Source organism: Pipra filicauda, unplaced genomic scaffold, assembly GCF_003945595.2.
Source record: "Pipra filicauda isolate LSUMZ 115617 unplaced genomic scaffold, ASM394559v2 scaffold486_size446389_pilon, whole genome shotgun sequence".
In the NCBI taxonomy this organism is placed as follows: domain Eukaryota; kingdom Metazoa; phylum Chordata; class Aves; order Passeriformes; family Pipridae; genus Pipra; species Pipra filicauda.
In genome coordinates this window covers 236,578-446,358 of record NW_024104627.1, presented here as the reverse complement: position 1 = coordinate 446,358, position 209,781 = coordinate 236,578, and the positions used below count along the sequence as shown (strand labels likewise).

At 46.7% G+C, this 209,781-nt stretch overlaps 4 protein-coding genes and 1 long non-coding RNA gene across 10 annotated transcripts; 2 read left to right on the top strand and 3 right to left on the bottom strand.

The window, feature by feature from the left end:
- Positions 1-37,874: 37,874 nt before the first annotated feature.
- Positions 37,875-39,095, bottom strand: LOC120324299. The gene is made up of 2 exons (XR_005565491.1): positions 38,609-39,095; positions 37,875-38,158 (listed from the first exon to the last, which is right to left on the bottom strand). It is a non-coding gene; the product is annotated as an uncharacterized LOC120324299 (long non-coding RNA).
- A 3,524-nt stretch (positions 39,096-42,619) lies between these two features.
- IQGAP1 (IQ motif containing GTPase activating protein 1) lies at positions 42,620-97,616 on the bottom strand. Of its 2 annotated transcripts, XM_039386454.1 has the most exons (39): positions 97,383-97,616; positions 96,715-96,916; positions 94,474-94,573; positions 81,009-81,165; positions 80,563-80,640; positions 78,860-78,936; positions 77,429-77,496; positions 76,352-76,465; positions 75,787-75,965; positions 75,021-75,111; positions 74,360-74,523; positions 73,193-73,277; positions 71,975-72,138; positions 71,444-71,604; positions 70,779-70,903; positions 66,761-66,924; positions 63,973-64,063; positions 63,469-63,636; positions 62,959-63,101; positions 62,448-62,618; positions 61,319-61,402; positions 61,153-61,224; positions 60,990-61,059; positions 60,029-60,237; positions 59,009-59,164; positions 58,627-58,790; positions 57,628-57,852; positions 56,233-56,373; positions 56,058-56,142; positions 53,621-53,853; positions 52,735-52,867; positions 52,278-52,380; positions 51,174-51,309; positions 49,791-49,878; positions 49,149-49,361; positions 47,938-48,104; positions 46,198-46,320; positions 45,259-45,367; positions 42,620-43,704 (listed from the first exon to the last, which is right to left on the bottom strand). In XM_039386454.1, exons 1-39 carry the CDS (start codon positions 97,461-97,463, stop codon positions 43,591-43,593), a joined length of 5,208 nt encoding a protein of 1,735 aa, XP_039242388.1. In that variant the 5' UTR covers positions 97,464-97,616; the 3' UTR covers positions 42,620-43,590. The 2 variants fall into 2 exon arrangements, with proteins under 2 accessions (XP_039242388.1, XP_027601177.1); XM_027745376.2 differs by lacking the exon at positions 97,383-97,616 and having other exon boundaries at positions 96,715-96,943.
- A 5,110-nt stretch (positions 97,617-102,726) lies between these two features.
- Positions 102,727-116,361, top strand: TUBGCP4 (tubulin gamma complex associated protein 4). The gene is made up of 18 exons (XM_027745378.2): positions 102,727-102,853; positions 102,935-103,063; positions 103,657-103,779; positions 104,169-104,222; positions 104,675-104,731; positions 105,255-105,334; positions 106,021-106,222; positions 108,202-108,367; positions 109,503-109,627; positions 110,314-110,364; positions 110,745-110,850; positions 111,193-111,300; positions 111,536-111,674; positions 112,149-112,326; positions 113,258-113,392; positions 114,512-114,628; positions 115,052-115,191; positions 115,485-116,361. Exons 1-18 carry the CDS (start codon positions 102,776-102,778, stop codon positions 115,495-115,497), a joined length of 2,001 nt encoding a protein of 666 aa, XP_027601179.1. The 5' UTR covers positions 102,727-102,775; the 3' UTR covers positions 115,498-116,361.
- Positions 116,362-117,594: 1,233 nt separating this feature from the next.
- Positions 117,595-145,339, bottom strand: TP53BP1 (tumor protein p53 binding protein 1). 3 transcript variants are annotated; one of them, XM_027745380.2, is made up of 27 exons: positions 145,056-145,338; positions 144,899-144,968; positions 144,742-144,829; positions 144,436-144,506; positions 143,654-143,812; positions 143,097-143,178; positions 142,071-142,216; positions 141,113-141,233; positions 140,695-140,786; positions 139,453-139,661; positions 137,147-138,401; positions 133,547-133,666; positions 132,680-132,916; positions 131,608-131,665; positions 130,301-130,393; positions 128,662-129,163; positions 127,530-127,682; positions 124,374-124,666; positions 123,874-124,050; positions 123,262-123,683; positions 122,940-123,131; positions 122,252-122,455; positions 121,487-121,699; positions 120,786-120,880; positions 119,605-119,804; positions 118,671-118,816; positions 117,595-117,935 (listed from the first exon to the last, which is right to left on the bottom strand). In XM_027745380.2, the coding sequence occupies exons 1-27, from the start codon at positions 145,269-145,271 to the stop codon at positions 117,748-117,750; spliced, it is 5,802 nt and encodes a 1,933-aa protein (XP_027601181.1). In that variant the 5' UTR covers positions 145,272-145,338; the 3' UTR covers positions 117,595-117,747. The 3 variants fall into 3 exon arrangements, with proteins under 3 accessions (XP_027601181.1, XP_039242399.1, XP_039242398.1); XM_039386465.1 differs by having other exon boundaries at positions 139,453-139,631; positions 144,742-144,968; positions 145,056-145,339; XM_039386464.1 differs by having other exon boundaries at positions 144,742-144,968.
- Positions 145,340-149,885: 4,546 nt separating this feature from the next.
- On the top strand, positions 149,886-209,395 carry MAP1A (microtubule associated protein 1A). Of its 3 annotated transcripts, XM_027745396.2 has the most exons (7): positions 149,886-149,991; positions 154,519-154,620; positions 193,088-193,170; positions 193,557-193,697; positions 195,385-204,175; positions 204,813-205,045; positions 205,954-209,395. In XM_027745396.2, the coding sequence occupies exons 5-7, from the start codon at positions 195,535-195,537 to the stop codon at positions 206,107-206,109; spliced, it is 9,030 nt and encodes a 3,009-aa protein (XP_027601197.2). In that variant the 5' UTR covers positions 149,886-149,991; positions 154,519-154,620; positions 193,088-193,170; positions 193,557-193,697; positions 195,385-195,534; the 3' UTR covers positions 206,110-209,395. The 3 variants fall into 3 exon arrangements, with proteins under 3 accessions (XP_027601197.2, XP_027601198.2, XP_027601200.2); XM_027745397.2 differs by lacking the exons at positions 149,886-149,991; positions 154,519-154,620 and adding an exon at positions 154,747-154,783; XM_027745399.2 differs by lacking the exons at positions 149,886-149,991; positions 154,519-154,620 and adding an exon at positions 172,498-172,575.
- The last annotated feature ends 386 nt before the right edge of the window (positions 209,396-209,781 follow it).

Here is a 209,781-nt window from a genome sequence, read left to right as displayed (position 1 = left end):
ACTGAGGTCGCGGGAGGGCTGGAGATGGGTCAGGGGCACTGGGGAGGGAACTGGGATGGGACTTGGATGTTCTAGGGAGGGAGTGGGATGCATCAGGGAAAAGGACTGGCATGCACTGGGAGGGACTGGGGGCAGTGGGGAGGGACTGGGAGATGGACTGGGGACAACGGAGAGGGACTGGGGCACTGGGGGAGTGGGGCTGGGAGTGGGGCCTGGGGTGGGACTGGGAGCACTGGGTGGCAACGGGGCTAGGACTGGGGGAACTGGGGAGGGAGCAGGGAGGGACTGCGAAGTGACTGGGATGGGAATGGGATGCAGAGGGAAAAGGAGCACAACGCACTGGGGAGGGACTGGGGGCAGTGGGGAGGGACTGGGATGGGACTGGGGACACTTCACGGGGGTTGGATGCACTGGGTGCGACTAGAGGCACTGGGCTGAGACTAGGGGCACTGGAGAGGGACTGGGGGCAGTGGGGAGGGACTGGGATGGGACGGAGGGCACTGGAGATGCACTGGGGAGAACTGGGCTGGCACTGGGGGCACTGGACTGCAACTGGGATTCTCAGGGGAGGGAGTGGGGAAAGTGGGATGGGACAGGGGTCATTGGGGAGGGATTGGGGACAGTGGGACTACAGGCACTGGGATGGGACTGAGGTCACTGGGGAGGGAACTGGGATGGGACTGGGAGCACTGGGAAAGGGACTGCAGGGACTGGGATAGGACTGGGAAGGGACTGCAAGGGGACTGTGAGAGGACTGGGGAGGGGACTGGAGAGCGTGCCTGGGATGGGCCTGAGAATGTCTGGGGAGAGACTGGGACCACTGGGATGGGACTGCTGTCACTGGGATGGGATGCAGTTGTCCTGGGAAGGGACTGGGGAGGGACTGGGAATGACTTAGGAGGGAGTGGGCTGGGACTGGGCAAACTGGGGAAGGACTGGGTTGCACTGCAGGAGGACACTTGGGAGGGAAAGGAGGTGGTGGGTTGCAGTGGGGGAAGTGGGGAGGGACTGGGATGAGAGTGGGGGCACAGGGGTGGGACTGGGAGCACTGGTGGCACTGGGCTAGGACTGGGGGAAGTGGGGAGGGAGCAGGGAGGGACGGTGAGGGGGCTGGGAAGGGATCTGGGATGGTACTGGGATGGGAATGGGATGCATGGGAGAAAGGAGCGGAATGCAGTGGGGAGGGACTGGGAGCAACGGGAAAGCCACTGCAGGGACTGGCATTGGACTGGGGAGGGACTGCAAGAGGACTGTGGGAGGACTGGGGAGTGGGCCTGGCATGGGACTGGGATGCCCAGGGGGAAAGAACCGGGATGCCCTGGGGAGGGACTGAGGTCACGGGAGGGCTGGGGATGGGTCAGGGGCACTGGGGAGGGAGCAGGGATGGGACTTGGATGTTCTAGGGAGGGAGGGGGATGCATCGGGGAAAAGGACTGGCATGCACTGGGAGGGACTGGGGGCAGTGGGGAGGGATGGGGATGGGACTGGGGACACTGGAGAGGGACTGGGGGCACTGGGGGGATTTGGGCTGGGAGTGGGGGCACTGGGGTGGGACTGGGAGCACTGGTGGCACTGGGCTAGGACTGGGGGAACTGGGGAGGGAGCAGGGATGGGACTTGGATGTTCTAGGGAGGGAGTGGGATGCATCGGGGAAAAGGACTGGCATGCACTGGGAGGGACTGGGGGCAGTGGGGAGGGATGGGGATGGGACTGGGGACACTGGAGAGGGACTGGGGGCACTGGGGGGATGTGGGCTGGGAGTGGGGGCACTGGGGTGGGACTGGGAGCACTGGTGGCACTGGGCTAGGACTGGGGGAACTGGGGAGGGAGCAGGGAGGGACTGCGAAGTGACTGGGATGGGAATGGGATGCAGAGGGAAAAGGAGCACAACGCACTGGGGAGGGACTGGGGGCAGTGCGGAGGGACTGGGATGGGACTGGGGACACTTCACGGGGGTTGGATGCACTGGGTGCGACTAGGGGCACTGGGCTGAGACTAGGGGCACTGGAGAGGGACTGGGGGTAGTAGGGAGGGACTGGGATGGGACGGAGGGCACTGGAGATGGACTGGGGAGAACTGGGCTGGCACTGGGGGCACTGGACTGCAACTGGGATTCTCAGGGGAGGGAGTGGGGAAAGTGAGATGGGACAGGGGTCATTGGGGAGGGATTGGGGACAGTGGGACTACAGGCACTGGGATGGGACTGAGGTCAGTGGGGAGGGAACTGGGATGGGACTGGGAGCACTGGGAAAGGGACTGCAGGGACTGGGATAGGACTGGGAAGGGACTGCAAGGGGACTGTGAGAGGACTGGGGAGGGGACTGGAGAGCGTGCCTGGGATGGGCCTGAGAATCTCTGGGGAGAGACTGGGACCACTGGGATGGGACTGCTGTCACTGGGATGGGATGCAGTTGTACTGGGAAGGGACTGGGGAGGGACTGGGAATCACTTAGGAGGGAGTGGGCTGGGACTGGGCAAACTGGGGAAGGACTGGGTTGCAGTGCAGGAGGACACTTGGGAGGGAAAGGAGGTGGTGGGTTGCAGTGGGGGAAGTGGGGAGGGACTGGGATGAGAGTGGGGGCACAGGGGTGGGACTGGGAGCACTGGTGGCACTGGGCTAGGACTGGGGGAAGTGGGGAGGGAGCAGGGAGGGACGGCGAGGGGGCTGGGAAGGGATCTGGGATGGTACTGGGATGGGAATGGGATGCATGGGAGAAAGGAGCGGAATGCAGTGGGGAGGGACTGGGAGCAACGGGAAAGCCACTGCAGGGACTGGCATTGGACTGGGGAGGGACTGCAAGAGGACTGTGGCAGGACTGGGGAGTGGGCCTGGCATGGGACTGGGATGCCCAGGGGGAAAGAACCGGGATGCCCTGGGGAGGGACTGAGGTCACGGGAGGGCTGGGGATGGGGTCAGGAGCACTGGGGAGGGAACTGGGATGGGACTTGGATGTTCTAGGGAGGGAGTGGGCTGCATCGGGGAAAAGGACTGGCATGCACTGGGAGGGACTGGGGGCAGTGGGGAGGGACTGGGGGCCCTGGGAGGATTTGGGCTGGGAGTAAGGACACTGGGGTGGGACTGAGAATTTCGGGGGGCGGGGGGGGACGACTGGGAGCACTGGGATGGGAGTGGGGGTCATTGGGGAGGGACTGGGGAACCGTGGGACTGGGGGCACTGGGATAGGAGTGAGATGCACTGGGGAGGGACTGGGCCGGGACTGAGGGCACTGGAGAGGCCCTGGGGGCACCTGGGGGAACTGGGCTGGGACTGGGATTCTCTAGGGAGGGACTGGAGGCACTGGGATAGGACTGAGAGGCACTGGGGAGGCACTAGGACACCCTGGGGCACCACTGGGAGGGGACTGGGATCACTGGGGAGGGAATTGGGATGGGACTGGGGGCAGTGGGAAAGGCCTGGGCTGGGACTGGGCAAACTGGGGAAGGACTGAGTTGCACTGCAGGAGGACACTTGGGAAGGAATGGGTGCGCTGGCTTGCAGTGAGAGAAGTGGGAAGGGACTGGGATGAGAGTGGGGGCACAGGGGTGGGACTGGGAGCACTGGTGGCACTGGGCTAAGACTGGGGGAACTGGGGAGGGAGCAGGGAGGGACCGCGAGGGGGCTGGGAAGGGATCTGGGATGGTACTGGGATGGGAATGGGATGCATGGGAGAAAGGAGCGGAATGCAGTGGGGAGGGACTGGGAGCAACGGGAAAGCCACTGCAGGGACTGGCATTGGACTGGGGAGGGACTGCAAGAGGACTGTGACAGGACTGGGGAGTGGGCCTGGCATGGGACTGGGATGCACAGGGGGAAAGAACCGGGATGCCCTGGGGAGGGACTGAGGTCACGGGAGGGCTGGGGATGGGTCAGGGGCACTGGGGAGGGAACTGGGATGGGACTTGGATGTTCTAGGGAGGGAGTGGGATGCATCGGGGAAAAGGACTGGCATGCACTGGGAGGGACTGGGGGCAGGGGGGAGGGATGGGGATGGGACTGGGGACACTGGAGAGGGACTGGGGGCACTGGGGGGATTTGGGCTGGGAGTGGGGGCACTGGGGTGGGACTGGGAGCACTGGTGGCACTGGTCTAGGACTGGGGGAACTGGGGAGGGAGCAGGGAGGGACTGCGAAGTGACTGGGATGGGAATGGGATGCACAGGGGAAAGGAGCACAACGCACTGGGGAGGGACTGGGGGCAGTGGGGAGGGACTGGGATGGGACTGGGGACACTTCACGGGGGTTGGATGCACTGGGTGCGACTAGGGGCACTGGGCTGAGACTAGGGGCACTGGAGAGGGACTGGGGGTAGTAGGGAGGGACTGGGATGGGACAGAGGGCACTGGAGATGGACTGGGGAGAACTGGGCTGGCACTGGGGGCACTGGAGTGCAACTGGGATTCTCAGGGGAGGGACTGGGGAAAGTGGGATGGGACAGGGGTCATTGGGGAGGGATTGGGGACAGTGGGACTACAGGCACTGGGATGGGACTGAGGTCAGTGGGGAGGGAACTGGGATGGGACTGGGAGCACTGGGAAAGGGAGTGCAGGGACTGGGATGGACTGGGAAGGGACTTGCAATGGACTGTGAGAGGACTGGGGAGGTGACGTGGAGAGCCGTGCCTGGGATGGGCCCGGAGAATACTCTGGGGAGACTGGGACCGACTTGAGGGGAACTGCTGTCACTGGGATGGGATGCAGGGTACTGGGAAGGGACGGGGAGGACGGGGGAGGACTGGGAAGGGACGGGGGAGGGACTGGGAATGACTTAGGAGGGAGTGGGCTGGGACTGGGCAAACTGGGGAAGGACTGGGTTGCACTGCAGGAGGACACTTGGGAGGGAAAGGAGGTGGTGGGTTGCAGTGGGGGAAGTGGGGAGGGACTGGGATGAGAGTGGGGGCACAGGGGTGGGACTGGGAGCACTGGTGGCACGGGGCTAGGACTGGGGGAAGTGGGGAGGGAGCAGGGAGGGACGGCGAGGGGGCTGGGAAGGGAACTGGGATGGTACTGGGATGGGAATGGGATGCATGGGAGAAAGGAATGGAATGCAGTGGGGAGGGACTGGGAGCAACGGGAAAGCCACTGCAGGGACTGGGATTGGACTGGGGAGGGACGGCAAGAGGACTGTGACAGGACTGGGGAGTGGGCCTGGGATGGGACTGGGATGCACAGGGGTGGGACTGGGATGCCCTGGGGAGGGACTGAGGTCACGGGAAGGGCTGGGATGGGGTCATGAGGCACTGGGGAGGGAACTGGGATGGACTTTGGATGTTCGAGGAGGGAGTGTGCTGCATCGGGGAAAAGGAATGGAATGCAGCTGGGGAGGTACTAGGGGGCAGGGGGGGAGGGATGGTGATGGACTGGGACACTAGGAGAGGACCTGGGGGGCAATGGGGGGGATTTTTCGCTGGGAGTGGGGGCACTGGGGGGGACGGGACACTGGTGGCACTGGGCTAGGGGGGACTGGGGGAACTGGGGAGGGACAGGATGGACTTGGAGGTTCTAGTTAGGGATTGGGATGCTCGGGGAAAGAGGAATGGCAATGCACTGGGAGGGACTGGGGGCAGTGGGGATGGATGGGGAGGGACTGGGGACACTGGAGAGGACTGGGGCATGGGGGGATTTGGCTGGGAGTGGGGGCACAGGGGTGGGACTGGGAGCACTGGTGGCACTGGGCTAGGACTGGGGGAACTGGGGAGGGAGCAGGGAGGGACTGCAAAGTGACTGGGATGGGAATGGGATGCAGAGGGAAAAGGAGCACAACGCACTGGGGAGGGACTGGGGGCAGTGGGGAGGGACTGGGATGGGACTGGGGACACTTCACGGGGGTTGGATGCACTGGGTGCGACTAGGGGCACTGGGCTGAGACTAGGGGCACTGGAGAGGGACTGGGGGTAGTAGGGAGGGACTGGGATGGGACGGAGGGCACTGGAGATGGACTGGGGAGAACTGGGCTGGCACTGGGGGCACTGGAGTGCAACTGGGATTCTCAGGGGAGGGACTGGGGAAAGTGGGATGGGACAGGGGTCATTGGGGAGGGATTGGGGACAGCGGGACTACAGGCACTGGGATGGGACTGAGGTCACTGGGGAGGGAACTGGGATGGGACTGGGAGCACTGGGAAAGGGACTGCAGGGACTGGGATAGGACTGGGAAGGGACTGCAAGGGGACTGTGAGAGGACTGGGGAGGGCACTGGAGAGCGTGCCTGGGATGGGCCTGAGAATCTCTGGGGAGAGACTGGGACCACTGGGATGGGACTGCTGTCACTGGGATGGGATGCAGTTGTACTGGGAAGGGACCGGGGAGGGACTGGGAATCACTTAGGAGGGACTGGGATGGGACTGGGCAAACTGGGGAAGGACTGGTTTGCAGTGCAGGAGGACACTTGGGAGGGAAAGGAGGTGGTGGGTTGCAGTGGGGGAAGTGGGGAGGGACTGGGATGAGAGTGGGGGCACAGGGGTGGGACTGGGAGCACTGGTGGCACTGGGCTAGGACTGGGGGAACTGGGGAGGGAGCAGGAAGAGACGGCGTGGGGGCTGGGAAGGGATCTGGGATGGTACTGGGATGGGAATGGGATGCATGGGAGAAAGGAGCGGAATGCAGTGGGGAGGGACTGGGAGCAACGGGAAAGCCACTGCAGGGACTGGCATTGGACTGGGGAGGGACTGCAAGAGGACTGTGGCAGGACTGGGGAGTGGGCCTGGCATGGGACTGGGATGCCCAGGGGAAAAGAACTGGGATGCCCTGGGGAGGGACTGAGGTTACGGGAGGGCTGGGGATGGGGTCAGGAGCACTGGGGAGGGAACTGGGATGGGACTTGGATGTTCTAGGGAGGGAGTGGGCTGCATCGGGGAAAAGGACTGGCATGCACTGGGAGGGACTGGGGGCAGTGGGGAGGGACTGGGGGCCCTGGGAGGATTTGGGCTGGGAGTAAGGACACTGGGGTGGGACTGAGAATTTCGGGGGGCGGGGGGGGACGACTGGGAGCACTGGGATGGGAGTGGGGGTCATTGGGGAGGGACTGGGGAACCGTGGGACTGGGGGCACTGGGATAGGAGTGAGATGCACTGGGGAGGGACTGGGCCGGGACTGAGGGCACTGGAGAGGCCCTGGGGGCACTTGGGGGAACTGGGCTGGGCCTGGGATTCTCTAGGGAGGGACTGGAGGCACTGGGATAGGACTGAGAGGCACTGGGGAGGCACTAGGACACCCTGGGGCACCACTGGGAGGGGACTGGGATCACTGGGGAGGGAATTGGGATGGGACTGGGGGCAGCGGGAAAGGCCTGGGCTGGGACTGGGCAAACTGGGGAAGGACTGAGTTGCACTGCAGGAGGACACTTGGGAAGGAATGGGTGCGCTGGCTTGCACTGAGAGAAGTGGGAAGGGACTGGGATGAGAGTGGGGGCACAGGGGTGGGACTGGGAGCACTGGTGTCACTGGGCTAGGACTGGGGGAACTGGGGAGGGAGCAGGGAGGGACGGCGAGGGGGCTGGGAAGGGAACTGGGATGGTACTGGGATGGGAATGGGATGCATGGGAGAAAGGAGCGGAATGCAGTGGGGAGGGACTGGGAGCAACGGGAAAGCCACTGCAGGGACTGGGATTGGACTGGGGAGGGACTGCAAGAGGACTGTGACAGGACTGGGGAGTGGGCCTGGCATGGGACTGGGATGCAGAGGGGGAAAGAACCGGGATGCCCTGGGGAGGGACTGAGGTCACGGGAGGGCTGGGGATGGGTCAGGGGCACTGGGGAGGGAACTGGGATGGGACTTGGATGTTCTAGGGAGGGAATGGGATGCATCGGGGAAAAGGACTGACATGTACTGGGAGGGACTGGGGGTAGTGGGGAAGGATGGGGATGGGACTGGGGACACTGGAGAGGGACTGGGGGCACTGGGGGGATTTGGGCTGGGAGTGGGGACACTGGGGTGGGACTGTGATTTTCGGGGGCGGGGGGGGGACTGGGAGCACTGGGATGGGACTGGGAGTCATTGGGGAGGGACTGGGGATCCGTGGGACTGGGGGCACTGGGATAGGAGTGAGATGCACTGGGGAGGGACTGGGCCGGGAATGAGGGCACTGGAGAGGCCCTGGGGGCACTTGGGGGAACTGGGCTGGGACTGGGATTCTCTAGGGAGGGACTGGAGGCACTGGGATAGGACTGAGAGGCACTGGGAAGGCACTAGGACACCCTGGGGCACCACTGGGAGGGGACTGGGATCACTGGGGAGGGAATTGGGATGGGACTGGGGGCAGTGGGAAAGGCCTGGGCTGGGACTGGGCAAACTGGGGAAGGACTGATTTGCACTGCAGGAGGACACTTGGGAAGGAATGGGTGCGCTGGCTTGCACTGAGAGAAGTGGGAAGGGACTGGGATGAGAGTGGGGGCACTGGGGTGGGACCGGGAGCACTGGTGGCACTGGGCTAGGACTGGGGGAACTGGGGAGGGAGCAGGGAGGGACTGCGAAGTGACTGGGATGGGAATGGGATGCAGAGGGAAAAGGAGCACAACGCACTGGGGAGGGACTGGGGGCAGTGCGGAGGGACTGGGATGGGACTGGGGACACTTCACGGGGGTTGGATGCACTGGGTGCGACTAGGGGCACTGGGCTGAGACTAGGGGCACTGGAGAGGGACTGGGGGTAGTAGGGAGGGACTGGGATGAGACGGAGGGCACTGGAGATGGACTGGGGAGAACTGGGCTGGCACTGGGGGCACTGGACTGCAACTGGGATTCTCAGCGGAGGGACTGGGGAAAGTGGGATGGGACAGGGGTCATTGGGGAGGGATTGGGGACAGTGGGACTACAGGCACTGGGATGGGACTGAGGTCAGTGGGGAGGGAACTGGGATGGGACTGGGAGCACTGGGAAAGGGACTGCAGGGACTGGGATAGGACTGCAAGGGGACTGTGAGAGGACTGGGGAGGGGACTGGAGAGCGTGCCTGGGATGGGCCTGAGAATCTCTGGGGAGAGACTGGGACCACTGGGATGGGACTGCTGTCACTGGGATGGGATGCAGTTGTACTGGGAAGGGACTGGGGAGGGACTGGGAATCACATAGGAGGGATTGGGATGGGAGTGGGCAAACTGGGGAAGGACTGGGTTGCACTGCAGGAGGACACTTGGGAGGGAAAGGAGGTGGTGGGTTGCAGTGGGGGAAGTGGGGAGGGACTGGGATGAGAGTGGGGGCACAGGGGTGGGACTGGGAGCACTGGTGGCACTGGGCTAGGACTGGGGGAACTGGGGAGGGAGCAGGGAGGGACGGCGAGGGGCTGGGAAGGGAACTGGGATGGTACTGGGATGGGAATGGGATGCATGGGAGAAAGGAGCGGAATGCAGTGGGGAGGGACTGGGAGCAACGGGAAAGCCACTGCAGGGACTGGCATTGGACTGGGAAGGGACTGCAAGAGGACTGTGGCAGGACTGGGGAGTGGGCCTGGCATGGGACTGGGATGCCCAGGGGGAAAGAACCGGGATGCCCTGGGGAGGGACTGAGGTCACGGGAGGGCTGGGGATGGGTCAGGGGCACTGGGGAGGGAACTGGGATGGGACTTGGATGTTCTAGGGAGGGAGTGGGATGCATCGGGGAAAAGGATTGACATGTACTGGGAGGGACTGGGGGTAGTGGGGAAGGATGGGGATGGGACTGGGGACACTGGAGAGGGACTGGGGGCACTGGGGGGATTTGGGCTGGGAGTGGGGACACTGGGGTGGGACTGAGATTTTCGGGGGCGGGGGGGGGACTGGGAGCACTGGGATGGGACTGGGGGTCATGGGGGAGGGACTGGGGATCCGTGGGACTGGGGGCACTGGGATAGGAGTGAGATGCACTGGGGAGGAACTGGGCCGGGACTGAGGGCACTGGAGAGGCCCTGGGGGCACTTGGGGGAACTGGGCTGGAACGGGGATTCTCTGGGGAGGGACTGGAGGCACTGGGATAGGACTGAGAGGCACTGGGGAGGCACTAAGACACACTGGGGCACCACTGGGATGGGACTGGGATCACTGGGAATTGGGATGGGACTGGGGGCAGTGGGAAGGGACTGGGCTGGGACTGGGCAAACTGGGGAAGGATTGAGTTGCACTGCAGGAGGACACTTGGGAAGGAATGGTTGCGCTGGCTTGCACTGAGAGAAGTGGGAAGGGACTGGGATGAGAGTGGGGGCACTGGGGGGGGACTGGGAGCACTGGTGGCACGGGGCTAGGACTGGGGGAACTGGGGAGGGAGCAGGGAGGGACTGCAAAGTGACTGGGATGGGAATGGGATGCAGAGGGAAAAGGAGCACAACGCACTGGGGAGGGACTGGGGGCAGTGGGGAGGGACTGGGATGGGACTGGGGACACTTCACGGGGGGTGGATGCACTGGGTGCGACTAGGGGCACTGGGCTGAGACTAGGGGCACTGGAGAGGGACTGGGGGTAGTAGGGAGGGACTGGGATGGGACGGAGGGCACTGGAGATGGACTGGGGAGAACTGGGCTGGCACTGGGGGCACTGGAGTGCAACTGGGATTCTCAAGGGAGGGACTGGGGAAAGTGGGATGGGACAGGGGTCATTGGGGAGGGATTGGGGACAGTGGGACTACAGGCACTGGGATGGGACTGAGGTCAGTGGGGAGGGAACTGGGATGGGACTGGAGCACTGGGAAAGGGAGTGCAGGGACTGGGATAGGACTGGGAAGGGACTGCAAGGGGACTGTGAGAGGACTGGGGAGGGGACTGGAGAGCGTGCCTGGGATGGGCCTGAGAATGTCTGGGGAGAGACTGGGACCACTGGGATGGGACTGCTGTCACTGGGATGGGATGCAGTTGTACTGGGAAGGGACTGGGGAGGGACTGGGGAGGGACTGGGAATGACTTAGGAGGGACTGGGCTGGGACTGGGCAAACTGGGGAAGGACTGGGTTGCACTGCAGGAGGACACTAGGGAAGGAATGGGTGCACTGGCTTGCACTGAGAGAAGTGGGAAGGGACTGGGATGAGAATGGGGGCACAGGGGTGGGACTGGGAGCACTGGTGGCACTGGGCTAGGACTGGGGGAACTGGGGAGGGAGCAGGGAGGGACGGCGAGGGGGCTGGGAAGGGATCTGGGATGGTACTGGGATGGTACTGGGATGCATGGGAGAAAGGAGCGGAATGCAGTGGGGAGGGACTGGGAACAACAGGAAAGCCACTGCAGGGACTGGGATTGGACTGGGGAGGGACTGCAAGAGGACTGTGACAGGACTGGGGAGTGGGCCTGGCATGGGACTGGGATGCCCAGGGGGAAAGAACCGGGATGCCCTGGGGAGGGACTGAGGTCACGGGAGGGCTGGGGATGGGGTCAGGAGCACTGGGGAGGGAACTGGGATGGGATTGGATGTTCTAGGGAGGGAGTGGGCTGCATCGGGGAAAAGGACTGGCATGCACTGGGAGGGACTGGGGGCAGTGGGGAGGGACTGGGGGCCCTGGGAGGATTTGGGCTGGGAGTAAGGACACTGGGGTGGGACTGAGAATTTCGAGGGGCGGGGGGGGACGACTGGGAGCACTGGGATGGGAGTGGGGGTCATTGGGGAGGGACTGGGGAACCGTGGGACTGGGGGCACTGGGATAGGAGTGAGATGCACTGGGGAGGGACTGGGCCGGGACTGAGGGCACTGGAGAGGCCCTGGGGGCACTTGGGGGAACTGGGCTGGGACTGGGATTCTCTAGGGAGGGACTGGAGGCACTGGGATAGGACTGAGAGGCACTGGGGAGGCACTAAGACACACTGGGCACCACTGGGATGGGACTGGGATCACTGGGAATTGGGATGGGACTGGGGGCAGTGGGAAAGGACTGGGCTGGGACTGGGCAAACTGGGGAAGGACTGAGTTGCACTGCAGGAGGACACTTGGGAAGGAATGGGTGCGCTGGCTTGCACTGAGAGAAGTGGGAAGGGACTGGGATGAGAGTGGGGGCACAGGGGTGGGACTGGGAGCACTGGTGGCACTGGGCTAGGACTGGGGGAACTGGGGAGGGAGCAGGGAGGGACGGCGAGGGGGCTGGGAAGGGATCTGGGATGGTACTGGGATGGGAATGGGATGCATGGGAGAAAGGAGCGGAATGCAGTGGGGAGGGACTGGGAGCAACGGGAAAGCCACTGCAGGGACTGGGATTGGGCTGGGGAGGGACTGCAAGAGGACTGTGACAGGACTGGGGAGTGGGCCTGGCATGGGACTGGGATGCACAGGGGGAAAGAACCGGGATGCCCTGGGGAGGGACTGAGGTCACGGGAGGGCTGGGGATGGGTCAGGGGCACTGGGGAGGGAACTGGGATGGGACTTGGATGTTCTAGGGAGGGAGTGGGATGCATCGGGGAAAAGGACTGGCATGCACTGGGAGGCACTGGGGGCAGTGGGGAGGGATGGGGATGGGACTGGGGACACTGGGAGGGAGGGACTGGGGGGATTTGGGCTGGGAGTGGGGACACTGGGGTGGGACTGAGATTTTCGGGGGCGGGGGGGGGACTGGGAGCACTGGGATGGGACTGGGGGTCATTGGGGAGGGACTGGGGAACCGTGGGACTGGGGGCACTGGGATAGGAGTGAGATGCACTGGGGAGGGACTGGGCCGGGACTGAGGGCACTGGAGAGGCCCTGGGGGCACTTGGGGGAACTGGGCTGGGACTGGGATTCTCTGGGGAGGGACTGGAGGCACTGGGATAGGACTGAGAGGCACTGGGGAGGCACTAGGACACACTGGGGCACCACTGGGAGGGGACTGGGATCACTGGGGAGGGAATTGGGATGGGACTGGGGGCAGTGGGAAAGGACTGGGCTGGGACTGGGCAAACTGGGGAAGGACTGAGTTGCACTGCAGGAGGACACTTGGGAAGGAATGGGTGCGCTGGCTTGCACTGAGAGAAGTGGGAAGGGACTGGGATGAGAGTGGGGGCACAGGGGTGGGACTGGGAGCACTGGTGGCACTGGGCTAGGACTAGGGGAACTGGGGAGGGAGCAGGGAGGGACTGCGAAGTGACTGGGATGGGAATGGGATGCACAGGGAAAAGGAGCACAACGCACTGGGGAAGGACTGGGGGCAGTGGGGAGGGACTGGGATGGGACTGGGGACACTTCACGGGGGTTGGATGCACTGGGTGCGACTAGGGGCACTGGGCTGAGACTAGGGGCACTGGAGAGGGACTGGGGGTAGTAGGGAGGGACTGGGATGGGACGGAGGGCACTGGAGATGGATTGGGGAGAACTGGGCTGGCACTGGGGGCACTGGACTGCAACTGGGATTCTCAGCGGAGGGACTGGGGAAAGTGGGATGGGACAGGGGTCATTGGGGAGGGATTGGGGACAGTGGGACTACAGGCACTGGGATGGGACTGAGGTCAGTGGGGAGGGAACTGGGATGGGACTGGGAGCACTGGGAAAGGGACTGCAGGGACTGGGATAGGACTGGGAAGGGACTGCAAGGGGACTGTGAGAGGACTGGGGAGGGGACTGGAGAGCGTGCCTGGGATGGGCCTGAGAATCTCTGGGGAGAGACTGGGACCACTGGGATGGGACTGCTGTCACTGGGATGGGATGCAGTTGTACTGGGAAGGGACTGGGGAGGGACTGGGAATCACTTAGGAGGGAGTGGGCTGGGACTGGGCAAACTGGGGAAGGACTGGGTTGCACTGCAGGAGGACACTTGGGAGGGAAAGGAGGTGGTGGGTTGCAGTGGGGGAAGTGGGGAGGGACTGGGATGAGAGTGGGGGCACAGGGGTGGGACTGGGAGCACTGGTGGCACTGGGCTAGGACTGGGGGAACTGGGGAGGGAGCAGGGAGGGACGGCGAGGGGGCTGGGAAGGGATCTGGGATGGTACTGGGATGGGAATGGGATGCATGGGAGAAAGGAGCGGAATGCAGTGGGGAGGGACTGGGAGCAACGGGAAAGCCACTGCAGGGACTGGCATTGGACTGGGGAGGGACTGCAAGAGGACTGTGAGAGGACTGGGGAGTGGGCCTGGCATGGGACTGGGATGCACAGGGGGAAAGAACCGGGATGCCCTGGGGAGGGACTGAGGTCACGGGAGGGCTGGGGATGGGGTCAGGGGCACTGGGGAGGGAACTGGGATGGGACTTGGATGTTCTAGGGAGGGAGTGGGATGCATCGGGGAAAAGGACTGGCATGCACTGGGAGGCACTGGGGGCAGTGGGGAGGGACTGGGGGCCCTGGGAGGATTTGGGCTGGGAGTAAGGACACTGGGGTGGGACTGAGAATTTCGGGGGCGGGGGGGGACGACTGGGAGCACTGGGATGGGAGTGGGGGTCATTGGGGAGGGACTGGGGAACCGTGGGACTGGGGGCACTGGGATAGGAGTGAGATGCACTGGGGAGGGACTGGGCCGGGACTGAGGGCACTGGAGAGGCCCTGGGGGCACTTGGGGGAACTGGGCTGGGACTGGGATTCTCTGGGGAGGGACTGGAGGCACTGGGATAGGACTGAGAGGCACTGGGAAGGCACTAGGACACCCTGGGGCACCACTGGGAGGGGACTGGGATCACTGGAGAGGAAATTGGGATGGGACTGGGGGCAGTGGGAAAGGCCTGGGCTGGGACTGGGCAAACTGGGGAAGGACTGAGTTGCACTGCAGGAGGACACTTGGGAAGGAATGGGTGCGCTGGCTTGCACTGAGAGAAGTGGGAAGGGACTGGGATGAGAGTGGGGGCACTGGGGTGGGACCGGGAGCACTGGTGGCACTGGGCTAGGACTGGGGGAAGTGGGGAGGGAGCAGGGAGGGACGGCGAGGGGGCTGGGAAGGGATCTGGGATGGTACTGGGATGGGAATGGGATGCATGGGAGAAAGGAGCGGAATGCAGTGGGGAGGGACTGGGAGCAACGGGAAAGCCACTGCAGGGACTGGCATTGGACTAGGGAGGGACTGCAAGAGGACTGTGGCAGGACTGGGGAGTGGGCCTGGCATGGGACTGGGATGCCCAGGGGGAAAGAACCGGGATGCCCTGCGGAGGGACTGAGGTCACGGGAGGGCTGGGGATGGGGTCAGGAGCACTGGGGAGGGAACTGGGATGGGACTTGGATGTTCTAGGGAGGGAGTGGGCTGCATCGGGGAAAAGGACTGGCATGCACTGGGAGGGACTGGGGGCAGTGGGGAGGGACTGGGGGCCCTGGGAGGATTTGGGCTGGGAGTACGGACACTGGGGTGGGACTGAGAATTTCGGGGGGCGGGGGGGGATGACTGGGAGCACTGGGATGGGAGTGGGGGTCATTGGGGAGGGACTGGGGAACCGTGGGACTGGGGGCACTGGGATAGGAGTGAGATGCACTGGGGAGGGACTGGGCCGGGACTGAGGGCACTGGAGAGGCCCTGGGGGCACCTGGGGGAACTGGGCTGGGACTGGGATTCTCTAGGGAGGGACTGGAGGCACTGGGATAGGACTGAGAGGCACTGGGGAGGCACTAAGACACACTGGGGCACCACTGGGATGGGACTGGGATCACTGGGAATTGGGATGGGACTGGGGGGAGTGGGAAAGGACTGGGCTGGGACTGGGCAAACTGGGGAAGGATTGAGTTGCACTGCAGGAGGACACTTGGGAAGGAATGGTTGCGCTGGCTTGCACTGAGAGAAGTGGGAAGGGGCTGGGATGAGAGTGGGGGCACTGGGGTGGGACTGGGAGCACTGGTGGCACTGGGCTAGGACTGGGGGAACGGGGGAGGGAGCAGGGAGGGACGGCGAGGGGGCTGGGAAGGGAACTGGGATGGTACTGGGATGGGAATGGGATGCATGGGAGAAAGGAGCGGAATGCAGTGGGGAGGGACTGGGAGCAACGGGAAAGCCACTGCAGGGACTGGGATTGGATTGGGGAGGGACTGCAAGAGGACTGTGACAGGGATGGTGAGTGGGCCTGGCATGGGACTGGGATGCACAGGGGAAAAGAACTGGGATGCCCTGGGGAGGGACTGGGAGCAACGGGAAAGCCACTGTAGGGACTGGGATTGGACTGGGGAGGGACTGCAAGAGGACTGTGACAGGACTGGGGAGTGGGCCTGGTATGGGACTGGGATGCACAGGGGGAATGAACTGGGATGCCCTGGGGAGGGACTGAGGTCACAGGAGGGTTGGGGATGGGTCAGGGGCACTGGGGAGGGAACTGGGATGGGACTTGGATGTTCTAGGGAGGGAGTGGGATGCATCGGGGAAAAGGACTGGCATGCACTGGGAGGGACTGGGAGCAGTGGGGAGGGACTGGGGATGGGACTGGGGACACTGGAGAGGGACTGGTGGCCCTGGGAGGATTTGGGCTGGGAGTAAGGACACTGGGGTGGGACTGAGATTTTCGGGGGGCGGGGGGGGACGACTGGGAGCACTGGGATGGGAGTGGGGGTCATTGGGGAGGGACTGGGGAACCGTGGGACTGGGGGCACTGGGATAGGAGTGAGATGCACTGGGGAGGGACTGGGCCGGGACTGAGGGCACTGGAGAGGCCCTGGGGGCACTTGGGGGCACTGGGCTGGAACGGGGATTCTCTGGGGAGGGACTGGAAGCACTGGGATAGGACTGAGAGGCACTGGGGAGGCACTAGGACACACTGGGGCACCACTGGGATGGGACTGGGATCACTGGGAATTGGGATGGGACTGGGGGGAGTGGGAAAGGACTGGGCTGGGACTGGGCAAACTGGGGAAGGATTGAGTTGCACTGCAGGAGGACACTTGGGCAGGAATGGTTGCGCTGGCTTGCACTGAGAGAAGTGGGAAGGGACTGGGATGAGAGTGGGGGCACTGGGGTGGGACTGGGAGCACTGGTGGCACTGGGCTAGGACTGGGGGAACTGGGGAGGGAGCAGGGAGGGACGGCGAGGGGGCTTGGAAGGGAACTGGGATGGTACTGGGATGGGAATGGGATGCATGGGAGAAAGGAATGGAATGCAGTGGGGAGGGACTGGGAGCAATGGGAAAGCCACTGCAGGGACGGGGACTGGACTGGGGAGGGACTGCAAGAGGACTGTGACAGGACTGGGGAGTGGGCCTGGCATGGGACTGGGATGCACAGGGGAAAAGAACCGGGATGCCCTGGGGAGGGACTGAGGTCACGGGAGGGCTGGGGATGGGTCAGGGGCACTGGGGAGGGAACTGGGATGGGACTTGGATGTTCTAGGGAGGGAGTGGGATGCATTGGGGAAAAGGACTGACATGTACTGGGAGGGACTGGGGGTAGTGGGGAAGGATGGGGATGGGACTGGGGACACTGGAGAGGGACTGGGGGCACTGGGGGGATTTGGGCTGGGAGTGGGGGCGCTGGGGTGGGACTGGGAGCACTGGTGGCACTGGGCTAGGACTGGGGGAACTGGGGAGGGAGCAGGGAGGGACTGCGAAGTGACTGGGATGGGAATGGGATGCACAGGGGAAAGGAGCACAATGCACTGGGGAGGGACTGGGGGCAGTGGGGAGGGACTGGGATGGGACTGGGGACACTTCACGGGGGTTGGATGCACTGGGTGCGACTAGGGGCACTGGGCTGAGACTAGGGGCACTGGAGAGGGACTGGGGGTAGTAGGGAGGGACTGGGATGGGACAGAGGGCACTGGAGATGGACTGGGGAGAACTGGGCTGGCACTGGGGGCACTGGACTGCAACTGGGATTCTCAGGGGAGGGACTGGGGAAAGTGGGATGGAACAGGGGTCATTGGGGAGGGATTGGGGACAGTGGGACTACAGGCACTGGGATGGGACTGAGGTCAGTGGGGAGGGAACTGGGATGGGACTGGGAGCACTGGGAAAGGGACTGCAGGGACTGGGATAGGACTGGGAAGGGACTGCAAGGGGACTGTGAGAGGACTGGGGAGGGGACTGGAGAGCGTGCCTGGGATGGGCCTGAGAATCTCTGGGGAGAGACTGGGACCACTGGGATGGGACTGCTGTCACTGGGATGGGATGCAGTTGTACTGGGAAGGGACTGGGGAGGGACTGGGGAGGGACTTAGGAGGGAGTGGGCTGGGACTGGGCAAACTGGGGAAGGACTGGGTTGCACTGCAGGAGGACACTTGGGAGGGAAAGGAGGTGGTGGGTTGCAGTGGGGGAAGTGGGGAGGGACTGGGATGAGAGTGGGGGCACAGGGGTGGGACTGGGAGCACTGGTGGCACTGGGCTAGGACTGGGGGAAGTGGGGAGGGAGCAGGGAGGGACGGCGAGGGGGCTGGGAAGGGATCTGGGATGGTACTGGGATGGGAATGGGATGCATGGGAGAAAGGAGCGGAATGCAGTGGGGAGGGACTGGGAGCAACGGGAAAGCCACTGCAGGGACTGGCATTGGACTGGGGAGGGACTGCAAGAGGACTGTGAGAGGACTGGGGAGTGGGCCTGGCATGGGCCTGGGATGCAGAGGGGGAAAGAACCGGGATGCCCTGGGGAGGGACTGAGGTCACGGGAGGGCTGGGGATGGGTCAGGGGCACTGGGGAGGGAACTGGGATGGGACTTGGATGTTCTAGGGAGGGAGTGGGATGCATCAGGGAAAAGGACTGGCATGCACTGGGAGGGACTGGGGGTAGTGGGGAGGGACTGGGGGCCCTGGGAGGATTTGGGCTGGGAGTGGGGACACTGGGGTGGGACTGAGATTTTCGGGGGGCGGGGGGGGGACTGGGAGCACTGGGATGGGACTGGGGGTCCTTGGGGAGGGTCTGGGGAACCGTGGCACTGGGGCACTGGGATAGGACTGAGAGGCACTGGGGAGGCACTAGGACACACTGGGGCACCACTGGGATGGGACTGGGATCACTGGGGAGAGAATTGGGATGGGACTGGGGGCAGTGGGAAAGGACTGGCCTGGGACTGGGCGAACTGGGGAAGGACTGAGTTGCACTGCAGGAGGACACTTGGGAAGGAATGGTTGCGCTGGCTTGCACTGAGAGAAGTGGGAAGGGACTGGGATGAGAGTGGGGGCACTGGGGTGGGACTGGGAGCACTGGTGGCACTGGGCTAGGACTGGGGGAACTGGGGAGGGAGCAGGGAGGGACGGTGAGGGGGCTGGGAAGGGAACTGGGATGGTACTGGGATGGGAATGGGATGCATGGGAGAAAGGAGCGGAATGCAGTGGGGAGGGACTGGGAGCAATGGGAAAGCCACTGCAGGGACTGGGAGTGGACTGGGGAGGGACTGCAAGAGGACTGTGACAGGACTGGGGAGTGGGCCTGGCATGGGACTGGGATGCACAGGGGTGGGACTGGGATGCCCGGGGGAGGGACTGGGAGCAATGGGAAAGCCACTGCAGGGACTGGGATTGGACTGGGGAGGGACTGCAAGAGGACTGTGACAGGACTGGGGAGTGGGCCTGGGATGGGACTGGGATGCACAGGAGAAAAGAACCGGGATGCCCTGGGGAGGGACTGAGGTCACGGGAGGGCTGGGGATGGGTCAGGGGCACTGGGGAGGGAACTGGGATGGGACTTGGATGTTCTAGGGAGGGAGTGGGATGCATCGGGGAAAAGGACTGGCATGCACTGGGAGGGACTGGGGGCAGTGGGGAGGGATGGGGATGGGACTGGGGACACTGGAGAGGGACTGGGGGCACTGGGGGGAATTGGGCTGGGAGTGGGGGCACTGGGGTGGGACTGGGAGCACTGGTGGCACTGGGCTAGGACTGGGGGAACTGGGGAGGGAGCAGGGAGGGACTGCGAAGTGACTGGGATGGGAATGGGATGCAGAGGGGAAAGGAGCACAACGCACTGGGGAGGGACTGGGGGCAGTGGGGAGGGACTGGGATGGGACTGGAGACACTTCACGGGGGTTGGATGCACTGGGTGCGACTAGGGGCACTGGGCTGAGACTAGGGGCACTGGAGAGGGACTGGGGGTAGTAGGGAGGGACTGGGATGGGACGGAGGGCACTGGAGATGGACTGGGGAGAACTGGGCTGGCACTGGGGGCACTGGACTGCAACTGGGATTCTCAGGGGAGGGACTGGGGAAAGTGGGATGGGACAGGGGTCATTGGGGAGGGATTGGGGACAGTGGGACTAGAGGCACTGGGATGGGACTGGGAGCACTGGGAAAGGGACTGCAGGGACTGGGATAGGACTGGGAAGGGACTGCAAGGGGACTGTGAGAGGACTGGGGAGGGGACTGGAGAGCGTGCCTGGGATGGGCCTGAGAATCTCTGGGGAGAGACTGGGACCACTGGGATGGGACTGCTGTCACTGGGATGGGATGCAGTTGTCCTGGGAAGGGACTGGGGAGGGACTGGGAATGACTTAGGAGGGAGTGGGCTGGGACTGGGCAAACTGGGGAAGGACTGGGTTGCACTGCAGGAGGACACTTGGGAGGGAAAGGAGGTGGTGGGTTGCAGTGGGGGAAGTGGGGAGGGACTGGGATGAGAGTGGGGGCACTGGGGTGGGACCGGAAGCACTGGTGGCACTGGGCTAGGACTGGGGGAAGTGGGGAGGGAGCAGGGAGGGACGGCGAGGGGGCTGGGAAGGGATCTGGGATGGTACTGGGAGGGGAATGGGATGCATGGGAGAAAGGAGCGGAATGCAGTGGGGAGGGACTGGGAGCAACGGGAAAGCCACTGCAGGGACTGGCATTGGACTGGGGAGGGACTGCAAGAGGACTGTGACAGGACTGGGGAGTGGGCCTGGAGAGGGACTGGGATGCCCAGGGGGAAAGAACCGGGATGCCCTGGGGAGGGACTGAGGTCACGGGAGGGCTGGGGATGGGGTCAGGAGCACTGGGGAGGGAACTGGGATGGGACTTGGATGTTCTAGGGAGGGAGTGGGCTGCATCGGGGAAAAGGACTGGCATGCACTGGGAGGGACTGGGGGCAGTGGGGAGGGACTGGGGGCCCTGGGAGGATTTGGGCTGGGAGTAAGGACACTGGGGTGGGACTGAGAATTTCGAGGGGCGGGGGGGGACGACTGGGAGCACTGGGATGGGAGTGGGGGTCATTGGGGAGGGACTGGGGAACCGTGGGACTGGGGGCACTGGGATAGGAGTGAGATGCACTGGGGAGGGACTGGGCCGGGACTGAGGGCACTGGAGAGGCCCTGGGGGCACCTGGGGGAACTGGGCTGGGACTGGGATTCTCTAGGGGGGGACTGGAGGCACTGGGATAGGACTGAGAGGCACTGGGGAGGCACTAGGACACCCTGGGGCACCACTGGGAGGGGACTGGGATCACTGGGGGGGGAATTGGGATGGGACTGGGGGCAGTGGGAAAGGCCTGGGCTGGGACTGGGCAAACTGGGGAAGGACTGAGTTGCACTGCAGGAGGACACTTGGGAAGGAATGGGTGCGCTGGCTTGCACTGAGAGAAGTGGGGAGGGACTGGGATGAGAGTGGGGGCACAGGGGTGGGACTGGGAGCACTGGTGGCACTGGGCTAGGACTGGGGGAAGTGGGGAGGGAGCAGGGAGGGCCGGCGAGGGGGCTGGGAAGGGATCTGGGATGGTACTGGGATGGGAATGGGATGCATGGGAGAAAGGAGCGGAATGCAGTGGGGAGGGACTGGGAGCAACGGGAAAGCCACTGCAGGGACTGGCATGGGACTGGGGAGGGACTGCAAGAGGACTGTGGCAGGACTGGGGAGTGGGCCTGGCATGGGACTGGGATGCCCAGGGGGAAAGAACCGGGATGCCCTGGGGAGGGACTGAGGTCACGGGAGGGCTGGGGATGGGTCAGGGGCACTGGGGAGGGAGCAGGGATGGGACTTGGATGTTCTAGGGAGGGAGTGGGATGCATCCGGGAAAAAGACTGGCATGCACTGGGAGGGACTGGGGGCAGTGGGGAGGGATGGGGATGGGACTGGGGACACTGGAGAGGGACTGGGGGCACTGGGGGGATTTGGGCTGGGAGTGGGGGCACTGGGGTGGGACTGGAAGCACTGGTGGCACTGGGCTAGGACTGGGGGAAGTGGGGAGGGAGCAGGGAGGGACTGCGAAGTGACTGGGATGGGAATGGGATGCACAGGGGAAAGGAGCACAACGCACTGGGGAGGGACTGGGGGCAGTGGGGAGGGACTGGGATGGGACTGGGGACACTTCACGGGGGTTGGATGCACTGGGTGCGACTAGGGGCACTGGGCTGAGACTAGGGGCACTGGAGAGGGACTGGGGGTAGTAGGGAGGGACTGGGATGGGACGGAGGGCACTGGAGATGGATTGGGGAGAACTGGGCTGGCACTGGGGGCACTGGACTGCAACTGGGATTCTCAGCGGAGGGACTGGGGAAAGTGGGATGGGACAGGGGTCATTGGGGAGGGATTGGGGACAGTGGGACTACAGGCACTGGGATGGGACTGAGGTCAGTGGGGAGGGAACTGGGATGGGACTGGGAGCACTGGGAAAGGGACTGCAGGGACTGGGATAGGACTGGGAAGGGACTGCAAGGGGACTGTGAGAGGACTGGGGAGGGGACTGGGATGGGCCTGAGAATGTCTGGGGAGAGACTGGGACCACTGGGATGGGACTGCTGTCACTGGGATGGGATGCAGTTGTCCTGGGAAGGGACTGGGGAGGGACTGGGAATGACTTAGGAGGGAGTGGGCTGGGACTGGGCAAACTGGGGAAGGACTGGGTTGCACTGCAGGAGGACACTTGGGAGGGAAAGGAGGTGGTGGGTTGCAGTGGGGGAAGTGGGGAGGGAATGGGATGAGAGTGGGGGCACAGGGGTGGGACTGGGAGCACTGGTGTCACTGGGCTAGGACTGGGGGAACTGGGGAGGGAGCAGGGAGTGACGGCGAGGGGGCTGGGAAGGGAACTGGGATGGGAATGGGATGGGAATGGGATGCATGGGAGAAAGGAGCGGAATGCAGTGGGGAGGGACTGGGAGCAACGGGAAAGCCACTGCAGGGACTGGCATTGGACTGGGGAGGGACTGCAAGAGGACTGTGGCAGGACTGGGGAGTGGGCCTGGTATGGGACTGGGATGCCCAGGGGGAAAGAACCGGGATGCCCTGGGGAGGGACTGAGATCATGGGAGGGCTGGGGATGGGTCAGGGGCACTGGGGAGGGAACTGGGATGGGACTTGGATGTTCTAGGGAGGGAGTGGGCTGCATCGGGGAAAAGGACTGGCATGCACTGGGAGGCACTGGGGGCAGTGGGGAGGGATGGGGATGGGACTGGGGACACTGGAGAGGGACTGGGGGCACTGGAGGGATTTGGGCTGGGAGTGGGGGCACTGGGGTGGGACTGGGAGCACTGGTGGCACTGGGCTAGGACTGGGGGAACTGGGGAGGGAGCAGGGATGGGACTTGGATGTTCTAGGGAGGGAGTGGGATGCATCGGGGAAAAGGACTGGCTTGCACTGGGAGGGACTGGGGGCAGTGGGGAGGGATGGGGATGGGACTGGGGACACTGGGGGGATTTGGGCTGGGAGTGGGGGCACTGGGGTGGGACTGGGAGCACTGGTGGCACTGGGCTAGGACTGGGGGAAGTGGGGAGGGAGCAGGGAGGGACTGCGAAGTGACTGGGATGGGAATGGGATGCACAGGGGAAAGGAGCACTGGGGAGGGACTGGGGGCAGTGGGGAGGGACTGGGATGGGACTGGGGACACTTCACAGGGGTTGGATGCACTGGGTGCGACTAGGGGCACTGGGCTGAGACTAGGGGCACTGGAGAGGGACTGGGGGTAGTAGGGAGGGACTGGGATGGGACGGAGGGCACTGGAGATGGACTGGGGAGAACTGGGCTGGCACTGGGGGCACTGGACTGCAACTGGGATTCTCAGGGGAGGGACTGGGGAAAGTGGGATGGGACAGGGGTCATTGGGGAGGGATTGGGGACAGTGGGACTACAGGCACTGGGATGGGACTGAGGTCAGTGGGGAGGGAACTGGGATGGGACTGGGAGCACTGGGAAAGGGAGTGCAGGGACTGGGATAGGACTGGGAAGGGACTGCAAGGGGACTGTGAGAGGACTGGGGAGGGGACTGGAGAGCGTGCCTGGGATGGGCCTGAGAATGTCTGGGGAGAGACTGGGACCACTGGGATGGGACTGCTGTCACTGGGATGGGATGCAGTTGTCCTGGGAAGGGACTGGGGAGGGACTGGGAATGACTTAGGAGGGAGTGGGCTGGGACTGGGCAAACTGGGGAAGGACTGGGTTGCACTGCAGGAGGACACTTGGGAGGGAAAGGAGGTGGTGGGTTGCAGTGGGGGAAGTGGGGAGGGACTGGGATGAGAGCGGGGGCACAGGGGTGGGACTGGGAGCACTGGTGGCACTGGGCTAGGACTGGGGGAAGTGGGGAGGGAGCAGGGAGGGACGGCGAGGGGGCTGGGAAGGGATCTGGGATGGTACTGGGATGGGAATGGGATGCATGGGAGAAAGGAGCGGAATGCAGTGGGGAGGGACTGGGAGCAATGGGAAAGCCACTGCAGGGACTGGGACTGGACTGGGGAGGGACTGCAAGAGGACTGTGACAGGACTGGGGAGTGGGCCTGGCATGGGACTGGGATGCCCAGGGGGAAAGAACCGGGATGCCCTGGGGAGGGACTGAGGTCACGGGAGGGCTGGGGATGGGGTCAGGAGCACTGGGGAGGGAACTGGGATGGGACGTGGATGTTCTAGGGAGGGAGTGGGCTGCATCGGGGAAAAGGACTGGCATGCACTGGGAGGCACTGGGGGCAGTGGGGAGGGACTGGGGGCCCTGGGAGGATTTGGGCTGGGAGTAAGGACACTGGGGTGGGACTGAGAATTTCGGGGGGTGGGGGGGGACGACTGGGAGCACTGGGATGGGAGTGGGGGTCATTGGGGAGGGACTGGGGAACCGTGGGACTGGGGGCACTGGGATAGGAGTGAGATGCACTGGGGAGGGACTGGGCCGGGACTGAGGGCACTGGAGAGGCCCTGGGGGCACTTGGGGAAAGTGGGCTGGGACTGGGATTCTCTAGGGAGGGACTGGAGGCACTGGGGTAGGATTGAGAGGCACTGGGGAGGCAGCCTATGCAACCCTGGTCAACCACGTGGGTAGTGACTGGTGATCACGTTTTAGTTAGAGTTGGGATGGGACTGGGGGCAGTGGGAAAGGCCTGGGCTGGGACTGGGCAAACTGGGGAAGGACTGGGTTGCACTGCAGGAGGACACCTGGGAAGGAATGGGTGCGCTGGCTTGCACTGAGAGAAGGGGGAGGGACTGGGATGAGAGTGGGGGCACAGGGGTGGGACTGGGAGCACTGGTGGCACTGGGCTAGGACTGGGGGAAGTGGGGAGGGAGCAGGGAGGGACGGCGAGGGGGCTGGGAAGGGAACTGGGATGGTACTGGGATGGGAATGGGATGCATGGGAGAAAGGAGCGGAATGCAGTGGGGAGGGACTGGGAGCAACGGGAAAGCCACTGCAGGGACTGGGATTGGACTGGGGAGGGACTGCAAGAGGACTGTGACAGGACTGGGGAGTGGGCCTGGCATGGGACTGGGATGCACAGGGGGAAAGAACCGGGATGCCCTGGGGAGGGACTGAGGTCACGGGAGGGCTGGGGATGGGTCAGGGGCACTGGGGAGGGAACTGGGATGGGACTTGGATGTTCTAGGGAGGGAGTGGGATGCATCGGGGAAAAGGACTGGCATGCACTGGGAGGGACTGGGGGCAGTGGGGAGGGATGGGGATGGGACTGGGGACACTGGAGAGGGACTGGGGGCACTGGGGGGATTTGGGCTGGGAGTGGGGGCACTGGGGTGGGACTGGGAGCACTGGTGGCACTGGGCTAGGACTGGGGGAACTGGGGAGGGAGCAGGGAGGGACTGCGAAGTGACTGGGATGGGAATGGGATGCACAGGGGAAAGGAGCACAACGCACTGGGGAGGGACTGGGGGCAGTGGGGAGGGACTGGGATGGGACTGGGGACACTTCACGGGGGGTGGATGCACTGGGTGCGACTAGGGGCACTGGGCTGAGACTAGGGGCACTGGAGAGGGACTGGGGGTAGTAGGGAGGGACTGGGATGGGACGGAGGGCACTGGAGATGGACTGGGGAGAACTGGGCTGGCACTGGGGGCACTGGACTGCAACTGGGATTCTCAGGGGAGGGACTGGGGAAAGTGGGATGGGACAGGGGTCATTGGGGAGGGATTGGGGACAGTGGGACTAGAGGCACTGGGATGGGACTGAGGTCAGTGGGGAGGGAACTGGGATGGGACTGGGAGCACTGGGAAAGGGACTGCAGGGACTGGGATAGGACTGGGAAGGGACTGCAAGGGGACTGTGAGAGGACTGTGAGAGGACTGGGGAGGGGACTGGAGAGCGTGCCTGGGATGGGCCTGAGAATGTCTGGGGAGAGACTGGGACCACTGGGATGGGACTGCTGTCACTGGGATGGGATGCAGTTGTACTGGGAAGGGACTGGGGAGGGACTGGGAATGACTTAGGAGGGACTGGGCTGGGACTGGGCAAACTGGGGAAGGACTGGGTTGCACTGCAGGAGGACACTTGGGAGGGAAAGGAGGTGGTGGGTTGCAGTGGGGGAAGTGGGGAGGGACTGGGATGAGAGTGGGGGCACAGGGGTGGGACTGGGAGCACTGGTGGCACTGGGCTAGGACTGGGGGAACTGGGGAGGGAGCAGGGAGGGACTGCGAGGGGGCTGGGAAGGGAACTGGGATGGTACTGGGATGGGAATGGGATGCATGGGAGAAAGGAGCGGAATGCAGTGGGGAGGGACTGGGAGCAACGGGAAAGCCACTGCAGGGACTGGGATTGGACTGGGGAGGGACTGCAAGAGGACGTGCAGGAACTGGGGAGTGGGCCTGGCATGGGATTTGGGATCCCAGTGGGAAAGAACCGGATGCCCTGGGAGGGACTGAGGTTCACGGGAGGGCTTGGGGAGGGGTCAGGTTAACTGGGGAAGGGAACGGATGGGACTTGGAATGTTCTAGGAGGGTGGGATGAAAGCGGGAAAAGGACTGCATGCACTGGTAGCACTGTGGGCACTGGGGAGGATGGTAGGGACTGGGACACTGGGAGGTGACTGGGGCACGGGGGGGATTTGGCTGGGATTGGGGGCACTGGGGTGACTGGGAGCACGGTGCAACTGTCTAGGACTGGGGGGAACTGGGGAGTGAGCCGGGATGGGACTTGGAGGTGCTAGGGAGGGAGTGGGATGCATCAGGGAAAAGGACTGGCATGCACTGGGAGGGACTGGGGGCAGTGGGGAGGGATGGGGATGGGACTGGGGACACTGGAGAGGGACTGGGGGCACTGGGGGGATTTGGGCTGGGAGTGGGGGCACTGGGGTGGGACTGGGAGCACTGGTGGCACTGGGCTAGGACTGGGAGAACTGGGGAGGGAGCAGGGAGGGACTGCGAAGTGACTGGGATGGGAATGGGATGCACAGGGGAAAGGAGCACAACGCACTGGGGAGGGACTGGGGGCAGTGGGGAGGGACTGGGATGGGACTGGGGACACTTCACGGGGGGTGGATGCACTGGGTGCGACTAGGGGCACTGGGCTGAGACTAGGGGCACTGGAGAGGGACTGGGGGTAGTAGGGAGGGACTGGGATGGGACGGAGGGCACTGGAGATGGACTGGGGAGAACTGGGCTGGCACTGGGGGCACTGGAGTGCAACTGGGATTCTCAGGGGAGGGACTGGGGAAAGTGGGATGGGACAGGGGTCATTGGGGAGGGATTGGGGACAGTGGGACTACAGGCACTGGGATGGGACTGAGGTCAGTGGGGAGGGAACTGGGATGGGACTGGGAGCACTGGGAAAGGGACTGCAGGGACTGGGATAGGATTGGGAAGGGACTGCAAGGGGACTGTGAGAGGACTGGGGAGGGGACTGGAGAGCGTGCCTGGGATGGGCCTGAGAATCTCTGGGGAGAGACTGGGACCACTGGGATGGGACTGCTGTCACTGGGATGGGATGCAGTTGTACTGGGAAGGGACTGGGGAGGGACTGGGAATCACTTAGGAGGGACTGGGCTGGGACTGGGCAAACTGGGGAAGGACTGGGTTGCACTGCAGGAGGACACTTGGGAGGGAAAGGAGGTGGTGGGTTGCAGTGGGGGAAGTGGGGAGGGACTGGGATGAGAGTGGGGGCACTGGGGTGGGACCGGGAGCACTGGTGGCACTGGGCTAGGACTGGGGGAAGTGGGGAGGGAGCAGGGAGGGACGGCGAGGGGGCTGGGAAGGGAGCTGGGATGGTACTGGGATGGGAATGGGATGCATGGGAGAAAGGAGCGGAATGCAGTGGGGAGGGACTGGGAGCAACGGGAAAGCCACCGCAGGGACTGGCATTGGACTGGGGAGGGACTGCAAGAGGACTGTGGCAGGACTGGGGAGTGGGCCTGGCATGGGACTGGGATGCCCAGGGGGAAAGAACCGGGATGCCCTGGGGAGGGACTGAGGTCACGGGAGGGCTGGGGATGGGTCAGGGGCACTGGGGAGGGAACTGGGATGGGACTTGGATGTTCTAGGGAGGGAGTGGGATGCATCAGGGAAAAGGACTGGCATGCACTTGGAGGCACTGGGGGCAGTGGGGAGGGACTGTGGGCCCTGGGAGGATTTGGGCTGGGAGTAAGGACACTGGGGTGGGACTGAGAATTTCGGGGGGCGGGGGGGGGACGACTGGGAGCACTGGGATTGGAGTGGGGGTCATTGGGGAGGGACTGGGGAACCGTGGGACTGGGGGCACTGGGATAGGAGTGAGATGCACTGGGGAGGGACTGGGCCGGGACTGAGGGCACTGGAGAGGCCCTGGGGGCACCTGGGGGAACTGGGCTGGGACTGGGATTCTCTAGGGAGGGACTGGAGGCACTGGGATAGGACTGAGAGGCACTGGGAAGGCACTAGGACACCCTGGGGCACCACTGGGAGGGGACTGGGATCACTGGGGAGGGAATTGGGATGGGACTGGGGGCAGTGGGAAAGGCCTGGGCTGGGACTGGGCAAGCTGGGGAAGGACTGAGTTGCACTGCAGGAGGACACTTGGGAAGGAATGGGTGCGCTGGCTTGCACTGAGAGAAGTGGGAAGGGACTGGGATGAGAGTGGGGGCACTGGGGTGGGACTGGGAGCACTGGTGGCACTGGGCTAGGACTGGGGGAACTGGGGAGGGAGCAGGGAGGGACGGCGAGGGGGCTGGGTAGGGAACTGGGATGGTACTGGGATGGGAATGGGATGCATGGGAGAAAGGAGCGGAATGCAGTGGGGAGGGACTGGGAACAACGGGAAAGCCACTGCAGGGACTGGGATTGGACTGGGGAGGGACTGCAAGAGGACTGTGACAGGACTGGGGAGTGGGCCTGGCGTGGGACTGGGATGCAGAGGGGAAAAGAACCGGGATGCCCTGGGGAGGGACTGAGGTCACGGGAGGGCTGGGGATGGGTCAGGGGCACTGGGGAGGGAACTGGGATGGGACTTGGATGTTCTAGGGAGGGAGTGGGCTGCATCGGGGAAAAGGACTGGCATGCACTGGGAGGCACTGGGGGCAGTGGGGAGGGATGGGGATGGGACTGGGGACACTGGAGAGGGACTGGGGGCACTGGGGGGATTTGGGCTGGGAGTGGGGGCACTGGGGTGGGACTGGGAGCACTGGTGGCACTGGGCTAGGACTGGGGGAACTGGGGAGGGAGCAGGGAGGGACTGCAAAGTGACTGGGATGGGAATGGGATGCATAGGGAAAAGGAGCACAACACACTGGGGAGGGACTGGGATGGGATTGAGATGCGCTGGGTGGGCACAGGGATGGTACTGAGGTCACCTGGGAGGGAACTGGGATGGGACTGGGAGCACTGGGAAAGGGACTGCAGGGACTGGGATAGGACTGGGAAGGGACTGCAAGGGGACTGTGAGAGGACTGGGGAGGGGACTGGAGAGCGTGCCTGGGATGGGCCTGAGAATCTCTGGGGAGGGACTTGGATCACTGGGATGGGACTGCTGTCACTGGGATGGGATGCAGTTGTACTGGGAAGGGACTGGGGAGGGACTGGGATTTGATTGGAAGCACTGGGGAGGGACTAGGAATCATTTAGGAGGGACTTGGATGGGACTGGGGCCACTGATGATGGCTGTTTAATGCACTTGGGAGGGACCGGGAGCAGTGCGATGCAGTGGGGAAGGACTGGAGGTACTTGGATGGGACTGAGAGAACTAGGATGCTTCTGAGGGCACTGGGGTGGTACCAGGGGCACTGGGTTGGCACTGGGCTGCACTGAGGGCACTTGGGAGCAAGTGGGATCATTGGGGGGGGAACTGGGGTGGGACTGCAATGGGTTTGAAACAACTTGGGAAGGACTGGGAGCTCTGGGGAGGTTCTGGAGGGAACTGTGCATGGAGCTTGGTTGGACTGAGGTTACAAGGGATGGACTGGGATGGGACTGGGCTGCAGTGGGAGCAATTGGGAAGGAGTGGAGGCACTGGGGAAGGAACAGGGAGGGGACTGACTGCACTGGGATGGGGTTTGGGGTACTTGGGAGAAACTGGGAAGGACTCAGGAGGGACTGGGGACAGTGGGGAGGGACTGGGGACAGTAGGAAGGGACTGTAAAGGTGAAATTGAAACAGACTCACCTGAGTCACGGTCTAAGAAGTCCTGGTACAGCTCCTGACTCCGAACAACAGCCAAGGGGCCTCAGCCCAATCCCTGGCCCCTCCTCCCCCTCATTGTTAACACCTGGGCCTTCCCCATAGAACACCTGACTCTACCCAGTACTCCCAGTTCCCTCCAATGGCTTGCAATAGAATTACTAGACTCCCCAGAGTGCACAAAAATACAATCCCAATCCCACAGTAATTTCTACTCAAAACCAACAGTCCCTGACCAAAGTATCCAGTCCATATTCTAGCCCCCAGCTCTATCCCAGCCCCTTAGTGATTTTAGCTTGAGACCCACAAGCTTTATTGCACTGCCAGCTCTGCTCTCTCAGTAGCAGCTCCAAATCTTGCAGGATCTTCATCTTGGCTCCATCTCTGTGACTTTCCAGCTCCAACCTCACACTCCCATTCCCAGTCGCCCAATTACTCCTCCAGCCCCACAAACCCTAGCCCAATTCAAAACTCACAAACCCAGCACTAGACTAATTTAACCTCTCCTCGCCCAGTCCACATTCCTGCCCATCAGTCACTAGTCCACAGCTGCACAGGTTTTAAAGCAACGGTGCCAGTCCCTATCCGAGCTCCAGACACTCTCCCAGCTCCAGAAATGCAAACCTAGCACTATACTGACTTCAGGCCCAGCCTCCCAGTCTGCATTCCCAATTTACAAGCCCAATTCCAACCACACAGGGATTTTAGCGACGGTGCCACAGGCCCTATCTCCTCCCCACACGGATTCCTGCCCAAGTGTTACAGTCCCAAGCCCAAACCCTGTCCCTACCCCAGCCCCTCAGTGATTTCAGCTCGAGACCCACAAACTTTATTGCACTGCCAGCTCTGCTCTCTCAGCAGTAGCTCTGCATCTTGCCAGCACCACCACGGGAAGCTGCTCCAGGTTCTCACTGCAGGATCTTCAGCTTGGCTCCAGCTCTGCGACTTTCCAGCTCCACCCTCACACTCCCAATCCCAGTCCCACAGGTGCTCCTCCAGCCCCAAAATTCCTATCCCAATTCCAAAATCACAAGCCCAGCCCTATACCGATTTCAGCTCTCCCGCCCAGTCCACATTCCCAATATACAATCCCATTTCCAGCTGCATAGAGATTTCAGCGACGGTGCCACAGGACCTATCTCCTCCCCACACGGATTCCTGCCCAAGTGTTACAGTCCCAAGCCCAAACCCTGTCCCTACCCCAGCCCCTCAGTGATTTCAGCTCCAGACCCACAAGCTTTATTGCACGGCTAGCTCTGCTCTCTCAGCAGTAGCTCTGCATCTTGCCAGCGCCGCCACAGGAAGCTGCTCCAGGTTCTCACTGCAGGATCTTCAGCTTGGCTCCAGCTCTGCGACTTTCCAGCTCCACCCTCACACTCCCAGTCCCAGTCCCCCAGGTGCTCCTCCAGCCCCACAAACCCGATCCCAATTCCAAAATCACAAGCCCAGCCCTAGACTGACTTCAGCTCTACCCACCCAATCCACATTCCCGCCCATTAATCCCTATGCCACAGCCACTCGGGGATTTCAGCGACGGTGCCACAGGCCCTATCTGAGCTCCAGACACTCTCCCAGCTCCACAGATGCAATCCTAGCATTATGCTGATGTCAGCCCCAGCCTCTCAGTCCACATTCCCAATTTACAATCCCATTTCCAGCTGCATAGAGATTTCAGCAACGGTGCCACAGGACCTATCTCCTCCCCACACGGATTCCTGCCCAAGTGTTACAGTCCCAAGCCCAAACCCTGTCCCTACCCCAGCCCCTCAGTGATTTCAGCTCCAGACCCACAAGCTTTATTGCACTGCCAGCTCTGCTCTCTCAGCAGTAGCTCTGCATCTTGCCAGCGCCGCCACGGGAAGCTGCTCCACGTTCTCACTGCAGGATCTTCAGCTTGGCTCCAGCTCTGCGACTTTCCAGCTCCACCCTCACACTCCCAATCCCAGTCCCCCAGGTGCTCCTCCAGCCCCAAAATTCCTATCCCAATTCCAAAATCACAAGCCCAGCCCTAGACTGATTTCAGCTCTCCCGCCCAGTCCACATTCCCAATATACAATCCCATTTCCAGCTGCATAGAGATTTCAGCGACGGTGCCACAGGACCTATTTCCTCCCCACACGGATTCCTGCCCAAGTGTTACAGTCCCAAGCCCAAACCCTGTCCCTATCCCAGCCCCTCAGTGATTTCAGCTCCAGACCCACAAGCTTTATTGCACGGCCAGCTCTGCTCTCTCAGCAGTAGCTCTGCATCTTGCCAGTGCCGCCACGGGAAGCTGCTCCAGGTTCTCACTGCAGGATCTTCAGCTTGGCTCCAGCTCTGCGACTTTCCAGCTCCACCCTCACACTCCCAATCCCAGTCCCCCAGGTGCTCCTCCAGCCCCAAAATTCCTATCCCAATTCCAAAATCACAAGCCCAGCCCTAGACTGATTTCAGCTCTACCCGCCCAGTCCACATTCCCAATTTACAATCCCATTTCCAGCTGCATAGAGATTTCAGCAACGGTGCCACAGGACCTATCTCCTCCCCACACAGATTCCTGCCCAAGTGTTACAGTCCCAAGCCCAGAACCCATCCCTATCCCAGCCCCTCAGTGATTTCAGCTCCAGACCCACAAGCTTTATTGCACTGCCAGCTCTGCTCTCTCAGCAGTAGCTCTGCATCTTGCCAGCGCCGCCACGGGAAGCTGCTCCAGGTTCTCACTGTAGGATCTTCAGCTTGACTTTCCAGCTCCAACTTCACATTCCCATTCCCAGTCCCCCAGGTGCTCCTCCAGCCCCACAAACCCGATCCCAACTCCAAAGTCCAGATCCCTGCCCTAGACTGATTTCAGCTCTTCCCCCCCAGTCCATGTTCCTGCCCATCAATCCCTATTCCACAGACACACAGATGTTTCAGCGACGGTGCCAGTCCCTGTCTCAATCCTACAGTGATTTCTGCTGCAGTGCCACAGTCCCTATCCCTCCTCCACAGTCCCTTTCCGAGCACCACTCTCCCCATCCCATACCCAGACCCACAACCTTTATTTCTCTGCCAGCTCTGCTGTCAGCTCCTGGTAAAGCTGCTGCATGTTCCAATCCTAGCATCTTCCTTTTGTTAAAGGTCTGAGTTTTCCACCCCAGCTCTCAAGCCCACATTCCAGGCCAGGCCCGACTATTTTTATCCCAGCTCCATCCCTGCAGTACTTATGCCAGGTCCATGCTCCCTAATCCAGCCCCACTCTTGTTCTGCCCACAGTCCTACCGTCTTTATGTCTCCATCAGCTCTGCTGCCTGAGCTCCAGGTTCTCAGCTTTCTGCTGCCTCTGCCTCAGCTTTCTGCTGCCTCTGCCTAAATCTGCTCCTGGGTATCTCTGCAGCCCGGGGCTGTTGACAAGGTCACAAATCAGTCTTTGTCATTCACTTAAATATCTCTAAGAGCTGTCCCACCCATCCCAACGGGAACAGCAACAAAACAATAGAATAAACAATCAAGTAGTCAAAGATGAAAATAAAAGTAAAATAAAATTATAATAGAATGAAACATCTTTTTTTACTTTTCTTTGTAACAATACTTTCAATACCAGCCCCACTGAGAGGTTGCATCCTCATCCTTCTGGTTCGGGGCAGCACCCCTGAGCATGGGCTGCTCCCCCACTGAGCACTGACCAAAGCTGGCCGGCACAGCTGCCCGGGACACCGCCTGCCCAACGCCCTGCCTCGGCAGCTGTGGGGGACCGACCCCGGCCCCCCCTGGATCGGCAGCCGAGGGGGTGCTGCCCCATGGCTCCCCACCACTCCCTGGAGCGGCAGCCGCGAGGGTCCCACCCTGGCTCAGCGGCCGCGCCGATCCCGGACCGGCTCCCGCAGCTCCAGCGCCGCCCCCAGCCCCGCCGCCGAACTGCCCCCAGGGCCCCCCGCCCACGCCGTTTATAGCCCGCGGCCCGCACAGCCCCGCCCCCCTCGTGCCAGCCCAGCCAATCCCAGCGTCCGGCAGCGTCCGGCCCCGCCAATCCCCGCCTGCCCGTTCCCGCCCTGCCCGTCCCCAAGAACCCCGCTGTCCCCTCACGCCCCGCTCCCAGGGGCTGCTCCGCTTCCGCCCGCTCCCCGCCTCCCTCCCCTTCTCCCGGGAGAACTCCGGGACGGGACGGGACCGCGGACCTCCCACCCGCCCTCTCAACAGCGCCTGCGGGCACCGCGGCAGCGCAGGCGCGGCTCCGCCGGATCCCGAAGCAAAGGCGCCGAGACCGGCGCCTGAGGGGAACGCGGGGGACGAGGTGGAGAGGGGGGCGGCTCCGCGCCGCGGCTGAGCGGGCAGAGCTTGCTCGACCGCGGCCCCGTTGAAAGGGCCGCCGCCGCTCCCGCCCCCTCCCCGCCTCCCGGAAGAACTCCCAGACGGGACGTGAGCGCGGAGCTGTGCCACCCGCCCTCCCTGGTCCCAACAGGGCCTGTCGGGGGCTGCGGCAGCGCAGGCGCGGCTCCGGAAGCAAAGGCGCCGGCACCTACAGCGCCTGAGGGGAACGTGGGGAAGGGGGGCGGCGCCGCGCCGCGGCTGAGCGGGCACAGCTTACGGGACCGCGGCCCCATTGAAAGGGCGGGCTACGATTGGACGGAGCGGAGAAAAGCGGGCTGGGAGTGGCGGGCCGGGATCGGACCTGCACGTCGGGAGCGGCAGCCGCGGGAGTCCCGCCCCAGCTCACCGCCGATCTCGCCCCGGCTCCCGCAGCTCCAGCGCCGCTTCCACCTCCGCCGCCGAACTGCCCCCCCCCGCTCCCCCGCCCGCTATTTATAGCCCGCGGCCCGCACAGCCCCGCCCCCCCGTGCCAGCCCAGCCAATCCCCGCCCGCCCGTTCCCGAGAACCCCGCTGGCCCCGCAGGCCCCGCTCCCGGAGCCCCTCCCGCCCGCTCCCCGCCTCCCTCTCCTTCTCCTGGGAGAGCTCCCGGACGGGACGTGACCGCGGAGCTCCCACCGCTCTTCCGTGGTCCCAGCAGCGCCTGAGGGGAACGGGGGGACGGTGCCGCGCGGAGGGGCCGCGCCGCGGCTGAGCGGGCAGAGCTTGCGGGACCGCTGCCGGATTGAAAAGGCGGGCTGTGATTGGACGGCGCCGAGAAAGGCGGGCCGGGATTGGCGGGCCAGACGCTGCCTCGGGCCCGGATTGGCGGGGCTTGGAGCCCGCGGGGTGGCGGGAGGTGCTCGGGTGGCCAGGAGGAGGGACGAGGGCCGTGTCGGAGGGGCCCTTCCCGCGGGTCCGTGGCCGTCCCGGGTCCCGCTCCCGGGACCCCGTCCCCTGCCCCGCCCCTTGGTCGGGCTGCACCCCCGGGGTCCCGGCCCCAAGGCCCCTGCAGAGCCCCTCGGGGAGCCCCCCACCGGCACACGGGGCGGTTCCGGATCGCGAAGGCGGACTGTGCGGCACGGGGGACCGGGGAGCAGCGGCGACGTGGTGGGCCGGGAGTCGGCGGCGGGGAGCGGGGAGGACGCAGAGCGGCAGTGCGCCTCTGACCGCCTCTCCCCACGCAGCAGTTCTGCTTCTACGGGGACTCAGACTGCCCCGACTGGGTGCTGGCTGAGATCAGCTCCCTGGCCGAAATCTTTTAAGTGCCCGCCCCCACCCCCATCCCCCTGCCTGCCCCAGGCCCGCTGCCCACCCTCCTTCTCCTGCGCAGTCCCCGCTGCTGCTGAAGTTCAGCGCTATTTCAGTACTTGTTCTTCTTGTGTTTCTGAAAAAAAGCTAGAATGAGGATAGCCAAAGCAACATAGAAAGTCTATTCCATCTTCAGCTACATTACAGGGCAAAGGAAATAAGTGATCCTACCCATCAGTGGAACAGGGAAAGAATGAAGATTAAGTCTGTGAGCTATAGAAGAGAAAAATCACACTGTAACAACTTAGAAGATTGCTCCAAGACCACAGTCACAGGAAAAGGGAAGAGAGCCAGGGGCAGAAACTGTAAGGCCAAAAAGATGATGGACACATCTGTGCATCAATCAGGTTCAGAGGTCACTGCATGCCCCAAGCCTAACGAGTTCTCTGGTCTATGTGTATTATACACCTATTAATTACTTGAATAGAAAATTTACAATTGAACTTTCACAAAGGTTACAGAGTGATATCCCTGCACTGACCATTGCAGCTGAGCTTCTGCTACAGATTCTGACACGTCAGGTGACTGAATGTTTGCTTGTTTTCTAGGCTCTCCTTACAGTCCATCCAGGACATGAAATATAGAGGGGATTTCTTGAGAGGCAGCTTTTAGACCTCATTCCCTTACCTTCATGGTCAATGCCATCAGCGTCACTCTCCCTCTCTTCTTGCTCTTCATCGAGAGTTCCTCGTGTTAGTATTAGCTCAGAGGGACCCATTGCAGAAGCATCAGGTCCTTGAAGGGAACAGAAACAGCTGTACACCAACCAGCTTGCTAAAGGTAAGGTTTCTATCTGCACAGAAACCCAGCAATGAACACCTGCTCTAAGGGGACAGAAAGCTGCTTGTGGATCCCAGACACAGGACAGACTCCATCAGCACCTACTCGCCTCATCTAAGGAACAGTGCAGCCAACAGCAGAGCTTTCTCATATTCTGATCTGACTGTTTCACCTTTTCTAAAGTATTTCATTATTTCTAGTAGGTCCACTGCTTTAGCTACACAGCAGGGTTTCTTCCAAACCTGTGACTGACACAGGAAGAGCTGAGTGTGACCAACCCCACAGGAACTAAAGCCCCGCTCCTCTAACATGGAGCTGCTTTCACACTTCTGCTGTGAGGACAAAGAAGCACTGTACTACTTCACAAGGCAAACTCTTCAGAAAACTTCTGCAGTAAACTTTATCTTCCTGGGGAGGTACCTGCCACTGTGCTGCCCTGCACACACACGCTGCCCATGTCCTTCCACAAGTGTTCCAGCTGCTCTCTCTTTTGTTTATTTTGAGCTTTCTCCCGTAGACAAAGATTTACCTGTGGATTCTGAGAACATTTAAAACACCAGAAGAGAAACCTCACCCAAACCCAGCAGCCTGTCCCCCAGTCAGAGAGCAGAAGTCACTATGCAGGTCTTACATTTCAACTAAGGTTACACAGAACTTCTGACTAAGCGTGGAAAGCAACCTCCAGTCAGGTGGGATTCTAGGACGTTTTCAGCAGCGCCAGGAAGCCAAACTCTGTGTAGCTGTGCCTGCAGAGAACTGTCCTTTGGACAGCCACAACTCAAGGTGAGCAGAGCTACTGATTTTGGCACTGCAATTCAGTCTTTCTTACTAAGTCAAACTAGTACTCTTCACTGGTGCAGGAAGATACAGGGATAGTCTCAACAAATCCCTTTGGAAATTTATTTTTAAGAACTCTCTATCCATCTGAATGGAAGACACAATCTTATTTCCCAATCATTTTCACACAATTAGCTCAAATATTAGCACTAAACCAGTGAGCAACATCTGTTTTACAAAATCTTTATTTTTGTAAAGATATGCTCCACCACATCTAGGAAAAAAAAGGCAAATGGTGGACTCCTTCAGGACAGGAGTTTTCCCACAGTGAGTACGACTAGTAAATGAAATGTTAGACCCTCTCAACATAAAGGCAATTGTGTGCCTAAAAGTGACCCAAGATACACTGTTCAGGTGTAAAACAGCTAAAAACACTTACCAGTGTTTTTCTCAGGCGCTCGTATTCTGGACGATACTCTCTGAAAAGGTGAATAAAGGGAGTGCATTCAGTCTGAAAAACACATGATTTGTATTGCATAAGGATCATCCTGGAGGCTCCTTTTTACTCAAAAAAAAAGTTTTCTCTAGGCTTTCATGTTTGAGAGACATTTCAGAAAGACAGTCCTTTTTTCCCCAGATTTGGATTCTGAAACCAATGGATGCAAAATCAATGAACATACTTCATTAAAACAGCAACAATTCAAAACTTGGTATGGAATTACAAGAAAAAAATTACTTCACAGACTTGCTGGCACAGATAGCTTTTACTTTTTCACGGAACAGCACAAAAATTCATCTCTGAATAGTTCCTTTTTACTGCTGCTTTTTATGCTGATACTGGACACCCTAAGCTACCTTGGCTATGGCAACTGTACACTCCTTCAAATCAAAGGAGCAGACTCATGAATCAGGACCTTCAGGAAGTGGTCACTGAGTCACGGACCAAAAGTTATCCCCTTACCTCTCCTATTCATCTACAGCTTTAGAAAGCTGGGTAAAAATCTCCCCCAGTCCTGTGCCAAACACTGCAGAAACACCAACCACCTGGAAAAGAAAACACACCAGAACTAGAGAGTAACTGAGCCAGATTTTTAATACAGAAAAAAAACAAAATAAAACAAACAAACAAACAATCCCCCACAACGACAACAAAAAAATCAACACCACCGAAAAACCCAACAACAACGAACTACTGATCTAAACCTAACAACACCCATTTAATCAGCACAGTGGCCTAAGAGTGGGCAGTAACACTTCTGCTTCTGTCCAGCCCGCTTTCAAACTCTTCCTCCACTTGCTGTTCATGTTTGTTACTTCTGCTTTTTGGTTGTCGGTGATTTTCTGTTTGGTGAGTTGTTGGGGTATTTTGGGGGGTGTTTCTTTGGGGAAGGAGGTTTGTTTGGTATTTTTTAACACCACAGGGCAATTCAAAAGAAAGGTCAAGTCTTTCTGCTGTTTTACTTGTTTTTACTTTCTGCTGTTTATTGTTAATAACCCAAGTTCTCATTCTGCATCTAGGGTTATAAGTGGTTAGCAAGTATCAGTGTACTAGAATTAAAGTGCAAAAGAGACAACAAGAACTGACCTTTTGGCTCTGAAATAGTCTAATACTTTTTATTTAGCCAAAGCACATTTAAAAGGTCCCCAGAACAGCAAGAGAGGGAGAATTGAATCAGTTGCTATGACAATACATTCAAAATGCACATCTACTTTCTAATTTCAACTTGTCTCTCATTACACTTCTGGCCATTTGTTCTGCTTGTATTAAATCAATTCTCTAAAAATACCTTGAATTAAGACTATTACCAGCCAGAATCCTACATCCTCTAACGAAAATTCTCCCTCTTTTTCATAGGCAAGACAGTCTCAACTACTGACTTCCAAATGGAAGACCTTTCCCAACACAGCCTTGCATTTGATCATTAATACAGTAAATATGCAGACAGCTCTCCAAAGGATTTTAAGCATTAAGGCTAGGCACTGTGCCAATATATATAAATATTTATACTTTCCCTGCACTTCAGTACAAGCTGCCTTTTACTCCCTAATCCTCTTCATATGACCTGCTCTCCATCCAGTGCTCCGACAGTCCTGACAGGCAGGTAAATATGACCTGATCAGCAAATAAGGAACAGGAAGTATGTTAGTTCTGTATATCGGACCACTACAATCCCTTTTGAAATTCTGTATATTGGTCCACATAGGACACTTGCAATATTTTTGTTTTGGCTCTGTTATCATTATCTACATGAATGGAATCAGTTTGTTCCTGTGATATCCACACAGCCAAGAAGGCTTGCTTTTTCTTTAGTAAAAGCTGATGACAAACACAATCAGCTAAAACCTTTAGCACAGACTATGGGATCATTAACAGCCTCCAATGTATAGTTTTGTCAGAGAAACAATTAATTTGTCCTCTCAAAACCTGGCTGAGTGGAAGAACAATCTTCTTCTTGCACAAGCAAATCTAAAGGGGTTTTTTTGTTCATTTATTTGTTTTTGAGATTCTTTCCCTTCTTCCTATGTAGTACATTGCCCAACTGTACTTGACACTTTCAGAACAAGGAAAATTACCTCAGGTGGGAAATGCTGCAGCAAAGAACACTGCCTCTTACCAGCCTATCTTAGCTTTCATCTTGTGATTAATCACAGTTCAATATTAAATTATTCAGGCTGCCATTCAGTGTGACAAGCTGCAGTGTAACAAGCTACAGTGTGACCTCAACACAAGTCATCAACAGATTACAGTTCCAAAGGGCAGTGCAAAGCCCCTTTACAGAAGGACAGAATGGTGGGGGTTGGACAATACCTCTGGAGATCATCTAGTCCAATCTCTGCTGCTCAAAAAGCGGGATTAGGTAGAATAGGTTGCTCCCGACTTTGCCTGAGCAAAAGTGTTTTAAGCATCTCCAGGGATGGAGACTCCACAATTTCTCTGGACCAGTCCAGAGGAGGACTTCTTAAGTTATTGTTTTCAGTGGGAAGGTAGGGACAGAAACAAGTGATCCCAAAACTTCAAACCCATCCCCACAGCGGTCCAGAGCAGCTTGAGCCCAGGCCCCTGCCTTCCCAGGGCCGGGCTCTTCTCTCTGCGAGGCACCCACCAGCCGGGCACTGCCCTGCCCGGCGGCCCCGAGCGCTTCAGGCGCCGGCCCAGCCAACGCCTCGCTCTGCGCAGGCGCCGCTTCCCAGCCCGCCCCGACCGCCGGGCGCTGCCTCGCAGTCGCCGCCTGGCGGACACGGCCGGGAGCGGCACTGCAGCCTCGCGCCCCCCCCCCCTTGCAAGACCCGCGGCGCCTTTCGCGAGTACGGGCCTTTCTTCCCTAAAACCTGGCCTTACCTAGGAAAAGCTGAGCAATTCACGCAGTTGCTGTTTCTATCCCAGCTTCCCAAAGGATTTCTCTCTCCCGGCAGCAGCAGCAGCAGCAGCAGCAGCAGCGCTCCCCGGGAAGCCCTGACCATGGCGGGGAATTGACACACAACAAGCCAAGAGCATTAACTCGGCCCCAAAACACTCCACAAGAAACCAATTTAGAGTCACCCTTGCCTCATCCCCCCCGCGCAGGCCCAGGCTTTGGGATTCCAAGGCAAACCCCGAGAGGCCCAGAGAGCAGCAGCCCCTCAGCCCCAGCACGGCCTCCCCCGGGCTCCCCCGGCCGGGAACCGGCCCAGCCAGCCCCTGCTGTGCAGCACAGCAGGCGGGGGGATGACTTTTGGGACCCCTCCCTGGCCGCTGCAGAGCCATGCAGGCATCGGGGCCAAGTCCTGCCCGGCCCCCGGGCACTGCAGACAGTTCAGCCCCAGCAGCAGCAGCGGGCTGTTCTGCCTCTTGCTCCCCTCTCATTTGGAACCGAACGGTGAGGAACAAGCCCCGGGCACAATCGGCACCGAGCAGCAAGGCCTGGGCTCGCCAGAGGCCCGGGCCTGCCTAGTCCTGGCTCTGGGCTTCCTTTGCTTTCTTCTGCTGCAATTCTCCTGCCCCGGCAAGTGTTAAAAGTCAGACTGCCCGGTGAGCCATGCCCTGAAACAGCAATCAGTTCCAAGGCCAGAAAATCTCAGGGCCGCACTTAGAAACCCTTCTGAGAAGCCAAGGGGAGCTGGGATTCCCTGGAGTCCCAGGGAATTGACCCACTGACCCTGGGCTCTCCCCTCAGCCAGCCCTCACTGCTGCACCCACGGGACACCCACTTGGAGAAAGAGCCATAAGCCCTCAGACACAGGGGCTGCCTCTCATCCCTGCATGCTGAACGCCTCCAGGAATTGCCCTCCAGCTGCTCCTGCCCAGGAAAGGGCAGCAAGGAGAGCTCGGCCAGCAGGAAAACACGGAGGAAAGAGGCAACCAAAACCAAACAAAAGCAAACAAACAAACAAAAAAACCCTTCCCCCCCCAAAACAAAGCAAGAACTTTATCCCATTTCAAACCTCTTTGTCAGATTTCAGTGGAAATACACTTCTGACCTATCTCTGTTTCAGATGATCTGGACCATAAAGATCTTTCTCGGGTATGGCAAGTAATTTTTGTTACAGGGTTGGACCACACATGCACCAACACTAGAATATGTTTAAATACAGTCTAAACACCATCAAATTGAAATAAATATTTCTTTCCCAGAGGACTGCAGAAGAGTTATACTCAGTGATACAGCCATTCCAAACACTAGGAGTGTCTTTCATGAGAAAAAAAAGATCTAGGCTGAAACAACTGGTTCAGTGTTACTAATCTGAACAAGTAACGTAAGTGACCTATGAATAACTTTAAATTTGCAATTGAGAAATATGTCCCTTAAAAACAAAAGTTGAGAAATTGGGGGAAGAGCTGAAGCAAATGATGAATTTAAAGATCAGATTTTTTTTTTTTAAGAGTCTCTGCATTTTTATTGAATATAGCAGAACAGCCAGCACCACCACCATGGTAAAAAAAACCAAACAAAACCCCCGCAAAGTAATAAAAGAAACAGGAACTTCAGTACAGTTGGAAAAAATTAACTTTTTTAAAGGCTAAACTATTTGAGATAGTCTTCCTTTGACAAGTCTGCAGGTAGAGCCTAATGTTTATTGCATCAGACACAGATATATAGAATATTGCTCTAAACTGGAAAACAAAAGTTATTTTTACATTTCAAATGCTTTACAAGCAACATTAAAAGTTAACATGTCTCAAGAAATTTTTTAAGCTTCCTTCCCTTCCCCAAGAAGCTTCTTTTTATCTGTAAGCACTAGTAAATACATTCCACAATACCTCCACTTAAGCGGCCACTTGTAAATTATTACAGTGTGATAAACAGAAGCAAATGAAGAAAAATGAGACACTGAAGCTGTTCTATGTGGCTGTAGTACATAATCAGGACTAGTTCAGTAACTATTTTTGACACCTACTGATTCCCCCAGTCACAGTAGTTCTATCTTGGCAAGTGGCCGCTGCCATCTCTACCAATGCCAGCTCACAAACAAGTGAGTAACCTGAACCTCAAGCATGTTTTATTTTGGTCATTGCTGCTTGAGAATAATTGGAGCCCAAATACAACCTGCAACCCTTTTTTTGCTTTCAGGAAGAGGCAAACAGACCACTTTTGGTCTTAGTGCCAAAATGGCACTAAGAATTTATTTGACACAATTAGTCAAATAAAGCATACAAATGCCCTAAGTATATTCTAGTATTAGTTTAATCCCTAACCCCATGTAAAAATACATTCTAGAACAACCTCTTTAAAGGGGATCTTCGAAGTTGAAGATAAAGATTATAAATAAAAAGGAAATCAACTCCCTGCAGACTCAATCAGGGCTGTCAATTCACAAGAGGTTCTTAGTCCTCCTTCATGATACATTTGATATATTTATAGCACAGCGTGGGCATATACTGATACATAGCTACATCATTAAAAGTTGTACGTGCAGGTTTCTATTTGTTTCCCCTTTCGCGGAGGAGTTGCCAGCAGAAGTCGGTTACTTCCCATAAAATTTCTTATTCAGAAGAAAGATCAGAAGATTGACATTCACTTTTGCTCTGTCGAACAACTTCATGACAGCAACACCTTCATACTGCAGCTGCAAAAGATCCTGCCAAAGGGAATATCTTAATGAGTGAGGAATCCTCAAGAGCTTGTAGAGAATACAAAAGACCCTGTAGTACTGTAGGATCTTGAGGAGGATCTATCAAAAAGTACATGGCATAAGACAGAAAAACAAGAGATTCATTAAAGATCCACTCTTAGTGGGTGAAAAATAAAGTCATTCTAAGGCATTTAAGATCTTCATTTTTTTAAGCTGTGTTTGCTAAAAAAAAAAAATTATGAAAGACAGCAGAAACAGAAGACCATTCTAAGAAAGCCAAACTTCACATATAGCCATCTCCAGCCTTTTCATTTGCACAGTAGCCATAAAGTTGTTGTAATATCTGGAAAGGGTTTTCCATGTGCCTAGTTGTATCATATACCCATGAAACATTACGACATTCCACAGCATCACTTTCTAAAAGTTTTAGTCGTCAGACATCTCAGGGAGGTGGCTTAGAGCACTTCAGTCTAGGGCAGCAAAAGAAATGGCATCTCTGTCACTATGTATACGATGCCGATTCAATCTCTCGGGTGTTTATGTAGGCAGTATTTCCAGTTATACTTTGCTTTGTCAGCAATGCACCTGCACTGATTTATCTCAGCAATTAATTTCTTTCAGCAATCCCAATCTTGCAGGGAAACATGGTGGGTAGGATGCGGATATGTGTGTGATGTCAAATCTCTCATTGCTGTCCTCTCGGAACATCTAATTTATCTGCAAAGCAGTGCTACAAAGGCATAGTGGTATAGTAAACCATGTGCCCCAAAGGCGAGTGACCTTAGGTAGGCAGCCCCATGAACCAAGAAGTTCACGACCAGCTCTGACAAATTAGGAACCGGAATGAACCAGGGGAATCCTCAAAGCACACAACAGGTGAGAGGCAGCTCTCTGTCCCAGCAGCCAGTTAGGTGACACGAACTAACTGCAATGCAAGGTGTTTCTGCACACAATCTGTTTCGAAACACCTGAGACATCCACAATTAATAAACCTAATGACAACCCAGATGGGTAGGGGATGGGTGAAGATAGAAATGCAAGAAGGGGACAAAGACACCAGGCATAACATACTGGCATGAGAGAAAGAATGAGGAACCATTTGGGAAAAGGTCAGTTGGCGTACCTGTTCTAGTAGCCTGGCCTAAGTAACGGTTGAGGACACCTAAGAACTGTAAAGTATCTGATATGTGTAGGGTAGCCAGAAAGAATACCAATACGTGATGACTGGCTGAAGCCATCACACCCAAGCCCAGCTGACCACTGCCACAGACTCCCAATCTTTCTGCTGTAGCAGGAAAAAGTTGAAAATGAAAGTGTTTGTTTTGTGTGTGTACGTGTAAATGTAACTAAGAATACAGTCTGACATCAGGCTTTCATTAGTGAAAGAAACAAAAAACAGCTTGAGTCCCCCATATGTGCTGCATCTGTTTCGCCTGCAACAAATGGGTTATTCTTGGAAGCATCTTTCAGACTGTTCAGGTAGAAACATGTCATTGCTATTTTCATGAAGAGTCTGGCAAGGGGAACTTACATGCTAGTATTAAATAGGACAGTTCTTACCTGATAATGTAACATAAAGGTTTCCATTTGTACCCCCATGAATTTTGCTTTTACCTCAAAATCTCCTACTTCTTCTGTCGGGCTTATTTCAAAGATCACATTTTTAAACCTATAAAATTTGAGAAATGAAAAATCACAGGGGGAGACTATATGAGATGAAATCTGAAGATAAATTTCTAACAATTCTACTCTTAACTCTTTATTCTATATTCCCATTTGGAATGAGACTGTAAAAGCCAACCAGACTCAATACAACAATGAATGGAAGCCTAACAGATTCTATGTCTGCTAGATCACAACTTCAGACAAGCGTAGCAGGATTTAGTATTTAGCTTGTGTAGTCTAAACAGTCTACTTTAGTGCTGCATATATCCATGCCTCATTTAGTACACAGAGTACATTATAAAAAAATTGAAAAATTTTTCAATTTGGGTAGAAAAAATTCTAGTAACAGGCAGCTTCTCTATTTTCCATAGAAGATATACCAACTTCCAAAGGCTAGCAAAACACAGCTGGAGAAACTCAAGCTCGCATTTAAGCTGATTTTTGAACAGTGAAAGCTAGTAGCGATAGTAGCAATTCCCCTAAGAAGGTAACCTTCCATGACCGTGGGGGTGACTGAGAAGGGGTGGGTGGGAAGAGGATGTCATGTTTAAATCCCATTATATAAAACTGAAAAGTGATCATTATGCAAGGTTTCTTGGCCCTAGGGATGCCAGCCTAGATCATCAGAACAATTTCTTCAGCAACAATGCTAAAATTCCAACAACAAAACTGCAAGACAATCTGACACAATCTCAAACAGATCCCCGAATTTCTGTTTCTCAGCTATCGGCACCTAGACTAGTTCTAAGAAATAGATAAGAATTCAACATACCTATTTTCCTCTTCCTCCAAGAAAGGTTATTTAGCTCTAAAGAGTCTTAAAAAGATACTCACTGGTTACCTTGCAGGTCCTCAATCTCTAAAAGCACTCCCTTCTCATGAAGTCTAGCTGCTGTATATTTTAGAGAAATCTTTTTACTGTTTTTGCCTTTCATCTCACGAGGTTTCTTGGAGACTCTGGGGGAAAAAGAAAAAAATAAAACAACCAAATAAGAAGGTCAAACAAATAAAGAGATTTTGAACAACAAACACTTAATCCTATTTGAAGGAGGGGATAGAATCAGTATAGCTAATGAACTGTGACTAACGCAGACGATAGATGATTATGTATTTATACTAGTGACTTTATTTACAAAGCACTTGTAGCACAGATCAGACCTTTGATTTTCCACTATTAACCAATAATATGCTACAGGAGATGAAAAATAATATTAAAAAAACCAAAATCCTTCAAAAACATAACCACATGGTAATTCATAAAAAGCAGTACCATCTATCATTAGGTAAAAGGGGATCTAGTGACAACTGACATGGAGAAAGCTGAGATTACTCAACAACTATCTTGCCTCAGTTGTCACTGCCAATTACTCTTTTCACATTCCCGCATTTCACAGCACTTTCCTTTTTTTCCCCCCAGAAAATCTGAATTGTCTAGCACTATAACAACTGATTGCATTTGGCATAAAAGAGAGGACAATCTGTAATCAATGGTTTATTTGTATGTAACTACATTATTTTCATTCCCTGTTCCTAAAAAGGACAGGCTGGCTGAGCAGCATGTGCATTATCTGGGCAACCTGCTTCATAGCCACTGGACTCTCTACACTCTCTTCTCCCTGACGGACCAAAAAGTCTTTCAAGTTTGTCTTTTTGATGCCATTCATGGCACTGACCTCTCCCTGTATTTTCCTACTGCTGCTGAGACCCTTTCCCTAAAACTATCACTGTGGCAAAAGAGCTTGGCTGACGACCTTTGAGCAGATGGCATTACGATTCTTCTTAGCAACACGTGCTTTCTGAAAGAAGCACTTCTAGGGCCATGGAACCACCCACTGTAAATCATCAGGTTTGAGACCACCTAAGGAACCTGAAGGCGCACAAGTCCATGGGCCCTGATGAGATGTACCCTTGAGTCCTGAGGGAACTGGTAGAGGAAGTGGATAAGCCACTGTGCATCATATTTGAGAAAACGTGGCAGTCCAGTGAAGTTCCCACTGACTGGAAAAGGCAAATAAGGAACACCTAGTGCACTACAGGCCAGTCTGCCTCACCTCTGTGACTGGTAGATTCTCCTGGAAACTATGCTAAGACACATGGAAAACAAGGAGGTGACTGATGACAGCCACTATGCCTTCACTCAGGTGCTTGGCAAATTTGGTGGCCTTCTATGACAGGTTACAGCATTTGTGGATGAGGGAAGAGTGACTGACACCATCTGTCTGGATTTGTGAAAAGCATTTGACACTGCTGCACGACATCCTTGTCTCTAGATTGGAGAGACGCGGATCTGATGGATGGACCGCTTGATGGATAAGGACTCGACTGGATAGTTGCACTCAAGAATTGCAGTCAACAACTTCCCTGTGAGGGTGGCGAGGCCTTGGCACAGGCTGCCCAGAGAAGCTGTGGCTGCCCCATCCTTGGAAGTGTTCAAGACCAGGTTGGACAGGGCTTGGGGCAACCTGGGCTAGTGGAAGTTGTCCTTGCCCATGGCAGGGGGGTTAGAATGAGGTGGTCTTTAAGATCCCTTCCAACCCAAACCATCCTGTGATTATATGGTTCCCAGATACTTACTTGCCCTTGCTGGCCAGGTTATCCAAGCAGGTTTTTATGTAACTTTTGTAATAATCTACTTGTTCCCCATAAAATGTAGCTTTGGAGTTCAAGGCACTGTATGTCTGCTGCAGCTTCACCAGCTCCGCCTTTCTTCTCTGACGGTATCTACGCTGATTTCTGATATCCTACACCACAGAGGAAGACAGGCAGAGACTTTAACAGTCATTTGAGCTCTCCAGTTGCTCAGGCCCAGAGCACAGAGTATTTGAAACACACCGTTTGATTTTGCTTAGTCTTGCTTCATGCTACAAGCCTCATTTTAGGAGTCACAGTTGCTTCTCTGTGATGACTATTTGTGGAACTAACCAACTAGTACAACACAGCAGTACATTAGAACCTTTTGTTGCTTTCTCAAACTTCAATGCTGTCCTAGTTGCAATGACTAGAGTGGGCACCGACAGCACATGATATAAAGGAAAGCAGCATTTTTGTCACCACTGGGTAGGGAAACTATCTTACAAATCATGACTATAACCATAGCAGCACACAGACTTGGTTATTTTCTTTTGTTAGTCAGCCACTAAGCATCAGTTGCCTTAATACCTGAACAAAAAATACCATGTATTTGTCGACTCCTGTTTTAATTTTTGATATATATTATCCATAGTATGATTAATTCTAATCAGATCCCGCAAGGCAATTATTTAGTTGGTTTACTTACATAACATTTCCCAAATAGTTTTCCAGTAAACATGTGATATAAAATACATTGTCACTGTAGCAATGTACAACAGTATTGGATTCTTCCTTAGCTCCCCCCTACTTAGCATTCAGGTATTCTTGAATGGGTACATTTAAACAAAAATAACAGATAGGATGTCTTAAAGTTATGGGCAAAACTCCCTTAGGTGAACAAGTTTGTAAAGGTACTACTTCAAATAGCGAAAAGGAGCAGAGAAAAAGACCATCCATCAGGACTTCCCCTCCAGGCTATTAAGCTTTTCCTTAAAGTACCCAAGAACCTGGCAAGACAGTCATTTGAGAGAACAGAAACGTCCTATAAAGGACTTCCCAGATGCCAAAGAGGCGGAAATGCTGTAACAAAAGGTAGGTTTGAACTAGCTACTACAAACTTTACTCCTCCTGAAAACTCAGGCCAGTTTCACAACACTGCAAACTGTGGGGAAATTCCATTATGATTACTAGGAAACCATCAAATGGTATACTACCTTTGCAATGTCATTGATTAGTTCCTGGTATTTATTTTTGGCATTCACTGTCCCCAGTTCTGTCAACTTCTTCAGGCCTGCCTTGATTTTATCTTTTTTTTCTTGAAGATTCAAGTTGCCATCTTCCTTTACAGAGACAGATTTTTTCATCTTATCAGGAGTCTTAGCATCACGAATGGCCCGTTTCTGCATAGCTCTATGATGGTCCGCTTCCTAGAAGAAAAACCCAGAAAATTACAAAGTTCATAAGCAGATCGGCTTTAAGGTAACAAAGAAGCAGAAACAGATTGTCTGACCTCAAGCATAACACAGGACAAAGAGTTTTGCTCTGTGACTCCTGTACTGACTCCAGTGAATGCATTTTGATGAACATATTCCACACATGGGAACCAGCAGAAGCCTACCTGCCTTCTAAAACGGTCTTCTAGATAAACACATTCTAGTCACTATCGGAGGAGTAAGATTCACACATACAGTTTACTTCCATTATATACCCTCCTTATTGTTATTACACCCTGCTCCACCATCAGTGGAGACAGCTTCACTGCAACACATAAATGGAGATTCCTATGTATACCCACATATATCTAGACAGATGGCAATTTTCTAGTCTAAAACTAATGCAGATAAACAACTTCATACTTGCTCTGAGGTAGCTGAAGTTTCCAAGATTTCGGTCAGCGTCTCCCCTGGTTGGAAGCGGATTACATCAACAATTAAACGTTTTGTGCTGCAAAGAAATCAAGAATAGGAGAAAAAACTTTAAATGGAAAGACAGTCAATACCGTTCTATTCTACAACAATACCAATGTTATTGATTTACCTAAAGTCAGATTAACACTGGATGAGCACTCAGGTAGTCTTAGGCTAGATCAGACTTTTTTGACTTCACTTTTTTGACAGTGAATCACTGGAAACCGGTTCCCTGAAAGGTTCCTCTATGTAATACATAAAGTTTGCTCTTAGGTACTCCCTTGAACAGAAAGGACGTTACCCCACATATTCCAAGGTAACCCCAGTACTGCCATGTGGACTGCAGAAGCTGCCTCAAGGTGAAAGATAAAGGAGGTAGCAGCCACGGCGAATTTGTGCAACCAGAAAAGGTCTATACTATTATCCAGGCAGAAGTGCACTTCAGTGCTTTATAACAGGTGTCAAAAAACACAAAAGGGTTATTTTCTTATATGCATGGTAACAGAGACAAAGCAGATCCCCGACTCCAATGGCGACAGACAGGGTCATTCCTTGATCTCAGCTGGTATATAATCACAGTCAGTGGATACTCTGAGGCACTTCTGTCCTTGAGCCACACAATGAAATCAAACAGCTTCTTCAGTACTTTGCCATCAGGCTGGAATTATTTCTGACATCACACAAAGTGCATCACACACACACCTTTCTCATCATCCACAACTTAGATGACTACTAGTGCATCTGGTAAATCTTCACTTTTGAAATCAATGTCACCTTCTTCCAGTGGGTAGGAAAATACTGATGTATCTTTTAAGAAGCCCAGTTAAAGTTATTTTTGGAGACAAAATTTTCTTCTGGGAGATCATTATTCTGTCTAAGTCAAGGGCAAGCTGACCTGAAGAATTTTCAATTAAACTATCTAGCATCTGAGCAGGAATGCATCAGAGTGGGTAAATATGCATCTGAATGTCAGGTCACTGCTCTATACATCTCAGCAATAGGGATTTGTTTAAAATTTGCCAAGGGTCAATATTAGTACAAAGTTCTCCAGAATAAAGAGTCTGGCAATTATTAAATCCCTGACAGTCCATTGCTCTCTTTCCATTAGACTAATAACATCTATATTTCTCAAAAAGGCCATTAGTCTTCATCTATTAAGTGGTGCCACAGCATTGAAAAGGATATGGCTACAAGCTCGGTGTATTTGGAGTAACAGTCCCACTTTTGTTTAAATTATGCCTCATTTATCTTCTTTTCACCTGCAGATTAACTGTGAAAGTTCTGGTTCCTCCTTCCTTTGAGAAACATACCAGATAGTTAACCCTTACTTACTTCAACAGAATTGTTCTTGCATCCACCTCTGCATTCTCATCACCAGGAACATCAAATTTGTTAGTGAGTGTGAGAGAAACCTCAGTCTTTGCTAGCATTTCCCTGCTGGGGTCATTAACATTGCCAGACCCTTCCCCTGTCAAGCAGAAAGAGTTTATAGATTAAATCACATTCTTTACGTTCTTGACTGCTAGGGCTTTGTAATTTTTCCCTATATTACAGATTAGAGAAAAACTAGACTGCTTCCTGTACTATCAAAAGGACACTATAAAAGCCAAAACTAACTTTTTAAGACATCATCTTGAACACGTTACAGACCTTTTCTTAACAAATCTGAAAGAACGTTACTGAGAAGAGTAGCTGAACTGCCAAGAATCCTTTCGAAATAAAAATATGGTGACACGCCTATGTCCATGTCCTCATTAGAATGAATCTTCCAAGCTAAGAGCAAAGCTGTTGTTGGTAACTAAGCTTGTAATCTTCTACTAAACAAAGTAAGCTATCCTGTCAAAAAGAAATTTTCCTGCTCTAACTTGCACCAGAAGAGTTATTAGGAAGTTTCCCCCTGTTTCTTAAAAGGCTGCAGAAAGATTAAACTCTGACATATTAACCACAGCGATAGAATGCACACAGGAGAAATTAAATGGGGAAGGAGGGCAAGCTCTAGCTAAACCCAAGGTCTAGGTTTGCTCAGATAACACTTGTTATGTTCTGTTCTTTGCCAGTGCCTGGAAGAAAATTTGCTAGCAATCACTCCTTTAAAAGGTTCCAACCTTATTCATCAAGCGACTTCAAGGTAAGTGTTTGCTGTCAAAGCATCCTCTCCAAAAACTATGCCTGTTTGCCTCCCTCCTCCCTACTAGACTTCAAACTTCAAATAGCTGCAACGTAGTAATCAAGGTGAGGTGGGGAGAAGAGAAAGAACCCCTGTTTTTTTCAGGGCAAAAATTCTGCCGAGAGAATATGCTGCAACAAATCTGCTGCTGATTTTTAGAGCGCGTCCTCCCAAACAACCTGTGACGATTGCTTATACAGTTTCTTTACTGCGCTTTAAGTCATTTAAGGTAATAACATGTATTTCTTAAGCAAAATAAACTAGACCACCTATTAAGGACTCAATTGTAGGAACCTCTCCGAGATCGTCCAGAAGCTCGTGAATCGGATCATTGTGCTCAGGAGCAATTGCATCTTGATGGTCTAAGAGCAACTAGATGAACAGGAAAAACAATTATGTTGTTAACAGTACATCCTTTTCTAGACAGTAAAATTTCATTACTCTAGGCTAATATCTTTTAGAAAAAAAATCTTATTTCACTAAACTCCAAAGCATCAACATTAACATTCAAAGCTGTGCCAATATCACACACTTAAATGATTTCAAAAGAAACGTAGTGAAGCCATAATAAATTATTTGATTGATAAATCAACAAGCTCTCACCACTACAATCAAATCAAGACAACTTTCAGCCTTGTATTCAGTAACCTTGTGCTTCAGCCAGAAGTAGTATTTTCTTTGTAAGCACTGCTTATAAAGAGCAACTTGTGACTAATGTATACTTACAGTGTGTGTATTGATGATTTCACCAATAGAAATATAAATAACCGGTTTAGTGAGAGTCACCAGGTCAGAATATTCATCAATATTAAACTTATCCTGCAATTCAGGAACCTCACAGGCAGCCTGAAAAAGACGTCTTCAAAACAAAGGAGAGAAGAACAGCATGACACTAAGCGTGACGTGATGTATCAAGAGCATTAACTCCCCATGACCACCTCAAGTATAGTCTCTCCTCTTTAAACTATGGCACATTAGGACCCACTACAGTTGGTCACCTTTAGTTTAACACATTAGAACCAACCTAGCAAACTTAATTATTGACATTGGCCATGTTGACATTTGGGCATTTTCCGTATTGACAGGGCTGGTCTATAGCTTCAGTCACCTTGTTCACACATCCTCGTGCTCCCGCCGCATTATCACCCCTTGCCCCTAGCAACCTCTGGCTACTTTTCTTCCAAAACATGAGAGGTATAAGATGACAACTCTTGAACAAAAGATCACTTCAACTACATGAACAGATAAGTGCACCACTAGATTTTAATGTGGAACCAGGGTTCGCATGGGACATAAGAATGTATGTCCATGCTGGTTGCCCATGTCCAAAGTACCACAATAAGTAAGTGCAAAAGCAACCTTTATTCTGGAAGCTCTTAAATCGAAACACTGGACTTTGCAATCCCATTAACATACAATGTATTGCTCATAAATTCCAGGTACATGTTTTATCTGCCATTGTCAATGATGCTTATGGCAGTGAAATCTCTTATTTTCAACAGACATTTGACAGAGATAGAATCTATTATATTCAAAATTTATAATTTTCCCTTAATACTTCCAATGTTACCCTCTGCCAAACTTCCCAACTTAATTAGCTAAGGTCTAATACCTGAATTTCTGGTATGACTGCAACAGGTATTCATTAATGATGCTTAGATGAGCATTGTCTCCCATGAACATCTTATTGGATGCAGCATGCTGCAACATCTTTGCAATGGAACCAAGGTTTCTACGTTGATCTGTGGTCAGCTGACCTCCAGCTGAAAGGTCAATGATGTCAAATGCATCTGGTGCGACAATGGCTGGATTCATGTAGCGATAATAGAGTAAGTTGCCAACAATCTGGGAAAAGTTGAGTAGAGAAGAAACGCATCAATAAACAATAGTACAGGACGCAACTGGATTTTAGTGAAACTAATCTGTGCTTTGATAAAATTATTTTCTCATAAGCCAGAAGACCCTTCCCATACAAAGGTTCTGCTGTGCTGCTGTATAGAAACACATACCATCCCAAAGAATCTACAGTGTAAAAAAAAAATATCATTAAGATGCAATAGGACGGTCAACACAAAAAGGAAAGACTGAGCACTGCTAGTCACAGGACAATACAGCAGCAGATATTCCTACGCGTAAAGGTTTAGAACTTAAACTTATAAAAATGTATGGATAGGAGATATTAAAAGTTACCAATGGACTACTGATAAGAGCATGAGACAGTCTGTCAGGAGAATTAAATGTAATTGAGTTAGTCAAACAGAGGGCAGAACGATCACAGTATAGAGGAATCTGATAATGCAGTTTCAATATGGAGCAAGAGCTAATACTTAGAGGAGCGTGCAGCATTGGCTGCCATCTCTGACAAAGAAAAAAGGCTGAGGAAGAATGGCAGACCAAGAAGTTAAACTGAGGAAATTACTTTCCATTTATTCTCCAAAGCCCTTTTCTCTTTCAGAATAATTCTTCTATAAGCCGCAACATATTCAGGGACAGACCCCCAGTTAGTGAGTAACCGAGAAAACATTTTATCCAGAGATAAGGAACTCAGAAGTACAGAAGATGAATGGCATTTGACACTTCAAAAATCCAATTTACCTAGTCAAATGTGAGCAGCAATAAATTTCAAGGATCTGCAGATAAAGATTATCACATTATCCATATGCTCACAAAGGTAATTCTAACCTGTATTTGATATTTAGCCAAAAGTAATTCCAGCAATGAAACAGGAATTAACTCAACATGCTGATTTACAGCGATAGTTCTCTCATCACATGCTCATTTGCAGAAGAAGGTCACTGAATCTTGGCTTCACCTGCTTGCCATGTGACTTAAATGCACAGAAGAGACTGGGGTCTGAACAAACAGCTGAAAACACAGAGAAAAAAAATCCAGCTGTTGCTAAGCAGTCCCAGAAATTAACAACTGCTTTCAGTGAGGTCATGTTTTTCACAACTGTTTCATGCAAGCCTCCGCTGTACTCTCACAGATTATGCCATGGGATGGTAACAGTCAAAGCTGTTTACTACTAGTAATAACAAAATACATCTGTGAAAGAAACTGAATTAATAACTTTCAACTTGCAGGGCAAAAAGAACAATATATCACATGGGTATCTTCGGTTGCCAAAAAAAATCCAGAAGTAGTTATTGCACAAAACTGCAGTTTTGACTTTCATATGGACAGTTACATTGTTTCCACGAGGATTAACAAAAACCGCAGTTTTCCACCTAAATTTACAGATGGAAGAAATTAATTCACCTGCATAGAAAGAACCGATGTCTCAAAATGGGAAAGCACAGAACTAGAAGAGAGAAGAAAACAGCATTCAGATTGGTAATTATTTTGTAATGAAGTAGAGGCAGAGAAGTTTAAAGAGACGTTTCAAGTATTCTAAGAACCAAACTTTGTTTTATTAAAAAGTAAAGCATTCATGGGCACAAAGGCCTTCACAACTACTAAAAGTCATAAAACCAAAGAAATTTCAATGAAAATCCCAAAGCTATACTCATCTGAGAGCACCTTCTATTAGGATCCTTTTAGTTCTCAAAATTAACTGAAATGCAAAATACAAAACTGACTAGATATCACGGGAAGTGACTCTCTACATATTGCTGTCAAACTATCGTGGAGCGTTACAGAGAGGGGAATTAGGAATATCAGAATTTTGCATATAGACTTTTTGACTTGTCTCATTAAGGAAGGAGCAGCTGGCTGTGATCATACTAGTAAAGCCAAGGTTTACTTTCTAGGAGCAACAGTAACCCAAGTCAAGAAACCAAAAGGATCAAATGCCCAAGATGTTTAAAGCAAAGCAAAAGCAACAGGATACCGCCTTCTAAACAATGTACTATATCTCGAGTGATGTATATGAAGCTAACATCAATATCCTGATGTGAAATATTTTCTATCTGTAGAAGTAAACAAAGGAGCTTTATACAGGTTTACATGCACTCCTCTCCACACATATAGCCAAGAAGAGAAAAGAATGGCATGCGCTTGCCACAGCCAATTTGGATGACAATTATTCACAAGGGTGTTCAGATCCTCACCTTCAGAAGCTCATCCTCGCCAGCATCAGGAAACTTCTCGTGCAGGGAGTCTTTCAGGACCTTAGCAATGAAACGCATTCCATAACTTTGAGAGAAAGAACAGGTCAAGTCAGACTGCTGCAAGCAGGAACCCGCCAACAACTCAAGGATAATACTGTGGGTACATCAGACTCACGGGATTTTGTCCACTGAACTAACTATGGCAGACAGGAACTTGTCTGTCACTGTCCTCATATTTCTGATTGAGGCATCCAGGCGCATCCTCACCTCTTCGTGACTTAGTGCTTGTTCAGACGTAACATCGTAGGGCAGTTTGCTATTTGAAAAAGTCAAACATATAAAGGTGACTATTACTCAGGCTAGCATGTTTCAAGAATTTATAGCTTGACACAGAAACAAGTTTATATTCACTGACAAGAGCTGTGCATTGCCTTTAATTAACCTTTTAGGCACTGTGAGAAACGAAATTTTTTCCTTTTACTTCCTTTACTTTCCCTTGCAATGGTCACTGCGACAAAAGGCCCAGCTAACTCAAAAGCGAATCTTTCTTACAGCACGCACACTAGGCAAAAAAAGCACCAACCGTAACACACAGTGGTACTTCAGACTGCTGAAACAGGTGAAAAAGAAAGCTACACATTTGAGTACTAAGATGATAAAAACTTGGACACAAGCAGAAACTAGAACAGCATCCATAAAATCAATATAACATGCGATTGGTGGGAAACTGTACCAAATTAATCGTTACATTTTTTTCAATCAGTTGAAACTACTGCATAGAATTCCAGTGAACACAGATGGACAAAGCTGATAATTCATAAAAGCATATCCTAAATCTCATGTACAGAGAAGAATCTGAACACACACCTTCGCCTACATTTTTAACATGTCCAGAATTTTGCACAAAGAGTACGAAGATATATGACTGCAGATATGCTTCAAGTGGAGAAACTCACTCATCTGTATGGCTTTTTTTTTTTTAAGTATGTTAAAAAAACCCCAATAACACAATAGAAACCTCCAGTTCTAGCAAATCACAAGCATTGGAAGAAAAAGAAACCAAAATGACACAAAATCATGTAGCACAATGCAATTGTCATCAATGGCCAATATTAACTAGAAAGATTTCAGGACTAAGAGAATTGCAATGTCATGCTTTTTACCAGCAAAAGAGGTTTTGTTGGCTTGAAAATAGTACCTGTTTGCAAAGGCTATATATACGACATGAACACAGACTGACGTGAAGAGATTCTCAAATACCTTTTCTTACCATGAATTCTTTTAGGTTAGAGGGCATCTCATAGCTAACTATCAAGTCAACTTAGGAGAACAACAAAGAGCATTTCTTCTTCCATCTCCTAATGACATTCCCTTTCAATACCGTCACAGCACCATCACCGCAGTATGATCTTTAGAATCCTTGGATGAAAGCCGTCTTGAGGAGACCAAAAGTCAGTATCGGTTGGATAGATGGATGAAACGGAGCGAAGGATGGTTTTGAATGATTAACCAAGCAATGCAAAGCAGCTAAGCAATGTTTAGAAAAATACAGTATTAGCAGGTCCCATACCTGGCCTCTCCAGTTTGAGACTCCATCTGGTTAACCCACGACTTGTAAATATCCACCGGATCAGTTTTGATATTAAGTGATTTGTCATCAATTATTTCCTTCACAACCGGTCCCAGGATCTGCCTCAAGGCATTCTGACCGCGAGCACCACGGTTGAAACTTACCACCATCTTAATAACAGTAGGATTCCCAGTCACAATTTCATGTATCTGGTCTACTTTTGATCTGAAGAAGAAAGAATCTACGTGAAATATGAGGTATGCATAACTCTGTCAGTGCCTACATCTCCCTGGACTACTATTCCAAGCATGAATTTAAGGGCAAAAAAAAAATCTTCTTTAGAAGTTGTTATTTGTTTCAGGGTATATACCATCTTCATGCTTTAAAAGCATTCCCAAAAATACTTAAAGAGTAGTTCCTCAAAAATTTCATTGAGCATTCTTCCTCACAGCAAGTTATGCTGCTCTGCATTGTAAAGAACTGAAGTCATATAACACCGAGCTCCTAAGGCCTAACCAATCTAACAAAACATGTCTGAAGAGAGCCTGAGTTTCTAACAGTGACAGGAAATAGAAATGCCAAATAATAAAGCGTTTTGTTTTCAGACTCCTCATCAGCTTTTGGGAACCCAAAAAGCTTGGATTTAGCTCTCTCCCTAGCTTGTAAAGCCTGGGTTTGCAGTTTGTTGGAGGTGTTTATAATCAGACACCGGAGAATTGAGATTAGACTGAATTTTAGCATGACTGCATCAGATCAAAAGTAGCTGCCATGTTGAGCAGTGAAGTCTTGACTGAAGTAAAAAGCCCTCATCCTCAATGGACATACTCGATTCTTCTGATATAGACTACACTAAGAGATATGAAATGGGGAGAGGACAGTGAAGGGACAGATTAGCATTATCTGCATATTAGCACAAGACTTAACATGAAAATTGCCTCAATTTGAGAAATTGCCAAAACTGATTCAACAGCAAGAATGCGCTATATTGCTACCACATACTTGATCTCTTCCTGCAGTGCTGTTTGGAAAAGTCGCAACAACAGGTATTCCTCTCTTTGATTGGATGCATAGTTATACAGCGTGAAGATGACAGAATCCATGAACTTTGTGGATTTGTTTTGAGGCATCTGAAAAATCAGCTTGGCCAAGTAGGTTGGATTAGTCTACAACAACAAGAAAAATTACTTAGTGTGCATGTCCCCATCAGTGTTGCCGAAAACTAAGGTAGTTCAAAACAGTTGCCAGTTGGACTTCATGACCTTAAAGGTTATTTTCCAACCTTAACGGTTCTATGAAAACTACAGTGCATAAGCAAAGACTGTGCTAAGACACATAAGCCTCTATGACAAGAGGTTACTGAGCGGCGTACAAAGTTTCTTACCTGAAGTAGGTAGAACAGATGCTGATAGGCTTCCAGCTTTTCTCTCTTCTCTTTGCTCAATGCTTTCAAACCTCCTCTTTGTTTGTTCAGCATCATCATGTCAGAGAGCTGTTCCTTGTTCTTCTTGGTAAGTTTTTTGCTGTGAGAAACAACATCCTGGAAAGAAAGAACAGGTATAGATTCCACTCTAAGAAGTTTCTAACAGGCAATATTGGAAAACAGTTGCATCTGAGAGTCCACTTCTCTTGGATGTAGAAAGGCAGGGTCAAGGTATGCCTGGGGCTATTAAAGTGAAGCATTATTTGCTAAGGCAGCAGTTTCTCTGGGCTTACAACTTAAACCCCCTGTTCCATACTTAGTTGGTTCACTGCCTCTACATACTCAGACAGCAATGGCATTTTTCACTGCAAGCATCAGTCAAGCGCTGCAGCTTCCTTCCAAGATAAATTTTGGTACACCAATGGAGATTTTGCATAGGGAGAAGCCTACAGTAACGAAACCCAGGACCACACAAAAAGCTGACCAGAACTTCAGCTTGAAGAAGAGGCAATGTTGTATCAACAAGAGTCTTTTTTGGTTTTTTGGTGCCAAGTGATAGAGGGGGGGTTTCTTTGACCAACAATCAACCAAGTGGCACAAGCATGTCTCCTGCCTCCAAAGTCACCCCCCCTTGCTGCAAGCTTGTGGCATGTGACTTGTTTAACCACAAAGGAGCAACAAAAAAGAGTTATCAAAGTGTTCAAACACAAAATCTGTTGCATTTATTAGATCAAGAAAGTCTGGTGTTTGCCTTTTTTAGCTTCAGGTCTTGTTTCTTCTCCTCCTACAGTTTTTTTTCTAGGGATGCATACTAAATTAGTGGAATGGACTAAGAATGTATTGGGAGTAAAAACCGCAAGTCTGGGGCAATGTTTTCTACTGGGTTTGAGCAACTGACATCTGCAGCCAGAAGCTCTCCATGCTAACTACCACTGGGCTCAATTCAATCTGTAGCTGGTCTCCCATAAGCACATTTCTCACCTGCAATGTAATTTTGTTTTTCACTAGCAGCCCAATTTTGATGTCCATGAGATTGAGGTCATTTTCCAATTGCTGATTGGATCGGATCAAGGTTACAACTTCCTCACGCAGTTTCATTAGCTCAAGCTCCTCCTGAAAATCTTGGTCACTCTGATCGAGCAAATGGACAAATTTCCGAACAACAGTCATAGGTGGGTTTTCAGCATTAACTAAAACCAGGCAAGAAAAAAGAAACATCAAGGGATGGCAAACAGAAGTAAATATATGCCTTATCTATGTTTTAACAGCACATCAAGGAGCATCCAGAACTAAATTAGTACCAGTAAGTCTAAACAGCTTCTGACATTTCTTCATTTCTTGTTTAAGAAAATCATAAGAGAAGCAAAGAACAAAGTCAGTATCAGCACAGGCTAAGTCCACACTGTCAAAGCTAACTGCAAACCTATACTTCTAGATAACAGCAGAAAAAGCAACAGCTAGAATCAAGTTTTCCTTCAGCCTCAAGAACTACCTACTTTCTGCACTGCCCTACCAAAGGTTCATCCCAATCACTCCTCAAAACTGTCTTGATGTTATAGATCACACAACCAACATCATGTTAGTTGACGAGAAGTTTGACGTGACCCAGCAATGTGCACTTGCAGCCTAGAAAGCCAACTGCATCCTGGGCTGCATCAAAAGCAGCACGGCCAACAAGTCAAGGCAGGTGATTCTCTCCCTCTACTCCGCCCTCGCGAGACCCCACCTGGAACACTGTGTTCAGCTCTGAGGCCCTCAACGTAAGAAGGATGTGGAGCTGCTGGAGCGAGTCCGGAGGAGGGCTACAAAGATGATCAGAGAGCTAGAGCATCTCTCCTATGGAGACAGGCTGAGAAAGCTGAGGAACATCTTTTATGATTCTATGATCCTTCGCAAACAGAGATTCGAGGCACATCAGTTTTATCCTCTTGGCAATACTTACTGAGGGTTTTGTAGTCTTCTCGTGCTTTGTTCGCTCGGATGAAGGCCTGGATTTTTACAACATCATTTATCTAGGATTTAAAAAACAAAAAAAGCACTTGACATCATTCTGGAAAGAGTACAAAAGTCAGGTGCAGAATACATTTAACAAGATAGCCTCTTACATGGTTTCTGAAATACTGCAGACGATCTCTGTAACGTCTTCTGGCTTGATACATCCTGGTCATTGATTGAATCTATTCAAGGGTAACCAAAACATTCAGAAACTTTTCTTACTAAGTTCACTACCCAAAAGGTTTACCAAAAAAGTCAGCAGGGTCCCCGCACTACCTTTACTACTTGGTCCTTTTGTGCTCGCAGGTAATCCAAACGGCTTTGATATGCCTTCCTTTGCTTGTAGCCGCGCCACTGAGACTGAAAACAAAACAGGCATGCTCACTTTACTTTTCTAATTAAGAAGAAGTAGTTACAAATCTGAGTTTCTTTCTGTTCCTCAGCTTCTGACTTCCCTTTTGGTTAAATAAAACATGAGGGAGACATGCTTGTCTTATCAAGACATACATTCTGTGAGGCATTTAACTATTTTCCCAACTGCAATCATGAGAGACTTGAAATTACCCCATGAAGATTCTGGGCCTTCTGAAACACAGTTAGGGGATCAAGGATATAACAAAACAGTCAATTTGACAGAAACTGTTCTACAAGAGGATCACGTGTTACATGCTGCTGCCTGTGAGGACAGGGATGTAACATTTTAAGCCTTCAGAGCAGATCCCTGCTATCCACACTTGGAAGAGAAGTTAGGCAAAGGGTTGGACTACACTTAAAGGGACAGTGTTATTTTAATGAGCTAGGAGTGGGTTTGGAGGTTTTGTTAAACATACAGGCAGAGGATGTGTTACTTAGGCAGAAACAAACATACACTGCTCAAATAATAAAATGGTAATAGGGTGCAAAGCAACTATTTCATCTGCATGCGTTTCAGTTACAACAGCACAGAAAGGGTGTTTTTGTTGCTGTCCTGTAAATGAGCCCAATCTCATATGGAATTATCCCATTACATCTTTCAGGTCCTCAGTCCTCCAAATCCCTGGACAAATTTGAAGAGAACAATCTTACTGAATACTGAAAACCACTGTTTCTCTTGAATTCATGACGAATCACAACAGCAATGCATCTCATAGTATTATCACTATCAAGACATGCAATACACTTCATATTGCCCTATTTCAAAAACACTGAAACTTGTTAAAAAAATAATAGGTAAAGCTTCCTCAAATAAGTTTTTCTCTCTCTAATCCTGTGTGAGAAGATTTTACTGACTATACATGACACGTAAAAGCAAATAATATACCAAAGCTCACTGGCAAAGGAAATGTCTTTAGATAATTTACAAAATGAGGCAAAGACAATTGTGTGCAGAGAACAAGTTTCAAACATAATTAAAGGATATCATTACCTGAATGCAAGTGATTGCTGGGACTTGTTTCTTCAAAAAATTCATTCTTGAGTTGAATTCCTGGCGAACAAGATACCCTCGACAGCAAGCCTGAAGTTTCATAATCAGGTTCTCATTGGCCAGCCACAACTGCTCTCGGTTGTATGCTGCAGTGACTCCAGATATAGTGCTCTGAATTCATGTTATGATAGGAAGAAGAGTTAGAAAAAGAAAACGGAGATACAAAAAGAAAGATGTTACATGAGCTTTCCACTTTGTGCTTACAAGAAACTTCAAAGCTGTCTTTCAAAAAAACAGTGACACTGTACTCTTTTAGTGACAGGATAAATTTTTCTGAAATGGGACAAGAAGTTCTGAACGCACAATCTGACGATGCCTAGCAAATCAAATGAGTTACTAAGCCTGTTAACGTGACTATGGCATTGAAACACTCTATCTCAGAGCTGTATTAAGGGTGGGAATGATAAGAATGTCAACTTTTCAGAGAAAGGGCATTTGTTATCTACCCTACCTGTATTTCCTCCCGTGACAGCTGTGTGTCATTTTGCACAAATTCTGCTGGTTCATCCCATCCTCCCTCTTTGGTCCGCAGGTTATGATAATAATGATAGCCTCCTCTCACCCAGTGTTTCACCCATTCACTGCCATTGCCTCCTAAGAGCAGAAACTGCAGTGTCAGTCTCAAAACTAGACAAGTGTCTTACCTCTCATGCATATAAACGTTACAACTAGGAAATCCACATTACAGATGCTTCTTTCTCCAAGCAAAAGAAGTGATGTTTCCAAGTCCCTAATGACCTCATATGAGAACTACCTAAACACAACACATTCTACAAGTGGAGAACATTATACTGTCTATTCACACACTTTTTTGGAAAAAAAAAAATTTAGTTCACAAAGCATCCACAATTGCCACCTATAACACAAGACTTCTTCCCAGGGGCTTTTTTACCTCCAGTTCCAATTCTGCATACAATAATCTTGAATTTATTTCACTAACAGTAGGCTACTGAAGGTGTACCTGCTGCCATTTTTCTTCTCTTGACTTCTGACAGCTCTCGCTGGTACGTCTGAGCACATTCTGGAGTGACTCCATATAGTCCCACATCAGGTGAACGCAAGGTACTCAGGGTCTGGCTAACATCACCATGATCTACTGCTTCATTAATGGCCAGAATTCCTAAGGAGACTTGGATAACACCAGGAAGCAGGTTAGCTTGGCATTCACGGGCTCAGTGACTCACAGCAAACACACACTGGCAGAACAGAGTAAGGCAATGTGAACACACTCTTATAGTTGGGGTGTTTGTGTGCTACACCAATAAGTCTATATAAATACAAAATATAAATAAAAAGCAATCAGACAACTTGCAGTATAGAGGCCTCTTCAGTACAGAGTGTCCAACCATATGTGGTACTGCACTTGAAAGCATGTAATTTGTGTGCCCCAAATCCCAGTATGGTGCTGATTTACCATCAGAATTTCTCAATACACAAAGTAACAATAGTGTGTGATAATACTTACATCTCTCGGACTCCTCTGTGTCCTTGTTAGCCTTATGAATCCCATCCTGAATTTCATCTAGCCAAAGTACAGCTGTTTCATCCTGTGTGTCCTGAAGAGAATAGAACAAGAAAAATATACACAGTGTGGGGAGAGAAGTATCACTATTTTTGCAAAGTAAAATACTCCATGCTCAACAATAGCCAATAGAGTAGTTACCCATATCAGAGGGAATAAGAAGTATTTCAGTCTTCCAATACAAGGATATCATGCACATTTCGTATCACAGGATATCTCTGTGACTAGCAGACTACTATGGCATTACCAAACTCAATACTTGCTCCCAGTCAAAAACTCTTTTCAGGAAATAGAACGAAGAAGAAATTCTATCAATGGAATCACTCTGATAAGCAGAGAGAACACAAGGCCAGGGACTCGGTACTGGTCAGTCCTAAAGCCATACCTAGCTAGGAGGACATGACTTCCCAAGAAGTTCGTCCTTCAACAGAACACGACTACACAGAGCTGCCAACGCGCATCTGTGTGCAGAAACTAAAAACTTTTTGGGTAAGTAATGTCATATCAGGCTGCTCTTGCCCCTGCCCACAAAAGTTCACAAGATTGTACAAACTAGCAGAGCAAAAAAGCATTGCATGTGTCGTAAGGTGGGTGGACACACACAGCAGTCAAAGCCATGTTTTAAGTCTTTATTTTAACAGATTGCTTGTCAAGGAGCAGTGATCACACAGTATCCTGTATTTTGGCTGGGAAATCCAATGAGCTCATGTTACATGAAGAAATTTGAGAAGAGGAAAGAGACAAGTGTTTAGCAAGTCTCAAAATATATATAAAGAACAATGACCTAGCAGTTGCCAAGCATAAGCTTTTCTCCACCCACTGGTGTTTCCTGTAGGTAACTACTGAAAGAAATGTAAGATGCAACTGCCACCCCTCTGATAGCTCTCCTCGTACAAACAGAACACAGGAAACATTTAGTTCTGGTGCGGAATAATAATCACTCTGCACAAAAGAACCACTACTTACAATGTTCAAGAGCTTTAAGGTCGGACTGAAAATGAACATTCCCTTACATGCCCTCCATATTTTTCCCACTGTTCTGGCAAGTTTGAAACTAACTTGTTTAAATGATACTTCATTCAAGAGCTTAACATGACTTTCACAGGCAGATTTCATCTGAAAGCCAGATATTCCCACAAGAGTATCAGCAATAGCAAAAGTCCTGTCCAGGGAGTGGGGGAGAATAATCACTGCAACTGTACTGTACTGTGTACCAGCAGAAGTCAACCCAAACACTACCAAAACCATCCGGTGCTTGTCTACAGTTTTACTCTTGCAAGGCTTTCTGCAAGGTACACAGAGTGTAACATACTACAAGGTCTACTGCTTTTTTTCTCTCTCTCCTCATCACAAAAGAAACATGTATCATACAGCACTCCCCATTCATGTAAACAACTGAACAATGTCTTGAGGTAAAGTACAATCCCTCTCAGCCCCAAGGTATAGGAATCACTAGTTCATAACAGTTGACTTCAGATGATAATTATTTTCCCCACATTGTTACTTTATAATATGATCTTTCTATTTCGGAAATTTCTGCCATGCTGCTGGGACAAGCTCTTTACTCGTTTTATGTCTAAATAAGGTAATTTCAGGCCAACTGAGAAGTTACCAGCACACCCTGGCACAAGTTTAAGCACACACTAAAAAGAGTTCATTATTTTATTCTGACTCAGCGGGAGGAAATGCTTCAGCACAAAATGGGTTCCTGAGAAACATTAACCCTGTCAGGGTCCTTGGGAAAGCTGCTTAATGATTTTCATTAGAAATGCATACAGTTTTCAGCTATTGCCATCACGTGGGTTTACCTGTAGTCAAAAACAAACAAACAAAAAGTGTTCAGGACAATCCAGATCTTAGTCTCTATACAAAAGCGTGCATTGCTACTAGAGCAAAGAGGTCCACAGCAGAAAAAAGAAAACTAAACACTCTCAAGCCACTGAAACCACAGACGTCTGCTACTTCTTTGTAAATAGAGGAGAAAAAAAACTCAGTGTCCTATCCCTACTACTCAAAAATTAGTTGAGTACACACAGGCACACTCCTCATCACCTTTCTTAAACCTGTAAGATGAAACTTGCTCTTCCTCTCTCCATCTTCACCTTTCATTTAGTAAAAGCTGCAACTATGTACAAGCAGGTAGAAGTCCTTGGTTAATGACAACTACTGCTCAAAAAAGTCATAAGCTATTAAAGTGTCACAGGCATCAGCATACATTTTGCTAGTAGCATGTATGTTGCTTCACGTGTTTTTTCTAATTTATCACTTAACAGATTTTTCCACTTTCAGAAACTTTCTTTTTGCCATATATAACTATGCCTATGACATTTAATAAAGAACATTAGAAAAAAATACTTCAGCTTGCAGGAAACTTGCATTCAGAAGTTCAGTACTCCTGGAATGAACATGGTCTCCTTTCAGAAACAGATGATACTATTTTTCCGCAAACAAAACACATATCTCGCTGAGGACCCAGGATTAGCTGTAATAAGCCACCACATGCACTTAATATCCTTACACCTATCTCCAGAGTTCATGAAGATTCATACTGTTAGCTGCAAATCTCTTTCTCTAATACAGAAAGATCCAAACTGACCAGGTAAGATCAGCTGAAGGTATGCAGAATGCCCATCTCTCCACTGCCAGTTTTGATTCCTGATTTTCAAGACCAGTAAGAATTTCATTACACATATGTAAAGGTCTTTCAAGAGGTCCATTTAACTACACTCACCTGTGCTTTCTCTCGCTTGGCTCGAAGTAGCGTATCCTGATAATGCTGTGCTACCTTTGGGGCTACACCCTCCAATTTTGCTGCAGGAATCTGTAAGGCTCGAATAGTCTTCTTGCTGTCCCCTTCATCCAGAGCTTCATTGATAAGACCAATTGCCAAAATCCCTAGGGAGGAAGGCATAGGGAGAGAAAGACAAAGTTCCATTTTCGGTCAACAACAATTGCTTCAGAAGAAAAGTGCAGTTAGTCCTTCCTAAACCAAGTATCAGCCAAGAACCGCAATATTTTTAACAGAAAACATTATTTACTAGTAAAGAAAGCAAGACTATTTCTCCACCTTAAATTAGTCATAATTCCTGGGCATGGTAATTAAAAAAATAAAGTTAAAAAGAAAAAAATCACTCAGGGAGACCACAGGCAGGGACAAAATTGAGTCCTCAGACACACAGTTCCGAGCCACTGAAGAGAATTATCAAAGCCCAAATGGCCAGAGTTTACAATATTCCAAGGTTCTGGCTTATCCAGAAAGAAATTTTCACAGGAAGTTAAAGATTTGCATGGAATATAATTTAAAAATACGATAACTTCATATTTTAGAAAACTCTTTTATTAAGGATGTATGTAGTATTAGCTGTATCATCAGAGATGTAGATGCATCTTACAGTTAGCTAAATGCAAACAGTACATCATACATGTCCTATCTACAGCAACAATCTCCTGCAAACCACAAAATAACTCAGGTTGAGATGGATCCTAGATTTATCTAGTTCAATTCCCTGCTTAAAGAAGGATCCAATCATGGTTTGATCTCAGAACAGAGAGATCTTTTAGAAAAAAGAAAGGACTCAGTGTGAGGATTTCCAGCTTCGGTTATTGTATTCAAAGATTTGTGATTCTTCTGCGAAAGAAAGACTCACAAAACAGAAGATTATGCAAAAACTAGAACATCTTAGGAAAATGATTACATCTGGACGGAGTAGAGATCAGAGAAAAATACATGTTGAGGACATCGCAAGAACCGTATCGCTAAAATGATAGCATGGTTCCTACCAAAAAACAGATATGATAACTTAGGAAAGGGCACAGAACCTCAGTAGTAAATCTCTTTGATTAGTTTGCTAATGTGGACATGGCATATTCCATGGAAGAGCAATATGTTACAGCTCTTCACTGGAAAGCATTTTTTAATTTGACACTATTTACAAGCATAGTGGAAATGAAAAATATATATGGTCATATATCTTAAGGACCTTCTCAGACTAATTTAACTTATTCATAGAGAGGGGATAAAAAGTATCTTTGCATAAGGGCATATATGAAACAGGCCAAGGAATTAAGAAATTGCCCAGAAGAAAAATTTATCTCATTACAGGATTTTCTGCACTTTCTTTACAGCATAAGGAGTGTTAAAAGGAACAGGATGTTGGGACTGCATAAACTATTAGAACTGCACCGTGATCTCTTACATACTATGAACACAGCACCGGTGTGTGCATTCACAGTGTGGGTCCCTGTTTGTGTGGTTTTAACAAATCTGCTCATGTGACCGAAACAGGAAACCTAGTGTCTATTTGGAGAAGCAGGAAACAAGTTAACCAAGACAGGAGGCTTTTAATTTAAAATTTAACCCTCTCTAGAGTATAAGCTTTCCAAGGTGAAACACAAGTCACCAAGCATACAACAAGGAGTGGCAGAAGACACCTGCTTGTCTCAGTGCAAAACATAAACTTTAGCATCACCTCCACACTTGTGACAAATCTCTCCTGCCTTACGATGCAAGGCTTTGAGCTAAATATTACACAGATGGCTTGAAAACAAGTGATACCCAAGAGGTTTTCAGTACTGGTCATCAACAAAAGTTAAGATCCCTCAATGAAACTGAGAAAAAAAAAATAGAAAATTAAAACCATCTGAAACAGAACCTCAGAAGAATCTACCTAAGAATTGTTTAAGTCTGCTATTTTCAAGGACTCCTTTATCTCTGCTCTGGATTTTAAATCAACTAATACTGCATTAGAAAAAAAAGAATTACTCATATTTTCTGTTTTGCTGAAATGTTCATAATTACGCTAAGTTCCAGTCTTTTATCACTGCTAAAAGACATTTATTAACATAAATACTACTGAAAAATAGAAATTTAAAAAATGTAGGGCTAGAGGCATAGAAGTTAGGTTAACATTCACAATTTTCAGCTTGCATCAGTAATTTCTTTCCTTCATGAGTACTTAAGTTTTGCTACTCGGACTTGCTGCATAGAACAGACATTAGAGATTATCTAGTTCCAAGCTCTTCTGCCATGGGCAGGGACACGTTCTGCTAGACTAGGTTGCTCCAAGCCCCATCCAGCCTGGCACTGTACATGTATGTATACACTACACCTCTTCCTGTTCTCTTCAATATAGGGCGACTGACCAAATGCCTGTGAGCGCAATGCATTAGTGGTGATTCCTGGATCACACCTTTTACATAAATACAAAGAAACAGGTGTCCATGCTCTGGTCAATAAGCCCTGCAATGGAGTACTGGGCAGTGCGAATTGCAGTGCACGACACACACGGTACGTCTGAAAGATTAACTCTGGCAGCATGCTCCTGGTGAGAGCTCAAATGCTCCCCACACCCAGAGAGCTAGAGTCTCACCAGTGAGCTGTGTTGGACGCTTGTAACTTCTGAGGGATTTTGCACATCTTCCAGTAGGGGATTTTCTTTTGCACTTTACCAATATTTCATATCAAAAGGCAACAACTGTGCAAGCATACTCTTCTCTTACCAGTCAGAATGTCAGCTAGCAGTCATTTCAGCTTTTATAATACTGGTTTTAACAGCAAGAAGGCATACATAGTGTTAAAACCAGTATTATAACAGCTTCTGATGGAAAACCAGTATTATAACAGTTCTGATGGAACTAACAGTAAACAAAGTAACGAACCTATTAAAAGATCAGTATTTCCCATTACAACCCTAACTTGAGATTTAGGTCCCAGTATCTGGAACTTAGAATTTGAATGGCACCAAACTGATAATATGTTCTTTGAAAAAGTTGTATCAAATGTTTTAAGCAAAAACAATAAGTAGTTGTGGAACAGAAAGCATTTCAGAATAAACTTTCTTGGGTATCTGTTGATTTATCACTGAATATAAGTAACTGAAAAAACTTGTTTATTTGGTGCAGTATTTGTAATACTGATGTTCAAAGAAGCTGTAATTTGGAAGTAGTGTTAATACAGCCAGGAGTTAAAGGACTGAGAATAAGACCTGGAAATAAACTCATCTTTCTGTTGTTCACTCAAGCTCCTCGTCCACTATAGAAATGCATCTAGTATCATTACAGACCTGAAAGTCATCGACAATCGACAAAAGGTGAATAGCTTATCTTGCATATGCAGGTCAAATTAGCCACAGATAAAGAGTAGAGGATCTTGGACTGAGGCTGTGGAACTTCCACTAAATACTGCGAAGGTAAAAAGGCCAAAGCACATTCAAAAGAAGGAATAAAAGGAAGAAGAGGAAAATCTGAACAGGGCAAAGTTGCAGTCAAAGAGAGAATAAGACTTCAAGAAAAATATCTTCTACTGAACGCAGCAAATTAGGAAGGAGGATTGAGCACTCCGAGTTGTAGCATGGGCTACAACTAACTGAGAGATTTTGGTAACACTAGCTTTCACTAAATTTGGGGGACTGAAACAAAATTAGAAGATTCTAGACAAATCCTAGACACTGACATCAGAAAACGCATTTTCAATCCAAAAAAGGGTTGAAATTTACACTGGAAGGACTAATAAACAGTTTTGAGATATTGACTTCAATACCACAAACATTCCTGATTGCCTGCAGTCCTGCAATCAAGACTTTTGTATTACAGACCACCAAGTCTTGTTCGGAAATAAGAGACCTTTCTAGACATCTAACATATGACATAACTGTAAGTCAATCAATAACTTTTTGTATTGAGATGCACCTAATTTTAGCACTCCTTATAAGCTAGGATCAGTCTAGCATGAATTGAGCAGAAAAACTTACTTTCGTGTTCTTCATGCACAACTTTGTTCACATGATCAACACATGACTGGATATCATTCCACGTGATAAATTCATTTCCTTTTGCATTTGTTTGAGCCTTCAGCTTCATCAAATCATCGATGTATCTGTCAAAAAACAAAACCCAAACCCAATAAACATCACATCACAACAAGCTGGCCAGGGAACACACGACACAGCATGAGAATTGGTACACAAAGTGGGAGAGGTAACATGAGGGTTGAAACTAGAACAAATATGAAAAGGGGGAGAAAGAGGAAAGGCTGTGTGCAGGATGCTCAGCCCAAATGTGAAGTAGGTTCAAACAAACAAAATTGCCAAACAGAGAAAAGCACTAAAACACTGAATAACAGTCCAGGGCAAAGAAAATAGTGAGTGGGCTGGCGTAAGAATTAGTGACAACCTAATGGTATCACAATGGGGCTTTCATGTGAAATCCATGAGAAAGCATTGAGTGACAGCACAGAACTCAGACCAGTAAGAAACAGTAACTGCAAAAACAAGATGCAGGAGACAAGAGATTAAATCAATACTGTAATAAATAATGTAGAAACAACGTAAAATGTTAAGAGAAGAGAAAAAAAAATTCATGAAGTCACAGAATATAAGCAACATCAAGAACAGATATGATTCCTTGAAATATCCACCTCTGTGAGTTCTCATCCTCAATGTTTGTAAGCCCTGTGACAGGACTGCTCAGTTGTTTCCACACTGTATTCACATCCCTTGAATCCAAAGCTCTATTAATCAGGGCCACAGAAGACAGCATCTCAACAGCAACAGACAGTTCTGGATGGGTGAGGTTACCCTGCATACAAAGAGGACAGCAAATTAATTCTCTGTGCCCTATACAAACTATTGCCGCAAATAGAAAACAACAGAGTAGCTGTCAAAACAGACATGTTACAAAGCAAAGGGACAACCTTTTATGACAATGAAGCAGAAAGGTGAGTATCGTAAACAAAGCTAGAACACCAAGTAAGAGATTAAAGCAGAACCTTACAGGGCCAAGTAACTCAAGATTTAGGGATTAAGCCACATCAGAACAGACTGAACACCAAAGCAGTTCCATGAAGACTCAAGACAAGTTTGTTCCAGAGAATGCATTTAACAGAACAGACAAGGTACACCCGGTGACCCATGCCAACTTCCAGAAATAAAGAGAAGGTGATACTTACTTCAGGGCTCTGTTGCTGTAAGGTAGCCAGCTCCCTTTGGTAAAGATCTGCAGCAAATGCATAGACCTCTGGTAACTGGGCCTCTGGATTCATCATTTCTGCCACAGTCTTCTCAGCATCACCCATTCGAATTGCTGAATTAATTCTGGCTACTGCTGCCAGTTCTAGAAGTTCAAAGAGCATACAGAATAAGGCAGGGAGACAGTTCAGACCCCCACAGTAACAGCATTTTCATCCTACTAAGATACTTAACTAGAAAAAGAATAATACCCCTAACTGTGGAGAAAGAGTCAAGCTTTCTGATCCATTAATCCCCGGTTAGTCTTCTGTTACTGAAGACAATTAAATACACAACGCTCACGTTTAACACTTGTTCACCTTTTTGTCTGGTTATCAAAGGACTGTTTTACCATTTCAGTACTGCGATAGTAAGAAGCCCCATTGCAGATTTTTGGATGGGTGAATAGTACCAACTTTCTCTTCCTGTTCACATCTACCCTGATCAAGGCAGTAAGAGGCACTCCATAGTGGGTACACCCTGTCTAACTTCAAATGGCACAGTAGGTAAACAAACACAGACCTCCATGCTGAACAAGTAAGGTACTTCAAAGGCAGCCAGCTACTTAATTCAGCATTCACTATTTTCCCCTTGTATTCTAAACCCTCTCTCCTCAAATCTCTAGTAGAGTCCTTTCTACCTATCACACATTGAATTGCTCCTGCACAGCCAGAGTGCTGCATGGTCCCAGAAGCATCAATCAAAAATAAGTCAGCCATCACGATCTGCATTTTCTTTGCATCCTGATATTCAGAAACAAGTTGAAGGTTCTGCAGCTCAAATCAAGGAAGATTTATGTGAATGGTCAGCACATAATCTAGCTTTCACACCTCTTGGAGCAATCCAGATTTTCTTCACTGATCCGCAGCACAAAAATTCATGCAAGCATTCTCTAAAAAGTGGTTATTTAAGGTGGAAGCAAAAATTCCATGTTTCCTATATTTCAAATTATATGCTGTTATCTCCAGCCACATTGTAACAGCTGGATAAAAGATACTACAAATCATTAGGGCAGCCATCTCTCTAATGTTCTTAGCAGCTGTAAAGTACTTAAAGAACATTTGTATTGACCACTCATAATAGACCCAAATACTGTGCTGTCTCATTCTTTTGATCACACCCATGGTCACTTTGCTGCTATAATTCCTGCTGATCCTCACTTTGCTGGTACTGTTGTGCTGCCCTGTTAGCAGCATCCACTCCCAACTGCAACTCTTCCTTCTGCAGAGGACCTGTAAGGCCAGCCTAAAGAAAAAAGAAATATAAACCATGAGGTTGAAATGATGTCACCTTATTCACTTCAAATACCTCAATAAAAATACTCTGCTTTAACTTAAAATATTCTAATGCAATATAGCTTCTGCAAACAAAGAATGCCACATATGTTAGGAAGCCAGAAATTACTCTCCAGATTCTCAATTAAGATGCTGAAAGATCATATGTGTACACCCTGACCCCTCTTATATTAGAAGTGCAGTCTCATGAACATAACAATTAAAAGCAAGACCCGGCTTCCAAAATTATAAAATATTTAAAACAAAGGTCATAATTTTGTGGGAAAAGACTCCCCATACATGAGCTGCATGCTGATGTGAAATTTGTGTAGTTTGCCATGAAGAGACCTGTTAACTAATGTTGTGTTTTACCTCTGAGCAACTAAAGAGTTAGCAAGACATCAAAATGGACAACACGCAGCTTTGGCTTATACATACATGCTTCTTGGATTATATGGTACCACACAAGTACAAAAAGAACGTGAGACGGAGTCACCAGGGAGCAAGAGGGCTTGAATAACTTGGGCAGAATCATAAAATCATTTAGGTTGGAAAAGACCCCTAAAATCATTGAGTCCAACTGTACACCTAACACTGCCAAGTCCACCACTAAGTCATGTCCCTAAGCGCCACGCCTACAAGTGGTGTATGGTCATATTCTCCACAGTGAAAGTAGCTTATGCTTATCTGATAGGTGTTTACAAAACACAAATATCCACATTATTTGGACACTGACAATAGTAAAATGAGGGAGGACACACCTTAATTATAACAGTTTTATACACACACAAGTTAGTATTTTAAGGTTTGGTCAAAGTATTTTAGTTATATATACACACACATACAAACATTATATTGGCCTTTCACATGCAGACATAAAACCTAAATGGCAGATATGCTTACTGAATGCTTCCATCTCTCAGCACTAATTTTTTCTAACCAACACTAAACTGCAATGCAGGTATATAGCAAGCGATTAGTACACAGTGGTACAGTGAAAGGCAGAGGCAGGCAAAAACTTAACGAATCAGGGTAATCTACACTTTTCCATACCTCCTGTTTCTGTTGCCTATCACTCAAAAACTGCTTGAAATACCAGTCACAATTTTCTCGTAGCAATCCTCGGAGTGCCAGGGCTGGTGTTGCCAAAGCTTCATACAGTGCTAATGCATCTCCTCGTTCCAAAGCTAGGTCAATCTTTGATAAGGCTGCATGTGCTAGCAACAGTAAAAGAGTTTTGAGAGAAACGTGAAATGAGGAAGTCCCGTGGTTTATGTAACCTACTGCTCAGAAAGAAATACCCTTAGACCTGATAAGATAGCAAGCTAGGTATCAAATGGAAGACTTCTAGAGTCAATTACGAAGCAGTACTTGAAAAACGGTCTGATGGTTGGAAATAGTGTGCATTATTCAAGATGAAGAACTGGAGGGGCCAGCAACATGGATAATCCATTTCCAAAAGGAAGGGTAACAGAAATCAGAGTAAATTAAGCTTACAACTATGTACTAATAATGAGTAAAAACAAACCCTCTCCCTCCCAAAAAAAACCAAAACCAAAACCAACCACACAACCAAACAAAAAAAAAAACAAAGTATCCCACAAAACCAGGGGAGCTGCCTTTAAATTTGGTCAGCATTACAGAAAAAGAGGAGCACAGATATCGTTTTGAAGTACTATTTTAATTAAGACTATTACTTTAACGTGATACCTACTGTTCACTTTATTGATGTTTCCCTGAATCTCAGCTTGAGTCAGAAGTTCTTCATACACATCTCTCTCTCTATCTGAACTTTCTGAGGCAATCTGAAGATGAAATAAAAACTAATCAGTGCTTCTACAGCTCCCGTTGCCCTCACAGATCTTCTAATTGAAAAAGTCAGGGAGGAAAACAATTTACCTATATAGAGCTTGTGATAGGTCACAGACAGGCTACCTCTACGCTTCCAAAAAAAAGCCCTATATGTAAACACATCTAAAGTAACTACAGTCAAACTCCGATACAAACAGGCCAGAAACACCTTATTTCAATGTTATGCCTCTATATGAACACACAGTAGAGCTCCAGAACATGGAAAGCAGTATACAGAGCTAGGCTTGCATTATACAGTGTTCTAAAACAACACGGTTCACTTCCAAGAGCATCAGTCAATTTTGCTCATTTCTTTGTCAGGAAAACACATCTATACTGTGTGAAAACAGAGGGATGCATCCCCAGCATAAAAAGGATTAAATGAAATCTGTATCTATGCGGCCCATATTTCAGACAGCTAAACAAACTAACACAGCCAACTGTTGCCTGTCTCCTATAATAAGAAGACAGGTTACTGGGGAACATACTAGAATACCACCAGGAGTAAGTCCACCTAACACTATACATACAGGACCGTAACACACATTCTGTGAATTCCCCCCATTTTACACTGCAATACAAAATAGCAATGCATGCAAATAGACGGCTTGAAAGAAGAACTGAGCTACCCTATTTTTAGCATTCTCCATCTTGTCTTGCTTTGCTCTGTAGAGTGTGTCTTGGTAAGTGGATTCCAGTTGATCATCGAGATTTATTAGCATGGCATTAGGGTTCTTCATTGCCATAAGAGTGTCAGCTGGAACCTGACGGTCAATTGCTTCATTAATGGCAATGACAGCAGCATGTACTGAAAAACAAGGCACAGTCTGCCAGTTAGTACCAAACAAATCAGCTTTGTTAAAAATCGAGAACTTATTTGAAAAGAGCAGAAGAATTATCTGGAAACTAACTGGAAAGCAAAAGAATTAACAAAGTACCTCTCATTTCATCATGGCTTTGTGTTCCGGAAAAAAACCAGAAAGCAGCCTGCTTTCTAGTTATGATACTTTAAGTAGTTGAATCATGTTCCAGAAAGAAGAAAAAAAAATACAGAAGAGAAAGAACAAAAACATCTTCCCAGTCTTCCAAAAGGCCTATCAAAAGGACTGTACAAGACTTAAAACAGGGGGCATTAAAACCAACACTTAATTGATCTGCTGATTTGAATAATCAAAGAAAACACTCTTTCCTTACATGCTGCTTCATCCACAGAAAGCTCATTTGCTAGAATTCCTCCAATCTTGCTGAAGGCAGGCATCTGAATACCATACTTCTCCAGTTCAAGTCTCATATTACTGATTTCCTCCTCTGAAATATACATTAAAACAGTGTTACACAGGCTTAAATACATTAGCACTGCTATACTATTTGCTGCTAAAAAAAAATTAAGATAACTACAATAGACTGCAATTACCATTTAAATAATACTCTGAATATCATTCAGTAAGTGAAACAAATAAATGAAAACTAGTAAGACACTTTGCACACTTTCCTAAAATCTACATTTTTTCCCAGAGACTCATATGGGAATATTCTGTAGTCTTTCTCACTAGAAAACAGCACAAGACTCTCATGAGGAGCTGGAAACAGACTCCATTCTGAGGTATCTCAACTGTGGTTGCCAGCAGGAAAACGCACAGGCAGTAGTTTAGGATTTTCTTTTTCCCCACAGAGAGACTACACTGAGAAAAGTGAACGGAGGGTACCAAGATACGCTAGGAAATAAAGTTTATATACCTTTTAAATCTGATGCATGCCCTCAGGCAAGAACATCACTAATGCAAGACACAGAATTTGGCACTTTTGCAAAAATTAAGGAAGTGAAACCTTGAAGAGGCATGTGAACATGAGACTTTGTGCTGGCATCTCCTGCAGCCGATCAGCTGGCAAATGCTTCTTCAGCTGATGGCACCTCTAGTTTAAACTGTCACAGGAGGTCAGAACTGTTTACCCAAGTTCAAAACTGAAAACTCCCAAGAGGATGGATGCAAGGCTTAAGCATCTTACAACAGTGACATTGTTACAACAAAAAAAGTTATGACGTTATTTGCAAAAGTAGTGATTAGTGAACTGATGGCTATAGTTGCCTGGCTCAGAAGCATCCAAATCAAACCTTCTTCCTAAATTACAAGAAGTCCTCATAGCCATTAATGTTTAATTTAATTTGCATTTAGGGTATCAACAGTAGCAATCAGTTCAACAACTGATCTAGTAGGGTATGAGATAAAGGCAGCACAGGAGTGTTGGGGGCTTTTTGTTTGTTTTTTTTACCTGTGAAGTCTACCTTGCCATATAAATCCTGAATCTGGGGGGCAAGACCCAGTTTGAAAAGGTACAGGCTAGAAAAGAAAATAAGCAAATAATTAGAACTAGTAATTTTTCTGTGTGGTTCTGACAATGATACAATTTTAGAACAGATTCAAGGACAAGTAAGCCAATGTAACAGCTGATAATCATCAAGTGGGTGAGTTGACTCCCCTCTTCCCCCCTCAGCTGAACATAACTGGCCCACCGCTCTGAAGTCTTCAGGGAATTACAGAATGATTGAGGCCAGAAAGGCACTCTCAAGTTTGTCTTGTTTGAGCTCCCTTTTCAAACCAGGTCACGTTGGATCAAGTTCCCCGGGATCATGTCCAGATGGCTTTTGAGTATTGCCAGCGGTGGAGACCCCCAAACATTCCAGGGCAATTTGTGCCCCTCCTTGGTCACCCTCATAGTAAACAAAGTGTTTCCTGATGTTGAGAGGAACTCCTCTGTGGTTCAGATTGTACCAGCTGCCTCTTGTCATGTCATGGGACATCATCGAGAAGAGCCTGGCTTCACATTTTTGCATCCTCCCTTCAGATAGCTGCACACATTACTGAGATTGCCACAGCCCCATCTGTTATCTACACTGAATAGCCCCAACTCTCCCAGCCTTTCCTGAAAGCGATCCTTCTTTCAACTCTCTCCAGCATGCTCCTGTCCCTCTTATGCTGGGGAGCCCAGAACTGGACACAGGATTGCAGGTGTGGTCTCATCAATAGCGAGTAGGGGGGAAGTATTCACTAAACTGATTTGGCTTATTAAAATGGGGTTAATGTATTCACCTAGGCCTCACAAGAAACGTAACTGTTACAAAGAAGGGATGAATCCATACAGCTAAGTACAGATGGGATTGAGAAAAGTGAAGCAACTCCTCTACTTTTGCCTGTCACGCCAACTCAGCATGATCACAGAATCATATAAAGGCTTGGGTTGCAAGGGACCTTAGAGATCATCCAATTCCAACCCAGCCCCCTGCCATGGGCAGGGACACCTTCCACTATCCCAGGTTGCTCCAAACTCCATCCAACCTGGCCTTGAACACTTTCAGGGACAAGGCAGCCACAGCTCCTCTGGTAACCTGCGCCAGTGCCTCACTGTCTTCTTGGTTAAAGAATGTCTAGCTCTAACTGAGAGGGGTGAGAGGGTGAGAACTGGAATGGAAAGGTAGAAGTCACAACATACTTGACTGATTCTTTTTCCTTCGGCATCTCATTTAGCCACTGCCCAAGACAAAATACTGGCTTCATGGATCTTTGCTCTCACCTGGCAACATTGTTCTGTTAGAAAATTTGCCCTCATCTAGCCTTCAGTTCAGCTCTCTCTCCTCTCACCTTTCAGCTTTGCAGAAAGATTTCAGAAGCAATCAGATTTTCTGTCTGGTAAGGTATGCCTTACCTGAGTGCATGAATACAATAGATACAGCGTGGCATGTTCTTGCGATCATAGATATCTGTAGTTTCTGGGTAGAATATCTAAAGACAAAACAAGGTTAGCAGCCTGAATGATATTCACTCTATATAGCCAAATCATATCAGTCCAATTCTTCTGCACTACAGTAATGAAACAGCCCACAAAACAAAACTCTTCAAGCTTTTCTGCCCTGGACCAATGTTTCTCCTACCTGAAGTGCCAATCCTGCCTTTTGTTTCTAACACCCACACCCAAAACAGAGCTCCCCTTTTCCTGCCAAGTTCTACACATGTGAATAGGTAGACCCTTTCTTCTGTGTGTGCACCAAGATACTGGGTCGTGACTTTGGTGAAAGCCAAGAGATGAAAAAAATAATTACAGCAGAAAAGAGAAAAGAGGATTTTGTTTGGATTAAACGGGACTGAAAAGCAAGAGAAGAGATAGTTTCAAAAGGAAACGTAGACCAGCACTGAGGTGCTCTGCATACTACATTTTCAGTTACCTGGACCCAAAAGCTTTCAGACGGTCTCAAACACAAATGTCTTCAAAGTTTAACAAAAGGGGTTAATACTGGAAGTCACAATTAATTCAGAAGTACTGAAAAGATACATTATTTTCTAGCTATTGGAAGGTTCCTTGCTGTTGCCTATGAGCACAAAATAGCATTGCTCTTTCTGTAAAGACAAGAGCAACTGGAGGACCCTCAATTCCACAGCATCAGTTCCCTGGCTCTTCTGCATGGGAAAATACTTAAAGCAACGGTAATTTTTGTAAATGTACTGGACCCCAGCACAGTTTCTTTAACATCTTCTCACACATTTATTTCGACCCAAAATCCACTTACATCTGATACTCTTACCTCATACCTGGCACTTAACATCTCTCTAACTCCTCCTCGTTTATTTTCACCTAACCACCCTAACAGCATATTTCAGTATTTCCTAATCCCAAATGCGTTTCTGTAAGATCATCATAAATCCCATGAAGGCTCAACCAGTTAATCACAAGTTATTTAAGAAACTTTGCCAAAAATGAAGTGTTTAATTTTCAAGCACATATGCAAAGAAAACATACACCAGATTAAACTGCGCAATGCTGGTTTTGGTGAGACTAAGCATAACATGGCTTACAAAAAACCTTGGCTATAAGCCCAACACTACCACAGTTCCATATATATTTTCAGGCAACTGTGTTTATTAGCTCAGGGAAGTTTATCTAGCCATTTCTCTAGTCAAGCCAACAATTCATATTTGATCAAGCTACACCAGGAACATTTCAACTTGATATGAAAATTTCACAGGGAAATCTGAAAAAATGAAGAATATAGTATTTTCTGTTGTGCTCCTATTTTTAGCATAGATTTCAAAAAAAAACTTCCACAATCAAACTGTAGCTCAGATACTGTTCAAAAGAATGCAAGGCAAGAACAATGTAATGCAGATGTCATGCAAGATTAGTAATAATAAGGATACAGTACAGAAGGATTAATTATTTTACTCCTAATTGTTCTCACACACATAGCAGAATGAAATCTTCCAGCAAGTTTTAGGAGAGAGTTTCTACAGGGACATAAATCTAGAATTAACTAGATTGAGTGTGCTGATTTTTGTACAACAGCAAATGCTTCCACAGAACACAAAGCTTTTCTGAGATTATTTATTTATTTGCATGTACAACATAGAAGTTACCTTGGGGAGACCAATCTCAGACATGGCATTCAGCCACTGGATTACATTGTCTGTGTGTCGGAAGTGGAGACCAGTTGCCTGAAATAAAAACAGGCAGAAACAAGAGGGAGAGCAGTAAGAAACAAAATATCACAGCTGCCAAGAACAGCAGGGAGGCTCATTAAGACTGATGGTGAAAACAGCACTTTTACAGAAGTCAGAAGTTTTCTATACACACTTATATTGACTGGTTACGACAAATTATTTCACCTAAGTGCAAGCTTAGATACAAAGCTAAGAGTCCGCCTAGTCCCTCACTTAATCATTATTCTAGAGTGAAAGCAGAGTTTTTAAGGTAAGACTAATATAAACTAACTTTCTGCTTATTTTTTCATACTACCTCCATGTGTACATATTCCTGTTTTAGATGTCTGTCTAAAGAAGTATCCACGGTCAACAGCACTCACCTTATATCTAGTCTGTTCCCTATCATAGATTTTTTTCACAGAAACCACCTTAGGGGAGAAAAAGTTTCCAAGTTTGGCCAGGTAGACTCCATTTCTCAATCCTTCTTCCAGCTCTGTTGTGGCAGGCAGCTCCTCATTCAAACAGGCCTCCATCCATCTGGAAGTGCAACAACAACAAAGCTGGTCACACGAGTGTATTTCCAATTTGTGAACACAACCCCATGCTAAACAAGCTTCATGCTGCTACTGCTGTCATACTCAAGCATACTATTCATTTAACAATAAGGGTTGAAAATGGATATAACACTACCACAGAATCTGTGTCATTAAAATGCTAGTCAGTAACACTTCAAACAAAATATTAATGAGAAGTACGGAGTCCATCAGCCAGAGTTTCAAAAGTAATTAAGACACAATCTCATCTTCATGTTTCTCCTCCAGCCCATGATTTAGTTGGTACTGGTCTAGACATAGCAGCCATCCTGTCCTTTTAACTACCTTAAACCTTCCTCATGAGTACAGGTTTATCTCACAAGCATTTCTTTACTCTCATTAAGTATTTCCTAGTTATTTCATGACTTTGTGCCACTTACTCAAGCTCTTTTACCTGATGTCACAGAGAAGCCCTACAGATTCTGTTCACAGAATCAAAGAACGGTTTGGATGGGACAGGACCTTAAAGCTCATCTCATTCCACCCCCTACCACAGGCAGGGACACCTTCCCTTAGACTAGATTACTCAGAGCTCCACCCAGCCTCGCCTTGACCACTTCCAGGGATGGGGCTTCTCTAGGCAACCTGTTCCAGTGCCTAACCCCCCTCACAGTAAAGAATTTTTTTCCTAATATCTAATCTAAACCTACACTCTTTCAGTTTGCTGATGTTGTCATCAAGTGTATCTTTCTATGTATTTTCTCCCACTCTATTATACATTTCAAAAACAGGGAAAAAAATGGAACAGGCATTCCTCTCCTCATAACAACTCATTTTCCTTTATCTTCTTGACTTCCATCTCATTTATGGTGTCACGGATCCTCATGAAAAAAATGAAGAATACAGCAAATAATTTGAAAAATCACTGTCCTCAAAACAGAGGCGCACATTGATATTTCTTCTGTACAAGCTATTGGAGGCTGTATACTGCAAGCTCAGCTACAGTTTCTTCTAAAGATGACCTGCTCCCTGGCTGCTGTGTTCTGTAAAAAAGGGAGCTGCACAACCATAGGCCACTTTCTAAAGCTTTTTACTTAGATGATGCCTCACTTGCAGCTGAACTCTAAAGCTCTTACAGGGCAGATGAGCCTTGGATCAATTAAGATCACAGAAAAGCGGCTTTCAAGACAATAGTGGCCCAGAACAGCAACAGTCCGTACTATAAAACAGAGCTGACAGTGTAACATAAATGAAGTTAATAATTTGGCTCATGGGGATGATAAGTCCACATCACTGGGACTGATCTGAAACACAGGCAAGTAAACAATCCTGCTTGAAAACAAAGCACTTTAAATCCCAAAGGAGACATGATTACATTACGGACTGCAGTGTGAGCCCAAGAAAAGCAGCTTGCAACCCAAAACAGGACCCAAAAAAGCAAGAAGGAGTAGCGTTTATCAGGAAGAAAAAGGTTCTGGGAACACCTGGCCAACTTCTCCATATAAGCTACAAAAACCCCTCATTCTTCTGAAAACTACTATTTTCCCAGTAGTTTTCCTCTGCTGCTTTCCTCTCAAAAAACTTAGTTGCTTTTGAACATGAAGTGCTAGAAAAATGCAGATAAGCAACTGAATACGTGACAGAGAGAAAGTATAACATAAGTTTAAAAATTCCGCACCATTACCCAAAAGACACTGTCACTGGTATATCACAGACCATTATAACCAAAGACTCCTAAGAGAACACAGAGCTACTCAAACCCTGGAAGAGTCTTAATCATATTAACAGCTTTCATAGTACCTTCCCAACCACCTTACTGGGAAAACAAACAAAAAAAAAAAAACCCACCACCCACTTTGTTCAGACTAGAAGACCTCAAATGGAAGTAGGAGTGACATGTGACCAAACCATTAAATTAATGCCTTACAGAAGGACACAGAGACAGTGAGTTCTGTTTAAGCATTTTGATAAGATAAATAGCCCATAATTAGAACATAAGCTGTCTCAATGTACTCATATCTGTTTCAACAGGTTCCTAAATGGGTGTTAATATAAGTATAAAACTAGAGCAATTTACATACAATAACGCTCCCCCTTGGTGTAGCACTGCTTAACCATTTGCCAGGCCAGAGGACAAAGCTATGTTTGCAGAAAACATTATTCAGTACCTTTCATATTTAAAAGCCCACATACTTGTATTAAAATTAACACCTGTCATTGTTAAAAGGCAGAAATAAATGTGGAATTTCCAGGTGAGCAAGAGGAATGCATTTCTCAATGAGGGGGGAACCTGGTTGAGGGCAACAACCTCTACTCCCTTTAGACATTAGGCATTAGAACACTATGCCACCGATAAGCTTTTCAGAGAAACCTGGAATTCTTTCTGCTACTTCAGCAGTTTCCACTACACTCCCTCCCTCTCACTAGCACAGAAAAGGTAGTGTTTAACCCAGAATGAATTCCTCAATCAAGTTTCATCACATGACTGCATAGGTAACACTGGATTCTACAATTTTACTGAAGCTAGCTCAAATAAAGTATTAATTGCACCTTTCCAATCTGTTAGTCCTACTGCTACAAAATGCCTCTCCTAAAAAAAGATTCTTGAATACCTACATGAAGCTACTACCATCATTATCAATTTAAAGCTAGGCCTTCCTTTAGAAGAGATGACAATAAAACTGTAACATCACGTACTGTCAGGCAGCTAGTCTCTCAATTCATGCTATCTTCAAACTTTTAAAGGAAACTTGCTCCATTACCAAGGACTGGAAAAAAGTAACATCAGTCATCTCAGCTACCAACGTTTTTATTCTCCCCCAATACAGCATTATTGAGTGTTGTGACAAGTTACATAAACGTGTTCTATGTTTCAACAGTATTACAGGCAAATTTCAACCAGAACTGAAGTTTAGACACAGCAAAAACTTAACATTTGATCACAGGGCACACATTTTGCTCTTACACTTGTGAAACTGTCAACTGTGGCAAACCCTAAGACAATGGAAACGATGTGGAAAAGAAAGAAAACGTCATTCTTTTCCTCTCATACTGATTACAGATAAGCTTGAGGAGGCAGAACTAGCAATCCGTTTCTCTGGAATTTGTTGCAAGAATATCCAATATAATAAACAAAAATAGTAGAGCAGACAAAAAAAATGGACAAAACCTCTAAGGAACAGTGCTCATAACATGACAGGACTGCCACGCAGTATGTCCCAGCACAAAAAGAAAACAGCACAGCATAGAAAACACAGAAGGCTTTAACGGTTGGAAAAAAGTGATCTTTACCAACCAACAAAGAAAGCTCACTTCTTGGTCATTACTAAGTAGCAGTAATTTCCAGGAAAAACTAATTATCTGCAGGGCCAGAAATAAAATTTTTAACCTTCCATTATACTAGAATGGCTTTTCCTTTTTCACACAGACCTACCCAGTGACATTTTTCAACTCTAAGATGACACTGCAGCCCAACCATCTGCATCTGCACCCTGTGGTCACTTTCACGGTGCTGGCCTCAAAGACACGTCCTTTCCGTACTTCTAGCAATTAAGAACTCTAAGAAGATAAAGTATGTAACCCCGACACATCATGCTGAAGGATAGCCAGTACCACTAGTATCAGGGTCTGGTACCAATGCTGTTAGCTGAAGATCAGTTGTCCACATCACATTCTGCTTACTGCACACCTCATCGATTTCATTAGCAGGAAAGCTGCAAACAGAACCTTCGCATAAACTTCTGAGCCCCTAGTTTGAGAGCACTGGCCACAAAGTTCTTGATCATCACACAGGATCGTTTGTCTTCTCTTTGTAAGCACATCAGTGCCACAACACTTCTTGGTTGCTTCTAGTGTCGCCCTATCAACTACATTTCAGAAGGTGGTGGTTATTGTCTGCTTCTTCAAGAAGGGTGAATACGCTGTTTCCTTCTGATTGAGGTCTAGAAGTGGGCAGGAGGAGCATAAAGCTTGATTCTCTTTCCAGGTTCATATGACTTGTTAGCCTCCAGTCTCTGTAACACTGTCTGTATACTGCACCAGTGTATTTTAATTAGAAAAACAAGCCTGCCTAAACCTGTGCTCTACTTACACAGTCAGACTGCGTTACATATTTTCTTCTCATAAGCATGAAAGAGGCAGGCTATTTGCCAAAAATCACATTCTTCCAACAAATCTTCAAGATGTGACTTCCATGTACATACTCACACTGTGGGTACAATTTGAAACACAGTAATCTTTTTGCACTTCCAAAATGCCTGGAGCATCAAGAAAATCAACACTGGATACCTTTATGGTCTAACTCTGTCAAATATCATAATGCTGATGCAAAAGTTTTGTCCATAAGAAAATAAATGGAAAATTTACTCTTCATCTGCCAAAGTCGACACATAAAAAACTGCAGCAGTAAAGACCCAAAAATATTTACATGCTTTGGGTTTTGGCAGTTAATTAGCTAGTTTCACAATTCCAGGACAACTTCATTTTGAAAAACAAGGACCTATAACATAATGAACCTAAATAAAAAAGGACTTTTATTTAGGTGGAAAGTAACTGTTTCACAGGATTTCTGACATACAGTAAATGATATAATCTTTCTCAAGTAATAAGTTGTGATAACATCTTCTTCATGTGGCTGCTGCAACTGGAAAATTTGTCAAGAATCTGGCCGATGGCAGAAAACAGGCAAGAAGAGGTCAGAACTCTCCGTCAAATGGAGTTTCAGCAATCACAGAATAACCACCAGTCAGAAGTTGGAAACCAGCCAGTGAGCAATGCTAACCTGCCATTCAATTCATATTACAAAAATGACAAATTATGTCACGCGAAGACTTTCAGAATACCTAGCATTCCACTCAGAACAACAATACGTCCAGAAAGAAAACTGTGTCCCTTTCCCTAACTCCCCACCAGGTTTGTTCACCCTCAGGGTCAGTATTTGCATAACACATCAATGTCTTTACTGCATCTTGCTAGTACCCTGCACTGACACACAGCATTTCAAATATTATCTTTTGCCTGAGAACTCATCCTACAGAAACAAAGCTCACAAAAGGAGACTAAGGGACACCAGCACATTCCAGACAGCAGGTGTCCAACCTAAAGGAAGGTAGCAACAATACTTATTTAGAATTCCACTCTTCCAAGATCATATTCAAATCCTGGGGAGGGCCGGGGGGGGGGGGGGGGGGGGGGAGAGAGGAGCACAGGAAGGCTTTCACAGGGGTGTAACAATCAACATCCTGGGAAATATGATCACCACCAAGGGATATCGTGTTCAAGATCAGTCACTTACAGTCTTCCAAAGCAGATAAACCTGAAATCACACCTGTAAACGCACAGGGCTTTGCTGATATCAGTATAACATATTAAGTGAGGTACCTCCTAAACTATTAAAATTACACCAGTAATTACCATAAAACTATCAGATGGTAATTTGAAATATTCTATTGAGCAAGATCTGTTTCCTAAAACACATTCTGACTGTTCACTGGTTTATAATTCTCTAGTTCTCTATGAAAAGCGGCATTCTTAGTTTCAATATCAACTCAAAATTTAAATCTTTGTCACCTTCCCCAGAATAGAAATGCTCTTGCCTTCAACTAGGTCTAAAGCCAGTATCTATTGAACCTGTAATGTGGCAGATAAGCACGAAATGCAGTTACACCCTTGTATCAACAGCATAGCAAAATATGACAGACCATGCAGAAGGGGGAAGCTGATTGTATTTGACATAAAAACTGGAAAAAAAAACCCAGGTTTCACTCAATCTTATACTCAAAAGCACCAGAAAGCATTTGGTGCCCAAGAGTCTGTCCTGCAATCAGTCAAGCAGGAAAAAGATGTTCATGCTGTCCATCTAGCAGTGGGCCATTACACCTGGCCCAACAACAAGCATCAGGAGGTCCAGGACCTGTTGCCCTGACATGGAAGGCGAGAGATACCAGTCAGCAAGTGCTCCTCACATCTCCTGGGCACTTCCTCAGTCAGAAACCACATGCAGAACTTACAGGTTACAGATAGGCCTTTTCATACCCCTTGGTAGCAAACAGTGATGATTATCTCTGCCTCGTACCACGTCCATGACTTACCAGTATTTGTTCACTGTGCTGAACACAAACAAGTTGGGGTCTGGATGACCAGCTGCTAATCTGGGCATTTTTTAAAGACAGGTCATTCCACCTGTTGCCTGTGGTGCCTTCACATCCAGACGCTTCTGTTCCCATTCATTTAGCCCTTCTACTGCAATTCCCCACACATTTGCCAAGGAAAAGATGCATGGCCATTGCAGCATCACAGCAGAGGGAAAAGTGGCCAAAAGGGCAGCACCTTCTTTCCCCCCCTCCACCAGGGTCTGCATAAGCCATCAGAAAGAATGTACAAAGCTATGGCTTAAAGGTTTTTTCACCGCTCAGTATTGACAACATCACAGGTATTTTTTAGACAAATCATAGTACTCATTTTATTGAAAGAAGAGGAATCTCATGATCCAGCAGATCGTTCATATGTAGACGCTATCTCAAACCTCTTTAGTTCAGTTACAATTGCAGACTTAGCAGACATTCTCATAGAGCATGAAAAGAGAAAACTTGGGAGACAGCCTCAGCTCTTCATCCGGTTCACCTGAGCAAGGACGTTAGACACATGCGGAGAATCCCCAACAAAAACTTCTCTTTAGAATAACTTATTCTATCAACTCTGAACAAATCAAGGAATCACCTCAGAAGATTAAAGATCTCTCAGAGAGGTAATAACAACCAAGTAAAATAAATTTATCATATCAGGAGTGTTCTCTTCTAGAAAAGTAGGTGGCTATTTAAATGTCTTTCAGTAAGGTTTGTACAGGAAGAGTCACAATCTCTCAAATGGAGAGCTAAGAAAACAAGCACTGCCCACAGCTAAAAGGTCCCAGAACATTCTCATTATGCACACAGTTCAAAGATACTAAAAAGCAAAGAATTAATGAGTAACACAGGCCAGATTTTTTCCAGTGATTGACGTACTCTCCCTGGCAACAATCAGCTGAACCAAAGACCGTATTAATACTCTAGCATTTAAATCTTTACCCTCAGCCCCCCTTCTTAAAAGTAAGTATGAGGTTCCTCTTTCCTCCCTTGCAAACACTGCCAACAACCTGTAAAAACTGCCTTAGCTGCTCTTGCTGATGAGGATACTACTGCATTTGCCATGTTTGCCAAAAAGATTTGTCATTTGTCCTAGAGAGCTTTCAGATGAGTACTAAGCCAACAGTCATGAGGACCTTAATTATCATATACTCAAAACCATCTTTCAAGCTAATTGCCATCATCACTTTCCATTAGAAACTAAATAGGCCTAAATGCTTGGAAGTTACAGCATCGATTAAGTTACCACACCTTAAGACTAACTTAATTTCTTGTAAATAAGGGTTATTAAGGAGCACTCCATAGTACCAATACTCAAGAACTGTTAATGACAACTATTTGCTTTGGTTATTTGGGGCTGCTCTCTTCTTACATTACATACAATATTCCTTCAGAAACCATCCTCCAAACAGAAAATCCCTGGTCTCCAAACTGAATTCCGTACAGTTGTTTCTTTCCTCCTCGCCTGCCTTTCATTACTATTTCCAGTGAGTCATTAAAAAAGTATCTAAAGTAAAGCAAAGTGAAGCAAAGATCGTGGTATTCCACCACTGCCCTCTCCCTACCTCTCTCCACCCACTTCTCAGAAAAATACAGTTCTGAATGTGCATTCCAAGACACTTCCAGTCCAGACAGCCACTCCCTGCCAACTGCATGAGGTCATCAATGAAACAGTACAAGATCTGTAGAGAAATATCTCCTCAAGTGCAAACAGGAGCCGATAAAAGCACCAGATAAAGTGGTGAGAGTTAAACAGAAGGTACTTCAACTTATAACTACTGATAGTAAAATATTATCTATGAATATTCATGGCTATTCAATCCAATAGGGGACTTGCATTGTATCTGACAAAAGCAGAAAACAAACAAAAAGAAATCCACCACAAAACCACACACATGCAAAAAACCCAATAACCAACCCAAAAACCATTACTTGACCGGACTTACAAGTGGAAACACGAAGAAATAAAGAAAAAAGTCTTGATTAATCTGGAATAAAAAGAAGAACTCTGTTATGTCAAACAAGAATAAGTTCTGCTATGTCAATTAGTGACCTTCTGACCCACTCACCTGATCTAGAGGGGTAACTTTTGGTGGGAATTATATAAGTCATATTCAGTCAAATGCCAGTTTCTGGAATTCTGTGACTTGGATTATACGTGAAGATATCAGGACTTCTCAAGCACAAATACATTTACAAATACAAACATTTATGAAGGAGCTCATTTGCCTCTTGACTCTGCAACCACAGAAATCCAGTCGTACTTCAATACTATAAATGGTTCAAAAATTTTAAAAAAAGTCCTCATTCTAAAGTTAGAAAATAAAAAAAAATATTTCTGAAAGGAGTCATAAGTTTAAATTAAATATCAGGAAACGAAACAGATATAATTCAGAATACTCAGACTGTCTCCCTTCTAAATGTGAAGACCTCATCAACAAGAGGAACACCTTCTTTGGCTTTACATTACAGGCTACTGACAAAATTACTGCAGATGTTTTCTAAACATAACTAATTCCATCTTTAGATCTTTTTCAGCATGCAATGCTAACCAGCAAATATTAAAGAGAGGATCATTGTGATCTGATAGATTAAATACAGACACAGGCCGTCCTGTAAAAAGCAAAATAGCTTTCACATATCACAACTACAGAATGTCTCATATCTAGTCTGTGAACAGTTCAAGATCCACCACATTATCTTTTTCTGTTATTTACAAAATTCTAGTAATTTCCTATGCTTCTGAGGTAATACAATTAATTGCTAATAAAATCGCTGAAAGACACAAAACTGCAGCTGGACTGAACACACTCTGGACATTCAAATATGAATGCAAATGGAAATACCTTTAAAAGCTAAAAGAAATCCCATCCCAACGAGTCAGGTTTTCCTAAATTGGGGGCGGCGGGGAAGGAATGGGAAAAAAGAATGAGCTCAGAAATATCCAAAACAATCCCCACCTTTCTTTTTCTTTGAGGGACTCCTGAGTTACAACTCTTGCTACCTTGAGATTTACAATAAAACAAAGCAGCAATAAAACCAGAGCAGTGGTTCACACCACCAGGACGGACTGTGGCACTCTGGGCTATGTGCCACAGATTGTTCTACCACCTCATCCTCAGAATCCTCTGAGAGGTAGTGCCCTACAGCTTCAAAACCCATAGGAAACCTGTCTGTGTTTAATTTGCACAATAATTTAAGCAGGATTTAAATAAGATATTTTGCACATGATATACTTACCTGACGTACACTGAGAACCATACAAAAGTAAGTGAGAAAGCCTAATCCTGCTTTTCTCAAACTACCTTTCTAATACCTAGCGCTCTATCACAGCCCTGTTCTTAACCAAGGTTCATAAGACACATATTTTAACTGAACTACTTCAGTTTTTCCAAGTTCAGGTTAGTAAGACAAAAGAATCAGTGTAATTTATCCCCCTTTTTGAAAAATCTGATTTGTAATGAAGAAGCCTCTTGAGACTAATCCTGTGTAAAAGAGCAACTATCACATTTCCTTCACAGAAAGATTTAAGCTGCACTATTTTAAGCATCTTCAAACAAGAGCTCCTACAGCAACTGATATCTACACCTTTACAGACCCTGATGAACCAGCTTTACAAGATTACTCACAGAATAAGCTTTGCAGAGCACTAACTCTAGATGTGTTTAATCTGTCTAGAAAGAGGTGTCCTCTGTAATTCTTCCTTATCATTCTTCTGGGCACCCTACACCTCTGAAAATAAGAAACCTCTTGAAGCAAATATCAGATGACTATGCCAAATTCTGAGAGACAATGATATCCAGTCAAACACTTTCAAACTAAATGTGGGAAACCTAAAAAGATGAAGACCAGATTTTTTTTCTTTAAACATTAGTTTTCTTGTAGGAAATCTAGCTCCCCGGTAAACAATTTAGGTTTACTTTTTGCTTCAAGACGGACAAGTCATCCCAGTCAAAAAAAAAAAAAGTGTTCCCTACCTTAAGAGAAAGCATGGATGAAGGTGAAGGGAAAGTAATTTACAGAAAAGCATCAATAGGAAAGGTCCTTCAGACTCTGCTACACAAGCACAAAGTATTAATTTCTTTCCATGATTTCATCAGTTTACACTAAGCCATCTTCCAATCTGTCAGAAAAAAGGGGATTACCACAAGAACATAGACAGTACACTTCAATCCTGAACTGATTAGATCCACAATATAGAACAATCATCATCCTTTCCTTACTAAATAGGGAATATTTTCTACAAGAAAACCCCAAAATGAGAAAAAACCCCATAGGGACAGATTCCATCCTGACGCATTCTAGAAGAAACACACTGCTCAGGCAAGTTAAACAGTTACTGGAAGCAGCATAATCTGGGCACTAAAATGTTTACGCTATACTAGGACATAATCCAGAATGAAAATATTTCCTACTATCACAGTGGAAACACATGGTACCATCACCCACAAAGTCAGATGAGGAAACAAGAGAGCCAACAATACTCTCGTTGCACTTGGAGAACTAAAATATTCCACTGTGAAAGACAAAGCTTGAAAAAGCCTTTGCCAGATTGCTAAGCGCTAATTTCATGAAAATGCCACAATACCCCAACAAGTACCCCACATAGGAAAAGAGGCTATCACACAACACTGATGAAGAATATTATAGTGCACCACCCTGACTTCTTGATAAGAACTACAAAAGAAGGTCTCTCGAGTTGCTTCTATTCCAGATAAATACACCCTTACCCTTCTGCGAGCATGAGCTGCCATGTCACAACAGAACAGAGTATACTCTTATAGTTTTATCTTCACTGCCACAGCTTTTCTATTGGACTACTGTGATTTGGAGACAAAAAAAAAAAAGCAAACCAATCCAAACATAAACAAAAATAGAACACAAACCATAAAACCCGAAGTATTAAACAACACTTATTAATAAACCATTTTATTCAAGAATGAGGCATCTAGTTGACACACAGTACAGGAATCCCTCTACTCACAATCTTCATTTTAGCTCCAAATTTCATTTCAATGTCTTTCACAATCTTGAGCAACTTAATTGCACTCTGCCTCCCTTTCTCCAACTAGCAAGAATAATTCCTGTTTCGCAAGACTGTTGCACATTAACTGAAGTCAAAAACTGCTAAATAACAAGAGAACAACAGTGACAGTGGAAAAAAAACCCAAGACAGCAGGGTGGAATACCACTAAATAAGAACAAGTTATTCCTCTGCTAATGCTTCTGATGTATGCTCCCTAGCAGACAGGTACTCCAAACAACTTCAAGAAATACTCGAAGTTACTGCACATTTGTTGTTACATCAGACAGTTCAGAAATCCAAACTTTTCTAAATTTTTCATTTCAGTATGAAATTAGGTGCTGTTGCTGTGTTAGGTATTTTTGCCTGAATTTTTTTGCAAATCTGGGCAAGGAATTGAACAGAGAATCAGCACCTCCTCGAGCATTTACTCTGAGGCCAATGACAGGAAGAGTCCACAAGTGAGGGATCTCCTCCTTGAAGAGGCTCCTTCAAGCTTGTACAGTGACCACAGTGCAACTCCTCTCTCCCGGTTTGCCCAGGACTTGCTCCTAATGATTTTGGATTCAAAGGGAAGAAGTTATTTTGAAATATAGTCAGATCTTTCTCACTACTTCAAACTTCATCCAAGTCCATACAGATGGAAAACTATTATCTGCTAGTAACTAAGCAGTCTCTCTGAATTTGTACTAGTGACAATTGTTACAAAGCACTTAAAAGACTACAGCATACACTGAGTGTTCCCTGCCCTTTCAAAAATATACTATACATTCTTGGCAAGGCAACATAAACTATTAAAATCTTGGAATGAGATCCTTCTTTATACTCTGTTAGAAGTGAGCTAGTAAAAACTCAGCACTTCCTCCTCATTAAAATCGCTACAGCTGAACACGTCTGTCTTGCTGAGGAAGAACTACACAGATTTATATGAAATTCACCACCCAGCCAGTCAAAGTTTTCTAGCTCTTAATCCATATCATCTTTTGAAGGACAAAGGCAGACTGAAGTGTTTAGCGAGCCATAACAAAACATACTGTTGGCTATTTCAAACATGCGTTTATGTATGTCTCATTCTATCTCCATGTACAGCATATATGATTTAATGTTAGCAGAAGATTTTTAAAAATACCAGCAGTAAGACTTCAAGTACTCATTTTTAATACCAGTTCTTTCTCCTTTAACAGCAGATATACAGCATCTACTGTGTTCTGATCATACTTTCCATTAAGTCTCTGAATAAAGATACACAGCATGCTTACATGCTTATTAAACATGGAGATGACACGAAAGCTACACACATGCTGGAAGACAGGAATAAGATCGAAGTTCTTTCAATATTTTAAACAAAGATCAGGAAAGATCCAACTCAGCAGGATCAAGTGAAGGGTAACACACTCAGGAAAACATGATAGACCATATAAACACAAGATGAGGAACAAATTTCACCAGCACGACTACAACAAAAAGGTGGCAACTCAGCAAAACTGTATTACATCTTAATATCATGAAAACACAAATGCCATGCAACAGTGTACAATACTAGCAAATCTACTGGGGTACACAAAATAATCCCTGCACTCTTTAAAAGTATGCATGCTAAGACCCTGTAGGAAAAGTTTTCTGTTTTGGAAGTGCACTTCCAGAAAGACACAGAGTGCATGGAGAGAAGTCAGAGCAATCCAGGGAAAAGTACTACAGACTTATTAAAAAAGACACAGAGAAATACACAAGAATTGTGTTGTCAGTCTAAGAGAAGATAAGTGCAAGGGAAATACACTGTTACAATTTAGTTTTAAAGAGGTTGCAGTTAAGAGGAAGGGAATAAGTGTTTTTGATGTCCAGTGCTAAGCAAGGAGATGATACTGCACTAAGATACAAGTTAGACAACAGGGAGAACCCATCCAGTGCTAGGAAAACTGGAGCAATAGAGCAACAGAGTTCTTGTCACAAAGTCTTCAGGAACATGTTAAATAAACGCATTAGGGGTTAGGGGTTTTTTGGGGGGGTAGGAGGGGTTCTCTGGTTTTGGTCGGTTGGTTTTTTTTAGTGAAACTATATAACCACTAAGAAACAGAGACAAGAGGTAAGATGCATCCAAATTATTCCCTTTACCAAATGTCACAACTTCTTTTAAAGCACCAGCAGTTTCAAAACCACTTATTCTTACCTCTTTGCTTCCTCCAGATGACAGAGGTATTCATAGGCTACATTCTGGCGTCGTCTTTCATCCATTTCCTCTGCTGTTAATCTCTCATTATCCAAGACAGCTGCAAATAGATAAAACATATTTCTCAGGGGGTTGAAGATTGAATATAATTGAACGGGCATATAAAAAAATCAGATCCAACCTCTCCCACAGAAACTCATCCATTTTTTTCCCTAATTCAGAAGAATTAAGAATCTGATGATCTGTTCTTTACTAGTATCAGAAGAAACCCTGTTTCCTTATCCTCCTCACATAAATTTGTCATCTTCCTTCTTTCTGATTTCACAATCTGACTGCTTCCATCTTCCAATTTCTTAGAAACGATCCTTCATTCTCTTATTTTCTTCTAGTTTTGCCTTTGTCTTCCTCAAAGGCACATCAGTGACCACATGTCCCATCTGTCCTCTGATTTTGACAGCAAAAGACTAAGGAAGGACAAAAATATATATTCACATTATATAATCCCTTCTGTATCTTCATAGTCCCCCTCTAAAAGAAGACGGAAATGCTACTCATAGTCCTCATCTGGAAGGGAATCCTTCAGATCCACAACCTGCATGTCATCTTTGATCAAGCTGAGGACCTACATAGGGGTATACGCCTAAATCTTTCAGATTCTGTGTGTTTAAAGCCTCGGTGAAAAAGTGTACTCTTCCCATACTTACAGCTAAATATGTCTCATGTTAAAAAAAAACCCAAGCACACAACTTCTTAGGTTCTATGGGCCACTGGACAAATAGGAAATGTCTCATACTGTCATTAATTAAAGGTTAGCTTATACCTAAAATGCTTTCAACAACTATCTACTGTGCACTTATTGAGACCCCACCAGGAGAACTGTGTCCAGCTCCAGGGTCCTCAGCACAACACCTGTTACACCAGGTCAAGAGCAGGGCAATGAAGATGCTCAGGGGGCTGGAGCACCTCTCCCACAAAGACAGGTTGAGAGAGCTGGAGTTGTTCAGCCTGGAGAAGAGAAGGCTCCGTGGATAACTCATTGCAGCCTTTCGCTACTTAAAAGAGGGCTTATAAAAAAGGAGGGAGAAAGGCTTTTTACACAGGCAGATAGTGGTAGACAAAGGGGAACAGTTTTAAACTAAAAGTGGAGAGATTCAGATTACATGTTAGGAAGGAATTCTTTAACCAAGAAGATGGTGAGGCCCTGGCACAGGTTGCCCAGAGAAGCTGCGGCTGCCTCACCCCTGGAAGTGTCCAAAGCCAGGTCAGACGGGGCTTGGAGCAACCTGGTCTAGCGGAAGGTGCCCCTGCCCATGGCAGGGGGTGGAACAAGATGATCTTTAAGGTCCCTTCCAATCCAAATCATCCTGTGATTCTGTGAACTACATCAAGTGATGAGGTATCAACTACAGCACTTGGGATCAAACAAGATCGTGGTTCAAACTGCAAAGGAGCTTTGGAAACCAGTATGGAGTACCGCAAAAGCACCATTCTGATTACTCCAACCTACCCCAAGTCACGTGAGCTGAAAAGTGTCACAATGCACAGGGCAATGCCTGACAGTAGGGAAAAGTTCCCTCCTCTCCCAAACCCTCAGACTCCATCCTGCCTTCTTTAAACCGGCCCTCCCTGCCCGCCCCGGCTTCGGGCGGCACCGCACGGTCGGATCGACTGCCGCTTTGACGCGGTATCGTAGCACCGGTGAGCCCTCGTCTCGGACGGCAAGAGCCAAAGCCTCCCTCTCCACCGCAAGCCTATGACAAGGTGGTGGAGGTGTCGGATAGCAGCGGTGTTTCGCCCGGCAACTCGGGTGTGGTCGCCGAAATCGGCGGGAAGGCAGAAGGCAGGGCCGCCCCCTCCCCGCCCGCGGCGGACATCTTGGGCGAGGCTCGGGGCCCGCCCGCGGCAGACGACGGCGGGACAGCCGTAGGACGCCCCTGCGCTGTCCACCCACCGCCTTCTCCCAGAGCTCATCTCTAGCATCCGGGAGGGCCGTCGAACTTGGACGGGCTCCCGCGCCACAAGGCGCCCACCCCCGGGGCCCGCGAGGAGAGCCGGTGGGGCGCATCGCGCCCGCGGGACAGCCCCGGAGCCCGGGCCCCGCGGCTCCCCCCGTGCCTGCGGCGTCCCAGCCTCCCCTCCCAGCGTGAGACCCTGGAAGGTGCGGGCAACGTGGGCTGGGCCGGGCTGGGCGTCGCTTGGCGGCCACGCGGATTCCCGGACTCCGGGCGCCCCGGTACTCACAGCCATAGTGGGGCCGGGACACGGCCAGCCCGTCCACCTCCTCCGCCGCCATGGTGCTGCGCTGGGCCGAGGCTGGCGCGAGCTGGGCGCGGCTGTTCCTCTTCCTGCCGCACCGGGTGTGGCGGGGGAGGAGCTGCCGCTCCGCGCTCTCTCCGTCTTCCCGACCCGGTCGCGCCCTGGCCGCCTCCGCCACCTTCGTCCGCTGCTGGAGCAAAGCGACGATTTGTCTTGCCCTGCCGGTCGGCCCCGACGGACCCCGGCCTGGCCACCCTGTCTCTCCCCGGAGTCTCTCTCACAGGGCCACCGCCCTGGCCCTGAGCCTTCCCGTCAGCCCCATTCGTAACACCCAGCTAAACTCTGACCTAAACTCTGCGGAACACAGCCCGTGTCAACCTAGCCACGACTCACATCTTACCCTGTCAGCCTTTCCAACCTCCTTACACACAGCTCGGCCGTGCCAGCCCCACTGCGTGCAGTGCAGCCAGATCAGCTCAGCGTCGACAGTCTGTCTGCCTTCCACACGCTGCTGATACAGGCTTTTCTAGGAGCTCTGCTCCTGCCAGGCTCCCCACCTGCATCACCCTTCTCGGCAGTAAAATCTGACCTTGCTGGATGCAGCTCGGCTCTTTCATCTAAACAGCTTTGCTGACCAAACCATGGTAACTCACCTGAAATGTCAGCCACAAGTTTAAGCAGGGTGCCCCAAAACAACAGCAACGTTCAGCAGCACTGCCACGGGAGAGAATCATGCCCTGAAAGTTTCCTTCCCTTCAACATGTATTACTGTTGCTTTGCCTGGTTCTTGTTCAAGAGTCAGAGCACTGAAGATGCCAGCCACCATGTGTCTGTTTTAATTAGCCCCATGAATTTCACTGCCAGGGCATAAGTTTACTACTTAGGCACAACTTAAATAATGTGGTAGACAAATAGCCTCTATTAGGAAAAGCATCACCAACAGGTAAGGGAGTTGATCATTCCCTTCTTCCCAGTACTGGATTCAGTTCCAGCCTCCCCAGTACAAGGAAGACATGGAGAAAATAGAACAGTGAAACACAGAGCAACTGATGACGAGCTTGGAGCATCTGACATATGAGGAGAGCCTGAGAGATGACATGACAAGAAGCAATGGGCAATGGACTGAAAAATATGAAAGTCCCAAATAAACATAAGAAGAAATACTTGTATCCTGAAGGTGATCAAACACTGGAACAAGTTGCCCAGAGAAGTTGTGGAGTCTCTGCCCTTGGACATACTTCAAACCTAACTAGGCATGGTCCTGGACAACCCGCTCAAGTTTACCCTGAGCTGAGGAAGAAAGGTTGGACTAGAGACTTCCAGAGGTCACTTCCAACCTCAATGATTCTGTGAGCCCATCAAAAAGTATATTTACTCTATATACATAGGCAACTAGCAATAGGACAGGAGGACATAGTCTTAAGCTGTGCCAGGGGAGGTTTAGATTGGGCATTAGAAGGAATTTCTTCACAGAAAAGTGATTAGATATTTAAATAGGCTGCCCAGGGAGGTGGTGAAGTCACCGTTCCTGGAAGTATTTAAGGAAAGACTGGACATGGCACTTAGTACCACGGTCTAATTGACAAGGTGGTGTTGAGTCATATTGGACTCAATGATTAGGTCTTTTCCAATCTAGCTGATTCTGTGATATTTAAAGAGTCTGTATGAAAGGAAGACACACTTCAATAGTTACAGAAATAACTAAATCAGTGAATGCCAGACATAAATTACAAAACAAAAGGGTTTATAGTGAAACAATAGGTCTAATTATTAACATTTGCATTACTTCACATGTGGCTACTTCGCAGTTATGCAATGAGAAGACATTTAAAATAATGTTTATATGTAGACTATGGAGTGCAGGACTGGTTTTGTTCCCCCTAAAAATGTTGTAACATTTTTGTGCAGTCCCACAATCTTCCCTCGAAAAAATCTCATAAATTTACTCTTTCCTGTAAGACTCATTCTGATAACAAAAATAAAACGCGATTATTGCACATCATCAAAGAATCTGGCTGAACCTCTTCAAGATTATATTTAATGGTTCCTATAATAGCTCCCCTGACTTAAGATTACTGGTCTTTTGTTATTGCCTCTAACTGGTTTCTGTTAGGATTTGTGTTTCTATGTCTTTAATTTATCTCCTCTCCTGTTTCTTTTTTTTTCTTAATGTTGAATAAGCACTAGCCAGATGGCCTTACAAATAATATTACAGAGGTACCTATTTTTATCTAGTTTTGTGAATGGTGCTGAAAAAAAGTGTGTTTACAACATCTGAAGACTCTGAATCTGATTCTATAGTCACTTAAAGATACCCTACCTGCAGGCTTCCACTGAAACATAAGGAATCTCTTAACCTCTTCAAATCTTCCTTGAAACAGGATTGTATATACAGTTATCATACCTACCTTTCCAAAGTTCTAGAGTCTTGTAGTCCAAAAAAAGATTGTGAAATAATAGCATATTCATACAAATGTCCACTGAATAATTGTTCACATGTATCCTCATTTCTGGCAAAGCAAAGTCTGAAGATTGAGTGGGATCTGCCCTAGGTCCCATTTAGCATTAAGAATTTCAAGCTATTTCTTACTCTTTCTTCAGCGCACATGAAGCTGACAGCTGGAATAACATAGGTCTAATGCCACTCCGCATCTTAGCATCCATCATTCTCATGATCCAGCTCATCATTATTAATAATTTTTTTATTATTTTTTGTGCTTCTATCATGTACAGCCAATCATGACCTTTCCCTTTAGGGCCCATTAATTCTGAATAAGTTTAGCTCTTACCTTCTATGTCTGGAATAACATTTAGATACCTGTAATTTTCTCTGTCTTCTCTAACGACCCAGTTCTGTTTCCACAGGGTCAGAATGCCCAGAACCCAGAAGGAGCTATCTTAAGTGAGTAGGTGTATACATTTAACATATATATTGGGGGAAAAAAACGTGTGTGTGTATGTGCATATATGTATACATGTATATACATGTTAACAGACACATACACATATGACTCCTATTTCTCATTTACTTCGTGAGACTTTTTTGTATGTGGTTGCATGTTAGGCTATGGATTGCCAAGAGGAAAAGTTGCCTTTTGGCTCCCAGCATCAGATCAGAATTATGGTGGTCAAATGAGACAAGTTACTGACCTGATCTTAAAAGAAAGAAACAGCAGGGATAAATACATACAAATATCCCAACACACAATCCCCCAGTGCTAGTTCACAACTGTGCTCAGTGCTAGCCCAGATCACTCCCACAGCCCTGACCCACCCATATATGCAGCAGAGAACTTGGCATGAAGCTCTGGAGAAAATGCAAGGGACCAGCTGCACAGTTGGGGCAAGAGAATGCAGAGTGAACCCATCCCACATTTCCAGTGCACCAGACAAGCCAGGCAGGAAAAAAAGGAAGTCTGGCTTTCAAAATGGGTATTGCTTCCAGACTCTGCTTTTGCATCCTGACCTCACTTCAAATGGCCCACAGCTTGCCTGGGATGCACACTATCTGCAGGATTCCCCAGGGAAGACTGAGAGCAAGTGACTCTAACCCAAATCCTGCCCAGTTCTGCTGATACTCACAATGCAATGCTAGGACACACCAACAGGCTGCTGGAATAGCAGAGGAGTCCTTACTCCTTAGAGGCAAGTTAGGAAGCTCCCCACCCTGCATGCTAATGATAAAATCCTCTCCTTCCCTCGTCATGATAGTGGAATATGGGCAAGCTCTGTAGTGGTAAAAAGGCTTCTTGAACTGGAAAACAGTGCACTTGTCCCCATGCACCAGGTACAGTTTCTCTTGAAGGACCTGTAGAGTCCAAGGAAGCTCCACAGCTACCTGAAAAAACAGAAGAAATATGGGTAATTCAATATTCATTTTGTCTGTGATACACACTCCCTGTCTTTTCATCTGCTTTGTAATGCTGACTTGTTGCCCCTGTATTTGTTCTCATGCAGGCTACCTAAAAAGACACTTGGGGAACCAATAAAGTAATTTAAGTCCTGAGCAGTCCACAACACTTAGCTGGAAGCAAGTGGGGATGAGCCAGATTTACAGATTGTAAAGCAAAGATGCAATAAGACATCTATGACCAATTCTGCAATACTGGCCACATACCAAACACCCTGCACCAAATCCCTGATTTTCACCTCAAAGGACTCCTCCAATTATGAAAAAGCAGATTTCTATTTAAATTGTTTTCATGTCAATTGTAATTTTATCCCTAGAATGATTCACTTCCAACAATTCACTGCCTCCCACAAAAAATAGCTCCCCCCACATTTGATAAAGGGAAGTTCCTTCTACTCAAATAAATTTTAAACTGTTTATACTCCTGCTGTGTTCTCAAGGAAGACTCTTCAGATTTTCTACTTTTTGTGAACAAATGCTGCTGTAAGCTTAGTTTCTGGCTGCAGAAGATGACTGTATTTACATGCAAGATTTCTTGGATTAAATATGTAGTATGTCAATCTATTTATGCTAATAAAAGCATTACATTAATAGTACCGTACAAAGATACCACTAAATTACGTATTTAGTCTTTACAGACTAAACATTTTTGTCAGTTACTGAGCCATCACCACATATATAATTACCTATAAGATATCAACAGCCTGCTTAGCTTTATAATCTGCTGAAGATAGTATTTAAATTCAGCAATAATCAAAACCCACCTGTTAGCACAGAAATCTTGGTAAACAGCATGGGATTGAACCAAGTCTTTTACCGATAAGGGAAGAACTGGCACTAACTCCAGCACTGCAGGATTGAAGCCAACAGTGCTCAGTCTCACATAGTGCATCCTAAAAGCAGGAATGGCACGTAGCTTTTGTAACCCAATTGTATACTGTGATATTTATGTCAATGATGCACAACCAACTGCCTAGCCAAACTCCTCAGTCTTTATTATGATGATAGAAGTTTTGTTAATAGAAAGAGGGTAGTTTTATTATACTTATACATGATAAACAATACTGTTGCGGCTCCCATGTTACACAAAAAGTTGTATAGCTGTAGAAAGCACGTGCCCATGTATCAGAGACACTGCACAAAAAAAATTCTTTGACAAGGAAGCAACGTACTAGGACCTCGTTCATCTCTGTAAAAATGTAACAGAAGTTCTTACTGCATTTCAGACCTTATTTTGGCAAGCTGATCATGAACCAAATACAGATTAAATGGTATTTAACACTAAACACTAATTTCTTCTAAATGAACAAGAGTAAACACGCACATGAAGAAAAACAGTACCAAAAAATAGGAGGGGAGGGGGAATGAAAAACAGGTTGCTAAAGACCAATTTATTAGATAACTCCACAACTTTGAAAATGGACAGTTTTGATTAAAAGACTACCCGGGATAAGACAGAAACTAAAGAAAGCAATACATAATAAATGGAGAAAGGTAAAACTGGCACGCACTCCTCTCGGCTCCGCTCAGCCGCTGCCGGTGCCTCTTTCGGCAACGCGGCGAGAGCGGCTCCCGATCCGATCCGATCCGATCCGATCCGATCCGATCCGATCCGATCCCATCCGATCCGATCCGATCCGATCCCATCCGATCCCATCCGATCCGATCCCATCCCATCCGATCCCATCCCATCCGATCCCATCCCATCCCATCCGATCCGATCCCATCCCATCCCATCCGATCCGATCCGATCCGATCCGATCCCATCCGATCCCATCCCATCCCATCCCATCCGATCCGATCCCATCCGATCCCATCCCATCCCATCCCATCCCATCCGATCCGATCCCATCCGATCCGATCCCATCCCATCCGATCCGATCCCATCCGATCCCATCCCATCCCATCCGATCCCATCCGATCCGATCCCATCCCATCCGATCCCATCCCATCCCATCCCATCCGATCCCATCCGATCCCATCCGATCCCATCCCATCCGATCCGATCCGATCCGATCCGATCCCATCCCATCCCATCCCATCCCATCCGGCCCCGCCGCCACCGCCCCTCGCCCCCCGCGCCCTTCCCGGCGGCCCCCGCGCGCCTCCCGGCAGCCCGCGCGGCGCCGGCCGAGGATGATCCACGAGCTGCTGCTGGCGCTGAGCGGGTACCCCGGGGCGGCCTTCACCTGGAGCAAGCGCGGCGGCCTCCAGGCACGGCACGGCCCCTGCCCCCGACCCCGCCCCGGCCAAAGCTCGCCCTCGCCCGCCCCTCACCGCTGTTGTCCCCCCCAGGTGTCTCAGGAGCTGCCGTTCCTCCACCCCAGCGAGACCAGCGTCCTGAACCGGCTCTGCCGCCTCGGCACCGACTACATCCGCTTCGCCGAATTCGTGGAGCAGTACACGGGACACGTACAGCAGCAGGTGGGGCCGTCTGGCCGCGGTATTTCCCGGGAAGAGCACAGCAGGTGTCAGTAAGGCCAAGCTGCCCCGGACACGTGAGTGTCCCGCGGCCCGTGGCCCATACCCGCGCCAGCACTAAACAACTGTGCTTTCCCGAGCGGCGCTCCAGAAAGCTCAGGGCGGTGCACTTATGGGAGGGTACAGAGCAGTGAAAGATGGACAAAATGTAAAATCTCGTTCTTGAGGAAGTCTTGTAATAATTTCTGGCCACAGCAGACTGGCCAGGGTTTGTGAACTGAATAGGATGCTCATGTCTACCTTGTAGTGACTCCTCGTCATGGTTTGTGAAGAGCCTTGAGAGCCAAGAGGCATGCTTAAGTGAAAAGAAGCACTGGTACCAGTGGTTCCCAGCACTTGCATAGGTCCACAAAACTTTGCTCAAGTAACTTTCCTTGTGACAAGGTTGTATTTGTGGTTTTGATCACTTTATGGTGGGATAAGGTGCGTTTCAACACCTTTGGAGCCCTGACTGCTGCTGTGACACTGCACAGATACTCTGTTACTCTTCAGACCTACACTAGGGTGCTGATGCAGTTTTTACTGTTTGGTTTCAGGACCATCATCCATCTCAGCAAAACCAGAGCGGATTACATGGCATTTATTTGCGAGCCTTCTGCACAGGTCTTGATTCAGTGCTGCAGCCATATCGACAGGCACTACTTGACCTAGAACAAGAGGTAAAGGGGAGAGATGTGGAACAAGAGGCGGTCATGCTGCTGACAGATGGTGGAAAGCTGTCATTTCTGCAATGCGTATGCTAAGTAGTAGTACCTAAAATGAGACAAGGTATTTTCCTTTCCACATGAGGGTTGCCTTCCAAATTATTCCTGTGAGGTGCCATTGTAAATTAGTCTTCGTCCTAATAAGTATTAAGTCCCCTCTTCCTTCGGTTCAGTAGGTGCTCCATCTGTGTCAGAGCCCAGTGCCGTCTCAGACTACTGTCTCCTGTTTTCAATTTTAAAGGTTTTGCTTAATCTCCTCTAGATTAATAGCTGTCATATCTTGGGTACTGTGACCATCCAGTGGTTGTCGTAATTACTTTTCATTAATTGCTTTATCCTTACAGTTTCTGACTGACCCGCATCTCTCCATCTCACATGTTAATTATTCCTTGGACCAGGTACGTCATGTTAATAAACAGGTAGTGGTTTTTGGTTACTCTTATCACTCATTGAGTCTAATAAGAAAGCATATGGGATAAAGAAGGGTTAGTTTGTCATGTCATGCCATTTCTGTCTAACACCTCTACATTTGTAGTCCCTTAATCATGCTCAGAGGAACACCTGCACTTCAACACAAAGCTTAGGACCTCCACCTTGACTCTCACACATTCCTCACTGCCTGTGTTTAGCCTGAACTACTTCTGGAATATAACTTCGTGCATCTTGCTCCAGTGGAGGGAGGACATGCTTCCGAGAGATTTTCATGTCATGTTTCTCATTTGTGGGGAAAGCCATATAACAGTTTCATTAAATTGCTGTGTTTAGCTGCTGTCCAGACTTACTCAACTATAGTGTTTTCTCTCTGTCTTGCGTAACAACCTAATTCAATATTTTGCTCCTTGTTCTGCAGTTTCAGTTACTCTTCCCCTCTGTAATGGTCATGGTGGAACAGATCAAAACTCAGAAGGTACAGTAGAATTGCAGCTAGTTTCTCTTAACAAGTTTCCTCTTTAACTGATAAAGTTATTGCTGCCCCCATCCCAGACTTTTAATACTAGCAAAGAATGTGGTTTGAGTAATGGATGCCCTATTACTAGTACTACTGTAAGTATTGAATAACTGTTTTGCAAATCTCTTTACACTGGATTTGACTTTTTTCCATTATCAGTATGATCTTTGATGACTTGCATTTTATAGTCACAGTGCATTTTATAGGACAAGATGCTGTTGGTTGGAATTTCTTCTTTTCTGAATCGGTTTTCTCTGACTGTCACCGGAAAAAAAAAAGATGCTTACATTTTGTTAAGCAAAAGTTTTGACAGAAGCTTGGGTGTAGAGCACACGTGGAGTATGTTACATCTTTTTTTTCTGTAAGGCTTGTTCAGTTTGCTAAGGGATTTTCTTGTGAGCAGAAAGCATAGAGTCTAAATGTATGAAAAGGTCAGTACAGATCCAAATAACAGACATAATGTAACCTTTTCTTTCTGCAGATTCATGGATGTCAGATATTGGAGACAGTCCACAAACATAGCTGTGGGGGGTTGCCTCCTGTTCGCAGTGCTCTTGAAAAGTATGTCGATACAGTAAAACTATTATTTCATTCTTCTGTAGGAACTGGAGTTAGTGTCAAAGTATTTATCTTACTTGTTGAAACAGTACATGCAAAACAGCCTTGCATGATATAAAAGTAGGAGTAGCATGCAGGGAAAACTGTCACAGTCCCCATTATTTATCTAAAGCAGGCTTATGGTGGGAATTAAAGTTTTCTCCATGCTTTGGGCTAAGGGCTCAGAAAAGTTAAGACCCAGTGTTTTTTTTTCTTTTGAAGTCTACAGGAACTGTTTTGCATATGATAGACTTGTTACTGATTTTGATCCTTCAGAATGATACATGTGACTGGGTGAGTGTTGTGATGTTTGTATGTCCTTGCGGAGAAAGTCAGACTACTTAAGATATAAGTTGTGTTCACGCTGAAATGTAATTGAGTAGAAACAGCAGGAATGGGAAGCTGCTGCAAACTTATATCTCTGGCTAGCAGATTTCTGTGAAGAAATAATCAGAGGATATGTTAGTTTAGCTTTGCATCTTTTAGTTTTGTCCACTTTTCTATATTTAAAAAAAATTATAAAATTCCACATTAGCCATTTAGCACTTGCCATACTGCCAGGCTGACTGACTGGACTTTCCAGAATGATGTACAGTAAGGTTTTGGTTACTGCGTTCAAAGGCTCCATTATCTGTTTCTCTTGACCTCAGGATTCTGGCTGTGTGTCATGGAGTCATGTATAAGCAGCTCTCTGCCTGGATGCTTCATGGATTGCTACTGGACCAACATGAAGAGTTCTTTATCAAACAGGGCCCTTCTTCTGGAAATGCCCCTAGCCAACCCGAAGAAGATGACGATGACTTAGGAATTGGGGGACTTACAGGAAAACAGCTACGAGAACTGCAGGACCTGGTAAGAACTACAAGTCATAGCCTGGCATGTTTTGGTCCTTAAGGAACTAAAGAAGAAATATATTGTCTTCTGCTTCAGTGTGAGCTATGCTAGACTAGACATATACTGAGGCCTGGCAAGATGGTAAATCAAGGTAATGAGGTAATGTAGTAGCTTGCTGCTAGGCATAAAGGACAGAGACATCTTTTGGCACAGTTGGATAATCTGAGGGCAGAAGGCCCTACAGATGGAATCTCTGTAGATGCTGATGTTAAGTGATTTGGAACTGTTGCACACCCCTTGACTGACTGGTGTCTCGTTCCTTATGGTCAAGGCTGTGATCTATAGTAGTGTGAGCAATTGCAAAGGAAAGGGTGTGGGGAGCTTTGCTGTTGACTTGATTCACACCCTTTCTCTGGGCAGCTGGGTCAAGTACCTTTCTTGCACAACCATTAGTTGTGCAAATGTTACCTAACACGTTAGTGCTACTGACAGTACTGGTGGAAAATGTGCTCTGAAAAGTCAAGAGGCTGCTAAGCCAGGGAGTGACCTGCCGGTACACTGGTGAAATGCAGTAACTCTTCCTGTAGATGCCATACCATTAGAGCGCCCTTCCACACTTTGAGCATTTGAGTGTCTGAATAGAGATCAGTGAGGAGCAACTGCAACTCTAATTCATGCTCTGGTTTACGGTGAGAAAACATTTCATGGGCACCTATGGTGTTAGTGTGCTGCATGCAGCCTGGCTGTGAATGCACAGAAGATTCCCCTCAAAACAGCACGTTGCATACTAATTAAGTACCCTATGCAAATAGTCTCTGCTGAAAACAGACTACACACAGGCAAAAACAAGGGAAAACTTTAAAAGGCAGTTAGTGAAAAATCTGTTATTTCACTGTATCAGATTAAGGAAGACTGTGAAAATCGGTGAGTCTTCTAGGGCCATGGTGGAAAATGTGGACATTAAGAAGATAACACCTAGACATCAGCCTTATTACCTCCTTTCTTCAGTATTATTAACTAATGGTGTTGGCAATTCCTCAGTCAAAGAGCAGAATAAGAAATCCTGAGTGTTGATGGGAGAGACCAATAAAATATTTGGGTATTTGGGTATTGCCTCATCTAAAAGTGTCAGTAGAATCTATAGAAAAGAATTGCCTACATCTTAATGTCGGCATTAACATATATATGTAGAGATATATATATATACACAAACTTGTACTGAACTCTTCTGTTTAAAAGTCTGTAGATGGCAAACGTTCTCAAAAATTTTTCAGGATGATGTTTTTTTGGATTATGGACTACTGAAACTAATTCTCCAATAACAAGAAAGCCAAATTAAATGATCAGCATTGCTTCTCTGAAGGAAAATCTTGCCTCTGTACTTGGAGTGCTTTATTAATACATTCAGAAAAAAGTTAATAACTTACTGTATTGTTTTCAACAGCTTTCACAGGAGATGAGAAAATTGCCTTAGTTTTGCTAGCAAGCCTTTGGATCTTTAATTGCTCACTAGTGGAGGCATTTACATTTGGCCTGTATCACAAGCGTTCTAGAAGTGTTAAAACATAGGAACGGGTGTAGGGGAGGATTATTTTTGGTAATGCTAGTTAACATTGTTATAGCAGCAAAAGGACTCACGTAATGCAGTTTCAATAAAAATTCCTTTTGCTGATGTAACTTCCTTTGGTACAACCAATTTGCTGCTATTCCACAAAGGTTTAGCTTCTCCTTTTTCCACTTCTGCTCCACTCTCTGATGGAAGCAACATCTCTAGAGATATCTGCTAGCATACTAGAAGCATAAGGAAGTTTACTGGCTTACTTAAATGATACAAATCAGTTTTGCTGCCTTTCTGCTTACTTCCAACATTCTTGGATGCCCCCTCACACACACACACACACACACACATACACACCACCCTTTATACACCTCTTCTACACCTCTGGTTTTCTCACACTGGTTTCCACTTGATTTCTTTTCCCTGGTGCCTCTGACAGCGCTTGATTGAGGAGGAGAACATGTTAGCTCCATCTCTAAAACAGTTTTCTCTGCGAGTAGAAATGCTGCCTTCATACATTCCTGTGCGGGTTGCTGAGAAAATCCTCTTCGTGGGAGAATCTGTACAGATGTTTGAGAATCAGAATGTTAACCTGACCAGAAAAGGTAATGAACATCTTTCTTGCAACCTCTGCTCAGTTATGACTGACTGACAAGTAGTTTCCAGAATGCTTTCCAATATTAACAAATTCCTCAACAATCACTGATGATTGCCTGATATTCTTCAGACTATATGGATGGTTGTGCCAGGACAGAGCAGTGGTCCCAGTGTTCTGCTTCTGCTTCATTGCCAGGGAGCAGTATAAGAACTGGATGAGTAAATAACACCTTCCAAACACAGTCTCCAAATTTCCAGCAACAAGTCACCATGTGATTTGCTCTGGATAAATAAAGCAATTGCAGAGGTCTTGTTTTCTTTTCTGTTTGCATCCCTGTCCCTAAATGCTGCAGATAGACACAATGGCACATCTTGCTGTGAGTGTATATGTTGCAGAATGGTGTCACAGTATTAACATGCATCCACAAACACAAGAAATTCATTTGCAAGGTGGTCCCAAAAGTTGCTGTGGAAGACAAATTATCAAGATGGAACCTTGAAGACAGCAAGGGAGAAACAATTCCAGCTGATGGTTCTCTTTGAGAGCCTGATAAGTTTACATTGGAGCTGGTTTGGGAAATACATTCTTACACCAACTGGGGAGGACTGCTGTGGTGGCTCTATCTTGAGTTTGTCTAAGCAAAAGTACTTAAATTACTTGAGTGACATTACAGAGAACAAAGGACCAATTCAACTAGACTCTTTTCTTGCCTTAGCAGCAGCAAGGTGAAAAAAAATTGGTCTCCTAGCTCAGCTGGTTAAAAAAAATGTCCCCAAGTTCAAACAATAGGACAGATTTGAAAGAAGCAGGGATAGAGGGAAAACCAAACCAACTTATTATTTTGTGTTCAAAGATCTAACTCAGTCCTAGAAAAAGGGCTGTCAGCAGCAACCATTTATGTAGAAAATACCTGGCGTTTTTACTGATACCACAGCACTGCCATGGCAAGTATCTATACTGTAACTGTACCTGTATTAGTAATCTTGTACCTTGGTACTTTGAGACCTGCTCTTCACGTTCCTTGCCAGACCTGAGACACTGCTGCCTGGACAGCCTTTCTGCCTCACTGTGCTGGAAGGGGTCTGCAGGTCTCCAAATGGCATTCCTTTTTACTCTCCAAAACACTTCTCATTGCTGCCCAGGCTCCATCCTAAAAAACCAGGAGGACACTTTTGCAGCAGAGCTACATCGACTCAAGCAGCAACCACTCTTTAGTTTGGTGGACTTTGAATCAGTGGTTGACTGGATACGGAGCACTGTTGCTGAGGTAAGCCTCCTAGGAAGGGTAACTGCTGTGCAGGCTGAGGAGCATTTAAGTTTTGTGAGTGACTGGGAGAAGGGGGCTAACAAGCATGTGAGCATGCAGGTAGCTTTCATGTTCTTATGGGTCTCAGAGCTTCATGTAACCCCAGCTTCTAATGACAAAAGGACATTCACAAATACTATGCACTTTCATGGGCGAAAAAAGGGAGGTTTTTGTATATTTTTTTTATTTCACTTGAAATGACTCCAGAACTTTTCATTGTGCTTTTAGTATAATAGATGGCATCTCACTGGTCATATTCTTTGCTTTAGCAATTTTTAATCATTTTTTTTAAGTTGCGGTGGGGAGGAGAACCTGAGAAGATGGGAAGGTTAGAAAAGTGAGAACAAAGCTGAGGTGGAACCTCATAGGAGTTCATAGGAATTTGCCTTTTTTTTTTTTTTTTTTTTGTTCAAGGGTCTTCATGTTTCTTAGGCAGAGTTTTTTGCTGGTACATATCAAGAGTTCTAACTAGTAGCATGGGCTGCTACACAGGACTCTGTGTTCTCTTGTGCTTTATATAGCATTGGCTATAGGTGCTTTTTTGTATGCATTGCAAGTGTTTCAAGACAGCTACTATTCTCTCTGAATGGGTAAGATAATTCTGAGGGGAGGTCTCTTGTTTTGTTTGGCTTTTGTTTCCTCACTAGCATCTTTGGAAACTGATGGTGGAGGAATCGGATTTACTAGGACAACTGAAGGTAATGTAACTGCTTGTTTTTGCTGAAGCAGCTTATTTCTTTCTTTCTTTTTTAAAAAGCTGTTTCCCATTAAATACTTTACTGCCTTCTATTCTGGGCTTTCTTCTTTTAGATAAAGTTGTTTTCATTTTTCAGGTCTCAAGAATGAGCACAGAGTGATAAAGAGTTAGAGGGGTATGCGTATGTGGTTTTGTGGTTTGCATCTTGAAGCAAAGGCGGTGTAGACTCTTTGGTCAGTGAATGAAATTCAGAACTCTCCAGCTGTGTTTTGAAATGGCAGAAATTGCCCAAGCAATAATAAAAATGGGTGCTATCAGCTAGGATGCTTAAAATTTCTGCTCATTTTGGTATGTTTAGATACAAAAAGTTTATCTTCACAGATTATAAAAGACTTTTATCTTTTGGGAAGAGGTGAGCTGTTTCAGGCTTTCATTGACACTGCACAGCACATGTTAAAGACGCCACCTACGGCTGTAACTGAACATGGTGAGTGTTGATTATTCACTTATCAAACCGTCCTCACTGGGGTATAGCAGGAAAATGGTGAGCCATGTCCAGTACAGGAGAGCTCTGTCTTACCTTCCAGATGATATCATTAGTTTTGAGACAACAGCATTTGTAAACTAGAATGTCTCACAGAGTGAAAACAACCTCTCAGAAACTTTCAGATGGCAGGTTTCTCCCCATATTTGAAGCTGGAATTAAAAGAAACCAGTGGCAATAGCGCATCACTGTTGTCTTTTATGGCTGGGCATAAATAACTAATGGGTGCAAAATTAGCACTAGCTGCATCATCTTGGGTTGATATGTGTGTTCTCTTGTTGTCAGATGTCAACGTTGCATTTCAGCAGTCTGCTCATAAGGTGCTGTTAGATGATGACAATCTTCTTCCTCTTCTTCACTTAACCATTGAGTATCACGGAAAGGAGCATAAAGGTATATATACTTGCATTTTTAGTAGTGAGTTAAGATGGGAGATGATGACCTTGTTTTTCAAATCCTGTTGCTCTTCTCTAAAGTTACAGAAATACTAATTTTGTTCCCTTTATACCCCAGTGCGATGACTGCTTTGGCTCTTCTTAATTCTGTTCTCTCCCTTTCCCCTTTTCTTCCTTGCCATGGTTGTATTGACAAAGAAGATAATGTAATTCAGCACCTCATTTGTTTTCAGATACTTCTCAGACTCGTGAAGGGCCTTCACGGGAGTTATCTCCTCGTGAAGCCCCCACATCTGGATGGGCAGCTCTGGGCCTTTCTTACAAAGTTCAGTGGCCACTGCACATTCTCTTTACTCCTGCTGTTCTTGAGAAGTAAGTACTAGATATGGTCTTTGTATATTCATCTATATGTTCCCTGAGCTCAGGCAATCACTAATGGGTTTTTTTTTCTCACTATGGAGAGAAAGGTAGAGTTATAATACTTCATCTTGCTCTCTGAACCTTAAAATGGCTTTTTTCACTTACTCAAATATTGAGAGTATTTGTAATGATAGTAAGACCTACAAGATGCTGACAGATCTGCACTAATTTACAAACAGTGCTACTTTAACAATGTTTTCACTGGCAGCTCCCCTCCTCACACCAAAATTAACTCTGTATTTTTTAGGTCAGTAACCAATACAAGCAGAAATCTTACTCTGAGATGGGCCATCACCTGATCTGCCCTATCTATTGACAGGCAGCCACCTCCTGTTTCTTTTTCCAGTCTTTCATTATGTTCTCTAATACCTGCAGCCAAGGAAGATTTTAGCCTTAAACAACTTTGTATTTTTTTTTTCACTGTAGGTACAATGTTGTGTTCAAATACCTGCTGAGTGTGCGACGAGTCCAGGCTGAGCTACAGCACTGCTGGGCTCTCCAGATGCAACGCAAACACTTGAAATCGAACAGAACGGATGCCATCAAGTGGCGTCTGAGGGATCACATGGCTTTCCTTGTGGACAATCTTCAGTATTATCTGCAGGTCAGTATTTACAGAGTAAGACAAACTATCAGTTAGTCAGGAACTGGCAAAAATGCATGGAGGGAGCACTGGAGACCTGTCTTTCAGGTTTCAGATTCTTTCTACTGTAAGGAAATCAGAATTTCCTTTACAAGTCTACACTTCTTCCAAGTTCCCAGACTTAGTGTTACAATTAAAAAGTTTTTGGACTTGTGATTCAGTGAGTGTTACTAGAAATGCAGGAGTTCTCTAGTGGCTCCAGTGCTACTAAACATTTGTGAGAAACCACAGACTAAACGTTTGTGAGAAACCACAGACATCTCTGAAGGATCATCATTAAGATGCCATCCTGGTTTCTTCCCTTGCCTCTTATGTGAACTCCACTGTGAGTTAAGTTTTGGGGTTTTTTTGGTTGGTTGGTTTTTTAAAGAATTGAAAGAAGCCATATTCTGACCATTTGAAGTCAAAAAAGAGACTTTTCAAATGTAAACAGCAGTTACTAATAGCATGTTTTTGTGAGAATTACCTATCACTTTGTTAATAGCTGTAACAGCGAATTGATGGGGCCTGGCTTTCTAGCTTCTCCGGAGTATCTCGGCTCTGGCTGAGCTTTTGCACTGCAGCCTTTGCCCTAAGATTCCAGATAGCATCTCCCAGTATAAGATTCAGAGATTACTACTATCAAATACCTTTGTTTACATGCTGGTTATATACTTTTTTAATAGTTAATCTTAAAGAAAGTGACCATTTCCCTTTCTGCATAGATATTACTTAGGCATCAAAAATTCCTTTGTCCCCCCCATTATGTACTGCTGTTGTCTATAATTCCCCATTCATCGGGTGGAGAGAAGGGGATCCTCAGCCTCTAACATACCAGTAGCAACAAGCAAGTTTCTTCCGCAAAACTTCTGGGTGGTCTGATACTAATGAGATATCTTTACATATCCATCAGGTGGATGTGCTGGAGTCTCAGTTCTCACAGCTTCTGCAGCAGATAAATGCCACACGAGATTTTGAGAGTATACGATTGGCTCATGATCATTTCTTAAGTAATTTGTTGGCTCAGTCTTTCATCCTCCTAAAACCTGTAAGTAGGTCTAGTTTTCACCTTTTTCTACAAATTCTCCAACTGCCCTAAGAAACACACTTTTTTGAACAGATACAACAAATCATATCTTTTAAAACAGATCAGTGATAATCTCCTGCAGAGCACAGACTACAATTCTAGGAATAAGGCAGGTTTAAACTGGAACAGATAATCAAAACAGATAAATCAAATTTACAGCTGGTGAGCGTGAATGCTGCATTCCTGGCAATTTTAAATCAAGATTATTTCAGTGTTCACTATTTTATCACTATATTTTTATCACAGGCCATTTTATTAAAGAAGTACTAATTAGCATAATTCTGGGAACTGTATTCCTGAGGGACTCGTGCTGAAATGCACTAGACTAGGAAAAATTCTCTCTCCTACTTATGAAGATAGCTGAGATGTTCTGGAGTAGACTTTTAAGGGTCTTTTTTCTTTTAAGAAAAAATATGTTATAATGTTGCAGTATTTTTATAAAGCTTTAACCTCACAGAAGCATTCCCGAAGAAAGTTAGTTTCAATGAAACAGTGTCTTTTTGCTCAGTCTATGAGACTATTATAGCATAAAGATGGCAGAATACCAACTATCCAGTCTGGAATTTTGATGTGTTCCAGTAGCTACATCTGTGAAGCATTTGGCCTTTCCTAACACTCCTGAATGCAAGTTACCTTGACCAACTGATACAAAAAAAAAATTCCAAGTTTAGTGAACAGTGAAATCAAAGCCTTGAACCATAGCCCTTGCTGGTCTTTCTTCTTCCTTCTTCATCCTGAAGCTGCAGTGAATGACCTGCTGGTTGGACAGGAAAGCCAGTGTTCAACTACTGTGCCTATGTGGACGGCTCGTGCCAATCCTGTTTCCCCAGTAATGTCTGCAGAAGGTTGGAGGGAGGGGGGAAGGGCAGGGTGGGAGATACAGCATAACGTTTAAACCCTTTCTCGATAGAAAACCTTACAAAAATGCTACAGATACTTTAACATCTTCCTTACTAATTAAAAAATATAGTATCACAACATCCTGATTATGAATGCTGCAACTTTTTGGGTACCAAGAACTGCTTTCCTTGTGTTTGAACTCTGTTTCAACTACTATCTTGTGCTTTTTATCCCATGCAGGTTTTCCACTGCTTAAATGAAATTCTGGATCTTTGTCACAGTTTTTGTTCTCTGGTCAGTCAGAATCTGGGCCCATTAGATGAACGGGGAGCTGCACAACTCAGTATTTTGGTGAAGGTGAATCTGTGTTTCTGTGGATCTGTTGTTCTTCCATGCAAACATTTGCCTAAGCAGTTATCTTGGCTTTAACAGTTGTAGTACAAGAGTGTAAGCTGAGATGTTCTATATGAGGACTTGTAATTATTTTAATCAATCAACCATACTTAGGCTGGAAATTCTGTGTGCACAGAGAGGAGGAATGTGGCCAGATATTGGAACAGAATGAGGCAGGTATTTGTTGGTGTCTCTATCCCTCCTTTAGGATAACTAACACCTAGGAGTTCTTGTGGGTCACAGCTTACCTCATCCTGGACCACAAGATCACTTCTCATGCAGTGCTTCTTTTCGTCAGGCTGTTAAAGGACTGGTTGGGCAGAAACAGAGATTAAAGGCTTGCTTGCTTTCTGAGAGGGCCCAGAACTGACTTCTTCTAATTTGTAGGGATTCAGTCGTCAGTCATCACTTCTCTTCAAGATTCTCTCTAGCGTTCGCAACCATCAGATAAACTCTGACTTAGCTCAACTGCTGCTACGCTTGGATTATAACAAATACTACACCCAGGCTGGAGGAACCTTGGGCAGGTAGGAATATCTTCAGGGTTGTTTGTAGCGTTATCCTGAGGTACTTGGAAATACAGAGCCATTTTTATTGATTGCTTCTAGTTATTTTGGCTTACCCAAAGTGTTGCTAAATACCATGACAGAGAAGTAACAAACCAGCATGAATTAATTTGAGGGTTTCATATGCCTTCTCCCCTTTATTTTGGCAGGAAGTTGAACAAGCTGCTAGCTCATATTGGCTGAAAAATGCCAATGTGGGTTGATAAAGGGAGTTACTTTCAACATGTAATTAATACTTTACCCTTCTCTTGCAGTTTTGGGGTCTAAGTACTAAGACCTTTCCTTCCGGATGTGACCAGTGATGCATCAAGCAGTGGAGACTGGTGCTCTTGGACAGTTGGGAGAATTTGCACTCAGCTTCTTTGTAGCTGGCTCTTGCCTGGTGAACTACTGTTTCAGAAGGAATTGGCAAAGAAGTGCCACTTATGTGAGGCTGCCCAGCGATTCCAGGAAGCTACTCTGTTTTTTCTGAACTAGTAAAAACATGCTTTCTGCAGCCCCACATATTCTTAAAAATGCTTCTAAGGAGGCAGTCTGTGCCTCTTCAGAAATTGTAAAAGCACCAAGAATTATAATGTCTTGACTCTTCAGCTGGACTATGCTCCGTTGCAAGTTGGAGTATGGAGAAAGTAATCTATTGTTCTTGACTATGAATGAAGTTTTAGCTGTATTCAGAAGTTCCACTTGTGCAGTAAACCAATTTACAATATACAATGTCTGCTGATCAAATACATACTACCTGGTAAATGAAACAAGCAATAGCACTTTTCACTTGAGGTGAAAGGGGAGGGAAGAAGGAATAGATTTCAAGAATCTCTTCTGCAGTGCACTATTCTAGCATATCTGTGCAGGTGAAAGAGACACCAGTGTTAAGACACATGCTTTCTCTATACAATTTAATACATTTTGCGTGCTGATACTACGTGTGCCTAGACAAAGCAGGAGCTTTGCCTTATTCGAGTACCAAGCACCCTGTGCCGGCAGAAAAGTGCACTCGCAATGAACCTCATCAGACATTTCCCGGGGGTATCTGTCTGCTCCGCCTGGGCTGTTTTCATTCCAGACTAGTTAGAGTGCTACTACTGACTACCCTACTGTACCGAAATAAAACCATTTTGTCATGCAACTGTATGGAATATTGTCAATATCTGCCCCCTAGTGCAAAGGGAACAGAGTGCCATAGCTATTCTCTGTCAGTGAAAAGCAGTATCTTGCCTGTTACTAGGATTTTGTAGCCTTGCTACAACAAACAGACTATCTTGCTGCAAGTCCATTTGAATGACTGGCAGAAGAGAGCCCTCCAGTCCATCACTGGGGTGTTGTATCAGGTTTCCAATTTGAACACAAAGGCTGCCAGGAAACCAGCCTTCTCTTCAAAGGGTTTGTATTTGCACACAGCTGCAGCTCTACACTAAAGTTTCGTGTCCTTGGCGGGGAGGGGGGGAAATCCTCTCTGCTCAGTCAGAAAGACATAGGAACAACAGCCAGCAAGTAGAAGACCTGGCACCTTCCATGCACTACAGCTGTTTGTGGTAGGACTGTAGCTAATGCAAAGTTTAAAATCCTGTGACCATGGAAAAAGCTAGAAAGCGTGTTGAAGAGCAACACATTCAGGTGTCTGAGCTAGGAAATGATAGAAGAAAAAATACACATTAAGAAAAACTTTATACTTCTGAAGCAGGGGACTAAAGACTGAACATGGCTGGATGGAGGCCTGGGTGCACCTTCAGCCTATAGCACTGTTAGAGTGAAGAGCTTCTGCCTTTATGCCAGCTGAGCGCTAAGATGAAGTGCCTGGTTGTGAATGCAGAAGCTCAGAAGCAGATGATTTATCCCATTACTACTTAAAGATACACAGCACTTACATGATCTTTGAACCTCAAGTCTCCCAGCAGTTTAGTTGTCCAAGGTTCTTGAGTCTATATCTCTACTTAGGTAGTGCCAGTCTCCACCAAGGCATGTTAATAGGTATATAGTCACTACAGGAAAAAAAAGAGAGGTAGCCAAAACAAAATGGCACTTTGTCCTAGAAATTCATAGCAGTCACTTAGCAACACCTTAATGAAATCAATGGAAAAGAACAACAGCAAACTGGAGAAGTACAGAACGTGGTATTCTTCCAACAAACAGAATTGCTGCTGCCCTGAGCTTTATGGTATTTACTTCTGTAAATACAGGCTGCCAATGGAATATGCCCCCTTCCTTTCCTTTATAATCGACTTTGTGTGGAGGTCAGCCTTTACCCAAAGTAGAATATTAGTGCTATTCAGCTCAGAGAAATGTAAGCATTTCTTTTCTCTTTGTCCTCCTTTTCTGAAGACATTGCCCTGGAATAAGTTTAGATAAATGAGGAGTCCCAGCAGATACCACAAGAAATTGAACATTTATTTAATCATAAAAGTCCAGCAGATAAAACTATATACAATAATCCATGCATACTGCCCATTTCACAAATATTTGAAATCCGATTAAAACACAGTCTGAACAACAGTTGAGGCAGCAGGGCAAAGTTTTCATTTAGTGGGGGACATAGTCATGTTTATATTTTGGATGCTGCTTGTAGCCTACTCTCTCCCCGGCAATAAGGCTCTGGATCACCCACTCTTGCGAGACAACAGGCAGCTGTAAAGCTTCTGCACACTTCAAGACACCAGCTGGGCAGGACAAGTCAGTCACCACCACATCATAAACACCCAAAGCAATATCTGCACAGGAGGAAAGACAGGCATCTGTCAGGTGAAGAAAGAGGATCTGCTCTGTAGCAGCAGATCATAGAATCACTGAATCCTAAATGATTTGAGTTGAGAGGGACATTAAAGCTCATCTCATTCCACCCTCCTGCCACAGGCAGGGACACCTTCCAAGAGACCAAATTGCTCCAAGAGCCGTCCAACCTGGCAGATCCACGTGTTTTACCACTGTGAATCTCTCTTACGTGTCTTTTCATTCCTAGGCAGTGAATTCTCTTCATACATGTTAATACAGCAACCCCGCACCTTGCAAGTAAAATACTCCTTTTAGTCCAGGTAAGAGAAAACCAGTAACCAACATTACAGGCAGGACACTGAGTCCTGACCTCAGGCTGGGCATACTAAAACCTACATCCCGTATGGAGAGGGAGATACAGCTGAGTTGAAAAGGACAAGGAAGTACAATTTGAGAGGCCCACAAAAGGTCCAGGAGGAACTCTTGCCTATTTTCCCCTTTCAACATAGGCTGGAAGCTGACAGCTTGTGTTCCGAATTGCTGCAGCATCTTCTCTGCAAAGACAGGTCTCCCAGATGTAATCTATATAAAGATTACATTCAAGTAGAGAGCTAATATCTTGCACTTTGCCTTCCTTTCTGCTTACAGACAATCTTGTAAGCCATTCTAAATGGTTTTAAACCATACTAGAGACCACTAGCATAGGGTTCCCTGAGAAACTAGCCAATGAGTACCTTTGTTGTGAGCATTTGAGTAATGCTGTTTAACAGATGCTGCTCCCCCTGTCATGAGAATTTCAGACCACAGATCCAGGAAGCTCTGTTGCTGGTCTGACACCAGGAGAACCTTTAGGTCATGAAACAGGTTTTCTCGTGGCTGCCTGTAAAGAGAAATGCAGACTACTAAGAATACCTAGTAGTCTAGTCACCCGATTGGCTCCCATATTAGTTCTTTGAATATTTTGTGTACAATGACCCGCTCTTTTACTACCCCTCCTGAATGGATTATCCTGTTTATAGAGAGTAAAACAGAGCTAGACAATAACGGTGGGGTGTGTTTGTAGCAGCCTAAATCTGAAGTTAGGCTAGGCTCTTTCTTAATCCAGAACCACCTGTCTTGTACAAATCCAAAATGCTTCCACTTCGACAGGTCTGAGCAGGAAGACATCAGTCTCCTGCCCAAAAGCCTACAGCAATTTACAAACTTTTGTCTGCCCCTCAACTTGTCTGAGGAGTCTGACCCGGCAACTATTATCTCAGAACAGACCTACTGGATTAGCCTCCACAGAAAATGCAGAAGCTAGCTTCAAAACGTACCAAGGAAAAAAATGAGTATTGCTCTCCTTTATCCATTTCTGAGCAATTAGAGAAGTTAGCCACATGTTTGGGAAGCCTTTCCTGAGTTCTGTCTTCCTCATGAGAAGACTGACTCCTTTCTTACTTCCCAGAAGACTGTCTTTTTTGTGTATATAGCACCCATATGTATTTGGCACTAGAGGTCACAGTAAATCCAAAGAAAGAGGTGGAAGTGCTGTTCCTATATGGAAGGAAAAATATGAGGAGCAGTACTAGGGTCACCTTCAGTACCTGTAGATACTCGAGAGCCTCCCAAACGTAACAGTTCTCTTGGAGATTCTGTGGACTCAGATCATGGTTATTTGGCACTTACCATTCTACCAATTTTTGCTCCTGGAGGCTATATCCAGCTGGTAAAAGGTAATTCCGATAATTCTGAAGCTCATTAGCATGACAGCTATCATGGACCCAGATATGAGAGACACAAGGGATCCCGCTGGCAAGGCACAGCAAATATTTCCGAGTTCGACAATGCTGGTCCGCAATTAAAAGACACTGATATGCTGCATTACACTTCAAGGGAGATAAAAAGAGGAGACAACGCTTGCAAAAAAACCCAGAAATTATCCTGCTGCTAAACACTTTAAAGAAGAAAACAACTGAAACCCTGATTTTCATAGCCTTGTTACGTGAAAGATGAATTAGATAAAGGTACTATTGATTTCGGAATCTGTTTAATAATGACCTATTCCAAGCTCTGCAGTTCACAGAGAAAAACTCTGCCTAATAGTTTTTGCATCATAACCCTCTTCCAGATGAGATCAGTTATTTATTAGTTTGATACTCAGTAAGTCACTAGAGAAGACTGCTTCCTCAGGCAAGACGCTCCAAGAACAATTTACCCTCTTTATTAAAACACTCTACATTTAAGTAAAAGCAACACTAAATTAAATTAGTTGTCCAAGGAGATCTGGTAAGTGAAGAGCTCTACCTCTAAGTGTTCTGAAGCACAAACCTGTGGTGAGACCACATCTGCACCCACTCCTAGGTTCTGCAGTACACCGAAAACACCAGACATGCTGGAGCAGGCTCAGCCAAAGACCACTTAGAGGTCTGGGCATTGGAACACCTGACACACAAGAAGAGGCTGAGAGAGCTGAACTTGTTAAAGCTCAAGAAGGGAAGGGTTGAGTGGTCTTATTAATGCACATTCATGACTGACAAGAGGGCGTACTAAAGATGGAGCCAGACTATTCTCAATTTATCCACTCAAAGGACGAGAGGCAACAGTTACAAAGTGAAATAAAAAATTAAATAGAATTTCCTCTAATTTTTTTTAAATTGGGGGTGATCAAACACAGGATTAAGGTGCCAGAGAGGCTGTGGTGTTTCCATCCTTGAGGATACTCAAAACACAACTGGACAAGGACCTAAGTGATCTGCTCTATTTGATCCTGCTTTCAGCAGAGAGGTTGGACAAGATAAGCTATAGAAATTCCTTCCAATCTCAACTATTCTGTGACTGTTATTCTAGATTAGTAAGTGAACCATTACCTGGGTTTCATTGAAGTCTTCCAGGATATAGCCAGCTCCCGCTTGCAGCTGTTGTGCTATGTAATGTTTGTCGTATGGAGTCATGTCTAAAAATTCTACAGCAGAAAGTTCAGTTTTTGACTATAATCTATCTGCTTATATTCCCACACCTCAGTCTACAGAGTCCTCATTGATTCCAGTAAGGGACCCCAGCCTTTCTCCCAACAATATCTAGAGAAAACCCTTGGAAGAGTCCAAAAAAAAAAAAAAAAAAAAGGAGGCAAAAGAAAGGGTAGTACAGCAGCACTGGCCAGGTGAGCACCTTGTGACTTTTTTCATGTTGCAGTTCACTGCATGGAACATAACACTAGCAAAGGCAAACTGGAGCAACCCATACATGCTTTCAAGTTCTGTGTTTCTCAGCACTATCCCTTAGCTCTCAAAACCTTCCTTCTTACACTATACTATTCTGACACCCCTGATCTCACTAATTTTCACACCTTTCTTAGCTTGCTGAACAGCCCCATGATCACCACTGAGGTTTGCCACATCTTAGGCCAAAGACCTAAAACAGAGACCAAGTCTTGGGTCCTTTCTACAAAGGATTAAAGAGCAAAAGGGTAAACAAGCACTTACACAAATGTCTGATCAGACAGTATCAGGCATTTTTCCTAAAGCCACAGCATTTCACTTGAAAATGCAACAGGTAAGATTTGCCTCACCTTCTTCCTCCTCGCTGCTCCCTGTGGGACCATCTGATAGCTTCTGGTGACCGACCAATTTGTCACTTGGTGTTGCCATGGTGAGAAGAAAGGCATAGCCCAAAAAGAGGGTCTTATCGAGGGGCAAGGGTCCGTGATGGTCCTCCAGTACTGGGGGACCTACAGCACCTACACCTTCACAGGTGCTTACAAACTCTCCAGCTCTCACAGCCCCTGCAGAGAGACAGAAGTCTTCAAAGTCAGATTCTGCACAAAGACCCCGGGTAAGATATCTCACCTGGCAGATATGTTCAACTCAGATATTTTACTGGAGGAGACAGGCAGGACTGGGCTAGGATTACACTGGAATAGGTAGGGATATCTTACCCTTCTGGTTGCAAAGAATCCTCAAATCAAAACCTGAATGACTAATGGGACAATGTTTGCCAGTCTTATCAACATCCTGAAACAACACTGACTGCTGTGAACACTGATTCCTTTAACAGCTAGGCATTTTGGGACTGATTAAAGAGATAAGAAAGGAGGGAGACAAATCACAACAGTAAAGTCAGAACATTTCTAAAAGGCAGAACTGAAAAGATGGCAGGTAAGTACTCAGACTATGCTAAATACACCTCTGGCTGAATGCATCCAGGGAGAATGGAGGGCAAACAAGCATTCTCACCTACTTTTTGCTTATGAGAAGTGGAAAGATCAATTACAAAAATATCAGGGTGACAAAAAATAAATTAATGCAGGTTTAAGAGCAGAAAATAAGGTTCTCACCAGGCTTTATTGTTGCTGACTTGCGGCCACGTTTAGCTGGGGATCGCTCATCTTCAGATGCAACTAGTTTCCTTTTCCCAGACAGTGTGCCCGGTGGGATGCGTGGGCTCTCCTGCCCTTTACGAGTGGGAGTTGTGCTGCTGCTGGAAGTGCTGGGAGAACCAAAGTTACTACGTCTCTTCCTCTTCCCCTCCACCAGATTATCTGCAATACAGTATGCAGAGATTAGTCACAGGCTGCCACCAAACTTCATGAGCTTTCACCCTACCTACCTATACAGAGGTGGCTGAACGCAATAGTACCTAGAAGGTACGTGCCACCGCCCTCAGACAGAAGAAAGCAAGAAAAAAGGTATCTCGCTTGTGTATCTTTCTTCTCAAGCCCGGTCTCTCTTCCTCCTGGCACTGCTGGAGAGCTTGTATCAGAGCAGCCATCCACCAAGTGTACATAAGTATGGCAAGCATCACTGTCTTAGAAGCAGGGTGCTTTCCACAAGCCAGTCAATACCACTAAGTCTCTGACCCTGAACAATAAAAGGATCTCAAAGATCCCACTATGAAGTACCAAAAGCATTACTGAATACCCAGGAATATTTAAACATTGGTAATTCAGATCAGGTACTGAAATTATCTCAAAGGCACAAAGCACAGAAGAGCACAGCCAGCAGTTCAACAGCACCTCCCCTTACCAAGACTGATGTCAGCTGCTTTGGTCAGAGGGGTGACTGGTTCATAAGGACCTAGCCCAAATTGCTCACGGAGCTTATTTCCTTGTTCCAGAGACAGGATAACAGCCCTTCGTTTGTACCACTTCCTCTGGCCTTCCTTTTCAATGCAGTAGTATAGCTCTCCGGACACCTTCCGGTGTTGCTTCACTACACCTGACATGACAACAAATAACACCTGTTAACCAACCATACCCAGGCTTCTCATCCTCCTGGAAAAGCATTCGTTTTCAATTGCATTCAGTGACTCAGAAAACCAAGGATAAAACTCAAGAACTGCTCTTACCTGCACTGAAGTACTCATCCTCGGAGAGTGCAGTCACCTCTGTCTCCCGTGGAATAGGATCACAGAGTAAAATATCTCTTCCTAGCACATCACATTCATGTCCATCATCAAAGAGCAGCTTGTACTTTCCAGCCCCAACATCTTGGGTAATCCTCCCAGAATAAAAGTACCCATTTGAGGACCACTTCGCTACAACCCTGAGGCCCACAAAGCTGCTCTCAGAGGATGAGTCTGCACAGTCCAAAGGACCAGTCATCGCTTGTAATGGGATTTCTGGAGAGTCACTTCGACGTAATGCACAGAAGCCAGAAGTGTCAGATTTCTCCCCTCCACCTGGCAGGCGAACTGAATGCGTAAGTGATTTCTTCTCAGGTGATGCCATAGTTGAAACATCCTCCACACCTGGCAGTCCAGCTAAATCTCTGCAGAAAAGAGAAAAGCGTTCCCAGAAAGATCTGAAAAAAGTTACTACCTACAGAATAGTTGGGTGACATGCTTGCAGCTGCTACATGGTATCACTAAAAACTAACTCCTTTTCCTCTGTCTCATTAAGACAGGAGCTCCCCATTCTCCTTCTTGGCAATAAGTTACAGCCTCCTTTTTCCAGAGTACCTTGTTCCTGTTGTTCGAGATGGTGGGCGGCCTCTTCTTCCTCGTCCACGAGGTGTCACGGGTGCCCTGCCACACTGACGACTGCCAGTCATAGAGTCCTCCTCTTCCTCACAAGGCGGTGCTCCCATCTGGCTAACTCTGAGTGGAGATGCAGGCTGCCCAGCTCCTTTCCTAGGGCTAGAGAATTTATGAGGTAACTGTTCTGAAACGAGAAGCTAGCTCATCAGGATCCTCCCCTGTTCTCAATCATCTCTCAACATATCCAGAAGTTTGCCTCATTGCTGCTAAACTGGCAAGAGCTTAGGCAAAGCAATGCCTCACAAGGAAGCAAACTACTCCTTTAGGAAGAACAGATGTGAAAGTAAATACTATCTCCTTATTTCTGCTCATCAAGCCAGATCTTTCCCATAAAGCTTTTGATTTAGGTCTACCCTGCTTCACACTCACAAGCCCACTTCTGCAAACTATCTGTTCTTCTTTTCCTAAGACTCTGCACATACCTTAATTTTCCTAAGATGCCTCTGCCAGTGGGTAAAGCAAATTCTCCAGTTTCTGTCCCACACGCTTTCCCTTTGACAGTTCCAGTTCCTCGTCCTAAGCTGCTGCTGCCGTGTGTGGCAGAGTGACCACTGCTTGCTCCACTGGATGTTTGGTGGAGACTTGAGGCCTTAGATGAGAAGGAACTGACATCACCAAGATCCCCTGAGGTCAGTGACGAGCCCACTGCAGTTCTACAGGAGGAGGATACATCAGTCTCACATTCCTGGCACTCCACTACAGGCTCCTCAGTTTCCTTGAAAGGAACAAAAAGGTTCGTCAAAAGTGACGAGCATGCTAGATGGAAGCTACCACCACCGGTCCAAAGCGCAGACAAGTTGAGACCACATTCATGAAGCTGAGGACAACCACGTAGACTTGATTCCGGACTGATCCATGGTAGTGCATCTCTCACTACAGGCCTGCAGCTGCTCTTTATCAAGAGGTCACATTAAGAATTCAGCCAACAGTGTTGTTCAGGAATACATTCAGTGTTGGTAGCTCATAGCTCAGGGTGCAGCTGCAGTTGAGCCGCAGGTTAAACTCAAGGCGGTGAGAGCCTCAGGCAAGAGGCCATGAACTGCATAACTAAGGGCACAGGGGCCTGGACACTTGCAGACACAGCAGGGGCCAATGACTCTGAGACTTTCCCACCTTGGACCATGAGGGTACAAAAGCCCAGGGGTTCCTTTGTTCAGGATTCCTCCTCAGAAGCACCAGCTTAAGCTGTTATTTTGTTATTTAGTTATTGCACCAAGATTAAATTATTTTAAGGACCTAGATGTATGAGACGCTGCCATGGGAAACGTGGGGTTGAGCTGGTGAGGAAACCTGTTTGACTGTGTGAGTATGGGGTGTTCAGGGAGTCAAGCAAGGTCCCTGTTGGCTCATGGGAGCTGCCACGGCAAAGGGGCCTCAGTTCCAGCTCAGCAGTGCAGTTGTGACTGCCAGAGTGGCTCCTGGATAGTCAAGATAGGAAAGTTTCCTTAACTGCAGAACAGACTGGTCTGGCATTGAATAATTCCCACACTTCCAGACTGCGAGAGTGCAACAAATACACGAGACACTAGAAGCCTTTGGTTGCTCATAGAATCACAGAATATGCCAAGTTGGAAGGGACCCACAAGGACCATCAAGTCCAACTCCTGGCACAACACAAGATCATCCCCAAGAGTTACACACCACGTGCCCGAAAGTATCATCCAAACACTTCTTGAGCTCTGTCAGCCTCGGTGCTGTGACCACTGCCCTGGAGAGCCTGTTCAGTGCCCAACCACCCTCTGGGTGGAAAACCTCTTTCTAATATCCAACCTGTCACTGGTCACCAGAGAGAAGAGATCAGTGCCTGCCCCTCCTCCTCCTCTCACAAGGAAGTTGTAACTGCAGTGAGGTCTCCCCTCAGTCTCCTCTTCACCAGCTGAACACACCAAGTGCCCTCAGTGTCCTCACACGGCTTCCCTTCAAGGCCCTTCCCCATCTTTGTTCCCTCCTTTGGACACTCTCTAATGGCTCAATCTCTCCCTTCCATTGTGTCCCCCCAAACTGCCCCAATGTTGCAGGTGAGGCCGCCCCAGGGCAGAGCAGAGCGGGACAATCCCCTCCCTGGCCCAGCTGGCGATGCTGGGCCTGATGCCCCTCCAGGCAGGGTTGGTCCTCCTGGCTGCCAGGGCACTGCTGACTCAGGGCCAACTGACCACCGACCAGGACCCCCAGGTCCCTTTCCTGGCACTGCTTTCCAGGATCTCATTCCCCATTCTGTCCATACATCCGGGGTTGCCCCATCCCAGGGGAAGAATCCGGCACTTCCCCTTGTTGAACTTCCCATGGTTGGTGATTGCCCAGCCCTCTGACCTGTTGAGGTCTCTCTGCAGCACCTCTCTGACCTCGAGGGAGTGAACAGCTTCTCCCAGTTTTATGTCATCTGCCGACTTGCTCAGTGTCCCTTCCAGTCCTGCGTCCAAGTCATTTATGAAGATGTTGGAGAGCACAGGGCCCAAGATGGAGGCCTGCGGAACCCCACTAGCGACAGGTCACCAGTCTCATGTCACCCCAGTCACTATTACCCTTTGTGCTTGACTCGTGAGCCAATTGCTCACCCGCCGCCTGATGTGTTTATCCAGCTGTGGGTTGGACACTTAGTCCAGAAGGATCCTGTGAGAGACAGTATCAAAAGCTTTACTGAAATCCAAGATCATTTTCAACAGCTTGTCATTTGGAGCCATTTAAGCTTTATGCATTCAAAATACGTATGTACAAAATAGTGATATCAAATGGTGGTAGATAAAACGGAAATGGATATATCATTGTGATTACATAACCTACATAAGCACATTTCAGGAAACTTAATTCTCCATTTTAATGTTACGATAAGCAATTTCATGCATAGTATGAGGTGTAAAAGTATAAGCTTTGCACTGAACTAATTTATCCTTTTGTGTCATTACTCATTGTGACTACACAAGACTTATGGTATAGCAGAATAGCAGTAACATTTTATTCCTAGCAGGCTGATGTGATTACTGTACCCATCAAATCAGCATTTTTCAGCTATCTTTTGCGATTCCCTAAAGACTTTCTGACTAATGAATGGACATACTACAACACAAGTGTACTAAATATAGGCTAGCTTATTTCTTAATTTTAAGTTGATTTTGGTAGACCTCTTATAGAATCTGGCTCACAGGATGCCAAAGACTGCAGTTGAAAATAACACTGAGCTGCAAGACAGGATAAACTATCTTACACAGTTCAATTTTACAGGCAGAAGTGATTTTTGCTTACTAACAGAATTTTTGCCCATTCTGAAATATCTCTATTCTGACAAAACTCCAAGACTTCTAAAACAGTTGGATGCACATCTTTTGTTCAATTCTTTGGGAAGAAAAATCAGTGTGTCTTCAGAACACAGTAGCAGGCATGAAATACACCACCATCAAATACACAGCTTTTGCCACGCACTAAACGGTCTGCATGTTTGCTCATGAAGAAAGCTCTGTCATCACAGCACGCAGACTTGTTCATTCAACTCATTTTCTGCAGCCATAATACATTCTCATTTTAATTACTTCTGTTTTTCAGCCAACATATCATTCCATTTAGTCCCAAAACCAGGAACTTACCTCAACGATTTTTCGTTCCACCTCTGCACCATTGACGTAGTAAACATCTGTTATAACACGTGTGACCACGGTACGCACTTCTCGAATGGTTCGCACGTGGCGACGGTGAACCTGACCCTTGGGTGGGTGAAGAAGGTTAAACTCCTCCTCTCCCTGTAATAAAGAGGACACAGTGAAACCAAAACAGATCTCAACAAAAAGCAAATGATTTCTGGATAGAGCTATCTCTGCAGCACAGTTTCTTCATACCACGTTTAACTACTGGGGTAGGGAATCTTGCAGCATCTTGTTACAAATTAGAGGCAACAACACAAGAGACTCCAAACAAAGGAGAACTGAACACATTTTGCTGACTTGCTGACAAGTAGAGGAAGGGAAATCACAGCAGTCCAAGAAGGAAACAGCAAACTTGTTTAGCATGACTTCTCATACTCTTTCATTCAATGAACTCTTAGACATATCACATCAGTGTTGCACTGCATTTTTATAGCCCTCTTAATCTCCTATTTCCCACAGGATGCACTATTCTTAAATCAAGTTTAGAAAAAAAATCATTTTTCTAGTCTTTCCGTTCACAAGAAAATATACAAACTGTAACAGCAAAGCACTGTTCTTTCTTGAGTCTGCAATACTTTCTGAAATACTAATTCAAAGTTAGTCATCTTGTTAGAATGTTTTTGTGGAGGAGGTGTCCCCTTGACATTAGATGGAATGTCATTAGAACAAGCTGTCAGAAGTTGGTTGGAGCAAAACAGAAGGCACCAAACCAACCATTCAAAATTTCATGCAACTCCCATCTCCAGCTAACAAAAAGTGAAGAACTTTTTACAGTGTTAACTATATCTGCAACCCAAAAAACTGAACCCCAAACAAAACCAACAAACCAACCAATCAAACCTGTCACACTTTTCCAGAAAATAAATATGGAGACAATAAGTTCCCAAACTTATGCTGCCCAGGGAGCACTGCTACCTTAGCAGTTGTGTACAGTTGATTCAGGAAAGCTTGTAACATTAACATTTTAAAGTGGTCCTTTGTTTTTTTCCAACAGAGAATGAATTTACTGGCTGAAGTATCAGATACTTTAGTGTCCTAAAGCAGTAAAACTAAATACAGGCAGCCTTCATCCCACCTGACTGTGCAAAGGGTCCGTGTTGTCTCCAGAGGCGTTCACAAGCTTTTCCCCACTCTTGTCAGTTTGGACATTCACATCTCGTCGCCCAGGCCTCTGCCCAGACATACTGGTTCCCATTTCCACCTGTTTAGAGATTTCATCTGATGTTTGTGTTGAAGTTGTAACAGTTGTTAGGGTAAAAAGACAGTCTGCTGTAGTCTGGATCCCTTTATTCTTGGTGTTTTGCCACCTCTCTTGACTTTGATCAGTTTTAACAGCCTTACTTTGTTTCCTCTGCATTCTTCTCCCTTCTTCTGCCTGAGTGCTCATGACATCAGTCTCCACAGACTCTCCATCCTCTGCACCAGAAGATTGTTGACAGCAGTCCTGCTGAGTCCTCTGAGGAATTAGGATCTGTCCACCACTGTCATCTGCCTTGTGTTGCTGGTACTGCCAATCATGGGGATTTGTATGTAATTCAGCATCTTCTTCTGTGCTAGGAAACATGAACAGATTTCCCCTACAAACCAGTAACACACAGATCAAAATTACTGATTAAGAAAACAAGACAACCAATATGCTGCCACTCAAGTGAAAGTAATATTAAAAAAACCCCACCCTGGCAGTCATTTTATTGCAACTTACGATTGCACAGAACTCAGTGAGTCTCAAATTATAAAAAAGCCCTTTCAATACTTCTCAAGTGACACACATGGTAGCAAAAAGTATGGTTGACACTGTACAGGACCAGGTGCTTTTTCAAATACTAATATAGCAATCTACACTCCACACGTCAGGCACCAACTATGCAACTTGCTTCCAGAAGCATGCCATCTTGAAGTTACTACAGGCTGCTCCAGCACTTGATTGGTTGGAAACTGGTAATCACATCTAGCAAGAAGACCCAGCAGCATAAACACAACTGCTGTCTAAAGTTTTCATTAAAATTTGTCTACTCTGCCAAAAGTGTTACTAGGTACTATATGGGACTCTATACTGAGCCCTACTAGAAGTACATATTTGGCTTTCCTTGGGTACTTTGAGGAGTGAGTGTCTGTCTTCTCTTCTGTCTGTACCTCACCCAGCACCGCAACTCCCTATTCATTTTGGTCTTTAGTACAACCGTTCAATACTCTTGAAACACAGGTTATTCTTTCTACATAGACCAAGACCTTACTGCCCCATCAAAAGACAGAACGGAAAACACTGAAGAAGCAGATTTCTATCCTCTAGGAAGCAACCCTGTCACGCTAACATATGCAGCTGTACAGTCTTTCTCAAAGCAGAGACAGCAAAAGTTGATTGACTTGGAAGGGAGACAATAGCAGAAACAATAACAAACAAAATTGGTCAGAAAATCTTGGAAGAGGAGAAAGAAAAGGTATTTAAACAGTCTTAAGTATAACCTCAATTCTCTCAAACCCCAGGTTTTACCAAAGCATATAAGTTGTCTGGAATCACATTGCTGCTCAGTCGAAAGGTATGTCTGCTTACCATGTGAGATACAAACATACAGTATTTAGTATACTTACCCCCTTGTCCCCAACCTTCTGAGTCACCCAAAGACAATGACTTAGTGCAATTTCTTTGATGCAGAAAATGCACATGTGCATATAAATCCACCCAGGACTGGCAGGCAAAGACTGTGAGGAGTTACCTATATGGAGAGGTGGAAAGACCATGACCTCTGGCCTCATCCTCCCGACGAACTTCACAGACACGACTAAACACAGATGATGCTTTCTGGGAGCTAGCAGTGCAGATTTCAAACAAACAAACAAACAAAAAAGCATCAGGGAGCGAGAAAATCCCTTACTCAGCAAAACAAGAATTCTCTAGCCCCTTGGGAAAGCAGCAACTGTTGTATTGAGCTTGTTGACCTACACAGACACAGAATAAGTGACATGGTCTGTTTCAAAGGTCAAGAAACAAGCTGCAATTGCATAAGCATTTCTGTCATTTCTGCAGACACCCTAACAGCCAAGAGCTGTAACAATTCCAGGAAGCGTAGAACCGTGGAAAACTGCAGCACCATGTGGAGTTTCAGCATCTACTTCCTCTGTGTCCCACAAGGGGACACAGTTAGACCATTTATGGCTTACTTTTTTAGGAATTTCATGGCATCACAAAAATACTGCGAATGAAAGCAGACTTTGAGAGTTCATGTTCAACCTATACCTACAAAGGCAACCCATCCTCAACCAGTGAGAAATGACTACCACTCATCCTCAGCATTGAGGCATAATTACCATCCAGCATACAACCCTGTGACAAGAGGTACTGAGTTTATTCAGAAGTTTTCTCACTACTTCAAATCACTATGCTTCACTCAGGTGACCACAGGTAACTGTCTTCCTAGTCAGATTCCTATTAGTACTTACAAATGATACCTCCCAAAAGCTAAAATAAAGCAATGCTAGGCATTAAATGTGAGATAAGACAGATATATACAAATCAAAAGACCAAGGGAGTAAACTTATGTTTTGGTCAACGTGTTAAATTGTGATTTCTATATATCCATGAACTGATTATGTGTTTATCAGCTTCACATCAAAAAGATAATACTCTTTAGAGAGATAATACTCTTCAGAGATTCTTTGCAGAAAATTGCACAAGACAAGAAAGTAGAAAACCATATATTTGCAATTTAGGAGGTGGATAAGGCAGACTTGCATTCCGGACTGCACAAGATATGAATTTCTGGCTGACTACAATCACAAGGAGGCAAAATGCTGACATTATTAGGAAGCAAAAAGCCTGTAATGAACAAGTAGGTGGGGTTCCCACCTTGCCTATGTAATTAAAACCTGCTGCAAGAGCTAAAGAGTTCATGTCATGGCTACCGCTAACAGCGTTCCTTGCTTCTGCATCTCCTGATTTTTTTTTCCCTCCTGCTGGTAATGTGTGGAAACAGGATCTACCCAGACCTTTGTATTAACTCTACACAGCAAGAAGCCCAGTTACCTGGCAGCAGTCCTAGCAGCAGCAGAGGATCCATCTTTCCTGTCACTGGCTATGGGCTCTGAAACAAGAGGGAAGGTAAAGACAATTTTGGTGTCATCCAAAAAGACTCTTCTGCCCCTTTCCAGCTCCCCACATTCAGTGAAGAGAGGCAGAGTAACACTGGACAAAGGGCGCCCAGGCTTCCCCATCCGACTTCTCAGAACAGACCAGAGTTTCTACAAGTTTTAGACTATTAGACTGAATGTCACTGTTCTGACTAAAATACTGTCAAACTTCTTTTTTCGTCTAGATTATGGACAGGTCCAAGGAGGCCACAAAGGTAATCAGAGGGCTCGAGCACCTCAGAGTCACCTACAGAGACAGGCTGAGAGAGCAGGGATTGTTCAGTCTGGAGAAGAGAAGGGTTTGGGGAAACTCATTGCAGCCTTTCAGTACTTAAAAGGGGGCTTATAAAAAAGAGGGAGAGAGACTTTTTACACAGGCAGATAGTGATAGGACAAGGGGAAACAGTTTTAAACTAAAAGGCAAGAGATTCAGATTAGGTGCTAGAAAGGAATTCTTCCTTGTGAGGGTGATGAGGCCCTGGCAGAGGTTGCCCAGAGAAACTGTGGCTGCCCCATCCCTAGAAGTGTTCAAGGTCAGGCTGGATGGGTCTTAGAGCAACCTGGGCTAGTGGAAGGTGTCCCCGCCGATGGCAAGGAGGTTAAGACTAGATGGTCTCAAAGGTCCCTTCTGACCCAAACCATTCTGTGATTATATATATATAAAAATAAAATCTTTTCCCTCCCAATACAATCAAACTCCACTTCCTGTCCAGTGACGTTGCCACTATATATCACAATTTTTAGTCTTCTGGAAATACCTTTCCTCACAACAGAGGCCTCTCCTCTCAACTCCATCCTTGCTTAGAGCATTGCAGAAACAGAAAAACAAATTTAAGTGACACTGCCCAAAAAGAAAAATGAGAAAAATTACAGAGACTCAGAGACTGTCTCAGGGAACGCCAAAGAGAGGTTTTGAGTTAGGGTTGAGATCCAGCAGGACCTCTACATTTCAGGTTTCGTCCTCTTACTTTCCAAACTGAATGGCAAGGACTCCTCGCTCCCGTTGTTCACAGGGGTAACAAGGTTCATTCGCAGAGAAAGTTTTGCATCCGACTCAGGAACCGCACCCAACTCTCCCGTCTCACACACTTCTGACACATCTGCTGACACCACTGCACTTTCCACAGTGACATTGTCGGTCCCCATTGTGCTCTCTGCTGTAACATCACTGGTTGCTATAGTGCTGTCTGGGCAACTACCATCCACTGAAAACAGGAATATAAAAACAAGAAAAACAAGAAGTAGCTACTGTCATTCACACTGCTGGGGTTCAGGTCCTAGTTCTTATTTGAAGACGCTTCACTGCATGTGCTATTAGTAATGAAATGGTACAATAGTGGAAATTCCTTTCTAGATATGAAGCATGAAAAGTCTGTAGCATAGGTATCTTTAGCTTGTGACAGAATACTTTATCATTACCCAAGCAGAATACATTTCCTTTCATCCAGCACTAGCAGGATGTTTTTTGTGAGCTTAGCAGAGAAAGTCCTGATAAAAGATCATGAATACTGGGTGCAATCTTCTTTTAGTCTAAGTTCTTTCACCACTCAGAAGGTTCTTTCACATTTTTTAATGGAGTCGTATGCAGAATGCAGTGAGTGGAAGGAAGATGTGCTCCATACTGCCCTGTACTCAGGGAGCAAACACCTTCACTAGAGATCCAGGAGAAAACATGGCAAGGAAACTGTGGGGAAGGGATGAGCCCTCCCCACAGAACAGCAATGCAGCAATGGTTTTTGCCAAGGTAGGTTTGAGTTATCCTATCAGATTATGCAGAAAGAATCAAAAGCTTCCAGGCTTTCACTGCAGAACAGAGCCATTCAGGTCGAACTCACCAATTGGTGTGCTGTGTCTTCTGGGTCCCATTTTAAGGTGGCCAGTAAGAGGTGGTGTTATGCTGGTCAAGGGCTGAATGATGTCACCCTCCTTCAGCAAATTAAGATGAAACGTGGTTCCTAAAAGATACAGAGCACAAGGATTAGTAATTTCAGGGGAGTACTTTAGTTCAAATACCAAAAGCACAGGCTCACTGTGCTGTGAAAACAGGGAAAAAAGTGTAACACTGGTGCTGTACAAAACTCCCCTGAGCAGTTACTGGTTTCAGGACAGCTGCTCTAACTGATCTTCCTCACATTTTGTGTGGAAAATCTGTCTCAGTGAAAATCTGGGCTGTGCTCGACTTGATGCAGATGTTCCCAGGTGCTAGATAAAAGGGAAACTAAATATCCTGACATGAATAGGACTTTTACAGAATGCAGGTTTGCTTAAGAAATGCTCAAGATTTTCCACAGAAAAGGGAGATGAGGCCAAAACAGAAATGAAGGTTAGGACAGAAACGAATTGGCAGAGCTATGTGATGCCTGAATTGATAACCTAAAATTTACACAGAATGATGGCTCAGATGGCCTATCCCATCAGAGAAACCACACCTTGGTGGATGTGTGGATCTTGCAGGATTTAAATAAATCAAAATATTTAAATAAATCAAAAACCTAGTAAAATGCTCCTTCCTTTTACCTCATCCCATGCCATTTATTTGTAAACTTTCAACATCATACAGAAGTAATTTTCATAATCCTCTCACAAAAAAATGCCATATCAGCAAAAAGTTATCTATCATCTCTTTGAAAACTCTGAAAACCATCACCAGCCTGTATACCACAAGCTTTAAAGATATGGTGCAGCAACTGCAACATCCTGAAGATAACCCAAGAACTTCAGAGTATTTTTGCAGTGGGTAGGTACCTCGTAGTGCAATGGTACTCACACATTGGAAAGCCAACCACCATTCCTCACAAACAGCTTATGAATGCATGTCACATCAAGGCCTAGAGTAGACCTCCATTTAAAAAGTGTTTTACTTAAAAACTGAAGTATTTACAAACCCCACTGAATATTAATTGATCTAGCTACCACAGTCCCTTCTAGCCTATAAATCCACATTTGGTGGGCTAGTGACAAATGATCAAAAGAATTTATGAAGTGATCACCTGCATTTTAATAAGAGAGAACCTAATTACTAAATCAATGGATTCCTCTGGAGAGAACACAAACAAGCTTTCACAAGATCTGAAGAAAACATGAATGCCTCAAAGCTTAAATGCTTTCGCATAACTGGCTCAACTGTCACGTCAATGAAAACAGTTTATTAACAGAAATAAACTTTTCTAATGTTCTTAAGACCATCGACCTGTTGATTTGGAATTAAATCTGGCAAGGAATGTCAAAGACAAGAAGAAGGGTTTCTTCAAGAACATCAGTAGCTAAAGGAAGCCTAAGGAAAAGGTGGGCCTGCTGCTGAATGTGGTGGGTGCTGTGGTGATGAAGATGGAGTTACTGAATACTTGCTTTACTTCATCTTTACTACTAAGGCCAGCCCCCAGGAAACCCAGACCATGGAGGCAAGAAAGTCTAGAGAAAGGAAGACTTTCCCTTGATCAAGGAGGACAAAGTTAGAGATCATTTGAACAAATTTGATACCCACAAATCCATGAGCCCTGATAAGATGCACCTACGAGTGCTGAGGGAGCTGGCAGATGTTACTGCTAAGCCACTCTCCATCATCTTTGAAAGGTCATGGAGAACAGATGAGGTGCCTGAGGACTGAAAGAAAGCCAATGTCACTCCAGTCTTCAAAAAGGGCAAGGAGGACCCAGAGAACTACAGGCCAGTCCATTTCACCTCCATCCTCCACCTTCCCACCACCAAGATGATGGAAGAACTCGTCCTGGGTGTCACCTCCAGGCACGTGGAGGAGAAGGTTATCAGGAGTAGTCAGCATGGCTTGACCAAGGGGCTTGACCAATCTGGCAGTGCTAGGCAACAGTAGCCTTTGGTGATGGAATGACTGGCTGGGCAGATGAGGAGAGAGCAGTGCATGGTATCTATATTGACTTCAGCAAGGTTTTTGACACTGTCTCCTGGAACATCCTCATAGGTAAGCTCAGGAAGTGTGGGTTGGATGAATGGACAGCAAGGCAGACTGAGAACTGGCTGACTGGAAGAGCTCAGAGGGCTGTGATCAGCAGCACGGATTAGTTGGAGGCCTGCAGCCAGGGTGTCCCCAGGGGTCGGTGCAGGGTCCAGTCCCGTTTGACTCATTCATCAGTGACCTGGATGAAGGGACAAAGCCTATCCCCAAGAAGCCTTCACCCAAAGTTTGTGCTTACTGATTTATGCTTCATAATCTGTCAATAAGGGATTAGACTCCTAAAATACTTACTATGAAATTAATTATTATGAGAATGAAGCTGCTTTAAGAGTAGAGGGATGCTCAGCAGGTCTTCATGCCTTAAGGACTGAGTGATGATAAGAGAACAAATATCACTCTACATACTTTTCCATCATGCTGCATCAGTCTGAAGGCAGCAGGCAGAACATTTCAAAAACTGAACTCTCTCTTAACACTGATCGGTCCTTTAGTGTAATAAAAAAGCACAAAACACAACCACCAGCATTAATTTGAGTTCATTTTCTCCAAACAGTGGCTTACAGTTTTCTTTGAAAAGTAAATGCAGCCAATTGTGATGTGTTTAAATTGCATATATAGATTTTCTATAATAAAGCTTTTTTCTTCTTTCAGTTAAAGGAAATTAAAAATAATAATAAAATTAATATAATAAATTAAGAATATTGTAGCTAAAACTTCATCATTTAACTTAACACTAAGTAACATTTGAGGTCCTACAATCTTTCCTCTTCCCTAGCAGACTTCCTAGAGAGGAAATACATTTTCTGACACTAAAATCAAGTTCCCTTGTTCTTCGTTCATTCTCACTTAAGGACTACAGAACTGTGTTTTAAAATGAAGCCAGTTAAGAGACAAAAGCTTCACAAAACACAGGCATAGCATCCCACATGTCTCGTATAACTACATACATCAGTTAAAGGGATTTCAATGAATCATAACTCCTGCTGAGCCACATCTTGCATGCGAGTGAAGATAAATTTGCTCTATTAGTTTCTAGCCCAGAGTTGCTCTGTATACCCCCATAAAGAAAATTCTCCTCTGAGAATGAAAAAAAAAAAGGTAAGGAGACCCACAAGAAGGAAAGTACTGATTACCCACCCCGTTATTCCTTTCAAGGACACTGCCGTTGCTGCTTCTTGAGTGGGGGAGAAGTTACAAAAATCCCTGAACATTTCCAAGATCGCAACATTCTGAGTTCTTAAAGCTCCTCTGTGTTTCTACCGTAAAACAGTTACAAGCCTTAGGAACAAGAGTTACCTTATCACTCTTGCCCTGCTCTAGTGTGGCACAGGTGAAAACAATAAGGCCACATTCTGCATATAACACAGTAACTTGTAGTGCTGCTCTTAAGAGAGACTGTTCGACTTGCATCCAGTGCTCCCTGAAAACACTGAGAATTGTATACAGCTGTCCCTCACATTATTCAAAATACACACCTGTGAACTACTAACCTAAATTCACTTACCACTGGAAGGACTGGGGGATTTAGCAGTTTTCTTCTTCTCTGGCTGCATCTGCTCTTCTTGCTCCAGATTCCTCATCATAACAGTATCCTCCTTACTCTTTGGCACCTGATTCTCGTGCTGAACCACCTGTGTTTCAATCCCTCTCTCTTGAAGTGGTGGCTGATTGCTTATTATCATTATCTGTCCCAATTCTGAACAGCCTGGATGTTTTTTGGCACACAACGCCACTTCCGATTGAACATCACTCTTTATCTTAGGACACAAATTGTTGTGTGGCTCCAGTAACTCTCCCACAGAAGGCTCAGCTAAAACTTTATTGAGCTTTGGTATGTTTTCTGCAACAGCCTTAGAGGACAGTTTATCCAGGTTCTTTGCCTCGCCAGTGTCAAAAGTACAACCTTTCGAAGATTTTTTTCCCTGACTTTCTGGTCCAATCTCTTCCAAGTCCTGGGCCTGCTCAAACAATTTTTTTCTCTTTTTACAAGAATCATCAGCAAATTCCACTTCCATATCTTCATGACATTGTACTTGCCTTTCAAGAATAAACCTCTGAGAAAGTGTCATATTAACAAGAGACCCATCTTCATTTACTTGTTTCTCCTTTACTTGCATTTTTTCTTCTTGTTCTTCACATTGCGTCTCAGGAACTGCCTCAGGTTCATAAGTCTCTTCCAATGGAAAAACCTCAGACTGTACTTCTCTACCCTGAGCATCTGACAAAATCTCAGGCAGACCAGACTGATCTGCAGCAGCCTGATTTCCAGAAACACACTCGATCTCCCGATGAGCTGCAGGGGTTAATGACCCATCTCCTGCAACACCTCCACTAACAAACTGCCCTACAGGCACTCCTGCAGCCCATACGTCCTCCGTTTTGGCTTTTTCACAGTTTTCAGAGAGTGCTTGATCACCTGCATTCACTTTCAGTTTTATTTTGTTATTCTCCACAGAACAGAGTCTCAAGTCTGAGGCCTTGAATTCAGAAATCCTCTCTACCTGTGTGGTTTCACTGTCTTGGCCTGTGTTCAGAGAACCTGAACTGATGTCTGTATTCGTGGGCTGGCTACATACACTTGCAGAAAGCATCAGCTTACAGGACTCAGAAGGCTTTGATGCAGAGTCACCTGTAGATATCTTTGACAAAGCACCTGTGGGTCCAGAGAGATCTCCTGGTAAGCATAAAGGGGTTAAAGCAGCAGTTTTTTCTTCTCCTTCATGCTTCTTCTCTGGGCTCTGAGTTGGAACAAAGATATCCTAAAATGAAAGAAGTGGGATATGGAGTATTAGGGCACCGCAAGTAGGACTGTTTATTTATTATTCCTAAGACATTACATTGGACTATGGGGCAGAGCAAGCTCAGCACAAAACTACAGATAAAACATCAACCAACAAAACCAAAACCAACCAACCAAACGAAAATACAAAACTTTTTTTTCACCAATTTACAAGTCACGATTGCCCTGTTTTTGCTGAGAAAAATTATCACCACACATTACTATTTAGTATGTCTGTGGCAAAGTCAGACATAATCTTTGGTATACTTCTCACTACCAAATCACAAAAGACAGGGCAAGTATGGCAGATTAGTAGCTATTTCTAGTCAAACAGCTAAGGGTTCTGGAAATATTCTCTGCTACGTCTATTAACATGAACACTGTTTTCAGCTAAGGAAAAACTCTGCTTCAACCAGTGAAGTTTCTAGCACAACCTTTATTTTCTGTCTTAAGTTGATGAAACTCGTAATATTAAGCTATAAACCCAGCAACTGCCTGCTAAATCCCTTTGAACAGTTATAATTTCCAGAATCAAAAAGCACAAAGGAAACAACAGATAATAAGAATAAGCAACATGAAAAATGCACTAAATGAATTCTATCCTTGTAGGAGAATAGAAATGCTTTATTATAAAAGAGCTTCCCTTTCTCCACGACAAACAATGCTAAGGTCTAGCCTGATAAAAGTCTAATTTATGATGCAGTTTGAGATGCAGGATGCCAAGTTCAGCATAAGAAAGGAGCAGCCTTCCTCCTTTAGAAGGAAAAAAAAGCAACAAAAAAGGTTTCTAGCATAGTCTAAGATAACAACTTTTATGTTCAGTAAGTCACTATGCCCTCTTAAGCTGTTCTGCATTTTCTCTGCAGGTAAAACTGCTACAATCAATATATAACCGTGACTGGTGGGAACAGGGAAGTTCATGAGAACCAGCTTAGTAGGGAAGCTCAACACAGAAGCAAAAGTTGACTCAAACAAACTTTCTGCATCAGCCATATCAACACCTCAGAAAAGAGATCTACGTGAAGCCTTACATGAGAAAACTCTGGTTGTGATGGTATAGGCACAGATCCAGACTCAGGAAAGAAGGCTGGTGCGCTCTGGGACACTGGAGTTGAAGCCTGTGGCTGGACAAGCGGTCTTGGAGGGATACATGGGATGGCCATCTCCACCAGCCTATCTCCTCTCTGCCTTTGCATCAGTTCTCTTCCTTCTGCAGGGACAGATATATCCATCTGTTCATCTAGTTTGAAAGAGCAGAAGAGATATTACAACCAAATTCTTGCATTGTTCCTAAAGTTTCCAACATGCTATTAAAAGATTCATCTTCAGTGGCATATTTAACTTTGTAGAATCTTCTCTCCAGGGAAACTCCTTCTGGAGGGGAAAAAAAAGATCAACAAAAACATCCATATCCTTACATTCAAAGGGGAGAAGCAAGTGTTTTCTTACAAATTCATATGACTATTTTGCTACATGTCTAGAACTTATACAACTTAAAAAGGTATCTGAAATTTATAAAAAGCATTTTCTTGAGGATTTTTTTCCTTTTGCTATCTTTATTAAAATCCAACTAAATTCAGACCCCAGCTAACAAAATATCCATGCTAACAATATGTCACATTCTGTGACAGGAATCTCACAGAAAGGAATAGTTGGTTTTGTATCATACTAAAAGTCTGCATATCAGGGATATGCAGATATCTTTTCCCTGATGGTGAATGGGTGCTTAGAGAAAATTTTTAAGAACCAATGTATCATATGGAACATATGGAACAATCTTTTGACATGAGGTTCTAGAATGCACACATACAGCATATGAAAGCTTTTTAAAATATTGTGCAAGTCATCTATGTTAAGGTAAAATAACTGTTATGATGCAGTCCTTATCTGTCCTTCCCATTGCCCTAACAGTATAGACTTAATACGAGTATCTGCCTATAGCAAGAATTGCTAGTCCCTAAGAAAGGAGGACAATTGCAAGCAGCAATGTGCATCCCATACAAAGTATTTCCCATCTTTCAAGTGAAGGGGAGCTAGCCAAAAGTACTAATTTTATTATGATAGCGATGCAGGATGTATCGACAGAGAGAGAATATAAAGAATTATAGACAACAGTCACAGATACAGATCTCCCTTCATCTACCCCCCTCAGTGTTCTCAATCCTGCTTTACTCCTTAAATATAATTTTAGCAAGTTTTGAAAAGGCTACAAGCTCAGACTAAACCATAGAGCACTGAAACACAAACCACAGACAGTATGCACAACATTTTACCTTTTCCTTGCTCTTGTTCAGTAGGACTGCTGGGGACAAGAGTACTGGGTCCAAAAGCAACAGGAGGCGGAATAACTAGGCCTGAAGAGAAACTGCAGACCAAGAAAAGGGAATATGGAAATGAAGACCATACCTCACTAAACAATGCATTAAGTTCTCCCCTTAACAAGCTCCAGTTTGTCACAGTAGGACTCTTCTCATGAAAGCAGTGCCAGGTGTTCACTAGCATAAGACCAGCAATGGTCAATGGACCACATGGGCACCATTAGTTCACTTCATCGCAAAATAAAGCCATGCTCCCCTCATGGTGCAAAATTAACATACTGATTCAAGCACAAATCCTTGAATAAAGAAGAGAGTGATGGAAATGCACTACTGCAATAAAGTTATTGCAATAGTTTGGGGATTTTTTGCTTACATGGAATGACCCTCCTGTACAAGGACTGCCTGTCCAGAGAGATGCAGGACTTGCAGACTGCGGGCAGGGGTACACACCAGAGAACTTCCCTCTTCCACCCCGGTTATTGGACAGCCACTCCCTGCAGTGATTTCAAACAAAAGGAAATAAAGTTAGAAATATGGCCAATAACCAAGGCGATCAGAAAATTCTGAGGAATTAAATTCACACTATTGCACAGTTATTTTTCAGATAGGCAAGGACGAGCTGATCTTCACAGAGTTCGTGAAGGACTGCACATGGAAGTTCAGTATGTGAAATGTAAGGACAATACAGTTCAGATGAAAAAGATAAAATTTGAATAGATTTTAGACTGTACAAGTCTTCCTCCCCTGGAAATTTAAAAAAAAAATCGCCAATGGCCCCAATATCAGCACATTTGATCCAGCACTAGAATGCAAATACATGCAAGGTTCTAGTAAGAAAAGACATCTTGCATTGACCACATTGACTCAGTGTGAGGAGAAGGCTGTTATTGAACCTTCTGGATACAGAGGGTTCATGCACAAGGTCACACTGATATAGACATCACTGGACACAAATTTGCCTAGACTACTCACCCACACTTTACATGGTGTGTCACTACCAAGGGTGAGCATTATTACTGCCAGTTTCAGAAGAGGGTAAAAGGCAGGCTTGGGTTTTGTTCTTCAAGGGGCACAGAAAGAAAGGAAATTATATGTACTTAACAAGCCAGTGTAACTGTTCTAACAGGAAGTGACATTTAGACATTGCTCCATGATATAGTGAAAGAGATTGGGGCCTTTCATTTCCAAAGTGTTCTCAATTTTAACAGAAATTACGTGAAAAATACAGCACTCTACACCCTAAAACACTACACGCCTATAAAGATCAAGTAGGTATGATGCTTACAACTATCCCTGGGATGGATATTTTGGCTCTGCTTGTCTAATGTTACCTGCTGCATTATTCTCAGGAAACATCTCTTCCTGAGTTGACAAAATATCTGACTCCTCATGACCAGAATTAAGGGATTTCTCAGTTTTACTGGGGTCACTGAGAGGTGTTTTCCTCCTGATATCCTCTTCTGCTTCCTGAAGAGTTCTAGAAAGGCAAGACACAGTCACTGACCTAAGAAAATCAAAGTATTAAGTAGGACTACAACACTGCAAAGAAAACCTATCAGAACAGGTGAAAGGTATTCACTTGCGTATAACACAGGAAAAAAAAGAAGAGAAGAAGGATGACCGACCTCTCCTGACAAAATAACATTTTCATCTTTGATGAGTTTTACTTTTACAATTATTTTTTAAGTTTTCTACCAACCTCACTGATGCTTAAATGGAAAGAAGATTGTTCTACTGACTTCTATTCAATGTGGATTCTAGGAATTTTTTTTCACCTCCTTTTTAAGGTTATTTTGTGGCAGAATATGATAATACAAGATAAATATTATATAAACTTTATGCCAGATAAAAAGTATTCAACAAACTGAAGTTTCACACTTAAAAATAATTTAAACTATAAAGCTTACAGTAGCAAATACTCAAAAATCATCCTGGAATACACACACTTAGCCTCCAGATTTCTCCTGTGCAGCGAAGCCCACACTACAGTGATTAAGTTATTTCAAGACAACTTCTGTGACTTAAAATGAATTAACGTTTCTAGTATATTCCAGTCATACAACTTTAAGAAAATTATTAGTATACTTTATTATACAGTGCACTCTCCCTTAAAAACAAACCTACTGGTATCTTTGTGTATAGGAGGTTGACATCACCTCTTCTCTCTGCTAGGAATACTAAGAGCACTCCTTAGTCAGAACTGCTGCAAAAAGGTCTCAGCAGTACTTCATCTTTCCATTCACCTTTCTCTTTTGCCCTGAACCCTCTCCTATGTCCAAAAATCTAGTAAAAAAAAGTACACAAATCAGCTTCCAGAATGCCCATAAGAGACATACAAAGAAGACAGACTGTTTTACCTTTCAGACTTCTCTGTCTGGCTTTTCAAAGCAGTATGTGCTTCTGTGCTGGAGACAGTCTCCATGCTGTCCCTATGCAGTTCTACAAAGAGAGATATTAAAAAAAAAATTAAAAAATTGTTACTCTTGTTACAAACAAGAAAGCGTAGTTTTGTAATTTACACAAATACCAAGGCAAGCTTCATATGAAGGAAAAAAAAATAAAATCTTGCATTGTCTACGATAACAAGAAAAAAAAAAAAGACAAAAAAAAAAGACAGGATGAGGTTCTTACCAGGGAGGGAATTCAATATCCGCTTGTCTAAATGTTCAGGAAACAAATCGAGAAAGAGAGGTGCAAGAATGAATGATAACACTTGCACAACTACAAGAAAACAAATTAACTAGAAAAGAGAAGGCAAAATTCTTTGCAACGGATCTACCAGTGATCCGTGAACTCATTTTTGAAAACTACTAATACTGTATTTCCTGTCAAAGAAACATAACATTTATAATTTAAAGAGAACAGATAGAATCTACAGAGCAGCAAAAGGACACCTATAATCATTTCCACCTACCATCTTTAGACTCATTCTCCACAAGTCTGGAAGAAAGGACTGCAGCTCCAGGGTGAAGCTGATGCCTAGCATCTCCTTCATTAGGCACAAAGTTGCTCTCAAAGTCCTGGCTCTGTGAGAGCTCCAGAGCTCCAAACTGCAGCTGTGACGTGCCTGTATCTAACACCAAACATCCATTACAAATACATATACAAAATCCCCAAAATTTTTAAGAGCCATCTATCGCATTTACAAGGGCAAAAGATATACCCTCTAACATGCAAAGTATTTAGGCTATTGCTGAAACTCTGAATAAACTAACGGCCTCTGACCTCAGTTGTGCAAATTAAAATACAGTCACAAAACAGGGACAGTGGCCATTAACTCAGTAATCAGTATTAATCAGCAAGATCTTTTGTAATGCCACTAGGTACTGCAGCAGGTTTTCATACCATGATGAGAAAATAATTTTCATAACACACAGCCTGTGTCTTAAAGTCCTCTGATGACAACAACCATTATGCCAATTCATAATAAGGCTCCATTTCCTAGCTGTTGTGATGCATCCCTGCCTCTTTTAAACCATTTCCAGTCTCCAGGATCCAAGTTAACACTGATCAACACTTTTTATTTCAAACACCAAAGCATACATATCAACTTCCAGAAAAAGATGCCAATTCCTAAGCCATTACTGCTGGCACAACTACTCCTGGTGAGACAAGCGAGGCAGCTCAAATGAAAAACTGCACAGACGGTGGATCTGATTCAAAATCTCAAGAACAGATCTGAAATGGAGAAGTTACCTTCTGCACAGGGCGAAGCAGCACAGTCCTCAACATCACCTTCACCTCGTTCCCCGGCCTTTCCAAGGACACTGCAACAGAAAGACTCGCTCACGTCGCGCAGGGGTTCCTGCAGAACGCCTTCTCGCGGCTCGTGTTCCGAGCACCGACCGGGCCCTCCCAGCCTTTCGCACCACACGCCCCGGCGGGGGCCGGGCGCGGCCGCAGCTGCACCGAGACCGCGTTTTTGGCCTGTCCTCAGGAGAGGCCCCGGAGGCGGCGGCCGAGAGCCTCGGGATGGCGGCTCCCGCGGCCCCGCCAACGTACCTGCTCTCCCTGCCGGGCGATGGAGCCTCCTCCGCGACGCAGCCCCGCGGGCCAGCAGCGCCCAGGCGGGCCGGGCTCTCCATGGGTTCTGCAAGCAGAGCGCCGTCAGCGCCGCCGCGGCCCCCGGGCCCGCCGCACCCCCGCGCCCCGCCCTTACCTGAGGGTCGCTCCCGGTCCGCCCCGCCGCCCCTGGGCGCCCGGCTGCCGATCGGATCGGAGACGATCTCCTGCAAGACAGAGGCAAGGGCCGCGTCAGAGCCGGCCCGGGGTAGGCCGGGGTGGGCGGTGCCGCCGCCGCCGCGCCGGGCACTCACCAGCACGGGGCTCGGGCTCCGCCGGGCCGGCAGCCGGCGGGCCAGCACGCCGAACCAGGCCTGCTCCGCGTCCGCCTCCGCGCCCGCGCCCTGGGGCTGCGAGTCCTCCACGATGAGGCGGGGTGTGTCCTGCTGCGAGAAGCCGGGGTCCAGCTGGCTGCCTCTGCTGCTGCTGCTGCTGCTGCTGCCGCTGCTGCTGCCGCCGCCGCGCTCCATGCAGGGCGCCGCAGGCGGCGGAGCCCAGAAGCCCGTGGGAGCCCAGCCCGGCCCGGCCCTACGCCCCGCTTCCCGCCGCCGCCATCTTGCCGCGCGCCGATTGGCGCGCGCGACCCGCCCGCCCCGCGCCGTTACCGGGGAAACGCGCGAGGGGCGGCGGCGCTGGGGTTGACACGGGCAGCGGGACCGACGGAGGCCGCGGAGCGGGAACGGCGGTGGGCTCGGAGCTGCGCAGCCCTCTCGGCCTCTCCGCCAGCGCCCAGGAGAGACAAAAGAGCCTCGTGTCCTCCGCCCGGCCCGAGCCGGGGCTCGCTCGAGGGCGAAGGCAGCGGTCGCCCTCCTGGCGCACAGGGCGGGCCAGGGGGTTCCTCGCGGTGCCCTTCCGACCGCCTTTTCATCAAAGGTGCAAAATAGCTCCGTGCGCGGTCTCCGGCACAGACCGAGCACCGCGTATCCCGGACAGCCACCACCGGGTATCTCCTTTTCTGGATATAACCGGGGAGTGAAATCCCATTAATTTCCCTGTGTTTATATTACTAAACGGTTATCGAAGAAGCCTTGCGCACAAATTATGACACTGTTGTTGTCTTGCAGCGTTCGACTTCTTGCCTAAAAAATAGCGAGTTTGAATATGTCACCGAAAATCACTGGGAAGAAATGAAACCCTCCCAACACTGCCTTGTGTTAGTGAGCCAGGCATTACTTTATTCTGGCCAAAGATATGTAGCGAATCATTCCAGCTACCTATATTCCTTTCAAGACTTTTCGCATATTTATACATTTTAGCAAATAAAGAAATTAACATGCATTGGTTCTAAGTTACACCATTCTCTTCATTTAATTAGTATTCTATCCCTTATTGGCTAATATTTGGTCCACATTCTTTGGTTCTCTTATAATTCTTCCTTAGTCAGAGAGTCTCCAACTTTCAGGCTATAATGTCCTTGTTAATTCCTGCTATATTTTCTGTTTACTCCAACATGTCTTTGAAGGACCACAAATTCAAGATTCAAGATGTCTGACCTTCAGCTCCCGCAAGCTTTGTTTACTAAAGCTAATCAGAGCTAGTCCACAGAAACACAAAGCTTTGATGATTTAAAGATCAAATTTAAAGATCAAAAATAATTCCTGTACTCTGCACTGGCAAGGCCTAAGCTAAACCCTACGTCTACTGAGAAGATTACAAAGGATTTGGCTATCCTAACAGTTGTCAGAGAGAAAAAAGGGGATGGCAAATAATTTGTTTCTCATATTCACAGCTTAGAACACAACTGTGAATTTGTTTTTGTGAACTGAAGTAGATTTAAATTAAGACAAAACATAAATAAGCCAAAATATTTAAAAAGGCTAAAGAAGTTCTAAAAATTATGCAATCTCTAACATTTAAGACTTTTTTTTTTTTTTTAAAGTAGTAGCAAAGGGGTATAGTTGATCTTAGTCTGAAATAGGAAGCTGGATTAGATTATCTCCGGGATGTCCTTCCGGTCTCGTTTTTCTGCAGTTCAATACTTTTGCATGAACCTGGGTAGGACAAAATTGGGAGCTCAGTCCAGGTGGTCAAATTTGTTAATGCCAAATGCATGGCTTTACCTGAACAGAGGAAGCTGTGAAAGACATATACACAGTTATGGTGGAGAGTGTTGCATTATTATTTCTTTGCACTGCTCAGTAAGGCTGCTGGCAACCCACACAGTTTAGTCTGCAAAAAAAATCTTAGTAATATTCCATTTGTGCTCATTTTTTTATGCTTGTGCTTTGCCTGACCATTTCAGCTATATTTTTTTTGACTGGCTTTAGTTATGAGGAAAGATTAAACAAAAATGTAAGAATTCTGGCCACTTTGTATTTAATATTTAATTGATTAAAAATCACCTTGGCTTCAAAGAAGAATTGCCATTTAAGTATGATTTAGAACTTTTATTCATACGGATATTTTTAGCTGGTGAGGACAGGAAGTCATCGTCCCAGGCTACAGGACTGAGAAACTGAAATTGTGTAGATTGTTCTTCCCATGATATGAAACTCCTTTTTACGCTATTTTGATCCTACTTTCTAAATCCATTTTTACAGATATCATTTACCTGTGATTCATCATCCTCCATTGTTTGAGGTAATCCTTTAGTCTCCTTTTGCCACTCTTCTTCTGTGATGTTTGTCAGGACCTCTAATATCTGTAATCAGCCCAGTCAGATTTTGGTATTTCATGGGTGTGCCAGCTACTGCTGCAGTGCATGAAAGCAGAATTTTACACCATAATTGCGATACAGGTCTATTATATGGTTCCAGAGTGTGAATTTACAGGGAAAAGGAGGAACTTAATAGGCTGGAAATCCCTCACTTCACTGCCTTATGCAGCGCACACACACTAGGACTCAAGCCTATTCTACCGCAATTCTACCGTGACCACGGACAGCTCTGATCCACATCAGAAATCAACAGAAATACCATTGTTCTATGACCTGATGGTACAGCAGAAGAATGCAAATGGATCCCACCACCAGAACTCATGTTTTAATTGAAAGTCTTCCCCAGAGATTCTAGTCTCTGTGTTTGGATATTCTTTTTTTAAGCTTTCACTCCAATTTGCATGTCGCCTGTTTCATTTCTACTTGGCAGAAAGCCAGCTGGAGGAGTATCTCTGCACTGCAGTGAAAAGCTGCAGCTCTGGAAAGCTACCATGTCAAAAATAAGCAGCAAGACTGAATCACCTGAAAACAGAAGGTACTTCTACTAGCTGTTTATTTGCAGGTTTATTGTTTTATTTACATATCTACCTGATCAGTGCAATCCCCAAGACAAACTAAATTGTTGCTGCTATCTAGGTTACAACACAGAGAAATAAATTAAACTCTTTTGATACATTAATTCTCTATTTCATAAAGATCATAGCCAGTGGTGTCACTACAATTTAATGTGAAAAAGACTTATTGCATCATCTCCTAATTTATGTTGAGAGCTAGAGCACCTTTTAAGATCTCAGTTTGAGAAAACTCCCTAAGCTAGTAACATCAATTGTAGCCTGCAGAGATAAATATTCTGTATTTTCCTCCCTTTCTGTGGTTGTCTTATTTCCTGATTATCTTCTGTTGGAGTCCTGTGACGCTATAGGTCCACATGTGCTTGCCAAAATGTCGACTGTCAGAACCTTCTGAGGTTTCAAGTATGTCCTCAATGCAGGCTTGGTGTGTATGAGGGAGCAAAACAGGGCAGGACTTATCTGCCCATCAAGTTCCTAAACTGTAGCTCTGGAAATCTTGTGGACTGCAGGAGCAGAAGCCTGACACTGTTTTAGGAAATGCTTCACATTATTGCTGACTTGTTTTACCATAGCTGGCTTTCCTGTCAGAAAAGACATGGGTTTTTTAATCTGAAATTACTTTCTGGTGCCTCTCCCTTGTTCAGCATGCAGAAGTCTCATACGTTGAGGTTGCTTAGCTTTTGCATATAGAAACACAGAATCATCAAGGTTGTAAGAGACCTTCAAGATCATCCAGTCCAACCATCTACCTGGCACTGCCACTGTAAGCCCTAAGCCACTAAAACCACATCACCCCGCACCAGATCCAAACAGCTCTTGAACACCTCCAGGGATGATTACTCCACCACTTCCCTGGGCAACCTGTTTCAATGCCTGACCACCCAAACAGTGAAAAAAAGTTTTCTGATATCCAGTCTGGATCTCCCCTGTCTCAGCTTGAGGCCATCTGCATTGAACTGCTTTGGAGCTTGGCTGGCCAGAATTGTGAGCAACACGGACTTGGGCCCTGAGTTAGGGCCTCTCCAGTCAGCCCAGACAGTAAGAATTGCTTGCACCGTGACCTGTCAGCACAGCCATGAGCAGCTCTCACCAGTTTTGCACTGGTGGCTAGCAATGGTCATATTGTTCTTGCATCTTGTGTATCTGGAATCCAGGAAATCCCATCACTTATTGCTGGAGAGCATCACACTTGTCTTTATTTGAACAGGAAGAACCACCAGGAAGCGATGAAGTCCTGACCTTCTCACTGCCATGCAATGGAGGAGAGAGAAGGTGAATGATGCTGCCAAGCCTTGGAATCTCCAGCACTGATGGCTTTCATGATTTATTGTGGGTATTGCAGCAACTCAACACCAGGCATTTAAAAATCTCCGTGGATTTCTCTATTGAAGTAACTAAATTCTAAACTAAACTAAAAACAAAACCAACTTCACCTTCTTTCAAAGGTCTGAGCATCCGAGCTTGCCGCTGTGCCGTTCTGTCCATCCTGACGGAAGGGACCAAGACCCCGCGCCCCAGCGCCGGCTGGAGCTCACCGGCAGCCGCCGTGCCGGCACGACCGGCCTCAGGCCGGCAGAGCGGGGGTGACAGGGCCGGGCCGGGCCGGGCCGGGCCGTGCGAGCAGCGGGGCCCCGGGGCCGTCCGGGGGGCGGCCCGGGGGCGGGGCGCTGGGGCCCGGGGCGGGGCGCTGGGGCGCCGGCCACGCCCTCTCTCCGCAGTACCTCAGGCCCACGTGCCAGCTCGGCCAATCAGGGAGGGGCTCGGAGCGCTTTAAGAGCCGCGCGCCAGTGAGCGCGCGCTGCAGCAGCGGCCGCAGTGTTGCCATGGAGACGGCGGCCGGGCCGGTCTCTATGGACACGGCGGCGCGGCTGCCGGGAGGGCGGCGGCACGCGCTGCTCGCCGTCATCGGGGAGATCGGGACGGAGCCGGAGCGGGGCGCGCTGCGCGGGGCCCTGGAGCGCGGTGAGCAGCGGAGGCGCGGCGGAGGGCCCGAGGCGAGGCGGGGGCGGCCCCTGCCCCCGAGCGGCGCGAGGATGCGCGCCTGCCGCGCCGTTCCCGCTGCCGCCTGGGCCGAGGCGGAGCTGCCGGTGCCCTCCCCGCCCTGCGGTACCACCGTCCCGCCGCAGGGCTTCGTTCCCGCTCTTCCCGGAGGGACGGCGGCAGGGGTGGAGCCTCGCAGGCAGCGGCTGCGGGAAGGGTCGAGGCGCTACTGGGGCCGCGGGACGGGGGCGGAGGCCGCGGGCGTCGAGCGGAGGCCGCGGGCGTCGGGCGGGGCCCCGCGGGGTCGGGCGGGGCTCGGGCCCCCGGCGCAATGCGGGCCCGGTCTCTGCGGCGGCAGGCGGCCTCCGTGGTGCAGCGACCCGGCCGCACCTGCGGACAGCCAGGCAGGACACGGCTGTAGAATTTTTTTCTCCCCTGAGCATTCCTTTATTTGCTTTAGTGACACGCAGTTAACGCTGTTTTTGAATGTCTTAAAGCTTGAAGGTATTTCATGGTTCTTTTTCCCCTCCGTCTCTGTTTTATTAGTGGGTTGATGAATTGCATTTTGTTTCCATCTTACCCCAAAGTTCTGTCTTCTTGGAGGAATTGTCTTGTTGGACTGTTCCCTGTGGTACCAGGGACAGCTGTGAACAGGGCTCTGTTGTGATGTGGCTTCTCCTTGTCTACAGGGCGACTGCATGAACCAGAGTAAGGGAGCGACATAGCATGTCACTCACACTATGCTTCAGGAGTGACACAGTGCAGGATAGGGCTGTCATAACATTTTGCTCCTTTGTTATCCATATCCTGATAGCACCCAGAGGCCTCAGCAATGAATTAGCCTTTGTATATTAGATACAGTGTTGTTTAAAATTAAGGGAGGAGGTGGTGAGATGGTAGTTCTTCCTTTGCGGCAGTTTCTGATAGTTTCTAGCAAAAAGAGAAAGGATAGGTGCTCATCTACATCATGACCTTAAGGGAATCCCTGTTCCAATAAGCAGTTAGTACATCTTCAAGAAAAAAGGTCACAGCCTTCTGTTTCTGTGGGCACTTCTCCCCCCCGCTCCCCATTTCCAAGGCACATTGATTTGAAAGATGCCAAGGATAAGTTATAACTGTTGGCCAAATTATGTTATTAGAGATACTTCTGTGACTGTTTTCCTCTCAAGCATCATCAGTACTGAGGAACAGATGGACAGTGCAATTTAAGAGAGGGATGGGTGTAAAAATGTCACATCTTGTCTAATTTCTCTACTTCATATTTTCCAGCTGTCTCTGCTGGCAGGCCACTTACCAGCTGCTTCAAGAGGGGTGTTTCATGCCTTTTCCAAGGGATGGCTTTAGTCAGTAGAGGTAGATGAGATTATGACAATTTGGCCTCTGAAAGACCTTCTTTGAAGGGGCTACTGCTTCCTGCACAATAGGGTGATCATCTTCACTTGGCACTTCACTGACCTGATGTGCCAACCTACACCCTTATCCATTCTCTGAAACTTTGAAATAGCGACAAATCAGACTGTAAACTAGTGGATTTCACTCTGATTCTGCAGTCATATGCTGATAACCTGGAAATTCCCATTGCAGAGGAAAAAGAAAACCATTTGCAACATAAATTGTAATTGCCACAGGAGAAGTAAATTCTCCCATTGGCCTTCACTGACTAGAAACCTGCTGAAATTCTGCCAAGTGCAAACACTTCTTTCATTTGCATGAGAGGGAGCCATTTCAGCAGTACTGGTAACTTACTGACAGTAAAAGTGAACTATTTGGGGAGCTGTAAACCTGGTTTTCAGTCTTTCCTCTGTCACTGACATGGAGTAGGACCTCCAGCAAATTAGAGGAGTTTTCCCCACTACGAAATGGGAGAATGACCTCTTCTTGAAATAGACCAAGATTTGCAAATTGGAAGAAAGAAATGAAAAACAAGAATGGTTAAAATGGCAGCAGAGTCTGGAGATCTGTCTAGTCAAACTATTGTGATTTGCAGATGTCTGTACCCTTGATTCAGAGACTTCAAGAAATGTGGAAATGGCACACATATGATGATTCCTGTTTCTTAAGTGTTAGGTGCTAGAGGGGGCTCACATGAGGGTTGTGTGAGGGTAGAACAGGCTGCTGAGCAGTGAATACAAAGGAGGAAAAAGCTGGGGTTTGTTTTATGTCTGTTCTGTTGGCTGTGGCACCCTGTCTGCACAAAAACCCCCAAACAAACAACAAAGTCAGCACTCAAAGAGATTTTTTCAGTCTATAAATCTCTTGCCCCGACTGATCCAAGAAGTATGTTTTATCCAGACTTCTTTCTGTACCTTGGTTCAGGAGAATGCAATAGTGACTATAGAACGTTACAGAACCTGCTTTTTTACAGGTGTAGAGCTTTGTAGGCTGTGACTTTAACCTTGGGATGCTTGAATGACGCTTTTTCCAAAATGCTGTCTAATAAATAATGGTCTTTTTTTCTGTTCCTGTGTGACTTTTGTCTAATTTTGAAACCATATCTGGAAGACTAGGTCTAGTATTGGGAGGAAATGCCAAATCTTTTAAGCCAATTACCTCAGCAGGAAATAAAACATTCACAAGGGCATAAGGAATGAGATGGAAAACTGATGAGTCACATGGTCCCTTACCCAGGCTTTTCACGTGCAAAGAGCTTGAACGTTTAGAAACCTTATTATAGTATAGTCTGCACTCTCGTGGCAGAGGATTCTAATCAACAATGCTCTGACTCCTGTGCCATGGAGTGATAAACTGGAATTGTGGCAAGCTGCGAGAGATTATAAGTAACCTCAGACTACCTGTAGGGGAAAAAGGTTGAATAAATACAACAGTGAGTGAAATAATTTCGCTCTTCCCTTTCCTTGCTCTGAAAGAGCATCTATTCTTTCTGCATCCTAGAAGATGTAGCAGTACCTCAAATAGCACTTACTGCTGCAATAGGACACGATGACAATGACGCAGCAGCTACAGTCAGCAGGATTTGCCCTGCAGAGTGCTACCTTTTTCCTGTCTAGGTCAGAATGTTCATCAGTACTGCATTAAGATGCTCTTATACTGGACATTTGTTTAAACAATTGTGCTGTCTAAGAGTGTAGCATAGAAAAACATTTTGTTCACCCTCTTGCTCCCTATCTTTTATTACATGTTTCATTTGTTTGTATCCCGCGTCCAAACTGAAAGGTGCTGGTAGGTTGTTTGTCTTGTTTGTTTTTCCTGTTTTGTTTTGGTTTTTTTCCCTAAGTTCAGAGGATTTACGGAGGGTTTTTTGTGCATTCTGCAGAGCAGACTGTCAGCTAACAAATAAGCTCTATTAGTCTGCTGTGTCAGGTGTCACCAGAAAAAGAAACAAACACGAAGTTTTCTTTAGCTGCTACAGACCCTGAGACCTGTGTGATGCAATGATTACGAACTCTCTCTCTTCGTATGTGTAGAAAGCTGGAGCTTGTATCCTTGAGGATCCTGTCCTGCCAGAGGCCAGCAGAAGCTGTTGCACAACCTGGAAAACTAGAACTGCAGTAAATGGGAATGATGTCTGCATGAAAAATCAACACGTGTCCCTTGAAAGAAAGCAGATATCAGAGGCAATAGAACTTTGCATTTTATGCAAGAGAGATGGTGGAAGAACTCTTAGGGAGGACCCCATCAATAAGTACTGGGGCTGAAATTCTTATTTCAGTTAACCTTAGAAGTCTGGCCTTCAACATCTGTACTTCAGCAGGCATGAGCACCAGAGGCTGGAGTAGGGATTCTTGCTGATATCCTGGTTTTGTTCATGGTGCCATAGTGTAGTGTTGCACCATCTAGGAGAGGCTCTTCCCTACTGGGATGTGAAGATCTGTGGTCTGTAGTGTTTGGTGTCTTCTAGAATGTACAACTGTTCACACTGAGGTCTGAAGGTGACTTCCCCAGTATGGCTTGGTGCCACTTGCTCTGGGAGCAGACGCAGCTTCCTGCTGTGATATGAAGGCAATTAGCTTGCAAAGACTATATAGATTAAAGAGCAAACTCAAAGGGTCTCAGTGGGATTAGGGGCTTTGAAGGAGTGATTAGGCAGAGCCAGTTGTGGGGAAGCTTTTGTGACTTGGAGGATGCACAGGCTATAAGAGCAGAGAAACTGGTGTCTGAGCTGTCAGTAACATAACCAGCCAGTAGCCCATCTCTACAGGTGACCAATGCTGGACAGCACAGAAGATGTAAAACTAACATTATGTATTTGCTTGGTTAGACAGCAGTGTAACTTATTTGGCCTCATTCCTTGTAGCTTATTGTCTTCCCTTGCCTGAAGCCCAAGTTGAATGAAAACTTTCTCACTGCATGTCCTTCAGGGAGAAAAGTTTTATGGAAGGTAAGCAACTTACAGCCCCTCTGCTTCTGAAGGCTTTCTTGATCCTAAGTATGGTCATCTAGAAGAGCATCACTGGTCCTTGTCTGTCCTGTTAACTTTTTCTCTGTTTGCATTTCTGGAGTAGATGAAATGACAGCTCACTGTTTTGTTGTTTGTTTTTTTTCCCCCAGGAATTCGTTCCTGGAACATTAATACTCTCTACTGTGACCTGAATCAGCAACTGCGGCTCTTTGTAACCCGACATCTGGCTCAGTTTTCTTCCGAAGTCAAAGGTCAGCTTTCTGGTTTATAGGCATTAACTTTTACTTCTGTTGGATCTGGGGAAAAAAAACCCCAAAAAAACCAACAACAACAGGATAAAACTGATTGTGATTCAATTAGTGACTTGTTTGCCCAGGATTCTGCAGAACTGAATGCTAAAGAACCATCTTAAAGGTATGTTTGATGCAATGAATTTAACTTAGAATTACATATCTTATTACAGAGAATGGTGTTGAATAGAAATATGTGCTGTTTAAAAACCTATTAAACCAGTAAGTCGGAATTCGTCTGTCCATCTTCTGTACTTTATTGAGGTGGCACAATATCGTTTTACTTCATTAGCTATTTACTATCTATGCGAGTAGTATGTAAGAGTAGTCAGATGACTTTCTGAATTCCTCTTCTTGAAGGCCTATCTCCCTTTCTGAGAACAATGAATAAGAGCATTATAAAAAAATCACATTAGCAGTTAGAAAGTGTGCTTACCTAGCTTGATAAAAGCTTTAACTCTGATTATAATACTTTTACGTAATGTATGTTAAGTTACTATAGTAAGCACAGATGACACTGTTGTGAAATCTATTTTATATAAAACTGTCTTATAGCTCACTGTATGTTTTACACTGTTGTCAAAGCTTCTGAATGTATTTTTCCAGTTGAGAAAGCTGTTCTCCTAATGGACAGCTGTGAAAGAAAGTACCTGGACTCTTCTCAAATGTACCACTGACTGAGAGGTCTCAACTCTCCTGTGACTTTAACATGGGAATGAAAAGTTGCCCTCCTTGCAAGGCAATGTGTGCATGTGTATGCATTTAGGGATTAAAATACTCTGTATGAAACATATCAATTGAAACACTCAGCAGAAGATGTCTCAGTTTGAAGCAGCTGTAACAGGGCCTGTGGTACAAATAGACCAAAGCACTAATAAGATACTGTGAGTATAACATTTGCCCAAGAATTCATCTAAGTCAGAGTTGAAATATCTGGATTAATATTAGCAAAGTGTATCCCATTCACTTCCCTTGCTTGGTTTCTGAGGAGCAAAGGGTGATGAACCTGTTGCCAGTCTATGAAGACAGTTCCATGAGGGATCTGAGGAACTGCAAGTCTGTTAACCAACTATCAGGCCTATTGAGCAAATCAGCAGCAACTATAATAAAAGACAGGATTTGTGTCTACCTGGGAGGAGTTCTGCAAAGGGAAGTTCTGCTTTTCAAATGTCTTGTAGCTCTTTAAAGAGACCAGCAAACTTACAGGTAAGTGATTTAATGTACCAGGCAAAAATGTTTTGGGAATCTAAGTCCCTGAAGTCTGTTTAAGGAAGCCTATGGGCCACAGATTTAGGGGCCGGGCTTTGGTATGTAGAAGTTACTGAGAGAAGGATGGGTAGTAAACAGAAATTCTGATGTAAACTGTCTGTAGAGACTTGGTCCTGAACTGGAGGCTTGCAGCTTAACGTGGTACTAGGCATGCTGCCACTCTTCGTCAGAGCCCCTTGCCATCATTGGACATCTGCAGAGTTTCCTGTAGGACTACACATTCCTGCTAGCTCTGCACAGGATCTCTTTTCTCTAGTACATTTTTGGGGAAAGGAAAAGTGTAGCCAGCTCTCAGCTGCGCCTGATTCTGATGTGCTTAGAGGTAGACTTAACTCCACTTAAGCTGCTTTTAGTTTGACTAGGGGATTTAAAATAGCTCAACAGCCATCCCAGTGATCTTTTCTTTCAAATTATACTTTGTGTTGGCCTTCAAAAAACTTTTTATAAATAGCTAATGACATAATTGAAAATCAAGTGATTAAAAAAATACCATTCAGGTTGAATTTGATGGAACAAATTCTTGAAATAATGAAACATTGATATATACTTTTCTTGCCTCTGTAAAAGGATTATGAGAACTATTAAACACTTTTGAGTATTAGCTTGCATTTTTCTTTGGAAACTTAATGCTTTATGCTGAAAGCCATGAGGGTTTGTGTAAGAGTCTAATAACTAGCTGCCTTGCAGGAAGATGACCTTCAGGCTCTGAAGCCTTTCATGTTCAACCTAATAGTCATCCTTCACATCCTACTGATGCCTTTGTTTTACATTTAGTGCCAGTTGAGGATACGTCTGCCACAGCTCACTGAGAATGTGGCAAAGTTACATTATAGTTCCTAAAGGCAGCTGCCTTTTTAGATGAGCACTCCTAGAAGGCTTTTAACTCAGACCAGGAGAAGAATCTGTTTTACTGCCTGTGTGGAACATACAGGCGGCTACAAAGAGGATGGAGGCTTTCCCTTCACAAGGGGCAGACTGCAAGTTGCATTGGGAGAGTATTCAATTCAGTAGGAAATTTTTTTTTTCCTCCTGTGAGAACAATCAGTCACAGGAAAAACCTCCCAAGGGTCATGGTAGAGTCCTCATCACTGGAGGTTTTCAGGATGTAACTGGACAGGGTGCTAGATAATACAATTTATGTGTCTTTTCCCATGAGAAGTTGAACCAGGTTATCTTCTGAGGATCCCTTTCAACCTGGGCTGTTCTGTGCTTCTGTGAATTCAGCTTTGCAACAGTGAAAGGACAGGGAGTTTTACTCCTGGCACAAACCAGGTTGATATTAAGTTACAAATCTGATAGGGCGCAAAGGCAAATACACAAGCCCACCGTGCACATCTTAGTCTCAAAGTCTGAATTTGATCTTCCTTTTACAGTAACAAATATAGGTCAATGTTTTTACTTGTGCAAGTGATTCATCTTCCTGGAACGTGGAATGGCTTGGAGTGTCAATTTATGCCATGTGCTTTTTCCACTGCACTGCTTAGTTAGTCTTCAGTGATCAGTATCAAGTGCATGACAGTAAAAAAAGCTGCCTTGTTTATTCAAATCATAGCTTCTAGATAGTACAGATGATAAGGTTGTGTGTTCAAGCAAAAGCTGTTTTAGACAAGAGGCAAAAGACCGGTTGCTTGTGAAAATTAAATTACAGTGAAAGTGTATGTTCCTTACAGCTGTGGCCTCTTGCTAGAGAGACTTCTGTAACATAGATCATTCAGTGATGGATTTTATTCATCTCTTGGCTGTTAATAAAAGGACTGCTATATCCTTAATTTGCATGTTCAGGTAGCAAAAAAGTCAGTAGCTAGCACTATTTTTTTTTTTCACAGATGCAACAATGATTCTTTGAACTTTGGATGTGATTTGCAGTCCTTGAGCAATTAACTGTCCTACATCTTTTGTCTGCCAACGTACTTCTGACCAGAGAAATACCAAAGTGAGCATTTGTCAGCTTCTGTGCTTCTTCCTCATGTGTTTGAGGGCTGTATTTACTCTCATAGTAACCACACTGAGCATGACCTTAAAGATCCCATCAATTGCAGTCTCCTAAAATAGAGTTTCCCATGCTGTAAGTGCAGCCCGTGTTTCTCGTTGGTACACGTGGCTGCAACAATCCCAAGCACTGCTCTTTCCTCCTTTTCGGGTTGTCTATGGATACAGTGAGCAGCATGAATCACAGTGCAGACTTACATGACATACCTTATGAAATAATGATTGCACTATATCAGTACAGCCTTTGAGATTTTGACAAGCTTATTTGTTTTTTATTAAGAAGTAAGGTCATATTTTCTGTAAAGCCATGCTGATTGACATTAATGTAGTATTTCTGTTTGAATCTTTACTGCTGATGGGTTTTCCAGTCTTCTAGGACTTAAATGCCAGGGTGCTGGAGTTCAGATTGGAACCTGAGAGCTTCTTAGTCAATCTTGGATCTTGTACAGAAATTATCTTTTTGCATTTACTTGGTCTGATTGCTGCAATCTCCCACCACCATTACTGTTAAAATTTGATCGTCTTTAAAATATATTTTTATTTCTTTCAAATACAGAACGGGAATATTTACTGGATATTTTTGGCTCTATTTGACCTGCAGAGCTTAGTTTTAAAACAAGAGATAGCACAAAAGCGAAAACATGAAAGACCACATATATAGAACTTAATTTCAAAATGCTGCTTTTACCATCTTTAGCAGATGTTTTAATGGTAAGAGAGCTTCTCTGGACTACATATGAACTACATATCCTCAGGGTTCTCTTTGACAAATAACACCGGTCTGCATTTCACACATCTGATGCCAGCATACTGACCCTGCTTTAGCCTGTTGGGCCAAGGAGTTGTCAGGTTTAATCTGTTTGCCTTTTGTATTTCAGACTGTTCCTTTGTTCCTGCCATGAGTGCTGTGGTTCTCACTATGGCACCCAAAAGTTACGGGGAAGATAAGAAACTAGAGCCCCAATAAGCTATTTTGCACTTCAGCTGGGCAGAGGCTCAGCAAACAACAGTTTCTTGCTTTTGTGCTGTTCTGCCCAAATGGTTTTACTGACTGAAAGGGCAAATGGTGCTTCTTTTGCCCTAAAATTCATGTAAGCTTTAAACTGACCCTGTGCAACTCACATTTCTGTATGTATTTATTGTATATTTGAAATTGCTGAGGCTTCAATGAATCGTACAGATCTATTCATGGGAAGCATCATTCCTATGGAAGAAGTGATTTTTCACAGCTGCTCTGGTTCTGTTAAGCTTCTCTGCTGAATATCGAGGGGAAAATTCTGTTCAACTTTTTAAAAGCAAGTAAGATCAAAGGAAATGCCTTACTGGTTCAGATCAGGGGTCTACCAAACCCCAATGATTACCCTTTCCCCCTTATAGGTCCCTGCCTATCTATGCACAATGCTAGAATGAGGGATGTTCAGACCATGAGCAACTCCTTCTAGTAAAAGCTGTTTGACTCCTCTTGAATCTAGACTCTACAAATGCTATCTGCCTCCACAGTCATGTGTAGCAGCATGTTTCTGAAATTCACTGACTGCTATCTGGAGAAGAAATTCCTCTTCTATTTTTATTTGATCTAGCTTTCCTGGGTGCTCCCTAGCTTCTACCATTTGAGAGGTAATGACCCCATCTTCTAGCTTTGACTTTTTTTCTATTTTATTTTTTTTCCTAAATTGGAGAGTTCCTTTTGAGACTATTATGATAATGCCACTGTTTGAACATTTTAATCATTTTGGTTTTCTATGCTAAACCTGAATTGATAGACACAACACTTTATGATCTTCATAAGGAGCAACAGCACGCATTGTTCTCCCAGATCTTTTTCCCTCATGGAGTTCATGAAACTTTTAAAGAATTGAAAAAACTGATCACCTGCGAACAAGGTCCATTATTTATGAACTTTAGCAAAATATTGGATTCTTTATTTTAGTGAATACTCAGTGTTATTGCCTTTTTATAATTGTGGGCCCTATTTATGGTGCGGTGCTTATATGATTTCTTGTAATACTTGAAACTATAAGATTTCCAATTCTTATCCTTAACTCTTGTTCTTGAGTGATATCACCACAAAGCAAACCCTCCTACCTGCACTCCAGACTTCAGCAGCATCTGGAATCTGGCTGGCTTCCACAAAACTGGACTGAGACCTGTGCATGGCTGGCCCAGGGGCTGGAAGCTGGGGCCTCTTGATGGAAAGCTGGAATGACAGTTAGGGTTCAGCATCTGAGTGTGAAGACGGCATTTTTTCTGACAACTCGGGCATTTCAAGGGTTGCAGGTGTGGTTTTTATCAACTTTATATAAGTTTTTTTAATTTTATTTTTTTCCTCAGCAAGACACCTGCCATCTTTTAGTATGTAACCCATTTTAATGCTTCTGGTTGTTTTTTTTTTTGTTGTTGCTGTTGGTTTGTTGGGTTTTTTGGGGTTTTTTTGCCTAGAGGAGCGTTTTCTTTACGTTGATGATGTAGATTTATTCTCTGTTCATTGTTTTTTTAATAAGCGTTCAAAAATTCTGAGTGAGCCAATTAAGAACAAAAAAAAAAGGGGGGGGGAGGGGACATATGCTTCCACTCAATGCCAGCAGAAAACCAGCAAAGGCTGTTGAAGACATTTTCTCCATCTTGTCCAGTGACTGAGAGCTGTTAATTTTATAATGGTTAATGGATGATCTGTATGATGCAGAACAGTTCTTTAAACCGTGCTCCAGTAACTATTTCATGTTGTCCATCACAGTAGTTGCACACAGAATAAGGGCAGGGGGGAGGGTTGTTGGTAGTTGTGGGTTTGGCTTTATTTTTTTTTGTGTTGCAGTGACATATTTTTATATGCCTTTTTGACAAAGGCAGCATTCTCTTGGTGGCCATGTGCATTGTAAGCACAGCAGCTGCTGTGACACAGGGACCTCCCAAATAAGACAAGTTCTAATACATGCTGCTTTTGGAGTCTTCATGTTGCTCCATGTTTAGCAGAGGTGTTAGAGCTAGAGATACTTAGTACAAGTTAATACAAGCCTTGGGTGGTTTGGGTTTTGGTTTTTTTGGTGTTTGTTTTTGGTTTGGGGTTTGTTGTGAATGCTGCTAGGATTCTGGCATCAGTCGCATCTAGATTTTGGTAAGGAAAGCCTTGTGAATGTGTTGTGTATCGTTATTTTGCCATAGCTCTACACACTTTTCTCTAGTATCCCTAATGCAGTGGCTTAGAATAGGCTTTTCCAGTCCTTGTCAACTGGACCTTGCTAAGGCAAACAAGATGAGCCAAGGGGAAGAAGGATTAAGTAGGAAAATAATCTTTAACGTGTGACAGTTTCAGCAGCTGTGTATAATTTTCTGACAGATTTTTTTGATCTGTTTCCCTCTACTGTGCTGTGAATGCAGCTCCCCAACTCACTTCCTTTGCTTTTAAAGAATCCCTGGTACTGGTGTGGGCTCACGGACTGAGTCTGTGATCAGCTGCTCTCAATTCCTGTTTACCCAAGTCTTCCACTCAGGTTAGTAGCTTTGGGTGCTCCATGCTGCTGTCGTTCAGGGGCTGAGGACCAAGGCTGAGCCGTTACCGAATGCAATCTCATGGTTTGGCTGTCAGGTTCTGCTGTACTTCCCATGGTGGCTTCATGGGGTAGAAAGCCACTCACAGACAGCAAATGTGCCCTATCTCACTGCTCCAGCGCAGAGTAATGGGTGGTATTAATGTGCCAGATGCCAGAGAAACAGGCCATGCCATCAGCACTAGGTGCTTGTGCACCCTGGCAATGGTGGCAGGCCCTCAGCAAAGAGGACAAGGCTGCGGCTGCTGCTCTGCTGCACCCTGCACAGCCAGTGGGACCCAACGGAACTCCTGAAGTGATCTCATCTAGAATCTGAGCTGCTATTTTGGGAAATAAAATCTTCTAAGTCCATATTCAAAAGAGTGGAAAAACAGTGTGGACAGCGCCTGTTAATCCTATTTTGCACTGAGATTAATTGTTGTCATGTGCTACTGTAATTTTAATGCCATAATTCCTATCTCCTTAGAAAACAGATGTCCCACAGTCTGACTGGCTCTGTTCCAGGATTTTGCCTTGCTTTATTAACTATGGCATTGCTGGAACATGTGCCTCTTTTTTCCCCCCTGTAAGAATTTAACATTTCAGACCAGAGGCACCATTTTCCCCTCCTGATCTGATGTTGCTTCTTTCCTGGTAATCTGAGATGATGTGCTTTTTGCTTGATACTGAGAAATTATGATTTTCCTTGTGCTAGAAAATCAGGAATTCTAAAGTGGAGTTAATGGGGATCAGTAAGGGCTTGTGCCTAGAGGTTGCTTTTGAAGTACCAACTTATTTTCATTCTCTTCTGTATAGTGGAATGCCTTGCTGCTTTAGGGGATTGTGTGGACAGGCAATCAGCTTTTCCTTATTTCTTGCTATGACACATGTTACTGCAGAGGATCCACACCAGATCCCTAACCCATCTGTAATTCTGTAATCTTTTTTCTTTTCTTTTCTTTTTTACTTTTTACTTTATCCTGGTGGTCTGTGTGAAACAGTAGTGGAACAAATGGATCAATTCCTGAGCTTGAGCTTTGGAATACGAAGAACACTGCAAAGAAAATTTAATTCACTACCTGAACACAGTCTCCTGTTTTTGTTTTAAACCAAATGCATGTTTTAGGTATTGTTTGTGGGGTTTTTTGGGGAAGTGTCATGATTTTTGTGTTTTGTACACTTTTAGGTCTTTTAGGTAAGGTGTTCTTTTATTTAAATGCATCATTGATCTGTTATAAACCATGGGTAATTATCATAGAATCTCCTGAGTTGGAAGGGACCCACAAAGATCAAGTCCAACTTCTGTCCCTGTACAGGACATCCCCAACAGTCCCACCATGTCCCTGAGAATGTTGTTCAAATGCTCCTTGAGCTCTGACAGCCTTGGGACCATGACCACTGCCCTGTGGAACTTGTTCAGTGCCCAACTACCCTCTGGGGGAAGAACCTTTTCCTAATATCCAACCTAAACCTCCCTTGACACAGCTCCAACTGTTCCCTTGGGTCACAAGAGTGAAGAGATCAGTGCCTGCCCCTCTGCTTCCCCTTTTGAGAGCCTGATGAGCTCTGCCCTCAGTCTCCTCCAGCTGAATAGACCAAGTGCCCTCAGCTCCTCCTCATATGGCTTCCCATCAAGGCCTCTCACCATCTTTGTAGCTCCTCTTTGGATGTTCTTTAACAGCTTTAGGTCTTTCTTATACTGTGGTGCCCAAAACTGGCCCCAGGACTTGAGGCGAGGCTGTCCCAGTGCAGAGTAGAGTGGGACCATCACCTCCCTTGCCCACCTGGCGATGCTTTGCCTGATGCCCACCAGGACACGGTTGGCCTTCCTGGCTTCCGGGGCACTGCTGACTCATATCCAGCTTGCCATCGACCAGGACCCCCAGGTCCCTTCCCACAGCTGCTCTCCAGCCTCTCATTCCCCAGTCTGTCTGTACATCCAGGGTCACCTCACCCTAGCTGCAGAATCCAGCACTTGTCCTTGTTAAACTTCATATGGCTGGTGATTGCCCAGCCTTCTAATTTGGCAAGGTTCCTCTGCAGGGCCTCCCTGCCTTCGAGGGAGTCAACAGCTCCTCTCAGTTTAGTATCATCAGCAAACTTACTCAGTATCCCTTTGAGTGCAGAACCTGAGTCATTTATGAAGAGGACTGTGCCTAAACAGAGTACTACAGGCACACATGTTAATTAAAGGAAAATATTCAACATAGCCAAGAATTCCTGCTGTCATGGGGGGAAATGGTAGAGAATAAGCTTTCTGCCATAGATGTTCTATATGGGGCTCCTCTGCTGCAGGGGCAGTGAGACTGCTGTAGTGGAAAGCTGAGCCAGTACAGGTCACTGCTGTGGTCGACCTGCTCCCTCTCCCATCCTCCCTTAGGACTGATGTGTGTGGGAGCTGCTGGCAAAGCTGTCAGTACCATGCTAGTGGGGGAAATCCCGACGCACACATGCTTATTTGAGAGTAAGTCTTCACAAACCAGACTCTGTTGATATAATTATTCAACTAGAAATAAACCAATGCAGTTATTTTCTACTAAGAATTAGTCCTTATACATGACACAGACAGAAATAATGCTTGGTGAGGTTTTTCCTCGGTTTTTTGCACTTTATCTCCATGGATAACTAACTTTCCAATTTTGCAAGTTTCTTTGCTCAAAGCTCCTGGAGTTGAAATCACCACAGTCGTGATTTCTAAAGTTAAAACTTGCCCCATTAAATTATTACTCGTGCTTCTAAAACCAGACCTTGTGGTTAAATGTTGTTGGCAGTTCATGGAATTCAAAATCTTGAAGTGCATACAGAGGCAAAGAATAACTGGGTTTGTCCTGGAACAATCTCTTTTATCCTTCAAGGACAGAGGGAGTACATTGAGCTGAGCCAGTCCTGCTGTACTGTCTGTCATACAGAGTGATTTGAGGGGTCATGATCTCTTTGAATGGACCTTGAGAGATTAACCCTTTAATTTGATAGAAAAGGAAAATAATGATGAGATCATTGGGGAAGGGTTGGACCTTTCTTCAGGACACAATGTAAAACAAGCACATTTTGTTGTTTTGTTTTCTTTAGTACTTTGTGTTCTGGTAGATGTGAATATTTTTCTTTGTTTTCTTTTTAAAAGAAATACTAAGTCTGGGCTGTCCTTGAGGTAGTAGCTTGGGAATAACTCAATGTTTTGGACTTCTCAGACCTTTGTTAAATGGCTTTGGTGGAATGCATTCTGAATCCATGTAAAACAGTAGGGGTTTCCCCAGTGATATTGGTCTTTATCTGTAGAACGTTTTAGGATAGTTGAGCTGGATGAGACTTAAATTTCTGATAGTCAAAAAAACAAAAAGGAAAAGATCTCTGAACAACATAATAGGACAATGATGTATTTCTTTCAGATGACCTGACCCCACTTGTTTTATTCAGATTTTTGTAAACTGAGGCCTATTCTGGATTTTGTCTGCCTTCACTTTGACAGTAGCTATTGTGGAAATTGGTAATGGCTATTTGCAATTTGCCTTCAGGTAAGTCAATGGTTTGTGTTTGACCTAATCCTACTTCTTTGCCTTTAAAATTCTAGCAAGTTCTAATGATTCTGTAGAAAAACCTGCAGTAGACAGTTAGACTCCTATAAAGAAAATTCTCCTGGGATTACTGTTATGAAGATGGCATTTGCTTGTATTTTTATTCCTCTTTCATGGGGATGAATAATTCAAAGTGGTTATTGATTTTTTTTTTTTTTTTTTTTTTTTTTCCTTCTCCCCCCTCCTCCATTTGGTTTCCCTCTCTGGTTTCAACTGAGATACATCCTTGCAGGAAAACATGTGCTGCAGTGCTGATCTCATCATACAGGAGAGCATAAACCCAAGAAGGAATAGTGCCTGAAATGGTCGTCCTGTTTGATCTGTCTTTAAAGAAATTTGCCTATTTCTCATATTTTTTATTTTTCTTGACTAGCAGGTCTTATAAGCAGAAAGTAACTAGTAACCATAACATCCCAAACATACACACAATTTACTAGCACTAGTTGGGAGGGACTAACGTTTTATTCATGACTGGGCTTCGTGAACGAAGATTTGGGGAGGGCTCTACCCACATTTGCTGCAAGCACGCTGGTGGCTAAAAAGGCCAACACGAGATAGACAAGAGCAGTTGCAAAAGGCACAGCAGAAAGACTCCTTAGGTGGTGTCGGCAAGACACGGTTCTTTCTGCATTGTCTTTTCTCCTCGAGAGTGATCCTGCGTGCGTTCTCAAAGGCAGCAGCAGCAGCGTTATAGATGGGGTGTCTCCAGACCTCCTGATTGGAGGCCAGAGTAGACCAGTTATGTTGATCAACCCCTGGTATGGGTTAATAAAAAAGTACCTTTTTTTTTTAAGCAAGTCCTCAACAGTCATTGACCCAGTCATGTAAACATGGCAGTATATCCAGAGTGTTGTCAAGTTTCCCAAATTTATGGTGTCTTGGAAATTTTACTTGTGCCACTGCTAATTCTAAATCCCACTCTACCTTCTTCCTGGCCTTTCTCTGTCAGGCTTAGCTCCTGCCTGCTATTTGCATCATCTTCACTGTTGCCACTGAAGCTTGTTGCCTCTTTCCTAGGATACTGCTGTGATTTTTGTCGAGCTGTCCTACCAGTGCCCTGTCTGTAGAGCAGCATGGCATCTGCTGCCTGGACAACTGACAGGGCACCTGCTGAATCAGTGCCTCTAGCCTGACACTGTGCTCTGTAAGAATGTTAACAGCCTTTGTGCCTCCCTTCGGGCGTTGGAGACAGTTAAAACAGCAGGTTTCCAGGAATCCAACCCTTCTTGGGGCAACTGGTACCTTTTACAAGAGATGACTGTCTGTTTCAGAGAAGGATTCTGATCTGAGGCAGTTAGACATGTCTGGAAAGAAAAAAATTAAAAACACCCTCTGCAGGAAGAGGAATCTTGCACCAGGTTTTGGCTCTTGTAGCTTCTCTCACATTACCTTGATTGCCCGACTTTCTTTCAGTGACAGACTTAGCTCATCCCTTCTCCTTTGCTCTCTGTGTCTGTGGGGAGATATAGAAAACTTTGCTGTGTGTGCATGCCTTTGGGTGTGGGTGCTGGCCCTGGCCCAGACTGCTGAGAAGTACAGCCAACTCCAGCGCTGGTAGAAGGCACGGGTTTCTCTTCAGGTAGATGTATGCTGCTTCTTGGAAACATTTTTGAAGAAGACTTTCCTTGAACTTGGCGTAATTAGGAAAACACTAGGGTTTTATCCCAGTGTCACTGGGAAATCACTGTGATTTGATCCTGGTCCTCTTCCCTCATTGCCACTCTTCTGAGTGCTAAGGAGTCGTGCTGCACTCGTACAGAGACACACTGCTGTTCTCAGTGTGCTCTGGTATTTGCCTCAGTCCTTCTCTTTGTGTTCCTTCTGGCTTTTTAGTACTGCTCATGTTTGCTCCACTTTCACAGCCTTGATTTATAAACCTCTTTATCCTTTCCACCGAGAGTTCTAGACAGGTCGTCTTCCATCATTTTCCCTGAAGCTTTTCAGTTGCTGAGTTAAATTAGGATCACCATTTTTAAAACCTTATTTTCTGGGACAAGAGGGACCAGAATGTTGGCGCAGAAAACTCACAGGGTTCATGAATTTGTTTAAAGTAGGAATTGGAAAAGAGGCTGGTAGCAGTTGCTGACAGTCTCTGTGGACCTGCATTAGGGATGCTATTACCACAAAAATAAAACCTTATTTAGTGAAGAAAATGATACAAAAATAAATGGAATGGATGACTTGGGCTATCCACCTTTAAACTTGCAAAAATTCCACATTAGAGCTGCTAATTCTCAATAGCTCAGATGATAATCACTCCTTGGGCATTATAAAGATGAAAATATAATTCTCAAATTAAGGAAGAGGAGCCTAAATATGTAACTGTATTGGACCTGCAAAGCAGCTGAAAGAATAAACTAATTTAGAGATCAAAGGTTCCTTTAAATAGAAGTATACAGACAACCAAAGGGTTGTCACTGCATTTCAGAAATGGTTATTTAAAAATAAGAAAACTTGATAAAATATGAAACAAACATTTAGTCAGAATTTAAGAAACCAGAGAGATTAAAAAGATACAGATATCTGTAAATAAGAAAGGAGATAGGAAGTAGGGAAGCCTCACTAAACAGTTGCAGAGAAAGATGCAGTACTCAGCAAAAACAAGTATCCTTTAGAAACATCCTAGTAAAGCCTGTAGAAAAGAGTAAAAATTGCTGTACCTAGACAGAAATGAAGATAGTCAAGAGGATTTTAGAAGTGATTTGCCTAAGACTTGAACAAGTCATTGGTTCTTTTGGTTGACTGAAAGCAGATAACCTGTGGAAGTCAGTAACTGGATAGTCAAAGCAAAAAAGTCTTCCAAGAGGACAAATGCAAATAAATCCTTGTTCTTCTCAGCAGTTTTTCTCTGTCCTGTGTGCAGTGGTCAGAGCCGTGTGCAAGGAGAACTCAGAAGCTGGCATGCATACTAACGGAGAGGTTCGAGTCTGTGCCGTTCAGAACTCTGCTTTTCACACAGAAGTGTGGGGAAATAAATATATTTAACTCAAATTTAATACCTGGGCTGCTCAGGCTGGGTCAGACCATGGTTATTCTTTGTCCCAAGACTTTTCAGAAGATAGTATACTCTTCATTAGAATTTCTTCTCTTATTAAAGCCTTTGGCCTAAAGTTGTGAAGAAAATCAAATGTATTTGAGCTTAAGACAGTGGGCAGTTCAGAGAAGCATGACCTCTAGAGTCATTGTAAGTCTTATGCTTTAGTTATAGTTTTGGAGATCTCATACTTCATAAAGACACAGCCTTCACTCGTATAAAAATGTTTTAAACATCACAGTAGAGAAAAACATGGAGATGTGTCCCTGGCTCCACCCTAAGCTTTGAAAATAACAGAAAAACATTTTAAGAAGAGGCTTCATATTTATGCTAGCCTGAGGGAAGAGCCTGTCTATAGCTTCTTAAAATTTATGATCCAGAACATTCCTGACAATGTGATACTGACTCAGGTGTGCAGTGATGAAATAAGTGTTCACATTGTTAACAATTTAATTCCATATTTAATTCCATATCCTAGTCAGAAAGGAACTACTCTTAACATCACAGGATGCTTTGAGGCCTTTTCAAAGCCATGTGGACAGGGAACAGAATTCTTCAGCCAAAAGACGGGATCTTTGTTTCAAACCATAGTGATTTGGTGACTGTTGTCTGTTTGACAAGATGGACAAAAGTGTTTTGGGTTTTTTTAGCATAAGTGGGAAAAGCTCCACCTCTCTTTTCTAATTCAGTAGCTGAAATAAATCTATCCTTGCATCAGAGAATAATAGTGTCTTTATTTCCATGTTTGAATGGTGTTTGGAATTGAACATCAACGAGCCTCACCTCAGTACTGGCTCTGGTGCCTGTTCTGTGAGGTCCTGTAACTGCGAGACAAATCTCCTGATTTCCTGACGGACTGAAGAAACGGAAGTGTTCCTGATCATAGCTCTGTAGGTCTCCATGGCTTTAGAAAGGTGGAAGTTGAAACTAGAAGCTCAGTGCCCTCTTTTTAGGAGCTGGAAGAGCCTTGAAGATTGGTGAGCGCCTTCCTTGTTAGTGCCCTTTTTCTTCTGCTTTTGATGACTATTTTTAAACTTTTTGTTAAATGATAGTTTGTTGTTTTCTTCACAAGCTAAAAAGAGATTATCTGCAACTATTAGCTGCTCATGAAGGCAGGAGGGCTGCCTCAAAGAACATGCGTGCAGGAGGCTTCTTAGGCCCCTTCTATAACAGGTGTGGGGTAAAGGCAGCAGCTGCTTTAAGAACCTCTTCAGGTTTGAAAAGTGTCTTACTGGTCAAGCAGTACACATATACCAAAGAACTGTGCTTTGTGAAAACCACTATACCTCATCAGTGACTTTTCTTTGTTAAAAAACACTTGCAAAGTACAAAAAGATGCATTCCAGTTTGCTGTGGCCTGAACATGTAACCAAGAGTGGAAAGTGAGAGGTAAATTAGAGATAATAGATGCATCAGCCTTCAGGCATTAATTTCATAGAGATAGCTATTTCTGATGTCAATTCTCAACAGCAATTGGAAGACGCTGAATTTTTATGGCATAAAAAAGATTTTGAGGCAAACAAAATAAGAGCATGCCACAATATTAATGAAACGATGTCGTTTCCGTATAAAACAAGATCATGGAGGAAGATAAATTGGCCTGTTTGTATATTCAAAAGCTTTTAACCCAGTTACGGGCATCAGACTAGTTCATGCTTAAAAGTGTACTGTATGACTGTTAACAGGAACAGATTTTGGAACAATTACTAATATCAGGAAATGTCCTAATTAGACAGTAAAATCTTATTTTGTGGCTTGAAATAGACTGTATCAATATAAAAAAATACAGAAGGAGATCTTCCTGCTCTAAATATCCTGCTAGGGGCGAAATTTGGTCACTGTTGCGATGGGTGTAGAAGAGGAAAAGGCTGCAGAGTTGTATGTCACTGTATGAAATGGCCTGAGATGTGTGCCCTTCCTGTGAGTGCAGTGTGAGCTGTCATCCTGGAGTGCTCTGAAAAATCTACTAGTGGCAGTGCAATTTCCAACATAGATCAATTCTAGACCAAGGCTATGTTACCCCCCTCCCTCCCTACCTGCACCAGTGGCACTGCTCTCTGAAGTGACAGACATGTCTCAGTGTTGTGGGTTTATTTGGAAAGTCCCAAAGAACTGCCCAAGGGATGAAATTGTCCCTGGGCTACCACCTGGGCAGTGAAGTGGATGATGTTGAATATTAAGAAGCCTGGTTTGTATGAAGCAGGAGTAACAAATACATCCTCCTGCTTTGTCTTCAGCACTGCTGCATAGCAGTACCTTCTAGGTGATATCCTTTCCTCACCTTGTGCATCTTTAAGCATGGGGACTGCATGTTTGGCTTGCAGTCATCTGCATCCTTACCTGTTTACTTGGCTGTTTACTTTTGACTCCTTATTCACTTTGACTGTGCAAATCTCTCCAGCTTGTGTTATACTGGTTATAGTGGGATGACAAGCACAATGGGTGATGACAATGACCCTGTTTTGAAGAATGTCTGTTGTGATGCACAGGGGATGAGAAAACGAATCTGAAGGGATGACGAGCAGAGGACGGTGGAAGCATGGACAGCAAAGGTAATGTATTCATTTTAAGGGGATAGGAGAGGGGCAAATACAGCCTGTATATGTCTGGGGAAAAAAGCAATTAGGGAGGAACCAGTCCACTTGTGTCATGTGCAGGGGTAGTATCGTACAGGGAGTACACTACAATATATATGCTCTTCTGTGACTTCATGGAAATCAGTAAGCTTTTGCTGACTGGTGGCTAAAACTTTTTCTAAATCTAGATTGAATATGCTATTCCACACTTATTATATTAAGGATTGACATAAATGTCTTCAGGCTACCAAAGAAAAAAAAAGCCAACCTGGAACATGCAACACTTTTTAAAAGGACTTGGAGGGACCTGGGCACCACTAAGATTAACGTTGAATTTGTGTTCTCAGTGGATGCTGGCAGATGTTATCCTGATGCTGTTTTTTACCATGGTGAAGGAGGTTCTTACCAGCACCACTGTTAGAAGAAACATGCTCCAGATCTGTGTGGGGCACATTCTAGCCCACTAGGAGGAGTTCCCAGTCACCACAGCTGACTGACTGGCATCAGCAAGTTGCTGGTGTCACTGAGTGTTAGAACTGTCAGGCAGAAGTCTGGGACATGACAGATGTAGTGAAGCAGCTCAGCACCTCCCATAGCATGGAGCTATTTTTTAATAGTTTGTCCCTTGAGAATTTTTTAACCTTTGGTCTTCTTAAACAGGGTGTTAAGATGAGGATATGTTACCTGTGTGAAACATACAGAAATCTAAGATGTTTGATTCCAGTGTGGCAATTTTTCCTGAGGTTCACAAATATTTGCTACTGATTAGCATAATCTGAAAGTTACAGAAGGTTTAACTTATTTTTTTTTAATATTTTTAAAACTTATAACAAATTCTGGGATATTTTTATTCCTGAGCATTCCATTGTGTCTTGAAAAACCACTGAGCGGGGGACTTGCTGTAGGGCAGACAGGACATCTCCAGCTTTCACAGTTAATTCTGGAACCTAGAAGTAAGCTGGGATCATGTGTAAGGCAAGCAGGGCACTGAGAGTGGCTTCAGATCTTGCTATGGAAAAAAAAAAATCACTATTGCCGACTAGCACACCATGGAGTAATTTCAGTGCTGTACTGGGAGACCTGAGCCCAGCAGAGCAGGGACGAGGAGGCACAATTCTCTGCAAGTGCCATGGAGGTCAAATGGGCTGGACGCTGCTTGTTATGAAACAAGTTGCAAGGTTCTTGGAAAACAAACGTTTATCTGAAAACAGTGTTGGAAACAGGTCTCCTATTCTTGCCTCACTCATTCGAGCTCGTTGTCTGTCCAGTGGGGGCCGAGGTCACTGCTGACCCATCCCTGTGCACCAGCATCCAGGTGCTGGTGTGTGGTGCCAGGCACGTCTGTTCCCGCCCGGGTGGCCAGGACTGTGCCGGGTAGTTCATGTTGCTCGTCTTTAACTGGAGGAGCTGCTCTGGAGCTGGAGCCCGGCGCGAGATTCCAGTTTAAGAGTCGCTTAAGCCGAAGCCCTGCCAGGTGGGATGGGGAGCACCCTTCCGGGCAGCCCGTGAGGAGCAGCCTGATGGTAGGGTGTTGAGAAAAAACGTTCAGCCAGCACCGGCACGCATGTTGGCCAGGGTTTGACCCCCGCGCCGGGTATTTCGAAGCGCGGGTCGGGGTTTTACCCTTGCAGGGTGCTTCGGGGCGCGGATGGGGGTTTGAACTGGGCCGGGTATTTCGGAGCGCGGGACGGGGTCCCGGTGTTCGCCGTTGCCCGGACTCCGCCCGAGCGCCGGAGCCGCACCGGGCTGGCGACGGGAGTGGCGAGTCCCAGGGCTGCCGCTGCGGGCGCTCCGCGGCCCGCAGAGGGTTAAACCGCCCTGCGCACCGGGGTGGGGGCGCGGCGGCTCCTCCCCGCCACCGTGACAAGGCAGCCGCTCGCCGCAGCCCGGGCCGTGCCGGCGCATCCGCCGCACTCCGGGCAGCCGATCGGCGCCGCTCCCCGGGCAGGATGGTAGGTGCACCTTCCTTCCCGCTGGCCTGGGGCGGGCAGCGGGGGCGCCGGGGCTTTCGGGGCTGAGGGGCCCCCAGTGCCGCGGGGTGCGGGATGGAGGCGGCGGCGCTTTGTTCGCGGTCGGATGCTGCTCATTGCTTTGGAGGACAGTGGTCGGCCGGGTTGGACGGGCCGTTCGGGGGAGGTAGCGGGGGATATCGGTGACGGCAAGCGGACTCAGCCCTGGCTGGGCTCTGCGCTCTCTGCGCCGTCCCAATGAGCTACTGGGGCTACGCAGCCCTGGCAGAGGCGCAAGTGATGGAGACGCACCTGCGCGGAGCGGTCATAGCGGGTGCGGTTTTCTTGGCTTGGAATGTGATACTGTTTGAGTAGGGGGCGACTGACGATTCAGGGGGACTAGTGACAAGAGGGGAAGGTGGCTGCAGATGGAGCTTGGTTTTTTTATAATCTGCGGACTTCGCCCCTTGTCAGCTGTTTGTGCCCGAGTATAGGAACAGAATTCGAATTCCCCAGCTGCTCAGCTGTTTGTTGCACTTGTCTTTAGCTCAAGCACGGAGAGTGATGTATGAAGATAGGTCTAGAGAAGAATCTGGAGAAAATATTCTGCCTGTCAGGGACTTAAGGAGTCCTGCAGCACTATGGTTTATCCCAGTATGGTCTTCCCTGAAGATAGTGTGCTGCTGGAGAAGGGAGGAGGTGGCACAAGGCACCTCACAGATGATGCCTTTGGGCAAGGCTTGGTGAAAGACTATTAATGTCTGTATCACTGTTCCGCTCTGTGCTGATGCTGGAATGAGGCTAATGCCAGGCAGAAGGGGGGAGGGTTGTTAAGGTGGACTGTCATGCTGTTAATTCCATGGAAGAGAGACACAGGGCTGGGCCCCTTTTGCAATTTCTCTTTCCTTTGGTGCTGCACGCCCACACATGAGTAGTCTTGAAGTAGCTGAAGTCTGGCTTCAAGCTTCTCAACACTACATTCTTCCACTGCAGGAAACCAAAAAGCATCCAAATGGGTCCACTTAGTGGGGGAGGAAAAAAGGAAGGTTCCTGTAAAACGTGAGTGATGCAACCTTTCAAGGGCAGCAGAGAGGGGATGTGGCCAAGCTTGAAGCTGATTTTCGTCCTAGTAGGCTATGGGGAGGGACTTTGTGCTTAAGAAATGAGAATAGCAAAGTGCTTTCTTTTTCCTAGCAGTGATCCTTTGTCATCCTTCGCCTCGCTGTACTGCCCACGTAGCACAGAGGGATAAGGAGCCAGCGGTCCCTTTATCATTAGCTCTCCTGCATTGCCAGTGGTACTGTGTGATGATGACACCTTTGCAGTCACAGACACACGGGGTTCTATTTTCATAGGGTATGTCTGGCATCTGTTAGTGTTGCCACCAGTAGACATCTTGCTAAAAATGTTAAATTATCTGTATGCTAATGCTGAAACGCATTGAAGTATTTCAAAACAGGGCCTTTTATTTCCAGTGTCCAGAGCTAGAGAAGCTAGAACGGGAGCTAGAAGCACTTTGCACAGACCAGGGTATGTGACCATGAATATCTGTCAGACTCTCCTGTTTTGGGTAAGAGGGAGAAACAGAAGAAGCAAACCTCATTAACCAGAGAGGGAGCAATGAAAAGAAGTCAGTCGTGAGGCCAACAAAAGCTTTCTTAATAAAGAAGAGAGGGGGCCGAGAGCAATCAAACTGGGACTGTCAGTGATGTAGGGAGGCGAAAAAGGAGGAAGCTGTGATCAATGTATCATTGATCACACAGTGAGGTTGGAGGGGAGGAGCGTGGCTGCTGCACACTCACACACACAGAAACACGCGCGCACACACACACTGCGGCAAATTCTGCAGCTGGTGCCTGCTGGCTTATGACTGCAGAAAAAACAAGCTCCAGTTTAAACTCTCTGATCTCAGAGACGAGGCTGTTTCTATTCCAAGTAGCTCTGGTTCCGCTGTGAAAAGCCCTGCAGGCTGGGCACTGTTCCAGAATGACAGGGATTCCTCTTTCTTCTGATGGGGCAGGGGGCCTTTTACTGTGTGAGGCCGGTACCCTCCCTGTCTCCCTGATGGCTTCATACTGGTTGGCTGCATCTAGCCCGCATGTCTGTCCTTACACTTTCTCCAGCAAGTAGTTATTGAATGCAGGCTTTCCTTTCCCGCAATCTGGCAAGGCAAGGCTGTCGAATCCTCTACCCTACTCCCGTTCTGCAGACAGAGACATGTGTAGCTTTGCAGTAGTCTCTTTCCTGACAAAACAGTCTATGTCCTGACATGTCTTTTTGCCAGTCTCCCTCATGTCTGTGGTGCTGGCATACCTGAGTCACATCCTCAGCAGAGGTGGTGGTAAATGGACAATGGACCACAGGAGCATGGTGAGCAATTGCCAGCTCTTTGCTGAAAGTGGGGAAGCTGCGTGTATGTGAACAAGAGGTGCAGTGTGTTTCAGTCAAAGGGGCATGGCTGGACATAGGGGTAAGGGCAGAAGGGGCATCCCTCAGCATGATCTTCTATGGACATGGTTTGTGCTCTTTGTACATGTTCATATGCAGACCTTCCTAGGTAACTCCTGCGATAGCTGCATCTTGCACAGGAAGAAGAAACTCAGAAGCAGGTAAGGATCCAGTAATACATCCTTATGATAGGCATCTGAATATAGAGATCTTAGTGGGTGCTGCTTCTAGCACAGGGTACTACTGGCATTATCACAGACTTTCCACTGCTTCTTTATGGGCAGAAGAGAGAGGCCTCCAGGCCCTTGAGAGGAGATGCTGTGGGAGCCCAAAGCAGTTGAGATTGTCTGGTTAGCACACAGTGGTCTGACAGTAGTAGCTAATTCAAAACACAGGGAGTATCTGCCAGCCGGTGAAGTGCTTGTTAGGCAAAAGTACCTGGGGAAGAAAGGGACGAGAGATGAGAGAGACTCTCCATCAGCCCAACCTGTGTATGGGAGAAAAGAGAGCAAGTTATGCGTAAATGAATGCTTATAAGCTTTTGTTCTCTGGGGAGAATTTACTAAGATGGAAAAAGATTTATTTTTCTTTCCCCTCAGAAATGCTGAACTGGTTTTCTGGACTCCAGGACAAACCTAGTAGCTGTTGACAGGAAAGACTAGAGAAAGTATTGAGCTAGTTTTGTTCTAACTTCTCGGTTTGTATTATTTTTTTCTCCATCCCCTTAGGGGTGTTTGGTTGCATGATATGAGTTCTTCTTAGAAATACACATTTTGTGTTTGTCTGCAGTAAACACTTTCCTTCTACTAAAGCATTAAAAGTACCAAGTTTCTACCAGTTTTGTGAAAATTGTGGGACAGTTGAGTGATCTGAATCGGAGCCATCAGTGGGACAGTATAGATCTGTTTGTCCTGCAGTCCCTGTTCACAAACCGGCCATCAGCCTATGGCTGTCTCTGAGCATGCTGCCACTTGCACAGTTGGTAGTTTTGGCTGAAATGGAGCTGAAAATATGGCAGTGAACTGCAGGGAATGTGGAGGGAGCTGGGATTATCACAGCGGGACAGTGCAGGCTGGACACACAAAAAGTAGTCTTTGTCAGTTCAGGCCTTGCTGTGCCTAAGCTCTGTGGCTTGTTTTTACTTTTGCTTCACACTAAAGAAATGGAGACAAATTTCTACTTGTAAAAATCTGGTAACTTCAGATCAGTTTTCCTTCTCTCCTGCCTTCCTCTCCAGGATCTCAAAAGTTAGTGCTAATGGCAAAATTAGTTGTGTATCCAGCTCTTGAGGAAATTTCTGTCCTTCTGAGGCTTTATTCAAAAATTAACCTTAACAGCGATCTCCTTGGCCAGCAGGTTCTTAGTTCTCCTGAAACAGCCCTTGAAGTCTTGCTGGACCAATCTCTCAAATGTATAGAATAGTACTGGGTTGGGTTGTTGGTTTGTTTTTTTTTAATCAGGAATGCAATTTCGATTAATTTCTGCTTTTCTGAAAAGCATCATCATCCCAGTGTCTGTGTCTGGAAAGAAATTAGTGAACCCTTTCTTTGCTTTTGAAAGTAAAGGCTTGGGTGTTTCCTCTAAGCAAATGAAGGCTGAGAATTGCCAGTGGAAGGAGGCAAGTAAGTCACAGAGGGGTAGGATTCAACGTGCACGTCTGTTATCAATATGTGCTACTGAATAACTTGTGTATCTCTTTGCACATGTTACTGTCGTTCATGCGCCTTCTTGTAAAGCACTGAAGTCTCTGGCAGTTTACTAGAACCTGCCTTGGCTGTAAAAGTTTGGTGCTGTTTTTCACAATGTGCTCTAGCTACAAATGTATTGTCTTAAAAACCCATGGCAGCAAAACTGGCTTCCTCTGTTGACCTTCAAGTTAAGAAATTCAGTTAATTGCTTTTGCACTTTGCTAACCTTTTATTTCACTGAGATCTCACCTGTCCATTCTCTATTAAGCTCCAGCGTCAAATTCTTAAATAATTAGGGAGAAAAACTAGAAGGAAAAGGCCATTAGTACCTCCCTTTTGAAAGTTGTTTGAAGAATGTCGGTCTGTCATCAGGCACTCAAGATGCTAATAGCTCTCTTAGAGGAGAAATTGGCAAGAAGCCAACGATTTACCTTCTGGGTGACTAGATCTATGTTCTGAAAAGCTTGCTAAAATGAATTAAGAGGAGTAAGTTAAGTTGCAGTACTTAACAGAAATGCAGACATGGCCAGGCCATGTAATAAGTAAACGGCCTCACTCAAATATGACTCCTAAAGCATTGGATAGGGTGGTTCTCTGTGGCTTTGGTCTGTGTGACATTTTTCTGAAGAACCAGCTTGCAGGCTGTTAGGTATGAGTGCAATGTGTGTTTTGGCCCAATTCCTGGTTGCTAGATTTGTGTTTTAACTCTTATGTGTTTTCTTTCTTGCTGTTGGTCCCTATTCAAAGGCAAAGACCATTGTTAAGAAAGAAGGAGGCATGGGAGCATGGAAGGGTCCTGTGCTTGCATGGCTTTGAGGGAGCTGAATGAGTGAGAGGCCCTGAAAGAAGGGTTTGTGGTGTTGGAGGCCTCTTCTAGTCTTTTCTCCCCAGTCAGTAAGTTCAGTCCCTAATTCCACTGTGTAATCTGCAAGCTGAAAGGGACCTGGCTAGATGGGGTGGCATTAGGAAGCAGGGCCTCCTGTGATGAATTAAGACTTGAGTGAGCTCAGCTCAGGCAGACTGGTGAAAGGCAGTGACTGAGTGGACTTGTCACCGGTATCAAGAGAGAAGATGTCCCAGGCTACTCTGCTAGAAACCTCCTTGGCTGCTCCCAAGTGCCTCTCCCTTCAGTGCTGAATGGACAGGCCCTGTGTTTGCTGGCAGAAGGGACAGGAAGCCTTGAAGTTCTGCACTTTGAAATAACTTTCTGTATCCCATTCATTATCACTGTAGTCCACACTGTAAACCAAATCCCAGGAACCCAGACCATGCAGAGGATCTGTCAAGAGGCAGTTAGATCTAAGAGTGCAAAATTAAGATGCATCAAAGAAAATTGTTGGCAGAGAACAGCTGCTTTTTTCCAAGGGCTAGCAGAATACAGCCCTTCACTTTACCAACCACTCCAGTCGCTCAGAGTCCATAGCTGGTTTAATATCTGTATTTTAAAGAGAGGTGACATTCAGCAGGTCATCCTCAAAACAAGCAAGGGAGAGAAGAAAAGTGACTTGGAATGAGACTGTTAACAGTACAGAATAGGAAGGAGATTTTAGGATTCTGAGCAGTTGCTGTAAATCAGAAGCAGGAGCCTCTTGTCAGAAATTTGGCATCTCAGTAGGCAAACAGGAGGAAATCTCAGAATTATTTCCTTGTATCTTCAGCCATCCCATCTTTTATACAGTTAAGTTGTCCCTGCCTCAGGCAGTTTGCTTACATGTGTCATATTGATCAGTTATCCAAATGACAAAAAGAAAGAGAGAGAAATAGGACGGATCATGAGCTGTACCTCCAAGTCAGTCAGCATTACCTAGATACTTCAAAACCAGGAGAAACGCACATTTTTCGTCAATCTGTGCTATGTTCTGGTGGTAAGAACACATGTCCTGGGTGCGTATTCTTACTAAAATTAAGAGATCATAAGCTGTCCAACTTTGTGTCTTACAGGAGTCTTCATCCCTGAAGCCTGAAGGCATCTGCCTCAGTGCCAATGGGAGCAGTTTTGTGGCACCTCTTTTCAGTGAATGGCAGCAACTCCCAGCTGAAGTACCACTGACACGAGAAGGGGAAACATTAATTTGGTGTCCAAAGGGACCAGCTATAATAAATCTGCCAGGGGTTGGTGGAGTGAGGGCACCAGGTAAGAGGGTGTCTTAAGGTGTGTTTAGGTTTCCTTTCGTGTATTTAGCTGGAGACATTTAAGAAGCTCCTCACAGCTGGAGGCCATATCCCTGTGCAGAACTGCACTCCTGATTCAGTGAATGCCACATGCTGTTCCACAGCAGAAGGATGCAAGGCCAGCATGAGTCAGCAAAGCTGCTGCAGAGAACAGAACCTTTCATGGCCAATCTTGCACCTGGCGAGCTAGGTAGCAGTGCTCACCTTATCTGTTATCTCAGTGCTATAACTTCCAGTTGAGGGGCAGTAACTTCTGGAAATAGATACAGCTGTTTCCAAAGTGAACATCTGCAACTTCAATTAGTGGTTCTAAAATGGCCGAGATATCAAATTGCTCTTTAGCATAAAAGTGAGGCAGTATGTGTAATTAGGGAGCAATGAGATGGTTGCTATGGTTGACATGGTATAGAAATAGAGGTTGCCTGGGAGAAGAGCTGTAGATGGCGTGAAAATATCACAGGGAGGAGGGAAGATGGGAAAAACAGGCAAGTGGTTAGGAAGAATATCTCCTGGGATGTGGCAAGTGCCCACAACCTCCCACACCTTAAAGAATATTTCATCTCCTCCTCTTGCCCTGCTGCTGGTTCACCTTTGTAGTAAATCCCCAGGAGTTGGTCGGTTACTTTGCAGAGCCTGCTCTCACCTTAAAGCATGATTAGTTCTACTGACATGCAGTAACAGTATGGTAAGGTGAGTTATGAGATATCTCCAGCTGGATCCACAAAAGAAAACCTGAACGTGCCTTCAGATTCCTCAGCCCTCTTCATCCTGACAGACTCAGCAATGTTTCTAGAAACCAGACCTTGTTCACCTTTGCCCCAGACCACTCAGTACCATTCTGACCCCCTGCTTTGGGCGAGTCCCCAGACCACATGTTTCTATTTTTGACAGTAATTAATTTCATCTGTTGTGCTTTCCCGTATTCTTTAAAACCTGTTGCAGCCTGGGCCTCCGAGAAGTATTCTTCTTTCTATTCGTTACTGCTGTATTTTTCCTTTCTCTGTCCTGCCTAGTATGGTTCTCATACCATTCACTCTCACTTTGTTCCTGTTGAGAAATTTTTCTCCCTCTTGGAGCTGTCTTGCTGATGCTGTCTTCTTTCTGTGGCTTTTTTACACCAAGTTCTCTGCTTACAGAGTTCTGTAGCTCTTAAGGATTTTGCTCTGCCTCCGCGCTGTTCTGAAGTTCGTGCCTATTCTGTCCTTAATCAGATGCTCTATTCTTTCCTGATGTTAGCACCTCATGGCTCCCTTTACACACAGAGTGTTGGGTTGTGCCAGTGTCTGGTGGAAGTATATCTGTGACTGGTTGTCCTCCCAAAGACAACCAGGTGGGTGATCTGCTTGGAAGCTCAAGCTAAAGCCCCCGGAGGAGCGCAGATTGTGTCATCGGCTCTGCTCAGGCTCACCTGATGCTGTTTCATGTCCTGCCTCTCTCTCTGCTCAGTCCTCTGTGTGCTGCACTGCTAAGCCCCCAGTCAGGGCTGGGTACAGTCCCTGTCACCCTGTTATCCAGGTGTAGAGCCACACAGCAGGCGAGTCCTTTGCTTGGTAGAGAATTGAGGTTTGAATTATCTTCCCTCTCTCTGCACTCTGCTTTGTGCTTTCCTGTGCTTTGTTTATTCAGTTTCTACAGATAAGACACATCTCCTGTTGCACATCCATGGGGCTTTATTTTGGTGGTGCTGTGTTTGTAACTGACTCAGTATGTCAACATGAAAAATCATCAAACACTATTTTGAAATTTTCATAAAAAATAAAACCTCATACATACAATAATACTTTCCTGCTCAAACACCATTGGCTTCCCCTTCTTTTCTGGGTGCAGTTTAAAATCCCTCATTTTTATGCCCTATGTGATTCCCTCTGTGACCTGTTAGATGATGGCTTGCACGCTCCCTTCCACTGCTCCGCAGGCGACACACAGCCCTGCCCTGGCCCTCCCTGACAGGCTCTCAGTACTTTGTTGCAGCTTCTTACCTATTAATTTTCAGATGATTTTCATATTCCTATTAAAAATGTATTTTCCATTTGCTGGTATACAGTGATTCTCTCTGAGAAAACCACTAAAGAAAATCTCTAAGGAGAGAGATTTTTTGATTTAGCCATTGACAAATAAATAGATACTTATTTATCTATTTCTGCACAGTGTTTGAAGACCTAAAATTAGAAAGTGGATGAAATAAATCTTTACTATAGACTTTTTCGGGCCATAGGAGGCAGAACACTTGCTAGTGACCGCAAAGCACTGTCTGAAGCCAGGTCCTCATCATTCTTAGCTGCTGAATCACACACTAGAAAGCTAAAGCCACAGCAACTTTTCTGATAATGTTTTTATGATAATAAGTAGTTGTTGTAGCCATCACATGTTGTGGGAGGAGGGGAAGAGGCTGTGGGACAGCCCATTTGTTGTGATCCACAGTGAGCTGGCTGAGCCCTTTGCTCTGCTCATCTCTGGTAAAGCAACAGAGCTGGATGTACCTAGAATTGCTGGGACTGCTGCATCTCCTCAGGCTCTGGAAGGCAGCAGTTAGGCACCAGTGTGCATGGCAGCCTCCCCCCTAGGACTCAGAATCTGTCTTAGGCTGTTCTGGGGGTTTACACCAAGCTCCAGCTGTATTCCTCACCTGATGTCTCTCCACTTACCTTGCCTGAGAGTCTCCTCTCATCTGGCACAACACTGCTGTTAAAGGATAAGGAGGAACAGAGTGGGACTTGTCCTGTCAACCTGATAAACACATCCAGGTGCATCCCTGGGGTGTAAGAGATCGTGTTTGAGTTCCTGAGCTGGAACCAGCACGTGAGTTCAGGACTGCACTGAAGCACAGATGCCTCCCTGACTACAGGGGCTGGTCCAAGGCCTTCTTTGTGCCCCTGTTGAGATAGCTGTGGCTGGCATAATTAACTAATTATTCCTTAGAGGGAAGGGGGGGGAACGGAGCAAAGACACTTGCTACACAGCCTGGTGTTTAGGATGCAGATGTGGATAGATCCCGTTCCCGTCTCTCTGCACAAAAGCACAGGCTTTAGCCAGCGGGGTGGGAGCAATCCTGCTCTGTCTGGCAGGGAGCGAGCTGGGGGTCGCCCATGTGATGGGCAGCCCACTGTGCCGTCATCCTTTGGGTTCTCTCTTGTCCTCTGAGAAGTTGGCGACTGGATACAGGCATCCAACTTTCCATCTAGATGTGAGAGAAGAGCTGCAGTGAGAACCTCCTGACTTAGAGATGTGGACGTGGTGGTGCAGGGTTGGGGTCTGGTTCCTGTTTCTTGACGGCTGCTTCCGCAGCCACTCAGCCAGTTAGTGCCTGTGGAGGCCCCACTGGGCCAGTTGCCCTGCGGGAGCTTCTGGTCAGGCCACAAGAGCTGAGGCAGCCAACACTGAGCCTCCTGCCCCAAAATACACTCCCAGTTTTCTCCGTGCTCCTTGAAGGCAGACCAAGATTGGGATGTACACAGCATGTCAGTCATAGGCGTGCACAATAACAAATTGGAAGGTGCTTTGAATAGTCAGGATGAATGAAGAAATAATCCCAAGAGCCCAGAAAGTAAAGTGGTCACAGCAAGAAAGAACAGAGAGGTTTAAAGTGAGGAAGCGCAGAGACCCGATCATACCTTAACATATGCTGAGCCCGATACAGCTGTTGTTAGAACTGGGAGCCTGGGATTCTGTGTATGTGAGTGCTAGCATGTTGTAGACTCCTGTTTACCCTCCAAAGTTCAGACCAGAGGCAGCCACAGCTGCATGCCCAGGGCTGGGCCCTGTACAGGCGCTCTGCCTAAGGCAGGTGCCTCTCTCTGCCGAGAGAAGAAGATGACAGTTTCCTTTGACATGAACTTAGACCAGAATCTTTCCTTTCTAGAACCCACCACAAATGCCCCCTCACACCTTTTCAGAATCTCTCCAGCCCACCCCTGTGTGGAGCTGTCCCTTTGTACAGTTATTGAGGACTCTGCTCTTGCACAGTGTGAGCTGTTGCAGGAAGGTGTGCGTGAACTTCCTTATGCTGTGCTGTAGAACTTTCCACTTCATGCATTGGGGTTCTCCACGGGTTGCCTCCCCTTTTGCCCACAGCTAGGGAATCACATAAGCATGTCTCAAGGGTTGATACATCTCTCTGACTTATTGTACCAGGGCAGGGCTGTTCCACAGTGCAACAAGGATGCTCAGGCACAGAGAGAAGCTAAGAAATGTTTCAGGGATGCACAAGTCTATAGTAAGGAGGATCTGAATAGTGAATCCAGAGTTGTTGGCTGTGTATTGGCTGTGAAAGCAGTCTTTGTGTTTATTTTAAATTCCTGAGCCCACCTGACTAGCTAGCAGAGCTTCCAAGTCTCCATCAGCCAGAACTGGTCCCATTGGCCAGCCAGCTGCACACTTTTCAGGCTGCCTACTGGAGGAAGGAGCTATGTGCCCTTCAGGTGCTGGGAGTGTGACATTGCTTCCAACAGGGGCATGTTCACTCCTCTCCCCACCGCCCAAGGGGCGGTCTTGGTCTGGCAGAGAGATGGGACCATAGTGCAGTGGGAGACAGGACGGCATATCTGCACAGATGGGATGAGAGGCAGGACCCTGCTTAGAGTTCAGTGCAGAACCTTTTCTCCCTTTCCTCTGGTCTTTACAATCTCCCTCCCAAGGAGCTGTGGCTTGCCATGCTTGGTACAGTCCTGGAGTGTTTGTGAATTACTGTGTTGTTTCATTTTCTCTGAATGGACACCATTTGGGGCTGGATCCTTTTTCTCACATTGGCACTGAAGAAGCTGCAGTTGGAGGCTTCACAGCCTCAGAATGAGAGAGTCAGTTACTATCTCAGGGTTATTATGCAATTTCAGAATGAAAGAAATGGCAGTCTTTCAGCTTGTGCTAGCTCATGTTAATTTTGCAAATATATGCACTCTAAGAACCCTCATACACTGTTTGACTGACCTCTCTAGAGGTGAACTTTGTTCAGTAGAGCATCAGGAAGACTGTGTGATCCCAGGCTCAGCTCTTTGCTGAAATGTAGCAAAAGGTGCTGAGCCATAGTGATGTCTAGGATCTTCTTGGAAGAGTGTTTTCAGAAGTGTCCCCTTGAAGAGATATGTCCATAACATCAGGTACGACAGCAGGAAGTTAGGAAGTCAGTTTTTAATCACTGTAGCTTGTGTGCCTTGATAACATTTTCAGACAGTGAAACTTTGTTATTTTTTATCAATGTACTGTTGGTGTTCACTCTATAGGTAGAATCTGGCCTGGTAAGCCCAAATAGTCTTAGGGACAAAGGAGGGAAAGGGTGTGGGAAAGACAAGGGAGGTAATGAGAGATAAAGAGTTGTAGTGGTTTGAACCTTGTTCTCCCCAGAAGCTAAGAGAAGTGGTAGACCCCAAGGGGTGGAAACCCCTGGAAGTTATGAAGTTCTGCCCAATGGGCGCTCCTGCAGAAATGTAAACATACCACAACCAGACCGGAAAAGAAGAGTTGTAGTTTGGTTGTGGTAGGAGAGGTGGCCATGTTGTAGAGCCACGAGGTAGGGGCTCTGAGCCCCTTGGGGCCTCTGGCCCCCTCCCAGCCCCTGGCTGGGGGCTGCAGGGACCTGGAACAGCATAAAGCTGGGCTAGGTGCCTGTAGTTATGCCGGGAGATGTTTTCTCCATGGGCACAGAGCAGCAGCCGACGCTGACCAGAGAAACGGTGGCAGAGAGCCAGAGATAAGGACCTGAACTGGAGGAGCAGCAGAAACAACATGCAGCACCAGAGAAGACTCCTGGAAGGGAGAGAGAAAGGAGAGCCAGCAGCTGAGAGACAGAGTTTGGGGTAAGACTGTACCACACTCCCCCAAAACTCCCTTGAGACCCTCTTGGAGAAGAGGGACATGGACTCCTATTTTGGAGAGCAGTTTTAGACATGCAGCACCGGAGAGAGAGGAGCTGAGAAGCTCGGAGCGTCCCGTAGCTGGACCGGGACGGCCAGATGGAATGTGGGGGGGGCGACCTTGGCTTCCCCCCCTTGCACTGCTGCCACGGTGGCAGCCTGAGAGACAGGGCACAGAGGCCCTGCAAGAGATACCAGACCGTCACGAAGACCCCCCTGTGTCTCGTGATATGACGTGGTGAAACGACCTTGTCTGGGGTTACGAAGACCACGGAAGACCCCTCGGTTGTGAGGCGATGGGGCCGGGGGAGCTTGAATACCTCCCTCGTGGATGCTGGCAGAAAGCCAGCTATCAGCTGCTGCATGAGATGAGAAGAAACCTGCTGCCTTAGAAGATGCTGCTGTTCAGAGACTGAAAGGGATCTGTCCTTCTTTCCCTCCTGGACTTTTATTTGGAGGGGAGAAGAGATCTGATCCATTGTAAATACTATATGTCATGGTAGAGATAGTTTGTGATCATGTGTATAATGTGATATGGTATTTATTTGTACAGTCATTGTAATATATTCCCTTTCCCCACTTTGAGTCTGGTGTGTGTTTTGTCTGGAAAAAACCCATCTCACATTAGGTTGAGATGTGGGAGGGGGAATGGAGCTAGGGAATTGGATGTTGGGGCTATCTCAAACCATGACATAAATGGTAGCAGAGGATGGTTGCGAACCATCGAGGGAGAGAGATAAGAGCCATGATGCTTGTGGTAACAGAAAGAGTTTTCCAGACAAAACACAGACTGTACCATTGTAGAGTAAGTAAGCCTATAGTAATGTAAGTTAAGTATTAAGAGTAGAGTTAAGTTTGTGATGATGCTATATTGATGTGTAGTAGAGAGATTTTGGTTATATTTTAGTTTATTGAAGATTGAATGTTGATTAGAGTTTTTTTTCAGTTGTTGTGATATGTTGACATTTCGCAGGAGCGAGGGGTGGAGTGTTGTAGTGGTTTGAACCTTGTTCTCCCCAGAAGCTAAGAGAAGTGGTAGACCCCAAGGGGTGGAAACCCCTGGAAGTTATGAAGTTCTGCCCAATGGGCGCTCCTGCAGAAATGTAAACATACCACAACCAGACCGGAAAAGAAGAGTTGTAGTTTGGTTGTGGTAGGAGAGGTGGCCATGTTGTAGAGCCACGAGGTAGGGGCTCTGAGCCCCTTGGGGCCTCTGGCCCCCTCCCAGCCCCTGGCTGGGGGCTGCAGGGACCTGGAACAGCATAAAGCTGGGCTAGGTGCCTGTAGTATGCCGGGAGATGTTTTCTCCATGGGCGCAGAGCAGCAGCCGACACTGACCAGAGAAACGGTGGCAGAGAGCCAGAGATAAGACCTGAACTGAAGAAGCAGCAGAAACAACATGCAGCACCGCAGAGGAGACTCCTGGAAAGGGAGAGAGAGAGAACCAGCAGCTGAGAGACAGAGTTTGGGGTAAGACTGTACCACACTCCCCCAAAACTCCCTTGAGACCCCTCTTGGAGAAGAGGGACATGGACTCCTATTTTGGAGAGCAGTTTTAGACATGCAGCACCGGAGAGAGAGGAGCTGAGAAGCTCGGAGCGTCCCGCAGCTGGACCGGGATGGCCAGATGGAATGTGGGGGGGGCGACCTTGGCTTCCCCCCCCCTTGCACTGCTGCCATGGTGGCAGCCTGAGAGACAGGGCACAGAGGCCCTGCAAGGAGCTTGAATCTCCTGGAGATACCAGACCGTCACGAAGACCCCCCTGTGTCTTCGTGATATGACGTGGTGAAACGACCTTGTCTGGGGTTACGAAGTCCACGGAAGACCCCTCGGTTGTGAGGCGATGGGGCCGGGGGAGCTTGAATACCTCCCTCGTGGATGCTGGCAGAAAAGCCAGCTATCAGCTGCTGCATGCATGAGAAGAAGAAACCTGCTGCCTTAGAAGATGCTGCTGCTTAAGGACTGGAAGGGATCTGTCCTTCTTTCCCTCCTGGACTTTTATTTGGAGGGGAGAAGAGATCTGATCCATTGTAAATACATATGTCATGGTAGAGATAGTTTGTGATCATGTGTATAATGTGATATGGTATTTATTTGTACAGTCATTGTAATATATTCCCTTTCCCCACTTTGAGTCTGGTGTGTGTTTTGTCTGGAAAAAACCCATCTCACATTAAGTTGAGATGTGGGAGGGGGAATGGAGCTAGGGAATTGGATGTTGGGGCTATCTCAAACCATGACAAGAGTGCATCCTGGATGGGGAAAGGGCTGATTTCTGTGTGATCAGATGAGCAGTCTCCATCTTCTGGATGGCAGGGTCTTGGGAGCTCTGCAGCCCAGATTTGCACCTGCCATCAGACAGGTGCACACACTGATGAGATCCCTGCCCTGAGCTTTCTCTTTTCCAGGCTAAGCAAGCCCACCTCACCTCTCCTCAAAGATGTGCCAGTCATTTAATCATCTTTTGGCCCTTATGTTCATTCTGATTTATTTTACCAGACAGAGCATCATGACTGATTTCAGCACAGTTCCTCAAAAGATGACCCAATGCTATGGCCTATGGCATCATTTCACGAAGGTGAGAATCTGGGTCCCACTACCCTGACACTTGGTCTCTGTTTTCAGCATGGTGCGTTGTAACTGTGGCTCTTCCAGTCCTGATCAACAGAATAATAAGACCTCTGAGGTGTGATAGTCTGAAAGACTAAAGAAAATAACAAGCAGTAGCTTGTGTAGCTGTCCTTGAGAGCCCTTCAGACCAGCCCAGAGTTTATTTTGCAGCTACAAGGGTTTTAGGTGCTTCCATTTAAAGTAGCAGAACACAAGGATCTGCTCCAGCAGCATGACCTCCTTTTCTGCCTCTACAGCCATCTGTCTGCTTGTAGGATCATCTCTCTCGGGCATCCTGTTTGTCACAGTTACCCCAATGCACTGTCCTTTCTTTCAGCCTAGCCTGACCTCCCTGCAGAGCCCTGTCTGCCTGACTGCTGAGCACTAAACCCACGGTGTCTGCTCCTCTGTTCTCTCCCCCTCTGTCTTCTCTTTGTACATGCAGACAGCTCTGGATGGTTAGTTCACACTCACTACTGAGTTGGTGTGGCTTTGCTCTCCACTTGCTATCCTCCACCAGAACCAAATTAATTCTACACTCAATAGACCACATAATCATAGAATATGTTAGTTGGAAGGGACCCATAAGGATCACCAAGTCCAACACCCTGCTCCTCACAGGTCTAGCTAAAATTAAACCATATGACTAAGAGCATCATCCAAATGCTCCTTGAACTCTGACAGGCTTAGTGCTGTGACTGATTCCCTGGGGAACCTGTTCCAGGGGCCACCCACCCTCTTGCTGAAGAATCTTTTCTAATGTCCAATCTGAACTCCTCTGATGGAGTTTCATTCTATTTCCTTGTGTCCTAGTGCTGGTCACCAGAGAGAGAAGATCAGCACCTTCTCCTCCACTGCTCCTCTTGAGAATGCTGTGAACAGCAATGAGTGTACTCAGCTATATATACTCTTAAAAAAAAAAATCAGATTTTTCCTCCCTTCCCACTAATAGTCCAGGAGTGCAGCTGCGCATCCTGAAATGCTGCCTCAGTATTAGTAATGGAAATCCATCCTCTAGCATTGCCCAGAATAGCTGTTGTTCACCACCTCAGGGATGATTTGTGTAGTGCCTCCATGGTCAGGTCCTGCTGACGACACCCAAAGGTGGCTGCTGTGTAGGAAGAGCTGTATGTGAGCCTCTGCGGCCCTTTGGGGCGAGGGTACTGCTACTTCTGCACAATGATAAGTAATGTGATCTGTGTGGAGAAGGGAAATGCCCTTTCTTTTTCTGAAACTTCACTGAGGTTGTGAATGAGGTGCATTTGTATATTAAATCTTTCCGTATATTATGCAGCAGGCACTTTGTGTGGGTAAAAGGCAAATAATGCTGTGAGTCAAAACTACTTAAAAGGCAGAAAACAAGTTAGCAAACAAATATATGGTCATGTTTGTGCAGCATCCAGAGGTAAAATACAAGGGCTTCATGATTTTCTACTAAATATAAAGCTGTAATGATGAGGAAAGGGGTTGGCATGAATACGGAGGTGGCTAAATTTATAGATGACTCAGTTACTGAGGTCTAGAAAAAACTGTGAGGAACTTCAGCAACTAAATTGCACAGTCGCCATGATCTCCCATTAAATTAATTGTCAAAAAAGCAAAATCAAGCCCACTAGAAAAATTAAACTTTCCAGACTCCTCGTAAGAGCTTAATTAATAGAGTCATGACAGGGTGAAATTTGTGTGTCACTGTGTACTACAACTGAAGATCTTTATTTAATGCAAAGCTAGTGTTAGGTTATGTTATGATAAAATAAAAAAGTAGGGAAATATAGAAAATACAGAAAATACAATAATTATATCCTGTGAATCTCCGGCGTTTCTTCTCATATTGTTTACTTCTCTTACTCATTTCAGTGGATGTGGGGATAGGTGACAGCAGTTCTGAAGGGACTGAAGAAAGTCTCCTCTTAAGAAACAGTCGGTAAAGAGTAGGGGCTTTCTGTCTTGGTGGGGACATGGTGGATGGGAAGTGCACAGGCACAGAGTTGACTGCAGAAATCAGAGTGTGGCTGAACGCACAGAGAGAGGATTCATCCAAAATGAGAAATGCAATGCTACTGAAGAGAGGATATTTATTTATTTAATGTCACAGCTTCTGAGTGTAGTTGGAGAGGGCTGTGCAGGGTCAGGGATCTGTGTTCAGAATGCGCCTGGAGATGAGCTCTGTCCAGATGTTTATTCCAGGCAAGTTGAAGACAACAGTCTTCAGGAGCCTGAGAATAGATTCCTTGTACTGGTCAGTGGAACTGAGGGATTTTGCCATTTGCAGTGCGGTTTCCAGGCATGCATTTCATTGTGATAGAGCTCTAGTAAGGACAAATACCTCGCAGTGACCTGCACAGCATGGTTCCAGTCACCATGGCTGCAATGTCAGTCACACCGCTATGTGTTTCTGGTGCACGTAGTTTTGGTTAGTGAGAGGAGGGATGTGCCAGGCTGTATGTTTAAATCCTCTGTCTGTGCAGCTGCTCCCTCAGGCTGTGTAGAGAAAGCTCCTCTGCCTGATGAGCACTTGGATTCACAGTTTTGGGCATGTGTGTTCCCTCAGCTGGGCACGGCCCTTGCAGTGGTGCTGCTGCAGTGGGCTGAGGAGGTCACTGCTGCAGCTCGGGGTGAGCAGGGGCTGGGCACAGGCCGGGTCTAGGGCACTGTGTTTGCAGTTCAGCCTGGAGTTCATGTGCTGTTCTGCTTTATCTCTGAATTTAGTTACAAAACAGTTTGGGGTTTTGGTGTGCATGGGTGTGTGCAGTAAGTCAGTGTTTCTGGAAATGGCCTCCTGAGAACCAACTGCTGCAGCTGAAGAAAGGGAATCTGCCCCACAGTGGGTCTGGAGCAAAGTTCTGAGGGGCTGCACTGCTTCAGAGAGTCACAGAACTCCCAAATTGTAGGTTGGAAGGGACCTCTTGAGGTTGTCTAGTCCAATCACACCTGCTTAAGAAGGGTAAGCAAGAGCAGGTTTCCCATGCCTGTATTCAGTTGGGGTTTTGAGTATCTCCAAGGATGGATGCTCTACAACCTCTTTGTACAATCTATTCCAGTGTTTGACCACTCTCACAGTAGAAACAGTGTTTTCTTGTGTTCAAATGGAATTGCCTGTGTCTTAATTTGTGCCTCATATCCTGTCATTCAGCACTACTGACAAAAGTGTCTGACTTTCTCTTCTTCGTTCCATCCCATCAGGTATTTATTTATATGTATTGAAAATATCTCTCCTCCATGCTCAACCTTGCCTTGTATGAAAACACTTCAGTCCCTTTATCATCCTCACAGCCTTTCACAAGACTTAGTCCTTCTCCATTCATCTCTCCCATCTGCCAGCAGCTGCTGGCCCTGCAGCTTGAGCCTTCTCTTTCTTCCTCCTGTGCAGGGGACATTCCCGGGGGGTGAGGGGCTGCCAGCCAGAATGCTAAAAGCCAGGCTTTGTTCACAGCCCCGGGGGGGACAGCTCAGCTGCCTGGGCTCAGATCGCAGTACTGGAAGCAAGCAGCAGTGTTTTAATGCGTGTTGCTGCTGCAGACGGGCCCCTTCCCTCCGCAGCTGGCACTGTCACCAGCACTGCCCGGCTGGCAGCGCGCAGGCTGGCACTGGGTGCCTGGAGGGATGCCCATGTGCAGGCACGGTGACTGCACGTGGCACGAGGACGAGGCTGCTGGTGTTGGCGCTGTGCACCAGGCTGTGTTCCCCAAGTGATGTGGGTAACCACTGCCAGAGCAGTATCTGGGGTGTGCAGGCAGCAAGGTGGCAGAGGCTGAAGCTTGGAGAACGGTGAGAGTTTCACTTGGCCCCAGTAGTAATGTTGAAAAATGGGAGCAGATCACTTCTGTTCTGGATGCCCCAAACAGCAGGGGTGGAGGTCCCAGTGGTAGGGAGCTGTGTGAACACTGCACAAAAAATCAGTGGGGGACCAGGGTGCTCCTTGTGAGCACTGCTGGGACCTCAGCAATGCCAAGGCACCAGCAGTGCCTTCACAATTGCCATTGCCTCAAGGATGAGTGAGGTTTTGCTTCTTGCAGCTGCACAGAATGCCCCAGAACACCTCCTGGGCCCTCCTCATCTGCACCTTCTCCCACTCTCCCACGCCGCTCCCCATGGCTCACTTGCAGCATCCCTTCTGTGCGCAGGGACTTGCTTCCCAGTGCCTTCAGCCATACACCAATCCCACATCGAGTGGCAGAAATGCCCCTGAACTTAGTGCATTTTGCACAGTGATGGTTTTTAGTCTAGAGGGACCATATTTTTAGCCAACCTGAAAGAACACAAGTTCAGAAAATAGCTGGAGATGCTGTGCAAGTAGTTCTGCTGAGAGCTTAGAGCCAGTCTCACTTTGGGCTGAAAGCTGCCTTCTGGGCATATCTGTCTGATTAGTTGCTGGCAGTGAGTAAAACATTCCAGTAAAGTGAGTATGATTGCTGAGCACTGGCCTTTCTCTGACTTCTTTCTGTGTCCTTTTCGAGTCTTTCTTTGAAATACCAGCTTGATTGAGCTATTTTAGAAGGATTGAGATCTGCCTAGAAAGAGCTGATGGGAGGTTCTGGAGGCTGGAAAGAATAACATTGTCAGAGAGCAACAGTTGTCTGAAAGGTGAGAAATAGAATTAGATGTTCATTTTCAGTGAAGATCTGTGGCCTTCCAATCTATATGAGGAATTAAAACCTATGAAAGACTTAAACCCTATAAATTATACATTCAAACAGTTAAGTTCTAAGTGCCTATCTTGTTGAGTGGATGTAATGTCCAGAGGTAGGTATTTGCAAAGACTGGAATCAAAAAAGATTTTGTGCTGCCTGCTGTGTCCAGGAAAGTGCTGCAGGAAGGTCCTGTACATTGGTCCTACATCCAGAGCCATCTGATGTGGGCAAACAGCAGTGGCTCTGGTCCTGCCTGTCAGCATGGCAGACACTCACCACCCTTCTTTCTAATAAATTAATAGGGCCTGGGCATTATGGCAGCATTTTGCCAAATAGCTATATAATGCCCATGCTAATGTGAGCCCACAAACTGCTTTTTTACATTTCCAGGATCTTGCTTGTTCTTCTTTTGCTCCTCCTTTTTTCCCTAAAGAGAGCAAAGTCCTGTCTGGGTACCTGTTTGTGCCTCTGACAGAACAAGCATTCTTATTGTCTAGATGCTCCTCACAGCAGCAGCCTAGGAGTACACATTTGGATTAAAGAAAAGCACTTCAGAAGAGAAAAAAACTGTAATGAATGATGAGAGATTTGTTATCAGTGCTGCACCACTCCAGTGAAGGGTGAGTTGGCACCTACTGACTGGCTTATAGAGCCCTGTGGTGAGTAGGGCTTGGACAACACCAGGGACACCTCTCAGTGGTAGCTGCCATGAGGCAAGGCACTTCTGTCTGGAAGGGATGATTCGTCTGTGCCAGTGGTTACAGGCACAGCTGTCTGGCACAGGCAGGCAGCTCAGAATCAGAGAATCAACTAGGTTGGAAAAGACTTCTGAGATCATCAAGTCCAACCTTAGTTCAAAGTGCCTGGCTCTGTGGACTTCAGAACATGTTGGAGCTGAGTGGCAAATTGTGCTGATCCAGAAGTAGGATTTCTTTCCTTGTTGCTGAAAAGAGTTTGCTCTGTTCTCTGAGACCCAGGTATTAAATTGGGTCTCAAGTGCAATTTGAAGTCTTGCAATCAAACCCATGCTGAAGTGGAATTTTTGAGGTGAAAATATCAGTAGCTGGGTGCTGTCTCATCTGCTTCTCTCATCCTGTCTAATCCCTTTTCTCTCCCCAGGCCAAAGAACTCTCCATCACCGGACTGATATCCTGGAGACGGTGATCCTGGTAAATCCTAATGTGGACAGCATCGTGTCTGAGGTAAGGATGAGGTGCCAGCGAGTTCTCTCCACATCAGCTCTCCTGACTTGGCTTGACATAGAGGTGATGATCATCACACCTTGCACCTTCTAGAGAGCATGAATGTGCTGCCAGTCTGCTGCAAGGTGAGGTGAAGTGGCCAAGTGTTCTGGTCTTGCCAATAACCAGGGCATGTGCAGTGACTATGATGTGACATGGAGCTGTGTTGGGCAGACAGTAGCAGTGTCTTTCCTCTTCAATAACCAACCTTCTTGTACGGATAAAACTTAGGGTTTGGCTGTTTGTGAATAACACATGAGTATTGCTTGTCCATGGGATTAGGATTCTGGGTGCTGGTGAGGAGTACAGGCAACTTCTGACTGCAGCACTATGTCTGATGGTAACAGGTCCGCTCACTGGTGTGTGATTCATCAGCCCACAAACTACTGATCCTCTGTGGACAGAGCTCAGACCAGGAAGGAGACTTGGTCCTGCAGACAGGGACCTTCACTTACCAGAAGTTTGCTGAGATACTTTCAGACCCAGAGGTGAGTGTGACCCATAATCCAGCATGACCCCTCCTGTTCAGAGTGCACGGTAGAGCAACACAGCCTGCACCCTCCTTCTGGTGACAGATTTGCAGACAGATGGGTTTGAAATCCAGAAAAAAATTGCACACCATAAATACTTCATGCTATTGTCTTGGGAATCCTGCTTTAACTCCCTGGCTTAAGTTTTCCAATGTGTAGGCATGGGTGATTCCTTTAAGTGTTCAGCTTGAAATAACCTTCCAGACTGGCTCTGCAGTGGGCTGGAACTCAAAATTTCTTGAAGCAGGTCTTAACATAACTGTGGGCAGCTTCTGAAAACACCCAACAGAGGCCATCATCACTCTGGTAAATGTGGGTATTTCTCTTCCTGTCATAGTGCAGCAAGTATGTTCACAGAAGGTTAAGAGTGTTCATCAGGGGTATGTAAAGATGATGAGGAGATGAGTAAATACTGATTAAGTAACTACGTGATGATTACATAACTACAAATGTTGCTGTTTAATTGCAGAATTCTTGCATCATTCAGATTGGAAAGGCACACAAGAGGTCTGTAGCCCAACCTCCTGCACAGAGCAGAGTCAGCACTGAATTTAGGCAAGCTTGCTCACGGATTTGTCCGTGAGGCCTGGAAAATCTTATAGGGAACCCCTGAACCACTTCTCCAGTGCTTATTATCTCAGCTAGCCATACTACAGCTTTCCTGAGAGACTTTACATTGTGTTTCTGTTGGCGCTCATTGCCAATACAGATATGCTGCTTCAGTTTTTGAGAAGCCCTACTTCCACTGATCGTGTGCCAGATGCTTAGAATGTCTTCATCTGAGTGACAGGAATGGCTGAGTGATACTTCGACAATTGATATTATTACTGCTGTAATTAAATCAGCATGTATGGTCTCCTTCATTTTTTTAAAGCTGGTTGTTCTCATTTATTTCTGGTATCTTGTTTATTTGGACAGGAACTAGTCAGTTAAGGGCTGTCTAAACAAGAGAATACAGTGTGCTAATCTCATTCCAGATACTTAGGAAGTTGAGGTGTAATGCTTCTTTGCTCGATATATACTCAGCGTAGCTGTAAAGAGCCTTGGAAATTATATGGACCTCAGTTCTACTTATTAATGGTGTAGCATGTCCCCAACCCTGTATGTGTAGCAGAGGTGGAGTCATGACTTTCAAAGTAGGTTCCAGGAAAGAAAATGAATTAAAAAAGAAAGTGCTGTGGCACTAGAACTGCACAGAGTGCTCTGTGATGTTTCACTAGCCAGTGAACGACAGTAAGTTCCGACAACGATGCTTAGCATTGAAAAAGTTGTCTCAAAGTTAGAATTCATAAATTAGAAACAAAAACCCCAACCTGCTGCTTTTGAGCAAGATATCCCAAGTTAAACAGGAAGAAGTAAGGAAAGAGGACAAAGTGGCTCCCGCTTTTCTTTCCTGCGGTCTTGGCACAGTACACTCCCAGCAGTCAGGAAGCACAGCAGCCCATCGGCATTAAGAATTTCAAAAGAGATCAAGACATGCCCCCATGCATTGATTTGCAATGGGCTTTTGGACCCTCAATGTTTCCTGTCAGTAAAGTGCTCATGGTGTCTTTAGTATTTCTGCACTAACTGGATTTTTTTTTTAAGTGCTGTACAGCTTTCAGAGCTCTGTTTGACCTTTATTTGTCTGTGCTTGTCTCATTAGGTCACCCAGATTCTCAGCAACACTGACTCAGATACCAAGGCCTCCCTTACTGTGTCGTGCCTGGGAGAAGGAGCCTGGAGCAACCTTGGGCATCCTCGATTTCAGGAAATTATAAATCTGAAACTGAATCCTGATCCAGTTCTGCCAGAAATGGATGGGGTGTCTGAGTTCGCAGAATATGTCTCTGAGACAGTCGACGTGCCGTCTCCATTTGATCTCCTGGAGCCGCCCACCTCAGGGGGCTTTCTGAAGCTTTCTAAGCCCTGCTGCTACATATTCCCTGGGGGAAGAGGTGATTCTGCTCTCTTTGCTGTCAATGGGTTTAACATCCTTGTGGATGGTGGCTCTGAGAGGAAATCCTGCTTCTGGAAGCTGGTAAGGCACCTGGATAGGATTGACTCAATCCTGCTCACCCACATTGGTGCGGACAACCTGCCCGGCATCAATGGGCTGTTGCAGAGGAAAGTTGCTGAGCAAGAGGAGGAACAATCCCAGGGCTCTACCAACTATAGTGACTGGATGAAGAACCTAATTTCTCCTGAGCTAGGGGTGGTTTTTTTTAATGTTCCTGAAAAGCTGAAGATGCCTGAGGCATCCATGAAAGTAAAGAGGAGCATCGAAGAAGCATGTCTGACACTGCAGTATCTTAACAGACTGGGCATTAAATCAGAGCCTCTCTACAGGGTAGTGAGCAGCACCATCGAGCCCATCACACTCTTCCACAAAATGGGAGTGGGTAAGCTGGACATGTATATACTGAACCCTGTCAAGGACAGTAAAGAAATGCAGTTTCTAATGCAGAAATGGGCTGGTAATAGTAAAGCAAAGACTGGTATAATTCTCGCAAGTGGGAAAGAAGGTGAAATTTCTGTTCCCTATCTCACATCCATCACGGCCCTAGTGGTGTGGCTTCCAGCCAGTCCAACAGAGAAAATTGTAAGGGTTTTGTTTCCTGGAAATGCTCCTCAAAATAAGATACTGGAAGGTCTTGAGAAACTCAAGCACCTGGATTTTCTGAGGTACCCAGTGGCTACTCAGAAAGATATCACTTCTGGAATACCTCCACCTGTGCTGAAGCAGACCAAAATTAAACAAAGAACTGACAGTAAAGAGAGTCTTAAGTCTTCTCCCAAGCCATCTGTGACAAAGCAAGTCAAGAAAGAAGAGGCAGTTGAGGAGGGGATTAAGGAAGTAAAATCAGAAGTTGTAAAGGATGCTAAAATTGAGAAAAAGATTAAAGAGCACACAGAAAAAATTTCTGAGAAATTTGTTAAACCTGAAAAGATAAGTGATGCTCTCAAAGCTGAGAAAAGAAAATTGGCAAAAGACAAGGTTGGAAAAAAGCATCTCAAAGAGAAAGTGTCCAAATTAGAGGAGAAGAAAGACAAAGAAAAGAAAGAGATTAAGAAGGAGAAAAAGGACTTAAAAAAAGATGATGGAAAGAAAGAGGAAAAAAAGGATTCAAAGAAAGATGATAAAAAAAAAGAAAACAAACCAGAGCCCAAAAAAATTCCTAAACCAGACTTGAAACCATTTACCCCAGAAGTAAGAAAAACATTGTACAAGGCAAAACTTCCAGGCAGACTCAAAACTGAGAAGATTAAAATCAAACCTGAAAAGGAACCTGAAAAGGTACCTGCTGACCTGAAGACATCACCAATGGAGAAGGCAGCTGTACAGGCAGAGCCAGGAGAGACTTCTATAGCGGCACAGAGGTTAGTCCTGTCTTCACCAGAAGATCTTACAAAGGACTTTGAGGAACTGAAGCACGAGGAGAAAGGGGTCTTGCAGGTGACTCAAGAACTGCCTGATATGGAGGTTAGTGATAAGGTTGTGAGAGCACCTGAAGCAGAGATAAAAGACTCTGCTGACATGACTGGTCAGAGCTGCCTTGAAGCAGATCTGATTTTGAAAACAAGGACTCCAGATCAGGGAATAACTACTATTGATATGGAAAAAGAATCACCAGCAGAGGAAAAGACAGTCCATCATCTGGAACTGAGGGGAGGTCGTGCTGAAAAAATAGAGGATGAAAGAAGAACAATAGATGAAAACCGTGACATGAGATACTGGGAGGGAAAAGCTGAGCAGAGCAAGGACATTCAGCTGTTTGCTGACAAAGACCAGGTGCCATCACAGACAGACTTCTTGGCAAAGGGTATTTGGCCACCAGTGTTCAAAGAGGAAGAAAAGGAGGAAGAGGAGAAAATCTCTTTGGACAGAAAACAGAGGGAAGCAGAAACAAAGACTTGTGAAAAGTATGTTGAGGGGACAGAGGCACAGGAAGAGGGTGAGAAGGAAAAGAAAGAAGATGTGATAGAAAAGGCAGAACTGGAAGAAAAGGAAGAACAGCACATGAAAGCAGAGAAGCTGGAAAAGAACAGAGACTTCTATGAGCTGAATCAGGATGAGAGGGAGGACAAACTGTCTACCACTACAGAAAAGGAGAAAGAATTAAGTGACATGGGTGAGAAAAACAAGTTACTTGTAAAGGACATAACAAAGGAAGAGTCATATCTGAGCAGCCTGCCAGTCCCACCAGGAGCAGCAGTAGAACATGTTTCCTATATTCAAGATGAAACTATCCCCGGCTACTCAGAAACAGAGCAGACCATTTCTGATGAAGAAATACATGACGAACAGGAAGAGAGGATCCCACACTTGAAGTATGATGTCAACACCTACGACATTTCTGTTCCTGACCACCCAGGCTCTTTTGAAGCAGTACATGGAATACAGGCTGTGCCTCCTGCTGACCTTTCAGCTAAGGGCTATGCTGGCCAGGAGTCTGAAATCCTGGCATATCCTACAAACATTGTGGCAGCACCTCTGGCTGAGGAGGAACACATATCCTCTGCCACCTCCATTACAGAATGTGACAAGCTTTCATCCTTTGCAACTTCAGTAGCAGAAGATCAATCTGTTGCATCTATAACAGCACCACAAACAGAAGAGACTGGAAAAAGCTCTTTACTTCTGGACACAGGAAACAGCATGCCCTCCTCTCGGACTGAAGCAACCCAAGGTCTTGACTACGTTCCCTCCGCTGGCACAATCTCTCCCACATCATCCTTGGAGGAAGACAAGTGCTTTAAATCTCCACCCCCTGAAGATTTCCATGCATTAGCAGAAGGAGAGAGAAAACTGGAGGCTCAAAAAAAGAATCTTCACGAAGAGGCAGAAGATGAAGAGGATGAAGAAGATGGTACTCCAAATATTGAGATTCCTGAGAAACTCAGAGGGCATTACGATGCCTCCATGTTTGCTCCTCAAGGATGCCCTGATAATGTGATAATCAGTGTTCCCACAGAAATGATGCCGTTATCCACTGAAGAAGCACCGTTTTCCCAGGCTGACTCTGCAGAGGCTGAAGAACGATGCATGAGTCCTGATGACAGCACAGTCAAAATGGCCTCTCCCACTCCATCTGGCCCTACCAGTGCTGGGCACACACCCTTCCACCAGTCTCCAGTGGAGGAAAAGCTGGAAACAGTAGATTCAGATCTATTTGAAAAACAAACAGATGCTACTGCCAAGAAACTGGAAGGCCAAACTTCCGTTGTGGTGAAGAGAGCCAAGGGTGAACCTCTCAGAGAAGACGAGGCATCTGCAGCTAAATCCAGACATGAAAAAGAAGTAACTGGACCTGTGCAGCACAAACTGGTCTTGGGCAGTGAATTTCCAGTGTCTCCTGGGGAGGAGGTGCAGGAAGAACCACTGAGGAAAGAGGAGCTGCCCTGGCTCTCCTACCACAAGCAGGACACGGTGGTGATCGGGGAGGAGGAGGAGGGTCCTGGAATGCCCCATCCCAGCACAGAGCCAGAAAAAGAGCGAGGAACTAAAACCATGACAGAAAGTTTAATGGGATTTTCAAAACACTTGTCCTTTGAGCCATTTGCAACCACAGAAGCGTCTCTAGGAAATGTGGATCTTTCACAGTTCACAAACCAAAGCAAATCTGAAAGTGACAAATCTTTGCAATTTTCACCAGATGACACCAAATCACTTTCTTTTACAGAAGAAAGTATTGGTAAAGAAAAACCCTCAGATATTTCTAAGGGAGTCACTGCTGAAGAAGGAAAAGCACAGTATTTCACAGGAGACACTTCAGAAGAGAAATCTTCTCATGTTTCCATTAAAGACATTTCCCCAGAAGAGAACAAATCCATCTCTCTCACTGAGAGTCCCAGCAGGGAAATCTCTTCAGACCTTTTTGGTAAAGGAATTTCTCTGGAAGACATCAAATCCCTTAGTTTCACAGAAGAGATACCTACAAAAGAAAAAACTATGTCCAACTTCACTGACAAATTCCCTGCAGAAGCTGTGAAATCTATGGGTTTCACAGACCAGAGCCCAGCTACATATGAAAAATCACTGGAAATTTCTGCCAAAGAACTGAAAGAAGCATCAAAATCTTCTCCTTGCCCAGAAAGTAGTTCAGTTAAAGACATGTCACCCAGAGATTCTTCAACTGAAGAAATGTCTCCAGATGACAGCAGTTTATTTTCTGCATCAGAAAGGGACCCGTTTAGGAGAAGAACTGCAGGCTCGGACTCTCAGGAAGTATCTCCAGACGCAAAGGCCTTACAGTTTACAGAATCTAGCCCAACTGAGGATAAAAAATCCTCACACATTTCTACTGAAGATGTAAAATCTTTTGGGTTCAAGGAAGCTCAAGAAGAAAAATCTCCAGAAATGGAAGACTTTTACATGAAAGATTTAAGTTATGAGAAGAAAGTGCGGTTTCCTGAAGAGGTGCAAGAGATCCCTGTTCAGGGAGGGCGGCAGAGATATGACAAAGAGAGAGAGAGCACATTCTTGGATGAGGTACCAGAATTTGAAACAAAATCCCTTCCTAAAATGGGAAAGGAGGAGATCCTGCCTCCTGCAGTGCCTGGCAGCCACACCTGGAGAGGAGCAGAAAGGGAAGCATGGGGCTCTGCATTTGGGTATCTTCAGGAAGGGAGAGAGAGTGGAAGAGGAAGGCAGTTACCCAGTGAGAAGGATAAGGAGGTCTACCATGCTGAAGACAAAGCCATGCAAGAAGAAACAGAATGTTTAAAGATGGAGTCATGTGATTACAAAGAAGACACACAGAGGAGTGCCACATTTACATCAGAAAAAAAGAAAGTGGATGTGGTTCCTGCTGACATCACTGTGCTAGAAAGAACACAAGGGGAAGGTTCTCCTCTGTCTCCTCAGTATGTCTCTGGTGAGGAAAACCAGGCCAAAGCTTTAACTGGAAAGAAAGAAAGGCAAGAAATACTGTTGACATCTAAACAAGATTACTCCTATTTAGATGATGAGGAGAAAGCTGTCTTAGATATCTATGCAAAATCACTAGACCAAGCAGTGACGGGATCTCCCCTGTCTGCAATGGGAAAGGAGATTGAGGCAGCACCAGGAGCAGAGAGGCCTTGCAAGTTAGATCAGTGCAAGCCACCTTTGTGGGAGGATGTCCCATCAAAGATGGCTGAGAAGAAATCAGACATCAGTGATTTGTACCAGGAAGTAGACTGCCAATACAAGTCAGATAGAAGGCAGAAGGATGACTGCAAATCCACTGAGGGTCTGTATGACTCTACAGGAAGGAAAGAGCAGACAGCAGCAGCATCTACTCTGTTGCAATCTACAAGACCAGCAGAATATATTGCAACGTCCCCAGAAGAGAGCACTGTGGTGTCAGGGCAGCGTGCACATTCTCCTTTTGACAAAGGACAAAGCCTTTGTCAAAAAAGCAGTGCTGCCATGGGCCATGCTGGGGCTGTAGGTGTTGCCATCCAAGAGTTGTATCCTCCAGAGACCTATTCCAGGAGCTCCGTTGAGCCTTATTCTTATGAGGAAGGAGTCTGCACATATAGAAATGATGACAGTTTGACAAGACAAGAGCAAGAAGAAAGAGAACCAACTCCCTACCCTGATGAAAGAAGTTTCAAGTATGCTGACATCTATGAGAAGGTAATTGTGTCTGGAGTGGGACTCTCCCCCTTCACAGCCAAAAGTGCAGACAGCCCAGGTCACACTGACAAGGTGCCAGTAACAGCAGTGAGCTCTCAAAAAGGTCAAAGTTTTCACGTCTCTGCAAAGGAAGAGGAGTCCTGCCTTTATACCTCTGCTGAGAAGGAGTTGTCATCTCCAGCATCCCCTAGAGATAAAGCAGATTCAGTCTTTGACTATACAGATACCCATGAAAGATACTTGCCCTTGTCTGAAACAGGAAAGCCTAGGATATCAGAAGGACAGGAAAAAATGAATGTGTCTTCTGTTTTGCCAGGAGAACTGGACTCTGCACTGCACTCATCATCTGCAAGTACAGTATTTGCCCTTCCCACAGGCACAACTGACACCTTTTATCAAGGGAAATCATCCGCCTATATTGATGCTGGTCGTCCGGATGAGAACATCGTTTTGTCTAGCCAGGAGCAGGTACCTCTGTCCATGAAATCTGAAAGCCCAGATCCCAAAGATACATACTATGAGAAAGCAGGTCGTGGGGAAGAAAGCACGAGTGACTCAGAGTTAGAAAAAGGTGCTAAGGAGAAGTCTGAAAAGGAGTCTAAACTGCACGTCCCAGCTGGAGCTGCAGGCACTGTCTATGCACACACCTCAGCCATCGGCAAGTTCCCTGTCTCAGAGACCCTCCTGCAGAGCAAGCGTCAGGATCCCCTTTCCCCCAGCTCCACTTCCTCTTCTCCCTCTGGTCCAGGCTGGAAAGAGGAATACGGAAGTAGGACAACTGCATCAGCTGCTGTCGTGGAAACGTATGTTGATGGTTACACTGATATGCCAGACACGGGCAGAGCTTCAGAAATGTGCCATGGAAGACAAGATTCTTCACAAAAGAGAGAGGTTGCTGAAGAATCCACAAAGGAATCTCATTTCTGTGTAGCAGATTATCCAAGTGCAGCAGTGGTCTCCGAGTGCCCGGAGCAAGCCACATACTTGAAATCTGCTTCCAAAAAACACACAGAGGAATATGAACAGGGCCCAACGGTAGAGGACAGAGGGATGGATAACTCTTCTGGATTTGAAAGCTCCCTGCTAGGAAAGACTGAAACAGCCAGCATGTTCAGACTTGAGCAAACCTCAGCAAGCCGTTTAGGGGATATCTCTCTTTCTTTAAAGTCTCCATGTGCTTTGCTCTCAGACCAGCAGAAGAAAGATGAGTACTTGGAGGTTTCTGAGAAAATCAGCAGCCTTGACTCATCTTTTCCTAAATTCTCACCACTGAGTCCATATGAAGAAAAGTTGTTCTCCAAAGGTGCGGAGAGAGAGTCTGTGCCCCAGAAACAGCTGAAAGATGACTCTTCCAGCCTGTCAGAGGAACCTTCATCTGAAGCCACCACTCCTGTGATACCAACTACAGCAGAAAGTTTCTACTCCCATATGCTTTCCACATACACAGGTGCAGGAGTGGAACCAGGTACCAGGAGTCCTTGGGATGTGTCTCCACAGATTCCAGATAATGCTGTGAAAACACATATAGCTGAAACCAAAGATTTTGTGTTTGCTGAAGAACACGGTTCTCCATTCCTCTGTGGCATGGGTGACAGCACCTTGCCATGCAGAAAGGAGTGCCAGGTCTCAGAGCCCACGCCATCCTCTGAGAAGGAAGAGCAGCAGCCCTGTGGCAGCAGTCCAGAGCAGAAGGCACCGTTTGCAGAACAGCTGCTGACACTGACATCTCTCCCTGATGTGTTGACATCATTTCCTCATCATCAGCATGAAGATGAAGCCACAGCCAATGGTCCAACAGAGGTGAGCACCAGTCTGCAAGCTTTCCAAAGCACGTGCCATGCAGCAGAGGCAAACGATGAAAGAACATATCCCGATTCTGACAGCAGTTTTTCTCCATGCACAGGCAAAGAGGATACAGAGAGGCAAAGCCGCCCCTCCTCTCTGATGTCCCCTGAACACAGTTTCCAGCCCTTTATTCCAGATATGCAGAGAGGTGGAAAAACAGAGGACCGTGGAGATGCTTCCCATGACATGGAGCCACATTTAGGAGGCAGTTTTGATTGTGGACAGAAATTTTCCTCATGTGAATACAAGCAGAGAAAGGGAGAGCTCTCTCCCTCATTCATCAACCCAAGCCCCCATGAGCTCTCTGAAGACAGTGACCTTTCACAGGAGGACGGTCACCCTTCAGTACAGGGAAGACAACCCCACACTGGGAGCAGCCCCATGCAAAGCGCCACAGTGGAGGAAACCCCTCCAACATCAGTGAGTGATTCTGGAACCTCCCAGTCAGACTCGGATGTCCCACCTGAGACTGAAGAATGCCCATCCATCACAGCAGATGCCAACATGGACTCGGATGAAGATGCAGATTTCCTCCCAGTGGACAAAGCTGTGGGGAATGCTCATCATGCCAGTTCTAGGTCCAGCCATGATCCTCAGCCTGTTCCAATGGTAGATCCCCATCCCCACCCTCCTCACCCTGATGTCTGCATGGTAGACCCTGATATGTTGGTAAATGAGCAAAGCATGAGCAGAACTGATAAAATTTCCAAGAAGGACATAAAAGAAAAGAACAAAGGTGTAAGGAAGCCTTTGAGCAAACCCAAATCTTCCTCACCTGCACGGAAATCGGATGTGAAAGGGAAACGATCACCCACTCCTGTGAAACAGCCATCAGACAAATCTCCAAAATCTGTCACTGCCAAAAAAGAAAGAGACGGAGGAGAAAAGCCCAAACCACGTAGTGTGCTGATGCCAGAGGATGAGTTATCCCGAAGTAGTCACAGCAACCCTGGCAAGAGCCTTGTTAATGGCATCAAAACAAACCCTGGTAAGAAATTCTTCCTGAAGCATGCACTGTCTCTATAGGTCCAGCATAGAGGAAAGCACTAGATTAAACATAGCAGAATAGAAAACAGGACTTCCCAGTCAGACATAAAAAAGTTACAAGCAGTGATAAGGTTGAGAGGTACAAAAGGTTGATAGGAAAGAGCAAGAGAGTCCTAGGAGTAGCAGCGATTCACAGGGATGGCAGAAAGCCAGGATAAACCTTTTAGAAAGACTACTGTAATACTCTAGCATAGAAAGGCCACCAGAACAGAGGTTATTTTAGAAAATGTAGGTTATTAAACAACAAAGATTAGGATGAAATATTGGTTGGGATAACAAATCTGCAAAAGTTGATAACGGAGATTTTTGATTCCCTTCCCCAGGAAAAGCTTCTGAACCTAAAGCCTTCCAGTCCCTCCCCAAAGAACAGCAGAACTCCCTTTCCCTCCCAAGACCTGTGACAGCACTGGCCCAGAAATGCACCGAGGTCACCTCTAAGCAGCAGAGCTTGGATAAGTCTTAACTTCATTGCTGCAGGGAAAGAAACCTTTCTGGAATTCAAGTCCTTCAGTGTTAATCTGAGTGTTTGCCCTTTCCAGAAGGGTTTTGATAGCATCTTGTTTTCTCTTTTTCCAAAGCTTCCAATAGTCCTAAGAGCAGTTTCTCTGTGCCTATGGGTCCACCTGTCTACGTGGACTTGGCCTACATCCCCAACCACTGCAGCGGAAAGAACACAGACCCAGAGTTCTTCAAGCGGGTTCGAGCATCGTATTATGTTGTGAGTGGGAATGATGCAGCCAATGGAGAACCAAGCCGTGCAGTGCTGGATGCACTTCTCGAAGGGAAGTCTCAGTGGGGAGACAACCTGCAGGTAGGTCATGGAAATGTGAAGGGCTGCGTGATGCTCTTGATGTCACGAGTGCTTGGAAGGTGTGTATCGCAAACAAACCTGAAGGAGTACACTGAGAGGAAGCAAATGGTACTGGGCATGTCCTGCTCTGCAGTTTTAGCAGAGTAATTGTTTGTACCCAGGATGAGGAGGACACCTGCAAAATGGTGTGAGTGGAAGCAGACATGTCCTCCCTTCCACATCCTTCTGAGGGGAGAAAGCATTTAAAGATCATACACTCCTCCATACCTGCTGCAGGATGAGCCTATCCTCAAGCAAAATCAAGCACCATCACAGTCAGAATTTTCGTCAGTGTGCCACACCCAGTGGCGTCTGTTGCTAGCCAGGCTGCGAAGATTTTTCTGATAGCAGCTTACTAATAGTGCTTTTAAGGCAGAATGTCCTTAAACACAGTTCTTGCTTAGCCAGGCTTGCAGGACACCCCAAGGGGGCACTCCTGAAGACATGTACAAGAAGATGTGCATGTTCTTTCAGACGAAGCAGCCTCATATTTCAAGGTCCCTGAGTTGCACATTGGGTCATCGTGTCTGTTAACAGTGGCTGCCGGCACTGTTCCTTTTCACACTGAAGGATCTTTCTGAGGTTGTTTCTGGAGCTCCCAAGCACAGTGCTCTCCCCTGCACTGCAGCCATTCTCATAATTATGGTGTCCGGGCTGCCACTTTGCAGCCAGTTCAGAGCCCCATTGTGCTGGTACTGTATAAAATAAAGCTCTGCCTCAGAACCTGACATCTGAAAGACATTAAATAGAACAAGCAGTACCAAGGGTACAGTGTTCCAAAATTAACAGGAAATTTTAGCCTCAGCTCCTGTGGGCATTGTTTGTCGCTGTGGTTGTTCTCAATCATCTCTGCTGCTTTCTTTTCCCAGGTGACATTGATTCCAACACATGATACTGAGGTGACACGAGAATGGTATCAACAGACCCACGAGAAACAGCAGGAGCTAAACATCATGGTACTGGCAAGCAGCAGCACTGTTGTGATGCAGGACGAATCTTTTCCAGCCTGTAAGATTGAATTCTAAATCTCTCACACTTTGTGTTCATCCATTGACTCTTCAATCACCGATGCAACATCAGAGACACCATCTAATCACAGTCCAGTTCTTCTCTGGTTTAGTCCTCTACATGGTTCCCATTTGTCAGGCAGTCGGGTATCCATCTAGCTCAGCACTGGATGCCATGAGGAAGAAGTGCAGGGCTCTGTAATTTTCTGGACTGAGCAAAGAGTTTGTGCAAGAGCAGTTGCAGACCAGGGGCACTTTCACTTTCCCTGCTTTATTCTGCTACCTGTACAGTTTCTGTAGACTATCTTGGCTGCCTTGCTGCTGTGAGAGCTTGTTCTACTCTCTTGCTGGCTGCCTTACCATTTAACCTGCAGCACCATGAACCTCATCTTTCTGATGAGGCATGAAGTGCTGCTGCTGCATGCAGAGAGTGCATGGGGGGCCATGGAGCCAAGGTGAAATCTAATTTGCAAAGAAAGTGCACTGGGGAGATGAGGGAAGGCAAAACCCTTCAACTGTTATGTGACAGTGAAGGTCATTCTTCCATCTCCCATGCTGAGCATACAGGAGGTGTTTTGAGCAAGGGGACTTCTACTCCAACTAGGCAGGACCACCGCATGCCAACATGGCAAGTTTCTGTCCCAAATATTTGCCTATGGCATCCTGCAGCACCTGCTTGGGTGCTCAGGAAGCCAGGATGAAGGACACGGTGGGGGAGGACATGGGAGGGGAGGGTTCAGCACATTCCTAACCTGTTAACTTGAGCTTCGCACACATAGTGGCCAACCTGCACATCAGCTGTGTGGCAGGAGGAGGTACAGGGGGGCTGTGGCCTGAACAGTCACACAAAAAGAGCATCCAAACGCACAACTACAGCCCCCTCCACAGCAGAAGGGCTGAAATAACTCTGGCCATTGTTGGCCCAAGATGTTCGAGAAACCTTCCTGTCCCTAAACGAAAGGCTCTGGAGGACTGTGGTGAGGCCACTGAGGAGCGCGCAGGCTCTGTGGGGGAGGCCGGTGCCTGGCAGGTGTCTTTGGGTGTGCCAGCTCTGCACGCAACAGCCATGTCCTCGCTGCCTGTGTGCCAGGGTCCAAGCCTCAGAGTTGTGTTCAAGCTTTATTTTGTCCCCCCAAGTGTCCTGGATATGGGGAATAGAACCTGTGGTGTGAGGAAAGAGAACCCCCTTCCCGAAGTACTCGGGAGAAAGTAGTGTAGCAAGCGTAGTCACGCTCAGTTATCCCCCTGTCATGGCAGGGATGTGTTGGCAGCACAGGTGAGGTGCTGCTAGTCCATGCAGTGCCACCTTGCAGCTCATTCCCTGACACCACTGTGGGCACCTGTCCTTGCTCTCTGGTCATCCTGACAGAAGCACAGCTGTGTGCCGTGAGTGCACCATGGCTACTGAGCAGCCACCCAGGACCTCCTTGGCAGGCAGACCTGTTCCAGTGTGGGAGACCCATTCTCCTTGCATGGAGAGCAGCTCCAGGAGTGTGGGTGCTCAGGTGCACTGAGCCAGCAGCACCTTTGCCACCTCCAAGAGCATTGACAGAGGGTCTTATCACAAAGACGGCCTTTATCTTTCTATAAGACAAAGAGAGTGGCAGCAGGCTGTCCTCTGGGGAAAGAGGAATGAGATAGAAAGCAGTGCTGCAAGGCTTGACATTCAGCACAAAGGTATTTCTATCTGCTGTGTCACCTACTGTGCTTGGCCCTGAGCCGAGGGCTGACTCCACCATGAGCATCACGAGACCCTGTGTTGCACTTGCCTGGGACACTTCAGTCTCAGTGCTAGTTTTCTGGCAGGTGACATAAAGAAAATGCTGCTTAGAAACCTGCTCCTAGGATAAAAATGGAGTTTCTAGGGAAATGGTCTATCTTGCATTTAATTTATATATTTATTTTTTTTTTAATGTAAAGCTGCATTTTTTTGTTGATTTAATATTTTAATTTATACATGTTAACATGATACCATGTGCTTTTAGTGTCAGTTCAGAGGTTTCTTGGTACAAATACTTACATGCTGCAATTTAAATAACAACATAAAAAGACCACAGAGAACTTGCTGGCAGCCAAAATGTCTCTGCAAGGCTGTATCTAAAACCCAGCAGCTGCAGGACAAGGCCTGAGGCCAGCAACCTCCCCAGGGCGCAACCAGCCCTTTGGATACAGCCCTTGTTAGGAGCATGTGAGCTTACTCAGGGCTTTAGCAAATCCTTGCCCTGTGCTGTGTTCATTTTAACCATGGAATTACCCTGTATCTGCCAGCAGAATAAATGTCATTCTCTGTTCCCCGATGGGGTCAGCATCCATGAATGTTGGTTCTGGCAATAGCAGGCAGTACAACACCTGCCCCTGTTCCCCCCCAGAATGCTGGGGGGATTTGCCTGCAGTGCTTTGGGGAGACCGTGGCTCACCCACCGTGGCAGCAGCTGCAGGATGCCAGGCACCAGAGGCACAAGCGTGGCCCTCACTGGCTCCCAGGATCCCTGTATGTGGCCAGATGTAAAAGCTAATGCACTAACTTTAGATAGACCCACACATGAATGTTTTCTCAATTTTAAACTTGAAGCAATTCTAAGCAGCAGTAATAGTGAGGCTTTGTGAGGTGCCTGCGTCCTCCAGCAGGAGTGCAGCCAGCAGTAGGTTCCAGAAGGAACGCTGCCCTCCGCACTCCTTTCCTGCCTTCTGCAGCTCTGCTGCTTTGACAGCTTTATCCTACACCAGTTTGATTCCCTGTCCTCAAGGCTCCACATTTTGTTTTCAGTTTTTTGTGGCAGTCTGTTCTGCCTTCAGCTTCTCTCGCTCCCTGTCTTTTTCCACCTGCTCCACCTTCCATCTTAAAAAACTATGGGGAAAAAGACTTAGGAAGATGCCAATTTGTAAAGAAGCCTGACCCTGCTCAGGCCACAGGAGCCAGCAGGACCTACCCGGAGCCAGGGGCAATACAACACTATAGAGAGAAACAGTTAAACTCTGCTTTTGCTTGTTTCTGCATGTGGGCAACAACGCGTAATCTTCCTGTATGTAATAGGTAAAAAATACTATTTTAAACCTATAATTAAAAAAGTGAACGTCTTAACTGTATTGAAATGGCAACTTGTGCTCCTAGCTTCTTCTATGCTAAATGTTTTAAGAACAGAGCCCTGATTTTTTTCTTCAGCATCATATTTCTATTTGAATTTAGTTCCTTAAGTTCTGTCCTTTTGCCCATTTTCCATGTGAAACACTCTGTAACTAACTGCTGTCAAGAGAGGAGCCCAACACATTAATAATAAAGCCACATTAATTGCGAACAAAAACATCACCAGTTTCAAACTGTTCTTTCAGTGAGCCCACACTGTAGGCAGGGGCATAAGACACAGCTGCTGTGCCACCCTCCCGTGTCTCCCAGCTCAGGCGAGCCTCGGCTTTTCCACCTTCACCAGCAGCTGCTAAAACCTCCTGTGTCTCAGGAGAGAGACACAGAGGCTGTCTGGGACACCCCCCCACCGGCCCCAGCAGGGTGACCAGTGGGTCCCTCTATGGGACATCTGGGATGCACAGCTGGCTGAGGGCTGAGGGGTGGGAACGCAGCCCCTGATAATCCAGCGAGGGGCCTGGCACAGCCTGTCTGTCCTGGGATGCTGCCACTCCTCACAGTTCCCAAATCATGCTTTCAATTGTGGTCTTGTATCTGTCCCTGCACTT

Coding starts and splice junctions, on each gene's coding strand:
- IQGAP1 (XM_039386454.1), bottom strand. CDS start 97,463: ATGATTCTCTCCCGTGGCAGTGCTGCTGAACGTTGCTGTTGTTTTGGG. Junction 77,497..78,859: donor TATTGTATTCATGCACTCAG/GTAAGGCATACC, acceptor TTTCTTTTCTAG/CCTGTACCTTTTCAAACTGG. Junction 49,362..49,790: donor CTTCAGCTACCTCAGAGCAA/GTATGAAGTTGT, acceptor TTTTTCTTCTAG/GAAGCGGACCATCATAGAGC.
- TUBGCP4 (XM_027745378.2), top strand. CDS start 102,776: ATGATCCACGAGCTGCTGCTGGCGCTGAGCGGGTACCCCGGGGCGGCC. Junction 111,675..112,148: donor ACTCCTGCTGTTCTTGAGAA/GTAAGTACTAGA, acceptor TTTTCACTGTAG/GTACAATGTTGTGTTCAAAT. Junction 113,393..114,511: donor CTTTCATCCTCCTAAAACCT/GTAAGTAGGTCT, acceptor TATCCCATGCAG/GTTTTCCACTGCTTAAATGA.
- TP53BP1 (XM_039386464.1), bottom strand. CDS start 145,271: ATGGAGCGCGGCGGCGGCAGCAGCAGCGGCAGCAGCAGCAGCAGCAGC. Junction 143,813..144,435: donor TGCTTCGCCCTGTGCAGAAG/GTAACTTCTCCA, acceptor GTTTGGTGTTAG/ATACAGGCACGTCACAGCTG. Junction 131,666..132,679: donor CTTGCCATTCAGTTTGGAAA/GTAAGAGGACGA, acceptor CTCTTGTTTCAG/AGCCCATAGCCAGTGACAGG.
- MAP1A (XM_027745397.2), top strand. CDS start 154,762: ATGCTAAAGAACCATCTTAAAG. Junction 193,171..193,556: donor TGGACAGCATCGTGTCTGAG/GTAAGGATGAGG, acceptor TGATGGTAACAG/GTCCGCTCACTGGTGTGTGA. Junction 193,698..195,384: donor AGATACTTTCAGACCCAGAG/GTGAGTGTGACC, acceptor TTGTCTCATTAG/GTCACCCAGATTCTCAGCAA.